Source organism: Taudactylus pleione, unplaced genomic scaffold (genome assembly GCF_031769625.1).
Source record: "Taudactylus pleione unplaced genomic scaffold, aTauple2 ptg000100l, whole genome shotgun sequence".
In the NCBI taxonomy this organism is placed as follows: domain Eukaryota; kingdom Metazoa; phylum Chordata; class Amphibia; order Anura; family Myobatrachidae; genus Taudactylus; species Taudactylus pleione.
Window position 1 is genome coordinate 4,810,934 of NW_028284502.1, and position 269,111 is coordinate 5,080,044.

Sequence of the window (269,111 nt, forward strand, 5' to 3'; positions counted from 1 at the left end):
CTGTTTATAGATAAATTTACTTTGTTCTTGTAGTGTTCACAGGCAGTTAATGATTGTTTCAGTCATTGATGCAGATAACTGATGTGGCAATGATCAGCAGATTAGTGCAATAAAAAACTGTCTCCACGTCACGAAAACAGCATATGTTGGCAAAAAGATGACAAAGAGCTGTAGTGTCTACATAAGCAAGGAATGATAGAGGGACAATATGTTGCAATAGTAAAAAAAAACATATAATTCATTGATGCTGGTAATCTTATTTTTTCTTACTAAAATTATCAACCTACAAACTTTTACCATTCCCATTTCAATTTAAGCAAGTAATAATATTCTGCAGGCTGTTAATATATTAATGTCCCTAGTGATCTGTAGAAAATTGTTCTGTCCAAGTATCCCATGAAACATATATCATTTATAAAGGATATTACAGGTTAAGTCTCCCATATCCAAAATGCTTGGGACCAGGGTTTTTTTGCATAACGGAATATTCCGTATGTTGGAATAATTGCATACTATAATGAAATAACTTAGAAATGGGACCCAAATCTAAACACAGAATGTATTTATTTATGTTCTGTATACACCTTATACAATACCTTATACACAGCCTGCAGGTCATTTTATACAATATTTTCAATAATTTTGTGGCTCAAACAAAGTGTGTGTACATACATGAAATTCATTTATGTTTCATATATACCTTATACACAGCCTATAGGTCATTTTATACTTTATTTTTAATAATTTTGTACCTTAAACAATATTTATGTACATTGAACCATCAAAAAGCAAAGGTTTCACTATCTCAGTCATGCTAAAAATATCCTGTATTTTGGAATATTCCGTATTTCGGAATATTTGGATATGGGAGACTCAACCTGTACCTAGATTGGTGAAAATGCAACATACAGTAGTCGCAGGCTTAGGACAACATATAGAGCAGGGGTGGCAGGATACTCATTGTTTTAGGTTGTTACTAAACTTTTTTTCTTAGTTATGTTTATTTGGTCACCAGATTTTGCTCCTGTTACATGCAGAATTATGCTTTAAATGTGCCCAGTCCATTAACACTACATTGGACCACTCCCAGAGCTATTTGCCCTTGTGACAGTGAAAGACAGTGGTACAGGGCCTGATTCTGAGTCGGACAGTGTCGCAGTCATCCTTGTGTCTTTTGCCGCAGTCGCGTCTGTGACTTTATGCTGATGCCACTATAAAGCCCTTCCCTGGTGTACATCCGTGCATCCGAATGTACAAGGACTGAGAGGCCCACTTGCAGCGTCTATAGACACTGCATTACCATCTGGTGAGACTTTGGCCCTCATTCAGAGCCGCTCGCTATTTGCGGTCGTTCGTTTTCTAAAAAGGGCTGGCTATTCAAATGAACCGTTCGCACTTTGCGGTCTGTTCACGCCTCTAAGTCTGAACGAGCGAGCAAAACATGCGAACGTAAATTTGAGAAATACGCCCCTTAGCCGCTCGCACCATACGTCATGTCCGCTATTTATTTGATTAATCGAGTACCGCGTCTGAACTGCTCGCTATTCTTGTGGTTGGTTTTTTCAACCACTATTTTGCGAGCAGTTCTGAGTTAAAAAAAAACATGTGACGTGGTCAATGACGCTGCTGGATTAATTATGCACTCCCTTAAAACGCCCGTTTTGACCTTTAAGCAAGCCTGCGAACGGATTTCCACTCCCCCTTTTCAAGCACCTTCCCCTGTTACCACCCACATACGCCTCATTCTGTCACTCAAAATAGCAGGCATTCGCTATTTTGTGAACACATGAATTTCAACCTCACTGACTGGTTCGCGCATGCGTATAACGATCCGTACGCATGCGCAGTTGGGCAAACATAGCTCGGAGCGAACGAGCTGCCGCTTACGAGTGGCTCTGAATCAGGCCCTTTATGTGCTCCATCGGTCAGGGGTGGATTTTACACTAGGCACTTGCCAAGGTGCACCACTTGCTTGGGGCGGCACAGCAGGCTGCCCCCTACACTAACCCCAAATCAGGGCAGCTGGGAAAATTTCTTATTTACCACTGCTGAGGCGGTTGGGGGGTCACATAGGGAGATGTGCAGGAAGAGGGAGATTCTGCTGACCCCTACCTCATTGCTGTCCACCTGTCTGGACTCTAGAAGCATTAGATCACACAATCTGCCAGTCCCTTCATGTAGGGTGTGGAGACTTAGCAGTGATGTGATCATGATATTGTGACAGGCAGAGGTATCCCAGCCTGCTGATGGCTGTCACTCCTGAGCGGCTCTGCCATGCCCGCGGAGCTGGCATGGTAGTCAGAGGTTTTAGCCACCAGAGATAATAAAGCGTGAATCTCTGTCTTGTGGCACTGATTTACCCTTATTGGAACTTAAATATTGCATATATACTTATTAAATGATCTTGTTGTATTACTGAAGTCAACACAAAATTGTGGGGGCATCTAATAATGTTATGCTTAGGGGCGGCCTGACCACCATCGAAACATGCACCACCCCTATGGTTGTTGCAGATTCTCCGTCCTCCTATGTCCTCCTATGGCTCTGTATCTCTGTACGCAACTCCCATAGCATCTGCCGGCTTGCGAGGCCAGGAAACTGCTTCCAAGGACGCAGCCCCTGGCCTTGCCACACCTGGAAAATGGGGATGACGCACCCCTGTTTCCTGGAACGCGGCCACCCCCTCTCCACTTCATAAATGCCCCTACCTATTGCACATACTTCAATGCTGAATCAGGCCCTCGTAATCTCGGCATTGTATAGAGGGGGCATGAATGCGATGTCGCGTCGCAAAGACAGCCCCCAGTCCCGCATCCCAAATACGCGTCACTCCCTCCTGCTGCGTCGATCTGACTGCCTCCTCCCAGAAGAGGAAGCCAGATTGCCTGCAACTCTGACAGAACCTCTGTGCTATGCTTTTCATGCTTGTAAAGAGACTTTGAGGCATATTTACTAAAGTGAGAGTTTTTAGAAGTGGAGATGTTGCCCTTAGCAACCAATCAGATTCTACTTAATAGTTAACTAGCACCTTCTAGAGGATAATAGTTAGAATCTGATTGGTTGCTATAGGCAACATCTCCACTTCTACAAACTATCACTTGAGTAAATATACCCCTTTGAGTCCTGCTGCTGGAGACCAGCGCTATATAAATACAATTATTATTATTATTATTATTATTATTATTATTATAAGACGCAACATCTCTATATGCGTATTTTTAGTCACCCCCGTTACCTTCCAGTCAACCCTCACATTTCTGCTACCGTGCATTCAAATCTGTACTGCAACTCTGTTTGTACATTATATCTGAAAGCATGTGCAGTGGGCCACCAGACCCAGAGAAACGGTGAGCTTACATAGGAGAAAGAGCGAATAGATAGTATTATCTTAGTTGTGTCTTTAATCACTGGAAAGTCACTCGGCAATAATATTCTATGACATGAGTATAAAAATAACACGTAACACTTTACATTTACTTTTGTACTTTGCGCTTGTTTTTAATTATGCTGATTACCTGATCTGTCTAATTACCACTCAGAATACAGGTCATGGCCCATTTTAACTGTGCATTATAGGTCTTTAATGTGTTCCAGCTCTCCCACAACATTTTATCCTAATAAAACTATATCTAACAGCAACTGGAATGTCAGCCACTACTATAATCAGGATATAATGGGTATATAAGTACTGAAATAAAAGAGAGCTAAGCTCACTTTGGGTGAGATGTATCAAACATTCAAGAGAGATAAATAGGTAGATGCATCAAAGCTTGGAGAGAGAAACAATGGAGAGAGAAAAAGTACCAGCCAATCAGCTTCTGTTGTTTTACAGGCTGTGTTTGAAAAATGACAGTTAGAAGCTGATTGGTTGGTACTTTGGGGTCAATCCTATTAGCCGCAGTGATCTCGCCAGTGCGAGTCATTGCGGCAGTGGCCGCACTTTACGGCAGCCTGGATTCGCCTAATACTGCTCGCCGCACCATAGGGCTCTGAGCAAAATTCTGCAAATCCAGGCTAGGGTCGGGTAGCGCAGGGTGCGAGATGCGGTGCCGTTGCCGGCGTTCACACACCGTTGCAACAGCACATTGCACCTAATAGGATTGACCCCTTTATCTCTCCAATTTAGCTCTCTCCAAGGTCTGATACATATCCCCCAAAGTGGAGAAGTTTCCCATAGTAACCCATCAGCTTCTGTCATTTTATCCATTGTGATAGATAAATGATAGCTAGCAGCTGCCTGGTTGCTATGGGCAACTTCTCTTTATCTCTCTTGAAGGTTTGATACATCTTCCCCTTAAAGTAATGATTCCTTCCCAATCACTTCACTGGAAATAAAACCTGTCACTGAGAGGAAGGCTGGGCAGGCATACATGCCTACTCTCCCGGGCGTAGCAGGAGGCTCACAATTTTTTGGGCAAACCCCCGCATCCCCGAAGGAGTAGGCAAATCTCCCACATCCCGCCCAATTCCTAGTGAAATGGGCAGGATGGGGTGATTTTCCAAGCAATTTGTGGGTCCGTAGGGAGGGGCAGGGTTATATGATGCAAATAGCGTCATTTAGCCCTGCCCCCTCCTCATGGACCCGCGAACGTAGGGTTTTCTGTAAATGGGGCAAGGCCTAACAACGGCTATAGTCAGGCTCTGCCCCCTGAAGATGAGATCAGCAAGTCCTCTCTGGTTGCTCCCGGAACTCGGAATTAATACTCAGCGTGATAGGTTTACTCCCAGACCCGGTATTACCTGACTGTTGAGGGACGAGGGGGGGGACGAGGGGTCAACTCTCATTCTGGCTCTCTGTCTTTAGCTGAATTCTTCCTCCCTCTTTATCACCACACCGTAGCAGAGAGGTAAGGGTTTTCTTCCCCAGGCACAGTAAATTCACAACTGATAATGCAAAAGGTTACTTTATTTATATTATCCGGGCAAGGTTATATATAATCTATTTCCTGACGACTCCTTTTAAAAGGGTCAACAACAACAAGCGAAAAGTCGGTAGGTATGTGTGCAGGTGACATACTGAGTGACCTTATATATACATCCGCTCAGCCGGATAGCTGCAGGCTGCAGATGTGAGTGTACTGACCAGTGTTGGGAAGAGAGTTCATTCAGTCTGAGGGCCTATTCATCAACAGTAAAATAAAGTTTTTAAGGACATTTTCCTTAAATAACGTTATTTTAGTATTCATGAAGTATCTTAACACAGGAGATGTCACTAATATCTCCTGGTTAAGTCCCTCTGCGTTAATTTCCACACTCCCCATACATTAGTACATTAGTATGGGGATATGGAAATTATGGTATTCATCAAATTCCGAAAATTATGTATTATCGGAATTTGATGGAGGTACTAACCGTCACTGTGAAGTGGCGAATAGCAGGTAACACTTACCTGCTTACAGCTGGACAGGTCCCCCGCAGCTCCCTCCGGCGCTCTGGTCCCTCCTCTGGCTCCGGTGGTTGCTCGCACACTGTTTTCTCCCAGCAGAACACAATAAAGTTTAGAAAAAGAAAAAAAAATGTTTTTTTTTCTAAACTGTACTGTGGTCTGCTGGGAGACCATGTGTCAGACCAGCAGGACGGAGCTGGAGGCTGCTGCGCGCACAGGCAGGTAAGTGCGGGACGGGGGGGAAGTGAGCGGAGGGGGGAGGAGGGAAGGTGGGTTGGGGGGGCACACAAACTTCCCGCCGCTGTAGGTACTGCTGCGCATGCGCTGGGTTTACGAATATAACAGCGCATGCGCAGCACTGTGTACAGCTGCGGGAAGTTAGAGTAGAGAGGGAAAAGTATCTATTTCCCAAAAAGCTGTAATCGCAAAAATTACAGCTTTTCGGAATAGATACTGATGGAGAGGAGGAATGATGAATTCCTCCGGTAATTAGGTAGAACTCCATGCGAGTTCTAAACCTAATTACCTCCATCGATTTTTAAGGTATGAAGAATAGGCCCCTGATACACAAAAAAACCCACAAAACTAAAAATACCAGTAACATTTCCAAACATATACAGTATATAAAGGATTCAACTGCATATCAAAAGCAAAGCTTTTTTTAGATTACATTTGATAATGGAAGGGGGGAGGGGGGAAAATAAATTTTCCAATGCACAAGCAACTTCCTGTAAATATTCACAATGTCTGATAAAAAAAGCAATGCTGTGTAATGTGCTACACTGCAACTAATATTAAAATATAAAAAATCTCCTAATCTATTAAGTTATTGCAATTTAAGGGTATATTTGCTAAAGTACAAGTTTTTTGAAGTGGAGTTGTTGCCAATAGCAACCAATCAGAGTCTACTTATCATTTATCTAGCACCTTTCAGAAGATAGTAGCTAGAATCTGGTTGCCATGGGCAACAACTCCACTTCTAAAAACCTGCACTTTAGTAAATATGGGGTCTATTAATCAGGCAGTGAAAAGAGTGGAGAAGTGAACCAGTGGAGAAGTTGCCCATAGCAACCAATCAGCTTTCAAGTAGCATTTATCAAGTACAGTCTTTAAAATAACTGATAGGAGCTGATTGTTTGCTATTGGCACCTTCTCCACTGGAGACCCCTATACCTCTTAGTATATACTTATGAAATATATTAGTAGCTGTTTGTGGCTGTTATCGGCTGGTGTTTAAGCACTTCATCTGACTTGCAATTGTAATGTAAGAGCACAGAATGCAACTGTATGTTAAGATACAATTCTATTGTACTATAAATGCCAATTTGCATGTACTGTATACTTATGTCTGTATGTTGTGCTGCGGATACACACACTGTTTGTTCTATTTCAGTGTATTCAAGGTGTCATACCCCAAATGGAATACAATTAATACTCAGTGTGAAAGGTTTACTCCCAGACCCGGTATTACCTGACTGTGGAGGGACGAGGAGGGGGACGAGGGGTCAACTCTCATTCTGGCTCTCTGTCTTTAGCAGAATTCTTCCTCCCTCTTTATCACCACACCGTAGCAAAGAGGTAAGGGTTTTCTTCCCCAGGCACAGTAAATTCACAACTGATAATGCAAAAGGTTACTTTATTTATATTATCCGGGCAAGGTTATATATAATCTATTTCCTGACGACTCCTTTTAAAAGGGTCAACAACGCAGACAAATATTTTAAGTATTTAAGATTTTTTTTCTTACCATTAAGGTAAAATGACAACCAGGTTTGCATACAATAAAGTACAACAGTGGTGCTCAGTGAAGCTCAAATTACACACAGTAGATTAGGTACTGTCATTCCTTACAGTTAATTCCCTACTTTAAGCTCATGAAATAACTGTTTTTCTTGTTTAAATCATTAATTATATTTACTATGATAGTATGATAGTATGCGGTAATACTCTCAAAATCAATTCACAAATATAAAATTCACTAAAGTTATTTTTACTCTAAATGTAATTCTGCCTTCTTATTGCCATAGGCAGCCTTTGTTTAAATGAACTTCTATTAAATAACTATCTACATCCAGAGGAGTAGTGTGGGACCATGGCGCCCGGAGAAAGTGCATGTCATAGCGCCCCCCTCTCCCTGTACTGAACTGTGCCAGTGGGGTATGGCCAGCCTGCGGGGGGATACTGAAGTGAAGAGAAAAACAGCAGTGGCAGTATCACGCTGAGCATTGAGGTCCCATTGGGGGCATAGAATGCTTCGGTGATCTGACATTAAGGGCTAGCTGCTATGACACTGCTTTATTTATGTATGGCACCTAGGATCTGACTTTTATCTCCTTTGAATCATTGTTATCAGTCAATAGAGGAGATTGTATTATATATTCTGATCATTTAACTTAAATTTACAGAATACATGTGCTACAGTGAGATTCCACAGGGTGCACAGCTTATTACTGCAATTACAGCCACAAGCAGCTGTCACTGGAGTGGGGATACCTATAGGAAGCTCCCCTCTCAGCTATGCTCCTATTTCGCAAATATACATTGAACCTACATTAATGTGAGTACTACTAACCATGTCATGTTCTGTCTACCACCATTGTTATTATTCCAGGTCTCCTAATAATATTTTTTAAAAATCCGTAACTTATTTAGGATATAGAGTAAACTAATCGAGATAAAACGAACAGGCGGCCATCATACTATGTAGCGCCCCATGAATTCCGGAACTCTGGATGGCACCGTCTATCCATTTTGGTGCACGGAGCTCATGCTCCACTGGAACCACCCTCGCTACTCCCCTGTCTACATCCCTAAACTGACTAAATGTCCCAGTCACTAAAGACAGTTCTTTTCCCTAAACAGGTGCCTTGCAAGTTTGCAACCCGTGTGACACTCTAGTATGATGCAGTGCTGTATATTATTCTAAACAGCAGTAACGTCTGATACTAGAAGCTGATACTGCTGTGTAGAGCTGAATTTTAACTTTATCTTCTCATCGCGTCGAGATAGGATGCAGCTTTCACTTTAATCAGCAGTCAGCTACTTTTAGCACCTCAGCGCAGAACTCTCCTCCCCCTGACAGGCAGGTCACAGCAGCATGGACTCAAATTATGGATTGGCCACACAGATCCCTGCAGCTCCAAACCTTCACTACAGTCTCAGGGCTTGATTCACAGTTTTGATTTTGGGCATGTGACCTGAATGGGACAATCAGGTTAGAGCATCTTGTGTGAACTCTCAGCAGCCTATCATGCACATTCCCATGGTACTTAAGGGTTTTAAGCACGCCCTCTAGTTGCCAGTGCAACGTGTACACAGCGCAAGCTATGAGAGATTTCTCTGTGCTCCTTAGCTCTGTGTGATTATCGCAGTCCCAGCAGTGCTCCGTTTCCTGCTCTGTCTCCACCTCAGGCTGTTGCCGGATACCCGCATCTACCCTGCTATATCCCATAACTCACCCCACTGTTTGTGACTCCTCCAGCTCTCCAGATTCAGATTAGACTTCAATGGTACAGTCCTCTGTTCCTCAGTCACACCTCCATTGGACCTTTTGTTTCTCTGCCAGACACCTGTTCCCAGCTTCATTATTGGACTTTGTTTTATCTGCCAGACATTTGTTTTCAGCCTCACATCACTTGGACTTGTTTATTTTCTGCCAGTTTATATATCTATTACCATTTCATGAATAATAATACTCCTATTAAACCTGCTGCATTCCAATACTACAAACTCATTCCTGTTTCTTCTCCTGCATCCACCCCGGGTTCAAAAAATAATCCAGACCTGACAGTTTGCACTGGCCAAATGGATTTGGCCACTGGACAGGAGCCTAGAATGGATTTGCTACAGAGTATTGCCAATCGACTAGAAGGCCTGGAGACCTTGCAGCAGCAACTGGCACATTTTCTCCAGGAGATGTCTCTTAGGCAAGATGCCTTGCAGGCTTCTCTCATCACTGTTAGTATACCAGCGACCACCAATCAGCCCACATCGATGCCCTCAGTGCCCAGTGCCCGTACTTACCTACGCCCAGTAAATTTGATGGCAGCCCCAAAATGTGTTGTGGTTTTCTTAACCAGTGCGATGTTCACTTTACCCTTCAACCCTCCCACTTTTCTACTCCTAGGACCAAAGTGGCTTATATCATGTCCCTGCTGTCCGGACCCGCATTGAACTGGGTTTCCCCACTTCGGGAGCGTTCAGATCCTCTACTGGATAATTACTCACACTTTCTAGCATCATTCAGGAGAATCTTTGATGAACCCGGAAGGACTTCTTCAGCCTCCTCTGAAATTATGCACCTCAGACAAGGGATTTGTCCTGTCAGTCAGTATGTTATCCAGTTTCAAACGTTAGCATCAGAATTGAAATGGAACATGGAGGCATTAACATCGGCCTTTTGGAACGGACTTTCTGACTGGCTAAAAGATAACCTAGTCACTTGGGACCTTCCCACTAACCTCAACGACCTCATCTCTTTGTGTAATAAGGTGGATTTACAGTTTCGGGAACGACAAACAGAGAAAAGTAGAAGTGATCGATCCAGGTTTCATCCTGTTACTCCTCCCATCTCCTCTACCCTGTGATCCACAGATGATGAACCTATGCTGGTTAACCGGGCTCGCCTCACTAATGAAGAACGGCAGAGGCGCCACCGAGAAAATCTCTGCATGTATTGTGGGGAGAATGGCAATCTTGTAGCCTCCTGCTCCTGTCGTCTGGGAAACCTATGCTCCTAACCAGCCCTGGGGACACTCGGTTAGGAGTAGTGACTCCGTCCCCAATATATGCTGAGTCAGTTCTGCTCATAACCCTGGACTTGGAACAAGGTCCAGTGTTCGTTTCCTCCCTCCTAGATTCTGGGGCAGCAGAAAATTTTATTATCCTCGGATTTGTCAAAAAACTACCAAGTATCCTGTATTACCATTGATCGTGTTATCACCCTATCTGCAGTCGATGGCAGCCCTATTGTCAATGGCATAGTCTCCAAATGGACTCATCATAAAGTATGTTGGTTCGTATAGGAGCCCTTCATTCAGAGCTCATCAGTTTTCTGATAATACCCAAGGCATCTCACGATGTTATTCTTGGATACCCCTGGCTATGCAAACACAATCCCAAAATTGATTGGAATTTCATGCAAGTCCACTCCTGGGGCGATGCTTGTTGAAAGTCTTGTCTTCCACACATCAAACCTGTAAGAGAAATTCAGACATCAGAAAATCTGCAACTTCCCATTTCATACAGGTATTTCTCTGACATTTTTCTGAAAGCAAGGCTAATATTCTACCTCCACACTGAGACTGGGACTGTCCAATCAATCTGATGCCGGATAAGACTCCTCCCTTAGGTCGTACATACCCCTTGTCTTTGCCCAAAACCAAGACCATGTCAGAATATATCCAGGAGAACCTGAAAAAGGGCTTCAACAGACCATCCTGCCGGAGGCGGGTTTTTTTTTGTGTCCAAGAAGGATGGGGGTCTCCACTCTGTAATGATTATTGGGGCCTAAATGATATCACTATAAAAGCCAATACCCTTTACCTCTCATCACAGAGCTGTTTGATCATGTCAAAGGAGCCACAGTCTTCTCTAAACTGGATTTACGAAGGGCTTATAATCTCATCAGAATTCTTTCTGGCGATGAATGGAAGACCTCCTTTAATACACAAGATGGGCATTTGGTCTCTGTAATGCCCCTGCAGTCTTCCAGAATTTTGTAAATGAGATATTCAGAGATTTACTTTATGTTTATGTAGTTGTGTATCTGAAAGATATCTTAATGTTTTCTTCTGACCTCAAAGAACATCAACATCATGTTAAAGAAGTCCTGACTCGGCTGATACAAAATAATCTGTACTGCAAACTTGAAAAGTGTGTTTTCGAAGTCCCTTCCATTCCATGCTTAGGGTATATTATCTCTGGCTCTGGATTGGAGATGGGTCCCAAAAAGATTCATGCGATTCTGGACTGGTCTTGTGCCACTTCTTTTTCCAATTATTATAGGAAGTTTATTAAAGGATTTTCATCTCTTGTGGCTCCCATCACCGCCTTAACCCGTAAAGGAGCCATTCCCTTTGAGTGGCCTCCCTAAGCAGAGATGGCATTTCAGATGTTGAAGCAGGCCTTTATATCGGCTCCAGTCCTGAGACAACCAGACACCAACAGGCTGTTTTTCTTGGAGGTGGATGCTTCTTCTGTGGCAGTGGGAGCTGTTCTCTCACAAAAATTCGAGGACAACAAGATCCACCCATGTGGGTTCTTTTCTAAAAACAATTATCTAGCAGAGAGGAACTACACCATAGGAGAACAGGAATTGCTGGTGGTCAAGTTAGCCTTGGAGGAGTGGCATTATCTTCTAGAAGGAGCCCAGTTTTCTTTTACAGTATACACTGACCATCAAAACCTGCTGTTTCTAAAAAATATCTAATGCATCAGTTCTAGGTTGGCCCGCTGGGCCATATTCTTTTCACGTTTTCATTTTGCTCTGACCTATCGTCCTGGATCTCTCAATCAGAAAGGCGATGCTCTGTCCCGCTCCTTCTCTTCAGATAGCAATATGGAAGTCCTCAGAGAGAACCGGTTCTGGACTCTAGGGTCTTTGCTACCATTCAAGTACAACCTCCTCTTGGGAAAACCTTAGTTTCTCCAGAGTTATGGAAGCAACTACTGTCTTGGGCTCATTCATCCCACTTTGCTGGCGACACAGGTATTCGTAAAACATTAGAGTTTTTGCAATGCTCCTATTGGTGGCCCACCATGAAATCAGAGGTGGCTGAGTTCATTGCCTCTTGCACACAGTGTGCTCAACACAAAACATCTAGACAAGCTCCTGCCAGAGATCTGGTGCCTCTTCCTATTCCAACCCATCCTTGAACCCATCTGTCCATAGATTTCATGACGGACTTGCGGGTTTCCAATGACAACACCACCATCTGCGTGGTGGTCGACCTCTTCTCCAAGATGGTCCATTGTGTCTCACTCAAAAAACTACCCTCTGCTTCCAAACTGGCTCAGTTGTTTGTACATCATATATTTTGCCTGCACGGACACCCAACTGAAATTGTATCAGACCGTGGAGTACAGTTTGTGGCCAAAGCTCTCTGTTCTACTCTGCAAGTTAAATTAAACTTCTCTACAGCCTATCACCCTCAAAGTAATGGATCTACAGGGAGAGTGAACCAGGACCTGGAGACCGTTTTAAGAATCTACATGTCATCCTCCCAAAATAACTGGTCTGACTCTCTCCTTTGGGCAGAATTCATGCACAATTCTTCTTACCATTCCTCATCCGGTCAGTCACCATTCTATGTGGTTTATGGTCTCCATCCTAGAGTTCCTGAGTTCAAAGACCAGCCAGCCTATTATGTTCCCACAGTTGATTCTACTCTATAGAAATTTTCTCAGATTTGGACACAAGTTCATGCTACTCTCCTCAAGACCTCTCAGCGTTATAAAAAAGGGGCAGATAGGAGACATTGAACTGTTCCCAAGATGCAAACGGGGAATCAGGTCTGGCTTTCCACCCGCAACCTATGCCTCAGGGTTCCGTCCATGAAAATTGCACCATGGTTCATCGGTCCCTTCTCCATCATTGAGGTCATTAACCTTGTGGCTTACCGATTAAAACTTTCTTCATACCTCAAGATTCCTAATTCATTTCACATTTCCCTACTAAAACCTCCCATTCTCAATAAGTTCCTCAAAGTCCTACCATCACCTCCTAAAGTTCTCACTGAGAAAGAGGTAGAATTCGAAGTCCTAGACTCCTGTTTTCGATATGGACATTTACAGTACCTGCTGAACTGGAAGGGTTATGGCCCAGAAGAATGATGCTGGATTAAAGCAGAGAATGTTCACCCTCCTAGCCTCATTCGCAAGTTCCATGCCTCTAACACAGAGAAGCCTGGAAAGTGTCTAGAGGCCACTCGTAAAGTAGGGGGTGCTGTCATGACCAGAGCTGTTATATGTGGTGAGTTGCGGTCTCTACCCGTGCTGGTGCTGTGGTGCGATCCTACCAGTGGGGGTGCCAGTGTATGGAGGTTGGCACAGGGTGCGCGTGGATGCCCTAAGGGTAGAAGCCATGTGGTGATAGGTGAGACTGGCAATGCTGCCACACTGGGGATTGCTGGGTGCTGCCATCTTGGTTTTGGGCATGTGACCTGAATGGGCCAATCAGGTTAGAGCATCTTGTGTGAACACTCAGTAGCCTATCATACACATTTCCATGGTACTTAAGGGTGTTAAGCACACCCTGTAGTTGCCAGTGCAACGTGTACACAGTGCAATCTGTGAGAGAGTTCTCTGTGCTCCTTAGCTCCGTGTGATTATTGCAGTCCCAGCTCCATTTCCTGCTCTGTCTCCACCTCAGGCTGTTTCAGGATACCCGCATCTACTCTGCTATATCCCATTACTCACCCCACTGTTTGTGACTCCTCCAGCTCTCCGGATTCAGAGCCCACTCCAGTACTACAGTCCTCTGTTCCTCAGTCACACCTCCATTGGACCCTTTGTTTCTCTACCAGACACCTGTTCCCAGCTTCATTATTGGACTTTGATTTTTCTGCCAGACATTTGTTTTCAGCTTCACATCACTTGGACTTGTTTATTATCTGCCAATTAATATATATCTATTACCATTTCATGAATAATAATTCTCCTATTAAACCTGCTGCATTCCAATACTACAAACTCGTTCCTGTTTCTTCTCCTCATTAACCCTGGGTTAAAAAAATAATCCAGACCTGACACCCCCGCCTTCGCACATGACATTGTTCATCACCCCCTCCCATCACATTTTTCATCCCAGTGGCCCTAGAAAAATGTTGTGCCCCCATGTACACAAGCCCCCCTCTCTACTTACCACCATTCCTGCTGAGCTACTCTGCAATTGCTGATTGTAACATGTATTATGCAGCTGCCCTTAGCTGCATCTTCCCTCCCGGCCGGCGGTGCCAATCTTCTTAAAAGAGTTGGGGCACTCAGTGGAGTGATGCATACTTGCCTACCCTCCCAAAAATCGGGTACCGCTCAAGGCCCCTGGAAAGGCAGGCAAGCGTTCCGGCAGCTGCTGGCCCCTCCCCCCCACAGTAAAAAGAGAAACCCCCACAGCAGGGGGGAGCAGCAACGCGATTCGTGCTATATCGCATCTTTTTGGCCCTGCCCCCAACTTAACAGTGCCAGTAATCTTATCATTGTGTAAAGGGGCAAAAATTATGTAATTGCATGCCCATGCCCCCGTTCCACCCAAAAATGCTGGGTAAGCTGTCTGGCCCCGCCCCCTTATTCCAGCACACCCCCCGCTATGCCGATCTGGAAGGAGCAACCAAAATGTCGGCAACCCTGGAGTGGCGGTCACACAAGTACTGTGCCGGCATCCTGAACGCTCAGACGAGCGATGTGGCAGTGGAAGCAGAGTGCGGGAGCTGGGGCAGGTGTAGAATCACACATGCCATCAAGAGGGGATGGAGCCACTGGGGCTTCAATTCTTCTGAGTTGGGCTTTGGAGTCCTGCTGTGCTGCAACAAGCAAGGGAGAAGCTCCCAGTTTTTAAAGCAAACACTTCCCAAAAATGAAAGGTGCAGCGCATGTGCCACCGTGCCCCGCCTCCCTCCCTGGATCAGCCTATGAGCTATTACACGCACACACGTTTTTTTTACGAATGGAAAAAAAATGTCAGGTCTTTTCTGTAGAGTGTTTGTAGTCAAAAACAGAAATACACGCATGCTTTCAGACGACACGTGTTTTACAACCGTGAATTAACCAATGACAAGGACGGCTGCCTTCCACTATATTTCATGTTTAAAAGATTGAAAAGAGGTTGCAAACACACGGCAATAGCACTACACACAGCACAAAACCCTTGCTTGTTAAAGTGACTGATCCACGTAAAAATAACCTGACTGGTTTTTATTATACGTCTGGAAAAAATCGCTGTGTGTGTAATAGCCCTATGTCGTTACCTCCCATGCTGCAAAGGGTACAGCTCTTCTCCACAGTGAGGTACCTCACAATTTCCCCAATGATCAGGGGTAGTCTCCTTTTATACCAGCTTGCTCACACTGGGCAGCTTTCCCGCCACACCAGTCTTTCCGCTTTCAAATGTTCTTGTTTTCTGGTCTTTACCAGTTTTTGTCCTGGTTTACCAGGAAAAATTCCCTGGCACATTTTGTTCTTAAAATACGTAACAGGAGAGCTGCCAAAACTAACTACAGTACATAAAAAAATGTTTTAAAAGTTTATTCTATCAGACTAGACAAATAACAAATTCAGAGATGAAAACAGTATACTGTACCTTAACCATACTTACCTACTTTTGAAAAAGCATTTCAGGGAGATTGTGAAAGCAGCACCTATGAGCGCGGCGGTAAAGTGGGCGTGTACTGATACATCTGAGAGGCGTGTCATAAAGTTGATTTACATTAAAATGTAGATGAGCCCCAAATCAGTCAGTAAGATCTACTTGTTGATGAAAACACACTGATACAAAAACACATGTAGCCATACGGATCATTGTGTATTATAACCAGTGCAGGGAATTTATACTAATGATCCATTTGAATGTATATATCTCTGGGTTTTCGTTATATAACAGTTACATAATGGGGGTAAGGTGCAATCAGGGAGATTGTTGGGGGTAAATTCACTAAGAATTGGGATTAACCCAATTTTTACAGTGATTCATCTCGGCATAACTCGCCTGAACTCGGGTGATTTTTTCACTTTTTTTTTTACCAAATTTGTTGTAAAACGAGTTTGCTGATGGTGATGTACAGTAGATCGAGATTCTCGGGAGATATGTGTAAGCTGCTTGTGTTGTGTCAGTAATAAACGGGTTAATCATAACAAAATAATTGCATGAGGTCCCCCTCCAAAACACTAACCAGCCCCGGACTTGCCAGCCAGTCCTTGTTCTTAACATTACAGGGAAAAATGTGTAGGGTGCCACTGTAATTTAAGAACCAGCACCAGGCATTAGGGACAGAGCTGGTTTTAAATATACGGAAAAAAAAATTGACGTGAGGTACCCGTATATATTTAAAACCAGCCCTGGACCCTTTCTAACGGTGGACTGATGCAACAGCCAGGGGTGCCCTTTCACCGGGCCCCCCAGCCGCAGCATCAGCCCTGACTGCTAATCAGCCCAGGCCAGGGATGCCTGGGGGAGTTGGGGACCCCTCCAATTAAGGGATCCCCCTCTCTAGTGCACCCCTGGCCTGGGCTGATAGCCCGGGGCTATCCCCACCACCCCTGGGTGGTGGGTGGCGGGATGATAGTGTCAGGTGTAGTGTAAAAATTAGAATTTTCATCATTGTCTTTACAGTGGAACTACAGGTCCCAGCAAGCCTCCCCTGCATGCTGGTACTTGGTGAACCACAAGTACCAGCATACGGGGCATTAAGGGCACACTGGTACCTGTAGTTCACCTGTAAAGAAATGGTTAATAAAACACACAACACACCGTGAAAATAAAGTTTTATTGCATCCATAAACACACTTACACATACTCACCTGTTTCCAGATGTTCCCGTCCCCTTGTCAACGTGAAGTATCCAAACAAATTACCTGTTAAAAAAGATCCAATAATCACCTTTATGTCCCAGAAATCCAATACGTTCCCCGGATACAGTGTAACAACATGCTTCTGCATGCTGATACAGTGCGCTAATGACAGCATGGGGGAAAGAGTTTACCTTAGTCCTGGGCCGCCAGCCAATCAGCGGCGGCTAACATTAGCAGCCGGCTCATTGGCTGGGAACCACATGGAGGAGCCGCTCATTGGCTAAGTCCACGTGGGTCCCAGCCAATGAGCGGCCACTAATATAAGCCGCCGCTGATCGGCTGACATTCCGGCAATAATGAGAGCTCAAGCCCTGAGTTCTCATTATTGTTACTGTATCAACATGCTGATGCATGTTGTTACAGAGTATCCGGGCCCCTCTGGATTACTGCGGAGAACATTGTGGGACAAAAGATGAGTATTGGAGCTTTTTTTTACAGGTACTTCCATTGGATACTGTACGTTGATAAGGGGACATGAACATCTGGTACCAGGTGAGTATGTACAGTGTGTATGTGTGTGTATGTATGTAATAAAACTTTAGTTTGATGGTGTGTGTTGTGTTTTATTTACACATTTCTTTACAGGTGAACTACACGTACCATTGAGCCCTTAATGCCCCGCATGCTGGTACTTGTGGTTCTCCAAGTACCAGCATGTGGGGGAGGCTTGCTGGAACTGTAGTTCCACTGTATAGACAATGTGAAATATTCTAATTTTTACACAATACACAGACACTATCAACCCACCGCCCAGGGGTGGCGGGGATAGCCCCGGGCTATCAGCCTAGGCCAGGGGTGCCCTGGAGAGGGTGACCCCTTTATTGGGGGGGACCCCAACTCCCCAGAGTTTACTGGTCTGGGCTGACTAGCAGTCAGGGCTGATGCTGCGGCTGGGGGGCCCGGTGAAAGGACACCCCTGGCTGTGGCATCAGTCCTCCGTTAGAAAGGGTCCAGGGCTGGTTTTAAATATACGGGGTACCTCACATCAATTTTTTTCTCCGTATATTTAAAACCAGCTCTGTCCCTGCTGCCTGGTGCTGGTTCTTAAATTACAGTGGCACCCTACACATTTGTTCCCTGTAATGTTAAGAACCAGGGCTAGCTGGCAAGTCCGGGACTGGTTAGTGTTTTTTTGGGGGGGACCTCAAATAATTTTTTTTTTTAATTAACCCTATTTTAACCATTTACAGAAAGAAACATAGACAAATCACAATGATTTGTGTATGTTTCTGACCATCTCGTAGCTCAGGGGGTTAAGAGTTAGAAAAGTGATTTTGACAGAGAGTTTGCTCCTATCTCACCTGAGCATGTCATCCCTATGCTTGGTAAATTTGAGAGATGTATGTTTTATGTGAAAAGAACTTCCGATTTGGCCCGATGGTGATTTGATTTGAGATTGCTATCTCACCCGAGTTTTACGAGTGAGATAAGAGAAATCTCTCTCTAACTCACCCAACATTACCTTTAGTAAATTTGCAAGCAGGAAAAAAATGAATAAATTACCTGAGATGGTCATCTTGACCTATCTCGATTCTTAGTAAATTTACCCCTTGGACTCTTCAGGGAGTCAGGAAGATTGCTACTTTTTCAGGGAGTCTCCCTGACAATCAGGGAGAGTTGGTAAGTGTGACCTTAACATAGCAAAAAAAATAAAAAATTTAATAACTGGGGAAAAAATCTAAAAGTGGAAACACTGCTCCACTCTGTTTCCAAACTAGGTACAGCCTTGATGTCATTGTCCCAGCTGCCATGGCAACCTCTGCCTCTCACTACCCCAATGGATTGTGGGGCTTGTAATCTCTGCAACTGTGGGTCATAAACTCTGTTAGCATACCTCCCAACATTTAACTTCCATAAACTGGGATTTCTCTCAAAAAAGGGGTGTGGTCTATCTGAAAGGGGGCATGGTCTAGCAGCATGCCCTGTATACGGGGTACAGCTAAGTGATATCTTGCAGTGGTGGCGTATCACAAAAGCATATTTCGGCACTCTGGGGCCTGGATCCGCCACCTGCTTCTCCCCTCTCCCTTACTCCTGTCCAACGCAGCATCGGATACTTTGCAGGACATCGGCCGGCTAAGGTGATCCATGGGTTCACGAAGCCGGCTGCCGCAGTTGAGATGAAGAAGCCAGGAAATCTCCATCAGCTGACGGAGATCCTGGCTTTTTCCCTCCCCTCCAACAGCGGCGACACGCCTCCATTTCAGGGAACGGAGTTCATCGCATCGCCAACTTCTCCCCGCCCAAAAATGGCAGCAGACTGTCAATCACTGACAGTCTGCTGCCAGTCTGTGAGCGCTACCGCATAGCCGTTCTACAAATGCACAGAATGGGTCATGAGCCTGCGCAGATTCTCGAACATCGGGACTCTGCATTTAACAGTGCACTAGCTGAATCAGGCCCAATGTTCTTAACACCCAGCATCTGATTATCTTTATATATATAAAATGTGGAGAATACCGGCCAGTACAATTAAATCTAACCAGAGCAATAATATAAGCATGAATAGTAAAACACCAACTATGTCCTTTTCATAGCTGGCAATGTTTCAATACAGTTCAGAGATACATTTATTTCAATGAGACCTGCAGCCAGGTCTGTATTGTTCTTGCCTATTGGCTGCTAGAACTAACCTGCAAGCCAAGTTTAATAAGAGCAGTGTTATGACCCTGTTATGACTACACTATACTAAACTGTAACATTTGTTTTTCCAACATAGCAATTTCAAATTGTAATTTCTAACTTTTTTGTTTTCAGTGCCAGAAAATACAATTATTATTATCATCATCAGGAAAGGGGGATACTCTGGAACCACTGTAATGGCAAAAAAAATAAATCTTGTTTACTGAATATGGAACAAAGAGCCTGACATTATGATCTTGTTGACATTGTGCATGTTGACTTGTCAGATGTCAACATATTGTTCACATCGACATTCAGGCTATGGGCCGTATTCAGGCGAAAAGTCTGAATACGCAAAAAAGTATAGCAGATGACATCATTTCACCAGGCAAAAACGTATCCCCGTATTAAATTCCAAAGACTTTTCACGTACGAGAAAAGACAATGCAATGTAATCGGCGGAAAAGTTTTGCCTATAAATAGCAGATGGAAAAAAGTAAAAAAGTGCAGAATTGCGGTTTTGGGGTGCAAACTTCGGGAAAGCACCCTGCCTCCAGAAAGTATCGCATGCCGGAACTTGGTACATATGGGGATTGCGGCCAAAACTCAGAGAACTGCAGTTTTTGGATTGGTTAATTATGAATGAATAAAAAAGGTAAAATCTATATTACGCCTTACCCTTGATCAATATATATGAGATAATGGACTTCACACTGCATCTTAAGAGAGTAGGAGGCCCATGTGCATTCCTCGTCTGGGGCCCCCTCCTCTCTCTTTGGCGGCTGGCCACCGCAGTACCAGTAGACTCTGGGCACTAGAGTGTGTCCAGAGTCTACTGCGCAGATCACTAGGAAAATGGCCCAGCTGCGATTTTCCCGGAGATTTCCTCACTGCGCATGCGCACACACCATAAAAATGGCCGCGGCTGCCATTTTCCAATGTTTTCAGCAGCGCTGAGACACCCGACGCGGGACTTTGGAGAGGTAAGTTTTAGATTATATGGGTGCAGGGTGTCTGGTGTGGGCCCCCCTGGACCCAGAGGCCCATTTGCACAACACACCCTGCACCCATTATAGATACGTCCCTGAGTACAAACTAGCAAAGTAGTTTTGTCACTTCCATTTGTTTTACTTATGTTAATAAGACGCAAATTTGAGCGTGATAGATGCTCGACAAGGCCGAGTCATCCAGGACCTGACGCACTGAGAGGGGCTGTTTGGAGCGACTGAAGCCACAGTGTATACGGACACATCTGTACATGTCCCATGATGCTTTGGCAAATGCAATTGGAAATTATCCATTTAACCACTTGATTCTATATATGAATCGTAAAATGCAACCTAAGACTTTTCGTCTCAATTAATGCCCTGTACGCATCTTACTTATTCAGATTCCAATCCAAAGGTACAGTACCTTAAGCATTTAAAGCAACTGACTTGTTGCCTTGACAATATTGACATAGTTCAGACTTGACAGTGACAGTATAACTCGTTGCTCAGGAAGAACACATCAGCAAGGAGTCTGGACCCTGATCTTTGTTAATGATAAAACACTAAATAATAATTAACATTATAATGGGTATTAGTTGTTGTACACATGTTTAAAAGGAGAATTACAGCTGTGAGGTCACAAGGTTAAACACCACAGTTTAATATATAATATACTAGATATAAAATCACTGTTAAAGTAAACTACAGCAGAAAAAAACAGCAGTATAGGCAATTTTCTTGTGTACTGTGGGGTCCTGAACATGGCTTTCAGATATAGTGGAAACAGATCTACTCATTTCCATTTACAAGAAAAAACACATATTTGATCAATAGTTTTAGTTGGGGCTCGTCATTCGCATATACCTCAAAACTGTGGATGATGAGTCCCACTCGTCACCCGCAGCAATGTGTCCAAATAAAAATTTCCTTCTCCCGATCAGCACAAATCACCGTTGGGGTGTAGCAGAGGGGCCGGTACTAGGACAGTGATGTCAACACTCGTGCGCTAACTTCAGTTTAAAATGGGGAAAAAGGTATTGCCAGGGAAGTGAGGAGTTACTTTTCTCTACCTCCCCAATCCTGGCACCTAGAGAGATGGGGACACCGTTGTTGAAATAGAGGAGCCCCTCTTCCAAACTAGATGCCTCGTTAATATCTTATGATCAGTCTGATTGCCAGACATTAGACTCCTGCATTGATGGGGAAATTTAATTAAGGAGCACCTATGTTAGAAAGAGAGTCCCCTTTTTCAAATTATGGATCCCCATATTACTTGTCTGGTGATCAACTATGATCACCGCTGGACAAGGTTACCCTGTGCTATGGAAAACATGTTTCTGCATATGGATTGGGAAGGCACTGCATGCCATATCACCCCCATAATGACACCTGCAAGCATGAGGGCACCCATATTTGAAAGAGGGGAGTCCCCTCTTTCAAATGATGTTGTCACGGCTGCCGACACTTGAGACTCCTGGAAGGAGTCAGGTCTACTGGGCACTATAAACTGAGGTGGTTTTAGGAAAGACCTTTTCATGAAATCTCAGTAACATGGAATAAAAGTAAATAGAATTTATTCACAGGCAAAATATATAGCAACATTTCACATAAAGTCTCAACAACACAGAAGTTCAGATATGCGGTAATCAATATAGGAGTAACCCCTATATGTAAATAAAGTCTCTGATACTAATGTGGTAGGTAACCCCGAGTCCATTATTTGGCTAAGACGTCAGGATGGTGTAATGGATACAAGGGTTGAGCCCTGTAGTGTGATGAAAATCCGGAACAGAGTTGAGTCCTGCAATGTAGTGAAGATCCGGAACAGGGTTGAGCCCTGAGACATGGTGAAAATCTGGGACAGGGTTGAGCCCTGAGATGTGGTGAAAATCTGGGACAGGGTTGAGTCCTGTGATGTACTAAAGGTCAAAGCAGGGTTGAGCCCTGTGATGCAATGAAGAGCCGTGACAGGGTTGAGCCCTGCGATGCGGTGAAGGTCCAGAGCAGGGTTTAGCCCTGCAGCATGACGAGGATCCGGAGCGGGGTTGAGCCCCAAGATGTAGTGAGGATCCGGAGTAGGGTTGAGCCCTGCGGTGTGATGGGGATAAAAGCGGGGTTAACTGTAATGGTGTAGTTGACAACCGTAGTAAAGGTAAGTTCCATAACCACGGAAGTAGACGACAACAGGCAAAGTAAATAATCCAGCAGGAGATGCAACCACAACAATGGAGCAGAATAACAATATTTAGGCAATGGCAATGCTGAGCTCTGTAGTGCGGCTGGTAACCAGTATCAGAAGTTTAACCGGAACACTGGTAGGAATATAGCAAAGTTCACAGCAAACCACAGGCACAGCAGGGATCTGGCAGGAGTCCAAGTAAGACCTGAAAGTAATGTTGCACAGCCACTGAGACACAGTTAGTAACAGGCTTTATACTACAGGTCTGTGATCCACAGGAAGTTCAGAACATGTGACCCAAATGGAATCAGGTGTGAAATAATAAGCAATCTTAAATCCCACAACCTGACAACACCTTTGAGACAGATGATCATTTTAACTCTCTATCCCCTGTATGTGGAGAATGCCAGTAACAAGGATAGCTCCTTCAACAACCACAATAGAACTTTGGCAAATGTAGTTTATATTTACGTACTGAAATAGTCACAGTCCTGACAGTACCCCCCCCCCTTTTTGGGTGGTCTGCGAACACCCACCAGGTTTTAAAGGGATATAGCATGAAAATTATGTATCAATTTAGGAGCATGGACATCAGAGTCTTTAATCAAAGATCTCTCCTCCGGGCCGTAACCATTCCAGTCTACAAGCTATTGCAATTGATTTTGATGCTTATGTGAATCTAGAATCTTATCGATCTCAAACTCCACACCTCGAGAAGTTGTTATGGGAGGTACTTTAGGCAAGCTGTCGTAAAATCGATTAAGAATCAATGGTCTAAGCAAGGAGACATGAAAGGAGTTAGGTACACGCATGGTTGGAGGTAACTGTAACTTAGATATGACTGGGTTGATAAGTTTTACAATACGAAAAGGTACAATATACCAGGGAGCAAACTTCATAGTAGGTACTTTAAGTCTAAGATTTCTAGTAGACAACCAGACATGATCCCCAACAGAATATTTAGGAACAGCCGAACATTTTCTATCAGCAAAAACTTTATAGTTATGAGAGCCTTTCCTAAGACACTTATGTACCGGTCTCCAGAAAAATTTGGAGAGTAGCTTTAGCTGCTGGAACGTCCACTGTAGGAATTGATTGAAGCTCAGGAACTCGGGGATGCCGACCAGAGTTGGCGAAAAAAGGACTTATACCTGTAGCAGATGAATAATCAAAGTTATGGGCAAACTCTGCCCAAGGCAAAAAATCCATCCAATCATCTTGAGAAGTTGAAATATACATTCTGAAGAAGGTATAAAATATAACTTTTATTAGGTTAGTATTAAAAGGTTTCAATTAGATCCAATAAGAAAGGCGAAATGTTTATTAAAATATATAGAGATTTAAAGAAAAGAGTGTATACATATGTAGAAAATTTATTGAAAGTGATTTTATAAAAAATGCCACCTGTCATCGATCTATTCCACATATTATTACCTGATACTCGGTACTTATTAATGTAGTTTACCTACCACGTGTTTGTATTAGCATATCACATATAATTGTTTCTACATTCATCTATAGTTGTTATTCAATGGGGATATCTAGTATCGGGTGTTTCAAATTAAATCTGTATCTTAATAATCCTTGTGTATAAAGGAGAATATTTGTTCTCCTTTCAATTTTGCTGTCTTTCACAACCCCTACAATATATTTGCAAAATGACACATAAGCTCAATAATTATTTTTAGAATCCTATGTTCCCTCTCCTGCAAATATTTGTTGCAGTTTTATAATTGTATGAAGGAGATAAAAAGATCCGCACAGACTCCTAGTACTCCATCTTGACAAAATTATTATGATTGTACCCCTTCTGGATTTTATATACTTGCTATTTATCTTTCACCAAGGGGGGTGCACCCAGGAATAAATTGGATATGAACAAAAGGAAAAGAGAGAAGTATTCCTATCATGGTGCACTCAAAAACAACCACATATAATTGATTTCTTAATCCACATAACCATCAGATATAGTAACATTAGTGAACCATATTACACCAACTTTTTTAAAATTTAACCTTTAATCAATCCTTGGATTGGAAACAGCGAAATATATTTTTGATTTTCTGATTTTAATATCTTAAAAACAACTATATCTTAAATCTACCCCACTAATTATTAATTAGTAATTCTGAAGGTCAGATTATGAGTGCCTGCTGATCACTGTCCTATAGTCTTACAGACGCCCATAATAATTAGTATAGTGAGGATAGTAACATACAACAAAATCATAAATTCCACATGACAATGTTTAATAGTTCTATATTACTCGGACTAACACATAAGTACTATGTAATTGACAAACGTCTATGAATGACGGATGCGCATAGATCACCATAAATTACATCTCTATTAAATTAAAGTCGTTATTGGTATCCTTATTCCTGTGATACTAAAAGGTCACTTATTATCAACAAGGAATCAATGTCACTTTGCTAGGCAATCTTATTTTATAGCTGATCTGGCATTGAAATTCATAAGGCATACAACTGGCAACAAGTACATTTATTTCTGACACATGTTTTGCAACTGTGGATGCACAATATTCCATTACATCCATATATCATTCTCTCATGATTATTAAACACTGATTATGTACTAATAATTCTCCGTAGAACGGGTCACATGTGCCCGCTCCATGTCTGACAATAATGCCTATTTATTAATACAGGACATCGGGTCAGTTAAATCCGTGAACCGGGTCATACACGCCCGCTCAGTGCCTAACGATGGTACCTATTAATTGACACTAAGTACCAGATCACACACGCCCGCTAATCACTTAGGCTTGGCATCTAGTATCTTTAATCACTCTGGATATAGGGTCACAGTCGCCCATTAATAAATATCCTTTAATCTCCCAAGTGTTTGTTAGGCTTGGTACCCAGTGTCTTTAATCACTCTGGATATAGGGTCACAGTCGCCCATTAATTAATATTATTTTAATCCCACAAGTGTTCATTAGCTTTTGTAACTCTGTATGCCAGGTTACATGTGCCCGCCGGGTATCTTGCATAAACCCCCCCTTAAAATATCGGGTCACACGCGCCTACTTAGTACTTGGTATCAATGCCTCTTACGCATCCATGCTTGCCGGGTCACATTCGCCCACTAGGCAGCTCAGTTCCATGTATGGCATAGATACCTATGGATACCAAATCACACGCGCCCGTTACTCAAAATCTTATAATCTCCTGACGTTGATGTACATACATAACATTGTATCTCTATAATGTGGTCATAACATAGACATAAATATACACACTACACACGCCCAACAGCGTGCATAGCATGTCTCCTGACGCGTGTTTCGCTGTGGGCTTAATCATAGGAGCAACCCGTACACCGGGTTGTAAGATCCTTTATACATAGTAATCACCAATTAGCTTGCTCCTTATTGATTGATGGCATAAACAGCCAATCAGTTTAGCCTGTCAGCGTTCTCATAGGTTTGTAGAAAATAACATTAATCTCAATAGAGAAACAGGACACATTAAATGAATGAAATTGGCACTATCAACCTTTATAATCTGTCACTATATAACAATGGGCAATACTTAATCCTAGTCAAAAAACTAGGACAATTATAATTAAATCTCCAGGGGTGTTAGAAGTCTCACATAAAGTGACTGACTTATCTTTCCAACTATAATAAAATGAATTCATTGAAATCAAGAGAGTATTCAATAACCATATTTCTTTGTATTGCTTATAAATTAGCATAAACATTACCCATTAGTATCCCATCCTTGATATTAAAATTATTCAACTTTGTTAATGTGTTCCAAAAAATATATATATTAAATAACAATTAATTAAAATAAATTAAATTAAATTAGATTAAAATACAAAATAGAAAATAATTTATAAACAAAATATATATATATTGTTTTATAATAATAATAATAATAATAATAATAAAAATAATAATAATAATAATGTGCCTTGTATTCAATAATTTAATTATTTTATATGAATCAAAAATATCCCAACTAATAATAAATTATTAAACCTCTATGTATCCTAGTGTCCAGTTTACAATATTCCCATATATATATGTGTAATTTATGAATTTATCATTAAATTATATGCAAATTCATTATTAATAGTGTGATAAAAATAATTAATAATAATCTAAAATTAAAATGTGCCTAAAACTAAAACTAAATATAATTAAATCTGTGCTCAATGATGAAGATACTAATAATATTAGTAATAAAGTATGTGATACACGTGACCAATAAACTATGTGAAAACAATTAAGACAGGTATATAAACCTGATCAATAAGATAATAATGATAATATACATATTTAATATTTATTAAACCAGATCTTCAATTCCCAGATTATTTGAGAAATACACCAAAGTTGATATGTTCGTTCATTCCGACTGGTTGTAAGCCTCCCAGTAGAAATGTCCAATAACTCTCTCTCTTCAATAACTGTTGAGTAATATTACCACCCCTAATCCCCAAATTCACTTTTTCTATGCCGAAGGCTCCCAAAGCAGAAACATCCCCATTATGTTGTTCATGAAAATGTCTCGCTACAGATGTAAGTTGCTTGAACTTCATCATATCCAATTTGGAATTTCTTATACTTCCTACATGTTCTAGCAACCTCTGTTTGAGGGGTCTGGTGGTCATTCCAATGTACTTTTTATTACAGGGACACATTAGACAGTACACAATTCCTGAGGTGTTACAATTGATGTAATTCCGTATTTTATAAGTGTTATTATACCTATCAATCACCTCCGTGGTTCGAGTCATGAATTTACAAGCTCTGCAACCACCACACTTAAAAGAGCCCTCAGCCACCGGTTTTCTCATCTTGTTGTTAACAAAGTGGCTGTGAACCAATTTGTCCTTAAAGTTGGTTGATCTCCTCCAACTCATAGAAACCTTAGGTCCAATATGTTTGACAAGAACTGGGTCTAATGTTAGTACTGACCAATGTTTGCGAATGATATCCTGAATCTGTTGCCATTCAGCACAAAAGTCTCCAACAAACCTGATTTTTTCAGACTCCTTTTCTCTAACTTTGTTGGGGTATAACAATGAGTTCCTGTCTCTAAGGCTAGTCTCATATCTAGCTTTCTTGATTGCCCTCCTGCTATAACCTCTCCTAATCAATCTCTCAGATAGTTCCTCCAATCTTAACTGGAACTGAGAAGGATCTGAACAATTTCTTTTGAGGCGTAGGAACTCCCCTTTTGGTATTCCCTTAAGGACAGGTGGGAAGTGTGCACTTGATCTATGTAAAAGACTATTGGTGGCCGTGTGTTTCCTGTACAAATCTGTGGAGATGTAACCATCATCCATTTTTTGAATCCTCAAATCAAGCAAGGTGACTTCTGATTCACTGACCTCATAGGTAAGTTTAAGGTTCATATCATTCATATTCAAGAGATCAATGAATTCCACAAATGTATTGTATGTTCCGTCCCATAGTATTAGAAGGTCATCTATATACCTCATCCATATCAGAATATGTTTTGTGTAGGATTCATTGGTTTCGTTGAAAACCATAGTCTCCTCCCACCAGCCCAAGTAGATGTTAGCATATGTGGGGGCACACGCCGCCCCCATAGCTGTGCCCCTCACCTGTAGATAGAATTTGTCACTAAAAACAAAGAAATTCTTGGATAGTACAAAAGAAAGTAACTTCACTAAGAAATTTCCAAATTCTGTTATGCCATCCTTCTCCAAAAAGTGTCGAACTGACTCAATACCTCTCTCATGTTGGATGCTGGTATAAAGTGACTCCACATCGCATGTCGTGAGTAGGACACCTTTATCAACATGAATTTCATCCATTTTGCGTAGGACGTCCATCGTGTCCTGTGTATACGAAGGTAAATTGGTCACAAACCATCTCAAATGGGTGTCCAAAAACTTACTGGCTTGCTCAGTTAAACTCTTTATGCCGGACACTATTGGACGTCCCGGTGGTGTCTGTTCATTTTTATGAATTTTAGGTAGCATATAGAAAGTGGGTATCACTGGATCACACACTTCTAAAAATTGATATTCTGTCTTAGTGATAATTCCTTGATCAAATGCTGTTTTTATCATCTTATCATATCGTATTTTAAACTCTCCAAGTGGGTTAAATAGTAGGTTCTTATAACAGGAGGTATCTCTTAGTTGTCTCATAGCTTCTGCTATATATAGATCTTTTCCCCACAATACCACGTTTCCCCCTTTATCCGATGGCTTAACCACCACATCGTCCCACATTTGAATGTCTTTAAGGGCCAATTTTTCATCTCTACTCAAATTGTTAGTGACATTAAGGTTAACATTTTTCTTGGTCCATAATTTATCAAAATCTCTTGATACGAGGTCAATAAATGTGCCTACTATCGGGCATATTCCTAATTGTGGAAAGAAGGTCCCCTTCCTTTTACAAATCGGTCTACTCTGACCATCCGTTGTATTAGTCTCTCCAGCTAATTCTTCAAGTGTATTAATTGCTTCAATTTCTTCTGAGGATAGTCCATTATTAGGACTCTCAAATGCCACACTACTCATACTCGGAAATACCGTAGTTAATGATGGATCATTACAATCTGTTGATACGTTAGAGGAGTAAAATTTGGTCAGAAGTAATTTCCTTCCAAACAAATTAAGGTCCTTCTCCCATTTAAAGCGGTCAAAATTCCTACCTGGAGAAAAGGTTAAACCTCTACCCAAAACATCCAACTGAGTTTGATTCAAAACCCTATCACTCAAATTGATCATTCTCAACTTGTCATCACTATTTTCTGTCTGTATCATCTCCTTCTTTGGGGTTTTCTCTGATATTTGGGATTGTCTTGGATGTCCCATTTGCCCTGATTTCTGGTATTTCTTGCCCCTCCTGGTCTTTCTCTTGGAGCTCTTTGATCTAAACCAGTGCCATGGGGAAGTTCTAAAAAATCCTTCGAAGTATGTGAAGGAATATTATCCTTCAGATGAAATGAATGGTCTGACTCTTCTGTACCCGATGAATCCTGATCTGTAGAGGCGTAACCTTGTAAGGGTGCCCTCATTCTATCTCTAATACGATCACTTCTTTTAACATTCCATCTGAAAACCTGATTCAGAGCAAAATCCCTCTGATCACGTGTAAATTTACCCCTCTTACGTTCCATTATCTGTGATTCATATTCTGATAACTCCTTCTTATAGTTTTCAAAGGTTTGCTGAAACTTAATCTCTTGTTCATATGTTTTGAGCTTATTGGTAAGTAAATCTATTTCTTTAGAATATTGATCCAACATTAAATTATCATGCTTGATTAACACTAACATGAGATCCTGCGCACATTTTTTCAAGACATCTTCCCATTCTACTTTCAAATTATCTGTAGCCAATTCAAATGCAGGGAAGACCTTCGGTCTAAGACCCCTAGGACTGTTTTATAATTGTAACATTATTTTAGCAGACTATGTAATAAATGTATTACATTTTAGGGCTATCTCCAGTGTCCAATATATTGCACATAGTTGTTTGTATATCTTCATTATTACTTTATTATATTTGCAGTTCACTGAGTTCCCTAAATGTTGTTGGGTTGGCTGGTAGATACATGCAGTATATGATATAAATTTCACTCTGGAATGAATCCAAATTTTCAAAATCCTTCAGTTTTTCACCAATTTCTCTGATTTCTTTGTTATATTGTTCTAATAATGCCTCATCATGCTTGATGAGGATATTAAGTAACTCTCTTTAGCATCTTAGAAGACTTTTCTCCCACTCTTTTCTCAAAGGTTCCTCAAGTTCAAACGCTGGGAATATTTTAGGTCTGAGACCCCTCGGTGCCATATTGTTTTGTTGATAATTGTCGAACATAGTTTTGTTCCAAAAGGTTTTGGTTTGTTTCAGCATAATGAATTTCAATCTAATTAAATCATTATTCCAATTTGCTTCCGCAAATTCCTCATTCCTAGTAGACATTCCTCCAAAAATGGACTTTGCCTCAGTTTTCCATTTGTCCTGTCTGTTTGTTAGATCCTGGCTCAAACTGAAAGAGGACACCTTGGGAATTGTTTTCTTAGATTGCACTTTTTAACTTATATTTCTAGTATTTGGATTCTTGGATCACCTCCTCAGTATTGTATTGTGCTAAGATCGCAAATGACTGATCTAGTGTCAGTCTATTTATGCATAAAAACAAACAACTGTGATGATCTTGCACCAAAACATATATGTACAGTCAGGTGCATAAATATTGGGACATTAACAGAATTTTCATATTTTGGCCTGTATTCACCACCACAATGGCTTTGAAATGAAACAAACAAGATGTGCTTTAACTGCAGACTTTCAGATTTCATTTGAGGGTAATTACATCCAAATCAGGTGAACGGTGTAGGAATTACAACGGTTTCTATATGTGCCTCCCACTTTTTAAGGGGCCAATAGTAATGGGACTATCAACTCAAAAGCTATTTCTTGGACAGGTGTGGGCTATTCCCTCATTATTTCATTATCAATTATGCAGGTAAAAGGTCTGGAGTTGATTCTAGGTGTGACATGTGCGTTTGGAATCAGTTGCTGTCAACTCTCAATATAAGATCCAAACAGCTGTCACTATCAGTGAAGCAAGCCATCATTAGGCTGAAAAATCAAAACAAACCCATCAGAGAGATAGCAAAAACATTAGGTGTGGCCAAATCAACTGTTTGGAACATTCTTAAAAAGAAAGAACACACCGGAGAGCTCAGCAAAACCAAAAGACCCAGAAGACCATGGAAAACAACTGTGGTGGATGACAGAAGAATTATTTCCCTGGTGAAGAAAAACCCCTTAACAACAGTTGGTCAAATCAAGAACACTCTCCAGGAGGTAGGTGTATATGTGTCAAAGCCAACAATCAAGAGAAGACTTCACAAGAGTGAATATAGAGGGTTCGCCACAAGATGTAAACCATTGGTGAGCCACAAAAACAGGAAGGCCAGATTAGAGTTTGCCAAACAACATCTAGAAAAGCCATTACAGTTCTGGAACAACATCATATGGACAGATGAGACAAAGATCAACTTGTACCAGAGTGATGGGAAGAGAAGAGTATGGAGAAGAAAAGGAACTGCTCATGATCCAAAACATACCACCTCATCGGAAAAGCATGGTGGTGGTAGTGTCATGGCATGGGCATGTATGGATGCCAATGGAACTGGTTCCTTTGTATTTATTGATGATGTGACTGCTGAGAAAAGCAGCAGAATGAATTCTGAAATGTTTAGGCAATATTATATGCTCATATTCAGTCAAATGCTTCAGAACTCATTGGACGGCGCTTCACAGTGCAGATGATAGATTATTACCTGATAGATTCCTCTATAGGTTCTATACTGATGTCCTTTCTTTAGATTGTCAGTTAATCAGAAGTATGTTAAATGGCTAAATTTATTAATTTTCTGCTTATTGCTAGCTTTCTTGATCTCAGTATATTACTCTGTCCTATCTCCCTCTAACCGGGATAATATAATGTAATACTCAAGTATTTGCAAAACCGGAGTACATTTAAAGTAACCCATTATCTAATTAATTAGATGAATATGGTATATTGGGCTCCTATTTGCTGCAGCATATGTTCAAATACCATATCAGTTTTTTAATAATCTCATATTTGAACAGAACCATAATAAAGAGAATTTGTTCTAAAAGATTATCTTAGAATATAGATTCGTTCTCATAAGGTGTTTCCTTTCCATATATTATAATAATTTTAATTGTACCAGTTATTATTTTATTATAAATAAAACTACTTATAAATATTTATTTTGCCTAGGGTTCCATAGATATCCTAACACAATTCAAGTATAGGTTTCATATTTCTAAAAAATGTCCTTGATTATATCAATATTTATCATAAAAGTAAAAAAACGTGTATTAGTGTGATTAAGTGCTATCTAATATAGCCCTAAAATGTAATACATTTATTACATAGTCTGCTCCAATAATGTTACAATTATAAAACTGCAACAAATATTTGCAGGAGAGGGAACATAGGATTCTAAAAATAATTATTGAGACTGTGTATTATTTTGCAAATGTATTGTAGGGGTTGTTAAAGACAGCAAAATTGAAAGGAGAAAAAAATATTCCCCTTTATACACAAGGATTATTAAGATTTCATTTGAAACACCCGATACTAGATATCCCCATTGAATAACAACTATAGATGAATGTAGGAACAATTTTATGTGATATGCTAATACAAACACGTGGTAGGTAAACTACATTTAATAAGTACCGAGTATCAGGTAATAATATGTGGAATAGATCAATGACAGGTGGCATTTTTTATAAAATCACTTTCAATAAATTTTCTACATATGTATACACTCTTTTCTTTAAATCTCTATATATTTTAATAAAAATTTTGCCTTCCTTATTGGATCTAATTGAAACCTTTTAATACTAACCTAATAAAAGTTATATTTTATACTGCAATAATTAATCCGGAGAAACAATCGGATGCAAAGTAAGCATTACACTGTTAGTGCACCAGACATAAATCTTGTCTTTTCTTTTGTTGTTCTGATTTATGCCAATTATAAGATAGTCAGGTAGCACCTTCATAATTACGTATATTATATTTAATAAAATTTGGAGAAGTTCGGGGTCTTGGAGAACTGTAAAAATAATATTTATCTGGATTAGATGTACTGATATATACATATATGTTTTGGTGCGAGATCATCACAGTTGTTTGTTTTTATGCATAAATAGACTGACACTAGATCAGTCATTTGCGATCTCAGCACAATACAATACTGAGGAGGTGATCCAAGAATCCAAATACTAGAAATATAATTTAAAAAGTGCAACCTAAGAAAACAATTCCCAAGGTGTCCTCTTTCAGTTTGAGCGAGGATCTAACAAACAGACAGGACAAATGGAAAACTGAGGCTAAGTGCATTTTTGGAGGAATGTCTAATAGGAATGAGGAATTTGCGGAAGCAAATAGGAATAATGATTTAAATGAAATTCATTATGCTGAAACAAACCAAAACCTTTTGTAACAAAACTATGTTCGACAATTATCAACAAAACAATATGGCACCGAAGGGTCTCAGACCTAAAATATTCCCAGCGTTTGAACTTGAGGAACCTTTGAGAAAAGAGTGGGAGAAAAGACTTCTAAGATGCTCAAGAGAGCTAATTAATATCCTCATCAAGCATGATGAGGCATTATTAGAACAATATAACAAAGAAATCAGAGAAATTGGTAAAAAACTGAAGGATTTTGAAAATTTGGATTATTTCCAGAAATCATATCAAAAACACAAAGTGGAGGTAGAACAATTTGAAAGAAATATAATAGAAAATAAACAACAGAAATACTTACGAGACAAAAATGACTACGTCACAGATAACATCTTTAAATGGAGGAAAACATTTAAACGTAGAAGTCAGAGAATTTCCAACCAATACTCTACATCTGAGCTTGAGACATCAGAAGGAGAATTATCAGATAGCTCACTAGCCAATTCATCATATAGGGGAATTAAAGACCAACGTTTTTTAGGAATAGGTCACAAAACGTATTTAGACCCAATGACCAATATAGGAGGACAAGGAGGGGAGGCAAAGGGAGAAAATCAAAAGAAGAGGGAAAGAGGAGATTGGGGATCCAATGTACAAAGGAGGAACAGGACCTTCAGGAAATAGAAAATAAGGAAACTTTACAAATTGTGAAACTTACAGATAAAGTACTGAATGAACATCCTCTCAATATTCTTTCCAAAGGACTACCCTTCTCTCCCACCAAAACCATGAATAGGTCTGAGGTAGAAAAGGACCTCAACCTCTTCACGAGGAAAATTCTGCTCAAAAAATTCTTTATTAATAAAGCAAAATCTAGAGAAGATCACCTGAATGAGGTGGATTACATCATGGATGAAACAGATATACAAGCAATAGATATGCTAGAAGAACTTCTTGAAGAGAATCAAAAGACTGAACAAAATGAGGAGAAGGATAACCCCTTAAAAAACAATCTACCTTTTTCCCCAATCCACAGATTTGACCCCAGGTCAAAATATACATGGAACAAGTATCAAAAGATTTGGATAAACTATATAAACAAAAGAATAAAAAGAATATTTTCAATCTCCCAAAATTAGAATATATTGCACTACAAGAAATAGAGAAATGGGATGAGATTAAAATCAAACCCTCAGATAAAGGGGGAATATAGTTTTGTGGAAGAAAGATGAATACATCAAAGAGGTCCATAGACAACTTGATGACTTTAGTTTTTATAAAAGATTAATCTTCAATCCAACTGCTAATTTTTTATGTGAATACAAAAGAATGATTGAGAGAAATCTAAAACAAGGCATAATTACCAAAAGTGAAAGAGATTACTTATGGGTAGAGTAACCCAAGGTTCCAATGTTTTACATATTGCCCAAAATTCATAAGAACTTACAACAACCGCCAGGAAGACCTATAGTGTTAGGTATTGATGGATTGATAGAAAGGATGAGTATTTACGTTGATAGACATCTACGTAAATTTGTAGTAGAATTACCATCCTACACAAGAGATACTCTGGACATTTGGGCAAAATCCATAACATAACAGTGACTAAGGAGAACTGGCTGTGTACATGCGACGTGGAGTCACTGTATACAAGTATTAACCATAAAAATGGTATAGAAGCTGTAAAGTACTTCCTAGACATGGAAGAAGACAAAGATCACAATATTTTCATATTACAACTTTTGGAATTTATTTTGATGAAAAACTTCTTTACATTTAACAAGAAAAACTACCTACAGACGCGAGGTACAGCAATGGGCACAACTTGTGCACAAAATATATGCTAACATGTACCTTGGGTGGTGGGAGAAAGAAGTAGTCTTTTCATGGGAAAACAATTGATTTACCGACCACATAACATCCTGGTATCGATATATTGATGATATTTTGATTATATGGGAAGGAACGAAAGAAGACCTAATGCAATTCATTATCAAGCTAAACCATAATGAGATCAATCTAAGGGAGGCCAAATTATCACTGATATGTTTAGAAAACAGACAGCTACAAATAGCATTCTTCATGGCAGCAGCTCCCACTTCCCTGCCACCATTAAAAGTATACCCAAAGGAGAGTTTCTGAGACCTAGACGAAACTGTTCTGAAATAACAACATTTAAAGAAAGATCTATAGAACTAACCAAGAGATTACATAAGAGAGGATACAGTAGGAAAATGATTAAATCAGGATATAACGAAGCAAAAAGAAAGAGAGAAACATTAATTTTTCCTAAAAAAAGACGAAAAAAAGACAAAGATGAAAAAGTGAGGTTCATTGGTACCTTCTCCAACAAATGCAAACAAATAAAAGAAACCTTACAAAAACACTGGGGTATACTTACCATGGATAAAGACCTGGAGAGGATACTTGGTGAGAGGGTCAATGTGAGCTGGAGAAGATCAGACAACCTAAAAAAGAGATTAGTACATAGTCACTTCAAAAGACAGGAAAACAAAAAAACCAATATCACAGGATGCCACAAATGTGGCAATTGTACTAACTGCAAATGCATAACACGAATGGATAAGACAACTGATAGAGTTTGTAAAGATATAGTGATCAAAGACTTTATCAACTGCAAAACCATAGGAGTGATCTATTGCCTTTTCTGTACATGTGGTCTTAACTATATTGGGATGACCAAAAGACAGTTGAGACAGAGAATTTCAGAACACGTAAGAAATGTGAAGAATGCAAGAATACAGTAGATGCATCAAAGTTCAAACCGTTAACCAGTGTAGCCAAGCACTTTCTTAAAAAACATTATGGTAATCCCGACCATTTGAAGGCCTATGGAATTGAGGAAATCAAACTAGGGGTCAGAGGAGGAGATATCAATAGAGAACTTCTGAAAAAGGAATCAAGATTGATATTCAAGATGAATAGCGTGGACCCGAATGGGTTGAATGAGCATAACCAGTATGGAGCATTTCTGTAAATAGTAAAAATAACGATATATTTGAAGAATATCATAAAAATATCGGAGCAAAATAACTGATATGATAGATAATTATATGGACAAAACTCTGACACGGAAAATATATATGAAAAGACTAACTTGAACATCTATCAAGATAAAAAATATATGCTAGCACGTATTTATGGACAAAATAAATTCCTTGACCATAATCTTAACTTAACACAATCTCCTTGAAAGGTATACACATAAATTGATACCATTAAAAATATCAATAAAGATACATTTTTCAGTCAATCACTTTACATATGTCTTTAAGGAGAAACGTTTTATAATATCTTACACAAATTATTTCAAGCACATAATTATAGAAATGGATATGCTTGATTGTAGTCATAAATCTAAATACATAACACATTTAATGAAGAAGAATGTAAACTGAGGATAATATCTGGATAGATACTAGATTGGAGATTCGCAATAGATCATACTCATTTTGTCATATATTTTTCTGATTGCAAGAACATTACATAGAATTAATTTTATTCACCATCTCATAATATAAACTAAACATCTACAGGACAAAGCAGTAAATTGGAAATAATAATACTAGATTACTACTAGACTAAATAAAAATATTTAAGATGTGGGGATCACTATAAATATCTATTAAAACAATATTCTAAAACCCATTTCTCAAGATGAACTTTGGAGATTTTATCATCATAATCTGATAACTTCACAACTATAGATAGGATTGTATGCACATATTAATCACTAACACATTGTTTAATTTTAATTTTAGTCACTTTCTCTTTTTTATTGAGTCTTTTACTGAACGAATTTTGAGCTTTCACCTATACACTTATTTACACTTTTATGTTAAATATTGATATAATCAGGGACATTCTTTAGAAATATGAAATCTACATTAAATCTTATTAGGATATCCATGAAATCCCAGGCAAAATAAATATTTATAAGTAGTCAAATTCACAATATAATGACAACTGGCACAACTAAAATTATCATAATATATAATTCACTGATACATTATTTTATATTAATTATTTTTGTCACTTTTTCTTTTTTATTTAATTTTGATTTGTCACAAGTGTACAATTTATATTAGATAGCACTTAATCACACTAATACACATTTTTTCACTTTTATGATAAATATTGATATAATCAGGGACATTTTTTAGAAATATGAAACCTATACTTGAATTGTGTTAGGATATCTATGGAACCCTAGGCAAAATAAATATTTATAAGTAGTTTTATTTATAATAAAATAATAACTGGTACAATTAAAATTATTATAATATATGGAAAGGAAACACCATATGAGAACAAATCTATATTCTAAGATAATCTTTTAGAACAAATTCTCTTTATTATGGTTCTGTTCAAATATGAGATTATTAAAAAACTGATATGGTATTTGAACATATGCTGCAGCAAATAGGAGCCCAATATAACATATTCATCTAATTAATTAGATAATGGGTTACTTTAAATAGAGATGCATAATGTACTCCAATTTTGCAAATACTTGAGTATTACATTATATTATCCCAGTTAGAGGGAGATAGGACAGAGTAATATACTGAAATCAAGAAAGCTAGCAATAAGCAGAAAATTAATTTAGCCATTTAACATACTAATGATTAACTGACAATCTAAAGAAAGGACATCAGTATAGAACCTATAGAGGAATCTATCAGAGAGAAGAATAAGAAAGGGAAATTAAAACCAACCTGTAGGGCGCTCGGAGATGGGATAAAAGCCGGATACAGCAGGCATTCGGGTTGCACTGCCTTGAAAAAGCAGATTACTGGTGAAACGCACGTCGGCACACCATGCTGCCACCGATCTATGGCACAATTGAAAGCCAAACACGTTATATAAAATGTTTGATGTAATATAATATGTGATACCGGACTGATTGGGGAATTGTATGTGTAGTGAGCATGAGTCATGTACATTGCGTGCTGACATTATAAAACGAAGTATTGCATGCACACGGGGATACTGTGGGGAGTGAGACTAACAATATATATTGTACATACCCATGAGTCAACCCGATAATACTTAGGAAATACAGCAATCTGTTTGCATAAATAAAGTGCTGCATACATACGGGGACATTGCGGAAACTGAAATTGATATCATATACTGCATGTATCTACCAGCCAACCCAACAACATTTAGGGATCTCAGTGAACTGCAAATATAATAAAGTAATAACGGAGATATACAAACAACTATGTGCAAGATATTTGACACTGGAGATAGCCCTAAAATGTAATACATTTATTACATAGTCTGCTCCAATAATGTTACAATTATAAAACTGCAACAAATATTTGCAGGAGAGGGAACATAGGCCACCAATAAGAACGTTGCAAAAATGAGTACATTTTATGAACCCCTGGACGTCCAGAGAAACAAGAATTATGAGCCAAAGAAAGATGTTTACCTCGTAATTCAGGTGCCACAAATATCTTCCCAGGAGGAGGATCCGGAGAGATGGAGGTTGAAGAAAAGGCCAGAGGGTTTATTATAGGGTACCTTTGATCCTCATTTTGTTCTTTCTCTTCCAACATTGAGCGAGAAAGTGCATCTGCCTTTTTATTCAATGAACCTGGACGATACCTGAGGACAAATCGAAATGAGAAAAGAAGAGTGCCCAACGAGCCTGTCGTGGGTTCAAACAATGGGAAGTCTTCAAATACAACAAATTCTTATGATCTGTAAAAATAGTAATGGGATACTTTGCGCCTTCTAATAAATATCTCCATTCCTCCAATGCTAACTTAATAGCTAACAATTATTGGTCCCCAATGGAGTAATTACTCTTAGCACTGGAAAGCTTTCGTGAAAAGAATCCACAAGATACTGTTCTCCCATCTGCAGCCACTTGGGACAAAATAGCCCCAACTCCATAAGTGGAGGCATCCACTTCCAGCATAAATGGTTTCTCAATATCAGGTTGAACTAGAATAGGGGCCGCAGAAAATGCATCTTTAAGAGTCTGGAAGGCATCCAACGCCTCAGGGGATTAGCCCCTTTTTTTGTCATAGCAGTGATTGGGGCCACGATCATTGAACACACTTTTATACAATTTCTGTAATAATTGGCAAAGCCTAAAAATCTCTGAATAGACCTTAATGAAGTGGGCAAAACCCAATCTTGAATAGCCTTCAACTTCTCGGGGTCCATCTGAAGTTCAGAACCAGAGATAATATATCCCAAAAAGGGCATAACCGGAACTTCAAAAATGCACTTGGAGATCTTACCATAAAGCTCATTAGTTCGAAGGCGACTTAATACCTCTTTGACATGGGTACGATAATCAGAAAGATTCCTGGAAAAAATCAATATATCATCAAGAAAAACAATAACAAACTGATAAAGAATATCTCAGAAAATTTCATTCACAAACTCCTGGAACACCGTGGGAGCATTACATAAACCAAAAGGCATGACGAGGTTCTCATAATGGCCATCTCGCATATTAAATGCAGTTTTCCACTTATCTCCTTCTTTAACTCTGATCAAGTTATAAGCTCCCCTTAAATAAAGTTTAGTAAACAGTCGAGACCCCTTAACTCTGTCAAACAATTCTATAATGAGAGGCAAAGGATATTTGTTTTTTACTGTGACCTCATTTAGACCTCTAAAGTCGATACATGGACGAAGACCACCATCTTTTTTCTTTACAAAAAAGAAGCCCGCTCCAGCGGGAGATGAAGAAGGCCTGATAAACCCCTTTTGTAGGTTATCTTGCGCATATTACGACATGGCTTGAGTCTCAGGAACAGAGAGAGGGTATACTCGACTTTTGGGTGGCATTTTACCAGGAATAAGTTCAATAGGACAATCCCAGGGATGATGCGGTGGAAGTTTGTCTGCCGCCTGCTCAGAAAAGACATCAGCAAATTCATGATAAGGCTGTGGGAGAGAAGGTGGAACATCTACTTTCACTTCAGCCATTCGTACCACATGAATCAAACAATTTAATTTGCATTTAGGACTCCAAGAAAGAATTTGAGAACAATTCCAATCAATATGAGGGTTATGAAGCGTTAACCATGGTAAACCAAGAACTATATCATACATAGAAATAGGTAATACCAGAAACTCTAAACTTTCTTCATGCAAAGCTCCTACCCTCAACTTCATAGACTTTGTTTGATGCGTAACATATCCATTAGAAATTCTAGTCCCATTTACTGCAGAAAGGGAAAGAGAACAGGATAATTTGACAACAGGAATTTGCAATTTTTGCACAAATGACAGTGAAATAAAGTTGCCTGCTGCTCCAGAATCTAGCAATGCAGAAAACTCTTGACACAGAGACCCAAAACCAGGAATACCCACAGAGATTAAATAATCCTATTTGGGGAAAACTTTTGAAAGCACCCCTAGGTTGACTTCCCCTCCATCAACTAGGTATTGATTCCTGCCTGTCTATACCTTCTAAAATTGTCACTATTTAGCGTTATGAGTCCCACAAGAAATAAATGCTTTCAGCTGAGTGTGGTTCCAAAGCACAAAAAGTTATTCAATATAAAAACAGATGGTTATATGCTGTGATCTAAATACAATTAGTGCAATAAATCATACAGATCCAAGGTACAGTTGTTACATATGCACGCGCTCTGGACCCAGATACCAGCATCAAAGTAGAAACCTCCATCAACAGCAAAGCCAGAAGACTGGTATCCAGGTTTAGAGATCCCACATATATACTCTTACAGAGATAGGAAATACAATAGAACAGTTTGGCATGATTCCATTGGTTCTTCTTCCTGGTTCTTCTGTTACAGTAGTTCATAGGTCAATTCAAATGGACACAATCCAGCCTCCAACAGCTCTTTGTGTCCTGTTTCCCACTGCATAATAAATCTAAGCTGGCTACATTTCAGAGTACATTTTAATGTTTAACGCTCTATAGTCCATAGTTTCCAGACACATGTTGCGATCTTCTCACTGATGATACTGGAAATCTGCAAAGACACAGTGGATCAGTCCAACACCAAACACGGTCTGCTTACCATGTACTAAACCTTAGATATCAAGTTACATTTATTTCACAACATTAATAGTACAGAATAAACCTTGAATATTACACTTTAATGCTAGGGAACCTTTTTATGTAAGTGTGCAGTGTGTAAGTATTGGGGAATTGAGAAAAGACTCTAGTTAGCATTGTGCGACTACGTGTTTGTTGAGTACACCATGGTACGTGTTTTGCAGGGTTAATCATTTTATATGTTTTAGTGACTGCCTGTATTTATATGGTGAGGACTTTTAACTTCTTTCTATTGTGTGGGAATCGCACAACGCTAAATAATAGCATCGCCGTATGTACTTATAATGGGTGAGATTCACTAAAATGGCACTGGGCAGCCAGTCGCAAAATGGCGTCTCATTGCCATTCGCAACATGGCGTCATGCAGATTTAATTTTAAACCGATTCTGTCTCAGCCAATTATCTGGCTTCAACAGTCCACCCTTTGATAGCAAACAACATGCTATCATACTCTGATTTTAAAATTAATTTAGGCTTACATTTTCACATATTTAATGTTATATTATGGGTTGGCACAAGGTGGTTCTTAAAATATCGATAATCTGTCTCTAGAAGGGGACATAAAACTACCCTTATACGCACACTGCGGATCTTTGGAGATCATGGGAGAGATGTGGGGATACACCAATCCTATAAAGGAAGTCTTGAGGGGGAATAGGGACTTACATTCTTTAAGATGTTTTAAAATAACATTTTAATAACACATTTTTTTGCATGTCTAAATATTATACATCACATGATGGTACCTTCTAGTTTAGGGTTGTAATGCAGTCCTACATTTACCTCAATATTCATATTGTTACTACTGACCACCATCATAATTTAATTCTTTTGGTACATCTTATCTTTACATTTTCCACATTTCAACACAGTAGAAACACACCTGACACATAAGCCAATTACTATGATGACAACCAGTATGAGGATCAGGAGTTTACCTATACTCGCAATAATTTCCTGGACCCACTTTCCTAGACCTGAAAACCATTTCACTGGGTTCAACCAAGAAACCCATTCCTCTACCTTCTCCTCTACTTCAGTCACTGAAGCATTATGGTTATTCGAAATTCCCATTTTAACTGCAGAATTTCATCCATCTTCCAGTCTATCACCTCCTTGGGATCGCTGGTATCGTTTGTAATGTAAGTGCAACATTTTACACCAAATTGGGTGGCCAAAGTTACGCAATACACTCCAGTGACAGCTATTAAATAATTTAACACTAGTCTATGTTACACGAGTTCTTTCTTGTAAGCTTGCAACTCCCTACCTGTATACCAGAATGTGTCATCATACATCTCAGTGAAATGATCTATTAATTTAGCAAGGTCTTGAATATATCTAAAATTTAGTGTACCCCGAGCGATCCTGGTGGGATCCAATGCTACCAAAACTTGAAAGCCAGTTGTCTCACTAATTAACTGTGTGGCTTTATGCACATCACCAGGTATCATATTTCTTTTGTCTCTGTGTTCATACTGTGGGCCTGATTCAGAGCCGGATGCTCTTTCAGAGCGCTCGCTCTGAATCAGTGCCCTCCTTCTCTTTTTTAGAGCGGCCTCCTAGCCGCTCGCATAGCTGTGGGTGACCACCCACAGCTATAGCGAGTGGCCAAAAAGATGGTCGCGATAGTCAAGACCATCATGACCATCGGGCTTGTGACGAGACCCTTGTGGTAGGGTCTCGTCTGCCGCAAGCCCTGGAGTGCTTTTGGCTCTATCAGAGCCAAAAGCACTCCCACTGACATCACTTGTGATGTCAGTGGGGCCGGGCCCAGACGGTAGGTGTTCCCATGGGAACGCCTCTGTCTGGCCAGCCACGCCCCCGGCACACCCACCAAAGGGGGCGTGCTGTCACTCACCATCGACAGCACGCCCCCTTTGTAGCAAGACCCATAGCGACGGCTTAACCGTCACTATCCAGGTCTCGCGCATGCTCACTGCCCCAACATCGATCCGCTTGTGAGCGCTCAGTGCTCATGAGCGGGTCTGAATCAGGCCCAGTGTGTGAAGATATGGTGATGGTGTATTTTTATGAATACCAAGCATTTCACCATGTGTAAGGGTCATAACTTCTGGAACTACTCTTCCCAAGTAACACAGACCTTCGGAACTCGGAGAGAGCCACTTATATGCTTTCCTTCCACATATAAAATATACATCATCAGGGAGGACATAAGGAATAGTGAACATCAGTAACCCACATATTTCCCTAGCAAGTGATCCTACTTCAGGTTCTCCAATTTGACTCGTACAAGTTTCTCGTAGTTATATCTTGGCACAATACCCTTCTGGTACCCTACCAATCATTTCTTTGGTGAAACTTAGTGTATATTTATACCGGAAGTGTCTTCCAACTGACCTAATTGTGCGTAACAGTTCATAATTCATAGGCTCACGATCAGCTCTTAGTGAGAAGGTCATCATCTGGTTATTCCCAGTCACCTCCCAACTTCCTGGTTCATTGGAGTTGGTGATGTTTAAACATAAAAGTGTTTTATCTACTTGGTACTGGTGGAGTTTAAAATGAAGTGGTTTGGACTTAAGAAATTTTCCATCCAGTGCATGCCCTCTTTGTGATTCTAAAACCTCAGAGACATTTAATGTGAATGGCACTAATCCTACATTATACTGTCCTTGGGGTATGTGCGAGCACACCCAACAGTCAGTTTGGTTTAAAATTTTGCCCACCATGGTGTGATAATTCTCTAAAGGATACCCACCCCAATACTGGTTATACTTAGGATGACACCATTGGATGTATCTCTCATCAATTACAGACCCACAGAACTCACACATACAATAATCCTCAGATGAAAGACCTTCACACTGTCTCCGAGTATCCAGAATAGCAAATCTCTTAACAATTACTGTACTGGGTTTGGTCAGCTACTGCCCTTGTGACTGTATTGCTCCTTCTCCCGACTCCACTCCATTGATATCACCATCAGCTCCCCTCTCCATCCTCTGTCCTCCATCACAGAAACCAGAGATCCCGAAACAACCCAAAATAATGAGGACTCTGGGAGAAAACACAAAGATAACCACAGCAGACCAACCCATCGCTGAAAACAAAGATCTACAAATTTATTTAGCTCAGGTATCTCATTGTAATCTTTAACCTTCCCGGAACAGGCTTGCAATTGACAGGTCTACATTATCTGTCTCGATTCCACCTTGTTTCTCCACTGGTTGGTTGACCTTCTTACAGTGAGTGGAATGGACCCAGGTATCTCTCTCCGCCACCTTCAAAGAAGTTGTACTCGTCAGCAATACCTGATACAGACCTTCCCACCGATCAGTCAAACAACCTGACCGCAAGAAATTTCTGATCATAACAAATTCTCCAGGTTCAACATCATGACAGTTTGTTTCAGGCATATCATGTAACAACAATTTCAGTTTCTGCTGTTGCTGTTTTTACTGTTTACTCATTGTTATAAGATACCTTACAGTTACCTCGTTGTTACCTTTCAAATCTTCCTGCGGTCTTATAATCAAATGAGGTTGTCTACCAAACAGTATTTCAAAGGGTGACAGATTGAGAGGGGGTCTAGGAGTTGTCCTGATACTAAGAAGGACAAGTGGTAGTGCTTCTGGCCAACCCAGTCCAGTTTCTGACATGATTTTACTTAATTTGTTTTTAATAGTCCCGTTCATCCTCTCCACCTTGGCACTGGCTTGCGGTCGGTAAGGGGTGTGAAGTCGACTATTAATACCCATCAGCTTAAACATATTTTGGAAAACATCATCTGTGAAATGAGTACCCCTATCACTCTCTATAATTTTAGGGATACCGTATCTACATACAAACTCCTGAACAATTTTCTTGGCAGTAAATGCAGCAGTATTAGTGGCCGCTGGGTATGCCTCAACCCAATTCGAAAACACATCAGTGCACACTAATACATACTTGAGATTCCTGCAGGGTGGTAATTGGATTAAATCAATTTGTACTACCTGAAAAGGTCCGTCGGTCGGAGGAATGTGGGATGGTTCAGTAGGGATCGTTTTCCCAATGTTTTTCCTCAAGCAGGTCAGACAGGACATTGCTCTCTTTTCCGCTTGAGAAGAAAATCCCCGGTGCACACCGGTATGCTCTCACCAATTTGACATACCTTGCTTTCCCAGGTGAGTCAGACCGTGTGCTGCCTCAGCCAGGCTTGGGTAGTACGCCTTGGGAGCCACTGGCTTACCTTGTCCATCTCTCCAGTGTCCAGAAGACTCTTGCCCACATCCCTTGGACCTCCAGACTGCCTTTTCCTGAATGGAACACAAATTTTGCATCTCAATTGATTTCAGCATGTCAATCATTTGAAAAGTCATCATTTGTTCAGTTGGTACATTCATGTTTAACCCTGCTGCCCATTTTGCAGCTTCGTCTGCCCTGTTGTTGCCCAGTGACACCGTATCATCCTCACATGTATGGGCTTTACACTTAATTACCGCCACTGTCTTAGGCAATTGGATTGCTGTTAATAGTCCTTTTATATGTCTGGAATGTGCAATTGGTGTGCCTGCTGCTGTCATAAACTTTCTCAGACGCCATAGAGCGCCAAAATCGTGTACTACCCCGAAGGCATACCTAGAGTTAGTGTAGATATTAGCAGATTTACCTTCTGCTAATTCACATGCTCTCTTTAGTGCCACCAGTTCCACCACTTGGGCCGAGTGTGGTGGGCCTAAAGGTTCGGCTTCTATAACGTCCTCGTCATTTACCACAGCATAACCTGTACATAATTCTCCAGTGTGAGTTTGTCTATGACAACTCCCATCCGTGTAAAATGTCACATCTACATTTTCTAAAGGTGTATCCCATATGTCAGGTCTTGCAGTAAAGGTTTGATTCAGATATTCCATACAATCATGTGCATCACTATACCTGCAGAACTCACCTTTAGCCAGCGACTCACCTCTCCACCCTTTATGCATCATGTTGCACATATGGTAAAAACATAGCTGGGTTTAACGTACTACACCTTTTGATGGTGATGTTTGCAGATCCTATTAAGGCTAGTTCCCATTTTGTGAATCTAGCTGAGGAGAAATGTCTGGTTTGGGCAGAGTTTAGCAAAGCATATACAGCATGAGGAGTGTAGACAATCATATCATGGCCTAGTACCACATCCTCACTCTTACTGACAAATAGAGCAGTTGCTGCTATACTTCTTAAACACGTTGGGAGTGATCTTGCCACAGTGTCCAATTGTGCACTGTAGTATGCTACGGGCATCACCATGTTTTTGTGTAGGACACCTGCTGCACAACCATCAGCTTCTGTACAATACAAATCAAAAGGTTTTTCATAATCAGGTATTCCCAATGCAGGTGCTCTTGTCAGACTATCCTTAAGATTAAGGAAAGCCTGCTCTGATTCCTCTGTGTCCTGTAATGGCAAGGACAAAATAGAAAAACCTGGGATCCACATTCTGGAGTATTCACACATTCCCAAGAAGGTACGAATTTGCTGTTGTTTTTGTGGCAGTGTCATGTTCTGTATGGCTTGGATTCTATAATTTGTCAGATGTCATAACCCCTGGGTTAGGCAATGTCCCAAGTATTTAACCCTGGACTGGCATGGCTCTAGTTTGTGCTTAGGAACCTTGTGTCCTGTTTCCGAGAGATGAAGCAATAAAAGTTTAGTATCATTTAAACATGACATAAACGAATCAGAACATAGCAATAAATTGTCCACATATTGTATTAGAACAGATCCATTGGCAGGTTGAAAAGATTGTAAACAGTCGGGTAAGGCCTGGGAGAAGATACTGGGGCTGTCTATGAAACCCTGGGGCAATTGTGTCCATGTGTATTGTACACCCCTGTATGTAAAAGCGAATAGGCACTGATAGTCAGGATGAAGAGGTACAAAGAAGAAAGCAGAACTGAGGTCAATGACAGTGAAATGGGTTGCATTTGGTGGGTTCTGCATAAGAATGACAGCTGGATTTGGCACTATGGGAAATTGGCTCTCTACCACCTTATTAACCCCTCTAAGGTCTTGTACCAGCCTATAACCTCTCCCACCACTTTTCTTCACAGGAAAGATGGGACTGTTTGCTAGACTTGCTGTACGGACTAAAATTCCATGCAGTAATAATCGCTCAATTATGGGATAAACCCCTAATTCTGCCTCCTGTTTTAATGGGTACTGGGGAATTTTTGGAGCTTGCCTACAGCTTTTTAGATTTACCATTACGGGAGCTACATTTGCCATTAATCCAGTGTCCTGTCCATCCTTGGTCCAAAGTGAATCTTGAATTTGGGATAACATTTGATCTACCTTAGATGGATTTTTACCTGAACCAGTAGAGTGATACATTATCCTTTGGGGAGCGTCCAACATATCCCTCACCTCGTGCACAACTCTCTCTGGGATATCTAGAAATATACCATCAGGGGTACAATATATGACACATCTCATCTTACATAACAAATCCCTTCCCAGTAGGTTAGTAGGAGCCGCTGCTGCCAGGAGGAAAGAATGCCTGGTATGCAATGGCCTGATAGTGACCTCTGTGGATTTGGTTAAAGGATAATGTTGCACTTTACCTGTTACACCCATTGCTGGTACTGTCTCGCTGGTCACCTGTAAATTAGCTGGAGATTTTATCACTGATCTGGTCACCCCTGTGTCTACAAGAAAAGGATATTTAGTACCAGCTACATCAACCATCATTACCGGTTCTTCCCTAGTACTTCCTGTTAACCTGACTATCTGTAGACTACAGGTATGACCTGACCCCTAGCGTTGACTCTCACTCTCCAATACAGCATTCAAGGCCACAATTGGAGCTGGTGACTGTTGGAAATTTCCTGTACTCTGTGTATATCCCTTATGAGGATATCCAGGTACTCCCTGGTTAGGGGGTCCTACCTTCTTCACCTTACAGTTCCTACTTACTTGTCCCACATGGTTGCCGTTAAAGCACCTTCGTGAGTGGGGTGGGTGAAAGGGTTGATGTGTACGTTGAGTGGTAGGGAAAGATTGTGGGTGTGGATAAGGATTTTGAGGAAAATATGGTGGCTGTGGATAGTATGGGGTTTGAGGCTGTGTGTGATAAGTGGGGTAGGGCTGTGTTTGTGGTGGTGCATGATTGGTGAGGACATGTAGCTGGGCAGGTGCATGTGTGTCTGGTGGCTGTGTTGTTACAGTCATTCCTTCTAGAGCTTGAATACTAACAGCCATTAGCTTCTCGCTCTGGGTCTTTCTCTTTTTAAGGATGTTTTTATCATGTTCAATAGCGGATTCTATGAGTGTGTCTACAGTAACTCCTCTCCAGCCAGGTAGTGAGGTCTGTACTCGGGTCTTCAGATTGTCTTTTAGACCATCCATAAGTACCGTAATGATCATTCCCCTGTGATGAGTGCTATCTTTAATATCCTCTATCCCAGTGTACTGGGTGATAGCCTGCAGAGCTCGGGTACAATAATCCTCTGCAGATTCACTCTTTTTGTTTTATGGTGAAAATTTTACTCCAGTTAACTACTACTGGAAAATATACACCCAATTGAGTTATTATGCAGGTAATGTTACCTTGGTTACTCTCATCTGTTAAGGGACCATCTCCATCCGATACGCAATCCGTGATAAAGTTTTTCACGTCGGTATTGTGTGGAAGACAAGCCCTTAACACCACTTGCCAATCTTTATTGTTTGGCTTGTGAGCACTACCAAAATTTTTCAAAAATCTTTGGCATTTGGTTAATTCCTTTTTAGGATCAGGGAAATCATTCATTATGGAATTTAGCTCCGCTCTTGTCCAAGGACAGTGCATTGCTACCTCCCTTGTGGGCACTACACCGTTCGCATCCGCATTCCCATTCGGAACAGTTATTGATGGGATGCAGACCGACCGCACTGCTACTTTTGACCTTGTTACCTAGCTGGGGATTTAGGCCCTCATTCAGAGCCGTACGCTCTGAGCAGAGCGCATGCTCTGAATGAGGGCCGCCCTCCATAAAAATGGAGCGTCCTCCTGGACGCTCGTATAGCTGTGGGTCACCACCCACAGCCTATACGAGCGTGCAGTTTGATGGCCGCGATGGTCGTGACCATCGCGACCATCGAAACTGCGAGCCAGAGCCTGCGGTTGAGGTTTTCAACCGCAAGGCCCGGAGTGATTTTGGCTCTATCAGAGCCAAAATCACTCCCACTGACATCACTAGTGATGTCAGTGGGCCGGCTTCAGACGGTAGGCGTTCCCTTGGGAACGCCCCCGTCAGGGAGGCACGCCCCCGGCACGCCCACCAAAGGGGGCGTGCTGTCAATCAACATCGACAGCATGCCCCCTTTGATCAGACACAACGAGCGAAGGACTTTCCTTCACTCGTTGCGTCTGGCGCATGCGCACGACGGAGCTCCCTCTGTCGTGCGCATGCTCAGTGCAGACCATCGACCCACTTGCGAGCGGACAGCCACTCGCGAGTGGATCTGAATCAGGCCCTTAGTCTACTACTGCTACGTATGTGGTTAACAATTTCCTCTACAGGTGCAGTGGATGTTAACACTTCCTGTACTATCACTGATGAAGATGGGGCCACCACTTGTGCTTGTTGTGATGGAGCATCTAACATGTGTACAGCATGGGAAATGGCAGACATAACAACAAGTTCATCATCCGCATCATAAACATTTTCTTTGTGATTACTCAAGAGAGGGTACAAGTTACTTGTTTCATTTTTATGGATTTTTACAACGACTGTACCTGCACTCCCATTCGCATAGGGCGGTGGTGGTGCGCGTGAACCACTGGCAATACCTTCCGCAATGCTACCTTGCTGCACATGCGCTCTATTTCACGGCACGCACGCACCGCAGTTTAGCGCTGCGCATGCACTCTCCTGTAAAGTGCTCGTGACACTAGTTTGCATCACGTGCACACCTTTAAGCCACGCATCCCCCTCATGCTGCCACAACTTTAAACACTCGCTATATTTTACCTTTTTCATTCGAGAATGCACCCTACAGATGCTATCTCGAACATTGTTCAATACCTCTTTATCAAAGCTGCCAATTCTGGGAAAGGTCTAACACTCTTCATTGTCATTTTAAACCATACATCATATTACCTAGTTGCATAAGCACCGTACCTGGTATGCATAATATGCCGTGCCGACCCAAGTGGTGCTTCCAACAACACCACATCATCTAACATCTCTACCGTTTGCTTGGCTCCCATCTTGGAAGAACCCTAAGCTTTTCAATAGAAATTTAGACTGGTGAAAGAAAGTCAAGATACTTTCACTTTACCTGTAGACGATATTAACAGGATGCGCCCACACACCTATGGAAGAATAACCTGGCTGCTTCCACCTAATCCCTTTTTGACTACCTTTCAACTCCTAGCATGTAGGCATTCCAATAACACCTACCCTTTTCAGTGATTTTGTGCACCCTCTACTCAGTTCACAATAACAATTTAGCCACAACTGTGCAGTTCAATTACAATGCTCAATTAACCCTAACTGATCACTGAATACTGTAATCACACTGAGAGCCGAAACTGCAACAAAGACAACTACACCTGCTTATGTGTATAGACTTCGGTATCTACTACCGAGCCACTAGGCCGACTACAGGCGCCTAGCACTTAAGGGTCCTACGATACCCTTAACTAGGGAACATGTTACCCCTACCAACAAATATTCACTGTTACACACCCTTTTCCTGCGCAGAAAAATACACATTTTCCCAGACTATGGCAACACTGATCAAGGTATTTACAACAATGCTATCTATCAATATCACCATGCACTCTCAACGGCTTTGTTTTAAACATGTGGCAGCAATACAGGAAATACGTATAGGCTATTGTGCGACTAGTCGCATGCACAATAATGCGACTACTACACAAAACGTATTATTACCCTTACGCTATTTTGCGACTTCCCCTTTTTAACATACAAAATCTTATCAATGAAGGAAAACAAACTTTTTCCTTCCTTGTCCTTGGATTCTTAATCAGCGCTCCTTAAGCCACAATAACGGGTAGCGGACTCTCAGCAACAAAGTAGTAACAGAGTTTTGAAGGCACAATGCGTTCTCCTGCTATGGCGCCTCCACCCTTTTGCTGAGAGATCGCTGACCGAGTGTTACCAAGTGACCGGTAGCATGATTCACACTGCGAGCCCCCAACTATTGATTCCTGCCTGTCTATACCTTCTAAAATTGTTGCTATTTAGCGTCAAGAGTCGCACAAGAAATAAATGCTTTCAGACTTTGAGTGTGGTTCCAAAGCACAAAAAGTTATTATTCAATATAAAAACAGATGGTTACATGCTGTGATCTAAATACAATTAGCGCAAATAAAGCATACAGACCCAAGGTACAGTTGTTACATATGCACGCGCTCTGGACCCAGATACCAGCATCAAAGTAGAACCCTCCATCAACAGTAAAGCAAGCAGACTGTAATCCAGGTTTAGAGAGCCCACATAAATACTCTTACAGACCTTGGAAAAACCTTGGAAAATGGACAAAACTGTTATTTAGACAAGTTATTTAAATCAAACAGATTTAACCAGCTTTTCTGAATGACCATTTTTGTAAATTTTCCAGCGTTGATGAGCAAATTGGTCTCATACCTTTCCAGATTTTTATTCCAACCAACCATCTAATTGGATGAAAATTGGTCTGCTGTATGGGCAGCTTTAGAATTGCGATTAAAATCACAAAGGACAGCTATTCCGAATAAGAGCTGTCCTTTGCGAAGATAGGACTTCCTGGCAATCCTTCTGTGCATGTGCCGGGTGACACACGTGCCACGGGGGACACTAGGAGGGATCCAATTGGATCCCTCTCAGGGAACAGTACAAAGAGAAGCTCAAAGGCTTCTATTAGGCAACGCCATCTTTACATGGTGTTGCCTAATTGGGTCCAAGCTCCGGAAAGTATCGCATGCCGAAACTTGGTACATATGGGGATTGCGGCCAAAACTCAGAGAACTGTAGTTTTTGGAATGGTTAATTATGAATTAATGAATAAAAAAGGTAAAATCTATATTACTCATTACCCTTGATCAATATATATGAGATAATGGACTCCACACTGTAAAGTATATGCATATTAGAAGTCACTGAGGAGCTCCATGTCCTTGTTAAAGCATCTGGCTGTAGGTCAAGTGATGGTATACAAATTACAGAAATCTGTGAGGACTTCAATGTCTACAATAATTTACTTATAAAGCACAAGTTATCCTAATTATCAGCAAATTATCTAATCAGAAATCTGTTTATACATTATGTATGTATATATGTTACTCATTGAGATAGTATGTTATGTTATAACATTTGGTAAAGGTTTGAATGCCTGACATATGAGTATTATATATATAACTGTTTTTATCTGGTATGTTATATGGGAAAATGTTTACTGTAATTAATGCTACCTTTTAGCACATGTCTGCATATATCATTATAATTTTTGTCATCATGAAATATTTATATGCATGTCTGTAGAGCTAATTACCACTTACAGAGCAATAATACATTATTGTTTTGATTGTAACTTCGGGACTGGATTACAGGCACTAACCTTGCAAAATAATTCCATATAAAGACTAATTCCTCTCAGAGTGAATATTGCCTGCCTCGTATACACTGATATCGGTCTGGACCTTGGGCCTGATTCAGAGCCGCTCGTAAGCGGCCGCTCGTTCGCTCCGAGCGATGTTTGCCTAACTGCGCATGCGTACGGATCGTTATACGCATGCGCGAACCAGTCAGTGCGGTCGAAATTCATGTGCTCGCAAAATAGCGAATGCCTGATAATTTGAGTGACAGAATGAGGTGTATGTGGGTGGTAACAGGGGAAGGTGCTTGAAAACGGGGAGTGGAGATCTGAACGCAGGCGTGCTTAAAGGTCAAAACGGGCGTTTTATGGGTGTGCATAATTAAAACAGCAGCGTCATTGACCACGTCACTGGGTTATTTTATAGCCAGAACAGCTCGCAAAATTGTGGTAGCAAAAACCAACCACAAGAATAGTGAGCAGCTGGTCGATGTACTCGATTAATCTAATAAATAGCGGACATGACGTAGGATGCGAGCAGACAGGGGGCGTGGTTTCCCAAAAAACGACCGCAAGTTTTGTTCGCTCGTACAGACCTAGAGGCGTAAACAGACCGCAAAGAGCGAACGGTTCATTTGAATAGCCACCCCTATTTTCTGGACGAGCGAGCGCTAATTGCGTCCGGCTCTGAATCAGGCACTTTGTGAGGCCGGTTATCACTGTACATATCATAACATTTCTTGACAAGCAGTGTTTTTACATTTATATTTATTGTACAGAAACTTAGCAATTGAGGCATAGAAAGAAACTGACAAGAGAGTTACTAATAAAGAGCAAATATGCCTTAACCCATAGCACCCATTTTAGAATTAGCATTCATCGAACTACTGTATTGCAAGTAATGGTACAGCTGTTTCTCTGATTAGTTGCTATAGGTTAAAGTTCGCAACCAACCCACAGAAAATTTGACATTCAAAATGCTTCCCTTTGATACTCTAATCAATATCAGTAGATATTGATGAATTAAGTGTCTATTTGGCCTATTTATGGTAAAAATGCAGACCAATTTCAGTAAGTATTTTCACACTAACCCTCACACTAATCCTAACCCACTCCTCCCGCAGCCTAACCCTTGGCACCTCTGCACTGCTAACACTGCTGGCACCCCCGCATTGAGGACACCACCGGCACCCCTGCACAGCCAACTCCGCCAGCACCCACGCACTGAGAACACCGCTGGCACCCCCGCTCTGCTAAAACCACCAGCACCCTGCACTGAGGACACTGCCAGTACCCATGCACTGCTGGCACCATTGGTGTCCCTCCCCGCGGTGACACCTGGTGCGGGGAGGGCTACCTTCTGCTCGGTGAAGCCGCATGCGCCCCGAAAAGGAGCCGTGACCTCGGGTAAGGGGGCATAGCCTCGCGGCCTGAACCCAGTGCTCGGCCCGTGTAGATTATAGAGAGTGGTCGGAGGTGCTGGAGGTGTGGGCAGTGCAGGCTCCCTCACTGTGACAGGAGCCGAGTGCTGCACTTAATGATACAGTGCAGCACCCGGCTCCTGTCACTGAGGGGAAGACTGCACCTTGGTGTCACGCCTCGGCGGGTGACACCTGGGTGTGGGCCGCACCCCCCTTGTGATGCCACTGGCTGGCACCCCCGCACTGAGGACACCACCAGCACCCTGACACTGCCGACACCACCACACAGGGGACACTGCTGGCACCCCTGCACTGCCGACAATGTCGACACCCTCGCACTGAGGACACCGCTGGTACCCCCACTCTGCCGACACCGTTGGCACCCTGCACTGAGGACATTGTCATGATCCCTGCACTGCCAACACTGCCAGCACCCCCGCACTGAGGAGACCACCAGCACCCTCACACTGCCGACACTGAAGACACTGCCATCACACCCTCACTGAGGACACAGCTGGCACCCCCGCTCTGCCAACACTACTGGCACCTGCACTGAGGACACTGCCACTCCTCATACTGAGGATACCGTCAGCACCCCCACACTGCTGACACTGCCGGTACCCCACACTGAGGACACCGCTGGCACCCCTGCACTGTCGACAGCGCCAGCACCCCCACACTGAGGACACCACTGGCACCCCCGCTCTGCTGACACTGCCGACACCCTGCACTGAGGACACTGCCATCCCCCATACTGAGGACACCATCAGCCCCCCTTGCACTGCCGGCACTCCCACACTGAGGATACCACCGTCACCCCCTCACTGCCGACACCACCAGCACTCGCGCACTGAGGATGCTACTGGCATTCTCGCACTGAGGACACCGCTGGCATTCCCGTTCTGCTGACACTGCTGTCACAGTAAGTGCACTATTGGTATATCCAACCAACACTGTATCCAACCTGTACTGTATCAAACCCACACTATATCTGACCTGCACTGTATCCAACCAGGGCTGGTGCAAGGTTTCTTGGCACCCTACGCATTTCTTCAGCTTTACGCCCCCCCGCCCCCACTCTTGGATAGCTACACAAGCCCTTATACAGTGCCCCCAGTAGTGCCCCTTATACAGAGCCCCCAATAGTGGCCCCTCTATGCAGTGCCCCAGTAGTGCCGGCAGCAGTAGTGGTCCCCCCTATGCAGTGCCCCCAGTAGTGGCCCCCCCATGCAGTGTCCCTTATATAGTGCCCCCAGTAGTGCCCCTTATACAGTGCCTCCAGTAGTAGCACCCCAATGCAGTGCCCCAGTAGTGATCCTCCCTATGGAGTGACCCCAGTAGTGGTCCCCCCTATGCAGTGCCCCCAGTAGTGGTCCCCCCTATGCAGTGCTCCCAGTAGTAGTCCCCCCAGCAGTAATCCCCCCTATGCAGTGCCCCCAGTAGTGGTCCCACCAGTGCAGTGCCCCCAGTAGTAGTCTCCCCAGCAGTGGCCCCAGTAGTCCCCCCCAGCAGTAGTCCCCTCCTATGCAGTGCCCCCCCCCTCACCCAGCAGGGCCAGACAGACAAACATAAACTTACCGTAATCCCCGCTCCGGTGTCCGCTCCTCCATCTGGCGTCCTCCCGGGCCGGTCCACTCTGCATTATGGGAGAGGCGTCATGACATCTCTCCCATCACCTACTGCTTGAGCCAGAAGACGGAGCTCATGAGTGAGCTACATTCTGGCTCCAGTGGGCGCCACAGCCGATGAGAGTCTGTCTGACTCTCATCGGCTGCTAAAACAAACACACAGTTGCCGGCGCCGATGGCTGTGTGTTTGTTACTAGTAGTATAGTGCAGACTGCACTTATGTGCGGTCCGCACTACACATCAATCCAGCGGCACCCTGCAGTGGCCGGCGCTCTAGGCAGCTGCCTAAAGCTGCCTAGTGGTAACGCCGTCCCTGTATCCAACCCACACTGTATCCGACCTGCACTGTATCCAACCCACACTGTATAATGCACTGTGGGCCTGATTCAGAGCCGATCGCTAGATGTGATTGCTCGCACGATGTGTATGCAAATTGCGTAGGCAGTGTTACCGCACATCAATGCATTAGCACGCCCAGTAATTCTTAGCGCACAATCACATAGTGTATGCAGACACCCACCAGCCTGTTTTAAGACACCCACTTGTACAGGAAGTGTATGCAATCATCGGTACATCGGGTAACATCGGATGCTATCGCAGCGCTTGAGGTTGACCATACCCTGCCACAAGCACTGCGAGCACTTCAGTGTAAAAACAAGCCAGGTGACATGTACTATTGTGATACCCTATACTATGAGTTTATTCACATGTAATCAGACAACATAGTATAACAATAAAGATGGCAATAGTGAATCCTTTCTTATGTTTATTTTATTTTTCAGGAACCTGCAGATCATTAGCGAACTCTGGACTTCGAACCTGCAAACTATAAATGGGTAAGTATGCTCTAGTGGCAATTAACAAATTACTAATTTTGCAATTCACCTAACATCTCTAAAATATATACAAAAACCTCACGTGAGAATGATAAACGGATAAGGTTACATCAAGAATACAATTGCAAAGTTTTCTATACACCTTTTTAGGAAAATGTTTTCCTCACACTACTGCACTTTACATATCTCATACAATGCTAGTTCAGCGCTGAAATAGTTAATAGGGTGCACCCTTCGTTGCCCGGGATATGAAGAATAGTTCTTAAACTGCTCCAGCTACAGTACTTGTCTGTATTTAATGCAATACTGTAATCCTCTGTAAATGATCCTGCTGCGATGGTGTTGGTGTTACAGTCAGTTCCTTCTCTGCTTAGCAACCTTAGTTCATACTCATAGTATTACAGGTGCTGGCACTGAAGTGTCCCCCTAACACTGCTGGTAACTGTTGTACCTAACCTCCATTATGCGGTATCAGGGGGTTAATCTTACTATTATGATGCAGTCTATAAACCCCACGCTGATCTCTGCAGGGACTGCTGTGCATATGTAACGGTGGACAACTGTAGGCCTCCAGTTAATAAGCGCCAATGTCAGTGAGTGTCTATTTGGGAGGTTGCAGCAGCTTTCTTACCTCCGGCTCCTTTACAAGCTCAGTCTCTATATTTCCGCAGCTCCGCTTGAGGCACTCCCTTGGGGGTCGTCCGACACACCTCTCTTATGCTGATTGTTCTTAGAACCTCCCCGGATGACAATGCTTAGTCCCATTGGATGTTCCACGCCTCAGAGACCTCCGCTGCTCGTCCCGGAGTACGGCCGCAGCACTCAGGTAAGCATCAAGGCAGCGCAGCCCCTTCTCCTGTCAAGCTACCTCACCAACTGCCCACACCAACTGCCATTTTTCTCTAGGTCAAATCCTTGAGCCTTCTACAGTACTCACTGGTCCCCTAACGTCCACCACCACTGAGGAGGCAATGCAAATTGTCCCTGAACCTTAATGAAACCAGTTAAATCATGCCCTATATTAGACAATGGCAGGAGTCACATTGATATTTTACATTTTCATAGAGGCACATCAGCGTGGGTAGGAACACAGGGTGTTGGTGGGGTGCCACACTATGATGCTGTCATTTAATTATGAACACCTCTAAAATTGCGTTGAGATGCTCAGGCATGCCTGCGTTTGCAGCTCCACTCCCCCGTTTTTAATGGCCAGCCCCTGTTACCACCTACAAACGGCTTCGCCTGTCACTCACTCTGCTGGGCTGTCTATGCGTAGCGAGCGAATACATTGTGAAATTTCGCTAAGGTATGCGCATGCGCACACTGCATACACACTGCATACAATCGGCAGCAGCGAGAGTATGCATCTTAGCGAGCGGGTCTGAATCAGGCCCTGTTTCCGACCTGCACTGCATCCAACCCACACTGAATACTGCACTATGGGCCTGATTCAGCAAGGAACGCACAGGAGAGAACACACGCACTTGGGCATGTTTATGCATCGCACTGCGCGTGCGCGAACTAGCCAGTGCAATCGGGTTAGGGTACGCAGACTACACACAAGGTGTACGCAGACCCCTCCGATATTGACAGGTAGTACCGTTTGTGGGTGGTGACGGGGGGTGGTCTGGTGAACGCATGTTTATAATGCCGTTATGGGGGTGTGCATAATTTAGGCAGTGCAGCAGCATACGCAGCCATACCGTAAGCTGTACTCAGGAAGTGGCCAAAATCCTGCGTCAGGTCAGGTCAACCACTGTTATGCTAATGGGGTCTGATGGTTCTAGATGTTACTGATATTTACGCTATCTTGCACGCTGATCAGGCTGTGTGTAAAGGGAGATGGGCGGCTTAGTAAGGGGCTGGGCGTCTGCATCTTGTGCTGCGGTCTCCTTGCGTATGCATTGATTAGCATATTGTTGCAGCAGATGGGTGCGTGTATCTGCATCCGTGTGTTCCTCACTGAATAAGGCCCTGTATCCGGCCTGCACTGTATCCAACCCACACTGTGGACCTCATTCAGAGGCGGTTGTAGCGGTCGCACGGTGGTACGCATCCGATGTTTTTCTTTCTGCGCCTGCGTACTTCTAGCTGTGTGCATGTGCATACGAGCTCTACCGATGCAAAATACTGTCGGTCGTAGGGCTTCCGAACCGGAAGTGGCTTGCGAAAGTTGATTAACAGGAAAGTCCGTTTGTGGGTGTATACGGGGGTGGTGGTCTGCAAACGGAGGCGTGCCTCAGCATTTCCAGGCGTTTTAGGGGAGTCCATAAATTATCTGCTTCGTACGACCATGAATTTTGGAAGCATGACAACGTCACTCTACGAACAGGATGATCGTCCAGGGTAAGGTAGGCAAGGAGCGTCCGTAAGCCACAACAGTACAATGGTTAATCTGATGTTACTTGTGATGTTTCTAATTGGAACCACACAAACCAAGCAGCTAAGAATCGTGCATTGTAACTATTAACACTGCTAATTACCTTGTAAATGATTTCACTTGTGTGTGCATTAGGGAATTCTTTACCCAACTCTTTATTTGTGGTTTTTTAACTTATTTCTTTATGTCCTTTTTTAAAACATATAGCATTGTGTTTTGCGTAGCAGCCTTTTCAGATACCATACTTTTTAAACCATGTATACATTGATATAGTCAAATATGGACATTTTGAAAATAACATTTAGTTTATTTTTTGTAATTAGCCATAAAACATATTCATTTTTGATATTGTTATGGCAACATTTGCACAAAATAAAAACAAACAATCAAAAATAAAACAAATTAAAATAAAATAAAAAAAGGCAAATTATAAAAGAGCTTGAGACATTGGTGACAAGAAATATGGGGACTGGACAAGAGGTGAGGGAGGAGATATCCAGGGCTACTTGCGTCGTTTTGGCCGGCTCGGAGGAAGAGGAAAGCTACAGACAGCCGACTGGCGTGTAACACGCCGACTGGCCTGGCCAGAGGTAGATGGTATTTCCTCTGGCCTAGGCATAGGGCTCTCCATACTTGTGGGGGTGGCTGTTGGGCTGCCAGAGGTGGTGGTCCTGGGAGGAAGGGAGTCTTGCTCCATCATGGCAGGTGGGTTTGCCTGCTCCTCGGTATTGGCCCAACGATCCATGGCCCCAGCAATGGTCTCCAGGGCCACTGCCACCCTCACCAGAGTGGTCTCCATCCTCAGGAGAACACATCTATTCTCCTGAGTTTGGGAGACCAACCTGGTGAGGAGAGGCACTGCTCGTTCCGATGGTTGCCTTGGAGTAGACTCCACAGGGTCCCCAGATGGAGTACTTGGATCCTCCCCTGCAGAGTCTCCATCTGTGCTGGATCCAGACCTGAACTCAGGAGCAGGTACTACCTCCTCTGAGTCTGGATATAAAAATATAAAAATGAGTTTTTGAATTTTTTTTAAACGCATACACATTTTAGCTTTATACATTTTCGAAACAATAAATATTCACATTCTTGAACATGTGGAGCGTTGAAGTCGGACATGTCAGTGTCCATAGTGGACACGCCGACTATCTCCTCTTCCATCACACATCCCTGAGCCAACATCTCCAACCTCATCAAGGTCAGCTCCTCAGGGATGGGACCACCACCTGTCCCGGCAGCATGGTCCACCCTTCCTCTTGAGCTGGTATTTAAAATCAGTCCATCTGACAATGTTAATTGTCATTTATTCAGGGTTAGTTTATTATATTAATATCTAGCTTTTGACTTCAGTACACTCACAATATCATTTCCTTACCTTTTGTTTACGACTTTCATGGTTCTGTGGGTTGTCCCCACAGCATTAACAGCCCTGGATATCTCCTCTCAATCCTCTCTTTGGCTCCAGCCCCCATATTTCTTGGAGCATGTACAAGGTTATCCATTGTCATGGTCACCAATGTCTCAAGCTCTAGCCTTGAAAACAGAGTATTTCTGGGCCTTGGCCTGCTGGGCCCCGCCTCCTCCTCCTCTTGTGGTGGTACTGGATTCACAGCACCTACAATAAGTTGTTGTTATTTATTTCCAAATATAGCATTTTTGGAACATATGAACTGTTATTGCCAATTTTTAAAAATGTGTTTCAAACTTACCTGCCTCATTTTGCCTCTGGCCTCCATGCTCCTCGCTTGCCATTTTTAAAACTTGTGAGAGAGCATGAAGACTAGTGCTTGTGAAGACTATTAGATAGATGAGATCACATCTCTGGATTGGTTACCCATGCATCCCTATTTGCCTACATACAATGCACACCTTGCCTGCATTATTCAATCACTGCATGGGTTGGGCGAGATGTGATTACATCTCTGGATTGCTTACCCGTGCATCCCTATTTGCCTACTTACAATGCACACCTTGCCTGCATTATTCAATCACTGCGTGGGTTGGGTGAGATGTGGTCGCATCTCTGGATTGGTTACCCGTGTATCACTATTTGCCTACGTACAATGCACACCTTGCCTGCATTATTCAATCACTGCATGGGTTGGGCGAGATGTGATCGCATCTCTGGATTGGTTACCCATGCACCCCTATTTGCCTACGTACAATGCACACCTTGCCTGCATTATTCAATCAATGTGTTATTTGTGCCCTTATTTAAGGCAAAGCCAAATGGCCCCTTACTTGTGGGTTGTAGTTGGTGTTATTTTTGAGGCTGGAATGGATTTGTAGTGTTTACAGTGTTTGGAGTTGTTTGAGTGGTGCTTGTGTGTGTTGTTTGAGTGGTGCTTGTGTGTGTTGTTTGAGTGGTGCTTGTGTGTGTTTTTTGAGTGGTGCTTGTGTGTGTTGTTTGAGTGGTGCTTGTCTGTGTTGTTTGAGTGCTGCTTGTGTGTGTTGTTTGAGTGGTGCTTGTTTTTTTTTTAAAATAACATTCTTTCAACTATTATAGTCATGTTTTATATTTTTGGTTTAGGCGTTTAACAGGCCAGTTTGTACTTGATCCAGGTAAGTGTCTATTTCTTTAATCCTAAAAGTTTGTCGATTTTAAATTTAATGGGTTTTATGCTGATTTTTTTCGATTTTACAAATGTTTTAGGCTGTTTTTTTTTAAATTAAACAGTGATTTTGTCATTTATTTATATTGCACAATTTCAAAGTTAAGGATTGTTTTACCAATAATAATAGTAATATACTTGGGTATGACTTATTCTTTTTTTTTACTTTTCCAAAAAAATCAATTATTCGGAACACAAACAACACCTGTAGGGGTTCCAGAAGATGGCACAGGCCGACCCTGTAAGAATATGCACCATTTTTACTAAGCTAAGTATTTTTTTCTACATTTTGATAAAACATTCTCACCACAACTAATTTTTTTAAATTCAAGCTTTACAGAGCGATGTTGGCCAGCTAACAGTGGCCATGTTGCCCCCCACCAACCTTCCTCAGCCTCCTCCTGGGCATAGGCATAGGAGGCATGCAAGGGCCAAAATATATAGAACACGTGTCACCCTTTTTGGAATGCCTGATGATGTGGTTTTAACCACTTATCACCTGCCTCCAAATATTATCCTAGACACTCTTTCAATAATAAAGAATGATCTAGAAAGTCAGATTAACATTCCTACAGCAATCACACCACTTACACAGTTGTTGGCGGTGTTACATTTCTGTGCCTCAGGGTCCTTCCAAACCACTGTGGGGCTGGTGGGTGGCCTCTCCCAGCCCTCATTTTCACAGATCCTGAGGCGTGTGCTAGATGCATTCTTCAATCATATAGCACATTTTATTAGTATGCCTTTGGATATGGAAGCCCTTGATGTGGTAAAGCACAAGTTTTTTGAGATTGCAGGCTTTCCACATGTCATAGGGGTAGTGGATGGCACCCACATAGCACTTCAGCCCCTGCATGCAGGGAAAAAATATATAGGAACCGAAAACATTTCCATTCCCTAAATGTAATGGTGCTATGTGATGCCTCCTTCCAGATCCTCTCCCTGAATGCCAAATTTCCAGGCTGCAGCCATGATGCGTACGTGATCCAGCATTCAGGGATTTGGCCAAAATTAACCACACTGCAAGCTGGTGAAGCATGGCTTCTTGGTAAGTTTAAATCCAGTATGTAGCTATAGTAATAGTGTAAACATGGTTTCCTTAAAAATATGTAGAACTTATGGTGTCCCATTTACAACAGGTGACAGTGGATATCCTTGCATGCCCTGGCTGCTGACTCCTTATTTGAATCCCACACCAGGGCCACAAACTCAATATAATGCTGCGTTTACTGCCACCAGGCAGGTGGTGGAGCGCTGTATCGGCCTTTTAGAGGGCCAGTTCCGGTGTCTCCATCACTCTGGTGGTGCACTCATGTACTCACCGGATATGGTTTCTCGCATTATGGTCCTGTGTGGGAGTACCCATGCAGCCAGAGGATGCCTTGCCAGAGGATGGCCCCGTGGAGGAAGGTGTTGTGATGCTGTCAGGGGGGCCAGACGCGATTATGTGGTTTCCAGATTTTTTAGGTATTCATTTTTATGTTAAGTTTTACACTTAGAGCAAATGTATTTTAAGGTGAAACTAATTTTTATTTATTTATTTATTTTTTTAAATAAAAACACTTTCCTAAACTGAAAAACAAATGGAACCCATTGGCAATACCCTGTACTGTTTTTGGACAACTAACATAATTTATCCGGATATACCACCACATGTTTAGTTAATTTTGTTGAAATTTGTGTTATTTTTCTAAAAAAAATGAAATATTATGTTGGAGTTTACCTTTTGTTGTTTATGTCTGACTAAGCAAGATATTTACTGTAAAAAACACCTGAGGCCATTTTATTTTTGTTATTCTGTTATGAAATGCTTTTTACAATTAAAAGCATGTTGGCAACATGTTTGTTATTGAATACATTTAAAAAAAAAAAAGGTTTGGTGTACATTGTTTTGGAATCCCATTTTGAGGTGGATAATGTAGGGCAACCCAAAAAAACACAGCAAAACATTACTGCAAATGTTCTTAAGGTTAAAAAAGACATTTTAGAATTAGTTACACTATGGGAAGGCACCCAGGTTTGTTAGCAAACTATTTGAAATGCAGAATTACACCATTTAATTTTTTTGAAAAAAGAGGACAAATGTTTTTTTAACACAAACTTTACTTGAAATGAAAACATTTAGAAATGTGCGAATGTAAAAAAAAACTAAAAACGCTGCAGACTCCCCACAATCCGCTGTAGGCAGCAGTAGGCCTCCAGAAGATGCCCACTTGCTCGAGTGAGCTCCTCTCTTATGCCTCCAAGTATGCTTGTTAGATCTGTGGACATAAAAATTAATTTCTAGGTTAAAAACATCTAAAAACTAACCCACATTTTAACAGTAAACATTATTCAATGTCCCAAACAGTGGGTGGACACAATGATGTTAGGGTGTGTTATAAAGTTTACTCCACACAACATTATTAATATGTTGAAACATTTAATGTCTGAAAACACTGGGAAACCCTAACTATGTGGCATAATAAAAAAAACCCTAGGATGATTTGAAATCAACTGGGAGGTGTATTCCTAAGTCATGATGGCCATAGCATTAAAACACACTGCACGTATTCACTTCTAGAATGTTCTTGATAATCCAAAAGTACAATGTGTTTGTTTGCTGTGGCTAACATCACTTTTCCAATTGAAGTTACATCTTAGTACTTTTTAAACAGTTACACAACATTAACAAGGTTAGTCTGGTTCCTATCACCTTCCCAAGTCCTGTGACATGTTTTTTCTTATTTTAAAATACAAATAAAAATTATAAAAAATCTTACACAAACTAATAAGCATTTAGAAAACACCAAAAGGCAAACATTTTTGACCACCCAAAAAAATATAGTTCACAACCACAAAACATAACCACAAAATATTGAGTAACATGATTACTGTGCACTGATCATGACACCCATACTTTGATAATAAAAACAAACACACACCCCCAAAAAAGTAACGGCTAAAAACACAACATGGATAACAACACCACAAAAAAAAAAAAAAAAAAAAGATAGTTAAAAATTTCAAAAAACAAAAACATACCATCAGAGCCTGCCGGGGCAGCTACCGCTGGAGATGGTGGAAGGGTGGGAGTGGAAAATGGCAGGAAATTTTCTGAGGGAGGGGTTATTTGGGATGAGGACTCGGGTTGGGGAGGGGTGAGTTGGGATGAGTGGGCAGGGGAGGGAGGATTACTAGGGGAGTATTGGAAGAGGGAGGAAGGGTTACTGGGGGAGTATGGTGGTGGGGAGGGAGGGCTGGGTTGAGCGGATGGGGAAGGTGAGGGCTGCAGGTTGGGCCCTGCACTGTGGGCAATTCTGAGGGCCCTTCTCTGTCTCCGCTGTTGGCCTAAACAAAAAAAAAAAAGGATAACATCTTAGTTTAGTTTGCACTTTCTGCAACACAATACACGTACACTTTACACATTCTGGACAATAGGAACAACATACATGAGTGTTTGTTTACATTTAGGAAAAGAATTGGAAAAGGTACAGACATTTTTAAGGGTCCTCTAATTTAATCATTTATACAAATGCATACTTACGTCGGCGTATTAAAGCCCACAAATTGGCCAAAAGGACTGGTGACCGTTGGCGCAAATCCGACCACCGCCTCTCTAGTTGTGCAATATTGCGGCGAAAACCCGCACACCAAAGGGCACTCCTCACCTCCCCATAGGCCGCACGCTTTAAGCAGTTGGTAATGGGTGGCGGTGCGTTGGTTAGGCGCCTGTCCAGGATATTGACCAGGATGCTCAATTCACGATGGGTAAAGACCACGGCTCTCATGATGGCAATGGCAGTTTTTACAGAAAACATGAAATATACATGGGGTAAAAGAAAGATGATTGGCTAAAATATTTACTCAGTTTCATAAAATAAAAAACTATTGGACAATCCATTAATCATGTGACACCAAAAAAAAGGACAGATTTGATTGGTTAAAACACGCACTGTGCAATGGCAAACCTAAGAGTGCAAATGATCCTAACACAAAATGCAAATGCATTTTTAAAGTTAACACAAATATCAACAGTACATTCAAAGATAATAAACATTACTTTGTATTCGAAACAAACTAAATACACGAGAATGGGGAAACCCCCAAAAAAGGGATCAATAAAGTTTATTGACAAACTAAAAAAAGCTGGTTAAAAAGAACAGCAAGAGTTAAACAGTCTTAATTAGATAATTGACAACAAGCTAATAACAAGCTGTTTGATAGTCCATGTAAACATGGCATGTGACCATCAATACAACACATACGGCCACAACCATCACAACATAATTAGCATACAGCGACTGACAGCGCCTGACTACGATTGTCTCGTTCGTTCGATCATATCAGTCGGTAGCTAGAGGAGGTGCAGTGCTAACGAATGGGCGTCACTTTGTTTACGAACGACCAGCCGTACGATCGCTTCCGTTTTGGATTTTGCGGTAGTAGCCCGTACGACCGTGCGGGCCGTTACGACCGCCTCTGAATGAGGTCCTGTATCCCGAACTATATCAAACCCGCACTGTATCTGACACTGTATCCGACCTGTACTGTATCCAACTCACATTGTATCCTGCACTATATCAGACCCGCACTGTATCCGACACTGTATCCGACCTGTACTGTATCCAACTCACATTGTATCCCGCACTATATCAGGCACTGTATCTGATCTGGACTGTATCCAACCCACACTGTATTCCGCACTGTATCTAACCTGTACTGTATCTGACCTGCACTGTATCTGACCTGCACTGTATCCGACCCGCACTTTACCCAGCACTGTATCTGACCTATACTGTATCCGGCCTGCACTGTATCCAACCCACACTGTATTCCGCACTGTATCAGACCCGCACTGTACCCGACCTGTACTGTATCCAACCCGCACTGTATCTGACCTGCACTGTATCCGACCCGCACTTTACCCAGCACTGTATCTGACCCGCAGGTATGGAATGCTGTTTTTATGGTTGGGGAGATTGGGGGGAACTGCTCAACAAAAAGGCTGATTGAATGAGGCTTTACATGGGCACAGAGTGCCAGTCATCAGTGGCCCAGCACCCCCAGGAGGGAAATACAGATTGGGCACTGAGAATAGGCATGTGCTGGGGGCATGTGCGCTTATGTATGGGGCATTCATGTCTGCTGTTGCTATTTACACATGGTTTAGATTTTTTTTGTTTGCTGCTTATTAACTACAACTACTTGTTTTGAGCAAGGATATTCCATGCACGATTATTAGTACATTTCTGTGTTGTATTGTTGAACGTACTTGTGAGTTGGTGTGATTGGTTATTGCTAATACATTACTAATTTGTAAAACAAATGTAAACAGAAATAACTGCCATGTTTTTGTGCTGCCGCTCTTTTGGTTGCTTAGTTTAGCCAGCCTTTGGCCTATGTTGGTGAACAATATTGTGAGCTGTGAAGTGGTCAAAATGGACTGTAAATGACTGGAAATTAATGTTATTGAGGTTAATAATATCGTAGGAAAAAAGCCAAAATTATGTGATTTCAGCTGTTTTTATAAATTTTTTAAGAAAATACAGATCCAAAACCAAAACACACCACGGCAGTTTTGCAAAACCTGATCCAGATACAAAACCTTGAAGGAGATACAGATCCAAAACCAAAACATGTGGGGGTTATATTATATGCAGAGGCGGCTCCAGGGGTGGGGCTGCAGTACAGTCAAAAATTCAAATAGGGGAGCCACACCAACTGCCAGTGAGTCCTGGCCAGCGATGTTTGGCAGTATTTGAAATGGCAGTTGGTGTGACTCCCCTATTTGAATTTTGTACTGTGCTGCAGCCCCCCCACCCCTGGAGCCGCCACTGGTTATAAGTATCTTTGGTAGTTTCTATGCCGCCATCTTCCTGCTTCCACTCTCCGTGCGGGATGCAGCAAAGGGAGAAATGCGGTCAAACCCCGAAAATGACCACATACACCAAGCCCCGGAATGCAACACACTCCAGAGCTTGGTTGTGGTGGGTAAAGCCATCTCCTGATGGTGTTACCCTATAGAAGCCTACAGGCTTCTATAAGGAGAGTGCTGTGAGAGGGATCCAATCAGATCCCACCCAGCACCCCCGCGGCCAGAGGGGCTTCTGGGTCATAGATCCAGAAGTCCCTCCATCACAAAGGGCCGCTCTTACCAAGAGAGTGGTCCTTTGTGGTGTTATTTATGTATACCGGCATTGCTAACGCTGGCATACATGTGCCCCTTCCTTCTTCCACGCTTCTCACAAAAGAGTAATAACGTGGCCCCATTGATGCATTTGTACAGCTATACATACTAAAAGAGTTTATGTGTTTGGCTGGAAAAGTACAGCTCTTGTTGGAGTCTGGGCTGCCTGTTGATGTGGCTTAACACTAAGATACCTGTTGCTTTGGATTAATCATTGCTGAGCATATAATACTCTATTGCTGCAGTCCGGACTAATCATTTCGGTGCACTATCCTGTTTGCCACGCCTTCCAACTTTTGAATTGTTTAAATCAGGACAGTCTGCACCTCTGAGAAATATATGTCATTGTCATACATTGAAGAGTGATTGGCAGCAATGTGCAATGTATACCCCTCCCCTGCCCCTGATGAGTACCTAGCATTTCTGTGCTGCTGAGGTCTACTGAGGTCTACCCAAGCAGCCATTCATTTGTTTGAAACGTCATACATGAATATCTAGTGTCATCCACTAATTGTGACCTTGGATCTGTGTTGTGTACCGTGACTGAAGCCTTCATACTCATTAACAACATCCACACAGTTCATGGCGACACCTGGTGGCTTTAAAGTAGGGATGTGCAGGCTCGGATAGGTTCGAGTTTGCACGTGGAGTTCGGATTTTTCCCTCCAAAAAAACTGAACTCAGAACGAGGCAAAACGTCATCTTACATGGACGAATATCATCATTCCTGGTCTTTTGTCCAGGAATGATGATGTTCGTCCATGTAAGATGACGTTTTGCCTCGTTCTGAGTTCCGTTTTTTTGGAGGGAAAAATCCGAACTCCACGTGCAAACTCGAACCTATCCGAGCCTGCACATCCCTACTTTAAAGTAGACATATGATGATACCAGGCTATTTAAAATGTGTTTCCTTGCCTCCCAGATACCAGACAGGCCTATGACCTGTGCAGTCTGGCCCATAAATATATAGTGCATTGTACTGGCCTAGGTGTGCTTGTTTTCGTTGTGTCCCTGAAATGAAAGTTGGGAAACAAAGGTCTGCAATGATGGGCAAGTGTATAGCAAATGTGCTTTATAATGTCTAAACAATGGAATCTAACCCTGCTAAAGTCCTATATGGACCACTATTTGCGAGGTCTAAAAATCCTGCTTACTTAAATAATTGTAAAGGAGTACAGAGCCCTTATGTATTGTAGTATGTATAAAATAAGAGTCCACCCATTGGCATGACCACATTACCCAGTTAAACAAGGCAGTAAAATATCTGGGACAAGATTATATAAAGAGTAAGCACATTGCAAAGGATTTTTATTCCAGCAGAGTATTTTTTTCAAGAGAGAAAGAACTGGAGTTTCAATATAACTTAATGAATACAATATATTGTATGTTATGGACCTATGTCTGAGTGACAGTAACGTAGCTTGGAGAGAAAGAGGACTGGATAAACCAGGAATAAATCTACTGCAAAATTTCATGCAAGTGGAATGCAAGTAGAATAATATTTTACTACTTAGGGGCATTTTGCAATTGTGCAAAGTCCTGAAATGCATGCTGCAAGTTCTGCTTTTGGAATGTCTCTATACACTGTAAGTGAACTAAAATTTAGCAGACTGGCACTAGACAGCTTTTAAAATTTTACTCATTTATAACCAAGAAGAGAATATAATGGTCAAGGTGATTCTGGACAGGGAAACAGCCAGGTACAAGAACAATTGGTAAAGAAATTACTAATAAGTTCGCCGTTAAATAATTTGGATTTAATAAAACCAAAATAATTGAATTTATTTAAAAAAAATTAATCACAACATATATTTATACATAACGTAATAATTTTTTTGTAATCGGGACAGAGTGCATGTGCACGAGAAAGAGGCGAAGTCACGTTACATCGGGGCGTGCCCAGTGTTTCCAAAGAACTGGGCAGCCCTCTTGCCCTCTCTTAATAACAAAATCCCCTTGCCATGCACATCTGCTGATTTATTGAGTGGCATCCATAAATGGAGCATATCTCCTTAAAGCCCCGCTCCACCGCACAGTATCTCTCATATTGGGACTGTCCTATCTAAATTGGGAAAGTTGGGGGGTATACAGTATATATCTGGCACTGCATGGTGGCATAAGCTTTTCCTTTCTACTGTGGGGACATAATGGACACATTGGTAAAGCATAAATAGTTTTAACAAAATGTAAGCACTCCATTTAAGTTAGCATATTATTACATTATTATTGTTATAATTGTTATTATTATTATTATTATTAATATTATTATTACTACTACTACATCATCATTATTATTATTCCATAATTATTATTATTATTATTACATCATTATTATTATTATTAATATTATTACATTATTATTATTATATTAGAATACATAGTCATATATATTCTTTGATAGATTGTATATTTATTATAGTGATGTGCGCCGGACCATTTTTGCCGGATTTGGATTTGGTTCTAATTCGTCGTCCGGATTTGGATTTGCCAAACTGCGGTGACTGGCTTTGGATTTGGATTTGGATTTTTTTACAAAAATTGGCAAAAAAAAGCTAATATCACATAAATCATGCTTTTTTTTCTTCCTAGAGTGTTATTAAGCTCAGTAACATTAATTTCCATTCATTTACAGTCAATTTAGACCACCTCACAGCTTAAACTATAGTTTTCACCATTATTGGCCAAAGGTTGCAGTGAGCTGACTGGTTACCAAGCGTCAGAGCAGCAGCGCAGTGGCACAGAAACCACAGTTTAAAGCACATCTATGAAACATTGCCACACAGCAGTGGCAGAAATGAAAGGTAGTGCAAGATGGAATTGTCCTTTGGACCTCCCACCCACCCTTATGTTGGATCTTAAAAAGGACATGCACACTTTAACAAACCAAGCATTTCAGCGACAGGTACTGACACTTTGTGGCTGAAGTGCTTGGTTTGTTTGGGCCCCCACAAAAAAATCTTCCAATCTACTAAAAGCAACAGGTTTACAGTGGCAAGATGTCACCATTATTGCCATCCTCACCCTCATCAGTGTGAACATCATCCGATTCCTCACACAATATTAATTCATCCACGCTGGAATCCACCATTACAGAAGACTCTGTACTGTGACGTGATTGGCGGGAAAGGTTTTCCTCGTGAAATTTCCAGTTCATTTTAATGAACATAATTTTTTCTACATTTTTTGGAAGTAGCCTCCAACGTCGTTCGCTCACAAGGTTGCCGGCTGTACTAAAAACTCTCTCAGAGTACACACTGGAGGGTGGGCAGCTTAAGCAATGCAAAGACAGTTTATACAAGGGTATCCAAATTGCCTTTTTTTTCTTCCAATATTCGAAGGGACTCTGTGACATGTCTACTTGTACGGTGTCCTGAAAATAATCCTCCACCATTTTTTGGATGGTAATCGTATTAGATGGAGTTACGGTAGAGGTGTCACTGGTGTTGGGCAAATCTTTTAGACCTGACCAGATGTGAAAATGTTGACTTGACTTATCTGCATCACCACTGGGTCTTTTTGAAAAGGTGAATTTTTTTCTGGCTGCTGCTGGAGAAAGGAGGAGAAGTCATCGTAGTGCCATGTGTCACTTCAGCTGCCAACTTGCTCACCAGGAGCGCTTTGGTTCTTTTAAGATTTGGGTCAGTTGTAAAGAAAGACACAGCATACGGGACTGTTATTTTTTTAGCAGTAGTTTCTGTTATCAAACACATGTCATGAGGGTGGCTTGAACCTTGGATCAAGCATGGTTGCTAAATATAATGATCAGATTTCAAGATCTTGGCCACCCGTGGATCCTGGCGAAGCGAACAAAGGACTTGATCTATCAGTCCAGCATACTTTGCGGAATCACTTTGTTTAATCTCATCCTTCAATTTCTCCAGCTGCTTTTCCAAAAGCGAAATCAGGGGAAATTACCTTACTCAAGCTAGCAGTGTCAGCACTCACTTCACATGTGGCAACTTCAAATGGTTTGAGCACCTTGCACAAGACAGAAAGTACTCTCCACTGTGCTGGGCTAAGGTACATTCCCCCCCCTCTCCCAATGTCATGGCTTGTCGTATAGCTATGGATGGCTTTTTGCTGCTCCTCCATCCGCTGAAGCATATACAGGGTTGAGTTCCACCTCGTTGCCACTTCTTGCTTCAGTTGATGGCAGGGCAAATTAAACTGCTCTTGCAGGTGCTGCAATCTCCTGCACGCTGTTGCTGAATGCCGAAAATGTCCCAACATTTTTTGGGCCACAGACAGCATCTCCTGCATGCCCCTGTCATTTTTTAAAAAACCCTGCACCACTAAGTTGATTGTGTGAGCAAAACAGGGAATGTGTTGGAATTCACCCAGCTGTAATGCTTTCACATATATTTGTAGCGTTGTCAGAAAGCACAAATCCTGAAGAGAGTCCAAGTGGGGTAAGCCATGTTTTTATGACATCTCTTAGTTTTTCTAAGAGGTTGTCAGTGGTATGCCTCTTATTGAATCCGGTGATGCCTGCCTCTGAATGAGCTGGTGTTGTTTGTTAGATACTGCTGCTGCTGAAGGCAATTCACCCACCCACTGGGCCATCACAGTCATGTAATCTTTCGTTTGTCCACTACCGCTTATCCACATATCTGTGGTTAAGTGGACAGTGGGTACAATAGCATTTTGCAGGCCAATAATTAGGTTCTGTTTAACGTCCTGGTACAGCCGAGGAATGGCTTTTCGGGTAAAATGAAACCGAGATGGAATTTTGGACCGGGGACACAGGACCTCAATTAACTGTGTAAATCCCACTGCATTAATTGCAGATATTGGACGCAGATCTAATATTAGCATAGCTGTCATGGCGTCAGTGATCCGCTGTGCGAGAGGGTGAGAGCTGTCATACTTGCTTCCCCTTGCAAGAGATTCTTTAACAGTCAATTGTTTTTTTTGGTACACTACCAGTAGTCTTCCTCCACTTCTGGGATGAAGATCCACCAGCAGCAGCAGCAGTAGCAGCAGGCCTAGCACTCAAAGATTCAGGGGGTCATTCAGACCCGTTCGCGAGCGCAGGATGCTCGCAAGCGGATCGATGTTACCCCAATGCGCATGCATGAGACTCGGACAGCGACAGCCAAGCTGTCGCTCCGGGTCTCGCACCAAAGGGGGCATGCTGTCTATGGTGACTGACAGCACGCACCCTTTGGTGGGCGTGCCGGGGGCGTGGCTGCCAGACGGAGGCGTTCCCATGGGAACGCCTACCGTCTGGGTCCGGCCCCACTGACATCACTAGTGATGTCAGTGGGAGTGATTTTGGCTCTGATAGAGACAAAATCCCTCCAGGGCTTGCAGTCACCGAGACCCTACCCCAGGGTCTCGTCGCAAGCCCGATGGTCGCGATGGTCTTGACCATCGCGACCATCTTTTTGGCCGCTCGCATATGCTGTGGGTGGTCACCCACAGCTATGCGAGCGGCGAGGAGGCCGCTCCATTTTTAGGTAGGAGGGTACTAATTCTGAGAGAGCACTCTGGTCAGAGCGTCCAGCTCTGAATCAGGCCCTCAGTTTCTTCTGAGGTGTCCTGGAAAGTGGAGGAATCACCGTGACTTAGCATTAACAAATTGGATGCTGGACTATCACTGGTCATTCCTGAGGATTTTGAGGAGGAAGGTGTTGTCGGCAGAGATTGCAGGTGCTGGGATTTAGTAGAGAGAAGGCATCTAGCCAATGCTGGACTGCTTGTTGTTATTTTTTTAGCAGTAGTTTCTGTTATCAAACACCTGTCATGAGCTCGCTGCAGATGACGTAATAGCGTGGAGGTTCCTAGATGCTTAACGTCCCTACCTCTACTAACTGTGGTCCCACAGAGGCTACAAATGGCTTGACAAACGTTGTCACGGTTTGTGTAAAAGTAATTCCACACAAAAGATGTGGATTTGTTGGTTCTATGCCCAGGCATGGCAATGGCCTTCTTATCTTGGCCAAGAGCTGCTTCCACTGGTGCCTGACTTATACAAATAATATCCTCATCCTCAACATCCTCATTAGTGCCAGCGTCAGCTGCACATATATTCCCCTCATCGTCTTGCAATTCCTCGGTGGCATCCTCAATTTCTATGTCCTTGGCAATACTGCTCATCCCCACAACTACAGATGGAAAATAAACTGTGGAGGGTGGCTTCTCTGAAAGGTCAGGAGTACACATAGTAATAACACTCGTGGACACACTTAGACTCTCCTCAGGGATTTCTGACATTTGTGTTTCAAAAAACACAGTTTAATCTACTGCCTTATTGGTTTTAAATTTTTTTACACTTCTATAGTCAGATTGAAAAGGTCTTTTATCATCATGAGAGGCACAAGATGCCTCACTGACAGTTGCAGAACCACCACTCAGAAATAAAGGGGAAAGCCTGAGTCTTTCCTTGCCACTACATGTGGTGAATGGTATGTTGCCAATTTTCTGTTTTTCTGCAATAGTAGTAGTTTTTAGAGGTTTTTTTTTTCTGTCTTTACCCCTATGAAATCTAGATTTTTTGATTTCAGGTTCCCTAAGTTTTTAAAGCCTCTACGCCCTTGAGCATCAGCTTTAGATGAAACTGATGGACTTCCAGCCGTTGCAGTGCTAGCATTTGCTTGTTCATTCTCATGATCCATATAAATTTATCACTTTGAACTGGAGTCACAGAGCTTGTATGCACACAGTGGGCTATGCCCTGTCACTGAGCTTTTATAATACACTCAGTGGGCTATGCCCTGTCACAGAGCTTGTATAATACACTCAGTGGGCTTATGCCCTTTCACAGAGCTTGTATACACTCTGTGGGCTGATACCCTTTCAGGGAGCTTGTATACACTCAGTGGGCTTATGCCCTTTCACGGAGCTTGTATAATACACTCAGTGGGCTTATACCCTTTCAGGGAGCTTGTATACACTCAGTGGGCTATGCCCTGTCACGGAGCTTGTATAATACACTCAGTGGGCTTATGCCCTTTCACGGAGCTTGTATACACTCAGTGGGCTTATACCCTTTCAGGGAGCTTGTATACACTCAGTTGGCTTATGCCCTGTCATGGAGCTTGTATAATACACTCAGTGGGCTTATGCCCTTTCACGGAGCTTGTATATACACAGTGGGCTATGCCCTGTCACGGAGCTTGTATAATACACACAGTGGGCTATGCCCTGTCACGGAGCTTGTATAATACGCTCAGTGGGCTTATGCCCTTTCACGGAGCTTGTATAATACACTCAGTGGGCTTATGCCCTTTAACGGAGCTTGTATACACACAGTGGGCTATGCCCTGTCACGGAGCTTGTATACACACAGTGGGCTATGCCCTGTCACGGAGCGTGTATAATACACAGAGTGGGCTATGCCCTGTCACGGAGCTTGTATAATACACTCAGTGGGCTTATGCCCTTTCACGGAGCTTGTATAATAAACACAGTGGGCTATGCCCTGTCACAGAGCTTGTATAATACACTCAGTGGGCTATGCCCTGTCATGGAGCTTGTTTAATACACTCAGTGGGCTTATGCCCTTTCACTAGCACTAACTACGCGTAACTGTTCCGTCCGACCTCATCACGCGAAATGGCACCGGGCGCCGCGCCTTTTATAGAGGCTGAATGTCACCCGGGTCTCGCAAAAATCCGACGCCGGCCGGGTGACGTTCTACCTCGAGGTGGAATCCGAGTCAGACGGGAACACCCGTACTTTCGTTCGGGTGGACTCGGATTCCACCAGTTTGGAGCGGTTCGGATTCCTCAGAATCCGAACTGCTCATCTCTAATTTATTATTTATTTAACAGAAGGATGTATAACACTTGTTAGTTACCAAGAGTTCTATTCATCATCAGGGGCCGTATGATTAAGTATCCGCCTCGCAGCGGGGGATACTTAACACCTGAGCAATTCATCATTGCTCTGTTGCGGGGCAGCTGCTTCAAAAAACATCTGTCCCCATGATTAGTAGTGCAGCTACAGACGTAGCTACGTTACTTACCTGTCCCCCATCGCCACTTCTGACCTCAGGTAACGCATGCGCAAAGCCGCCATGGAGGCAGTGAGGAGGCAGTAGAAGGATCCGCTCGGATCCCTCTTCGCATCCCCGGAACTCCCTCCCATAGGAAGGGGCGGGGCTACAAGAATAAGTGCCATCTGAACATCAGGTGGTCCTGTTCAGACCCCTGATGATGAATGGCCTGGTAACCTAAATATAAAAGGCCATTTATCGTTTGATGAATAGGCCCCAAGTATTCTTATATAAATAAAATTTCTCATATAATTTACATGAGTTATATTCTGCCAACATGGGTATTACTAATATATTTTACATGATTTACTTGAAATCACAGAAATCATCACACTTTATGATATTTCCTGAAGTGCCACTGTGTCTGCTTATGTACTACAGATTAAATTCCATTCGCATAAAGTAGAATTCCCAGTTACTTGCCAAATTTTATTCTGCTGTTAGCCCTTAATGGAGCCCCATGATTGGCATAATCCAAAACATGTTTCTTCTATTTGCATAGTATAATGTCGGAAAAAAAAGATTATTTTTATTGGTCTCAGTGCCACCGAGAGAGGTGCGTGGCTGCTGAAAAATGGCGGCGTGTTAACATGACACGCCACCGTTTCTCTTCACTCTTGGAATATTCCCTTCCATTCAATATGCACCTTAATGCCCCCAGTAGTAGTGCCCCTTATGCAATTCCCCCAGTAGCAGTGCCCTTTATGCAGTGGCCCCAGCAGTAGCGCCCTTTATGCAGTGGCCCCAGCATTAGTGCCCTTTATGCAGTGACCCCTGTAGTAGTGTCCCTTATGCAGTGCCCCCTGTAGTAGAGCCAACAGCAGTGCCCTTTATGCAGTGCCCCCAGTAGTGGCCTTTACGCAGTGCCCCCAGTAGTAGTGCCCTTTATGCCCCAGGAGTGCCCCTTATACAGTGCCCCAGTAGTGCCCCTTATGCATTGCCTCCAGTAGTGCCCCTTATGCAGTGCCCCCAGTAGCAGTAGTGCCCCTTACATATAATACACAGACACACAGAAAACAAAACTACTTACCTGAATCCTCGCTCCCGCCGTCCACTCCTCTCGTCCCGCTATGTACATGGGAGAGACACCTTGATGTCTCTCCGGCGCTCATGAGTGAGCTCCAGTCCGGCGCCGACCCTGGGTGCAGCAGCCAATTAGAGTCTGTCTGACTCTTATTGGCTGCTAAAACAAACACACCACCGCCGGGAAGTACACTCACTTTATCCACGTTCAATTTCATTATATAGATTTATGTGTACTACCACAAAACTAACTATAATTTTTTATTACATGTACAGTATAATACAAGTATTTCCTTGAGATGAGACATGGTGCAGTCTAGAGGCATGGACTGCCAAGAAACTCTTGTACAATCTCATAGTCATTCATACAGCAAGAAAAGAGGACAAATACAACTGAAGTGAGTGTATTTACAGCAACCTATCATGCATAGAGTAGCCTGTGCTTGAATGAGACCTGGATGAAATAGTGACAAAATTTTTCTGTGGGACAGGTAATTTCACAGATATAGGCCCGTATTCAACTTTGGAGCGAAAAGTCCGTGCTGGACTTTTCAATCCACATCGGAGTTTTTCTGGGGATAAAGTATCGGGCGCTTTCCTGCTTTATCCCCGTATTCAATTTGAAGCCGGCGAAAACAGGAGCCTGCGGAAAGGTAAGTATCGGGAAAAATAGGGGAATTTTCGGGAATTCATCCTGGAACCCCCCTAATGATGTCCAGACATGGGGGACCACTGTGGGTACCCCCGTTTAGCCCTGCAGATTGTGTTCTGCTTTTTAAATAGCCGCGCCAGGTGTTTTTTCCCGACATTGAAGAAGTGATGCAGAAGAGCACTTACATAAAGACGGGTACTAGCATATTTTTAAGTCCCTAAATTAATTTCTAAAAAATGCACCTGCCGCTAATAGCCTATTCTAGAAAACACATGCCGCATACTTACAGAATACCCTTGAACCTATTTTGCTAATTTTAAACACAGTTCCCCATTTTTTTTACCCCAAAATTAAAAATTTTTTTTTGGGGTGTGCCTATTTTTTTTTTTTTACTTTTTTGACACAGTTGGTTTTTAGGGGCTATTCCCTGGCAGGCTATTTATTTAAAGGCTGCACCCCTAAACCCAAATTCTGCACTTTCTTTCGCCATGTAAAACATGGTGAAAAGTTATCCCCATTTTTTTTTTAAAGACTTTACGAACCTGCGAAATGTTTTTGAAATTGAATACGGGGATAATTGAAATAGGCGAAAATGACGCATTGTATTATAAAAGGAGATGGCCTGGGCACAGGTACTTACCACGCTGTCTGGTGGTAATCTTTATTATTTCTGTTGTGTGGACCGATATATAGATCGTTCTTTTTTTATATAGATTTCACTAGAACGAATACAATAATTCTTTTAACCGGTGGTGCTCCCCTAGAGTCAGTAGTTTAGAGAACACAGAAAAGTAGAAAAAGAAGACTCATTGTGTGGGGGCACTCTTGACTAAATATAAAACTTAACTTTTATTAGATCTCTCTTAGGATCTGACACAGTTACTAACAACACATAACATAAACATATATTAGGATCCTAAAGATTTTTGAATCCAATAATACTTAAACAATATACATATTGATACTTCTTTCTAAAAAGGAAATTAGTTTAATACTAAACATTCCTTAAACCCCCTGAAATGACGCATTGTTAGAAATCCACCAAATGAGCCCCGCTTAATGGACACTAGGTCGTTCATCAGAAGCGTGATAGGCTCAGGTTCAGCTTAATATACCCTAACAAAATACCCACATCTGATAGCACTTGCCGCTAATCGGCAGAAATCACATGACCCAGAAGCCGGAAGTTGTCAGCCTGGATGCGTTCCACAGTACCCGGAAGTCATGCATTCCAGCGCCCGGAGATATCGTATTCCATTGGCACAGTGTTCAAATCCTCCATAACAGTAGCCAAATTAGAATAAACTTTATTGTTCCATTAGGAACATATACAGATAGATACATCCTCATTGATCAGTCCATTCCAGATAACATCCATTGATTCCCACAACAAAACAGAATAAAATTATTAATAATTCACATATAGGAAGACCTTTGAATCATAATATGTGCAAATATGCAAAAAGTGCAATTCATAATCCTAAAAATTCCTTTAAAATCTACAAACAGAATAGGCATAAACAGCATAAAAATAATCCCAAAGCAGCAAATATGTTTAAGAGTGACCTCTATGATTCAAAAAAGGTAGTTAAGTTAAGAAACATTTGAGCTCAAATTCCCTGTTTAGCCCCTTGGGCACAAAATGTGCAGATAATGTATGTGTCGCTAATCCCTTACGGATATTGTAAATGTGCTCTGCTAATCTGGTTTTTAGGTTGCGGCTCGTTTTCCCTATATAGAGAAGGCAACATGCACACTCCAGAAGGTACGCCACGTTTCTGGAGTTGCATGTGATAAATTGCTCATCTGATTCTTAATTAAGTTTCCGGTTGTTCTTGCCAACAGACAATAATTTAGCTTGGAATTTATACAATATCTGGAGTCAAGTAAAGAAAAATCTCTGGAAGACTTCTAATAAATACCTGTACAACTTTTTTTTTTAGACTGAATCTTCTTCCTGGTGACCATGTTTGACTATCTAATATAAATTTGTGTGCCCTTATTATGAATATGTTATCTTTATATTAGGTCCTTCTAGATTTTACAAGTGATTAAACCTGTGGCTTACTTTCTGGATCTTCCACCATCTCTAGAAGTTTCTAAAGTTTTCTATGATTCTTTGCTCAATTATCCTGTTATGAATATGTGCACTTCAGTCAAGACCTTTACACCCCTTATCAAAATTCATCATCATGAAGAATTTAAAGTGAAGCAATTTCTAGGCTCATAAGGAACTTTACAATTCTTCGTTGGATTTAAAGGATTTATTCCAAAGGAGAGATGCTGAGTAAAAGCTGAAAAGACCTTCAGACCCCTCATCTTTTACACATCTGCTCCTGGTATACTTGTTTGGCCTATTGTGTTTCAAGGCCCACACCATCGCTCGTTTTTTGTCTCTGAAGGTGTGTTTCCTGACTTTGACCTTGGCTTGTGACCTTAACTATTCTTTCTTTTGCTCATTCTGGCTCTGTCATTTCCACTCCATGTACTAGTTCCAGCTTGCTCACACTTCTACAGACAATCATGCTAGGTACAAACTAAGGGGGACTTGATCTGCCTACCAGGCACAGTGAAGCACATACCTCCTTGCAGGGGCCCCTGGAGAAAACCACGGGTACACTAGACTCCATGCCTCTGCTGTTGGTAGTGCAGATCCTACCTGGTAGATCGAATCCACATTTTGACTCATAAATAGCTAGTTCTGTAACCACTATCTTATTTTGGTTATGGTGTTCAAGTATAAATGTATGATTCATCAAGAGCAACACCTAGGTCTCAGATGTTTTCCATAGGGGAGGCATCTGCACCGCATATTTTTACAATACTCATCTTTAGTCTGACAGGCTAGCCAAATAGTATGTCTTGTTAGTGTTAAGAAAGTACAGTATGTTTTCAGTTAGTTACGACTGAATACTCTGGTATATAGCCGGAGACGAGAATATAGGTGTGACCTATGAATTTCCTCTAAAGTTATTTTAATAACATCTGCTGCACAGGAATTGGCATCCACTGATCTAAATTTGTTGAATGAGTAATGGAATCTAAGAACTTTGCCAAGTAATTCTAAGAAAATGTGGCTCTAGGAATGAAAAGCGTAACTGTATATATAACTCTGTGGTGAAATGCGTCATTATCAATATTGGAAGTTTATATACAGTCATTAAACCACTTAGGTGACCAGCAATAAAATAAGTTATATTTTAACAATATTCTAATAGTTTTTACTAGGAATGTCACATAATAGTAACCATTTCTATCTTTTCAATTGAGTTATCCACCTTTTGTAACTTTAATAGCTAAATAAATAGCTTTAACTTTCTGTTACTCTTTTCTATTATTCTGTAATGCATTTCATCATGCAGTTTTATATATATATTTGTTGCCAATGGATTATACACATCTCTGTATTGGGTAAAACTAAAAAATAGCAACACACTTTATGTTGTGTAATGGAGTAGTAAAATTAGCATTGTCCAATTATATAAAATGAAAGTTAAAGTTACAGAGAGAAGTCAGTAGAATACTGACTTGTTTCTGGGAGAACTGGGAAAAAAAATACTGTTCCAGCAACTGCTTAGTAACTTACCCTGATAGCCGGATGAGCGGCGACACCTAGAGGGCCATTGAGACAACTGCGGGGTCCGGGTACTGATGGGGGCATGGCCAAATTTGGGAGGTGTGGTCATGCCCCCTCCAGAAAACAAATAATGGAATTGTGCAATCAAAGGGGGACATTTGTCCCTCTCAGCAGCTAACCTGGGCCCATCCACCTTGCAGTGCTCCTATGAAAGGTTTGTTTCTCATTACCATTATCATCAGTGCACACTTGCTTCACTTGGTTTGTTTGAAACAGGCAAATTTATGCTTACATCCAACTCTACATACCTCATAGATGCACAGACACTCTGTACTTTGCCTATGATAGAAAACCTTTGCAAGTGTAAGTGGAGATGTTAATGACTAGAGCTATCTCATACGGAAAGACAATCCCTCAACGAGAGTATTACCCCCCACAGTGAGAAGGTGATTGGGATACACAACACTCACCAGCACTGCTATATATTGTACAATACCATTGGACACACACAATTGTTATATTGAATCTATTCTATACACAATTTTCAATAATACCTATTCCTTATACAACTTCATCCACTACATTTGTTTCACTCACACTCCACACATTATACATTCACACAGTTGAGCACATCACCAGCTCTGATAAATGTATTGGAGAAAACAACCACAGGGATGGAACTTGTTATCTGATGCTCTTTGAGAAAGCTCAGCGCCAACTCCCGCCAAAGACACATCGACTTCCATATAGAATAGGAGAGTTATATTAGGCTGATTGAGAATGGTGGCATAGTTGAATTCCTCATTCAGAACTTGAATTGCAGAAACTGCTAATCTTGGACACTCTTGGTTAGTGAGGTGAAATAAGCAACCAAGATGTAATAGTTATGAATGAGTTTGTTAGTAATTAGCAAAACCAAAAAAAAGTGAGATAGAGATTTGAGGTTGGTGGGTTGAGGCTGTTTGATAATTGAAAAATAGATATGATGTTAGTCAGGGCATTAAATTTCTAGTCACCTGGTGTGGATATGTATATTACTGTACTTATCTTTTCAATATGGACAAGAGTCCTCGGTCTTTTGTATACTGTAGAACACCTCCTCAATGTGGGTTAGGTTCACTGGAGATTTCTAAAAGTAATAAATAAATGAAAATAATATAATGAATAGAAGGAAATTACATTACAATTTCTTTCTCAGCATGAGTTAGAAATCTATAAAAGATCTATTCAGGCGGACCCTCACTCACTGAGTAAAGAGAGGTGGTTTTCCCATCAAGGTATCTTTTATTAGGCTGAGGCTAAACTGCTATGAGTTGATAATCATCTTTGGCCAATGAAGTATAGTTGACATGTAGTTGCGGAGGTCGCGTACCTCACTTACACTAAAACACAGGGAAAGGAAGCTTGTTAAGGTATCTTTATGAATCATTCATAATGGTGCGTACCAATAATCATGAGCAGATTAATATATGTAAACATATAACGGTTTCTTTAAAATGATGAATTCCAAAATATGATCCAATATTTAAATAATTGTGATTTTATTCACACAAAAGTATAAAAGTTTATACCTAAACAAAAATAATTAAATAGAGCTAGACTGAGGGAGCAGACAGTTCTCAGAGAGAGGTTCACCAAGTAACAGTAATAAAATTCAGTATAACAAAAAAATCCTGGGATATATATAAAATTAAGTTAAATGGTCATACCTTCTCTCTGGTAGTGTGTCTGAAAAAAAGTCTCATCAGGTAGTAGGTCCTCTGAACCAATGCGTTTCGAGTTTAAGGAACTCATTATCATTTGATGATTGTTTGTGCTTTTTCAGGGTCCATTTGAAGGCAGTGCCAAAGTTGATGTCAGCAAGGAAACGTAAAGACTGCTTTTCAAAAAGACATTTCTCAGTCTTGCAGAAGCATTTCTTTAGACATAAACAAGTGATCACTTCCTTGATGTGCCTACGATGTGAGTTAAGGTCTTTCAAAAAAACTCAAGATATTGTCATGGAAAACTTCTATGGAGTTGCATAGTAAATCTTAGAAGATCCCATTGATGAAGTCCTGTAAAGCGACAGGTGCATTGCAGAGAATGAATGGCATAAGATACTCATAATGCCTTTCACAAGTGTTGAACACTGTTTCTCATTAATTGACTTGGCAAATCGGAATGAGATTGTATGTCCCATGCAGGGCGAGTTTTGTCAGGACTGACGCTCCCTTTACTCGGTAAAATAGTTCTGGAATTAGCGGAAGAGTGTGCTGGTTCTTCATGGTTATAGCATTGAATCATCTCTAGTTAATGCAGGGGCACAAACTGCATCTTTTTTCTTGACAAAGAAGAATCACGGAACCTTTTGGAAAAGAAAATGGACAAATGAATCCCTTGTCCCAATTTTTTTTAATATATTCAGACATTGCATGCATTTCCAGAAGTGACAGAGGATACACTCTGCCTCTGGGAGGCGTCTTCCTTGTGATAAGGTCAATAGGACACTCCTACTCATGATATGGGGACAAGACTTCCACAGTGTTTACTTGAATGTAGCTTTGAATTGGAATAACAGGAAGGGATGAGAATATCACCTTTAGATGAATTCAGCATGGACAAGCATAAAGGGAGCACTAATATGAGGCAGCGTCCAAAACAGGAGGCTCCCTGACCAGTCAAAATGATTGGAGTGTAGGCAAAACCATGGTAAACTATTGTTGACTCATTGCCATAGGAAGTACAAAGAAAGAAATCACTTTGGAATGGAGTGCTCCCACCAAAAGACGTAGGGGTAGAGTTTTTAGCTGAATGGTGCCCTCTGGTATACTGCTTCCATCTTTGGTGAGATAGATACATGTTTCAATAGGAGATGTGGTTTAGTTTACATACCAAAGCTGCTGAGATAAAATTGGCTACAGCCCCTAAGTTGATTAAAGCTGGTAGATAAACACAACCCTTGGGTTGAGTGAAGAGAATTGAACAGTCTTGTGTCATTGTTTGGAGAGTGAGAAGATTTCCCTAAATTGACCTCTCCATCATCAATTATGAGCAGACAATTCCAGAGTTCTTTGTGCAGGAACTGAAATGATTTGAAACTGAAAGTTTTGCTTGCCAAAACTTTGTTCATATGGAGAATGCGGTCAAAAAAAGTATTGCCTGCATTTTGACTTTGGTATATCCCGCACCAGGTCAAATGTTGCAAATCCCAGTGGTCAGTATATCCTAGAAGTGCAGTTGTCACTTTTAGTTGTTTTACTTATGTGAATAAGGTGCACATTTTGAGCTACTGGGTTGCACCGAACCTGGCTCACAGAGAGAGGCTACTGTATATGGCGTGTCATATTTACAGTTATGCTTACAGTTTGAATTTTCAGGTCCAGGGCGGTATCCAATTAGCCGTGATCGTCGAAAAACGGTGATTTTTCATCCGATTACCCCATTGCCCCAATTTTCGCTGATGTTTTTTTTCACCCTATCCTATTATTTTGGTCAAAATAATAGGATATTTCTCCCGAAAAGACATAGGATCTATGATAAGCACGTGTTTTCGCATTTAGGTGGTGAATAAATGGCACTTATCGTGGATTATTTCTCGGGCCACATCATATCTTGAAAAATATCCATGATAAGTGGGCTAGCGTCGGGCGGCACTTCGGGCCTAATTGGATGGCCCTGCAGCGATCAATTAGCAGTGCTACTTTAGCGCTGCTAATTGGACATCCCCCTTAGTGTGAACTGAGTGTATTGCCAACCACTGGAATTCAAATATAAACATTAGCACAGATTATTTTTGTTTTCTAATGGGCATCTTTTCTCTAACTTACCGTAATTGTATTTTTGTGAATAATTTAAAATCTGAATTATTGAAACAGTAATGCTATTAAAGCTGGACAACAATCTATCAGTTTTAAAACATGATTGATAACGCTCCTTCGGTATCACTACAGATCAGTCTTGCACATAGAATAAGATAATTTGTTTTCTAGATAGCTGTACATAAATACTCACAATTTATAGTGCATTGGGTGCACTATAGTCTGCTTTCATTTGCCTGAGTAATGTTTAACAAAATAAGAATAACAGATACAACATGGGTAGCTTATGAAGCACTATCATTGGCTAGCTAATGGCCCTTTGACTCACCTGAGAAATTTTGAAGTAACAATCTATGCTTTGATAAGCGATCAATGTTCCCTTTGCACTTCGAGCACTTGCAGACATCTGTTTACACATTATACATTATCGCTTAATGCTTCCAGCTCATAGTGGTCTATGTGCTTATTTAATGGATGCAGTGCGCGCATTTAATTTGTTTATAGTTTTATTCTGAGATAAAGTCACTAGACACCCAAGATGCCGCAATTCCAAAAACCAGAGATTATTAGTTTTGTAGTTTGGGACTATGTTGTGTTTGCGGGTCTCTTGGTCATCTCGGCAGGAATTGGGGTCTTCTTTGCAATTAAAGAAAGGAAAAAGAAAACATCAAGTGAATTTCTAATCGGGGGCAGAGAAATGACTTATGGACCTGTGGCTCTGTCACTCACAGCCAGCTTTATGTCTGCTATTACCGTTTTGGGGACTCCGTCGGAGGTTGTTCGTTTTGGAGCCTACTTCTTGTTTTTCTTTATCTCCAACGCATTTGTAATTACTCTGTCTGCAGAGCTATTTGTACCAGTCTTCTACAGGTCTGGTATAACAAGTACATATGAGGTAAGTACAGTACATTTAAGCTTGATAATTAATAAATATCAGGGCTATGACAGTATTCTGCATATTATTTGAATGGAAATTTGTTAAAAAAAAATAAAAAAAATAATAATAATCTGTTTATGTAAAAATGATTGTCATCTGTGGAGCTAAATTGACAATGGCATTTACAATATTTGAAAGGTTGAATTCTATGGACCTGTGTTTTTTTTCCAACTTTGATAAATATGAGCCTGAGTAAAAGTTAGGTACAAGTAAACAAAAAGTTGCATTTCTATATGGAAGGTGCGGTGGTGCGTAAGCAAACGCCATCTGAAGATGGCGAATACTCCCGCAGTCAAGCTACGAAAATATTGTATTTTTGGAGCTCGATGAATTTAGGTCCCCATACGAGTGTATAGGGGTACAGAGGAACAGATCAGGTCTGAAAAGTAAGCAGGAGATATCCATGATATCCAAAAAAAGGGTTATCTAGTTGCACCAGAGATGCATTGTACCCCTCAGTAAGGGACAATGGTGACCCCCAATATTTATTATAGTTGGTTGGGGGTGCTACCACAGGCAATGGGTATTAGACAAAAAGGATAAGAAAGAGAGAACAAAATGCGTGAAGTGGTGCACTAGGGTATCTAAATATAACTTTTATTATTATTTTTAATATTGTCTGTAAGACAAGAGAAGCAGCGAAAATAATAAAAAAAAACAAAGATGTGAACAAAAGTGATGAATACAGTGAGTTAATATGTAGGCATGAACCCTGTCTATCCACACATTCATATATTTGATCGAGCTATTAAATATATATAGCATTCATCCTTCATTGAAACTGCCTAGTTATTAATAACAGGACTCTATGCTTGCATACTTTAGCAAGTGAATACACACATATTTAATTCACTGTGATTGGCAATGGTAAAAGTCCATCATAGATAGTAACTGTGATTAGCATTAATCCATTCAGTTTTATTTTAAACACAGATGAAAAAGGTTATTAGTTATTAGGTGATATTATGTGATTGCTTTTATAATTACAGCAATCATATTACCATGTGTGTTTAGGTATGGATCTGGTATCTCTCCTGTGTTGTTATGCTGTATATCCCACCCATAGAAAATCGTTGTATTGAGCTATATCATATTTAATATTTAATGTGACATTGATTTTATTTTCACAAAGGTACTCATGGGAAATAAATATGCAGATTGGTGTTTATTACACAGTACGAGTCCTAATCTCCCTGCTTTACATGCAGTTATTAACAGCCCCTCCTGGGTGTCTGCAGAAAAGCAGAGCACAGTTTGCAGTTCAATAGTGCAGCATGAGTTAGAGTTTCTGTGCCTGTACACATGAGTACAAATAAACCCTCTCGGGTATTCATTAGACAGTAACAGAGAGACTACTATAAATCATAGTTAGTGGTGACAGGGTATGCAGCAGACCGACGCGGCGTTTTGCTTAAAAGCTTTTGGCAAGGTAAGTCGAGCCGCTTACCGGAACTATCTTTTATACCCGCGAGTATGTTATTGGTGAGCGGTATGTCCATCAATCCCCATTCTCCTATCATGTCCCGGTGTGTCACCAAGCCCCGCCCTCTCAGGCATGAGATGATGTTAAGGCTGGTGATGTAATGTTCAAGGGATCCTCAATCGCTCTCCTATCTACATGATGATTGCCAGACTAAAGCAATCAATCTCAGAGGGTGATATTTGTATACTCTTAAAATAAGAGGGAAATGAATGCTGTCAGGGATTCCATTATTCATGGTTCCTCAAATGGGTTGTGATATCAATATTCAAATTATCTACTACATGTGTTTGGTAGGGAAACAGTGTTAATGCTCAAAAACTATTCACATGACCATCCTATGGTACTAGGTACTAGGTATGGAGCCTATTCAGGTTTGACTAATGGATAGATGATCACAAACTCTATACCTCCTAGTAAGACATCTCTAATCTATCCTTTATGATATGGATTGCATATATCTCTTATTAAATTAATTTAAATTGTAATGTGAATTCTAATTAAATAAATTAAATAATTATAAACTGAAATGTTATTCTGTGATCAATTATACGTATATATAATATATATGTGAATTTTCTATATTATTTACAAACATTGAATTGTCAACTTAAAATTATGGTAATAACCATGTATTCTTCAGTATTACTGTGTCATGAGTGCTATAATAGTGTAAGTATATAAAGGTGAAAAATATGAAACTAATTATTCAAAATGTTGCACTGTGTTATGAAAAATTATTATCTTATAATCTGTGTTCATGTGACTGAAATCAGCCAACATATAAGTTAATAATAATAATAATAATAATAATAATGACAATAACACCTAATTAAATAAAAGACAAAAACAAAACCCAAACCACACTAATAATGAAAAGGAAAAGTGAAAAATAATAAAAAATAGTAAATCTCATTGTGAATAAAAAAATATTAGTGCTATTAAAATCTTAGAGTGGCTATAATCCAAAATAAATTTTATTTATATATATTCCATGATTTTTTTTTTTACTCAAATAATTTTTTATTAAGAAATCAAAATTCCAGTATATATCAGATAAAACATTAATAAACATTAGTTTACAATTATCGTAATATAAACAATATATATTTTGAAATTTTATAAAATAAAATAAAAATTATAAGTTTAAAGTTAGGAGTTAAAATAAAAATAATGTAACAAAATAAAATAGTCTAAATAATCATAAAATAGATGTCTCAGATAAATAGGAAAAAAAAAATACATACAACCATTATTTATGGAAATACTTGTGAGGTCATCTATATAAATCTCTTTTGTGACTTTTAGAAACAGTATTGAAACAATATTATAACGGAGTAGCCATAGATGTCAAATGAGAAGTATCAATAAAATCAGACCAAGGTTTCCATTTTATCAATGGGGACGAAGATGATATGGAATATCTTAATCCAAAGGTTTCCATTTCAAAGCTTCTCTGAATTTTGGATATTATTATCAAGAAAGGAGGGGGTCAAGTCTCTTCCAAAACTGTGCTATTGCCGCCCTTGCAGCAATCAATATATGTCCAATAACATACTTATTGTGTGATTGTATTGTGGGGGGGAAATAGTGTAAGAGTGCGATTTCTGGTGACTGAGGAAGAATCTCCATAGTGACCTGGGTAATTAATTGGAATACTTCTGACCATAGGGAAATTATATTAGGACAGAACCAAAAAATATGTAGCAAAGTGCCATCTAGTCCACATTTCCTCCAACATAACTTAGAAGAATTAGGCCATATTTTATGAAATTTGGTTGGGGTATAATATAAACCGTGTATTAATTTATATAGCATTTCTGAGTGGTTTAAACATTTAGACATTTTGAATATGTTCATAAATAAAATAGACCAATCTTCTTCAGTCAAGGACAGATTAAGGTCTGTCTCCCATTTGGATTGTATACATAATTTTGAATCCTCTAAAGGAGTCAGAAGCGTATTATACCACCTAGAAATACCATCCGTACTACCGGTAGTAGATAGTTTAGAAAGTATATATGGAGGTGGAGTAGGATGGAAGTGATTCGGGCCAGAATTAGAGAATATCCAGTGTCTCACCTGCAAAAATTTAAAGAAGTCATTCCTAGGGATATTATATTGATCTTGTATTTGTTGGAAAGATTTAAATTGATGCTCAGTATAGAGATCTTTAACTGTTGTGATACCTTGTTCATGCCAAGTAGTTAATGTGAGATCATGGATCAGCTTTGAAAGGGCTAGTATAGAAATATGAGATGAGGGAAGAGAAAACTCTCCATGTGAAGAAATCAGTTTATCCCAAACTATAAGGGTATCAAAAACGCTTTTTGGAATAAAAGATTTAAGGGGTCTGTCAGCAGTTCCAACCCACATTATATCCCGTAGTGAGAAGGTTTGACATGCAGAGGCTTCAATAGAGACCCATGGTTTAATTGGTGGAAAAACTAACCAGTCTTTCATCTGATCTAAGAGACAAGCATGTTGATAATATTCGAGGTTAGGAGCCGCTAAACTCCCTCTAGATTTGGACCTAAATAACCGAGTCCTAGCTATACGAGGACATTTACCCTTCCAAATAAACAAAGATATAACTGCATAAAATTTGTTTAATATATTCAATGGTACTAAGTATGGAATGGCTCTAAATAAATATAAAATCTTTGGAAGGAGCATCATTTTTGCCGATGAGAGACGGCCCATCCAAGAGATTTCATAATTAACCCACACTTTTATAAGTGCAGAGAATTGGTCTAGGAGAGGCTGGTAGTTACACTCTATAACATTCTGAAGGTTTAAATGGATATTAATCCACAAATATTTAATAGAGGACTTCTGCCAGGCATAGGGGTATTTAGTTTGAATTCTAATTTGAGAAGCTTGATCAAAGTTGACTGCTAATGCTTCCGATTTTGAAGTATTCAATTTATAATACGAAGATGCAGAATACTCTTGAAGAATATTATGTAAAATAGGTAAAGAGATGTCTGGCTTTGTGATGAATAGTAGGACATCATCCGCGAAAAGGCATATTCTATGCTGCGTATGGCCAATAGTGAAACCTACAAAGGAGGGGGAAGATCTAATCTTTTCTGCGAGGGGTTCCATAGCTAATGCAAATATTAAAGGCGAAAGGGGGCATCCCTGTCTAGTCACATTTGTTATATTAAAGCTGTTGGAAAGAAACCCATTACTGTATACTCATGCTGAAGGGACAGTGTAAAGATTTAAGATGGCTTTCAAAAACAATCCAGAAAAACCGAATTTGGTAAGGACCCGAGACATAAAAAGCCAGTGTAGCCTATCGAAGGCTTTCTCCGCGCCCAGAGACAATAGGACCATAGGCACGGAGGAAGCTGCTTGGGATTCCAGAAGGGAAAAAACTCTTCTAGTATTATCCAGCACTTATCTCCCTAGGATAAAACCCACTTGATCTTGAGAAACTAAGTTAGGAAGAATAGGATTCAATCTATTAGCGATTATTTTCGCATATAATTTTATATCTGAATTTAATAAAGCTATTGGTCTGTAATTTGGGCATAGTGTCGGGTCCTTACCAGGTTTCAAAATGGTAATAAGTTGGGCTTCTAACATTTCTTTAGGAAATGGATGAGTAGAAACATCATTATACAAGTTTACCAAAATAGGAGTTAAAATAGTTTGAAAATGTGTATAGAAACTATTGATAAACCCATCTGGACCAGGCGCCTTATCTTTTTTGAGGGATTTGATTGCTCTTATTACCTCGCTTTCACTCCAGGGTGCACATAAAGCCTCTGCTTCCAAACAGGAAAGACACGGAAGATCAACAGAATCTAAAAACGAATTGATCACAGATTCAGAGGGCTGTGGTATATGTGGTTCTTGAGATAGATTATAGAGCTTCTCATAGTACAAAGCAAATTGTTGGGCAATATCTTTAGGGTTCGATATTGAGGATCCATTGGAATCAGAAAGACTTTTAATTCTATTGATGGCATTTTTCCCTCTAAAGTTTACGAGCAAGTAGTTTATTAGCTCTATTTCCAAGGGACTATAACTTTTGATTTAATTTAGTGATGGTATGTTGAATTTGTGTAAATTATTAAATTTTTTCCTGGCTTCTAGAAGGGCAGATAAAATAGAAGAATCTTTCGGGTTTTGTTTATGTTGCGTTTCTAATTTTAAAAGATCAGATTGATACGCTAGAAGTACTTCTTGATTATTTTTTCGAATCTTAACTGCGGCTTGTATAGCTGCACTTCTCATAACAGCCTTTAGTGCACACCAGTGATTCGTTGCTGAAGTATCTTTGGAGAAATTTAATTCTACATAAGAGGTCATTGCATCAGTCATAATATGCGAGCCAACAACATCCAATAAAATATATTCTTGTAAACGCCAGGGTCTAACGGTAGAAGGCGTAAGAAAGGGGGTCCACGACCATATCAGGGGAGCGTGATCAGACCAAGTAATCAGCAGTATATCTATCTGGTGGATGAGCTGAAGAGACCATTTATCAGTCAAAAGTAGATCTATTCTAGAGTATGACTTATGAACCGCCGAATAAAAGGTATAGTCACATGTCCTTGGATGCTTGACTCGCCAAACATCATAGAGGTCAAATTCAGCCATTAAGTACGAAAATGAATGAGCTAGGGAGCAGGCCACATTAAGTGATTGCTTATCTAGAGAAGATGATTTATCTAATTTAGGGTCGGGTGCTAGATTAAAGTCGCCCATAAGAAATATAGCTCCTTTTTTAACTTCCTGCAGTTTAATTAGAAACTTTTTAAGAAAACTAGGTTGCCTTGTGTTAGGGGCATATATCAATACTAGGGTGATGTATTTAGCGCCTATTTTCCCCACTAAGATAATATATCTGCCACTACAATCCACCCATTTACTTTCTAGTTTAAAAGGACAAGCTTTGCTCAAGAGTATGGCTTCCCCATTTCTCTTAAAAGGACCACAAGAGGTATAACAGATCGGATAAGCTTTATTAATAAACAGGGGGGTGGAATGCAATGGAAAATGCGATTCCTGAATTGCCACTATATCAGCTTTCTGATCTAAGAAATATTTTAATGCAATACGTCTCTTATGAGGGGAATTAAGACCTTTAGCATTGATACTTAAAAAATTGACCACAGGGAAGAATCAAATAGATATAGTATAGATTGTCCATAGATAAACCTGCGTAACACTAGAGAATATATAGGTTGTACATATGAAAATATAAATAAAATAATAGTCACAAAAAAAAAAAAATAACAAACTGAAATAGCATCCATAAAGGAGCTAAAGTTTCTGTCACTGAAACAAAACATGACAGAAAATTAGAGATATGGGGGAGAGGGCTCAAAAAGAAAACCACCTAACACCCCTCAATTCAAATATTTCCTTCAATTGTAATATTAATAAAATAATTAGCGTTCAAACCTATCAATATATAATAGAACCTAAAAAAATACAGTATAATGTAACCACTAAGACTGCAAGAAACAAGTATATAGCATCTCCCATATAGAAGAAAGATCTTCTGGGCACAGTCTACCATTTATCTAATCATTATTTATCGGTCTACTAATGAAGCCACACAATTGCTTTCTGTGTTCAAACTGCCGAAAGCTACAAAAATATAACCTATATATTCAACTGCAAGTAGGAAATCCCAGGTATGGAACATTTTATATCGATAAAACCAATACACTTAGATATTTCCAATAAAGAAAAATAAAAACAGAAAAGACTTATTGAATAACAACATTCCAAGTACATCTATAATGGTAGATCGATATCCAATACTTGTAAATATATTACCCCCCATAGGATCACTTTGTCACTGTGGACCATTCTTGGGGAATAGACTTGGGAGTAATGTTGGTTGAATTATTAGTAGTGATGCCCCAATTTTGAAGAATAGCTGGCCCATCTTCAGGAGATTGTATGATTGTATATGAACCATTTCTTGTTACGACCAGCTTAGTCGGGAATTCCCATCTATATAAAATATTTTCTTTACGGAAGGCCAGAGTAATTGGGAGAAAGAGACACCTTTTTGCAAGAGTCGCTGGGGATATTTCGGGGAAGAGTTGAAGATTGTGCAGACACTCAGCTGTAGAGGAGGAGGGAAGAGCAGCTTTGAGTATACGGTCCTTAATATGGAAAAAGTGGACTCTGAGGAGAGTGTCTCTAGGAGATTGGGCTGGAGCTTGTTTGGATTTTGGCAATCTATGAATTCTATCAATCAAAAGATCCGAGGATGAGGCATTAGGAAGAAGTTTCTGGAAGAGATCTGTGGCATAGTCATAAAGTTCAGCATTTGTAATAGAATCTGGAATGCCTCTTATTTTAATGTTGTTGCGTCTGGAGCGGTCTTCCAGATCGGTTACCTTGTCTCGTATAGAAGTCACTTCTTCCTGCAGAGAGTCGTGTGCTGAAATTAAGTTGTTATGTGAAGCTACCAATTCTTCCATTTTAGATTTCAAATGATCGGTACGGTCTCCAATTTCATTTATATCAGCTCTTAATGATTGAATGGTAGATTTTAATTCTGAAGTTATGTCCACTTTAAATGACATTAACATAGTATGAATGGAGTGCAGGGTAACCGGGCCATCCAAGGTGTCTGCATCCTCATGAGAAGATAGAGGGAGGTTACCCACTTGTCTAGATGAGATTTTGGAGAAGCAGCAGACTCAGGTGGAGATTGTTGAGAATGACTCTTAGTAGAAGTAGAAGACCCCAAAAAATGGACGGGTGGAGCCGATTTGGTTGCCTTCATTTTCTTCGGGCCCATAGTGATGTGATCTTTTGAAGTAATGCTTTCCGCTTGTAATGTGATGCTTTCCGCCAGTAATAGTTAAATAGGTAGTCAGTGGTTACATTAAGAAGGAAAAATTAATAATGCATAATAAAAAAATTCCGAGGGGTATTGGGGTCGTCACAAAGAGCTTTATGAAGAAGATATAGTGAACTACATCTTACAGCTTACTGGAATGTGGTGTGTTCTGACAGATGATCAAAAATGGTGTCTGTTAGAACTCTGAACCCACTGTAGAGCCTATCGCAAAAGCAAGAGGACCAAAGGTGGAGTAACAACCCCGGACCAGCCGACAGGTCTCTTGTTATGTCCACCTACAGCTGCGGTATCCCAGAATATATACAGGGAGCTGGTATATGGGAGTCCAGAGTCTGAGGCCACAGGTTAAAGTGATGCTTGCGGGTATGACATTAACAGACTGTACCTGCTAATAGAGGTGATTGCCCTGCATGTCTCCGGTGAGTAGATCACGTTACTCCTAGGATCAGGCTCCCCTTATCTGCTGAGGATAGTGAAGTGAAGCACTGAATAAGAGAGGAGTTAATATGGCGCCCTCGCGCGACTCACGGCTCCGTTCACGGACCTTCTCGGGACCCCCCGCAAGCATGGTAAGGCAGACTCACGCCTCCAACCTGGCAGAGCAGGTTCAGGTAAGGTGTGAAGGCTGTGGCAGCGGTCGGTGGCGAGCGGTGATAATTGCAGCACTGACACCAAAATAGAGGCCGGGGATTCCGGAGGCGGGGTAGGCCTCAAAGGCTCCGGATACACTGGTCTGTCCCGGAACGCAGCCAAGGTATCAGCGGGGCCCAGTGAATAAGGATAATGAGGCTTGATCCTTTATATCAGCAAAAGGCAGCTGAAATAGGGCAATATGTGGGTATTTTTAGGGAGCCTCAGGGAAGCACGTCTTCTCCTATTATCCATCAGGCCACGCCCCATTCCATGATTTTTTGATAATTCATCAATCAAAATTTAGATGCATACCATGATATATCTAAATATCCTTCATATAAGGAGGTCAAATATTTACATATATATTTTGTGTTTTATATCATTATCCACTTACATGCTTACATGACAAAATTATTTTTATTTTAAAAAAGCTGAATAGCTATTGTCTTTGTTCAAACCCTTAGGTGTTAGGGTGTCTAGCAAAAAAATGAATTTAGATTCTTGTTTTAGGAGTTCAGTATCTATATCTCCGCCTCTGATGTTCATATTGATTTTTTTCAGTCTGAAAGCTTTCAGGCCTTTGGGGTTTCCATTATGATACTTCATAAAGTGTCTAGCTATAGGAGTCAAAGATTTAAACTTCTGTTTATCTTGTTCCACATTTCTTATACTTCCTATGTGCTCTAGAACCCTTATTTTGAAGGGTCTCTTGGTCTTTCCTACATAGCTCTTTTTGCAAGGACATTGACGATTATAAATTACCCCTGCAGTGTCACAGTTGATATGTTCCTTGATGTGCCAAATCTTATTATATCTGTCAATGAAGGTATTAGTTGTTATCATGGTTGGACATGCCTTGCATGTTCCACACTTTCTGGATCCATTTTTAAAGTATAGTTGTTTCTTCGGAGACTCTAGATGACTTTTAACCAAGATATCTCTCAGAATCTTGGATCTTCTCCAACTCATTTGGATTTTATCCCCAACAATCTCCACTAAATCCTGATTTGTACGTAAAACATCCAGATGTTTGTAAAATTTCTTGGATGTTCTTCCATTCATGATAGAATGTACCCACAAACCTAATACACTCTTGTTCTTTCTCTTTCTTTTTGGGTAACAGGAGTTGATTTCTAGTATACACAATAGTATCTCTGTATGCTTTTTTAATTGCTCTTCCACTGTATCCCCGGGATTTTAATCTCGCACTCAGTAGTTTAGACCGTATATGAAATGTATGTTCCTCCGAACAATTTCGTTTCATATGAAGGAATTCCCCTTTTGGCAATCCTTTTATCACCGGCGTTAAATATGAGCTTTCATTGTGCAAGATACTGTTAGTGGATGTTTTTCTATGAAACAGATCAGATGAGATGTGTCCATCTTCTTCAATTGTCAGTGTTATATCGAGGAAGTTTATTCTTTCTTTGCTTGCTTCATGGGTTAATTTTAGATTAAATTTATTTGTATTAAGTCTCAACAAAAATTCTTGAAAGAGCTTAATTTCTCCTTCCCAGATTATCAGGAGATCGTCAATATATCTTAACCACAATAAAATGTGGTTTGTGTATGGATCATTTTCTTCATTAAATACCCACTCCCTCTCCCACCACCCCAGGTAGAGGCCAGCATACGTGGGGGCAAATGTAGTCCCCATAGCTGCACCTCGTACCTGGAGGTAGAAGTTGTTGCTACAAACAAAGTCATTTTTTGTGAGTACAAATCTTAAGAGGGAAATTAGAACGTTGTAAAATTCATTATTTCGATTCATACTTAGAAAGTACTCAACTGCTCTGATTCCATATTCATGGGAAATGCTTGTATAGAGACTTTCCATGTCGCAAGTAATTAACCAAGTGTTTTCATTCAAAATTATATCCTGAACCTTAGTTAATACATCAGAGGTGTCCCTTACATATGCTGGTTACTTTAGGACAACATTTTCTCAGATAAAAATTCAAAAGTTTGCTCACATTTTCTGTGAGACTACCCATTCCGGAGACAATTGGTCTACCGGGTGAGTTAGTCTCATTCTTATGGATGTTAGACAGCAGATATAAAGTCAGAATTTTTGGATTCTCTGTTTTCAAAAATTCAGTCTTGCTTCAATATCACTCTGCTTCACCAATAATCTTATTATATATCTCCAAGAAATCTTTAGTTGGATTAAATGTTAATTTTTTGTAACATGCTTTGTCATCCAATTGTCTGTTTAATTCATCAACATATTGCTTATGAGACCACAGGACTACATTGTCTCCTTTATCTGTTGACTTAAAAATTGTATCTCCCCATTTTTGCATCTCATTAAGTGCTTCTCTTTCTTCTCTGTTGAGATTGTATTCCCATTCTTGTATTCTTTTCTTATTCTTATGTAGTTGGTCTAGATCTTTGCTCACTAAGTCCACATAGATCTTAACTTGCGGGCAGATTGAGAAGTCTGGTGTAAATGTGGACTTTTTTAATGGGATGTGTTGGATTCCTGTGGATTCTGGTATGTTGGAAAGTGACTCAGATTCTTCTTGTTTCCCTCAGGTCCTCCAACATAGATACTGCTGCCCTATCATCAGGGGAAAAGTTTTCATAGGTGTAATCATTCTCTTCTTTATGAGTGAAAAATTTCTTTAAGAGTCATTTTCGGGCAAAGAGATTCTCATATTCAAATCTATCAAAGGAAGATGTGGGTGAAAAGGACATTCCCTTGTTGATGGTTTCAATTTGTGGGGGTGTCAGGGTCCTATCTGTCAGGTATATAATTCTTAAATAATCTGTTTTGTCTATTTCCTGTAATGTCGCTGATCCCTGGGTTCCTCCCTCTATTCCCTGGATTCTCTTTTTCTTCTTCTTTCCCTTTCCCCTTCTGATCCTTTTAGGTTTAGTCCTAGAGTATCTCTGACTTCGTTCAGGGTACCTCCTAAAAAAATCTCTCTGTTGTCTTAAAAAAGATGTTCGTTCATGTATAGATTCATTTTCAGAAGAGTCTATATCTAATGTTGTGTAATTGGATTGACTGTCCAATGTTCTCTTTTTCACATGACTCCATTTATAAGCTGTGTGGGACATAAAGTCATTCTTGTCCCTTTGTAATTTCCCTCTTTTCCTATTGATAATTTCTTGTTCAATTTTATCTGTCTCCTGTGTGTATTTATCATACATTTTTTAAAATTTCTCCACACTCTCAAAATTCTTCAATTTATTCCCCAAAAGGGAAATTTCTTGTGAGTATTGGTTTAGGAGTATCTCATCATGTTTTATTAAAATATTTATTAGATTTAGAGAACAAGTCGTGAGGTTTTTTTTCCCATCCTGTTGTTAGATCTTCCGTGGCCAGTTCAAAGGATGGGAACACACGTGGTCTTAGACCTCTTGGCATGATCATCTGTTTTATATAAGTTTCAAACATTGCTTTATTCCAAAAGGTTTTGGACTGTTTGATCATTAGTTGTTTTAATTGGTATAGGTCATGTGTCCAATCCCCTTGTGTTCTATCAATGGGGGTCATTCAGACCCACTCGCGAGCGGCTGTCCGCTCGCAAGTGGGTCGATGGTCCCCACTGCGCATGCGCACGATGGAGGGAGCTCCGTCGTGCGCATGCGCGAGACCCGACGAGCGAAGGACTTTCCTTCGCTCGGAGTGTCTCATCAAATGGGATGGGGCATGCTGTCGATGGTGACTGACAGCACGCCCCCTTTGGTGGGCATGCCGATGTCAGTGGGAGTGATTTTGGCTCTGATAGAGCCAAAATCACTCCTGGCCTTGCGGTTGAAAAACCCAACTGCAGGCTTTTACTCGCAGTTCCGATGGTCGCAATGGTCAAGACCATCGCGACCATCATTCTGCACGCTCGTATATGCTGTGGGTGGTGACCCACAGCTATACGAGCGTCCAGGAGGATGCTCCATATTAATGGAGGTGGGCCCTGATTCAGAGCGAGCGCTCTGGTCAGAGCGTCAGGCTCTGAATCAGGGCCAATATTTGTTGTTTCACTATCCAATAATAAATCCATGCTGTTTTTAAATTTAGTTTGTCTGTTATTGAGTTCATGACTCAAAGAAAAACTAAATATATTTGGTTCAGTCGTTATAGTTCTTACACTATCAAATATAATTTAATATAGATCAGGGAACGGCTCAGCTTAGAGATTTCTTAACAACATGTTAGACTTTAAGAAAGATATTCAAATAAATTATTGTTCCAATAATAACAGAGTTTATTTCTATAATTAATTCTGTGCTCAGTAGAGACATAAAGAGGTGAGTTTCCTCAATTACAGATTGGTACACAAAAAAAGGGTTATCTAGTCGCACCAGAGATGCATTGTACCCCTCAGTAAGGGACAATGGTGACCCCCAATATTTATTATAGTTTTTTTTATTTTTATCTTTTGTCCAGGAATGATGATGTTTGTCCATGCAAGATGACGATTTGCCTCTTTCTGAGTCCCGTTTTTTGGAAGGAAAAATCCGAACTCGGCGTGCAAACTCGAACCTATCCAAGCCTGCACATCCCTATTAGGAAGTATAAGAAATGTGGAACAAGATAAACAAAAGTTTAAATCTTTGACTCCTATAGCTAGACACTTTATGAAGTATCATAATGGAAACCCCAAAGGCCTGAAAGCTTTCAGACTGAAAAAAATCAATATGAACATCAGAGGGGGAGATATAGATACTGAACTCCTAAAACAAGAATCTAAATTCATTTTCTTGCTAGACACCCTAACACCTAAGGGTTTGAACGAAGAAAATAGCTATTGAGCTTTTTTAAAATAAAATTAATTTTGTCATGTAAGCACTGGATAATGATATAAAACACAAAATATATATATGTAAATATTTGACCTCCTTACATGAAGGATATTTAGATATATCATGGTATGCATCTAATTTTTGATTGATGAATTATTATCAAAAAATCATGGAATATATATATATATATATATATATATATACACAAGAAAACAAGAAACCGGCACTCCTTTGCTAATAAAATCACATCAGCGTTCGGTGCCCTCCTAGATGAGCCCCTGGAGGGAACAGCTAAATAAACAATTGCAGAGGTGGCACTCAAAACGACTTGCAAAAAAGACAATGACCGCTGGTAATTTCAGTAATCAACGTTTCAATGCCTATAGCATTTTCATCAGGATCTTAACTTTATAGATAATATCACCCTGTAAACAAACGTCCGGAGCCCACCGAGCGTGCGGCTGTCCGATGACATCAGAAAAGTGAGCCACCCACCACCAGAGAACTACAGATAAGGGAGCCTGTTAGAGTCAAAAATCATACAAAGGCAAAGCAAATTAACAAGAGACGGACTACACAGATACTAAATGGCTGCACTAATGGACATGATACATGGCATGAAGTTATTCTCTTAATGAAAGAAATCTATAATAGCCAATCTTTACAAAGAAATAATTATAAACAGAAAACTGGTCTGATCAGTCAACATTGTCTAGAAAGTAAATCTATTGTTTAAACAGACTTAAGCCTATCAGAAAAGTTGTACATATGAATATATTAGTCTACTTTAAAAACAATGTGTCAGCATACACTAGAATACAAAGTGCTAATAGCAATTACAAAAAGCAATGTAGCCCTAAATGTTCATTAAGCCCTTTTGGGGCCAGAGTTTCTAGCCTATGGATCCAACGTGATTCCGTCTGTCACCTCCTCTCGTCAGCGGAGGTATGAAATCAATTATTCTATATTTTAAAGAGGCAAGACTATGCCTTGCCTCTAAAAAGTGTTTGGCCACAGGCTGTTCAGCATGGCCCTTCTCTAGTGCCAGCCTAATTGCACTCCTGTGAAGGGCCATGCGCTCTTTGAACATCCTTTCCGTTTTTCCAATGTAGCATTTGCTACAAGTACAAGTGATCATATACACCACGAATTTGCTTGTGCAGGTAACGTGGTGTCGGATAAGATTTTGTTTTCCAGTCTGCGGATGATTAAAACTGTCTCCGCTAAGCATGTATCTGCAAGTCATGCAGTTAGAGCATTTGAAGCAGCCAGGTTTAGGAGGTCTAAAACAAAAAGCATATTTAATTGGGTTTTTTGGAGTAATGTCAGACTTCACTAATATGTCTTTAAGGATTCTGCCATGGGTATGGCAATGTAATATAGAGCTGCTACCTAGAGCCGGAAGATCACTGTCAGAGGAAATAATGGGCCAAAATTTACGCAGCTGCTGTTTAACCAAAGGGCTGCCCGTGTTAAATTGTGTGGACAAGGGTATACATTCAGTTTTATCAACTTTGTTAGTTGGATTTAATAATGTATTATGCTTCACTGATAGAGCTTTGTTTTATGTTTTAACAGTAATTGTAAATCATAACCTCTTTTTACAAACTTAGAAATCATTTGATCAATATTCTCTTCTGCTTGAGTTGAATTATTATTAATTCTACAGCTACGAATAAATTGAGAATATGGAAGAGAATTTATGAGGCTAGGAGGATGATGGCTCTGTTTGTGTAAAAAATTATTACGATCAGTAGGCTTAGTGTAAACCGAAGTATTTAAACCCATGTCGGTTTTTGTAATGAGTACATCTAGATAATGGATAGCTTCTGTACTAATTTCATAGGTGAATTTGACAGGATGACTGGATTCATTGTGAGTGTCTATGATGTTAGTAAGCAATTCACTGGAACCTATCCATAGAAGTAACACGTCATCTATATATCTAACGAACAGGGAAATGTGCTTCATAATCTCCGGATCTGAAAGAAAAATGTCCTTTTCAACCATAAACATATAACTGTTTGCTAGTGAGGGTGTCATGGCAGAGCCCATGGCACACCCCGATAGCTGCAGAAAAAAATCTCCATCATAATAAAAATAATTTTTCTTCAGAATGAGTTCCAAAAGTGTAAGAAACAAATTGATGTCTGGTCCCTGGTATGCTGGATTGTTGGTTACAAGTAGCCATACTGCTAATAGACCATCATAGTGAGGAATGCAGGTGTATAAATTCTTTACATCTATAGTACATAGCAATGTATCATGTGAGATAGATGAAATCATCTCCAATTTGTTAAGTAAGGTAGTTGTATCTTTTAAGTAAGTCCGTTCAAGTTGTACACATTGTTGCAGATAATGATCCAAGTAAATCGATATAGGTTCATAGAGCGAGCCACGGGCGGAAATGATAGGCCTACCCAGGGGCTTAACAAGGGATTTATGCACCTTAGGAACTGTGTATAACAGAGGAATGATTGGAAACTCTGTTGTTAATGCTGTTCTAATTTCAGAGGATATCAGTCCTTGTTCCGCAGCCTGAGATAATATTAGATCTAATTCTTTCTTAAAAAGAGCTGTCGGGTCGCTATTTAATCGGCGATAGGTCGATGTATCTGCCAATTGCTGATTAATCTCTGTAATGTAGTCACTTATATTTTGGATAGTGATTGACCTGCCTTTGTCTGAGGGACGTAACACTATATCATCATAACTACTTGGATCTTTAAGGGCTGTTCTCTCCCCCGCTGAAAGATTTGGATATTGTCTAGGTATATTTTGAATATTGGTCTTCTTCATAGCCATTTGCACATTGTCCTTAAGGAGCCTAGAAAAAGTTTTAATTGAATGATTCGTTGATGGTGGGTCAAACTTAGACCCTGCTTGTTTAGCTCGTAATTTAGCTGGTAATGGTATAGAGGCACTGGTTTTAATGCTGGCATTCTTCTGAAAAAATTCTTTCAGTTTTAAAGATATATTAAGTTTGAACGTCTCAACTTCCCACTTGAAGGAGTCAAACCGGACTGTAGGAACAAAAGAAAGGCCACGATTTAAGACCTTCACTTCATCTGGCTTCAGTTGTCTGGAGGAGAGATTAAAGATTAGGTTCTCCTCTGAAGAGGGGGTTTCCTGTTGTAAATTCTGCCTCTTGTTTTGCCTTGCCCTGCGTGTATAGCGTCTCTTTGGTCTGGATTATACGCCCTTGTGGTCACCCCTAAAGGGACTTGACGTGAGGTATTTGGGGTCACAAATGTTTCATGGTCACTTGCAGATAGATTGGATTCAGCAGATGAGTCCGAGTGCATTTGAAATTTATGAAAACGTCTGGGTTTCGACCATGCTTTATCCCTACCTCTCGCTCCAGTCAACCAGCTATATACGTATTGCTTATCATAATCCAATTGGACCTTAGGCAGCTTGTTCTTTTTAAACCGAATCAGGTCTTTAGTGTATTGATCAACTTGTTGGTTTAGTTTATCTAGCCAATTCACTGATTGATCTTGCTCAAGGGTAGTTTTAAAATCGGATTCCAATTTTTTGATGGATTCTCTGGTAATATTAAGTTCTTTAGTGGCTTCTTCTATGACTAATAAACTCAAGTCAAAACTGCATTTATTTAATATTGCCACCCATCGGCGACAAAAGGTGGTATCATGTCGACCGATGGTGGGTACATTATTGATTCTGAAGCCACGAGGAATCATTTTTCTTCTATGATAATCAGATAAAGTAATACCGTGGTATAAATAATCTATTTCCCTCTTTTTTAATTTCAACCATTCTTTATAATGGTCTTTGTTGGAAACAGTTTCCTTATCTATAAAGGCTTGTGAAAAGAGAATGGTAGAAGCTTGTTGATCTGTAAAGCTTAAAACGTCCCCTTGTGTCAGTTGGACACAATTAAATGTTTCAGGTAAGTCCTCCATCTCAGTTATTGCCAAGTGTAATGAAAATTAAAACTAATGCAGCTTGGTATGTGATATTATCTCAGGCTGCGGAGCAAGGACTGATATTCTCTGAAATTAGAAAAGCATTAACAACAGAGTTTCCAATCATTCCTCTGTTATACACAGTTCCTAAGGTGCATAAATCCCTTGTTAAGCCCCCGGGTAGGCCTATCATTTCTGCCCATGGCTCGCTCTATGAACCTATATCGATTTACTTGGATCATTATCTGCAACAATGTGTACAACTTGAACGGACTTACTTAAAAGATACAACTACCTTACTTAACAAATTGGAGATGATTTCATCTATCTCACATGATACATTGCTATGTACTATAGATGTAAAGAATTTATACACCTGCATTCCTCACTATGATGGTCTATTAGCAGTACGGCTACTTGTAACCAACAATCCAGCATACCAGGGACCAGACATCAATTTGTTTCTTACACTTTTGGAACTCATTCTGAAGAAAAATTATTTTTATTTTGATGGAGATTTTTTTCTGCAGCTATCGGGGTGTGCCATGGGCTCTGCCGTGACACCCTCACTAGCAAACAGTTATATGTTTATGGTTGAAAAGGACATTTTTCTTTCAGATCCGGAGATTATGAAGCACATTTCCCTGTTCGTTAGGTATATAGATGACGTGTTACTTCTATGGACAGGTTCCAGTGAATTGCTTACTAACGTCATAGACACTCACAATGAATCCAGTCATCCTGTCAAATTCACCTATGAAATTAGTACAGAAGCTATCCATTATCTAGATGTACTCATTACAAAAACCGACATGGGTTTAAATACTTCGGTTTACACTAAGCCTACTAATCGTAATAATTTTTTACACAAACAGAGCCATCATCCTCCTAGCCTCATAAATTCTCTTCCATATTCTCAATTTATTCGTAGCTGTAGAATTAATAATAATTCAACTCAAGCAGAAGAGAATATTGATCAAATGATTTCTAAGTTTATAAAAAGAGGTTATGATTTACAATTACTGTTAAAACATAAAACAAAGCTCTATCAGTGAAGCATAATACATTATTAAATCCAACTAACAAAGTTGATAAAACTGAATGTATACCCTGGTCCACACAATTTAACACGGGCAGCCCTTTGGTTAAACAACAGCTGCGTAAATTTTGGCCCATTATTTCCTCTGACAGTGATCTTCCGGCTCTAGGTAGCAGCTCTATATTACATTGCCATACCCGTGGCAGAAACCTTAAAGACATATTAGTGAAGTCTGACATCACTCCAAAAAACCCAATTAAATCTGTTTTTTGTTTTAGACCTCCTAAACCTGGCTGCTTCAAATGCTCTAACTGCATGACTTGCAGATACATGCTTAGCAGAGACAATTTTAATCATCCGCAGACCGGAAAAAAATATCTTATCCGACACCACGTTACCTGCACAAGCAAATTCGTGGTGTATATGATCACTTGTACTTGTAGCAAATGCTACATTGGAAAAACGGAAAGGATGCTCAAAGAGCGCATGGCCCTTCACAGGAGTGCAATTAGGCTGGCACTAGAGAAGGGCCATGCTGAACAGCCTGTGGCCAAACACTTTTTAGAGGCAAGGCATAGTCTTGCCTCTTTAAAATATAGAATAATTGATTTCATACCTCCGCTGACGAGAGGAGGTGATAGAGCACTCCGTCTATTACAGACAGAATCACGTTGGATCCATAGGCTAGAAACTCTGGCCCCAAAAGGGCTTAATGAACATTTAGGGCTACATTGCTTTTTGTAATTGCTATTAGCACTTTGTATTCTAGTGTATGCTGACACATTGTTTTTAAAGTAGACTAATATATTCATATGTACAACTTTTCTGATAGGCTTAAGTCTGTTTAAACAATAGATTTACTTTCTAGACAATGTTGACTGATCAGACCAGGTTTCTGTTTATAATTATTTCTTTGTAAAGATTGGCTATTATAGATTTCTTTCATTAAGAGAATAACTTCATGCCATGTATCATGTCTATTAGTGCAGCCATTTAGTATCTGTGTAGTCCGTCTCTTGTTAATTTGCTTTGCCTTTGTATGATTTTTGACTCTAACAGGCTCCCTTATTTGTAGTTCTCTGGTGGTGGGTGGCTCACTTTTCTGACGTCATCGGACAGCCGCACGCTCGGCGGGCTCCAGACGTTTGTGCACAGGGTGATATTTATTATAAAGGCAAGATGTGTTTTATCATGCTTTTGTATCCTGATGAAAATGCTATAGGCATTGAAACGTTGATTACTGAAATTACCAGCAGTCATTGTCTTTTTTGCAAGTCGTTTTGAGTGCCACCTCTGCAATTGTTTATATATATATATATATATATATATATATATATATAAATAAAATTTCTTTTAGATTATATCCACTCTAAAATTTTAATAGCACTAATATTTTTTATTCACAACAAGATTTACTATTTTTTATTATTTTTCACTTTTCCTTTTCCTTTTCATTATTAGTGTGGTTTGGGTTTTGCTTTTGTCTTTTATTTAATTAGGTGTTATTGTTATTATTACTATTATTATTATTATTATTATCATCTTATATGAAATTAATATTGGCTGATTTCAGTCACACGAACACAGATTATAAGATAATAATTTTTCATAATACTGTGCAACATTTTTAATAATTATTTTCATATTTTTCACTTTTATATATTTACACTATAATAGCACTCATGACACAGTAAAACTGAAGAATACATGGTTATTACTATAATTTTATGTGGACAATTCAATGTTTGTAAATAATATAGAAAATTCACATATAAAATATATATGTATATATTATATATACGTATAATTGATCCCAGAATAAAATTTCAGTTTATAATTATTTAATTTATTTAATTAGAATTCACATTACAATTTAAATTCATTTAATAACAGATATATGCAATCCATATCATAAAGGATAGATTGGAGACATCTTACTAGGAGGTATAGAGTTTGTGATCATCTATCCATTAGTCAAACCTGAATAGGCTCTCTACCTAGTACCATAGGATGGTCATGCAACTAGTTTTTGAGCATTAACACTGTTTCCCTACCAAACACATGTAGTAGTTAATTTGAATATTGATATCACAATCCATTTGAGGAACCATGAATAATGGAATCCCTGACAGCATTAATTTTCCTATTATTTTAAAAGTATACAAATAGCGCCCTCTGAGATTGATTGCTTTAGTCTGGCAATCATCATGTAGATAGGAGAACGATTGAGGATCCCTTGAACATTACGTCACCAGCCTTAACATCATCTCAAGCCTGAGAGGGCGGGGCTTGGTGACACCCCAGGACATGATAGGAGAATGGGGATTGATGGACATACCACTCACCAATAACACACTTGCGGGTATAAAAGATAGTTCCGGTAAGCGGCTTGGCTTACCTTGACAAAGCTCTTTAGTGAAACGCCGCATATGTCTGCGGCATACCCTATCACCACTAACTATGATTTAAGTAGTCTCTCTGTTGCTGTCTAATGAATACCCGAGAGGATTTATTTGTAACTGCTGCACTATTGAACTGCAAACTCTGCTCTGCTTTTCTAGAGATACCCAGGAGGGTCTGTTAATAACTGCATGTAAAGCAGGGAGATTAGGACTTGTACTGTGTAATAAACACCAATCTGCATATTTATTTCCCATGAGCACCTTGGTGAAAATAAAATCAATATCACATTAAATATTAAATTTGATATAGCTCAATACGATTGTCTATAGGTGGGATATACAGCATAACAACACAGGAGAGATACCAGATCCATACCGAAACACACATGGTATTATGATTGCTGTAATTATAAAAGCAATCACATAATATCACCTAATAACTAATAACCTTATTCATCTGTGTTAATATAGAACTGAATGGTTTAGTGGTAATCACAGTTACTATCTATGATGGACTTTTACCATTGACATTCACAGTGAATTAAATATGTGTGTATTCACTTGCTAAAGTATGCAAGCATAGAGGCCTTCATTCAGAGATGGCCGTACGGTCTACGACCGCACGGTCGCCTCGATGTTTGTCAAGTGCGCATGTGCAGAAGGGAGCCGTCTCCTTTGTGCGCATGCGTGAGACCCGCTATGACCGACAGCGGGTCTCTTTCCAAAGGGGGCGAGCTGTCGATGTTGATTGACAGCTCGCCCCGTTTGGAAGGCGGGCCGGGGGGGTGGCAGCCCAAACAGAGGCGTTCCCATGGGAACGCCTACCATTTGGGGGAGGCCCCACTGACATCAGTGGAGAGCTTCCGGCTCTGACAGAGCCAGAAGCTCTCCGGGGCTTACGACAAGTGAGACCCTACCCTAGGGTCTCGTCGAAAGCCCCGATGGTCGCGATGGTCTCTGACCATCGCGACCATCACCCTAACGACCGAAACAGAGGCGGGCGGTCAGGATGCAAGCGGCCGCCCAGTTTCTGAGCGAATGCTTGCGTCCTCCGACCGCCTCTGAATGAGGCCCAGAGTCCTGTGCTTAATAACTAGGCAGTTTCAATGAAGGATGAATGCTATATATATTTAATAGCTCGATCCAATATATGAATGTGTGGATGGACAGGGTTGATGCCTACATTTTAACTCACTTTATTCTATACTTTTGTTCACATCTTTATGGTTTTTTTTTATTTTTTTCGCTGCTTCTCTTGTCTTACGGACAATATTAAAAATAATAATAAAAGTTATATTTTAGATACCCTAGTGCACCACTTCAGGCATTTGGTTCTCTCTTTCTTATCCTTTTGATATCCGTGATATGTCCTACTTTAATATTATAATGAATAGCACCGATCCTTAATTTCTACAAAATGTAATTAATCACCTGCTCATGTAAAAAATTAAGTGATGATGAATATGGCCATTAGTATGTTGTCATACAGATACACCTAACTAATATGATTTGATATGAGATAGATAGATAGATAGATAGATGATAGATAGATACAGGGCTGTAACTAGGTGTGTACAATAGGTGCCATCACACAGGGCCCTGGGAGCGGCACCATCGCTGTCCCACAGCACCTGCATGTGGCCTGCAGGGTGACTGAAACAGCACCTTGCAGCCACTAGAACTACTGCAGAGCAATCCGGTGGGTCCAAGGGATGCTTGAGGCAGGCACCCTGCAGCCTGTGGAGATACCCAGCGTGTCCTTGGGAAGCTCTAGGCAGTGCTTCACTTCCAAGAGCGGTCATCCCCCAGTGGCAAATGCAGGATTTCTAGAGGGGGGTTTCCAAATGCTTGATTTTAGAGCTAGTGTGGCCAATCCACGAAGAGGGCAGAATTAGTACTCTACCAGTTTTAATATGCATCATACAAAGTGTATTATGTGTCATAATTCTAGAATATACAGGACCAGTGATCACAATAAGTCATTAGATGCAGCAGTAGGGCCATCCTGCCTGAGCTGAATATTTTTATTTTAGATGTGGGCACCATTCCAGACTATTGGAGCAAGTCCAGGAGCCTGGATGAGCAGCAGAAGAACCTAGCACTGCCCTGGACATATATGTACATATTGGGCTCTATAGCAGTGCATCCCTAATAATGCATGTTTTCCAGATCTCCTAGTTGATGCACAGGTTATTTATTACTGGGTGATACATGTTAAAAGTTACACAGGTGGTGCTAATTATTTCAATTGTGATACTGAGAAGAACATGCAACACTAGCAAAATTCTATTATATTACTATTTCTACTGTGGTCATGTGTGTGCTAGGGAGGGGGGTTTCCAGGCAGATGGAAACCCCCCCTGCGTTTGCCTATGTTCCCGTCCCCTATGCACTGCCGTCCTGTTACGACGATCGATAGATAGATAGATATTTAGATATTGTACTGAGGGCCCTAGGCAAGATATTGCTTTAATTTATATTAAAGGTGTGCGGTACGGTTCTCCAGAAATCCGAATCCACCCGAATTTCGTGAATCCCGGTAAATCAGAGTCGCGGTTCTGATCTCCTGAGGAGATTTGGGTAAATCCAGGTCACGGTTCTAATCTTTTTGCGGTTAGGAATTCGGATTTTAAATACAAATTTCGGGCTTTGTATTGCGTAAATTTCAATATTTTAGCTGTTTTTCAAACTTTTAATCTATTTTTTTTTAATTCAGATCCAAAACCAAAACACTTGAAGGTGGTTTTGCAAAACCAAATCCAGATTCAAAACCTTGAAGAAGATACAGATCCAAAACCAAAACACGGGGGTCTGCGCACATCCGTAATTTATATTACTATACTTACATTTACACACTGGTTCCTATACACAGAACACACTGATATCACACAGGACACTACTCCAATATCATACACCTGGTGCACACTGACCACTATACACAGGGCACTACTACAATATCACACACCTGGTGCACACTGACCACTATACACAGGGCACTACTCCACTATCACACACCTGGTGCACACTGACCACTATACAAAGGGCACTACTCCAATATCACACACCTGGTGCACACTGATCACTATACACAGGACACTACTCCAATATCACACACCTGGTGCACACTGACCACTATACACAGGGCACTACTCCAGAACCGGCCCTAGGCATAGGAATTATAAGCAAATGCCTACGGGCGACAGGAATGCTTTAGGGGCATTCCAATGCTCTGTCACTGCGGCTGCCCCCGTCCACTGCTGCCGCGGTCAGAGCTCAACTCCAATCGGGCAGCGCAGCTGTCAGTGTGAGCCGGCGGTCCGTGGATCAGGTCAGAATGAACTTCTGCATAGAAGCTCATTCTGGCTAAAGGAGGACACAAGATGGCCACATATGGGCTTGCTGCGCATACCCAAATGCGGCCACTCCTCCCATGGGCCTTTGTGGAGCAGAGCCGTGAGTGACAACTCACGGCTCAGCTCCGCCTCCATATTAGCCGCCGCTGTCCAGCCAGCTTTCAGACTAGGGAGGCATTCTCACTGCAGCAGCAGCATTAGCTGCATCATGAAGATAGAATGTGCCAGCCAAGCTGAGTGAGTCCTTTCTCACTATAGGTAAGTTTAGCTAGCTCAGGCTAGCTGGGAGACAGGAGGAGAGGGGCTGCGGGGCGGCACCCACTGAGCAGTGGGGGCAGAGCAGTGAGGGATGCTGGCCTCTGTTGCATCTGTGTTGCTAGGGCTGTGTCATGTATATATATATATATATATATATATATATACATATATATATATATATATATATATATATATTCGAAAAGGTCTGTCACTCAAATAATAACATAACATGTATCCCGGTGTCCACAGTCCAATACGGAGATGTTCCGCAACAATAATAGAAGAAATAGGGACGGCACTCAGAGGTGTTTGCAAAAACCTCTGAGTGCCGTCCGTATTTCTTCTATTATATATATATATATATATATATGTATATATATATATATATAACAAGTATAGCGGCCGGCACTCACTGAATGTTGAAAAGTAATGCACCGGTGCCTTCCTCAATCAATTCACCTCAAAGTGGAGAGACATCATATATGCGTATGAAGGTGGCACTCACGGTGACTGGCATGAAAGCAGACAAAGGTCCCCAATGGCTGTAATCAACGTTTCAGAACTTTAATAGCGTTCTTTCGCCAGGATATAAATGACACAATGGACAAACATACCTTTATAGCTACACCACGTGAAGACGCCGGCTCACCGCCCGGAAGCGGAAGATGACGTCACTGTATCTTAGTGAAACAACCATCACCATAGTGATTAATCAACATAAACAATGAACATCCAGCAATAGCCATTAGTAATAATACAATACACTTAAAAAGTGGGAGGCACATATAGAAACCGTTTTAATTCCTAAACCATTCACCTGATTTGGATGTAATTATCCTCAAATTAAATCTGAAAGTCTGCAGTTAAAGCACATCTTGTTTGTTTCATTTCAAAGCCATTGTGGTGGTGTATAGAGGCCAAAATATGAAAATTCTGTCAATGTCCCAATATTTATGCACCTGACTGTATAAATATATATATATATATAGAAATAACAATAGTATAAGCAGCGCACCAAGCTCAGAATCAAACGTATATGGGACAAATCTACAAATACGATACAATAGTGAGATAAACACTCTCTATTAAAGGTGGCAGCCGATTGCTTCCCAGAGATGGTCTGTTCAGTAAACCAACAGTTAGATGAATAAATAAATAGTGGAAGACAGGCGCCGTCAGTGTACCAATCAATAATAGTGTTCAAAGAAGTAGTTTGAGGATGTAAGTCCACAATCTTTAAGGTAATTCCTGCTGTGTCCTCACACATCGACCCTCATAGGTGTATATCTCAGAGAAAAACAAAAATAGAACAAAACATAGTGTAGCTAGTAATAAATATTAATAGTGCCCAACACACTGGAAAATGTGAAAAGATAATTAGTGAATAAGCACTCCACTCATGCTCAGAGATAGAGTTCCAGCACCAAAGATATCAAAGCCTCGTACCGACTATATGTCTTTACAGCTCAGTGTAAATTAGGTTCTGTTTAATGAGGATGCGGCCATCACACGTACGTGGCTAGGTTATAAAGACGGGAGCAGTGTGTATAGTCTTATGTGGGGATATTGTGTAATCATCTCCTAGAGGAAGGACAGATATATAAACTAGTACCCCCCCTCTCTCTGCCTTCCTACTGTATGTGATCCTCTATGTAACCCCCCACAGACACAGATATTTGCAGGTCCCTCACAATGCAAGAAGTGTATATATATATTGAGGGATCCGGCACTCTATGGATCTGGTACAGTATATATACTTGCCTGTTGCCCTCCAAAGTAGTTGACCTGTGGCTGGCTCATAAATTAAATAAATGTACAAGATGCATAGGTAATCTGCAGTGCTTTAATGTGCTTTTTTAAAGCAATACAGTATCACATATACCTATATCCTTGTGGCTGGTCATATACATAAATATAGGTATGTATATATCATATGCAGAATATAATTTACATATATAGATTAGGGGTGAGCGGGTTCGGATTTCTGAAATTCGAACCCCCCCGATCCGAGGCCGATCCGAGTCAGGCTCGACTTTTCCCACCTGACTCGGATCTGAAATCGAGGCAAAACGTAATCAACCCGCCTTCCAGGTCTCATGGGTTTTGGATCCTATATAAGGTACCCGCGTCGGCGCCATTTTCTCACTCGGCTGTGGAAGTGAAGAGGGAGGGTGGGAGTTAGGGCTGGCTGGGCTGTGTAGTGTAGTGTAGTGCAGAGTAGTGTTGTGCTGTGCTGTGCTGCGCTGTGCTGCTGTTGTCCATAGGGGCTGTGTCCACTACTTCAAAGTCCATAGGGGCTGGCTGTGTTGTGCTGCTGTTGTCAATAGGGGCTGTGTCCACTACTTAAAAGTCCATAGGGGCTGGCTGGACTGTGTTGTGCAGTCAGTTGTCCATAGGGGCTGTGTCCACTCCAAAGTCCTGTGCAGTGTCCCAGTCCTAAACGGGTGCTGTAGTGTTGTCCAGGGGGTGCTCTGTCCATCAGGGGTGCTCCCCCCAAGTGCTAAAAAAAAAATATTTTTTCTGTGTTTGTGAATTGTGTGCGCAGTAGCCACACGTGCAACAACAAAGTAGTGCCAAGCGTGCGCCTGTGTCATAAGTAAAGGGCCGGCTGGCTTGACCGTTAAAGGGTGCTGTAACCCCCAAAGTACACTCCAAACCAAATAAAAAAATATTTTCTGTGTTTGTGAATTGTGTGCGCAGTAGCCGCACGTGCATCAACAAAGTAGTGCCAAGTGTGCGCCTGTGTCATAAGTAAAGGGCCGGCTGGCTTGACCATTAAAGGGTGCTGTAACCCCCAAAGTACACTCCAAACCAAATAAAAAAAATTTTTCTGTGTTTGTGAATTGAGTGAGCAGTAGCCGCACGTGCATCAACAAAGTAGTGCCAAGCGTGCGCCTGTGTCATAAGTAAAGGGCCGGCTGGCTTGACCATTAAAGGGTGCTGTAACCCCCAAAGTACACTCCAAACCAAATAAAAATTTTTTTTCTGTGTTTGTGAATTGTGTGCGCAGTAGCCGCACGTGCATCAACAAAGTAGTGCCAAGCGTGCGCCTGTGTCATAAGTAAAGGGCCGGCTGGCTTGACCGTTAAAGGGTGCTGTAACCCCCAAAGTACACTCCAAACCAAATAAAACATTTTTTTCTGTGTTTGTGAATTGTGTGCGCAGTAGCCGCACATGCATCAACAAAGTAGTGCCAAGCGTGCGCCTGTGTCATAAGTAAAGGGCCGGCTGGCTTGACCGTTAAAGGGTGCTGTAACCCCCAAAGTACACTCCAAACCAAATAAATAAATATTTTCTGTGTTTGTGAATTGTGTGTGCAGTAGCCACACGTGCATCAACAAAGGAGCAGCGCCAAGCGTGCGCCTGTGTCCCATAAGTAAAGAGCCGGCTGGCTCATTTCTTAAAGGGTGGTATAACCCACAAAGTGCACTACTCTCCAGCAAAAATAAAAAAATATTTTCTGTGTTTGTGTGCGCCTTAGCCGCACGTATATATCAAATCGATATATCATAAATGGAGGACCAAACTTTCTCCAATAAAAATAAAATAGAGAAAGATCAAGAACCACTTCCTCCTAGTGCTGAAGCTGCTGCCACTAGTCATGACATAGACGATAACATGCCATCAACGTCGTCTGCCAAGGCCGATGCCCAATGTCATAGTAGAAGGCACATACAATCCCAAATGGCAAAGTTCAGGAAAATGACCTTGAAAAAAACATTTAAATCATCTGAAGAGAAACGTAAACTTGCTAATATGCCATTTACGACACGGAGTGGCAAGGAATGGCTAAGGTCTTTCCCTATGTTCATGACTAGTGGTTCAGCTTCACATGACGATGGAAGCCCTCCTCCCACTAAAAAAATCAAAAGAGTTAAGCTGGCAAAAGCACAGCGAAGAACTGTGCGTTCTAAGAAGATATCACAAATCCCCAAGGAGAGTCCAAGTGTGGTGGTGGTTGATGCCTGACCTTCCCAGCACTGGACGGGAAGAGGTGGCTCTTTCCACCATTTGCACGCCCCCTGCAAGTGCTGAAAGGAGCACCCACAGTCCACTTGCTGATATGCAAATTGAAGATGTCACTGTTGAAGTACAACAGAATGAGGATACTGGTATTCTGGCGCTGAGGAGGAGGATTCTGAGGGTGATGTGGTTTGTTTAAATCAGACTCCAGGGGGAGACAGTTGTTGTCCGTGGGATGAAAAAGCCCATCACGGTCATGCCTAGGCAGAAGACCAAACATTCCACCTCTTTGGTCTGGCAATATTTCTATCCAAATCCGGAGAACAACTGTCTTGCCATATGTACCATATGTAAAGGTGAAATAAGTAGGGGTAGGGACGTTAACCACCTAGGAACATCCTCCCTTATTCGGCACCTGCAGCGCGTTCATAAAAAGTTACTGTCAAGTTCAGAAACTTTGGCTAAGACCGTAAGCAGTCCAAGACCACCTAAATCCCGTTGTCCTGTTGTATCCGGCGCCTGCAAACCACACCGTCAACTCCCTCCTCGTCAATTTCCTCCTTAGTCAGGATCGGAAGTAGTCCTGCAGGCCATGTCACTGGCATGACTGACTCTCCTATCCGGGATTCCTCGGAGGATCCTGCATTGCTACGCCTCCTGCTGCCGCTGTTGCTGCTGCTGGGAGTCGTTCATCATCCCAGAGAGGAAGTAGGAACACCACTACTTTTACTAAACAATTGACCCTCCAACAGTCCTTAGCGAGGAGGATGAAGTACAACAGCAGTCATCCTGAAGCAAAACGTATAACTGAGGCCTTGACAGCTATGTTGGTGTTAGACGTGCGTCCGGTATCCGCCATTAGTGCAGTGGGATTTAGACAATTGATGGAGGTAGTGTGTCCCCGGTTCCAAATCCCGTCTAGATTCCACTTCACTAGGCAGGCGATACCGAGACTGTACAGAAACGTCAGAAAAAGTGTCCTCAGTGTCCTGAAAAATGCCATTGTACCCAATGTCCACTTAACCACGGACATGTGGACAAGTGGAACAGGGCAGACTAAGGACTATATGACTGTGACAGCCCACTGGGTAGATGTATCAACTTACGCAGCAACAGCAGCAGCATCATCAGTAGCAGCATCTCAGAAACGCCAGCTCGTTCCAAGGCATGCTACGCTGTGTATCACCGGTTTCAGTAAGAGGCACACTGCCAACAACCTCTTACAGAAACTGAGGGACATCATCTCCCAGTGTCTTATCCCACTTAGACTCTCCTGGGGATTTGTGATATCTGACAACGCCACCAATATTGTGCGGGCATTACATCTGGGCAAATTCCAGCACGTCCCATGTTTTGCTCACACAATAAACTTGGTGGTGCAGAATTTTCTGAAAAGCGACAGGGGCATGCAGGAGACGCTTTGGGTGACCCGAAAAATTTCTGGCCACTTTTGCCATTCAGCGACTGCGTGCCGAAAGACTGGAGCGCCAGCAAACACTCTTGAACCTGCCCCGCCATCACCTGAAGCAAGAGGTTGTGACGCAGTGGAACTCAACCCTCTATATGCTTCAGAGGATGGAGGAGCAGCAAAAGGCCATACAAGCCTATACATCCACCTATGACATAGGCAGAGGAGGGGGTATGCACCTGACTCAAGCGCAGTGGAGAATGATTTCCGTGTTGTGCAAGGTTCTCCAGCCCTTCGAACTTGCCACACGTGAAGTCAGTTCAGACACTGCCAGCTTGAGTCAGGTCATTCCCCTCATCAGGCTTTTGCAGAAGCAGCTGGAGAAAGTGAAGGAGGAGCTAAGACGGAGCGATTCCGCTCGGCATGTGGGACTTGTGGATGAAGCCCTTCATTCGCTTTGCCAGGATTCCAGGGTGGTTAATCTGTTGAAATCAGACCACTGTGCTCGATCCTAGGTTTAAAGCCTATGTGGTGTCTTTCTTTCCGGCTGACACAAGCCTGCAGAGGTGCAAAGACCTGCTGGTGAACACACTGTCAGCTGAAGTGGAACGTGACACGTCAACAGCTCCTTCTTCATTTTCTCCCGCAACTGGGGCTGCCATGGAAAAACTTAGCTATCCTAAGCAACCTGCTGGCAGTGATGCAGGGCAGGCAGGACCAAGTTTGGACATCTGGTCCGGACTGAAGGACCTGGCAACAATTTCTGACATGTCTACTGTCACTACATATGATACTGTCACCATTGACAGAATGGTGGAGGATTACATCGGTGACAGCATCCAAGTAGGCATGTCAGACAGTCCATACCTGTACTGGCAGGAAAAAGAGGCAATTTGGAGGCCCCTGTACAAACTGGCTCTATTTTACCTGAGTTGCCCCCCCTCCAGTGTGTACTCCGAAAGAGTGTTTAGTGCAGCCGGGAACCTTGTCAGCAAAAGGCGTAGGAGGTTGCTTCCACAAAATGTGGAGAAGATGATGTTCATCAAAATGAATTATCAACTCTTCCAGGGAGACCAGCCTCCAAAACGTACAGAGGGACCTGTGGTGGTGGATTCCAGTGGGCACGAGTTAATACTCTGTGAGGATGAGGATGTACACAACACTGAAGAGGGTGAGGAATCGATGGATGAGGAGGATGAGGACGACATCTTGCCTCCGTAGAGCCAGTTTGTGCAGGGACAGATTAATTGCCAGCTTGTTTTGTGGGGGCCCAAATGAACCAATCATTTGAGCCACAGTCGTGTGGCAGACCCTGGCGCTAAAATGATTGCTTTGTTAAAGTGTGCATGTCCTGTTTATACAACATAAGGGTGGGTGGGAGGGCCCAACGACAATTCCATCTTGCACCTCTTTTTTTTCTTTGCATTATGTACAGTTTGGGGCCTAGTTTTTCAAACTGCCATCCTGTCTGCCACTGCAGTGTCACTCCTAGATGGGTCACGTGTTTGTGCCGCCCACTCGTGTCGCTTAGCATAGTCATCCAGCTAACTCGGTGCAACCTTTTGGACATAAAAACACTATTGTGAGGTGTGAGGTGTTCAGAATAGACTGGAAATTAGTGGAAATTAAGGTTATTGAGGTTAATAATAGCATAGGAGCAGAAAAACCAAAACATTCTGTGATTTTAGCTGTTTTTATGCTTTTTAAAAAAAAAATACAGATCCAAAACACAAAACCCAGAACCCAAAACACGGAAGGGTGGTTTTGGCAAAACCAATCCAGATCCAAAACACGAAGAAAGATCCAGATCCAAAACCAAAACACAAAACACGAAAAGGGGCCGGTGCAAACCCCTAATATAGATAGATATATTTTGGTGTAACGGACGGCACTCAGTGAGACTTCACAACTCAAAAAAAGACAATAGCGCAGCTATGTATTTGTCAATGTTTCAGTGTGGATACACTTTTATCAAGACATACAGATAAAGACATACTACATACCTTAAATACCTCCACCCGCTGAACCGTCCCAACGGGGATGATGACGTCACGGGTCGCGTAGTAGCGCCGGCGTCACCGTCATCCCAGGGGGCGTGTCCACCAACGTGTTATACCATCACCATAGTAACAACTATAACAACTAAACCAAATGCAGGACTGTGACAAAAGCAGTAGGACAGAATAGTAATGGCTAACATTAACCTAAAGACCACAATGTATCAAACTACAGCGAGAGAGTGTCAAAGGCTAATAACATGCACATATCAAATGTATATATGAAAACAATATCTAAAGAGCGTGGTTATATAGCTGCAGATACAAAAACCTAAAGAAAACAGGAAAAATAATTAATTTCATTAAGGCCAAAAGGTTTGACCGTCTGAAGGTTATGTATCCATCTGGATTCATGCTGCAATAAAATCCGACCCCGATCACCTCCCCTCAAATTCGGTGGAATCCAGTCTATGATTTTACAACGTAGGGTAGCAAGTCCATGTTTCAAATCACGGAAGTGTTTGGCAACGGGTTGATCAGAATTGTTACCCTCTATGGCTGCTCGAATGCTGGAGCGATGGAGAGCCATACGCTCTTTTAACTGTCGTGTAGTCTTGCCTACATATAGGAGCCCGCAGGGGCACCTGATGTAGTATACGACAAACCTACTAGTACAGGTCACCGGGTGTTTGATCAGGAATTTCTTTCCCGAACGGGGATGTACAAAATCATTGCCCGTTTCCAGATGGCTGCATGTGATGCACCCCATACACTTGTAATTTCCAGGCTTTCTGGTGAGAAAATGTGTGGAAGGTTGTTCAACATGATGAGAGACGTCATTATGTATAACCAGATCCTTAATGCTACAGCCCCTCTTATACGCCGGCATAATCCGAGTATCCTTAAACATCTGGAGCGAAGGGTCATTAGAGACTATAGGCCACATCTTTTTGGCTTTATGCATGATGTCACCTGATGATAGATAAATATAGATATATATAAAAATATACACACACTCACTCACTAGGGGGCACCAGACAAAATTTTGCCTAGGGCACCAAAATGGCTAGGGCCAGCTTTGCACTACTCCAATTTCACACACCTGGTACATACTGATCATTATACACAGGGCACTACTCCAATATGTAAGTCTAATTTGTGTGATCACAGTAAGCCACTTTAATCAGTCAATAACCACAAAATGAGCACAGATCAGGATTTATGCTCCCCTTTATCACGCCAGCGCTCCAATGTCTAAGCATCCTCCAGTAATTCAAGTTATCCTGCTGTGAGACGATCAAGGTAGGGGTGCCCTCTCCTGTGGTAGACGGGCCCTTCCAAACACACAGCAGCCAGTAAATAGTACATCAGTCAAGGGTTTCCGTGTAATTAGCCAAGGCTCGTTTATTGTGCAGTAAAAAAATAAATCATAAAACAAAATCCTAACCCGTCAGGGTTCTAACTAAACTGGATCCCTCTCTCAACCATAGTAGGACTCCTGCCCCTACCACAAACATCTGCACAGTACTCACTGTCAGTAAATCACAATGGGGCTTATTCATCATACTTAAAAATTCTCTGGAGGTAATTAGGTTTAGAACTCGCATGGAGTTCTACCTAATTACTGGAGGAATTCATCATTCCTCCTCTCTATAACTATCTATTCCAAAAAGCTGTCATTTTTACGATGACAGCTTTTTGGGAAATATAGTTTTCCCTCTCTACACTAACCGCAGCTGGAATCCGTGCTGCACATGCGCTGTTACATCTGTAAAACCAGCGCATGTGCAGCACTGCATACAGATGCGGTAATTTTGTGTCCCCCTCACGCCCCCTCCGCATACTTCCCCCCCGTCCCTGCACTTACCTGCCCGCTGCAGCGCCTCCGACTCTGCCCTGCTGTTCTGATACATGGTCTCCCAGCAGCACACAGTACAGTTTAGAAAAAAAAATAAGTTTTTTTTTTCTAAACTTTATTGTGTTCTGCTGGGAGAACTCGTCTCAGAACAGCCACTGGAGCCAGAGGACGGACCAGAGTGCCGGAGGGAGACGCTGGGGGACCTGCACATGCTGGAAGCTGGTTAAGTGTTACTTGCTATTTGCCACCTCACAGTGGCGAATATTAACTCCATCAAATCCTGAAAATACATAATTTTCGGAATTGGATGAATACCATAATTTCCACATCCCCATGCTAATGTATGGGGAGTGTGCAGAGCCGGCCCTAGTCAATTTGGTGCCCTAGGCAAAATTTAGAGTGGTGCTCCCTAGCAGATAATCCCACCACCAATCTAAGGCCCTCATTTATCAACGAAGCATAAACCCTTTAGTGATCGTTAAAGGAATTATACCTTCTTTTCTGGATTTAACAAACAGTTACAGGTGCAAGTACTAATTAGCTTGTTCTCAGGGTAAAGACCTGAAATGTGCCTAATGGATGGAGCCTGCCTTCACTCTCCATCCATAACCACAGGAACCCTTATCCAGCTTTACTAAAGCCCAAACTTCTATCAGGTCTGTTTTAATAGATATAGGTCAGAAACCTGGGACAAATATATATCCAGTGTACAACCTAAGCAGTGCTTTTGTCACACTACATATATAAATGGAGCAGCCAGTGTTGCCTAATGCATGATCTACTGTAGCTATGCATAAGCAATGTGTGTTAATGACACCTGCCCATAAATATATTACAACATCTTTGACTAACAGCTTAACACCACTTTATAAAACTGGAAGTCCCAGCATGCCCTTCTGACCAGAGCACCCAGAGACTTGTAATTAATGACACAATCATTCATTGTGGGTAGGTGCGGGGCTGCTGCATTAGGCAATTTCACGTGCTCTAGAACCCTCCACAGCTCTGCTTTCTTTGTGTTACACTCTCCTTAAGAGGCCACACACCATGCACTGAATGGCTGATAGACATGTCTGTTTTCCTCTCGGACCTTTGCCGCTGATTGCACAGAACGCTACACACAAAGAGCCAGCTAATCCCCGGTAAGTTTAACGATCCCTGGCAGCAGCGTTTGGAGCAGACTTAATTTTATTGTTGAAACGGCAACCAGTCTGGCAGTTTTGAACTGGTTTTCAGCCCCCCGCCTCGCAACCGCCACCGTTTGTCACGTAATCCCATGGGACGATTCCACAGATGACGCAGTGTTATTACATGTAAAGATATCATGTCATCATACAGCGGAACGTGTAGTACAGAAGGCGATAAGATGCACCAATATATATATTGTTACATCACATCGCTGTGTTGCTGTGTCGCACCCTCATTCAGGCGTGTAGCTAGCTTTACTCTGTCTGTAATACCCCTTTCACACTGCATTCCAGGGTCACATTCCAGGGCCCTGGGTGAGACCTTTTTAGACTGGCGTCCCGACCCTCTTATTGCCAGGTCAATGACATCACTGCCATCATGTGCCGATCATCTCCAAGCAACAGCTCTTCTTATGCTGTGAATCAGTTCACATTGTACTGCGAGCCGGGTTGAATCCCTATTCAACCTTGCTCGTTACCCGGGTTGAAATTCATGTGAAATAACCTGGGTTATTGCTGGCAGTGTGAACGGGGTCTAACTCTGACCAGGGCTGCCGCTCCTGCAGCCAGTCAGTAATCGGCTTAGTGGTACACACTCACCCTCAAAATGCAGGTACTGCTGGCCTCTAAGGACTTTTCTTTAAAAAAAAAAAAAAGGTATTCAGGTGACTTCCAGGCCCCCAATATCCCACTGACCAGTGCTGGCCCTAGGCATAGGCACAATAAGCCAATGCCTAGGGGCATTTCAGGGCTCTGCCGTGGTTCTCCCCCCCTGCTGAAGATGCCGCTGCGGCCTGGTCCGATGAGATGGTCCCATGTCCCCCTGTGCTGGGCTGGTCCCATGTTCCCCTGTGCCAGGCCGGCCATATTGCGCCGCAGCTATCGCGATCGGAGATCAGCTCCGATCCGGCAGCTGCCTGAGGCCTGGCTTCCCCTTTCCAAAATGGCCGTGGGAGGGCTGCTGCGCATGCCCACCTGCAGCTGCTCCTCCCATGGGCCTTTGCGGAGCTCGTGAGTCACACCTCATGGCTCCGCCCCCAGCTAAGGCCGGACTCAAGCACCTCTAGGCCATGGAATGCAGGCACACACACAGACTCAGAGGCCAAGCCGGTAATGGCAGGAGGAGGAGGGGCGGACGCTTCTGGCAGTGGCACTTGCAGTAAGTGTGACACTGTCACACACATCTTATGTATATTATGGGAATGACTGGGATGCATACTGTCTGTATGCAGGGGTCCTGTGAAAATTGAAGGGGTTTTATGTGTATACATAAAATACCATGCATTGATGTAGGCTGCACTTCAACATGTAATAATTGTTTAGGTGACATGTACATGTGCAAGTGCAACCTACATAAATGTCAATGTGCATATTTTATATAAGTAACAAACATATATGATACCTCATTATTATATAATTTTGGGGTCCTCATATACTATATACTGTATAATGATTTAGGTGATGGGATGATATATATTGCAGGTGTTTGTTACTTATATAATCATGCCCATTGATATTTATAAATATTAAAATATTGAAATTAATGTTCGGAACCCAAAGTAGTCAATACATATATTTATAGCAACATGTTTATAGCTCTTTTTGGTAAATTGAATAATTAGGTGTATAAAAGTCAGAAAAAAATATAAAATATAATTAAACTTAAAAAATGTCCACCAATACTGATAAAATGTTCAATGCTGATTAGAGCGGCAGTGGTAGAAGCAAACAAACTCATCCCTCTCCCTACCAATCCCTATCTCTGGTGGCTTCATAATCTCCCTCCTGCTGTATAGTGAATCTGCATGCTGAGTCACCTGGAGGCAAGAGCTGTGTTTTGCGTTGCTCCGCTTTGGTGCTGTCTTTCCCTGGTATCTTACATTCGTTGCGGTAGTGGGACTATGAACCCATCTCCCGGCATATCAGCTTCGCCGCGCGTAGTCTTCACAGCGTCTGTGGTTCTGGGGTCCTCTCGTCACGTACTGTGACGTCAGTTATGGTAGAATGTGAATACACCAACACGTTTCGTCATGTGCGTGACTTTTTCAACTCACCTTGTCAGTACGTAACGAGAGGACCCCGGAACCACAGACGCCGGGAAGACTTCCAGAAATTTCCAGGGCTGGTTTTCCATCCCAATCCGCCCCTGAGCAGCAGCAGCATTAGGTTAGTGAGTAGGTCCTTTAGCTATATTAGCTATCTCTAGGTGGGAGAGGGATGTTTACGTCGACAGCACCTACTGAGGAGGGCCACCTGTTTTTTTCCTGAGGGGCTTTTCAGCTCGGTATGAGAAGTTGTTAGGGGGCACCAGTCAAAATTTTGCCTAGGGCATCAAATGGGCTAGGGCCGGCTCTGCCACTGACCATATTTGGTTTCCATACACAATACATAAATGTGTATATTTATTATTTACCCCTCTAAACTGAATTTATGTCCAACTCTAAGGGGCCTACAGTATTCATCAACACTAAAATAATGTTCAAATAATCAAATTCCGAAAATACATAATTTTCGGAATTTGATGAATACCATTATTTCCATATCCCCATACTAATGTACTAATGTATGGGGAGTGTGGAAATTAACTCAGGGGGACTTAACCAGGAGACATCAGTGATATCTCCTGTGCTAAGTGTGTTCATGAATACTAAAATAACAGTAATTAAGGAAAATGTCCTTAAACACGTTATTTTAGTGTTGATGTATAGGCCCTTAAATGACAGAATGAGATGTGCACACCACTGTTAGGCAATCAAAATAATAAGAAAAATAGTATTGAAATCAATGGCGTCTTTAGAGAGGAGGGGGCCCGTGTGCATCCCCTGTCACAGGCCCCCTCCACTCACCCTGACGGCCGCAGCCGACTGACGTGGCTGGCAGGCCACTGCAGAATCAGTAGACTCTGGGCACTACATAGATACGCCCCTGATTGCAATATAAAGTATTGTTTGAGATAGTAACAGTGTATAAAATGTTCTATGCATATAATTATCTCCACTAAGGTGATAAGTTCAGTTCCTGTATGGGATGCTTTTCAGTTCACAGACCACTCAAGAATGTAGAAGTCTTGACTTTTCTGCAGTATATGACAGTCTAGTTACAGATGTCTGTTTGAAATGCTGTGTGTGCAGGTGTTGATATAGCAGAGTTACACACCAGTGGATAACAAACTATAAACAGCCCAGTTACTTAACAAGTGGTGTTGGTTTATTGATGAAAGATAGAGGGATCTATTTACTACACTTCGCATTAAATGCAGATTGTAGTGTGATATTAGGCAATATCACAGGGAATTATCAAAAATCCCTTTCAGGGACCGAGCTGGCGATAAAGCTCTGTCCCTGTGAATCCCCTCTGCAGCCTTATCAGCCTTTTCGTGCAGTGTGACCACACAGCTCATCACTGGGGCCGGCTCAGGGCTCTGCTCTGCCTGTTACAGCAGAGCAGGAGTCCGGTAACCGGGGAAGACCCTGGATAACGCCATCTCCAGGTGGCGTTATTATCCCAGGGCCTCCCCCGGTATTTTTTCACAATTTATTTTTAGTAACTTTGGCCAGATCACATTACAGTTATGGGAAATGCGATCATCTTACTAGAAATATGTGATACTTAGGGCTTGGAGTAGAGTTTTACAAATCCTACTCCAATTGCCCTTTAGTAAATATAGGTGATATTAAAATAATGTAAAAAGGGTGTGAAAATACCCTTTTTCACTTTGTTTTAGTAAAAATAATGTTAATAAATAGAGCCCACAGTCAGACTCACTGCTAAATGCATACTGGTGATCAGAGCCGGCCCTAACCAATTTTGATGCCCTAAGCAATATTTTGGGTGGTGCCCCTAGCACCATCGCTAGTTCCGCCTCTGACCCAGCAACCCTCTCCAAGCACAGCACCAATCAACCAGCTGTAGAGATCACAGCAGCAGCCAGCAACATCCAACACTCATTGCAATCCACAGAGCTGTAACTAGACATTTTAGTGCCCTGTGCCAGCAAGAGCATTGGCACCCCCAACCTCAATGCCCAGCAGCCCTCTTCCAGTGGCAATTTTTGTTACTGCCCACTGTTTCTGCTCCCCAGTCCCGGTGCATGAGCTGCTGCCCGATCAGAGCTAAGCTGATCGTGTTAGGACAGCAAGAGCAGAGGTGCATCCTCCTGTCCCGGTCCCATAATTACCCACTGTCAAGCTGAGTTGGCCCTAGGCTTGGAATGCATGCCCCTAGGCATTTGCCTAATTTGTCTATGCCTAGGGCCGGCGGAGCTTAAGTGAAGCATTGTTCTACTGTATATAGCTCACAAGCCAGTGAGTGTATGCTCCAAGCGGGTAGCAGCACAGGGATCTGGAACAGCTTTAAATGCAGGTATTAACCGGGTGCTCTTTCGTAGCTATGTAGGAGACTTCTGTCTCCCGCCATGTCACTCTACATAGTTAGACTAGATAGCCTCTGCACATGCTCAGTAGTGAGCTCAGCAGCCATCTTTGGAAAGGGCATGAAGCCTCCCTGGAGGACAAGAAGATTGGAGTCTGTGCAGTAGTGCACTCCTCTTCTAACAATGACTAGGTAAGATTTATCAAAACTTCTAAAGAGGTCAAGTTAAGGTGTTGCTCAGAGCGTCTGATCATATTCTAACTATTAATTATCTAGTACATGTTATAAAATGATAGCTATAAACTGATTGGTTGCTAAGGGCAACACCTACACTTGTCCTCTTTATAAAGTTTGAAAAATCTCCCCATCTGTCTTGTTGAAGTAAGATGACACCCAATGTCATGTGGTTCCCTACTGATAGATCCTGAAGCAGAAGGCTCCATTACAGATAGGCAGGGATTTGGCATTGCTACCTGCAGATTACTTCAGATTATAATCTCCATGAGTGGTTGCAATAGAAAATAGGATACAGTATGCCATTATTCTCTATATACAGTACATCAATGTATGTATCCCCCTTCTAATTAAATGTAGAAGATCCCTACCTTAAGCATTTTGCCTTCAGGTCCAATTTTTGCTCCTCGACCTCACTTCATTTTGTCCTCATATTCCTAGTCCCTGATGCAGAAATGGAAATAAATTAGGAGTACTGATTTGTTATTCTCAAACTTCGAGCACTGGAGGGGGAGGGGGGGGGGGGTTGGAGATATGTATTCTTCCCAATATGCAGACTTGAATGCATTCTGTGATGCGACCGCCTCTATGTGTATCAATCATCACCAGTGTACATTTGTACTATCCCTGTACTAGGAGCTATTTTTCTGGAAAATTAGGTTCAGGAACTGTGGGTGGAGCTACTGGGGGCAGGGCTATAGAAAACACAATTATGTATAAATTATAGATACTTACATATATAATATATACACTTATATATAGTATTTAGAAAATAAGGCACTCAATAGGGACTTTAAAATAGAACTTAATTTATGGAAAATACAGTTGGCTCAGGACATTACTTCATAGAAGTTCATGAACAGAGGGCCTGATTTAGCAAGGAATGCAGTCGTTAACACTCATACAATCGGCTGATTGTTGCATACTGCGAATGTCGGGCGAATGTAGGTGTGCCAGTGCGTTTCAACAACATTGCAGGGCATGCATAAATTATCTACTGCAATGCCATACGCAGCCTGAGGCCTGATAGCATGCATGGAAGTTAACAATTTCTGAGCAAGATAAGTACTTGTGCAAGTGTGCGTGAGACTGCGATGTTACTCGATTGTACCGATGGTTTTGCAGTCCTGCTAAACATTATGGATGTGCGCTAAGTAAAGTTTACGCCCTTGTGTAGTGCAGCGTTGGCATTGCAATCACAACAGATTAGCATACTATCGCTGTTGAACTGTGTGTGTAATCGCTATTGCATTCGCAGTTGCGTTACTTGCTGATTCATTCCCTGAGTTCCTGCTTGGTCCTGCTGAAAAATAGCATTGCCTGTACTAGGTGCAAAGGATTCGCTCCTCACACAGGCACATTTTTACTGACATCCAACTCTGCATAGCCTGCAATAGCATCGGTAATCTGTCACTGGACTTTGCATACACGAGAACGCCCCATTACAACACAGTTACGCCTCTTGTCACTGTCATAAATGTATATACAAATGCGTACAAATCTGCATCACCTGAACTTGCATATGCTCGCATCTAAATGCAAGATATGCTCCGCAAATAGGCATACATCCAGCCTTGCAACAGCCCCATAAATTGTTGTCTTCCTCTTACACTGTACTAGTCATATGCTTTGTCACCTCAGTCCCTCCCCCTTATTCCCACGGCTGTATACTGTACTTACACATTTCCGGTAGCCAGGAGGTCCTCCATCCTTTCTGGTTAGGGTCTGTCTCATCGGTCCCTGCAGTGGGAGCCGTTGGAGGGGTGACCAGGCTCCCACTGCGTATGCATGTTGGAGACAGGACAGACCTTACAGGAATATTATATAGATCTTCAATACTATTTTCATATTGGAGCTATCACTATAAAAAATATTTTATGGGGAGGGGGCCTGGACTGCACACCCTAGCTCTTTCTAATGGGATGTGCTACCTAGCTGAGACTTAGTACTAACAATATAAAAAAGAGAGAGACCAGATGCACCATACAACAACCATTAGTAATTATACATCATATATTTTGGTATACATTTGGCCAAAGTCATGACCTTACCCATCAACGTCAAGGTAACCTCATCGGGTAAGTCCCTAACACTATGGGGGTTCATGTCTGAAGCATGGGGCACCCCCAAACCATCCCAGCCAAATCACCCCAGGGCACCACACAAAATAAAATAAAAAAACTAGCAGTGAAGTGTTATAGTGTTATGGTGCATACACACGATCAGATTTTTCCTTCAGATATGAACGATAACGATTTAAAAATCGTTCAGTCGTTCATATCTGAAGGAAAATCGTTCATATCTGACATGCCTGAACGATGGACGATCAACGATGCGCGTTCCCGTTTGTCAGATAACGATATCTGACATCTGATGGGTTTGCAGTCAGACTTGGACGATTCCATTCATTTTAATGCAGTCAAAAATCGTTCAATCGTTCAAATCGTTCAAAACTTTGGTAAAATCGTTGAAATCGTTCAGATCGTTTAATCGTTCAATCGTTCATCTGACAAATCTGACAAGTCTGACAAATCTGACCGTGTGTACGCTCCATTAGGTAAGTGAAAGTGGCTGCTTAGTGTTGAAAGTGTTAGAAAAAGAAAATAAATGTGTGAAAATGTGTCATAAATAAAAAACAAATGTAGAGTGATAATGGGCAGGATGTACTAAGGTTGCGGTGACCATTCCGCCAGTCACCACAGCCTTACTAATCGCATATGTACTAACATATGCGATTAGTATCACAAAGGAGCTGCCCTTTGCGAAATAGCCGACGCCGGGTGACGGGGTCTCCGTGGGACCCCGTCCCCTCCAAGCCCTGGGAGTTTCCTGCTGGTCACATGTGCAGGAAGCCCCGGGCTCCTCCTCCTCCTCCCTGCACCCTGAAGAAGATTAGGAGGAGGAGGAGGCGGATGACCCAGGAGGAGCGCGGGCCGGCGACAATGGAGTGCATGTGAGTGGGGGCCAGCGATGGGCGATGGTGGGGCGGCAATTCGGTGGCGAAACGTCGGGAGTGGGGTGCGTTAAGAAGCCCATAGGCTTCTATAGGGTATCGCCAGGTTTTTCTGGCGTTATCCTCCGTGACGAAAAAATGGCGGCCAGGGCTTAGTACATATGGAAATGCGGTAAAGACCCCGAAAACGGGGTTTTTACCACATTTTTCCTTTAGTACATCCATAAAGTGTTAAAAATAAGTGTTAAGTGGTGATGCCCCAAAGAAGTCCAGCCAGAGCAGTTCAAAGGGCTCCACGCCCCAAAGTTCACCCCACAACTGACTTGTTTTTTTTTTTTTTAAATAGTTTTTTCTAAATTAATTCACTTTGGCAATCAGTTCACGTGATGTAATCTATGGAGCAGAACCCAGATTCCCCCATTCTGCTATTCAATGACTCAAAAATAATAAATACATTTGAATGAGTTCCCCTTTATTAGCATTACATTCTGTTACTATATATTCTTCAGCATTTTTTAAACAACTAAAATATTTGTATTTCTCTTGTATCCTGTAGTACCTAGAGCTCCGGTTTAACAGGGTTGTCCGGTATGCTGCAACAATTATTTACATTATACAAACGGTAAGGAACTAAATGCACGAATCATGTATATATTTGTTGAAAAGTAAAAGACTAGAAAGTTACATTTCTGCCAGAAAGAACAAGAGGTTGATACATAACAGATGTTGCTCTTAAATGGCATTCTACGTCAGGGTCATTGGTTATTGAAGGCAACACACAAATATTTTATGTACTGTATATAAAGTTCCCCTACACTTAACATTTTTAAGAACTTCAACTAATTGTTTTAAGAAATCCCATGTCTCCACTCTGACTGAGGAATAATGGAGGTTCAGTTCTTGATGAATCTTTTAACAATACCCTCTCCAGAACTTCTTAGCCTATAGAAATGTTATTGAATATACAGCGATTACGCACGCAATCGGCCGATTGTTGCATACTGCGCCTGCACCGCAGTATATGTGCGCAAAATCACAAATGCGATCGGGACTGTGCACACAGATCATTGATTGACAGGAAATACCTCTTGGGGGTGGTGACGAGGGGGTGGTCAGAGAAACGCAGATGTGTCAGTGCATTTGAACGCCGTTGCAGCGACGTGCATAAATAATCCACTGCGATGGCATACGCATCTTATGTACGCACTGCGTGCGATGAGGTTAGCAATTCCTGAGTAAGGTCAGAGTTTGTGCAAGCGTGCGTGAGGCTGCGATGGTACTCGATGTTTCCGATGGTTTCGCAGTCTTGCTAAGTATTACAGATGTGTGTAAGGTAAGGTGGACATCCTTATGCTGTGCTGCGACGGCATAGCGATCGCAGAGGATTAGCACATCTTCGCAGTGAGCATGCGTGCGTAATCGCTATTGCAATTGCAGTAGCGATCCTTACTGAGTCAGACCTTTAGTTGAGAGGAAAGCTGCATACACACAATGATTTTTTTAACGATTATCGTTAAACAATATCGTTAAACGATAATCATTTGATAATCGTTTGAAAATCGTTCACTTTCTGAGTCAAACGATGAACGATTATCGTTCATGCGCGTTCATGTTTGTAGCTCAGTCAGACTTGTCAACTCAACGATTTTCATTAAGGGAATATGCAAAAATCATTTGTAGTTCAAAAAAATTGTTCATTACACTTTAAAAAATCTGACAGAAAATCGTTGGTAACAAAATCGTTGTGTGTGGGTAATCACTATTTTTGCTCCCTGTTAATCTCAGGGGTGGTATACTAGTGTTGTCTAATTAATCAGCATGATCAACAGCAGGTTTAGTCCTGGTGATAATCATCAGTGGCTTGTGGAAAGTGTAGGTTAAGGCCCCCATACATCAGAGATTGATTGCAGCAATCATGCAATTTGAAATCGATTGTGTATAAAAATCTTTCCCTTTTTCAATCGATTGCAGATTGCAGAATTGCCACAATTGATTGAAAAAGGGAAAGATTTTTATGCACAATCGATTGCAAATTGCACGATTGCTGCAATCAATCTCTGATGTATGGGGGCCTTAAGTCAGTCATTGGTGTTTGCTAAGGAAAATCTAATGCAAAGTAATCCACAATAGCCTATCACATGCAATGTCTAATCTTTGAAGCTAGGCAGCATGGTAAAAATAAAAAAGTAATAAGTAAACAATTTGATACCCCTATATTACCTGTGTAATGATGATAAGGGGGTGAAGACATGATAAGTAAGGGAAATAACTGCTGTGCACAGTTCCTTACAGTTTACATACAATTTTATGCAGTAATTTAATGTCACTGTATCTTGTCTCTTCAGCTGCCCCCTTTGGATTTTCTTGTGTTATGAAATAGACACAGTGATTGCCATACTGGTACATGCATTAAACCCAATGCAACATAAATAAAGACATCATACTTCACTAATTGCTGTGCATTCCCCACATTGTCCAGTAGTCATTGCATCACAAGAAAAGTTGTCTCTCTATTACCCCTTTTACACCGGAGCTAAAACCCGGGTTTTGAAGGGTTAACCCGGGCAGCTCCCTAGTGTAAAAGGGGAGAGAGTTGGATCGCCGGGTCGAGTGACCCGGCAATCCAACCCAGGTAACTAGCAGGGTTTAACACGGGCGTAGCCCGTGAAACCCAGCTGTGAGAACAGCGCACTCCGGGTCACGATGACCTGGAGTGCGCTGCTAGCCGGCCGATTGGTCCGGCTTCAGTGGCTCTTGGAGATGATGTCAAAATTCCGGGTCTGATCCGGATAGGAACTTTGTTCCAACTCCGGGTCAGACCCGGAATTTAGGTGGAAAAGGGGTATTACTTAAACAGCACATATCACATTTTATTGCCAAGCATTTTTAGTATACTAAGATTTCACTCTCCTCCATTTGTTAAATAAACTGTGGAGCTCATTCAGACCCGCTCTCTAAGCTGCGGATGCACGCTATGGCCGATTATTGCACGCTATCGCACGTATGTGTATGGATCAAAGTACGCATGCGCGAACCAGTCACTGCATCCCGGGAATCATGCGCTCATAGTACACAGACTGGACGCTATTTTGAGTGACAGATAGGGCCGTTTGTGGGTGGTAACAGGGGAAGGTGCTTGTGAACGAGGGAGAGGTGCTGCAAGCGCAGGCGTGTCTGGGAAGCCGCATCAAAACAGAGTTTTATGGGTGTGCATAATTAGCAAAGGCGATCGCAGTGCTTGCGGTGGGGTAGGGTCTACCTCAAGCGCTGCGTGCAGGTCCGATGGCTCTCGATGGTTCTGATTATTCATACACTTCCTGGAGATGACGTGTGTTTAAATAGAAAAGTGGGCGTCTTTATGTCGGTGTGCGTTCACTCTGCCGTTGCTCTCTAAGACATAGAGGGCGTCCTTACATCGGACAGTTCGATCGCAGAATTTGCATACCTGGCCCCTTTTAGCTGCAAGAGAGCGCAGCTTAGCGTCCGGGTCTGAATGAGCTCCTGTATCTATCACTTCTCCAACTTTCAAATTCCAGGAATTCTTTAGCTAGTGCTGAGACATATGTAATAACCTCCCCAGAACTCTTAAGACCTCGACCTCTGTTATGTACTGAGTGCCTGATTCAGCAAGGAACGCAGTTGCTCATATGCACGCAATCGACGGATTGTTGCGTACTGCGCATGCATCGCAGTGCGTGTGTGCGAACCAGCTACTGCGATCAGGACAGCTATCGCGGAGGATACGCAGACCCATGGCAGAGTGATTGACAGGAAGTGCCGTTTGTGGGTGGTGATGTGGGGTGGTCGGGAGAACACAGGCGTGCCAGTGCATTTTAATGGCGTTGCAGGGGCGTGCATAAATTAGCCATACGTAGCCTGAAGCCTCATAGCGTGCACTGAAGTTAGCAATTCCTGAGTGAGGTCTAACCTGCCTTAACTGTGCGTATGGGTCTGATGTTACCGATTGTTTCGCTATGTTGGCAAACTATGCGGATGTAAGGGGAAGTGAGCGTCCTAATGTTAGGCGGCAATCGCAATGCGAATGGATACATTTACATATCACCGCTGATATTAGTAACTGCGTTGCGAGTATATAAGCAGAATAGCAATCTGTAGTGAATCAGGCCCTGAGACATCTGTAATAACTATCCCAGAACTCTTAAGACCTCCGACCTTGTTAGCACCGGGACCCGACGGGGTGCATTCGGTACCAGGATCCCTGCTGATGATATCGCCATGCAGGTCTGACGTGCAACGTCACTGATGACACACGGAAGTGCGCACACACTGGTCGACTTAAATGCTTTGTTGTAACGAATGGTCATTATTGGCAAATTCATTTACAATGTCATCTAATGTGTACCCGGCTTTATAAATCTCCTGTGCTCACATAGGAATATACACCTTTATGTGCTGAGTGGGAAAAACAAACACAATAGTCCAATGGTTCTTAAGCTTGGTCCTTGAGGCACCCTAACAGTCCAGGTTTTAAAGCTATCCACACTTAAGCACAGGTGGCTTATTTAGTACCTCAGTAAGTTTGATTATACCATCTGTGCAAAAGCATAGATATCCTTAAAACCAGGACCATTAAGGTGCCCATCCACTAGAACAGTGGTTCTCAAACTCGGTCCTCAGGACCCCACACAGGTCATGTTTTGCAGGTCACCCAGCAGGTGCACAGGTGTAGTCATTACTCACTGACACAGTTTAAAAGATCCACAGGTGGAGCTAATTATTTCACTTGCGATTCTGTGAGGAGACCTGGAAAACATGCACCGTTTGGGGTCCTGAGGACCGAGTTTGAGAACCTGTGCACTAGAAGACCTGAAAACGACTGCACGATTGTTATCATGCAGTCGTTTGTCAGTCGGTGATGAGCCTGCACTGAACGAGCAGTCGTTCAGTGAAAGCACAGCAATCATCTGCAAACATGCTGAACCTGCACTGCGGCACTATAATATCAGTTTACCAGCTCTCTTTTGTATGCCCGACGGTGATTATTGCAGGCCAGTGAGATCCTCACACTGACTGTGAATTCATACATTCATTTGTAATATTGTATGCATTCCTATGTATTTGAGATTATCTAGTATTATGGTATATATCATGTTATTATGTTTTATTTATTCATCATAGATTAAACCAAGTGTGTTCAAAGACGTTTCATATAGTCATTTTCTATATAATCTCACTCCTGAGCACCATCTCTCTATATTTCCAGAAAATGTTCTTTGGAGGTACCACAACTCAAATTTATTAGCAAGCAATATAGAATGATGTGCTGCATAATTATGTATTGCGGATACTAATGTGCGGCATAATTATGTATTGTGGGCAGTGGCGGTTTTAGGGACGGGCTAAAAGGGCCCGTTGCCCTAGAGGGCGCCACTGAGTACCCAGACAGAAAAAAAAATCCCATAAGAGAAAAAAAAACCCCAGCGCCAGTCCCCCCCGTGCTAGCCACCGCAGGGAGGCTCCATTTGACATGACGTCCGTCCCAAAAATCCATGGAGCCGGAGTTCACTCCTGAGCTCTGGCTCCAGCATAGAGCACTACCGGAGGGACATCATGACGTCATGACGTTTCTCCCATAGGTCCGTGGTGGAGCCGCGGTCTTACTGGACGGCAGCGGACGCAGCAGCGGGGCCTAAGGTAAGTATTGTGTTTGTATCTTAATTGTATTTTTTTTTTTCAGAAGGGAGGCATGGGGGCATGGCTATAGGACATTACTACTGGGAGCACGACTATGAGGGGCATTACTAATGGGGGCATTAATATAGGGGGCATTACTACTGGAGGCACTTCTATAGGGGGAATTACTGCTGGAGGCACTACTATAGGGGGCACTAATAACGGGGGCATTACAACTGTGGGCACTACAATAGGGGGCATTACTACTTTGAGTACTACTATAGGGGGCACTACTAATGTGGGCACTAATATAGGGGGCAATACTATTGGGGGCATTACCAATGGGGGCACTACTATAGGGGAATTTAGCAATGGGGCATTAACACTGTGTGCATTACCAATGGGGGCATTACCACTGCGGGCACTACTAATGAGGGCATTGTGTAAGGGGCATCACTGCTGAGAACATTCTATAAGGTGCACCACTACTGTCGGCATTGTATTAGGGGCACTACTACTGTGGGCATTAGGGGCACTACTACTGTGGGCCTGGTGTATAAGGGGCACTAATTTGAGCAATGTGCAAAAGGGGCAGCACTGTGTGTCATAACATAAATAAGGGACTAATGTGTGGCATAATTTGAATTGGGGATACTGTATAATAAAGGGAATTACTGTGTGCGGCACAATGTATTATACAGGGTATTACTGCGTGTGACATAATATATTATACAGGGCATTACTGCGTGTGGCATAATGTGTTATACATGTTCTTACTGCGTATGGCATAATGTGTTATACAGGGCATTACTGCATGTGGCATAATGTGTTATAAAGGGCATTACTGCGTGTGGCATAATGTGTTATGAAGGGCGTTATTGCATGTGGCATAGTGTGTTATACAGGGCATTACTGCGTGTGGCATAATGTGTATTACAGGGCATTACTGCGTGTGGCATAATGTGTTTATAAAGGGCATTACTGCATGTGGCATAATGTGTTTAGAAAGGGCATTACTGTGTAAGGCGCATTACTGCACATGGCAATTATTCGCCACTAGGGGAGTGCTTGAAGGAAGCCCAGTACCTTCATTAGTGCTGGGCACACCCCACAGTGTGATGAATTGGGGGTGTTCTGTAAGGACACGCCCGCTTTCCAGAGGCGTGTGCGCTTTCAGCTCACGTAGAGGAGCGCCATCTAAGAAAATTTTTTGGCCGGGGGTGCAACTGTGAACTTTTGCCCTGAGCTCCACAATGTCTAGAACCGGCCCTGATTGTGGACACTGATGTGCGGCATAATCACAGTGATCGCAGTGAGTGACAAAATATGTGGGTCCCAGGGACCCTCCACTTTAAAAAAATGGGGTCCTACCTGGCCATTTCTGGGTTCCATCATAATTTATGCTTTAGAGCTCCCCATATGCCTCTCAGTCCTCCCCACACATTACACATTATGCCGCACATTAATGCCCTTTACACATTATGTCACACAGCAGTGCCCGGTCTTTACACATTTTGCCACAGCCATGCCCGGGCTTTAAACATGGCGCACATTAATGCCCGGTCTTTACACATTATGCCATGCAGTAATAGCCCTTACAAATGATGCCACACAGCCATGCCTGGCCTTTACACATTATGCCGCACATTAATGCCCTTTACACATTATGCCGCACATTAATGCCCTTTAGTCCCTCTATGCATTGCCCCCAGCAGTAGTCCCCCTACGCATTGCCCCCAGTAGTAGTCCCCCCTTTGCATTGCCCCCAGTAGTTGACCCCCCTATGCATTGCCCCCAGTAGTAATCCCCTTAGCATTACCCTAGTAATAATCCCCCTATGCATTACCCCTAGTATTCCCCCTATGCATTGCTCCCAGTAGTAATCCCCCCTATATTACCCCTAGTAGTCACTCTATGCATTGCCCCCTGTAGTAATCCCGCTATGCATTGCCCCCAGTAGTAATCCCACCAGGAAGTGCCCCCAGTTGTTTACTCTCTATGTATTGCCACCAGTATTGGCCTACATATTAGTGACCTGGGCCTAATGCCCAGGTCACTCACACCTTCAATTGGGCCTAATGCCCCCTATGTAGCGTGGGCCTTGTGCCCACCTATATACCCACAGGCCTATTGCCTGCATTTATCCCACGGGCCTAGTCCCCGAGAACCCTGGTGGTCTAGGGAGGGGTAAATAACGGTGGCCCAAGGCCACCTACCCGTACAGGGGAAGAGGCTGCGGTGTGAGTTTTGTTAGCTCTTTTTCTTTCCACCCCCGCAGTCCTCTTTGGTCCCAAGCTTCATTCTTCTGCTGCTGGCCAGTCCTGGCCAGCGGCGCTGACTCTTCCTTTCTTCCTCCTTGATCACGCCATCTTCTGGCCTCTTGCGCGGCCGCCGGAACTGTTCCCACACCGTTCTTCTGTCTTCAGGAGGGCTTCACTCCTCCCCTCCGCCAATGAAGTTTCCAGCTCAGCTTTGTCTAATTCAAGATGCCACGAGTGGGTGGTGCTATGACGCGGTGAGCCACGATTGGCTCATTCGCGTCTGCCTCCTATTGGCTGCTAGAGCATGAGCCGTTTGGCTTGCAGCCAGTGCCAAACAACTGCCGCGCTTCTTGGCTTGCAGGCAACACTAGGCTTTTACCGCCGACACTAGTGGAAGGGACCAGGCAGTCCCTTCACCAGGTACCAGCCGTGGTGGCTTACCCGTCGCTGGGAACAAACACACTGTCCCAGTGCCAGGTATGGATGCTGTGCCGATACTGGGATCAGACACTTGATCCCAGCATGGCTTTCCACAGCAGCAACCAATGAGAGTCTATCTGACTCTCTTTGGCTCCTCTAACAGACAGCATTGTGTATTTCTCAGAGGGATGTGCTGTTCTGCAGCCAGCTGTCAGGGATTGGCCACAGCACAGCGCGTCCCCGGGGACCCGGGAACTTTGTAAAAGTGAGTCCCCAGTGCCTGACATCGGTGAAAATACGTGCTATAGTGTGTATTTGCGTACACTGAATTATGTATTGTGGGTACTGATGTGTGGCATAATTATGTATTGTGGCACTGATGTGCAGGACACTTATATATAGTAGGCACTGATATGCTGGATACTTATGTATAGCAGGCACTGATGTGCAGCATTATTTTATATTACAGGCACTGATGTGTGGCATAATTTTATAATTCAGGCACTGATGTGCAGCATAATTATGTATAGCAGGCACTGATGTGCAGCATAATTATATATTAAAGGCACTAATGTGCGGCATAATTATGTATTGTGGCACTATTTGTGGCATAATTATGTATTGTGGCACTGTGTGCGGCATAATTATGTATTGTGGCACTGATGTGCGGGATACTTATGTATAGCAGGCACTGATATGCAGCATCATTTTATATTACAGGCACTGATGTGCGGCATGATTATGTATTGTGGCATTGTGTGCGGCATAATTATGTATTGTGGCACTGATGTGCGGGATACTTATGTATAGCAGGCACTGATGTGCAGCATAATTTTAAATTACAGGTCATGTTGTGCGGCATGATTATGTATTGTGGACACTGATGTGCGCCATGATTATGTATTGTGGACACTGATGTGCGCCATGATTATGTATTGTGGACACTGATGTGCAGCATTATTATGTATTGCGGGTACTAATGTGCGGTATAATTATGTATTGTGGCACTGTGTACAGTATAATTATGTATTGTGGCACTGTGGGTAGCATGATTATGTATAGCGGGCACTGATGTGCGGCATGATTATGTATGGTGGGCACTGATGTGCGGTATGATTATGTTTTGTGGAGACTGATGTGCGGCATGATTATGTATTGCAAACATTGATGGGCAGCATGATTATGTATTGCGGACACTGATGTGCGGCATGATTATGTATGGCGGGCACTGATGTGCGGTATGATTATGTTTTGTGGAGACTGATGTGTGGCATGATTGTGTATGGCGGGCACTGATGTGCAGCATGATTATGTATGGCGGGCACTGATGTGCGGCATGATTTTGTACTTCGAGCACAGATTTGCGGCATAATTACATATTAAGTACTTTTGTGTGGCATAGTTATGTATTGGGACACTGATGTCTGGCATGTTACATACTGTATATGGAGCACTTATATGTGGCATATTACTGTCCAGAGTGCACACACCATAGGATAATACGTATTGTTTATTTAAGTGTTTGCTCTACAATATTATGGGGCCTATTTATTAACATTATTTTTACTAAAATAAAGTGAAAAAAGGTGTTTTCACACCATTTTCACATTATTTTAGTATCACATGAATGTACTAAAGGGCAATTGGAGTAGAATTCACAAAATTCTACTCCAAGCCCTAATTATCACATATTTTAGTAAGCAGATCTGGCCAAAGTTACTAAACATAAAATGTGAAAAAATACCCAGGAAAGCCCTGTGATAATAACGCTACATGGAGATGGTGTTCTCAAGGGTTTCCCCTGGTTCCCCGATTCCTGCTCCGCTCTAACAGACAGATCAGAGCTGGGAGCCGGGCCCCAGTGATCAGCTGTGTGGTGTAAACAGACCACAAGCTACAAGACTTACCTGTATCCATGGTGCTCAGTGATGTCCTCCCTGGGCTCTGGTCAACTGGTCTCCCGGCTGCTGCACTGTGACCCTGGTCAGCTGCTGCATAGAACAACTGACTGGGATCACAGTGCAGGAAGCTGACCAGAGCCTCGGGAGAGGACATCACAGAGCACCAGAGGTAAGTGAAAGTGCAGGGAAGGAGGGGGCGATCGCGGGTGGGGGGGTCGTGGCCGCGTGGGTGGTATGGTGTAGCTGGTGGGGGCTTGCGTGGGGACCATGTCACTGTATTTTTGTGAAAAATACAATGATAAGGCTGCGGATGGGATTCGCAGGGACAGAACTTTATAGCAAGCTTTGTCCCTGCAGGGGATTTTTGATAAATCCCTGTGATATTTACTAAATTCGCAATGCAAATTTAGGCAAAAATATTGCACTACACTGCATATTTTATGCGGATTGTAGTAAATAGGCCCCTTAGTAACCATACTGTCCAACTTCAGAAGGTTAGTAACATGTTTAGTTGGAAGCACAGATTTTAACTCATATCAGAGTAGTTGAAACTTAAATGATAGTGTACATGATATGGAAAGTGTAAGGTCCAAATAATTACTGCGGTGACAGTGAAGCTGGACACCAGGTTACTACAGTACAAACTGAAATTATTTAACCTTGGAAAAATCAGCCTACTTTATGACGTGTGGAAATTACGCATGTGCTCATGAAATTGTTTCCACCAGCAACGTGAAATACAGGTTATAAAGTTCTGTGCTCCCTTTATATATTTACCCTCTTTATAACATTGTCCGTCACCCCACTAGCGGCTCTGGCGCTGTCACTTTGCGGCCGTCCATTTCACTTATCTGTAAATGTGGCTGGCCTTCCACTCCTGGTGGTTCCTGCTGTTCTGCATCTAACCAGCTACCAGCAACTTCAGGCACATGTTTGACTCATCCTATCAGTGCTTAGAGCACTGACATCTGGCAGCACAATTGCCACATACAATATACCATACATACTGCTACAGCCTACCGTGCACCTATTCTCAACATCTGTCCTACCCATTATGTATTTATTTAGCTATTATGTATTTAGTTATTTATAATATAGAGCACACACATATTCTGTAGCGCTTTGCAGAGAATATTTGGCCACTCACATCAGTCCCTGCCCCAATGGAGATAATCTATATTCCCTACCACATGTACACACATAATGTTTTGTCAGTAGCCAATTACCCTACCTGTATATTTTTGGAGTGTGGGAGGAAACCAGAGTACCTGGAGGAAACTCACGTAAGCATGTGAAGAATATACTAATTCCACACAGTTAAGGCAGTGGTGGGACTTAAACCCAAGACCTCTAGTGTTGTGAGGCAGTAATGCTAACCATTACACCATTAGGGCTGTGGTGGGACTTAAACCCAAGATCTCAGTGCTGTGAGGCAGTAATGCTAACCATTACACCATCCATGCTGCCCCACTGTGCAGGAGTAGTAGCAGTATTAGGCCATGCAGCCTCATCATACTTTAGCATATACCCCAGCCCAAGGGACCCTAACCCGAATCAATAAGCCCCTGATGCCATGACGATTGCATTGTATGCCACCTTCCTTATGTCGCTCTTATAATACCAGTTTTGGCCTGTGCTTTAGTACAGAGAGAAAGCTCAGTAACATAACATATCTTTTCTTTAATCTTACTAATTTTTGTAAGTTTGAAGTTAGCTAATAAAACTTGATCTTCACTTGTCTTGGTTCTATCATTGGCTACAGTGACTTCATAACATTTCGCAATTCGGAAAGATCAAAGTGTCTTATTTTCTGCTGCAAAAAGGATGTCACCTATCTAAAATAAAGTGTATTGCAGTGTCCTTTGCAAATATCTTCAGTATATGGCTGCTTATTATTGTTATCCAGATACTACATCATAATCAGTTCTTTAGCTACACAGAATAACCTATTCTAAACCTATTTAAGAAGCATCATTGTTTTATCCAAGTCAGTTTCTCAGTCACATTTTTCTTGGAAACATTTTGCCTGCTGAGAATTGGAATTATCCATTACTAATAGGGGGAAGTACTAATACTGAAGAGAAAGAATTGTAATTAATTCAATTAAGCAATTGTAAATGTTGGATAAGAATATCAATTTCATTAACTCTTACTTTTGTGTGACTGTGTTTTTTGCTGGTAGCAATAATAAAAATATTTTATGTACTTTTGTCAATGATTTATTATTTTTTTTTTTAAAGTCTTGTCGTCCGACCTCATTTTTGCTTTCCTAAAATTCTATTGCTTTGCTTTCCCTATTGAAAACTTACAGTAGCTTTCCTCACAGGGGAAGTAGTGGAGACTATGCAGAAGTACATAGATGATTTGGATTATTTTTATTGATTATAGTGGAAATTATTATTATCATTTTTTTTTATATAGGTCAAATACTGTATATCAGGCAGTCCTAGGCCTGGTAACTGGCGAAACCAATAAAAATCAGAGAATTCTCAATCCTGAGCTATGATAAATAATTTTCAATGTGAAAACCTCTCTGTCCAGCATACTCTTGACTCTTATATGTCTAGCACTTTCCACACTAGTCCTAGTTTTTGCCACTAGGGATGTTTAGCTAAGGTTATTTATACCCCTTTTACACCAGAGCTAAAACCCGGGTTATTGAAGGGTTAACCCGGGCAGCTCCCTAGTGTAAAAGGGGAGAGGGTTGGATCGCCGGGTCGAGTGACCCGGCAATCCAACCCAGGTAACTTGCAGGGTTTAATACGGGCGTAGCCTGTGAAACCCTGCTGTGAGAACAGCGCGCTCCGGGTCATGATGACCTGGAGTGCGCTGCTAGATGGCCGATTGGTCCGGCTTCAGTGGCGCTTGGAGATGACGTAATCTCCAAGCGACCACATTCACTCCGGAAAAGCCAGGTCTATGCAGACCCGACTCCGGTGTGAGCGGCGCCGACTCGGGATATTCCCGAGCCGGAGTCGGCAAAATTCCGGGTCTGATCCGGATATGAACTTTGTTCCAACTCCGGGTCAGACCCGGACTTTAGGTGGAAAAGGGGTATTATTTAGGTTGCAGATTTCCAATGCACCTGGCAACCCAAAAACAATAGGTAACGTTTGCTTTACAGAAACAGAACAGTACTTTTTATTCATGATTCATACCTGAAAATCCTAATTTGTGGGTTCAGTTGTCCTTTAAGTGAATTCATTTATTTTTCTGACTTTATCGTACATTCCTAATCTGTTACATGCATTGTCTGCCATTTCTCTCTACAGATTGTATACACTGGACTAGTAATTTATGCCCCAGCATTGGCTTTGAACCAGGGTAAGTCATTGGCATCATCTTTTTAAGATGTGTCTGATTTGAACCGGACCTCCTTGTAATATTCAATATCAATCTTACTCTTATCTGTGTGTACCCTGTATATTAGCCAATCAGCTCTTCAGAATGTCCATAGCAGCAGTTCCACCCTTGTAATCTGGCTGGATCAGTTTGTAATATCTAGCACTTAACCTTATGGGGTCTATTCGATTTTTTTTACATAAAAAATGCGGGAAGGCATTTCTGTATTTTTTATGTAAATCTCCAATTCAGCGATGGCATAATGGAGAAGATAACACAATTATCTTCTCCATTAATTCCCATCTCGCACAGTACCACACTGTAGGGATCAGCCATTGATCTCTACATTGCTTTAACGCTTTTTGCTATTCAGCATAGAAAAAAGTGTTAAATTACTTGATAAATCTTTACTTTATATTAATAACGCTATCCCGGTGACCGTCGACAGGTAAGTCCAATTAGAGCATGTCAAACCTGCCTAAATAGATTGATATGTGTATACAGGCTTTATATTAGTCTGTATACTTGTATATTTATGTGCTATTATATTTAAAATGTATATATACATTTTAAATATAAGATGACGTGGGGCAGTGGGCATGTCTGCATTCGCTAAGGGGAGTCTGCATACACAAAGTGAACGCTCGTACAGGTAAGATGGGCGTGCTTATGCCTTGGCGAACGATTGCTCCCCGCCGCGTCACTTTCAAATATTTGCATACGCATCGAGCAATCGTACGCTCATAGCGACCAGGTCTGAATAAGGCCCTGTGTGTCAAACGGCTATTTTTATTTTGTCTCTGCATATTGACACAGTATATATTATACATGCAGAAAAGTGTTTGTTTAGTATAGGGATGAGCGGCTTTGGATTTCTGAAATCTGAACCCCCTTGATCCGAGCAGGATCCGAGTCAGGTTCGAGTTTTCCCGCCTGGCTCAGAAATCGAGGCAAAATTTCATCATTATGCTGTCGGATTCTCGCGGGTTTTGGATTCTATAAAAGGTCCCCGCGTTGGCGCCATTTTTCACTCCAGATTTTGACAGTGAAGAGGGAGGGTGGGAGTTGTGCTGCTGTTGTCGTCCATAGGGGCTGTGTCCACTCCAAAGTTCATAGGGGCTGGCTGGGCTGTGTTGTGCTGCTGTCATAGGGGCTGGCTGGGCTGTGTTGTGCAGTCTGTTGTCCAAAGGGGTTGTGTCACCTGGTGTCGCTAGAGCCTTTGTGGGTTAACTCTTTCTCCGCTACGGTGCAATACCTGATGGAGATGTTGCAGAGTGAATCTCCTCTGCGACCTGCTAAGAAAAATTTATTGTCGTCTCAGTCAACACTTTATGAGGATGATGAAGTGACGTTGGACGATGGAGAGATACATGACTTATCGGACTCTGAGCCTCGAGAATCTATGTACAAGGCCTTATACGTGCGGTGCGTGTGGCCATGGAAATCGGGGGTGAGGACTCCCCGGCCACCCAATCTAGAAATGCCTATTTTAAGGAGGTTAAAAGTACTGCTACAGTTTTTTCTCCGGGCAAAAGGTTTCAGCCTCAAAAGAGGTTAACTTATACTTATCCAATTGAAGATAATTATTTCTCTAAATGGGAAACTTCTCCTTAGGTGGATTCTCACATTACACGTCTGGTAAAAAGTGCGACTCTACCTATGCCGTCCATATCATCCTTAAAGGATGTTATGGATAGAAAGGTGGAGGTTTAAAGTCCAATTATTCTCTTTCAGGAACGGCTTCCAGGCCAGCTATGGCAATCTGCTGAGTGGCCAGGGCCATGGAACGATGGGCGAACTCTCTAGAAGCATCCTTACCTTTCCAGGCTACCAGTGAGCAGATTGAACTGGTAGGTTATCTCAGGGATGCAGCCACATATGTTAATGAGGCTGCTTTTAATGTTAGCCTCCTAACATCCAGAATTACAGCTGCAGCTGTTTCAGCGCATTGCTCTCTTGGCTACAGTCTTGGAGGACAGACGTAGAGTCTAAGAAAGGGTTGGAATGTTTACCCTTATATGGAAAGGTGTTTTGGTCCAGGCTTAGACAAGATTGTGGATACGTTGGCAGCTGTGAAGTCTGCTTGTCTCCCCTCAGCCCCGGTTCCTTTGGGATCTAAAATCCAGTCATTCCCTAGGCTTGCAGGAACGAAGAAGGTTGCAAAGCCTAAGAAACAGGCTTGGAGCACCAGATGTCTGCCGACCAAGTCTGATGAGAAGCCCTCAGCCTGACGGGGTGGGCCTCCTTTTGGGGGATCCCAAGGTGGGGGGCCGACTTCTTCAGTTCACCCAGTGCTGGTGCCAGACCACCACAGACACTTGGGTAAGGGAAGTGGTCTCTCACGGGTACGCCCTCTCCTTCCGCAGCAGACCTCCTCATCAGTTTTCACGACGGGACTTCGGGCACACCAGGACAAGGCCTTGGAACTACAGAAAGTTATATGCTCTATGCTCCAAGTGGGAGTCATAGTTCCGGTTCCGGATCCTCAGAGGATAATGGGCTATTATTCCAATCTCTTTCTGGTTCCAAAACCATACTCAACCTCAAGTCCTTGAACAGATTTCTCAGAGTCCCTCAGTTCAAAATGGAAACTCTGTGGTCTATTATCCTGGCTATGGAACCTGGGGACTTTATGGTTTCCCTGGATATTCAGGAAGCATACCTGCATATCCCGGTTGCTTTGACTCACCAGAAGTTCCTCAGGTTCGTTGTGCTACAACACTACCAGTTTCAGGCACTGATGTTTGGCCTGTCTACGGCACCAAGGGTGTTTACCAAAGTTATGGCCGTAATGGCGGCCCATCTGTGGATGTAAGGAGTCCACCTGTTACCTTACCTGGATGACCTTCTGCTCCAGCCAGGTCTCCAGAGGTGCTTCTTCACCATCTCCAACTGACAATCTCGGTACTGCAGTCTCATGGGTGGTTAACCAACTGGAAGAAGTCCTCCCTGACTCCCTCACAGAGGATGCTCCATCTCAGAGCACTGTTGGATTCTCAGCAGCAGAGGATCTTTCTGACCAGGGACAAGATCTCCACCTTGCAGACGTGGGTACGCAAATGCTTGCACAGTTGCCAAGTGTCAGTTCACTCAGCAATGCAGTTGCTGGGCTCCATGGTGTCAACGATCAACATGGTGGAGAATGCCCAGTTTCATTCCGGGCCTCTGCAGACTCTGATCCTCTTCAGGTGGGACGGATCTTCTCATTGGATTCGGACGCAAACACTGGTGCTCTCCCCAGCTGTGCGTCTTTCTCTGGCCTGGTGGCTTCAGATGGATCACCTCACCAAGGGGCGTCCCTTCTGGATTCCGGTCTGGGTCCTTCTGACGATGGATGCCTGTCTCCACGGTTGAGGCGCAGTGATAGGTCCACACTTCTTCCAGGGAAGGTGGACACAGAAGGAGTCTGCCCTCCCAATAAACATATTGGAACTTCGGGCGGTCTTCAAGGCTCTACAACAAGCCAGACTCCTACTACACGGAAAACCCATGCATACAGTCAGACATCGCCACAACGGTGGCTTACATCAACCGTCAAGGAGGAACTCGAAGTCGAGCAACACTGACAGAAGTGTCTCACATTCTACCATGGGTGGAAGGCAATCTTCCAGCCATATCAGCGGTGTTCATACCAGAAGTACTAAACTGGGAAGCGGACTTCCTCAGCCATCACGAAGTGCATCCAGGGGAGTGGTCTTTTCAACAGGAAGTATTTCAGCTTCTAGTGGACAAGTGGGGTCTTCGAGAGATAGACCTCATGGCATCTCATCACAATCGCAAGCTGCCGATGTTCGGGTCCAGAACAAGAGACACCGAGGCTCTTCTGGTAGATGCTCTGTCGGTCAGATGGACCTTCCAGTTCGCTTACCTCTTTCCTCCGTTCTCCCTGTTTCCTCGAGTTCTTCGGAAATTCAAAGAAGAAGGTGGCCCAGGCATCATTGGTACTCAGATCTTCAGTGTCTTTCCATCGACACTCCGTTGCTGTTACCTCAACATCCGGACCTGTTGTTTCAAGGTCCTTGCCTTTACCCGGACCTCGGTCGTCTGTCTTTGAAGGCATGGCTCTTGAGACATCCCTCCAGATCAAAAGGTTTTTCTAGCTCTGTGATCAACACCATGCTCAGAGCATGGATGCCGGCTTTGGCCAGGAATTACCATAGGGTATGGCATACCTATTTTGATTGGTGTCGGCCTAAGGGTTACGACCCCCAGGTTTTCCGGATATTCAGAGTGTTCACTTTTTTGCAGGCGGGTTTGGACCTTGGTCTCTGCCTGGCTACGCTGAAGGTGCATGTTTCTGCCCTTTCTGTTTAGTTCAGGTGCAGGATTGCTCTTCTTCCCGATGTCCGCACCTTTATGCAAGGTGTTCTTCGTATCCAGCCTCCCTTCATCCCTCCAGTGGCTCCTTGGGATCTGGCTGTGGTCCTAGGGCTCTCCAAGGACCTCCATTTGAACCCCTGGGCACAGTGGATTTAAATGGCTTTCGGCTAAGACTGTATTCCTTCTGGCTATTGCTTCAGCTAGGAGGGTGTCAGATTTGGGGGCTCTCCTGTCACCCTCCGTTTCTGATCTTTCACCAGGATAGGGTGGTACTTCGGACTCACCCTGGGTTCCTTCCCAAGGTGGCTTCTAGTTTCCACATTAATGAGGAAATTTTAGTACCGGCCTTTAATTCCCCTGACCTCTCAGCAGGTGAGGCTTCATTGGATGTGGTACAGGCTCTCAGGATTTATGTGGACCGTACCAGCTCCATTCGGAAGTCGGACTCTTTGTTCATTATTTATGGGTTCCACAAGAAGGGTTGGCCAGCCACCAAGTTAACTTTGGCTCGGAGGATTTCTTTGACGATTTCAGAGGCCTATGCTCATGAGGGTCTTCCAGCACTGCCCTCTGTTTTGGCTCATTCTACCATGTCCTTCGTGGGCAGCTTGCCGTGGCGCCTCGGCTGTTAAGCTTTGTAAGGCAGCCACGTGGTCCTCTGTCCATACTTTTGTGCAGCATTACGCATTTAACACCTTTGCCTCTCAGGATGCTTCCTTCGGGTGGCGGATTCTCCTTTCTGCACAGGAGCATCCCCACTCTTGAAGGGACTGCTTTGGGACATCCCCAAGGTCTCCTGTGGAGCCCTATGGACCCTGCAGTTGAAAATAAGAGATATGGTAAGAACTTACCATGGTTATCTCTATTTCAACGAAATAGGGTCCACAGGACTCCCACCCTGATGCCTCTGTGCTTCAGCTAGGTTGTGTTCTAGTCACCGGTTTTCCATCTCATTCTATGTGAGTATGTAATCCATGTGTGTTCCAGACTGTCGCTCTCTCTCTCTGTTTCTCTCCCTCCGGCCATGGGCTTGTTACGTAACTGAAGGTGCCTTGGCTTGGGGGCGGGGTATAGGAGGGGGCCCATAATGCATCCTGGGAGGCAGAAATTTCACTATGTGGTGCCAACAGCAGAGCCATCGCTTATACCCCAAGGTCTCCTGTGGACCTTATGGACTTCGTTGAAATAGAGATAATCAAGGACAGTTCTTACCATATCTCTTATTATCAATATCACATAAATGGAGGACAAAAATTTGTCCGATAAAAATAAAATAGGGAAAGTTCAAGAACCACTTCCTCCTAGTGCTGAAGCTGCTGCCACTAGACATAGATGATGAAATGGCATCAACGTCGTCTGCCAAGGCCAATGCCCAATGTCATAGTAGAGGGCATATAAAATCCCAAATGGCAAAGTTCAGGAAAATGACCTTAAAAAATAAATTTAAATCGTCTGAGGAGAAACATAAACTTGCCAATATGCCATTTATGATACGGAGTGGCAAGGAACGGATAAGGTCCTCCCCTATGTTCATGACTAGTAGTTCAGCTTCACATGATGATGGAAGCCATCCTCCCGCTAGAAAAATGAAATGAGTTAAGCTGGCAAAAGCACAGCAAAGAACTGTGCATTCTAATTCTAAGAACATATCACAAATCCCCATGGAGAGTCCAAGTGTGGCGACGGTTGCGATGCCTGACCTTCCCAACACTGGACGGGAAGAGGTGGCTCCTTCCACCATTTGCATGCCCTCTGCAAGTGCTGGAAGGAGCACCCACAGGGCCTGATTCAGAACCGCTCACGAGCGCAGGACGCTCGCAAGCGGGTCGATGGTGCCCTACTGCGCATGCGTACGACGGAGGGAGATCCGTCGTGCGCATGCACGAGACCCGACTAGCGACGGGGTAGCCGTCGCTCCGGGTCTCGCACCAAAGGGGGTGTGCTGTCGATGTTGATTGACAGCATACCCCCTTTGGTGGGCGTGCTGGGGGCGTGGCTGCCAGACGGAGGCGATCCCATGGGAACGCCTACCATCTGAAGCTGGCCCCACTGACATCAGTAGTGATGTCAGTGGGAGTGATTTTGGCTCTGATAGAGCCAAAATCACTCCAGGGCTTGCGGCAGCGAGACCCTACCGCAGGGTCTCCGTCGCAAGCCCGATGGTCGCGATGGTCTTGACCATCGCGACCATCATCATGGACGCTAGCTATAGCTGTGGGTGGTCACCCACAGCTATGCGAGCATCCAAGAGGCCACTCCATTTTCATGTAGGAGGGCCCTGATTCAGAGCGAGCGCTCTGGTCAGAGCATCCGGCTCTGAATCAGGCCCACAGTCCACTTGCTGATATTCAAATTGAAGATTCACTGTTGAAGTACAACAGGATGAGGATATTGGTGTAACTGGCGCTGAGGAGGAAGTTGACGAGGAGGATTCTGATGGTGAGGTGGTTTGTTTAAGTCAGGCACCGGGGAAGGCAGTTGTTGTCCGTGGGATGAAAAATCCCATCACGGTCTGGGCAGAAGACCAAACATTATTATTATTATTATTATTATTATTATTATTATTATCCTTTATTTATATGGTGCCACAAGTGTTCTGCAGCGCCTTACATAGTACATAGAACTAATAAGTGAACAAGAAACAAGTAACTTACAGTACATTACATTGCAGGACAAGGACAAGATTTATATACATTGCTGCAATAGAGATTAAACACTCACAATAAGCAGCAGGGAGTTGGCAGTCACGTGTTAGGTGGCCTTATGGGGAGTAAAAAGTCGAAGAAAATGTAAAGAGAAGCACATGAGGGAAGAGGTCCCTGATCATGGGAGCTTACTTTCTAAAGGGGAGGGGCAGACAGACAGGCGTGACACCTCTTTGGTATGGAAATATTTCTATCCAAATCCGGACAACAGCTGTCTTGCCATATGTAAAGGAGGAATAAGTATGGGTTGGGATGTTAACCACCTAGGAACATCCTCCCTTATATGTCACCTGCAGCGCTTTCATAAAAAGTTACTGTCAAGTTCAGAAACTGTGGCTAAGACCGTAAGCAGTCCAAGACCACCTAAATGCCTTTGTCCTGTTGTATACAAGCGCCTGCAAACCACACCGTCAACTCCCTCCTCGTTAATTTCCTCCTCAGTCAGGATCGGAAGTAGTCCTGCAGACCATGTCACTGGTATGACTGACTGTCCTATCCGGGATTCCTCGGAGGATCCTGCATTGCTATGCCTACTTCTGCCACTGCTGCTGTTGCTGCTGGGAGTCGTTCATCATTCCAGAGAGGAAGTAGGAACACCACTACTTCTTTTACTAAGCAATTGACCCTCCAACAGTCCTTAGCGAGGAGGATGAAGTACGACAACAGTCATCCTGAAGCAAAGCGGATAACTGAGGCCTTGACAGCTATGTTGGTGTTAGACGTGCGTCCGGTATCCGCCATTATTGCAGTGGGATTTAGACAATTGATGGAGGTAGTGTGTCCCCAGTACCAAATCCCATCTAGATTCCACTTCACTAGGCAGGCGATTCCGAGAATGTACAGAGACGTCAGAAAAAGTCTCCTCAGTGTCCTAAAAAATGCAATTGTACCCAATGTCCACTTAACCACAGACATGTGGACAAGTGGAACAGGGCAGACTAAGGACTATATGACTGTGACAGCCCACTGGGTAGATGTATCGCCTTATGCAGCAATAACAGCAGTGTCACCAGTAGCAGCATCTCAGAAACGCCAGCTCGTTCCGAAGCAGGCTAAGCTGTGTATCACTGGTTTCAGTAAGAGGCACACCGCCAACAACCTCTTAGAGAAACAAAGGGTAATCATTGCCTAACTTAGACTCTCCTGGGAATTTGTGATACATGACAATGCCCCCAATATTGTGCAGGCATTACATCTGGGCAAATTCTAGCACATCCCATGTTTTGCTCACACAATAAATTTGGAGGTGCAGAATTTTCTGAAAAACGAGAGGGCCATACCCTGTGGAAAGTGCTTGATTGGAGCCAATTTCCACCTCCAACAGGACAATGACCCAAAACACACCTCCAAATTATATAAGAACTATTTAGGGAAGAAACAAGCAGCTGGTATTCTGTCTGTAATGGAGTGGCCAGCGCAGTCACCAGATCTCAACCCCATTGAGCTGTTGTGGAAGCAGCTTGACCGTATGGTATGCAAGAAGCACCCATCAAGCCAATCCAACTTATGGGAGGTGCTTCAGGAAGCGTTCGGTGAAATTTCTTCAGATTACCTCAACAAATTAACAGCTAGAATGCCAAAGGTCTGCAATGTTGTAATTGCTGCAAAAGGAGCATTCTTTGACGAAAGCAAAGTTTGAAGGACAAAATTATTATTTAAAATAAAAATCATTATTTCTAACCTTGCCAATGTCTTGACTATATGTTGTATTCATTTTGCAACTCATTTGATTAATAAAAGTCAGTTTTCATATAAAACACAAAATTGTCTGGGTGATCCCAAACTTTTGAATGGTAGTGTGTGTGTGTATATATATATATATATATATATATATATATCACCATCTCTACACCATTCCCAGGAATGGGACCACTCCCCCAACCAGTCGGCGCCAAAAGATGGCATCATCACGTACGATGCATCACCACGTGCAAGCCCATCACCATAGTGCTAATGGCATACACGGACTCTAAGCACTACAGGAACATCTAGTCATTACATGTCTGTAATCTAGTTATAAGGCCATAATAACAAAAATGCTTATCCAATGACATAAATGCCAAATATTCTAATGATACCAAAACGTACTAATTAATTCATCATATGAATCAAATAATCATAAGCATGAGCAATAATAAACATTAAAAGACTTGTTATGGGGCTCGTGATCACTGAAAATTGCTGAGACCCAAGTGGTCATTAAGGCCCTTGGGAGCAATTTTGTATGCCATTAGCATTTTGTAATGATCGCTGATATGTCTACAAAGTATGTTTATAAAGTATACTTTAAGGATGCTTTACCAGCATAGTATGGCATAGTAGGCATTATATGTTGATGCTTATCTACAATATGTATAACATTGTTTCTATTGTAATACATGGTTCCATATTTTTAGCGCTATCTTGTTTAGGTTTGTTAGGTTACTGTGGTAATGGGTTTGCATGTGGAGACGCATCGTACACGTCATCATACGCTTATACCTGGAGTGCTGTACCATCTGTGGATACCTTTTTTAAAACCTACTGTATGTGCGGGCACCTGGCTAGGAAGTTTATTTCCAGGGAGAGCCAGACCGCTCTGTATTCAGTATACATATATACACACATACATACCATATATATATATATATATATATATATACATACACACACATATGTATATATATATATACACAAATTACAATAACACAGTCACTTAACTTCATGCTGAGTCTTGGCTTTGTTGCTTTGTCCCTACAGTCTTCAGCTGGACCAACAAGGGGGTGGGTTGAGGGTGCCGCGAGGAGGGGGGGTCGAAAGTGCTGCGGGGGGTAGAGGTGCCATGCAGGGGGGGGTAGGGGGTGCCGCTAGAGGGAAGTTAAACAACAGGGGATGATTGGAGAGGGTAGGAACAGCAAGGAAGCAGGAGGGGCCCAGGAGAAGGAGGAGCACCAGCCTCTGCGTGTCACAATGTGAGCCAGTGTTTGACTTGGGAAGGGGGGGGAAGGTGTCAGTGGGCAGGGGTTTGACTGGACGGCTGCTGTAACAATACAGCAGCTGTTTAAAAAAGATTTATCGGTGCTGCTGCCACGTTTTTTCTGTTACTGATCCCCAGGGCCCCCTGACAGTCTAGGCCCGGTATGGGTGTCCCCTTTGTCCACCCTTGTCACCGGGCCTGCCCTTACTTACCTGGTGAAAATAGTCTGCAAGTCTCTCACACTTCCTTGATTCCACTGCGGGTCCTAGAATGTGATTGACAAGCTTATATTGTTTATATGGGCAGCGTTAAGATGATTTCAAGAAACGTATCTAGCAATATTTCTCCTGCTATGCCCATATCTCTACAGATAGCAATTTAGGATGATACCTAATAAAAAATGTAAGGGACCTGATGCAGAGCTGTTATCAAATTGGACGAAATTTATGTTTAAACAAGTCTTACATGTGGAGCAGCTTGCTCACCATTTTAGGAGGACTTTTACGACTGTGGCCTTTGGAGGTGCAACAACTAATTTGTCTATCCCTGTCCTCAGTTGACTATAGACCATTCCACTCTGATTCTTAAACTTCCATTGACTATTTTGAGCTCTCAGTCACTGAGTTCTGCTCCTCCTATCTGGCACTACGATACTTGGCCTCCACTGCACATAAACCAGGGATTAGAGTAGACATGCCTCGCCTTCCGACTGCAGTGTCAGGTGTAGACTGGGCAGGGACACAACCTCTTTTGTGCAGGCCATGAACATCTAATATATACTGGCCTCACCTTGCTTTACCTAAGGAAATAAGGTCTGCAGTAAAGGCCACTAAATAGGTGCTACCGTCTGACACAAGTCTCCTAAACTTGTTCCTGATTTACCTTCTATCAATGCACAAAAGAGCCACCTAAGTCTCACTGTCAGTGGCTCACTTGCTAGGTGCCTGGGAATTCTCCATACATCTATTCCTGGGAGTGTCACTTCTGCAATATCTACCGGTGGATATGACTTGCTTTCATTAAGTTCCTAATGACATCGAATGGCTGCTCTCTATAACTCATTCTTCCTTTGTTATCTGCTCCATGATGTAATCTCAATAGATGTGCTTCTGCTACTGATAACCTTGTTACATTCCATGATTTCATTTCTGTCTCGTGTGACCCAAGCTGATAGCATCCTATACTGCTTACAATCAGTCTGAAGCCCCCCAGAGTATTTCCCATCACTGAGATTTCATTTTCGCACAAAGGGTCCACAGATAGTGAAACCAACAATATCTGCACCTCTGGTTCATTTGTTTTCTGGCACAGCCTCTGTATCTATAAATCACAACCAAGATCATACTGTAGCTCTCCTAAATCAATCGTTCTGAAGCAAGTTCTGTTGTTCCCGATTCGCATTTGTCCACCTCTCATCCCCAGGAATTTTTTGCTCCTCCTGATGTTGGTGACCCAGTTTCCTTCCTTTCGATTTAGCTGCTAAATTTTTAAAGGCAGATACAACCTTTGAGATTAGAGCCAATGTCTAGGACATGACATCTGAAATAACAGAGCTTGGAGCACAAATCACGTTGTGATTAAAATGAGGGAATTATCTTCATTACATAATGATCTGATCTCACAACAGGAAATTTCTACCATCAGGGATAAACTTATGGACTTAGATGATAAATTTCAGCATATTAATGTTAAAATACGAGACATCCAGCCAGGAATCAGTGTCTAGCGCAGAATAATATGGTTATGTCACCTGCCTCTGTGCAAAATTGATTCCCTCTGCCTCATGTCTGGATCTTACCATATCCATAAATTGAATAAATCCAAACAGACTTAGGTCGGGTGTGTGACAGTAGTACCTCTCTTCATCAGAGTATGACCTGTATGACGCTTGGAGAATGAAATATCACACGGTATATCATTCAGTGTATGTGCTCAATGTTGTTAAGGACATTGAGCACACCACTGCCAGGGACACACTACACGATCTCGCTCATGGAGCAAATTGTGTAGTGGATATGCGCCAAAATGCTAAAGGCAAAGAAAATCCCTGTACATACTGCTTCTCAGTATGTACTAAAGAGATTTTCTCTGCTTGGAGCCTGCCAGTGCTAAGTGCAGGCTACAATATCCACTGCACCTGGGGTAGTTAGTGCTGCCATATGGCAGCGCTAAGTTTCTCAGGTATTGCTAAGGGGAGAGGGCACTTACCGTTGGATGACTTCTCCAGTGCTGATACCACCCCCTGTAGCTGCCGATATCTGCTTCTCACTGGAGAAGCCGCACTTGAGCTTCATCAGTTTGGACGTTTGTTAATAAAGTTTGTTGAAAAAAAAAACCCTCCTCTCTCCTTCCTATGCAAGGGGCTTCGGAGACCTGGTGAGTCCTGTGGGCCTGATTCAGACCCGCTCGCTTGCCCTCCTCGGTGGGTCTGTCATTAGTAACAGCCACGGTACCCAGCTCCTGCTTCGCAGCAGTAGCAGGCGATGCAGGAGTGGCATGAACTCCACGGTATGTGGAGTCTTAGTAAACAGACCCCCAGGTATCCGAAGTCCCGAGCATAGGAAGGAGAGAGGAGTTTTTTTTCAACAAACTTTATTAACAAATGTCCAAACTTACACTGCTCAACTCCTGCTTCTCCAGTGAGGAGAAGCCGATACCGGTAGCTACAGAAGGAGGTATCATCGCTGGAGAAGACACCCGACAGCAAGTGTCCTCTCCCCTTAGTAATGCCTCTTGTACTGTGCCCCCTGTAGTGGTCCTCCCTATTCAGTGCCCCCAGTAGTAGTCCCCCCTGTGCAGTGCCCCTTGTGCCCCCAGTAGTAAGCCCCTTATATAGTGCCCACAGTAGTGGTCCCCCCTATGCAATGCTCCTTATAGTGCCCCCAGTAGTAGTCCCCCGCTATGCATTGCTCCCAGTAGAAGTCCCCTCCTATGCAGTTTCCCCAGTAGTGGTCCCCCAATGCAGTGCCCCCACTAGTAGTCCCCCCCAGTAGTGGTCCCCCCTAATGCAGTGCCCCCAGTAGTAGTGTGCCCCCAGTAGTGGCCCCCCCTATGCAGTGCCCCCAGTAGTAGTCCCCCCCGATGCAGTGCCCCCAGTAGTAGTCCCCCCTATGAAGTGCCCCCAGTAGTGCAGACAAAGACACACACATAAAAAAAACACTTACCTGAATCCCGCTCCACCTCCTGCAGCTGTCCGCTCCTCCGTCCTCCAGGGCCTGGCCTGCTCTGCATTATTGGAGAGACGTCATGACATCTCTCCCATCCATCACCCACTGTGGGAGCCGAAAGATGGAGCTCCAGCCTGGCTACGGCAGTGGGCGCAGCAGTCAATAAGACTCTGTTGACTCTCATTGGCTGCTAATTAAAACAAACACACAGCCACCGGCACTGCCGGTTGTGTGTTTGTTACTGTGTAGTGCTAACCGAACTCTGTCCGGTCAGCACTACACTGACCACAGTGTCCTGGACCGCAGCCGGGCGGCGACCCCCGAGCCAGCAGTCCGATGGCACCCAGGGCACAAGCCCTGCTCGACCTCCCATAGTTACACCACTGAGTGTAAGTCTGATCCAGCGCATGTGCAGTCACCGATAAATTTATTTTACGTATGAACATTAAGCTGAAATCCACGCGATCCATCCATATCTGCGGATAAGTCTGACTCAGAATCAGGCCCAATGTTTGCAATTGTAATAGATAACATAAATCACAATTTATTATAGGCTAATTATACCAAGCAATACAATTGTATATGACTGTTAGACCTAAATAATGTAAATTACAGTAAATTGCAATAATCTGAGTCAGTGACATATCTGTAATGGGTGCAGTGGTCCAAAGAGCCCAACACCGACACCCTCCCCCCATATACGTTGGTGCTGCAGAAATAACCAGAAAAATGGTGCTGAAGCAATTTTCCCAGAGATTTGCCCATACGCAGTTGAGAAATCACAGGCGATATGGTGCCGATAGCCATTTCCTAGAGACCTGCACATGTGCCAGAGTCTACTGCTCCACAAGAGAGGAGGAGGCAACACAGTGGCATCGCAAGTGGGGCACCAAGGGGTGACACCAAAGTGCCAACTCCCACTCAGTCGCATTATGTGCAGCACTTGGCTCCTGACAGTGAACTGGCACTGCAAATACACTGGTCCCTGGGGGGCAGTCTGCACCTCCAGGACCCCCTGGAGATACTAAAACTGGGGGTTCAGGCCACGCCTCCTTACTGTAATTCCACTCCCCTCAACCAAAGGCCACATCGCATTTTTTTATGTAGCACGGTGTCGCCGCACGCACTACACTGCTCACCGCACTGGGTATCACCCGGTGGAGTGACGCCACTGGGCTTACACACAGGCCCCCTCCTCTCTTATACCGCCTCTGATCTGAATATAAAGGGCCTGATTTTGAGGTGGGAGTAAATTAAAAAAGATAAATTAACTTTAGGCCTGATTGAGATGTGGACGCAGAACACATAGCAGAACAACCACAGGTAAGGGCCCCCATACACCTACCAACGGATCGCCGGATCCTGCGATGGGATCGGAAACGCTGATCCGCTGGTCGGAAATGCCGACCTGTGGCCATCAATGTTCCGCGATCCGTCGGTGGTTTGGTGAAATTCTCCATTTTAAAATTTCACCGATTTGCTAATCCCGATTATATTCTGATCGTGATTGGCAAATCAGTGAAACCCAACATGTTGGATTTCACCGATCCTGAAATACTGGGTTGCAGGATCACAGCATCACGACGATCCGTCGCTAGTGTATGGGCCCCTTAACTGTGTACCCAAACACTGTTTCACTATGCTTGCTGTGTGACTGGCATATACTGTACTAATGGTAGACATATTTCCATGTCTGTGATTCACAGAATGGTAGTTGTTCTCTATCACAGGTTCAAACAAGGGAGGGGTTAGTGTAGAGTAGACAAAATATTGCCATGGTGACAAGTACAGTTTGTGTTTTTATTATTTTATAATTTATTACTAACTTTTTTTTTTACAGTGACTGGATTCGATCTGTGGGGATCTGTATTTACCACTGGTATTGTTTGTACCTTCTACTGCACCTTGGTATGTCATCAATTTAGTTACTATATTGCTGCAATGCTACAGAGACCACTTAGTTAATATTAGTAAATATTAGTAAATGCTGCCATTATTTGAATAACCTACTTTAATGAATATACTATTACAAATTACTTAGTTATTTCACAGAACCAATTTTCTAATCTGCTGGCTCATCTGTAGTTTTGTAACCTGGCAGTTATCTGCTTGTATCTATTTATGAGTAGTAGAAACTGTGTGGTATATTGATATTTGACATACCTGCAAGTAAAGAGAGATGCTATCAGAATAAATATGTCACCTGGGTATTATTAAAAGCAATTACCGCTAAATCAGGTTAATTCTGAATCGGATATATATCTCTGTGCATGACCACAAAGAGTTTTTGTATACAGCGCATTCGCGCAATGTGAATTTGTGCATTTTTGCATAGGTCCATCCTATTCTAAATTGTACAGAACTCTGGGGTCGATTCAGACCCGGACACTATGCCACAATCGCTTGCATCCAAAAGGGGCCGGGTATGCAAATCTGGCGATCGCACTGTCTGGTGTAAGGACGCCCTCTATGTTTTAGAGAGCGACGGCAGAGTGAGCGCACACTGGCAGGGCCGCTATCAGGGGGGGACTGGCGGGCCTCGAGTCCCGGGCCGGAGACAGCTGCCAGCTGAATGTCATTTATGGTACCGCCGCGAGCCAGCCGGAGCTCGCGGACCGGCAGCCAATCAGGAGCAGCCGCTCCTGATTGGCTGCTGGTCTGCTCCTTTTTGGCTGCTGGTCCTCAAGCTGTGATTGGCTCACAGCTGCGCCATATTTGAAATGCAGATGCACGGATGCAGCGCTATTACCAGAGCCACCCGGGCCCCCCCTCTCTCTGCTCTCGCAGCGCTGATTCTGGTTGGCTGGCTGCTCCAGCGCAGCCAGTTGAAGATTTTTAAAACAGGTACCCTACTACAACTCCCCCCCAGTCCAGCCAGCCATCCCTGCCCTGCCCCCCCCTTGTTCCAGCCATTCATCCTTGCTCTGTGCTTCCCCTTACTCCTGCCAGCCTTCCCTGCCCTACCCCCCCCCCCAACAGGTCTTAATAGCAATAGTAGTAAATAAGAGAGACACTACTCCATATAGTTGATTAATCAACTATATGGAGTAGTGTCTCCTTATTTACTACTATTGCTAGTTTGCTACTAAGACCTGTGAGTGCCGCCTGTGACACACACTCTCTCTCACTCTCTCTCACTCTCTCTCTCTCTCTCGTCGCTGCTTTACTGCCTTTTAAATTGGTTTATGCACAAATTGGTGTCCCACCCTCTGGTGTAGCTCCACCCACCTCTGCCAAACACCCCTGGTGGGGACCCTGCCTATTTTCTCAGTCCCAGGCCCCGTGATTTCTGATGGCAGCCCTGCATGCTGGTATAAAGACGCCCACTTTTCTTTCTTAGCTCACGTCATCACCAGGTAGTGTATGATTAATCAGAACTATCAAGAGACATCAGAGCTGCACGCAGCCCTGGAGGTAACCCCAACCCCCGCCGCAAGCACTGCAATCACTGCAGGATGAAAAACAACCAAGTTATGTGTACAATGACACTTCCATGTTAATTATGCACACCCATAAAACTCCGTTTTGACACCCAGACACTTCTGTTTTCGCAGCACCACTCCCCCGTTCACAAGCACCTTCCCCTCTTAACACCCATAAACGGCCCTATCTGTCACTCAAAGTAGCGGTCAGTCTTTGTGCTAAGAGCGCACGATGCACGATTCACGATTCCCAATCGCAGTGACTGTTTCGCGCACTGCAATGCATACGCAGATGGGCGACTATAGGCCATAGCGTGCGTCCGTAGCTTAGCGTCTGGGTCTGAGTTGGGCCCTCTGTCGGAACTGTCTTTGTGTGAAATTGGTCGTTACAGGACAGCTATTGGGAGGCAACAATGTAAGAACATAGAACCACTCTGTCTTGTGGGAGTGTCATGGGAGTGTGTGAAAAGCTCAGTGCGATTCTGAGTCATATATATGGGAAGGGGACGTCTGTTTCTGACACATCTCTTGCACCTACGGTAGCATGGGGGCTGGTGCAAGTGCAGATATTATCGATGACGGTTGCGGAGGCGTTTAACACAGTGGGCGGCGCGGGTCTGTGCTTGCAGACATACAAAACTCTGTATAGCACTATGGATTCTCCCATTAGAATAAGATAGTAAATCTGGCTTCCATGACTGCCGGTACCTACAGACACTTTGCATGCATCTCAGAATCAGCCCTAATTTCTCTGCACAGCTTTTAATTAATTGACCTGAAAGTAAATAATATTGTCTATATTAATAGTACTGATGTTATGCTCTGTACGTAGGGGGGACTGAAGGCCGTTGTGTGGACAGATGCATTTCAGATGGTGGTGATGGTTGTTGGATTCTTGTCTGTTCTCATTGAAGGAACAATACAAAATGGAGGACCATCTAAAATATGGCAGATAGCCATGAATGGCTCACGGCTGGACATTGCTGAGTAAGTATTTCATAACATGTCTGAAGTACTGCAGCAAACTGGAGATTGCTGCAAACAGGGCAATTCATTTATTAATCTAACACAGTGACTTTAAGGGACCATTTTACACCTACCTGCTACTCTAGCACCTGGGTCATTCCACATCAGATCACCCCAAAAAAAATTAAATGTCCACCACCGAGCTCAGATTTTTAATTTTTTTTTTTTATTAGACAGCATGTAAAAAAAACTATTTCTGCCAAATATCTGGACTGAATGACTTAGGGCCTGATTCAGACCCACTCGGGAGCGGCTGTCTGCTCGCAAGTGGGTCGATGTTCTGGACTGAGCATGCGCACGATGGAGGGAGCTCCGTCGTGCGCATGCGCCAGACGCGACGAGCGAAGGAAAGTCCTTCGCTCGTTGTGTCTGATCAAAGGGGGCGTGCTGTCGATGTTGATTGACAGCACGCCCCCTTTGGTTGGCGTGCCGGGGGCGTGCCTCCCTGACGGGGGCGTTCCCACGGGAACGCCTCCCGTCAGAAGCCGGCCCACTGACATCACTAGTGATGTCAGTGGGAGTGATTTTGGCTCTGATAGAGCCAAAATCACTCCGGAGCTTGCGGTTGAAAACCTCAACCGCAGGCTCCGGCTCGCAGTTTCGATGGTCGCGATGGTCACGACCATCGCGGCCATCAAAATGCACGCTCGTATAGCCTGTGGGTGGTGACCCACAGCTATACGAGCGTCCAGGAGGACGCTCCATTTTCATGGAGGCCGGCCCTCATTCAGAGCGTGCACTCTGCTCAGAGCGTACGGCTCTGAATGAGGGCCTTAGTTTCCAAAATATTGAGTTTCCAATGTTGATGTAACCTAGTGTTTTTAATTCTGTTCCAAAAGCTTGCATTTTTGCTGTAACTCAAAAATGTAAGACAGATAAAGTTATTTGATTCGGATTTTTGGATTCGGGAGAAAAAGTTACAAATTTCATAGTGATTCCTTAATAAACACCTGTTAAATAAACTGGAATAAATAAGCCGTGATTAGTAAATAGTCTAATGCATTGAAAAATCTATATTTTGGAAACTAACAGTCAGACAGTCAAGTTATTTGGCAGAAATCGTTTTTTGACATCCTCTCTTAACTACAAAATTTTCGTAAAAATCCAACATGGGTGGTGAACACACCTGATTGAACTGACGTGGAATGACCCAGCTGTTTAATAAGCGCATGCAAAGTACATTATAAGTATGCTGAGTGGGGGGTGTATCAAACCTTCTAAACAGGACAGGCGGAGAAGTTTCCCATAGTAACCAATCAGATTCTAGCTATCATTTTATATAATGTACTTGATAAAAGAGAGCGAAAAGGTGAATGGTAGCTCTGGGTAACTTCTCCATGTGTCCTCTTTAGAAGGTATGATACATCTCCCTCTAAGTAGGAGACAGTGCAGCACAACCAATTACTCTCACATTTATGCACGCTACCAATATTGTATCTGTAAATCTTCAATAGATGAAAAGCATTAAGGGCCCCATTTATCAACGGATTGTAATACCAGCTGCATATTTTGTTTAGTATCACTGTGATACAAGCGAAAATGCCACTGATAGTCATCATTATTTACCCCTCCGGCGAGGACCGGCAATGTCCTCCTCATTGGCGAGGTCCTTCACTCAGCTGCTGGCAGCCTAATGCTGCCAGTGACTGGCTCCTGTGTAATGCTCATGCGTTAGGCTACGTCTGTTCATGTGCATGGCACTGTAACTCGGAAGTGCCTGGAAGGCTTTGCTGAAGTCGGGAAGGCAACACTGGGTCTAAAGATGGTGGGAAAGATGCTGTGACAAACAGCGGTAATCTTAGATTACCGCTGTTTGTTGAATACAGAAATGAGGACATAACCTCCTTAGCAAGTGCTAAAGGAGTTGTGCATTATTAATAAATGGGGTCCTAAAAATGAATCACTGAAACATATCTAAGTTTTCATGCACCTTTATTCATATTACTAGTACGGCTGTGTGAGCATGCCCTAAGAGTGCTAAACTGATTTGCATAGGATTTTGGAAATGTTCTTAAAGCTACTTCTAAAAACACTAGTCAGTCACCCTTTTTGCAATATAAAATGTTATTCCGATTTTAGATCTACTTTGATAATGTATTCATATTGTTTTGTTTTAAGTTTGCCATTACATGTGAATGTCAGTAGCACTCTCTATACTTTGTGTAAACCCCACCCACCTATAGAGGGTTGGACTGAGAGCCACATGGGCCTGGGGCTAAAAATGTTCAAGGGCCTATTGTGATAAGGGGAGTGGCTGTGACCAGAGCTGTGTGGGTGTGGCCAGTTTCATGTGGGCGTGTGAGCCTCTTACACTATCAGCCCCACTGTCTCCCTAAACTGTCACCCTGTTGTTAATCTGGTCCTGTACCTATAGATTTAACAAAATTAAAAAATAATGGGGTAGATGTACGAAGCCCAGAAGCGGTATCAGCGCACGTTATGTGCGCTGATACTGCTTCTCCCCGATGTATGATCGGGGGTCTGGGCGGTAAATGACAGGGGCGCTATGCGCCCCTGTCATTATCGGCGCTGCTATCTACAAGATAGCAGCGCTGATAACCTGGGCTATGTACGAACGGTCAGATCGTCTGACCGTTCGGCCGGCTGTAGCTTTCGTTATCGACAGCTACAGCCTGGCGCTAGCCTATCCCCACAGCAGGGACAGCGCTGTCCCTGCTGCTGCGGCGGCTACCGGCTCCAGGGCTCCACGCGGGGATCTCGCGATACTTGCGAGATCCCATGCATGCTCAGTGGAGCCGGCCGGGAAGAGACACAGCGCATCAGCACTAGGCTGATGCGCTGCTGTCTCTAGCGGGTAGCGCCGGAGGGGGAGTTAACGCTCCCCCTCTCCGGCCGATGAGATGTTTATACATCTCATCGGTAGTGCTTCCTGCTTTGCCTCGGTAAAGAGGCGAAGCAGGAAGAGTTATAGCGGCACGTTAAGTGCCGCTGTAATACATCTTCCCCAATATGCTGTAAAAGTAAAGGAATGTAGCTATAAATTACATAATAACAACTTGATGTGAAAACATTGATCTTTCTTTTGAAAGAAAGTTTTGGTAACTTTTACAGTGTTCATTTCATTGTGTTTGAATAATCTGTGTTAAGTATTGAAATAGACAGGATTGCACTCTGAAAAGGGGAAAAAAGGATTTCAGACTGATTAGTATATATTATACATCATTTTATTTCTAATAAACGTGACTTTTTAAAGTTTTGATACAGATCCTTTGAGAAGACATACCTTTTGGACAATTGCAGTCGGAGGGACATTTACATGGCTGGGAATATATGGAGTCAACCAGTCCACAATCCAACGATGTATTTCCTGCAAGTCAGAGAAGCATGCAAAACTGTAAGTCCAGTGATATCATTATCATTAGACCCTCTAATGGCTTACGCTTAGTATCAGTAATTGTCCCAATTTTCTATAGACTACCCAGGTTTAATAGAAATTGGATATTTAAACAATGTCAGTATATTTGGCACCCAACCATTAAATTAGAGACTTCCTAGCTGTTCCAGTTTTCTGTTTGAAACTTATGAGACCCCCACACAAATTGCTCTCTACTGTATCTTGAATTATAAATTCAGACAATGGGCGGGACGCACTATGCAGTCATGCACTATGCTGTCAAACCTCCGGAGGTTGACTGCAATTTCAGTATGTACCAAGCTCAGAAAAGTGAAGCTTTCCGGAGCTTGTTTCCATTAAGCAATGCCACCTTTAGGTAACATTGGCTAACAATAGCCAATAGCATTTGGGCTTCTTATCAGAGTTTTCCCTGAGTGGGATCCAATAGGATCCCTGTCAGGGTCCCCTGCGGCGTGCGCATGCACTGGCCGACAACATTGCATGCGCACGACTACCGGGTCATAAATCCAGAAGCTCCAACACCGCAAAGAACAGCTCTTATCAGGAGGGCTGTCTTTTGCTTCAACCTTCATGCATACAGCGTTACTGAAGGCTGGCATGCATGCGATCATTGCTAGATGCACCTCTCCCTATATACTCTAAGAGCTAAGGAGAAGGCAGTTAGTGCTCTAAGCCAAGGGCAGGATGGTATCAATTCTAGCAATTATATTGTGATTTATCACCCAACTATTCGCCTGCATACCAGCATTTTATGTAATCAGCTACACTTACCCACCAGGACAGCTCTTCTGATCTAGAGATGTTCCGCTGATATACTTCTGGGTTTAATACCCAGGAGTCCTAATGTGCAAAGCATGGGGAACAGCGTGAGATCCTTCTAAGTTTTTGCAAATGAAAGCAGTCCTTTGGAGACTGCTGTCCCGTGGTTCCGCAGCAGATATCACAGAAATCTGCAGTGGACAGGGCCAGATTAAGCCTTCCGGGGGCCCAGGGCACTTAAGACAGGGGGCCCACCCCCATTCCTCTGGCCATCTTGTCAGCATCACCCCCACTTGTCATCTTGCTTGCCTCCAAAATTGGTCTGGCCCACCCCCACTACAGGAAAGCATTAAGTTGCAGTGGTGCTGAGAAATCTGGGGTAGGTCTAACAGTCAGGGATCTATATACTAAGCAGTGTTAGGAGGCAGAGTGAAAAGTGATAAGGTACCAGCCAATCAGCTCCCAACTGCCATCTCACAGGCTGTGTTTGAAAAATGACAGTTGGAAGCTGATTGGCTGGCACCTTATCACTTTTTGCTCTGTTTCCTAACACTGCTTAGTAAATAGACCCCTCAGAGTCTTACAGCCAGCTGGAGGGAAGGGAGCTCAAGGGGAATCTCTGTACCTTGGACATCCATCGTCCAAATTAACTGTTATGATCAAGCTAACCTTTAAGGTTCAACAGAGGGCATGTGTTTGGCATTCATACTAAATGAATTCACTATTTCTAGATATTATTTAGACTTTTTTTTACAACCTGTTTTAGCAGCAGTTGTGTAATAACTTTTATGTTTTGAAATTATATTATCACCAATTGTATTTTATAGATTTAGAAGTGTCTTACAGTTTAAGTATTTTGTAGTAAAAAGTAAACACAGGACCATAACTTTTTATTTATTGTGTGTATTCTTCATTGTATTCACTGTAACTACAGACTACAACTGTATGTTTATATATATATTTTTTTTTTAGCATTTATGATGTAAAAGGTTGTAATAAAATGCATAGTTTTGAAAACGCAACTGTAATATGTTTTTTTTTTTTTTAAATCTAATCTCAGTTGATACACCTATTACAACTTTGCAATATGCTTTGAGGTTTTATTACATGTCTAAATTGCTCAATCATAAAAAAAAAAACCTCTCTCTAGACTGGGTTATGTACAATGCCACCCAGAGGGCAAATTATTTACTGAAATATAGGATAGTGCTTTTGACAAAAAGTAGTTGTTTTCTTGACTAATTTGTCATTTTTATATTGATTTTTATAACCATTAAAAAATTATTTATTTAAGCACTATAAATAAATCCTCTATCTCATATAGTGTAAAAGAAAAATTAATCGAAAAGGGCCAAAAAACATATGCAAAAAAATTTTGAAGAATATTTTTATTAAATGGAGATAAATTGTGAAAAACTAACAAATATTATACCAATATTTGTCAATTTTTGTTAGAAAAATACTATTTTGATCACAGTTTATACAGATGCTCCTCACTTAATGACCGAGTTCTGTTCCTACGACTAGGTTGTTTATTTAATTGGTCACTAAACGAGGAGCCATATATACTTTGCATAACTCTTACATACTGTACAGTACAATTAAAGTTATAAAAAAAAGACATTCTTAGTAACATTTTAGTCATTGTACTATGGGTTCCATCTGGTCGGAGCACTGGTCGTAAGTCCGAGCGGTTGTTAAACGAGTAGGTTGTGTTGTTAAGTGAGGTGCAGCTGTACATTTTCATCTGCCGTTAGTTTTCAACATCTCTAGTATGTATTTGGATGTTTGCTTGTGCACCAAAGATTAACAACATATATGAGTCGGTAGCAGCTGAGGTAAGGAGTCCACCTACCTCCCAAATGGTCAAAAATTATAAAGGAATATACCCAAGCGCTAACCTAGGGGTATTAGATATGGATGCTGTATTTTCTTCTATGCTAAAATGTCATCAGGTTTTGTGTGTTATGTGAACTAATACAATGTACCCAAAATGAGTGTACTGCAGAACATGCAATATGATGTGGCAACAGTTAGCATGTTACGTGTTCCTGGGCTGTGTGTTACCGATGACCTGGTATAATGTACCCAAGAAGAGTACAGCAGAGCATGCAGTGTGATATAGCAATGATAAATGAGGCTAAAATGTACAAAGGATGGCAGCAGACAATGATCTTAAAACTTTTTATTTATTTATTAACTAGCCAATGCCCCAGCTTCACACGGAACAATTTAATCTCACCACAGCCCCCTGCATCTCACCAACAGCCTCCTACGCCATGTCACCACAGCCCCCTGCATCTCACCAACAGCCTCCTACGCCATGTCACCACAGCCCCCTGCATCTCACTGCAGCCACTGCATTTTGCCACAGCATCCTTCTTCTTACTCCTGCTCCCTGCATCTCACAACAGCCTCCTGCTTCTCACTACTGTCGCCTGCATTTCACCACAGAATCCTATATTTCACCACACCCACTTGCATCTCACCACAGCCCCCTGCATCTCACAACAGCCTCCTGCTTCTCACTACTGCCCCCTGCATTTCACCACAGCATCCTATATTTCACCACAGCTGCTTGCATCTCACCACAGCACCCTGCATCTCACAACAGTCTCCTTCTTCTTACTCCTACCCCTTGCATCTCACTACAGGACCCTGCTACTCACTCCTGCCACCTGCATCTCACTAGTGTCACTACAACCCCCACCGCTGCCCTGCAGCTGGCTGGAGCTTAGCCACTGGTGTTTGCTGGGAAGGGCAGGAGGATCATGTATCAGAGATTTGTATTGCAGCTGCAGTAAGCATTATCAGCATGTCCCCGGGGATGGGGCACCGATCCATATTTCCGCAATCTCCATGTGCCATCCCCAGCTGCCGAACATAGCAATGAGCAGTGTCCTCTTTGCACAATGTACCCTGTATTTCTTGGGCTTCCTGTTGAGCTTCCTCGCCGTGATGCCCCTGTCCGAGAACACTGCTGACTTTCATGGAAGGTGCCTCATGTTTTCTGAGGGGCATGTGGCTTAGAGGGATGACACCACAGTGGTGGAGTGGTGGCTGGGGTCTGCCTGCAGGTTCAGTGTAGGGCTGGACATCAGATTCCTAAGGTTACTAACCATCAGTGTTTGTGTAAGGATAGTAGTGTTTTTACCATTTGATAGTGGCAGTCCAATGTTTGCCACCATGGAATGGAAATCATTTGATGGTGTTCCAATGGTTGTTGTTTTAAATTCCTGATAGCTATGTCTTCCCTGGCTTCTTCCTGACTACTGTGTCTGCATCAGGGCATCTTCATGGGTTCGTTGGAGGCTGTCTCTCACTCTCTGTCTGTCTCAGACATGACCCTGCTCTGTCCCTGACTCCCTCCCCTTTCTAGGCTGCTGCTAAGCAACAGGGCACATTGCTGGCTAAGATTGGCTCTCACAGTCTCAGAGAGCCAATCAGAATGCAGCCCTCACTCTTGAACAACAGTCAGTCACTCACACAGCACAACAGTTTTTTCTGTGACTTGGGGGTCTATGTACTAAGCGTTGGAGAGCGATAAAGTGGACGGAGATAAAGTACCAACCAATCAGCTCCTGTCATTTTTCAAACACAGCATGAAAAGTGACAGCCATGGGCTGATTGGTTGGTACTTTATCTCCATCCACTTTCTCTCTCCAAAGTTTAGTACATAGACCCCTTGCTTCAGTAAAATTGTCACTGCTGGGCACCCTTTTGTCACAGATGAATGGTTCATACACCTAAACTTTCCTCAACCAGTGCTGTATAGAATAGTGATAACCCCATCAAAATCCATCCAGTGGTTCAAGAAATTAGCCCAAACAAACAGACAGACCCCTAAACCTGGGACTTTATTTTCTATATATAGAGCTATAGATTATTATTATTATTATTATTATTATTATTATTATTATTATCCTTTATTTATATAGTACCACAAGTTTTCTGCAGCACCTTACAAAGTACATAAACAAGTGAATAAGAAGCCAGTGACTTACAGTACAATACAATGCAGGACAAGGACATGGTTTAAATACATTGCAGCATTAGCGTTCATAAGACTCAAATGGGATTGGTATGAATGACCGCCAGACCTATGTCCGACGGTTCAAATCCCGACAGTGGAAGACTGGCAGCCCTGAATATTCCAATGGTAAGTATTGTAACTATGGCTAACCCTCTCTCCCCCCTAACCCCAACCCTCCTTTTGGGGTGCCTATCCCTAACCTCCCCCCTAGTGCCTAACCTCCCCTGTAAGTGCCTAAACCTAACCCCCCTTCCCCACACCCTAAACCTAAGACTCCCGGGGGATGCCTAACCTGAACCTATGGGGGTTCCTGACGCTAACCTCCCCCTTCCCCTACCTTAACCCTCCCCGGGGGGTACCTAACCCTAAGTCCCCCCGGGAGCCCTGAAACCTAACCCTCCCCCTCCACGGCTGTCCGTGCCCGGCTACCGGCTTACCTTTGTTCGGTATGCCGGGCATCGGGCTCACGGCGTAGGTCTAATGACAGGCGTCAGGATTTCGATGCCTGTCATTAGTACCCTGATGGGATTTGACAATCGGGAAGACGGCGGTTGGCATTTTGACCGTCGGCATCCTGACTGCATACCCACTCAAATAAGCAACAGGGTGTAAGTAACCAGGTGTTACGTGCTCTTGTGGGGAGTGAGGAGCAGATGAAAGTAATAAGTAAGGAGAAGCACAAGAGGGTAGAGGGCCCTGATCATGAGAGCTTACAATACAAGTGCATTAAAAAATGAAAGCTAATATATAATATATAGATTTTGATATCACTAGTCTGTGTAGCAGAACGGACCATATAGCAGAACGGACCAGCTATGTGTTGAAAGGTAAAAATACTACTGGAATTAGATTAAATTATTAGGGCTGGTATCTAAGTAATAAGGCGATACAACAACAGGAAAGAGGGGGCAATATGTCTACTGACCAGGGGCAGAACTATGGGAGACAATGGAAGTGCCAGCACTGAAGGGGCACCTCACCCATTGCCCACAATATACTCACCCCACTTAGGGCTGTAAATATGTTCCACCACAGTATTAGTATTATCCTTTATTTATATGGCGCCACAAGGATTCCGCAGCGCCTTACAAAGTACAGAAACAAATGAGCACACAAGACAACAGTTATTAACAGTACAGACAATGCAGGACAAGTACATGATTTATAAACAATGCTGCATAACACCTAAATAAGCAGCAGGGTGTCAGAACCAAGTTTTAGGTGCCATTGTAAATGAAAATAAAAGTAAGTCAAGAAGAAGCATGTGAGGGAGAGCTTATATTCTAAGGGGAGGGTCAGACAAACAGGGGTGACACAGATGGGCTAGATAGTGAGGAAGGAGCATAGAGTAGAGGGTTAGGATGAGCTCTGGAAAGCATTGAGGAAGAAATGGGTCTTGAGAGCCCATTTGAAGATTAAGAGCCAGGAAGCCAAGTGATGGAGGAATTTTGAACAAATGCCAGGGAGACAAAAAAAGGCAGCTACTCGAAGAAGTTGGAAGAGGCAAATGTCATGAGTGTCGAATGGAAAGAATGAGATGGAGGGTTCAGGAGGTAAGACTTGGTAGGAGTGACCCAAGGATAGCAGGACCCCAAGACCATAACCCTGGAAACCTCCAGGCCATGGTGTGTAAGATAATGTGAGGAGATAGCTGCAGGAGCAGTGGTGTCAGATGGGTAAATCCAGGGTTTGGTGATGCAAGGAGATCAAGGTGTTGCAGATGAAGTGCTCATGAACGGAGGAGACCAGTTTATTATTGACAAAACTGGCTTTCCAGAGGGAACAGGAGAGAGGGACAGAGTTAAGGCGAGAGGAGAATGAGATTATTAGGGTTGATGTAGTGTGGAGGTCATATTGATCTAGAGCAGGGGATAAGGAGTGTGGGGTTATGTGGCTGGCTTCTGAATGAGGAAGGGTGACAGCAAGTGGTGGGTAAGGTGGAGGTTTAGTGTGGTGTGGGGGGTGTAAGAGGACAAGTAACTTTGAGAAAAGAGAGGGTGCAGGGTTTAGTGGTGGTGCAGCAGGACCATGGTGGAAGAGAATTCAATAATACTGGAGTTGTGGGAGATGCAGTGGAGAGACTTATATGTGATGAAGAGAGACAGAGGAGGGGAAGGAGGGGGAGAACGTAGAGGGGACTATGGATGGAGAAAAGAGGTGTAAACTGGTGGTAGAGGAGAAAATAATGTAGCAGCTGAGTGAGGGAGGAGTAGAAGAAAAGAGACATAGTTTAGATGAGGCAGTTGGGGGGAGGGAAAAGTCAGTAGTAGTAATGAGTGTGAGATGCAGGAGCAGTACAGGTCAAATGTCAAAATCAGATAAAAGGAAGAACAGTGCTGGAAGATATAAAGTCACAATTACAAAAGTATATTATAAACAAAAAAAGGAGTTTAGAGCTGTTAAAGTTGCAAGACTTTAGAATTAGTATAAAGTATGATCATAATTTTCTTTTTAAAAAAAGGTATAGGTGTGAAACAATGGTAGATACTACAGTGGTATAAAGATAAATTGACACTGGTACTGGAATGATTTAAACAGTGTAGAGAAGAAACACAAACATAAAAGAATGAAATGTTCAGTAAGCAGGTAGTTACTGGTGGCTGAGTAGCAGGGTTTCCAGAAGCTCAGAAGATCCTTTGCATTTTTTCCAAGTTATAGAGAGTTCTTTTAAAATGTCATCCTCCTGTCTTCCTCCTGTTTAACTCCTGACTAACTCTTTAAGTTATGCTGTACATGTAGTCCCACATAGAAAAGAAACCACTTTGAAATAACAACCCAGGCAGCATTGTACAAGCCAGCAGCCTTGTAACCTACTGAGTATATAGTTAAGCATAACTTGTGTAGTCACTGATTACACCCACCCCCAATAACCTCACGCACACCAGATACAAGTCATAAAATTCTAATACAAACAAGCAGAGCCAAAGCAGCATCCCATGAAGCTAGGAGATAGTATTTAATTATATAGTCACTCTGGAGTTTACAGATATTAATTAAAGACAATATATCTAGAAAATCAGTGTATTCCAGACAGCACTAGTATTTCTATAATAGATGCCTTGTGAAAATAGATGTTTACCTAGAAAATCAGTGTATTCCAGACAGCACTAGTATTTCTATAATAGATGCCTGGTGCAAATAGATGTTTACCTAGAAAATCAGTGTATTCCAGACATCACTAGTATTTCTATAATAGATGCCTAGTGCAAATAGATGTTTACCTAGAAAATCAGTGTATTCCAGACATCACTAGTATTTCTATAATAGATGCCTAGTGCAAATAGACCTGCAGAAAGAATGGAAAATCCATCAAATCATCATCCCTCACTGATCGCAGAGGATATAGCTAGTAAGGACTCCTGACTAAGGCCCTCATTCAGAGCCGTACGCTCTGAGCAGAGCGCACGCTCTGAATGAGGGCCGGGCTCCATGAAAATGGAGCGTCCTCCTGGACGCTCGTATAGCTGTGGGTCACCACCCACAGCCTATACGAGCGTGCAGTTTGATGGCCGCGATGGTCGTGACCATCGCGACCATCAAAGTTGCGAGCCGGAGCCTGCGGTTGAGTTTTTCAACCGCAAGCTCCGGAGTGATTTTGGCTCTATCAGAGCCAAAATCACTCCCACTGACATCACTAGTGATGTCAGTGGGCCGGCTTTTGACGGGAGGCGTTCCCGTGGGAACGCCCCCGTCAGGGAGGCACGCCCCCGGAACGCCTACCAAAGGGGGCGTGCTGTCAATCAACATTGACAGCACGCCCTCTTTGATCGGACACAACGAGTGAAGGACTTTCCTTCGCTCGTCGTGTCTGGCGCATGCGCACGACGGAGCTCCCTCCTTCGTGCGCATGCTCAGTCCATAACATCGACCCACTTGCGAGCGGATAGCCGCTCGCGAGTGGGTCTGAATCAGGCCCTAACTCTTTAAGTTATGCTGTACATGTACAGATGTGTCCACATACACCTTTGTGAAAATTGAGCTATGGCCTGCCATTCATGGCATCAGATAACCAGCCCTGCCAAGATATACAAGTCGGGACATGTGTAAGGAGGCTGACATATAGTGTAGTACCACTTTTCAGACAGCAGGTGGCATTTTTAGAAAAGTATACTGTGGCTGCCTAAGTAGAAAGCTGAAGAGGAAGATCCAATACAGTAAGCTGCTTCCCATTGCAGTGCCAGACAGGCTTACAAAATTTCCTGCATACTTTGGCTACATATACAGTATACAGCACTTGGAAATATAGCACCATATTTCATATACTAAAAAAAAACCTATTGCTATATTTCTAGCTGGGTCTAGAACAGAAGCTGTCAGTTTCAGTTCATTTTCACTTTGTAAGAGGTAAAACACTTCAGTATTTGCCTGTAGGTGTTATAGCGTAGTGGTAAGGTGACTACACATCACACAAGAAAATTAGGGTTTGAATCTCAGTGTAAACCTATTTTTTTCTCCAAAAATAAATTTTTATGATTCAATATATAAATAGTATAATTCAAACCAGTAATATACTATATGTTTATGTCCTTCTCCAGGTAAACCCTTTGCTTTTCTCAACACAGAGGTGAGGGGGGAGGAATTCATTTTGTAAAGGCTGCACGTTTTCCACAGACAGACAACAAACCACATTTTCATGAGACCCCTCTGTGCGGCTATGTATTTCAATGACATAGATGCATGCATGGACCAGGAGATCCATGATACGTGCATCTGGGTCATTGACACAGAGCATAGACGGGATCAGAGAGACCCGTCTGTGTTGCTGTGGTAAAAAAAAAAACCTGTGAAAACAAATAAATAAAAAATGGCATGCCCCCTCCACAAAAGAGCCCTGAGCTTTTAGTGAACCAGTGCTGGTTTTGATTAAATACAGGGGACAAATGACATAGGGGTCCCCTGTACTTAAGCACAACAAGCACTGGGCTAGACAGAACCAGCTCTGGTTGCAAAAATATGGGGGACAAATGACAAAGGGGCAGTGCACAACTAGCACTGGGCACTGATCTCATTTTGGAAATACAGGGGGAAAAAATTAGTAGGGTCCCCCTGTAAAATTCAGAACCAGCACCAGACTTTTTCTAGTGAGGGGGCTAATGCCACAGCCAGGGGAGCCCTTTCACTGGGTACCCCAGTCAAAGCATTAAACCTGACCGCTAATCAGCCCAGGCCGGGGATCCCTGGGGAGCTAAGGACCCCCTAATCAGCCAACTCTTGGGATGTTCGACCAGTGCGGTCGTACAAGGGTGCTGACCCATAGAGGGTTCTCGGATCTCTCTGCCTGCCCCAGATCCCTAACCCAAGGCAAAACCTCACGATCCCACTCTTGGGTCACGAGGTTGTGGGGTCACGAGGTTTTGTATTGAGCGGGCTTAACGCTGATTGGCTGAGAGAGCCTTCATCACGGCTCTCAGCCAATCAGCGTTAAGCCCATTTAATATGCACACAGGAAGCAAAAGAAGATAGCGCCCAGCATCCCGTGCTGCCCTACTCCGCCTGCACCCCCGCTGCCGGCACCCCACTGGCAGCATCCCCAGCTTCTGACACCACCACTGCCGACACTCTTGCACTGCTGCCCCACGTACTGAGGACACAGTCAGCAACCCCCATACTGCCGACACTGCCGGCACTCCCACACTGTGGACACTACCAGCACCCTTGCACTGCCGACATTGTCAGCACTCATGCACTGAGGACACCACTGGCACCCCCGCTCTGCCAAAATTGCCATCACCCTGCAATGAGAACACCCATACACTGCCAACACAGTCAGCAGACACTGCTGGCACCCTTGCACTGCCAACATCGTCGGTACCCTTCACTGAGGACACTGCCAGCACCACAGCACTGCCATTCCATGTACTGAGGACATCCCCAGCAACCCCCGCACTGCCGACACAGCCAGCAAATCTACACTGAGGACACTACTGGCACTCCCCACTCTGCCGACATTGCCGGCACCCTGCATAACACCCCTGTACTGCCAACACAGTTAGCAAACCTGCAATGAGGACACTGCTGGCACACCTGCACTGCCAACATCGCTGGTACCCTACACTGAGGACACTGTCAGCACCGCAGCATGGTCAAACCACATGCTGAGGACACCGTCAGCAACCCCTACAATGCCGATGCAGCCAGCAAATCTGCACTAAAGACACCACTGGCCCTGCCGACATCATCAGTACCCTTCACTGAGGACACTGCCAACACCAATGCACTGCCATTCCATGTACTGAGGACACCATCAGCAACCCTGCTATGCCAACACTGCTGTCACAGTATGTGCACTATTGGTGTATCCAACCCACACTGTATAACACACTGTATCCATATTGGAAATTGGAAGATGAACTGCCACATGTTAGTGTTGCCTACTGTGTCACTTAGCTTAGTCAGCCAGCTAGCTCGATGCAACCTTTTGGCCTTAACAAGATGAAAAATATAATATTGTGAGGTGGTCAAAATTGATTCAAAATGACTGTAAATAAATGTTATTGAGGTTAATAATACTGTAGGAATAAAAACAAGCCCATATTGTGATTTTAACTGTTTTTCTGATATTTTAAGAAAATATCCAGATCCAAAACCAAAACAAAAACACCAAGGAAAAAAATCCAAAACCAGATTCAGATCCAAAACCAGGGGAGATCCAGATCCAAAACCAAAACACAACGGTGGGCGCACATCTCTCTCTCTCTCTGTCTCTCTCTCTCTCTCTATATATATATATATATATATAGCAACTGACATACTGTGTATACTTTACTGTAATTACAAAGTGGAAAACAAAACATTGTGCTTCCAGCTACATTACTGGTCTATGAATGTACAATATAACCATGGAAAATGAGTACAGTTTTGGGAGAAAGGGAGGGACTGAAAGTACAAAAGTGTCTCTAGACATAAAGGGCAACATTAATGAGTAGCAACAACACACAGGGGGAGGGCTAATGAAAACTTGATTTGTTGTCTGTGTAAAAAGTGCAGCCTTTACAAATGAATTCCTCCTCCCTCCCCCTCTGTGTTGAGGCAAACAATCGGCAGGGTTATTCTGAAAAAGGACATGAACACACTGTAAATTACTGATGGCCAGTTTTTGAATTATAATGTATATCTAGAACCAGTACTGTATATAAATACTGGGATGGCAGTGCTGCATTTCTGGCAGTGTCCTCAGTGACAGGTAACGGAGGTGTCGGTAGTGTGGGGGTGCCAGCAGTATCTTCAGTGCAGGTTTGCTGGCTGTGTTGGCAGTGCGAGGTTGCTGACGGTGTCCTCAGTACATGGAATCAGGCTGCAGCCGGGAGACACTGCAAGCAGACTCAGAGCCAGAGGGCTGCACATGCACACTCCAAGTTTTTTTGAGATTTTTGCAAATGTAATAAAAAAAACCCCCACTAAGATATCACATATACATAAGTATTCACAGCCTTTGTCATGAAGCTCAAAATTGAGCTCACGTGCATCCTCTTTCCACTGATCATCCTTGAGATGTTCTTACAGCTTAATTGGAGTCCACCTGTGGTAAATTAATTTGATTGGACATGATTTTGAAAGGCATACACCTGTCTATATAAGGTCCCACACTTGACAGTGCATATCAGAGCACAAAACAAGCATGAAGTCCAAGGAATTGTCTGTAGACCTCCAAGACAGGATTGTCTTGAGGCACAAATCTGGTGAAGGGTACAGAAAATATCTGCTGCTTAGAATGTCCCAATGAGCACAGTGGCCTCCATCATCCATAAATGGAAGAAGTTTGGAACCACCAGGACTCTTCCTAGAGTTGGCCGTCCATCTAAACTGAGCAAATGGGGAAGTAGGGCCCTAGTCAGGGAGGTGACCAAGAACCCGATGGTCAGTCTTTCAAAGCTACAGCATTCCTCTGTGGAGAGACAAGAACTAGATGGCCAGATGAAAGCCACTCCTTAGTAAAAAGCACATGGCAGCCCGCCTGGAATTTGCCAAAATGCACCTGAAGGACTCTCAGACCATGAGACAAAGATTGAACTCTTTGGCAAGAATACCAGGCATTCTATTTGGAGGAAACCAGGCACGGCTCATCGCCAGGCCAATGCCATCCCTACAGTGAAGCATGGTGGTGGTTGCATCATGCTGTGGGGATGTTTTTCAGCGGCAGGAGCTGGGAGACTAGTCAGGATAGAGGGAAAAATTCATGCAGCAGTGTACAGAGACATCCTGGATGAAAACCTGCTCCAGAGCCCTCTTGACCTCGGGCGATGGTTAATCTTTTAGCAGGACAACGACCCTAAGCACACAGCCAAGATATCAAAGGAGTGGCTTCAGGACAACTCTGTGAATGTCCTTGAGTGGCCCAGCCAGAGCCCACACTTGAATCCGATTGAACATCTCTGGAGAGATCTGAAAATGGCTGTGCATCGACGCTTCTCATCCAACCTGATGGAGCTTGAGAGGTGCTGCAAAGAGGAATGGGCGAAACTGCCCAAAGATAGGGGTGCCAAGCTTGTGGCATCTTATTCAAAAAGACTTGAGGCTGTAATTGCTGTCAAAAGTGCATCAACAAAGTATTGAGCAAAGGCTGTGAATACTTATGTACATGTGATTTTTTTAGTTTTTTTTAATTAAATTGAACAAATCTCAAAAAAAAACTTTTTACATGTTGTCATGATGGGGTATTTGGTGTAGAATTTTGAGGAGAAAATTTTATTTATTCCATTTTGGAACAAGGCTGTAACATAACAAAATGTGAAAAAAGTGACGCGCTGTGAATACTTTCTGGATGCACTGTATGTACTGTACCTCTATTAACTTTTATGCTCGTACATGAAATATCATCTGGAAATCATCTGTTGGAGTTGCAATAAAGGATTTTATTGAAATCTACTGTATGCTGTTGAATCCTCTTTATGTGAAGAAAATTATAAGGTAACCTTAAAACCTGAAGGGGTAATAAGAGTTGTTTGCTTTAAATATATCAAGAGGTATGTACCTTGAACATCAGGTGGATGGGACTGTTCTATCAACACTTATTTTTCAGATATAAATAATCCCTCACATTGGGTGGATCAACAATAATTTTAAAATACTACACTATGGGTCTCATTTATCAACGAGTTTTATCACCAGAATGAGTGAAACATTTCACTATGTATGATAAATCGTGCTCCAGCCAATCAGCTCCCAACTGTCAACTGTTAGAAAAGTGACAGTTGGGAGCTGATTGGCTGGAGCAACATTTATCATACACAGTGACATTTGTCACTCGTTTTGGTGATAAAACTAGTTAATAAATGGGTGACTTTGATTGTTTCCTTTTGTTGTCATCATTTTGAGGTAAATATAAGGACAAAAAGGGCCTAGCGTCACCATCAGAACAATTGCGACTGATGGTTGCCGATGTTCCTTAGGCCAGGCTACGGGAGCTAAAACTTCCCACAGCCTGGTCGGGTCCTGGCAGCTTGCGAGGCCAGAAAGACTGTGTGGCACCCATACGGACTCTGCCCTCGTCCCTCCTTGAAAAATGGGGCAACACGCCCCTGTTTCCGGGAACGCTGCCAGGGAACATCCCCACTCTACCTCCAAAACACCGCAACCTGTGGGCCGGGAGACACTGCAAGCGGACTCGCAGTCAGAGGCCTGCACATGCTCAGTACACCTCCTGCGCATGCGCAGTCCTACCATCAGCACTGTATATAAAATATTGAGCCATATTTTCAGGGGGGCATTTCTACACTAAGAAATCACTATACACACACGCCGTCCTCACTGACTCAGATCCCACATAGTGTACACGGTGTTCACAGCCTCTAAATGAAATATGATATTATTCTAAAAAGTTTTATTATTATTACAATAATATTATTGATATTATTATATTATTGAATTATACAAATTTATTTTTGGAGCAAAAAAATAAATGTTTACACTGGGATTCAAACCCTAACTGCCAAGTGTGATGTGCAGTGACTTTACCACTACGCCACAATACTGGTGGATGGCAAGTACAGAATCTGTCTTTTCAGGAACTGATGACAGTTTCCTAGTGACAGTTTTTTTGGTGCTAGTACAGTGTTCCAGCGGCTAGTACAGTGATATAGCCGCAAATGCATATAAGCCCATTTAATATGCACACAGGAAGCAAAAGAAGATGGTGCCCATTATCACGCGCTGCATGACACTGCCTGCACCCTCGCTGCTGACACAGCCGGCACCCCTGCACTGCTGCCTCACGTACTGAGGACACAGTTAGGGACCCCCACACTGCTGACACTGCAGGCACTCCCACACTGAGGACACAACCAGCACCCCTGCACTGCTGACACTGTCAGCACACATGCACTGAGGCCACTGCTGGCACCCCTGCTCTGCCGACATTGCCAGCACCCTGCATTGAGAACACCCCTGCACTGCCAACACAGTCAGCAAACCTGCACTGAGGACACCGCTGGCCCCACCGTACTGCCGACATCACCGCTACCTTTCACTGAGGACACTGCCAGCACCACAGCACTGCCATTCCATGTACGTAGAACACTGCCAGCAGCCCCTGCACTGCCGACACAGCCAGCAAACCTGCACAAAAGACACCACTGGCACTGCCTACATCGCCAGTACCCTACACTGAGGACACTGCCAGCACCGCAGCACTGCCATTCCATGTACTGAGGACACCGTCAGCAACCCCTGTACAGCCAACACAGCCAGCAAACCTGCACCAAAGATACCACAGGCACCCCAGCACTGTCGACATCACCAGTACCCTTCACTGAGGACACTGCCAGCACCGCTGCACTGCCATGACATGTACTGAGAACACCATCAGCAACTCCTGCACTGCCGATATAGCCAGCAAACCTGCACCGAAGATACCACTGGCACCCCAGCACTGCCGACATCACCAGTACCTTTCACTGAGGACACTGCCAGCACTGCAGCACTGCCATTCCATGTACTAAGGACACCATCAGCAACCCCTCCACTGCCGACACGGCCAGCAAACCTGCACAAAAGACACCACTGGCACTGTCGATATTGCCAGTACCCTTGACTGAGGACACTGCCAGCACCGCAGCACTGCCATTCCATGTACTGAGGACACCGTCAGCAACCCCTGTACAGCCAACATGGCTAGAAAACCAGCACCGAAGATACCACTGGCACCCCAGCACTGCCGACATCGCCAGTACCCTTCACTGAGGACACTGCCAGCACCGCAGCACTGCCATGACATGTACTGAGGACACCGTCAGCAACCCCTGCACTGCCGACACAGCCAGCAAACCTGCACTAAAGACACCACTGGCACTGCCGACATTGCCAGTACCCTTCACTGAGGACACTGCCAGCACCGCAGCACTGCCATTTCATGTACTGAGGACACCATCAGCAAACCCTGCACTGCCGACACATCCAGCAAACCTGCACCAAAGATACTACTGGCACTGCCGACATTGCCAGTACCCTTCACTGTGGATACTGCCAGCACCATAGCACTGCCATTCCATGTACTGAGGACACCATCAGCAAACCCTGCACTGCCGACACAGCCAGCAAACCTGCACCAAAGATACCACTGGCACACCAGCATCGCCAACATCGCCAGTACCCTGCATTGTGGATACTGCCAGCACTGCAGCACTGCCATTCCATGTACTGTGGACACTGTCAGCAACCCCTGCACTGCCGACACAGCCAGCAAACCTGCACCAAAGATACCACTGGCAACCCTGCTCTGCTTACAATGCCAGTACCCTGCACTGTGGATACTGCCAGCACCATATCACTGCCATTCCATGTACTGAGGACACCATCAGCAAACCCTGCACTGCCGACACAGCCAGCAAACCTGCACCGAAGATACCACTGGCACACCAGCACCGCCAACATCGCCAGTACCCTTCACTGAGGATACTGCCAGCACCGCAGCACTGCCATTCCATGTACTGAGGACACTGTCAGAAACCCCTCCACTGCCGACACAGCCAGCAAACCTGCACTAAAGACACCACTGGCACTGCCTACATTGCCAGTACCCTACACTGAGGACACTGCCAGCACCGCAGCACTGCCATTCCATGTACTGAGGACACTGTCAGCAACTCCTGCACTGCCAACACAGCCAGCAAAGCTGCACTGAAGATACCACTGGCACCCCAGCACTGCCGACATCGCCAGTACCCTTCACTGAGGACACTGCCATTCCATGTACTGAGGACACCGTTAGCATCAACTGCACTGCCGACACAACCAGCAAACCTGCACTAAAGACACCACTGGCACTGCTGACATCGCCAGTACCCTACACTGAGGACACTGCCAACACCGCAGCACTGCCATTCCATGTACTGAGGACACCATCAGCAACCCTGCACTGCCGACACAGCCAGCAAACCTGCACTAAAGACACTGCTGGCACCCCTGCTCTGCTTACAATGCCAGTACCCTGCACTGAGGATACTGCCAGCACCACCGCACTGCCATTCCATATACTGAGGACAGTGTCAGCAACCCTGCTCTGTCAACACTGCTGTCATAGTAAGAGCACTATTGGTGTATCCCACCCACACTATAAACACACTATATCCATGTTGGAAATTGGAATCTGAACTGCCACATGTTAGTGCCGTCCACTGTATCACTTAACTAAATGAAAAAATAATATTGTGAGGTGGTCAAAATTGATTGGAAATTACTGGAAATAAATGTTATTGAGGTTAATAATACTGTAGGAACAAAAACAGGCCCATTTTATGTGATTTTAACTGTTTTTATGATATTTTAAGAAAAAATCCAAAACCAAAACATGAGGGTCGGCACACATGAGAGAGAGAGAGAGAGAGAGAGAGCACAACTGACATACTGTGTATACTTCTTCTAGCTGCATTACTGGTCAAATAATGTACAATATAACCATGGAAAATGAGTACTATTTGGGGAGGAAGGGATGGGCCAAAAGTACAAAAGTGTCTCAATACAAAAAGGGCAACATTAATGAGTAGTAACAAAACAAAACACAAGGGGAGGGCTAATGAATACTTGATTTGTTGTCTGTGGAAAATGTGCAGCCTTTACAATTCCTCCCCCCCCTCTGTGTTGAGACAAGCAATGGGTTAATCTGAAAACTACATTAACATACTGTAAATTACTGATGGCCTGTTTTTGAATTATAATGTATATCTAGAACCAGTACTGTATATGAAATATTGAGCCATATTTTCAGGGGGAAATTTCTACACTAAGAAAACACTACACACACATGCCGTCCCCACAGCCTCTATTTGAAATATGATATTATGCTAAAAAGTTTTATTATTACAATAATATTATTGATATTATTATATTATTGAATTATATAAATTTATTTTTGGAGCAAAAAAAATAAATCTTTTCACTGGGATTCAAACCCTAACTGCCAAGTGTGATGTGCAGTGACTTTACCACTATGCCACAATACTGGTGGATGGGAACTATAGAATCAGGGCCTGATTCAGAGCCACTCGTAAGCGGCCGCTCATTCGCTCCGAGCGATGTTTGCACAACTGCGCATGCGTATGTGTTGAAATACACATGCGCGAACCATTCATTGCGGTCGGAAATTGTGTGCTCGCAAAATAGCGAATGCCTGCTAATTTGAGTGACAGAATGAGGCGTTTGTGGGCGGTAACCGGGGGATGGTGCTTGAAAACGGGGAGTGGAGATCCGAACGCAGGCGTGCCAGAAGGTCAAAACGGGCGTTTTAAGGGTGTGCATAATTAACAAAGCAGCGTCATCGACCACGTCACTTGGTTGTTTCTTAGCCTGAACTGTTCACATGATTGCGGTAGGAAAATCCAACCACAAGCACTGCAAGCAGTTCAGATGCCTTTCGATGTACTCGATTAATCAAATAAATAGCAGAGATGACGTATGATGCGAGCGGCCAGTGGGCGTCTTTACAAAATAGCGAGTGCATGTTTAGTTCGCTCACTCAGACATAGAGGCGTCAACAGACCGCAAAGAGCGAGCGCTCAATTTAAAAAGCCAGCCCCTTTTTCTGAATGAGCGAGCACAAATAGCATCCGGCTCTGAATTAGGCCCTCGGTCTTTTGAGGAACTGATCACAGTTTCCTAGTGAGTTTTTTTGGTGCTAGTACAGTGTTTCAGCGGCTAGTACAGTGATTTAGATGCAAATGCATATTGCACCTTAACATAAACACTCCTCAAAACTACCTGTTTGCCCTCTAATAAAATCCAAAGGAGACCACTACTGTATCTTTGTTACATAGGTTGAACACTATTAAGTGCTACATTACATGATACACTGGCCACCCAGTGGTGAAACTATGAATTGCACCTTTGTTGCACCGCAGATAGCACGGCATGACAATATATGAGAATTAATGTCATGACAAATTGAGAGCCATGGCACAGTTTTCAGAAAGGTGTATGTGGACACATCTGTAGTCCCACTTAGAAAAAAAACACTTTGAAATATAAACCTAGGCAGCCTTGTACAAGCCAGCAGCCTTGTAAATCTTACAGTATCTTGACTCAAACTCAGTCCTCAAAGCCCCCACATCAGGTGGTTTTCCCCTATATCTAGGGTATCAGGAGGGCTCCCCACCCACATCAGGTGGCTTTCACCTCCATCAGGAGGACTCTGAGCCTCATGCAAATTGCACTATACAGGTCACTATCTTATCTGTGACTAACGCATAGCTGTATATAACCAAAAAAGGGTGTTTTGGAGGGATATCCTGAAAATTTACTTTAGTAAATAGGTCTAATAGAATCAAATTCACATATTCTACATTAGTGTTTTTGTGCGTATAGATAGATCAGCACCATATTTATTTTCCCTTTTTTTGGGGGGGGCACAAAATTATAACTTGTCTCCGGGCAACTGGGATGAACTTAAGCCACTGCTACTGACTGGGACAGTGTGTGTGGGAAAGTGGAGGGAGACAGGATGTCAGGAGGCGGAGGTGTGGGTGGAGGCAGGACTAGTTGGTAAACCCAGGTTTAGTAGCACCTCCATAGCAGTTGGAGTTTCTGCACCTCTTACCTCGCGATGTAAAGATGTTCATAGCTGCACTCCAGGTTACTTCAGATGTGAGGATGGGTGGGTGCATTGATCCAATGCTTTTCTGCTGTGGTGCAATTGCTCAAAACTCTTCTGTCTTGTGGGAGTGCCATGCAACAATTCTGGTCAATGTTTCAGGACTGCACAGTACCCTTTCCTCAGGACCATACATATATGAAGGACAAAGTGCAAAGCTTATCCTAAGTGCTTAAATTCTAATTGCCTCTTTGTCGAAACTTACCAGAACCAGTGAACCCTCCCCCAGAAGTTAATGATGATGTCATCATTACCATAGTATATATATATATCATTGTATATCAGTTACTATTCTTTAATCTGCAATACCAGTTGGTTGTTAAATTTACTTTCATGACACTAATAAGTTATTTATGCTGCAATCCAGGGTTTGAGTGTTGATCATGTATTAAAATGGGATTTATTTAACAAGACAGATATTAGTCTCTGGTTATATCACTTTGGTTTTATTGCCATAAATATAGTTGTATTCTATAGTTATTATTAGTTCCTGATTCAATTCAATTGAATAGCCCCAGGAGGGAGCTCCTGAAGCTATTCAGTTCAACGCAATGTTTTTGTCATGCTAAAGGATTTCTTCTTGCACCCAATTGGGGATGCAAGGAGAAATCCCACAAAAGTGCCGACCACGCGGCTGTTTGCCGGCTTGCTCAGCGCTTACAGCCTCGCAGCCGGCACCTATACACCCATGTTAAGTCGTGAGACCCGGCATTCTCCAACTTAACGGTGCACTAAATTGAATATCTCCTGGAGCTCCCTCTCGGGGCTATTCAAAATCTCATTGAATTCAATCGTGGCCTTTGTGTTTTGTTATCATAAATATACAGTAGTTATAGTCTGTAGATATTAGTTTCTGATTATATCATTGCGCCTTGTTGCTGTAACTAGAGTTATATTCTGCAGATATTAGTATCTGATGATTTCACTCTTTTTGGTAGTGAAAGACTATGATAGGCGCTATACTGAGGCATTGCCGCTAAGAAACATACTGTATGTAAACATGCTAAGGAGTTGCTACTAATGTTTACTCTTGTGTATAACCAAAGGGATCCTCACAGACCAAGGAACCACTTTTATGTCTAAGTTGATAAAAGATATGTGCCAGATTTTAGGAGTATGGCTTTTCATACTTCAGTTTATCATCCACAAGTGAAGGGCAGGTAGAACACTAACAGAATAGAATATACTGAGGAAGGCAGTAGTTCAGGAAAGGGAGTGAGATACACACCTGCTCTCCTTACTAAGCTTATGGCAGGGGCCTATCTATAATGGGTGCAGGGTGTATGGGGAACACGGGCCCTTGGGTCCAGGGGGGCCCGCACCGCACACACTAGGCTTTGTTGCGCCCAGCACCGTCCTGTGTTGCCACCCCATTCTTCCTCCACTACCTCCCCTTGAAGTTATATAATCACGATAGTGCCGGGAGGGAGGGTGGGTGTTTCTAGCACCCGCCGGATACAATGGCGCTCCGGGCGACGGCCCGGCTTGCCTGTGCCTGGAGCCGCTACAGCCCGCACCCATAATATTACTTGCCTCTCCAGAGTCCCACTTCAGCGCAGGCGTCCGGTGCTGTAAAATGACTGGAAAATGGCCATGGTGGCCATTTTCCCGTCGTTTGCGCATGTGCAGTACGACGGAAAAAGACTGTATTCCAAATAACAGTTTTACAAATGTTGCCCCTCTCTAAATATAATATACCTTATTCATAGCATATCCATACCCCAACATCTTTTTCAGTTTTGGTATAGGGACAATGTGACATTGTAGTCACACTACATGCGTATATAACCACGTCACATTGCTTCAGATGCACTGGGCCAACACTCTCTTCTTCCCTTTTCCCTGGGTACATCCTTTTAATACCACATGACCCGCTGTTGCAGTATCCCCTTAGATCTCCCCTGCTGACGCGGATATCTAAGTTGATAAAAGATATGCGCCAGCTTTTAGGAGTATGGCTTTTCATACTTCAGTTTATCATCCTCAAGTGATGGGCAGGTAGAACACTAACAGAATAGAATATACTGAGGAAAGCAGTAGTTCAGGAAAGGGAGCCTCCGGGGGGTACCCGGAGGATCCTGCTTACCTGCCCTCCCGGTCTTGAATAGACGCCTGGAGGCTGCCTGGGTCTGCAGAAGAGGGGCGCCCGCCATCTTGGTACACCTTGCATAGCCTGGATACAGTTAGGGAGCTGAAGAGTGCTCCATATAAATAATAATTCTGCTGCTGTTTCTCAGCCTGTGCTGCTTCCTGGCCATCCTCACTCCCTTCCCCTTCAGCTACCCAGCAGTTGTTCCCCTACCAACCAACAGACAGAATACTTAACTCTTGCAAGGTCAAACCAGCAAGAATACTCCTGTCTCATGGCTATTATTTTGAAGTGAATCTTTCATTTTTACACATAAGCCACTAGTTTCTTTATTATTGGTGCTGTGCTTTATTGCACAGATATTGACAGGGTAGTGCCAACTGAATCACACTGTGGTCAATTATTATACCTATATTGCTGAACAGTAATTTTTTCATGTGGTTCTGCATTGCTTCTACACTCACCCACAATTACAGCTCCTCTAGCTCCCTCTGGTGGTGGCTTGTTTGAAATTCATCATAATCTAGTTACTGTCGCAATTAGTTTCAAGCACACTTCTCAAATACAAGGATGTTATGCAGCATGTAGACAACCTTATGGGTTTTATCTTCTTGTTCTGATGCGAGATCACATCAAGTTCTGTTCTGTTCTCTGATATGATGTGATGTCATTCCCGATGGCTGCCTAGGTCCATAGGAGGGACGGTGCCTACAGATGACCCATATTTTCTCCTAACTGGTTGAATAAATGAGAATTGTACACAGATTGCTGCTCATGATACATACTTACTGTATGTTTTAAATCCAGAATGGGGAAAGACAAGAAACACAGGTCCAAGTCGGAAGTAGGTAGTAGAACTGACAGCGGATCTCATCAAGATATGCGTCAGTTTCTAAAGTCCGCTGATACAAATGCATCAGGGGCGACTTCAACGCCATCCTCCCCTACAATATCTTCGCCCCCAGACAGATTATTACCAGAAGATACTCAACCTTTTAATACTCCTGCTTCTACTATATGTGAAGAGATCAGTGAAATCCTTTCTCATGTTAGATCATTACCTACAAAACAGGACTTCCAATCTTTGGAGACGAAAATTCAGGCTACTATCCGCCAAGAAGTGGCTACCATTCAATCGGATATGGCTGAACTGACGAATAGGGTAGACGAACTAGAAGATTATAAAGAGGCGTCCGATGATGCTTTTCAACAATTTACAGATGTTCTTTCTCATCAACAGTCCGAGATTCGTTCTCTTAAATCACTTATAGATGACTTAGATAATCGCGGTTGACGCAACAACATCAGAGTACGAGGCCTCCCTGAGGATGTTACTCAGCCCAATCTTATGGAAGCACTCACAAAGATCTTTGGCGAGATTCTTGGCCTAGGCCCTAATAGTGAGATCCTGTTTGATAGAGCACATCGTGCTCTCCGTCCTAGAGGTCTACCTACAGACAAACCCTTCGATGTCATTTGCCACCTTCATTATCACACCCAAAAAGAAGCCATCCTGCAGAAGGTACGCCAACTTGAAGAGGTTGATTTTAACGGAGATAAGATTCAGCTGTTTCCGGATCTATCTTGGCATACTTTGCAACAAGGGAAAACCTTGAGACCACTAACCGAACAACTTTGCAAACACTCCCTGAGATATCGCTGGGGTTTTCCATTCAATATACAAGTCACCCACAATGAAAAAAGTATCGCTCTCCATACACCAACAGATCTCCCCTCCTTCTTCTCAACTTTGGGTATAGACCCAGTGCCACTTCCTGACTGGGAGGCCTTACACAACCCTTTAGTGGTTGCTTCCCTACCTTCAGAAGGAGAACGTTGGCAACAAGTATCCAATTCAAAGTGGAAGAAAAGACGTCTGTCTATACCAGCACATTCATGAGAGACCTGATCATCTCATCTCGCATTAGATGGGTGAGACTGTTCCGACTCTTCCTTGTCTAATGAGGATTTAGATCCTAATTATATAATGAAATGTTTTGATGATAATACTTATTATGTTGCTCTTACTACATTTCTACATTTCTAAATAAATATAGTAGTTTCGGTGATGTTTTGACATCATGTGTCTGTCAGTTTTCTATATGTACAGTTCTTTCTGATATTTCTTTAAAAGAAGTTAATTTAACTTTATTTTATATTATGTTTGAATGTGTTGTTTGTTACCGTCCCTCCGAACCCCTCAGTGCTGCATTCTACAATATCCTGGATATGGAGCAGATTTTTGTCTCCTGGTTATCCAGATGCAGCATTCCGATGTTTCATATTCGATCTATATTTACTCTTTTAAATGTGTATTTTCTATTTGCGATTATGTTGTTTTTCTTCTTTTCTTTTCCTCGTTTTACCTTTCCCCTTTTCCTTCCTTTTCTCCTACCTCTTTACCCCCAAGGGAGACTTGTGTAGGTGGATGACCAATGATATGTTTAGTTGGGCAATATGTTCTGCTACTTTCACATTGAATATTTATGTCTAGTCAAAAGCCTGGGTTAAGAATTGCTAGTATTAACGCTAAAGGATTAAATATCCCCGAAAAAAGATCCCAAATACTTTGTTCTTTTCGTGTGGATAAAGTTGTTATTGCTCTTGTACAAGAAACGTATTTTAAAAATGGACATGCCGCTCCCATAAAGAATTATTATTACCCGCACGCATTTACCAGCGATAATTCAGCCAGCAAAACCTTAGGTGTTGCTATTTTGTTTGCTGGCCACCTCCCGATTTCTGATATTTCCATATATAGACTTGTTGAGGGTAGAGGACTTCTGGTTAAATGCACAATTCATAATCAGCGTTTTTCTTTTTAAAATCTTTACACGCCAAATTCTGGACAGCCTTCCTTTATTGCTTCTGTTTTGGATAAAGCCGATACTTTTTTGGAAGGGATTATAGTTGTTGGGGGTTATTTAAATTGGCCCCTTGATCCTTTCCGAGATGCTTCTAATAAAGCATCTCATAGACCCGGGAAGGAGTTCAGATAGGTGAGATGAACCCCTCACGATCACCAATTGGCCGATTCCTGGAGAATTGCCCATCCACCTGAATCCGATTTCACCTTTTTTCCTGCCCACACCACACTTATTCAAGAATTGATTATTTATTTTTAAGTCATCGACATTTACGCCTCATATCTGATACTTTAATAGGATAAATCACATGGTCTGATCATGCACCAATTTTTCTTACACTCTCCCTCCCCCAGCACTCGCTCAACCTTTGGTCATGGCGTTTCAATGATCTTCTCCTACAAGATGCTTATTGTAAATCCCAGATTGAATCCTCTTTAGATTCTTATATTGAACAAAATGACCAAGACGACATTTCCAAGGTAACGGTCTGGGAGGCACATAACTGTGTTCTGCGGGGTAAATGTATACAATTAGGTTCTTATCTACAAAAACAGAAAACACAACAAAGAGATGCCCTTCTCGCTGAGATCAAATCCCTAGAAACATCACACAAAGCCTCTTTATCTCCTCATTACTATTCTAAATTAGAGGAAGCTAGAGCTGCCCTCCATAGACTTTCCATTGATAAAATTAAGTTGTCATATCGGAAATGTTGCAATCGCTTCTATCAATGGGGAAATAAACCGTGTAAGATATTGGCTAAGGCATTACGTGAGCAGCGTGCAGTCACATTCATACAAGCCATAAAAGATGAAAATGGTCAAACCCACAATGAGACCCACAATGAGACATGCAACGTTCCTACTATACTAAACTTTACAATTTAAAAAGCGCAGGCCATAACTCTGATACTTTCAATCATCAAGAAGCAATATCATCGTACCTCCATTCACTTAATTATCCCACGCTATCTCAAGAAGAGGTTGATACGCTTGATTCACCTTTTCTTGTTGAAGAAGTTGACCAGGTGATTTCCTTTTCCCCAGCTGGTAAAAGCCCCGGTCCAGATGGATTCTCTTCAACCTACTATAAGGCTTTTAAGGATAGACTGACTCCCATCCTAACTCATGTGTTTAACTCAATTTCAGATAGGACTCATTTCTCTAAACAATCGCTTGAGGCACATATCACTGTCCTGCCTAAAGAAGGTAAGGACCCCACCTTATGCCCTAGTTACAGGCCTATCTCACTCCTCAACATCGATTTAAAGATTTTTGCTAAACTCTTCTGTCCAAATTGATTCACGATGACCAGGTGGGTTTTGTCCTAGGCCGCGAGGCTAGAGATAACACCACTAAAGTTATTAATTTAATACACCATATCTCTCTTTCATCCTCACAGTATATTATATTATAGACTGATGCAGAGAAGGCCTTCGACAGGGTTGACTGGAAGTTTATGTCAGGCCTTCTGCGCCACTTGGGTTTGAGGTCAGCCTGTTTGCATAGAATTTTGGCTTTATACAATGCTCCCTCAGTGAGAATCAGAGTAAACGGGTCCCTCTCTGATTCGTTCAACATATCAAATAGCACGAGGCAGGGGTGCCCACTCACTCCTCTTTTATTTGTCCTCTGTATGGAGGCTCTGACGAGGGCCATTCGACTTAATAAGAACATCTCGGGTATCCACATTGGCGGACAGGAACATAAACTAGTTCTTCGCAGACGACCTTCTAGCATTGCTTACTAATCCAATTACTTCTTTCCCGAACCTTCTACTAGAATTCCAGAAATTTGGTATGCTTTCAAATTTTAAAATTAATCAATCTAAATCTGTGGCAATGAACTTGACTGCACCTCCGTCCTTGATACTGTTTGAAACAATCCTTCTCCTCTGTTTGGCACCCTACTAGACTTAAATATTTGGGACACTATCTGACCAAAGATCTTTCCCAATTGTTCTCAAATAATTTTACGCCATTATTATTATGTTGTTCGTAATGATTATACTAGATGGCGCTCCTCACGTTTATCCTGGATAGGTAGAATCAACGTGGTGAAAATGAACTTCTTACCCAAAATTCTATATCTTATGCAAACCCTTCCAATTCATATTCCCTCATCTTGGTTTGCGGAAGTGGAGCGTCTCATCCGTAGGTTTGTTTGGAACAGTTCCACACTACGTTTAAGCATGCTATTCTATACCGCCGTAAACGTGAAGGTGGTTTGCAGCTTCCTTACATTACTAGCTATTATCATGCTATCATGCTTAATCGTGTTCTGGAATGGTCCAGAGCAAAAGGTTCCAGGCAGTGGATTATGATGGAGGAAAGCAGTCTGGGTCAGGCTTCAGAAATTGTACCTTGGCTCCCCAGGCTCCCATCCATTACGCACCCTACCATTACACCCACTTTGCGTTGTTGGAAGAAACTTCATTGTCTCCCCCATATTTCGTCCATTGTTTCCCCTCTCACATCCTTTTTAGGCAACCATGACTTTTCCCCGGGACTCCACATACTTTCCTTTAAAAACTGGTTGGCTAAAGGCCTCTTTCGAATGGGTCAGATGGTTTGTTCGTCCGGGGTGCATCCTTTCACAGAACTCCAAGAGTCTTGGGACTTTCCCCAGTATGAATTTTGTAAATATCTTCAAGTAAGACATTTTATTACCTCCTCATGCAAACTTTCTGATCTCAATAGGTCCCCCACTTTATTTGAATCTTTATGTTTAGCCTCTCAAACTCTGTCTCATACTATAACTACTTTATATTCAGTAATTATTGGAAATCTGTTTAAACTGCCCCCATTATTCGCAAAAGCTTGGGAAAAAGAACTTCAAGATACAGTTCAGGACATTGATTGGGAGGTTGTTTTTAATAATACATTTGCTAGTTCATCCTGTGAAGCTACTTTTGAAACTCTTTACAAAGTTCTATCACGCTGGTATAGATACCCTGTCCTTCTAAATAAAATGTTCCTGCAGGTTACAAATAATTGCTGGAGATGTAATTCGGGTCCGGGTAGCCTTTTACATATATGGTGGGATTGTCCTTCCCTGGACCCATTTTGAAGGAATGTGTTTGAATGTTCTAAGTCAATTCTTGGAGGGGAGGTCCCCAGAGACCCTGGGTTTTGGCTTTTGAACATAACCTCCTCTTCCACAGCTTCATATAAGAATTCCCTATTATGGCATCTAAACAATGCGGCTAAAGCCGTCATTCCTGTTTTATGGAAATCTACTTCTCCTGCCTCCATTAAAGACTGGTTTAAGAGAATAGATTATTATATGGATATGGAGGACATTGTGTCTTTCTCTAAAGGTAGACCTACCGACTTTACTGCCATTTGGCTACCTTGGTTGATGTTTAAAGACTCCATATTATACAATAATTTCAATGGTGTACTTACCACATCAGTTTCTGTAGCATCCTAACTTTTTTTTGTTTTAGTCTGGGAATACTCACAAGTGTTCTACACTGGACAACGATAAATTGTAACCTCTAATATCCGCCTGTTTGTCTCCCGTTCAATCCCTTCTGACTATCCTCCCCTTATCTCCCCTTCTTTCTTATTGTTTACTCATTTATTTATTTTTTGTATTTCTCTTATACTTTTTTGGGTTATTGATATAATTTGTATTTTTGAAGTGACTTTTTATATTGAAATTTTTTTTGTATTACTCAAAATGGAATAAGCAATTGTTTATATGTGTATACATCTTCTCTATTTGTATTTCATTTGGAATTGCTTGGTCTTTTTTCAATAAAAACAGTTTGCATAAAAAACATGGCACATCAGGAAACACTATTATTATTCAAGAGAGGCCTGAGGGAGTTGGAGTATGCATGTATTTGAAATTAGGGCAGGGACAGGAAGGGTTGATTGGTAGTAAATTTAATTTCGTTTTTTTATTCAAAAGAAAATTTATGAGGGAGAAGTGGAGGGGAGGAGGCATTTACAAAAAAATGTGATACAGTACATTTACATCAGTCCTTGCCACAGAAGAATCCTTGAGCATGGCTGCTGCTGCTGGGAGTTGATTTTCTCATCCCAGAAGGGAACCAGGAACAGTGCTTTCCAAAAAAAATAAACAATTGACTTAAATAATGCATTGCAAACCATCTATACAGGCATTTCCCAACCTGTACAGGGACATAAAAAAAACATAGTTAGTGGCCTCAAAGTGCCACTTAAACAGCACAGATATGTGGACAAGTGTAAGATCTATGATTTAAGGGCAGGGGTAGCCAACCCTGGTCCTCGAGAGCTACCAACAGTGCATGTTTTCCAGGTCTCCTCACAGAATCAAAACTATAATAATTAACTCCACCTGTGGATCTTTCTAAATGTTTTGGTGAGTAATGAATACACCTGTGCACCAGCTAGGTTGTCTGGAAAACATGAGCTCTCGAGGACCGAGGTTGGCTACCCCTGATTTAAGGCCTTACCGTTGTGTCTTTCTTGAGAATCTTGTGCCTGCTTCTGCGGCTAGGAGTGGATTTTTATCCCAGAAGGGGACCATGAAGAGTGCTTCCAAAAAAAAATTGACTTAAATAATCCTTTGCAAACCTTCTGTTCTGTAATGGAATTTCCCAACCTGTACAGGGACATTAAAAAAAATTAGTTAGTGGCCTTCAAATTGTCATTGTTCCCACTGTCCACTTAGATATGTGAATATCTTAGAATGTAGAAGGACAAAAATTGGGTGGGCCACACATGGCTGATTGATCAACCATGGCGACTGGAGTAGTGTCATAAGGAAGAATAGGCTGCAAACTGAGTGTCATGTTATGAGTTGGCCATATGGGGTATGTTGCTGTTAAGGGATCAGGCTGGTTATCATTATCAGTGGACACATTATTATTATTATAGTTGTTGTTAGTTTGGGTTGCCATCTCCTGAAGGGTGTTTACCAACAGCCAGAGACTACCTACCTATCAGCTCAGGCATAGACACTTCCTGAGGAACAGAGCTCTTTTCTCTGGAGGGAAGCAAAATAGGTGGGAGCCCCTGTTCCAACATCTGAAGCTCATATATCTCCACATCATCTATTATAGATGAAAAAAAATGATTCCGGACAGATGAATCCTTTGCTTGTAATAATCTTTGGTAACTCCTTGCAAAGGTGGGTGTTATAGCCAGACACTTTGAAGGTTATAACTTTGAACTGCTTTATAGAAAACATGTGAATGAAACCTTTCCACACTGCAGAACATGATGGAGAAATCCATTGAAGTTCAGCACCTAGAGCATCTTTTTTCATGTTCTCTGAGGCCTCTCCTGACTTTCGTTTACGTTTTTGAATTGAACAGTTTTAGAATTTAGGATGTCTACTCTATATAGGTTTGTGAAAAAATATAGGCTTCAGTTTTTTAAAGCATATAACTTTATAAGCTGTTAGGATAACATTTCTGCTATGTTTAAGATAAAATAAAACTACTTTTTGTAACCCAATATCTTAAAAAAAAGTTTTCATTGCAATATTTATGCTGCCCCTTGACAGACAGCAGCACAGCACCCCTGCACAGCTACGCCGATGACAGATGTGGATACACATAATAAAAAATGTTCATTTATTATTTTGGGCAACAGCCCCTCGAGAAACAGGAGCACAGCACCCATGCGCACCTACGCCAATGACAGTGACAGCCAGGTGTGGCTGACACGCACACAAAAAAAATTGGAAAAAAAGATAATATATTTTTATTTTTTTATGCTCCAGAATTTGGGCCCAGAGCAGCAATTGATCACGACTGGAGTGGGGCAGCACTAGGTTGCAACTTGCACTGCTGGCTTGATCTAGTGCGGTTAAGCCTAACATGCACACGCACAGATAGTTAACGATAAAAAAAAAGACAATTTATTTTAATTTTTTTTATGCTCCAGAACTTGGGCCCAGAGCACCGATTGATCACGACTGGAGTTGGGCAGCACTAGGTTGCAACTTGCATTGCTGGCTGGAACTTGTGTGGTTAAACCTAACACGCGCACACACAGAAAAATATTACACTAAAAGACAATTTTTTTTATTACAATATTTTTTTTTTTTCTTTGGGAGTCCAGAACTTGGGCCCAGATGGACGCAGCACCAGCCCAGATGTATTCTGCACCAGCCCAGATGGACACAGCAGACAGCAGAGCACCAGCCCAGAATGGATCAGCACTCAGCAGCACCAGCCCGGAATGGATCAGCAGTGCACCAGCCCAGGACACAGCACCACTCTCGCAGCCCTACACTACCCACCCTCCTTGTTCAGTCTCCACAGCCGGAGTGAAATGGCGTCCACCGCGTGGTCCCTATATACTACATTGATCATAGAGATGTAAGCTTGAGAACTGCGAGATTTCCGACTCTATGGTTTTGCCTCAGGTTTCGAGATCCAAGTCAGGTGGGAAACTCCAAGCCTGCTTGGATCCGACTCGGATCTGCAAATTTCGGGTGGGCTCGGTTCTCTGAGAACCAAACTCGCTCATTTCTATAAATAACTGTTACTACTATTACTACTACTACTATTAATACTTATAGCTCAGTCTCTCAGACATAACACACTGCTGTATGTCATATACTGTAGTAGTACAGCGTCTGTCTGCATTCTGTATGCAGCAGATCGGTGGGGCTCAACAATGATAAAATTAGACAAGGCCTTCTCTTGCCTGTAGTCTGCTCTGCTCACTCACAATTCACTGACATCAGTTCACAGAATAGGCTCACAGAAACTTGTCTCTGAGTTGTAGATCAAGCTTGTCTCACTAGTACTAAAGTGGCTAGTATTGGTCTCTTTCTACCTCTGATATAGTTTGCTCCTGGCAGACTGCATGCTTCATCCATCTGTGGGGCAGTACTTTTCCTGATGGCTCCTGCTAATAGACACCAAAGGGACTCCAAGATCTTTATACAGGTTCCCCACGCTCCTTGGTGACCCAGCTCTCCTCTCCTGGACTGAAACTTCCACAGAGCAGCCTATTTGAACCTTAGTGCCGGTGTACACACTTGGCAATGCCGGGAGCAATGGAGCATTAGTGGGGACCATGTTGCATTCGGCAGCATGCCCCTGCTAGTGTGCATGCAGATCCAACAAGTGATGTTGCTGTTGATGTGTGGGAGCGCACACCATCAGCGACATGGCAGGTACACTCTAGACGATGTGCCTTATATTTTTCTCCAATCCGCTGGATCAGACAACATAATCGTCTAGTGCAGTGGTTCCCAAACACGTTTGAATCACGGCGCCCTAGAGTATCAGCACTGTTTTCATGGCACCCCTAAGTTTAAGTTTTGATTAAGAAATTCAGAAAAAAATGTAGTAAAGTGAAGTAAATTGTGGTTAACTGGCATCCTTAGGGTCAGTTATGTGGTGGTGGACATGTTTGTGCTTCTGTTTGCCCACATATTTACATTACATTGACCACACATAATTTGATTTGGTGCTGGATCACCAACCTGAGGCACCCCTGCAAGTGTCCCAAGGCACCCCAGAGTGCCACAGCGCACAGTTTGGGAACCACTGGTCTAGTGTGTACCCGGCATTAGAGGTAAACTGCGGATATCAACCCTAAGGGAGTTTAAGGTACAAATAAGTATATACTAATGACTAGAACTTTCAGGTCTTGTTAATATTTTTTAAAGTGTATCATTTGCTTGCAAATTATGTATGCAGCCATTGTACTAGAATTTCTGAGAATGAGGTACAAAGTAAAAAATAACACTTTTAATTCTATTGTTTCTTACCTTTGGGGATTGATCAATGGACACCTAGGGGGCGATTCAACAGTTTTTTTAGCCGCAGTAATTATTGGGTGCCCAATTTAGCAATTCATATGCTTTTGGGCACCCATTAATTATTGCTCTTGTTGCGCCCAAGTAGACCGGGTTTAGCTGCATAAAACTGCTAAACCCGTCTAAAGTCCATGTTAGGGCGCCCAAAATACAGATTTATCGCACATTTCTGCCCGCCACCTCATGTGGCTGTGAGCAGCAATGCTGGCATCAGCGGCTATCGTGCCCGAACGGAGCAACAATTCAAATGCTCCGTGAGGTGCCCATCAATGACAGCCGCCGATACTGTCAATTAAATTCCCTCCTTAGTGCCCTCCATAGAGATGTAACAAGGTTATTCAATTTTAATGTCTTTAATGTTCTCTTTTCAGAGCTCTTTATCTTAATTTGGTTGGACTCTGGATAATCTTGACATGTGCCGTGTTTTCAGGATTGGTCATGTATGCACATTTTGAAGGTTGTGACCCTTGGACCGCTGGATTTATAGAAGCACCTGATCAGGTGAGTAATCAGCAAAAATGTATGCAAATGTATCTTCTGTTGATATGAAAGATCCCGTGCTTTACAGCTGGAGATTTACATACCGAAGCATTTATGAACCTGAATTAGGATATTTATTAGGGATGTGCGCCGAATCCCGTGTTTTGGTTTTGAATCTGGATCTCCCCTGGTTTTGGATCTGGATTAGTTTTTGCCAAAACCTCACCTCCGTGTTTTGTTTTCGAGTTTTGGTTTTGGATCTTTGTTTTTTTTTTTAATTAAAAAAAACAGCTAAAATCACATAAAATGGGCCATTTTTGTTCCTACAGTATTAATAACCTCAATAACATTTATTTCCACTCATTTCCAGTCAATTTTGACCACCTCACAGCTCACAATATTGATTTTTTCATCTAATTAAAGGGCCAAAAGGTTGCATCCAGCTTGCTGGCTCAAAACTGATTGATATAATTAATAATAGAGTTGAGGACTGTGCAAAGATGATGGTTTGGATACCCTTGAGGATTGATAGTTGATAGTTGGTGCAGCCCCTGGCTGTAAAATTGTGAATAAATTAATTAAAAAACAATTTATTGGTGCAGCCCCAGGCTGAATAATTAATAATAAAGAAATTCATTGGTGCAGCCTCTGGCTGAAAAATTGATAACAAATTAATTTAAAAACAAATCATTGGCTCCTAAACCAACCATAACATTAATTTAAAATGTCAGGCAGCCGTGCCCCAACCAGCACATAATGGAAAGGAAAAAGGTGCAAGATGGAATAGTCCTTGGGCCCTCCCAGCCACCCTTATGTTGTATACAAAACAGGACATTCACAGTTTAACAAACCAATCATTTCAGCAACAAGGACTGCCAATTGTGGCTGAAATGATTGGTTTGTTTGGACCCCCATAAAACAAGCTGCCAATCTGCACTGGACATGGGAATTAAAATTATCCCATACACAAACTGGCTTTACTACAAGTTGTTGTCGTTCTCGTCATCCCCATCAGTGTGTACATCCTCTTCTTCACATAATATTAATTCATCCCTGCTGGAATCCACCATAGGCGCCTCTGTAATTTTTTTGTTGTAATTGTTGGTAGAGGTCTTCCTGGTGGAATTTATAATTCATTTTAATGAACATCATCTTTTCCACATCTTGAGGAAGCAACCTCCTATGCTGATCACTGACAAGGTTGCCAGCTGCACTGAAAACTCTTTTGGAGTACACACTGGAGAGTGGGCAACTTAAGTAATGCAAAGCCAGTTTGTGTATGGGACTCCAAATTGCCTCTTTTTCCTGCCAGTACTGAAAGGGATGGTCTGACATGCCTATTAGGATGTTATCTCTGAAATAGTCCTCCACCATTCTGTGAATGGAGACCGTATCACACACAGTCAAGGTAGACATGTCACTAGTAGGCAGTTCTCTCAGGCCCGACCAGATGTCATTTTTTGGTGAATGATCTGCATGACCAACAGGCATTCTGTAAAGAAAATTGAGTTTTTTCCTGGCAGCTGCAGAAACTGAAGGAGGAGATGATGGCGTTTCATGTGCGGCTGCAGCTGACAATTTTTTTCCCAACAGCTCTTTGCATAGTTTTAGATTTCGGTCTGTTGGAAAAAAACTCACAAGGTAGGACTTAAACCTAGGATCCAGAATGGTCGCCAAAATAAGTTTTTCAGATTTCCATAGATTGACACTCTTGGATTCTGGTGAAGTGAATCAAGGGCTTGATCCACCAGTCCGACATACCTTGCGCAATCGCTCTATTTCAGCTCCTCCTTCAGTTTCTCCAGCTGTTTTTGCAAAAGTCTGATGAGGGGAATGACCTGACTCAAGCTAGCAGTGTCTGAGCTAACTTCACATGTGGCAAGTTCAAAGGGTTTGAGAACCTTGCACAACACAGAAACAATTCTCTACTGCGCTTGAGTAAGGTGCATTCCCCCTCCACGACCTATGTTATAGGCCGTTGTATAGCCCTGGATGGCCTTTTGCTGTGCCTCCATCCGCTGAAGCATATAGATGGTAGAATTCCACAGAGTTACTACAGCTTCGAATAACAACATTGGATGCAGCAGGACTAGTCCCAATGAAGAATGAGGATGTTGATGAAGCAGGTGTTGGTGATGGAAATCGAAGGCGCTTGGATCCCACAGAGAAAGAGCAGATAGGTGACACTGGGCTTGTTACATTTTGAGTTTTGGAACTTGGCGACATACGCCTTGATATTTGATGAATGCGCTCCAAATGATGCAACAAGGAAGAGGTTCCTAGGTGGTTTATTTCCCTCCCTCTACTCACTCTTGCTTGGCAATGGTTAAATATGGCTTGACAACTGTGAGAAGTGGATTTTTTTGTCTTTTGCCCTGGCATGATAACAATGGACTTTGGCTGTTTCAATCCATGGGCAACAGCTGTTCTCTTACTTACACAAAGGACATCCTCAGCATCAACATCCTCATCACCAACATCTTCATCATCAACATCCTCATCAACCTTAGCGCCTTCAACTACCAAAATATCCTCCTCCATGTGCAATTCCACAGAAGCATCCTCACTGACTACATCTGCAAGATGTTGACTGCCCTTCCCCACATTTACAGAGGGCAAACAAATGTTGGAACTTGGAGGATCCTCCAGTACACTAGTATTTAGATCTGGCTCACACATGGCATCCGCAGCTGCACTTGCACTCTCCTCGGGGATTTGTGATTTTGAATTTCTCAGGGCACACAGATGGTTTTTCTGGAGCTGTCTTGCTCTTCTTAACAACTTTAAATTTTTGAATGGTACCACCACCACTACTACTACAAGCAGAAGGGCTATCAGAACCAGCAGTCATCATAAATGCCAAGGCCTTATCCTTTCCTTGCCACTTCGTGTAGTGAATGGCATATTGCCAATTTTTGGTTTATCTAAAGGCAACTTGCCTTTCAATTTTTTTTCTTTACTACAGTAAAAGTAGCTTTACCATATCCATGGCGTGACTTAAGCCCTGGGGCATGGGCCTTCATAGAGGACGAGGAAGTTGACAGCCTTGCATCATCATGATGACTGCTGGCGGCAGCTACAACATGTGGTTCTTAGCCTTGCTCTCCTGTCATGTGACAGCCCTCCATATTTTGTGCAGTCTTAAAGCAGTGTCACAAGCACTAATAGTGTAGCCAAGGTGCAGTTACAAAATTCACACACGTGCAGTCGTGCGCACACAGAAATAAAATAGACAAAAGACACTATTTTTTTTTTCTTTTTGGACCCACTAAGAACTTGGGCCCAGAGCACTGATTGATGATTACTGGAGTCGGCAGCACTAGTTTGCAACTTGCATTGCTGCTGTATCTTGTGCGGCTAAGCCTAACACGCACACAAAGAAAAAAAATACACAAAAGACACAATTTTTTTGGGGGGGGGTCCAGAACTTGGGCCCAGAGCACAGATTGATGACGACTGAAGTCAGGCAGCACTAGGTTGCGTTGCTGTAACTTGTGCGGCTAAGCCTAACACGCACACACAGAAAAAAATAGACAAAAGACAATATTTTTTTTTTTTCAGGTCCTGAAATTGGGCCCAGAGCACAGATTGATGACGACTGTAGGTGGTACAGCACTAGGTTGCAGCTTGCATTGCTGGCTGCATCTTGTGCGGCTAAGCCTAACGCACACACACTCAGAACAAAATTAGAGCAAAAAAAATACACTATGTTTTATTTTTTTTGACTGTTCACAACTTGGGCCCAGAGCACTGATTGATGATGACTGGAGTCAGGCAGCACTAGGTTGCATTGCTGTATCTTGTGCGACTAAGCCTAATACACACACACAGAAAAAAATAAAAGACAAAATATATATATATATATAATTTATTTTTTTTGGGGGGGAGGGTCCAGAACTTGGGCCCAGATGGACGCAGCAGACAGCACAGCACCAGCCCAGCTGGATCAGCACCAGCCCAGATGGATGCAGCAAACAGCACAGCACCAGCCCTAATGGATCAGCAACAGCCCAGATGGACACAGCAGACAGCGCAGCAGTGACAGCACCAGATGGATCAGCAGTGCACCAGCCCAGGACACAGCAGACAGCACCAGCACCGCACCAGCACCTCTCCCAGCCATACACTACCCACCGTCCCTTTCAGTCTCCACAGCTGGAGTGAAATGGCGTCTGCCGCGTGGCCCCTTCTATACAACATAGATCATAGAGACGAAAGCTCGCGAGCCACGAGATTTCGTCTCTATGGTTTTGCCTCGGTTTGAGATCCGGGGCCGGCGGGGGAATCGAACGCAGATCCGAACCCGCCCATCTCTAATATTTATTGTAAAGTGCTTATTTCAGTAAATCTCACTGCAGTATCTGCTCATTTTTATTATGAATCAAACAATGGTTGTTAACTTGTTATTGGTGACTTTTCTGTGTTATCACACTTGCTGACTTTCTGGCTATTCCCTCAGGGAGGGGGCAGCCAGGTAGACTATGCATAGAGCGCAGGTGTCGCACAGGGGAGTGGGGGGATAATGCAGAAAAGTGGAAGGCACTTTGGGGACTTGATAGCGCAATCATGTCATAGTGGCTCCACACAGCGCTTTACAATGGCTTGATTACATGAAGGGTGGAGCCACAATTACGCAATTCAGTGCCGATTGCATCATCGGCCACCTGGACTGCTAATTTTACTCGGGTAGAATATAGCTGTGGGCAGATGGCGAGCAGCCTTTGAGAGTCTTGCCCAAATAGTAAATAGATGTGATCAGCGCTCATCTAGTGAAGCAACCCAGTTTCGGGAGCTGCTGCGTGTCTAGAGGTGACCAGACTCCAAAATGCTAATCTATGTACATATCACATATGACACAGAAGTGCTCACCTATATGTTAATGGAAGCCTGTGTATTAATAGGATAATCATAATAATAAATGTGAGATCTCTCACCAATGCTTATGCCAACAGAAAGATTAATAATTAATTAATCCTTAGGAGACACATTGCTCCAAAAAATAAAAAAAAATAAAAATCTCGAAACTAAAATCAAGGCAAAATTGTTTCTGAATGTAAAACAGGACTGTGGCTTGAAAACACCCCTATACGTAGTGTACCTATGTCCCCAGGTCACCGTATAACAGCTACAAATACAACTAGTCCCAGTGCCCCCTTGGCAGTAAGGTGTTTCTGCAGGTATGTGACTGCCCGGCTGTTGGTGGTGAGGGTAATAAGTGTTCCCCTTTAGAGTGTTACTTACCGTATGATAAATACGTCACCCTTGTAGTTTGCTACAAAGTAACCACTAAGTTGTGTAAGATGCTTCTGGGGGTGATAAGGGAATCTGGATGAAACAGTGCCTTTCCGTATGTTGGAATAGCATACATCACCCCTGTAAACATGTACTGGTATGTTGCAGTCTCAAAGAACACACATTGTAATGTCACAAGGCTTCGTACGTCTACAGTCACCGCGTCCTGTACTGTGACTTACCCTTAGGGCCCTATTTACTACAATCCACATTAAAATGCAGTTTGTAGTGTGATATTACCGACTGAATTCGCATTATGGCAGTATCACAGGGATTTATTAAAAATCCCTTGCAGGGACAGAGCTTGCGATGAAAACTCTGTCCTGCGAATCCCCTCCACGGCCTTATCACTGTATTTTTCTGAAAAAATAAACTGACAAGCTGCCACACATGCACCAACTGGCCGCCGCTACCCCTACCGGGATCACGACCTACTCCCTCCCCCAGTGACCTCCCCCCACCCTTCATTTCACTTACGTACGGTGATCGGGGATTCCGATGATGTCCTTCGTGTCTCCGGTCAGCTGGTCTACCATCCTTCATTGTAACCCGGTCAGCTGACGCCGACAGTGCAGGATGGGAGACCAGCTGATCGGAGCCACGGAGGACATCGCGGGGGGTCCTCTATCATGGGGGGCAGGACTTAATGACGGGGTGGGGCTTAGCGCCAGGGGGAAGCAGCGGCGGCCGGTCCGCGCATGCGCGGGGCACTAGTCACTGTATTTTTTGCAAACATACCATGACTAGTGTGCGGATGGGATTCGCAGGGACAGAGCTTTATCGCAATCTCTGTCCCTGCAAGGGATTTGTAGTAAATCCCTGTGATATTGCCTGAATTCGCAATGCAAATAGAGTCGGTAATATCACACTACAATCTGCATTACAAATGCGGATTGTAGTAAATAGATCCCTTTAGGTGAAACAAAAATAATGTGAAAAAGGTGTGAAAACACCCCTTTTCACTTTATTTTAGTAAAAAAAAATGTTAATAAATAGAGCCCTCAGGGGCATATGTATCAAAGCTTGATGTGAGATAAAATTGTGAAATATATATCACCAACCAATCAGCTCCAAACTATCATTTTTAAACACAGCCTGCAAAATTTAAGTTAGAATCTGATTGGTTGGTGATATACTGTATATCTCACAATTTTATCTCACATCAAGCTTTGATACATATGCCCCTTAGTCCCATATCTGGAGAGAGGAAAGACCTCTTGGTCCGTGGGATACCTACCCCAGATTCAGGAGCTTCATGGATGTTCTGGGAGAGTAGACAAGCATGAGTGTTATGCATCATGTTAAATAAAATTATGATTTTACACAATTTGCTGTCTCCACTAAAATGTATTCAGCTAAGCCAATTAGCTCATTTTATCCTGGGTTGTAATACACATAGACTACTTATACTAAATACACCTTAATCTATTGAGCAAAGATTACCTATTATTATCCTTAATTTATATGGCGCCATAAGGAGTTTGCAGCGCCTTACAAAGTACATAGAGATAGTTTATAGAAGTAATATACAGATAGCTTAGTTAACTAGCTAATTTTAGAACAACATACTGTATAAGCTAACCTATTGACAACTGAAAAAAACTGTAAACATGGCAATGATGTCAATTTCTACTAGAACGATTCAGGCCTTAATAACAGCCAGGCTACAAAGTAACTTCACCAACAGTTTTATCTAACAGCAATCCCAGTCATTCCTCAAGAACTGCTTGGTTCAAAGGACAAAGACAGTATCCTACTGTAACTAGTACATCTGTGAGATAGTGAACAGTTAATACACTGCAGTGTGCGTTTCCTCAGAGCACTATTAGGACAACCTGTTCATTAAACCAGTACATTTGCATTTCTTTATTCCTCAATGAGTAATTTCACAGGCAATTATTTGGGCACCAAAAACTAACCATAAAACATTTGTTGGTCCTGACAACAAAGACAGACCATGTTGAATTGGAAACCAAACACCCCTGCAAAACTTTGGCTACTTATGCAGTGCCCCATCACCACGCAGTTACGCCTCTTAAGCCAAGATGGCACTGCGTTGCGCTACCGCCCATGCACAGTGTGAAAACTCGCACCATCCGCAAAAGGGATGTAGTTTGGAAGCCGACGGTCTAAATCCCGACAGCCGGCTTCCAGACGTTCTAATCCCGGCGAAGTGATGCTGGGTGCGGACAGCCGCGAGGGGGAGGGTTAGGTTTAATGCTCCTGAGGGGGACTTAGGGTTAGGCCCCCCCTGGAGGTTAGGGTTAGGCTAGGGGAAGGGGGGGGTTAGTGTTAGTCACCCCCGGGGGGAGGTTAGGGTTAGGCACCCCCCCGGGGGACTTAGGTTTAGGCGGCGGGGAAGGGGGGGTTAGGTTTAGGCACTTTGAGGGGGGATTAGAGTTAGGCACTTGGGGGGAGGTTAGGGTTAGGCACCCCTAAGGGAGGGTTAAGGTTAGGTGGGGGAATTATGTTAGCGATACTTACTTTAGGAACGATCTGGATTTTCACCCTTGCCGGGCTGCCGCTGTCAGAATTTACACCCCCGCAAAACTATCTTGTGTTCAACTCAGCCTCAGCCCCTATGTGATAGATAAACAAATTACCAAGTGCCTGGTAGACACTAGAGATAAAGGTTTTAAATCTTCAGCAGTGAATGAAGAGGTGATTGCCAACCAGAGGCGGCTCCAGGGGTGGGGCTGCAGCACAGTCCTTAAAATTCAAATAGGGGAGTTATACCAACTGCCAGTGAGTCCCTGTCATCTATGTTTGGCAGCGTTTGAAATGGCAGTTGGTGTGACTCCCCTATTTGAATTTTGGACTGTGCTGCAGTCCCACCTCTGGAGCCTCCACTGTTGCCAACCTCACAAAAATAGATAAATAATTAGATGATAGATATCACTGCGCAGATGAAACCTGAGATTGCTTCAATAAACACCAGTAAAATGAAGCACCCCCCAAAATATATAAATCTATTTATTAAAATTGTAGAAAATTTTTATATTATTTAAAGCTTAAAAAAAAAAAAAAAAAACATCAGCCCCCATGTGTCCAAGTATAAATCCAACTGTGACTTTTATATTATTACTTTTAAGAATTGGTTTTGTGTTTAATCCCTAGATGATGCCCTATTTTGTTATGAATATATTTTCAAAATTGCCTGGACTTCCTGGTCTGTTTGTAGCATGCGCTTTTAGTGGAACTCTGAGGTAACATTCCATTATTTAAAATATGTTTATGCTTCTGCTTTCATTTGTACAAACATTAAATATTGAAAGTGGCCAGGGGTGCCAAGACAGGTGGGGGCAGGTACCAATTTCCTGGGCCCAGGCTTGTCTAAGAGCCCAGGCCAGCTGTGCGAAGAATGCTCCCCTCCTCAGCACGTAATGCCAATTCAAATAGTTGTTTCTCTTTTTTTATTTGCCACTCCCCAGGATTTGGCCACGCCTCTGCCATCACCCAGCCCGCCACTGCTCCATACACACCCAATAGGGGCTACAGGACAGAGGGTTCCGCTATAAAACAAATGCACAAAACCTAAAGGCTCTAGCTAAGGATATTTTACTGGTGGTATATATAGCTTATGATGGTGTGGGAGGTCTACAACTCAGTTCTGTGAAAATCCAGCCTATTGTTGTGACATACTCCTTCTGAATGACATTGGCAGCACTTGACCATAATTTTTAAGGGTTTTGTGAAGATTTCAATGAACAACGCAATCTGCCGAATCTTCAGGCACGTGGCTGGCCATGCTTGACAGATCCGACCATTCACTATCAGGTCAAACTTAAAGATCCCAAGTGGCTCTATTAGTGCGAATAACTACACATATACAGTACATCGTGAAAGTGGTCACCAGCCGATTGGAATTTTCGGCAAGCAACGTTGGTAATCCAGACAGATTCCAAATTTCGATTATTCTTCACTGTGTTTGGTGGTCAGTTGAGCACCATGCATAGAGATATTTAGCTTATTTAAGTTTAAATAAGATAATGGGGTATATCTACTAAGAACTGGAGAGAGATGTGGAGAGAGATAATGAGGTCTATGTACTAAGCCTTGGGGAGAGAAGTGGATCCAGATAAAGTACCAACCAATGAGCTCCTAACTGTCACTTTACAGGCTGTGTTTGAAAAATGACAGGAGCTGATTGGCTGGTACTTTATCTTGCTCCAAGACTTAGTATATAGACTATTAAGTACCAACTAATCAGCTCCTAACTGTCACTTTATAGGTTGTTTAATTGGTTGGTACTTTATCTCTCTCCAATTTCTCTCTCTCTTCCCCACATTACGAAACAACCACATCTTATAGCAATTTTAAGCTCCTGTTGTCTTTTTATATAACTCCATCAGTTTGTCCATTTATGTCTACTTTAGTATTAAATTAATTGTCCACTTTAATGTATTGTTTTCATTTTACATGTCTTGCTGAAAAGTCCAATAAAATGAATAACTGGGGACCCTCGCCACCACAAAACCAAAATAGACACATATCTCCAGTACATTCCCCACTATCTGGCCAGCTTGATGTCCTGTTAATAAATCCATTAGACATGATGCATTATAAACTCCATCATAATTACTGTATGATACTTTATTCTGTATGACAGCACGGTGGCCGCCAGCATCAATGCTCTGGCTACTGTTACCTATGAAGATTTTGTTAAGAACATTTTCAAGAACATATCAGACAAGAAGAGTACCTGGATCAGCAAAGGACTATGTGAGTGTTGGCTGAGCCAAGTACTGTATATGTTCTAATAATTGTGACACTTGTCTATAAGGGGACATGAGTGAAGATTTAGGAGTTGGGAGTTAATATTGAGGAGGATAATAATAGAGCGCAGAAAAAAAGGGGGTAAAGCCCCAAGCAACCAAACAGATATTTGATTTGTTATGGAAACTGTCCTAGAAAATGAAATTGTTGCTTTGGGCTATTGCCTCTTTTTTCAGCAGTTTTCATAATTTCTTCCAGTGATCAAGAAAGTCTTAAAGATGCTGGGGGGTATATTTATTAACAGTACATTTTGGTAGATTTTTGGTCGATTTTGTGTTTCAGGGTCTAAATCACACATTTACTAACAGATGATTTTTGAAATTTTTTTTTAAACAATGTCAAAAATCATCTATAAGTGAATGTGCGATTTAGACCTTGAAATACAAAATCAACCAAAAATCGAACAAAGTTGACCCAAATCGACTTTCAGTAAATATACCCCTAAAACACATATTTGCTACCAGATAATTTTTGATATTGTTTAAAAAAAATTTTGTCAAAAATCATCTGTTAGTTAATGTATGATTTAGACCCTGAAATACTAAATCGATGAGAAAAAAATGAGAATAGTATATTCAATCTATCTACCAGAGCCTTAAGTATATCGGAGAAAGCCTTACTAAGTAAAGGGTTTAAATATGCCCCAGCCAAAAAAACTAATATGTTTACGTTATTTGTTGACCTGAATAGATTCAGTAGAAATTTAAGCAGCAAAAGATACTTTGCATTAAAGCAGCTCAAATATAAAAATGACGAGTCAATTCCAATTGTCCTTGATGAGGAAGATAAAGATGCCATTGAGGCATTAGAAGAGTTGGCCTTAGAGGGGTTTCCCAGAAATATATCTCCAGTACATATTTATGATGTTGAGGGGACTGTTAAAAAATCGCGTATGTTAAAGAAAAAGTCTGATTTCTACCCTTGGCAATACAAAGGGCCTTGTGTGGAGGGGTTTTATAAGATAACCAAGGATGATTTGAAAAACTTTTGTGAAACCGTAGAAAAATCCCCTCTGAGGGACAATCTCACAGTTGAGGAAAGAAGGGCAATAAAGGTGTTGAAGTCAGATAAAGTAATAACAATAAAAATGGCAGATAAAGGTGGAAGGGTGGCTGTTCAAAACACGTGTGATTATTTGAAAGAAGCACATACGCAATTGGGTAATGTATTGTTTTCTAGAACCCTTCCATGCAATCCCACCCAAAAATTTCAGAGTCATCTTAGAATCTTGTTGGATGATGCCTTGGCCAATTTTATTTATCACTCACCCTATTATCCCCATATATTATCACCTTCCAAAAATTCACAAGTCCCTTAATGCACCTCCTGGCGTCCCATTATTTTGGGTATAGGGTCCCTCACATCAAACCTTTCACATTTTGTAGATGTCCACTTACAAAGTCACGTAGTCACCCTGAAATCATATATAAAAGATACCGCACAATTTTTAAATATGATTCAAAATATAAAATGGAAAAAAACATATTATTTCCTTACTTGTGATGTGGAATCATTATATTCAAACATCCCACACATGAAGGGGGTTGAAAAAATTAGGGAACATCTAGATAAAGACTCTAACATGGTGGAGGAACTATGTGACTTTATTGTGGCATCTATTAAATTTATTTTAGAACACAATTATTTTTTATTTGACACCACACATTATTTACAGACACGGGGGACTGCCATAGGGACCAAGTTCGTCCCAAGCTACGCAAACCTATATATGGGCTCATTAGAGGAGGAGCTCATATGAGGCAGTGGCTTTGGGGTGAATTTGGTCCTCTATGGCAGATATATAGATGATTTATTTTTTGTTTGGGATGGGGATCTCACGTCTATTCACACTTTTATTAACCACTTAAATTCCAATTTGTATGGTCTTAAATTCACTAGCACTATTAGCCCGACACATATTCCATTTCTGGATATTGCACTATTGGCCAGAGAAGGACGGATACACACTGAAACTTTCTTTAAGAAAGTTGACTCTAATAACTTTCTGGAATATGGTGGTAGTCATTTAAAGGCTGAAACAACATTCCAAAAAGCCAGTTTTATCGTATCAAAAGAAATTGTTCTAGTGAAACTAGCTATCATAAACAAATAGAAAAAGTATATAAGGCATTCGTAGAACAAGGTTACCCTCTTCACATTTTAGAAAAAGCTTTGAATGACACTCAAAAGAAAAATAGGGATGACCTATTAGTAAGTAAGAAATCATATAGACGGAAAGTGGAATGGGAAGGATATTGCCCATTCATAACACAATATAATATCCATGCTCATGCAATCAAAGAGATCATTAAAAAGAATACATCAATTTTGAAGGTAGTTCCAGTCATAGGTTCAATGATTGACAGTGATGTCAAAATTGTCTATAGAAAATCTGATAATTTGAAACAAAAATTGGCTCCAAGTATGTATAGAAAGAATGGGAACATAGACAATAGAAATAACAACAAAAAAGAGAATAGACAGGAATTGGGTGATCGTATGAACTGGCTACCAGATAACCAACAGGTTTCTTTAAATGTGGAAGAGAGAACACAGAGACCGTCTTTCAATCTAAGAACACATCAGAATCATTTTGTAGAGTCCTTCCTTAACTGTAGTTCAAATTATGTAATTTACATCATTGAGTGTAGGTGTGGCCTCCAGTATGTGGGGCGAACCACACATACACTCAATGTTCGGTTTTTAGAACACAGGAGAAATATTTTAAAGAAAAATTTAACACATAGCTTATCTAGACATGTTTCGGTCTGTGGAGGGGAGGTTATTAGCCAAATCAAAGTTAAAGCTATTGAACAAATTAAAAGTACAGATAGAGGGGGAAATAGGTTGAACATATTATGTAAAAGAGAGGCGTATTGGATATTTAGATGGAAAACTCTGGATCCATACGGCCTCATTGAGACAATTGAATTGAATAATATCTAATATCCAGGCCATCTTTATTTTAGAAGGCTTTATCTGTTAATTGTATGATTTACATCTGAGTTCTCTGTATCCCTAGTCCTATGATCAGTTCGTAAATTGTATAGTTGGTATACTTTTGAATATAGGCAATTCTTTATATATGTTGGTCATTATATATTTATTTGATAGATGCTTTATAATTCTTAAGTAGATCCCGTTATTAGTGGTTATTTAAGATAGAAATTTACCCTTGGCTCTTGGGGGCCCCACATTCTTTTTGATGTAAAAACATAGGGCCTGATTCAGACCCACTCGCAAGCGGCTGTCCACTCGTAAGTGGGTCGATGTTCTGCACTGAGCATGCGCACGACGGAGGGAGCTCCGTCGTGCGCATGCGCCAGACGCGACGAGCGAAGGAAAGTCCTTCGCTCGTTGTGTCTGATCAAAGGGGGCGTGCTGTCGATGTTGATTGACAGCACGCCCCCTTTGGTGGGCGTGCCGGGGGCGTGCCTCCCTGACAGGGGCGTTCCTAAGGGAACGCCTCCCGTCAGAAGCCGGCCCACTGACATCACTAGTGATGTCAGTGGGAGTGATTTTGGCTCTGATAGAGCCAAAATCACTCCGGGCCTTGCGGTTGAAAACCTCAACCGCAGGCTCCGGCTCGCAGTTTCGATGGTCGCGATGGTCAAGACCATCGTGGCCATCAAACTGCACGCTCGTATAGGCTGTGGGTGGTGACCCACAGCTATACGAGCGTCCAGGAGGACGCTCCATAGTTATGGAGGACGGCCCTCATTCAGAGCGTGCGCTCTGCTCAGAGCGTACGGCTCTGAATGAGGGCCATTGTTAGTTAACATTTTCGGTAGTTTAGGTTTAGCGTACTACTTTATATGTTTAATTGGTGGTTCCTCTATATGTACTCTTGTATGATCATCAGCTAGAGATTATAACATATAGAAATAATGATCTACTAGACTCTCGATCATTATATTTTATAAAAAATATGTTCCTTTATAGGTCTGTATTTATACTGATTTTTATTTTTATTTTATATTTAATTTAATTTAATTTATTTTATTTTATGCTAGTCATTCCTCTCGTATGGTATTTAATTTCAGTAATAAACATTATTTGATTGCAATTATATTTCCTTCTCTATATCTGTAGATAAGTACACAATAACAATATAATATCCATATGGCTTGATATGGGTGTGTATTGTTCTCTATTGTCGATTATTAACCTGATTTTTAGTTGATTGAAATAATTTTGGTATATAAGGTTTTGTTATGGTCATTGCAGTTTATGTAGGTTTAGGATTATATATGGACTATATATGCAGGCACCTCAGGGTAGAATACTAATAAATAATATATACAAATAATATTTATAAGAATATACAGTTTGTATTATATGTGTTTCACCATAATATGCATGTGCAGACTGTTTATTCCTTTGAACGGCAGCAGTATGGCATGCCAGTGGTTAATCTTTTGATGAGGATTGAAAAGTATACAATCCGGACACTTTAAGAGGGATATAACAGAACACCAATGGGTTGAGAACCATCCTCTGATGAAACCGCCGTGTCATAGGGGGGAGAAACGTGTCATATGACCCGTGGAACGCAGGTGGAACGCAAACCGGAAGCCGGAAGTTCAATACTGGAAGTAGCGGAGTGCTAGCAGCCAGCGTGCAGCAGCGTGTAACAGCTTACAGCAATAGCTTATCGATATACCGTGAGCGGTAAGAAGTGCCAGGATCCAGGAGTAGATGTCCCTCTGCCTGAGGACACAAGCACCTCCGGACCGCATGGTGCACACAGTGGATTAAATATCTGGGTGTTTCACACCTAAATCCCCCAGCAGGCTAATATTACATAGCTTCCTCCCCCTGGGATTTGGGTAGAGGATAACTGCTGCACTACATCCCATTTTCAATCTGAGTGGATGGATGGTAATGTACTGAACATAGAAATCAATTATTATCTATCGCAGTAATAGCATTCTAACCTGCTTTGAACTAGCTGTTTTGCATTCATCACACCTATTAACTGAATACTAACTGGTCATGACTGGACATTAATACTAACAGCAATTAATCCATGCTTGCTGGCTGTAATTAACAACTGCATTCTACGATTCGCTTCACTTTGATATTCATGCATGAGTGATTTTTATGTACTATTTTTGAAGGAATCTATATATAGTATTTTTTTCGTTTTATTTAATATTTTAAATAATATATAGTGTGAGCCGGATCCGTGCTTTAAAGTGTGGCAATTTAAGCCCTATTAACTAATCCATCTGTATTCCATGTATGATGAATTAAATTTTTAAATTGTATTATGTGCAATAAAATTATTAATATTTTTTAAACTAGCAGCCACTGTCAGCGCTCCCATTTCTTTTTTTTTTATTGGGTTTTCACTATGAATATGGGTCTTAAGCTGCCACATGTGGGACTCTGGTCCCAAGTACTGTAGCAGGATTCCATTTGGCTACACTTTCAGGTGTTCAAGGTGGACAAGGTACTGGTTGAACTGAGCAGGTGATTTACTTCTGCCATCAATTTGGTCTGTCAATATGATTAGAAGGCGATTACAGACACAGGTGATCATTTTACCAAAATGCCTGATCATGATCCAATAGATTTGTCTGGGAAGTTTCCAGGTGTTGTATCCATTTTGGGGTATCATATACTGGCATATCAGGCAAACTGTGTAATACATAGGGGGAGGGGCCCGAGATTGCACACCCTAAGCACAATGTGAGGTGCTACCTGCTGAGACTTGTAGTGCTGCAAGCAGAAAATCAGAAACAAATTCAAGTGCACACTCTAACTATGCTGAACCTAATAATAATAATACTGCTAAATTGCATCTAAGAGGTTCTTAGCATAATAATGGCCATAATTATGGGCCTGCCCACCATATCCAGGTGACCTCCATCAGGCAGGTCCCTAACACTCCTATGGAACAAATACAGGGCACGGGACCCCCAAGGCCAACCCAGCAGAACCGCCCCATGGCATCACACTAGTGTGAGATTTAAATTGAGGGTTAAAAAATAATAAAGAAACGCCTATGTGTTAAGTCCTACATAGTAGGAGGTTATAATTAAAAGTGTATAAACTATAAAGTGCTACATATATAAAAAAAATGCCTGATCATGATCCAATAGATTTGTCAGGGAAGTTACCAGGTGTTGTATCCATTTTGGGGTATCATATACTGGCATATCATGCAAACTGTGTAATACTTCAGCATTAATGGTCACTCCTACCATTATATGGATACTAATATAGATGGACAGGTTAGATGGAAAAGTAAAGTTATTGCAGACTTTTAAAGAAACTGTTGTAATTACATTAATTAAAATCCTTGTGCCAAAGGTACATTTAGAGAAAATGAGTGGGATCTCCAAAATTTGCAAACATACAGGACTTTATCCAGCCATACCCAGCGGTATAAAAAAAAGACAAGAAAATAATAATTTTGCAAAGACCATAATAGCTTCACTGTATGAAGAGAAGTTACAGTACAAAGAGAGTTTGGAAGCCATGTACTATCAAAGTAGATTATGTATAGCAAGCAACCCGAAGCTGTCAGCCAGGCATTTGCTGTGATTGGAGGTCATTTTTGAAGCACAAACTGCCAGCTCTGCATTGCAAAACAATCTTTTAATCTTTGAATCATTCAAACCATAAATGAGTACAGCAAATAAACTATTTAATAAAGGTGAATTAAAACATTCAGTTATATCAGGGGCATTTTAAGAGAGGAGGGGGCCTGTGTGCAGCATCCATCACAGGCCCCCTCCTCTCAGTTCGGCGGCCGGCGGCGCACTGAGAGCATAGCGGCCAGCTCCGAACTGATAGACTCTGGGCAGTAGAGTGTGCCCAGAGTCTATAGCGCATGCACAGGTCACCGGGAAAATGGCCGCGGCTGACATTTTCCTGGTGTTTTTACAGCGCTGACACCGGCGCCGACGTGGGACTCCGGAGAGGTAAGTACAAAATGGGCGCAAGGTGTACGGTGTGGGCCCCCCCTGGACCGTACACCCTGCACCCATTATAAATACGCCAGAGATATATAATATACAAATCATAAAAAGTCTCTGAAATTAGAAAACTAATAAAATGATGCAGCTTTGACATCTCAGATATAGTAATCGGAATTACTTTATGCAATTTATCTGTCTGGGATCCGGACAAAATCCTGACAGTGGGGATGTCGGCGCTTAGAATGCGGGGCCGGAATCCCGACATCTGTCAGAATCCCAGCGCCGGCAGTACTGGAGTTAGGGGGAGGGTTAGGTGTTAGGGTTTTGCACTGGGGGGAGGGTTAGGGATATGCACTATGGGGAGGGTTAAGATTAGGAACTAAGGGGGGAGAGGTAGGCTTAGGGTGTGGGGAGGTGGAGGTTAGGTTTAGGCACTAGGGTGGAGGTTAGGTTTAGGAACCAGGGAGGGAGGGAGGGTTAGGTAGAGGGGGAGGAATAGGATCCTGACTGATGTGTCGGTATCTTAACCCTGTCAGGATGCCGACATCATAGAAGTCATAGAAGAATTCTACTACTGTGTAATTTAAAGTTGAAAAAATGCACAGGTCCATCCACTTTAATAAGTTCTTGTAACTGAAATATAAATTGTGATATGAACATGCTTTATAGGAGCTACTAGTCACATAACTACATGACTAATAAATACAATAAAGTGTTGGTTGCTGAGTAAATATTTAATTCTCATTTTGTAGGTGTGCTGTTTGGTATACTATGCACAGCAATGGCAGCGGTTGCGTCGCTGATGGGTGGAGTAGTACAGGTACGTGAAGCTAATGTTTCCTGAGATGACTATATGGGGCTGTAACCAGTGCTGTTCCGACAATGGTTAGATCTACACTCAGTTACTAGCCGGTAAATTGAGCAATCTGTTTATTAAAAGCTCAATCTAATGAGATCCCCCTGGTGATGATGCATTGGGAATCTACTGTTCAGTTAAAATTTGCACAATGATTTTTCTTAACAAATGACGTTATTATTATTATTATTATTATTATTATTTAAGAGGAGATACCTCAGGTGAACATTGCATGCCTCAGTTCTGTGTTATTACCTTGTTGGATAAACTTACAATATTGCCTAGACGATTAAGGTCAAGGGGCCTATGTATTAATAATAATAGCAGTCCCGCGATTATACAGTCCGTCTCACAATGGACTTTTTCAGGAAATGTCCCCGCTATGTACTAACTGTAACTCACAGGGAGAGCGCTAGCGATTACTGCTGTCCCTGCGAGTTACAACTGAGGACGGTGTAAACCAACGAGGTGGCCAAACTCTGATATGCTTAACTTTTGGTACATTGGGATCAGACTGCAGTCCCCATTGATAATAATGGGGACTGAGGGATATATAATATATATATGTGTGTGTGTATATATATATATATATATATATATACATACATACATGTAATGTGTAGAAATGTGAATAGTGATGTCACAATGTATTAATGGTGAGAATGAATGTCATTTATTTTACACTGTCTGTGTGTTCTATCTGTCTACCTATAATCTATCAATCTATCAATCAAAACAATGTCAATATCCAACTGAAAATATATAATACTGCATAATGTGTTTAAACAAACCGATAACATTTTTGAAGGCTATGCCTATCCATTGATACTACATGTACTAAATCATTCAGTTCATTGAAATGTGTTATACCCACAGGCTGCTCTTACTATCCACGGGATGGCTGGAGGACCCATGTTAGGATTATTTTCATTGGGTATTTTTTTCCCATGGACCAATTGGAAGGTAGGTTACAAAACAAATATGATTGCTTGAGTTTGTCAATATCATCATGCAGGATTAAGAAGGGCCTGGAATCCTCCATTGGCTGTAGTATCATTTCTAGGCTATGGGTGTTTTTACAAATTTAATGAGCCGTAGTGCTTAGGCCTACACCCCTCAAAATGAATAGGAGAAAAGGGAGATAAGGGGGCATGGGCAAGCTACAAAGGGCTATGGCACCATTACATTTGAGGTGTGCCCTGTACTTCAGAAGTGTTGGACCACCTTTCACCCCTACCCTAAAAACAACCCCTCAATGCTAATTCACTTTATTTCCCTTCCTCATCCCCAGTCCTTCTACCCATGTTATTAATCATACATCAAACTTATTCAATACTCCCACTCATGTCACTCATTTCCACCTTCAGTATCCACTCACTCTTTTTCTTAACCATACTTCATCTCATTATCCTTCATACTCCTTTATTAGCCACCTCCCCATGTTACCTGTTTACTTACATTATGCAGCATAAGTGGCAGATAGAATACCGGGTGACCACAGCCTATGAGTGACTGGGTGCAGATACTCACTGTGTTAGGTAGAAGAAATGTCAGGGAGAGGATGGCACAGCACTTTCACTCTAACAAGGATAAATCTGGCAATGGGCCATGCCCATGGGTACCAGCTTTGGGACCCCGTGACCCATGTGCAGTACACACCTTGTACCCATGGTAGTTACATCATTGTTCTATGCAACTCAAGAAGGTAGTATTGTAGCCAGCAGATGATGCAGTACCTATTATATAAAATCTATAGAAAAGTGATTCCTATGCTGCTCCATGGCATAATTTATATCATATGTACCATGTACACAAATACATACATACAGTGCTATTCAATACTAGGTTAGGGACGCAGTGGAATCAGTCTATGCCACAGACTATGGTAACCATGCTGTCTAGCAGTGGCATAGAAGAACACTATGATTACCTGGGCCGATCTTGCCGCCCACCACACAAGTGATGCCATTACATCATGGACAAGGCAAATGGAAGAAGCTGAGTGTCAAGTAAATGTTAAGGACAAGCCGGATGGCTTTCCAGGCTGCAAAGTGGTGTTCCAGGCACCCTGCTAGCCAAATGCAGGTGCCCCTGGGGAAGTGAGGGTGCCATCTTTTGGCCTTTTACACTAGGTGGAAGAACTACCTGCACACCCCTAGTTACAGAGCTGCTGCCTAGCTTTTAACACATTGCACTTGCATACCAATGACAGGGGTCTATTTACTAAGCAGTGTTATTAGACAAAGTGAAATGAGATAAGGTATCAGCCAATCAGTTCCCAACTGCCTTGTCACAGGCTATGTTTGACAAATGACAGTTGGGAGCTGATTGGCTGGTACCTTATCTCATTTCACTTTGTCTAATAACACTGCTTAGTAAATAGACACCACAGTCATGATAATTAATGCGGAGCATTCGGCATGTTTTTGTCTGTTTAAAAAGTGCCAAATACTGCCTCTTATCAGAAACCAATTCATACATATGCCTGTTCCACTTACAAACATTGGGGCATTCTTGTCTACTTTTCATACTGTACTTGTCCTCCAGAAGATGCTTAGGGAAGTTTAACAAGGGAGGTGGGTGGACTTGGCGACATATGTCATCATGGGTGACAGGCAAGACAGATGATTGTGATAAGTGTGTTATATCACACTCTGGCCCACTCAGTCTTTACTGTGCTAGTAGTGGCTTATTGACTATTTTTGTATCATCGCAATTTGCAACACATCCCATCTTCTCTTTCTCCATCCTGGTCTGCAATGAAGAAAATCTTCTAAATGGAGTATCTTAATAAAAGTTATATTACAGGGGGCAGCTAGTTCATACCCTAAAATAATGAAACTTTACAATAGTTCCTCTTTATACTGTACCATCAGATTGAAACACAGGATAAAACTTGCATTAAAGCAAAGGATGGTGACATACAGAGGATGATAGGTCATTTCAATCATCTGTGTGAATATATCTGATTGCAAATTTAAGCAATTGGCCACAGTCCAATTAACACAAAACATGTACTTACAGTATTTACCCAAACCACATAACTTTTCTGATTCACCATCAGTGAAATATTAGAACTGCCCAAAGCCAGCATCATGCAAAACTGGAAAAGTTTTGGAACTTCCGGTGAATTACTTGCTCTGTACCGTAGCTGCTGTTCTGAGCAAGCACTGTTAGGTGCAATTAAATTACCATTTCACTTTACCTCCACATGTATGAAGCTTGAATGGTAGGGGATGGAAGTACCACGAACTGAAAAGATGTGTAACCACAAGAGATGTGTGGGGAACACCATGTTTTGGTATTGGTTCTGGTTTTGGCTCTAAAACCATCTACGTGTTATGATTTTAGTGTTGAATCTTGTTACATATGGTCAATAACTGTTAATATTACATTATTTGGATATGAGTTTGTTCCTACACATTCACAGAATGGGTCCTGTGCATGCGCAGACCCCCAACAATCGGATATGCACATAGATAGAACGAGTCCTGCATATTAGCATGCAGTACCCCCAAGCCGCAGCATGAATGACAAGCCGCAGCCGTTTGGGGGCGGCGCCGACCTGCTTACCTTGGAAAATTTACTGGGATTGCTGAGTCCATGGTCTGCGTCATAGGTTGCAAATTTCCTAGCCATGCAATCAGTCAGGAGCTGCCAGGCTGAGTAAGCTTTGGTTATGCAGACTGACCAATGCAGCCACCATCGTGACCGATGGTTGTGATGGAGGCACTCAGATCGCAGATCCATGGAGGAGGTGTCTATTTCCTGCAGACACCTCCTGCTGCATTTGCATTTTAATTGGATGGCATTGCACAGCCGCTTCCATGTGGCTGTGCAATACCGTCCATCTCTGACTCATGCCCTGGTGTCAGACTAGTATTTGTTTGTGTACCCGGTGTTGGATATTCATCTGTGTTGGTGTCTGGAGGCGTGTACAGAAAGCTGGCAGGCATAAGGAGACCTCCTGGCATGTAGTGAAGAACACTTCACTGACTGGGAATCGAACCCGGGTCTCGGCGGAGAGATGCCGGATTGTACTCACTAGACCACAGGAACATCAGTGTTGAAGACAAGTTGTTATGTGCAATCAGAAGAGAGTGTGGCAATAGATTGACCAGGCTGATACTGAATTAGTACTGTAGCTATAATAATAAAAACATTCTACTTACTGTAACCGGAAATGCTGGAGTGGTAGATCTTGGCAACATATACATCAGGTTGAAACTGGGTTGTCGCTGTAGTCCAGGATCCAGGAGTACTCAGATGGTAGCAGGACCAGATGCAGATAAAATACCGGAATGGGTAGTAGGTGATGATACACCACGAACGGCATCGAATGGAGCAGGAACCAGGAACACTCACCATTAGTGAGAATGGTATACACAGGCGAGTTGTAGGTTCAGATAACAGGATCAGGTAGGTATTCACTGTGCAGCTAGTGGGATAGCTGCCTCAGGCATAGACAGAACCGGACTCAGATTTGACACCGGAATGAATAGTGTATGACGATACCAGTAAGCAACAGGAGCTCAGTATAGTTCACTCAGTAGGAACTGAGATTAGACATTGTACTGGCAATTAGGTAGAGTCAGCAGCTGAGATATATACCCTTTGCTTACCTGGGATTGGCTGAGCAGAGGTGGTACGGTGATTGGCTGTTGCAGACAGGTGATCGGGACTTGTCACTGCAGTACTCTGTAGCAGTCTTAGATCTTGCTTGAGGCCTAGCAGGCCAGGAAACACTGAAGCCTGTGCACTGTGCATCAGGGATGTGATTGAGAATGCTGGCAGAATCGATAAGTGACCAGACGGCAAGGGAAACAGACCCGGGTTGTGACAGTACCCCCTCCTTGAGGAGTGGCCACAGGACATCTCTTTGTCTTCCCAGGAAACTTGGTGTGAAAGCTTGAAACAAGATGAGGATCATTAACATCTTCAGAACTCACCCAGGATCTCTCCTCAGGACTAGGGACCTCATTCAGACCCGGTCGCAAACGATGCGCGCTCGCAACCGGGTCGATGTTTTGGTCCTGTGCACTGCATGTGCACAAGCCCCGGAGCGAGAGAGAAACTCTCGCTCCGGAGCTCACTACAAAAGGGCAGGGCAGGGGGGTGGTTTCCTTAAGGAATGCCTACCGTTTTGTGGGTCGCCGCACTGACATCAGCAGTGATGTCAGTGGGGAGCTTCCTGCTCGATCAGAGCAAGAAGCTCCCTGGGGCTTGCGGTTGCCGAGACCCAACCTTAGGGTCTCATCGCAAGCCCCGATGGTCGCGATGGTCTTGACCATCGCGACCATCAAGCTGGTCAGTCGCTAAGCTGTGGGTGGTAACCCACAGCTTAGCTAGCAACCAGGAGGCCGCACTAGAAAAAGCAAGTGGCCGTCCTCATTCAGGGCGAGCGGTCGCTTCTTGTGACCGCCTCTGAATGAGGGCTTATATGCTTTCCAATAGACCAGATATTGGATTTCTCCATAACGACATTGAATGTCGACAATGATCTCAATCTCAAATTCAACCCCTCGCTGGGCCTTGGCTGGTGGAGGTTTTGGTGAAGAAGATTGGAACCTGTTGAGAATAAGAGGTTTGAGGAGAGACACATGAAGGAATTGGGGATCTTGAGTGATGGAGGAAGCTGTAAACGGTATGCCACTGGATTGATGATCTAGATAATAGGGAATGGACCGATAAAATGAGGAGCGAACTTCATAGATTGAACTTGAAGTCTGAGGTTACGTGTGGTTAGCCAGACACGATCGCCCACTTTAAGATATGTAATGCCCTCCTTTTTATGTCAGCAAAGATTTTGTAACGAGCTGAAGATTTTTTCAAAGTGGCATGAACTTCCTTCCAGATGCATGAAAAATATTGCAGAGATGCTTTGGCCGCTGGTACATCAAATGGTTAGGAAGGGAGTGGTTCCAGATGAAGTGTGGTATGAGTTGTTATAGGCAAATTCGGCCCATGGCAGAAAATCAATCCAATCATCCTGAGAGGAAGTGATATACATAAGGAGGAAGGTCTCGAGATCCTGGTCGACCCTCTCAGTTTGCCCTTTGGACTGCGGGTGATACGCTATGGAAAACTTTAATTGAATCTGTAAGGAAGAACAGAGAGCTCGCCAGAAACGAGCAATGAACTGTGACCCCCTGTATGAAACTATTTCTTTGGCTAGACCATGGAGACAAAATCTTTCAGCAATGAAGAGCTGAGAGAGACGTGGAGCAGCAGGTAATCCTGATAGAGGTATAAAGTGTGCCATCTTCGAAACCCTGTCGACTACAACCCATATGGTGGTAAATCCCTTGGAGACCTGAAGGTTGGTAATAAAATCCATGGATATATGGGTCCAATGTTGTAGTGGAATGGGCAGAGGCTGTACTAGTCCAACAGGCAGCTGGCAAGAAATCTTTTGCTGGGCACACTGAAAGCATAAGGATACTGTACATCAGAATGCATGGAAGGCCACCAATGGGATATTTTGATAAGTTCCAGAGTCTTTTGACACCTGTAATCTCAGGGAACTTGGAGGCATGAGCCTATAGTAGTAGCTGTTTACGAAGTTCAGGGGACACAAAAGTTTTCTCTAGAGGAGGTGTAACCACATCAGTAGCAGCAAACACAGTAGGGTTGCACAGTAGGGTTTAACATAGGATATTGTTCAGGAGCTTCTGCTTCGTCCTCTGGGTTCATGGACAGAGATAAGTCATCTGCCTTACAGTTGCGAGAGCCAGGACGGAAGGAAATTTTAAAATCTGGAAAAGAACAATGCCCACCGGGCTTATCTGGGCGTGAGGCATTGGGCAGTCTTCAGAAATCACAGATTTTTGTGGTCGGTGAATACCGATATTGGGAAACTGGCACCTCCCAGCAGGTAACGCCATTCTTCAAAGGCCAATTTGATAGCTAAGAGTTCTCTCTCACCAATGGGGTAATTTATTCGGCAGGTAAGAACTTTTTGGAGAAAAATCCACATGGTGTAGTTTTTCTTCAGATCTCTGAGATAACACTGCTCCTACACCTTCAGAGATGCGTCCACCTCAAGAATAAAATGTTGAGTGACATCAGGTTGGCAGAGTACTGGAGCAGAAATAGCTGGAAGGCCGATTTTGCTTCTGGAGACCATTGCATTGGGTTTGCACCCTTACGGGTTAATGCAGAGATAGGAGCTGTCAAGGTAGAAAATCCTTTGATAAACTTCCTGTAGTACTTGGCGAAACCCAGAAATCTTTGAATGCTTTTAAGGAATTGGGGTCAGCCCAGGAAAGTACAGTACTGCTTTAAACTTTTCAGGATCCATCTTTAGGATGGTACCTGAAATGATGTATCCTAGAAAAGGAATGTCTAGTACTCCAAACACACATTTTTAAATTTTACACTAAAGCTGGTTAGTATGAAGTCTTCAGAGGACATCTTTCACTTGGCCATGATGAGTAACAAGATCATTGGAAATTATAAGGATATCATCCACTCAGTGGTACAGGAGGTCACGAAAAATTATTTCATGGAATGTTGAAATATGGCTGGGGTTTTGCTCAGATCAAAGGGCATGGTGAGGTATTCATAGTGCCCATCTCTAGTGTTGAATGCCGTTTTCCATTAGTCACCCAAGTGAATACAGATTAAATTTATGCACCCCTTAGATCCAATTTTGTGAAGTCAGTAGACCCCTTTGCCTTATCAAAGAGCTCTGTGATCAATGGTAATGGATAGCGATTCTTGATGGTGATTTAGTTGAGTCCCCTATAATCAATACAGGGGCGAAGTCCACCGTCTTTTTTCTTAATGAAGAAAAACCCTGCACCAGCAGGAGAAGATGAAGGTCGAATGAATCCTTTGGCAAGATTCGCTTCGATGTACTCGATCATTGATTTAGTCTCTGGCACGGATAATGGATAAGTCTGACATCGGGGAGGTGTTTTTGCAGGTAGTAACTATATTGGACAATCCCATTCCCTGTGAGGAGGCAGAATGTCAGCCCCCTGTTTGCTGAAAACTTCCAGATAAGAATGATATTGGGATGGTAGTTTTTCAGCCAGATATCAGAGACCTGGATGGGGACCACTTTCTCCAGACATGCTTTAGCACAGTTCTTACCCCAAGACTAGATATGCATGGTAGACCACTCGACCTGAGCTTTGTGCTTCTGTAGCCAAGGAAGTCTGAGTACAATAGCATGGCTACCCTTAGGAATGACAAGAAATTAAATTTCTTCAGAGTGCAATGTTCCTACCTAGAGTTTAACAGTTGACTTGCAGTCAGTGATGGAGCCATGAGGAATCAGACTGCCATCCACAGCCGACAGTGATATTGGATGGGACATAGTCACAGTGGGTATCTGATGCTTGATGACATAGTTGTGTGTTATAAAGTTCTCAGCAGAACCAGAATCCAGGAGAGCAGAAAGAGACTAACGTTTATTGGCAAGTATAAGAGTTACAGGAATCACAGAGTCAAGTGGTTGAGAAGAGGGATGTATTCCTCCTACTTTTTTGCCTCTCTGAGAGATTAGGAGTGACCGTTTCCCAGTCGTTTGGTACAAGAAGAAATCAGATGTCCAACTTCACCACAATATAAACATAATTTCAACTTATGTCATCTCTGACATTCTGCAGACGAGAGACGGGACCTACCAATTTGCATGGGCTCTGTATCAGGTGTGGAATTTTTAACAGGAGTAGAAGAAATCCCCTTGCTTTTGCTTCTTACACCATAACGCTCTTGGAGGCGTAAGTCAATTTTGATGCACAAGGAAATAATGCCCTCCAATTGGATGGTAGATAGCGGGTTGCCAATTCATCCTTAATTCGGTCAGAAACTCCATTCCAGAAAGTGGCTATAAGAGCTTCCTCAATCCATTGCAATTCAGATGTTAAAGTCTGAAATTGAATCACGTTTTGACCCATAGATCTACTGCCCTTGTTTAACTGTAATATATCTCTGGATGCTGACGTAGATCTTCCAGGCTCGTCAAATATCTTGCGGACGGTGGTAAAGTCAGTATAAACAGACAGTAGTGGGTCAGATCATTCCTATAATGGGGATACCCAATCCAGAGCTGGCCCCAGGAGCAGGGATGCAATATAAGCAATCTTGATTTTGTCAGATGGAAAATTGGCAGGTTGCAAAGTAAAGTGCACATCACATTGGTTTAAAAACGTTCCTGACCGGGAATCGAACCCAGGTCTCGGTGCAGAGATGCCGGATCATACCCACTAGACCACCAGAGACGTCTGTGTTGAAGACAAGTTGTTATGTGCAATCAGAGGAGAGTGTGGCAATAGATTGACCAGGCTGATACTGGATTAGTACTGTAGATATAATAAAAACACTCTTCTTTCTGTAACCGGAAATGCTGGAGTGGTTGATCTTGGCAACGTATTCACGTGGCTGAAAATGGGTTGTTGCTGTAGTCCAGGATCCAGGAGCACTCAGATGGTAGCAGGACTGGATGCAGACAAAACACCGGAATGGGTAGTAGGTGATGATACCAGGAACGGCATCGAATGGAGCAGGAACCAGGAACACTCACCAAGTACTGAGAATGGTATACAGTACACAGGCAAGTTGTAGGTTCAGATAACAGGATCAGGTAGGTATTCACTGTGCAACTAGTGGGGTAGCTGCCTCAGGCATAGACAAAACCAGATTCAGACCGGACACCGGAATGGATAGTGGATGACGATACCAGTAAGCAACAGAAGCTCAGTATAGCTCACTCAGTAGGAACTGAGATTCGACATTGTACTGGCAATTAGGTAGAGTCAGCAGCTGTATACCCCTGGGTTACCTGGGATAGGCTGAGCAGAGATAGGTGGTCGGTGAGGCTCAGGCTATCATATGGTTGGCTGTTGCAGACAGGTGATCGGGACTTGTCACTGCAGTACTCTGTAGCAGGCTTAGATCTTGCTTGAGGCCTAGCAGGCCGAGAAACACTGAAGCCTGAGCATCTGGGATGTGATAGAGAACGCTGGCAGAATCGATAAGTGACCCGGTGGCAAGGGAAACAGACTCGGGTTGTGGAGCAATCTTTCTGTATCTGTAGCAATCCATGGACCTCCTTCTGTTAACACATGAAGCAGTTCCAGGGGTCTTCCTCTATACCTGTCTGAACTGCATCTGATCCTACCAACAAGTCCAGACAGAGGGCCTGATTCAGCAAGGAACGCAGTTGCTTATAAGCATGCAATCGTCTGATTGTTATGTATTGTACATGGGTATGCATCGCACGAATGAGCCACTGCGATCGGGAAAGCGATCACAGAAAATATGCAGACCCATGGCAGAGTGATTGACAGGAAGTGCCGTTTGCGGGTGGTGATGGGGGGGGGTTGGTTGAGCAAACGCAGCCGTGCCAATGCGTTTCAACGGCGTTGCGGGGGCATGCATAAAATAGCCACTGCGATACCAGACGCATCCTAAGGCCTCATAGCGTGCGCTGAAGTAAGCAATTCCTGAGTGAGGTCTGACCAGCGTTAACTGTGCGTATGGGTCCGATGTTACCGATTGTTTCACTGTGTTGACAAAGTATACGGATGTGAGTAAGGGGAAGTGGGCATCCTAATGTTAGGCTGCATTCGCAATATGAATGCAAACATTTACATATCACCACTGATATTAGCAACTGCGTTGCGTGCGTATAAGCAGAATAGCGATCCGTAGTGATTCAGGCCCAGAAACACCTACAGCATATTGCTGTACATCAGCATCTCCTTCCCAGAGCAGCATACATTGCAGAAACACTTATGTCCATCTTTATCTAATAAGTAACCTCAACTAAGGTACCAGTCCTGGCATGTGTGGCATCTAAACTGCCACAGGAGATGCAAAAATCCATTTTTCTCCTTCAAATGTGACCACAATCACCGAATACCCTGGGATTTCATCATCAGATCTCACATTAATGGGTCACTGTACATGGGCTTTGCACATTCTGCTGTGTTCTTAGAACCATCATCTCAATATACTGTAAGCATAGAGATGGTACCTTAGCTCTGTGTTGTAACCTCATGATCTGCAATACTCTGCCACATTACTACTACTATCTACTTTTATTAAATGACCAGGCTTCTATTACTGCCACTGTTTGGCTGCTCCATGATTATCATCATCATCCAGTTTATTCCTTTGGCATACAGTATGCTGAAAACTGAGATCCATCTGCATTTCCACTTGATTCCAAAGCTGTAAACGCCCAGTTTCTTCCTCATTCTTAGTGTTCTTTTCATGCACTGATATGTCTGATTTGGAGGTGGTGCATGGGACATTACAGAATTATTTTTGCATTGGGCATTCTTACTGGTACAGCCCATCGTGGCACCCTGGCAGACAGTGCTGCTCCGAATGGTTCTCATGGGGTGGTTGCCGGTAGACAGGAATGCCGACACTCCCCGCTATGAAGTCGCTTACCTTGTTTCTGCCTCTGCTACGGACGGCACGCTCTGGGTGTCTCTTGTGGGGTTGTTGATGAGAGACGGGGATGCCAGGACACCCTACTGTGTACTTGCCTTCTTGCTTCTCCGTCATCTCCGCTCTGCCTGGATTGGTACCTCTTCCCTCAAGCTAGTCCTCCACTCTGATGCTGGTGAAAGTGTCCAGTACGTGCTTCCAGTTCCTGTGTGGGGATTCTGGCTCCAGTGTATGCCTTTGTTTGGTCTCAAGTCTCCTCGTGGTTTTGTCTCAGCATTCTCAGCTGTACTCCAGTGCTGTGTTCCTGCTGGCTGTTACATCTCAGCACTGCCTGTCATGCTCCTGCTCTGAGTAATTCAGCAAACATCAGATATCATCCCAGTGTTCTCAGCCATGTTTTCATGTTTGTGTTCACCATCTGCAAATTTCATCCCAGCAGTCTCTGCAGCAAACAGGTGTCTGTGTGGACTTTTATACCAGCCCGCAAGGCTGCTGCTCAGTCCCTAGACTGCACCATCAACAAGTGTATACCAGCCCGCAAGGCTGCTACTAGGTCTCTGGACCGCACCATAGCCAAGTACATACCAGCCCGCAAGGCGGCTACTCGGTCCCTAGACCACACCATAGTCAAGTATACACGAGCCCACAAGGCTATTACTCAGTCCTAGACCACACCATTGCCAAGTTTATACAAGCCCACAAGGCTGCTGCTCGGTTCCTAGACCGCACCAGAGCCAAGTATACACCAGACCACAAGGCTGAAACTCTGTCCTAAGGGCCGCAACTGGGATATTATATCTTCTTCCTTCAAGGACTATTTGATTCAGTGCTCTCCACCGCATCCAATAATCTTCCACCCTATAGCTTTTGGTCCGAAGTTACTCCTGACTGAGGATCATAACACTTGTATGCATAAGAGCAGTAGCAGAACCAGTACTAGCAAAACTTGGCCATGGTCTGAGCCTGTCCTTGCCACTGTGGGTAGTGTATGGTATGTTGGCTATTTTCTTTTCCTTAAACAAACCCCAATATTCTTCACAAATTGTTCCCCTAAGAGCTGATGTTTTTTTCTTTGGATGTTTGTTTGCACATAGAGCACCCTTTCTTACACTATCTTTCACATGAATGGCAAGCAACGTATCGACAGTGAAAAGGTCAACAGTGTCTAGGTAGACACCAAATGGTTGACCGGTATGAAAGGTTAGAAAAAGGAGGGAAAGCAAGTACTCTATTTATACCTGACGAATTATACCTCATAAGTATAAAATATAACTTTTAATGATGAAGATTAAAACCTCTTCAAAAATAGGAAATAGGACAACATTTACATACAATAATAAACATGTTAGAATGTGGGCCTACAAAGGCCGTCAATTAGCACTAGGACAACACATAAATATTACTACAAACATGTAAATGAAAACATAAATACCACAAATATCAATATCAGTGATCCACATGTATATGTTAAAGAATATACTGCTCAATTAGCACGTGAAAGGTCAAGGATCACTGAATCATATTGCTAAGTATTGTTGAGTAATCAAAAAATCATGGTGAAAATATAGAAACAATGCAAATAATCAAGGGTTAATTCCTCTTTTTCATAAATGACCGTATGCCACCTCCTACATAAACCTTCTAAATCGTCTGTTTCTAAATTGAAATAACATGAAAATTATATATACTGTAGTGTGTCTATCCAGTGACACTCATATATCAATAAATCATTATATCCATGAAATCGGAAGGATATAGGTGTTAATAGTTCACCAGGAATTGTCCAGTGACTTTCACTATAACAGCATGGTGTACTTGTACATAAACAGCAAGTATGATGTGATCATAAGGTAAATGTGCTAATTTACAGGTACAAAAAGAATAAACGTTTAGTGCAGATACCACTCACTAACAGCAAGGGGAAAGGTGGCTGCTGTGTCCCATGTACTGATAGTATAGAATGGGACATCAGTGGACCCTCCACATATACTATGAGGGTACGAGATAGGTATATGGCACCCACTATAATCCCCCTGTTGCTTTTGGGGCAAAGTTTGTCTTTTTCCCCCACTACATCATTCAAAAGATTTGATTGGGAGCGAGATCTTAGACTATTTGGGAGGAAATTACTCCTCAAAAAATGATTTGCCAGTCAGGAGAATAAAGAGAACTATAGTGGCATGGGTACTACTATAGGAACAGTTGATGATAAACCCCTATCTCTTACGGAAGAAGAATTTGAGGCATTAATTATGCTAGAAGATCTCTTAGAAGAGAGTGACAAAACCACCTGCACAACCCAGATGACCAGAAGACAATTGTGTAAGAAAAAGTCCACATTCACTCCTCAAGAAACTTTGTGTCCAGAAGTTAAAATTTTTATGGACCTTGTATCCAAGGAGATGGATCAATTGCAACTTACCAAGGCCTTTAATAGATCCCAGGCTAACAACTTGAGCCTTGAAGAGAGAAGAGTCCTTAAACAACTTCAAAAATGGAATTAGGTGATAATTAAACCATCGGACAAAGGTGGCAATATTGTCATATGGTCAGTGGATATGTACCTACAGGAGGCATAAAGACAACTTAATAACACAAAATGCTACAAACCTCTCCTATGTAATCCCACTAATAATTTTATGTATATGTACGAAAGAATGATTAAGGAAGCGCATAAGAAAGGAACCATCTCTAAAGGTGAATATTCATTTCTTTAAGTTGAACATCCAAGGACACCTACTTTCTACTTATTACCTAAAGTACACAAGGACAAGGTCAAACCACCAGGGAGGCCTATAGTCTCAGGGATTTCGAGCCTTTTGGAACAAGCAAGCATCTTTTTGGACAGACATCTGAGACATCATGTGATTAGTCTCCCCTCCTATCTTCAGGACAAATCTGACATCCTAAGAAAACTTAATGATGTACAGCTGGATGATGACCAATATTTGGTCACATTAGATGTGGAATCATTATATACCAGCTTAGAACGCCATCTGGGAATAGCAGCTGTCAAATATTTTCTAGACATGGAGGGTAACGATACTTACTTTTCTACTGGAGCTTCTGGAATTCATTTTGAGCAGAAATTACTTTACCTTGCACAATAAATTTTTCTTGCAAATACGGGGAACAGCGATGGGTGCAGCATGTGCGCACACATATGCAAACTTATTCTTAGGTTGGTTGGAAAAAGAACACGTCTTTAATGAAACCAATGAGAAATTTACTCGCCATATTACAACATGGCCACGTTATATTGATGACATTTTTATGATCTGGCATGGGTCAGAAATAAAACTACAACAATTTATTAATTTGCTTTATCATAATACCCTTAATTTAAAATTCACACAAAATATCAGTAAAGTAATGGTCACTTTTTTAGACCTCAACATCTCTGTTGACAAGGGAGGCATGATAATCACGGAATTATACAGAAAAGAAACATCCGCTAATAGTGTTCTTCACCAAAGTAGCTCACATTTCCCCTCTACTGTCAAGAACATTCCCAAGGGGGAGTTCCTGAGACTACACAGGAACTGCTCTAAGGAGACAACCTACAAAGAGAAAAGTATGGAACTCTCACAGAGACTCAGAAACAGGGGCTATAGCAAACGATCAATCAAGTATGCCCAATACCAGGTATCAAAACTTAAGAGGGATCATCTCATTTTCTCAGACAAAAGGATTGATTCCAGTAAGAACAATATTCGCTTTGATGGGAATTTTTGCCAGGAATGGCGCAAATTACAGGAAATTGACAACAAACATTGACATATTTTACTATTGGATTCTGATTTGAAGAATTCATTGGATCAGAAAGCAGCCTTCAGCTGGCGAAGATCCAATAACCTACGAGATAATCTAACCAGGAGTCACTTTCGTCCCAATCTGAAAAAGATCTCTAAAATTAAAGGCACCTTCCCATTTGGAAGCTGCAAAGGCTGTAAATATATGACTAAAAGGAACTCAATAGTGGACAGATTTAACAACACCATAGAGATTAGACAATTTTTCAATTGTAACGCCATTGGGATAGTATACTGTTTGGAATGCCCTTGTAAATTGAGATATGTGGGCATGACCACAAGAGCCTTCAAGCAAAGATTGTTAGAACATGTGGGCAACATAAGAAATACCTCTGCTGAAATTGGAAAGTTTAAAAAACTAACATCAGTAGCAAGACACTTTTTGGAAAAACATGAAGGCTCACCACAGTATTTACAAGCATACGGCTTGGAGCATGTGAGACTAGGTATTAGAGGAGGAGACCTAATGAAAATACTCCTTCAAAAAGAAAGCCAGTGGACATTCAGATGAAAAACTGTGAACCCTTTTGGTCTTAACGAGAACATAAACTACACGGCTTTTCTTTGATTATATAAGTCTGATTTAAAACAAATATTCTTTTTTTTTCTTTCTTTATGATGAATTTAATCTGATAGATATGGTTTAAAATTAATATGACATTTAGTTATCTAGTTACTTTCTTTCTCTTTTTTGTTGTTACTATTTCCGTTCAATTGTTTACTTTCGGCAGCACAGTGAGAATCTTTTTTGGTGCACATCTTGAGACAAGCAACATTAATTTTACTCATGCATATATATGTACTTATTATTATTTTTTCATATTTTTTGTATTTTATATTCCACTATGAATATCTTCCCTTTAAATCTTGGATTTTTGTCACTTTATTATTTTTAATTTTAGATTATTGAATAATTTATTATTCATATAGCATTCTCATAAAAAAATTTATGCTTACAACTGCGATTGCATATCGCATTACTTATTCACTTCACACCTTTTCCTATATATTAAATTTTTTTATTTCTAATATTTTACATTATTTTCTTCACCTACTCATTATTCTTGACACCACTACACTTATTAATATTCAACCTCTTTCACCCTTCTTTATATATATACAAGTCAGGTGCATAAATATTGGGACATTGACAGAATTTTCATATTTTGGCCTCTATTCACCACCACAACGGCTTTGAAATGAAACAAACAAGGTGTGCTTTAACTGCAGACTTTCAGATTTAATTTGAGGGTAATTACATCCAAATCAGGTGAATGGTGTAGGAATTACAACGGTTTCTATATGTGCCTCCCACTTTTTAAGGGGCCAAAAGTAATGGGACAAACTAAACAATCCTAAATCTAACTTTCACTCTTTAATACTTTGTTGCAAATCCTTTGCAGGCAATTACAGCCTGAAGTCTGGAATGCATAGACATCATCAGACACTGGGTTTCATCCCTGGTGATGCTCTGCCAGGCCTCTACTGCAAATGTCTTCAGTTCCTGCTTGTTCAATGATACATTTTGCACACACCCCCCGTTTCTTTCACTCATTTCATGATTTAATTGGCCCATAAAAATGTCTTTACTATTATTTTTCCTCCCCCTCCTTTTTATTCTATATAGGTTATTTATTAATTATTTTCTAGTCGATAATTCATTTTCATTATTATTTCTGATGTGTTATACATGTGGTAACTATTATGTTACTACATGTATACAATCCTATCACACCAATTATATTGTTATATTATTATAACTAAAAAAACCTCTTTGCGGACCAATACTGCCTATGTCTGATAGGCTCTTGACCAACACACCCTTACACACTATTGGCCGATGGAATCATTATACATAGCCAGCTCCGTGACACATCGGAGCTCAATTGAAAAAGCCATTTGGTGAAATGCACGTCTTGATGATGGTTGTTTCCGGTGCACACGAGGAGACTCCACAGTGACACTGCGGCCTCATGCCCTCTCTCTTCAGGTACTTACTCTTTTTCTGGGACACGCTACTCGCACCACCTCATGTACTGTTCCCATTGCACTGCTGTATATCATCAGTGGGGTGAGAGTTCCCATGCGAGCAGGCTGACTCCCACTATACAATGTATTACTATCTTTCCTAAGAAGGTTTTGGGTGCTGCTGATAGTTCACTAAGCATTTACTAAGGATTACCTTACATGCCTAATTGCAGCATCTCCGGATTTCCCTTATCCTCCTCTCTATACTATTATATCTGGTTATCCCATTTTTTCTACTGACTCACCTGGTATTTTGCAGGATTGTCAGAACCAGAGTGAGCAACAGGAGGATTATAGTGGGTGCCATCTACCTATCTCATACCCTCATAGTATATGTGGAGGGTCTGCTCATGTCCCATTCTTTACTATCAGTACATGGGACACAGCAGCCACCTTTCCCCTTGCTGTTAGTGGGTGGTATCTGCACTATATGGTTATTCTTTTTGTACCTGTAAATTAGCACATTTACCTTATGATCACATCATACTTGCTGTTTATGTACAAGTACACCATGCTGTTATAGTGAAAGTCACTTGACATTTCCTTGTGAACTGTTAACACCTATATCCTTTCCGATTTCATGGATATAATGATTTATTGATATATGAGTGTCACTGGATAGACACACTATATATAATTTTCATGTTTACTGTATTAGTGTACACTGACAGCTCATATTGGGTCATATTTGAATAATCTCCTAGTACTACATCACGTTACTCATGATATTACATATGTAGGATTGTATACTATCCTTTTTGAGCCAGGAGTCTAGTGCGTTGTTTCAATTTAGAAACAGATGATTTAGAAGGTATATGTAGGCGGTGGCATATGGTCACTTATGATATAGATATATATGATATAGAAATCCTTGATTATTTGCATTGTTTCTATATTTTCACCATGATTTTTTGATTACTCAACAATACTTAGCAATATGATTCAGTGAGCCTTGATCTTTCACGTACTAATTGAGCAGTATATTCTTTAACACATACATGTGGATCACTGATATCATTGATATTTGTGGTATTTATGTTTTCATTTACATGTTTGTAGTAATATTTATGTGTTGTCCTAGTGGTAATTGACGGCCTTTGTAGGCCCACATTCGTACATGTTTATTATTGTAGGTAAATGTTGTCCTATTTTCTCTTTTTTGAAGAGGTTTTAACCTTCATCATTAAAAGTTCTATTTTATATTTATCAGGTATAATTCGTGCCCCAAACTAATAGAGTACTTGCTTTCCCTCCTTTTTCTATCCATACTATTACTCTTCTGGGCGCACCTCCACTTCCTCTAATCTTTGTTCATATGACTAGTTATATTTATTAACGATTTGTGGAGTATTTCTACCACCTTACTGATTCCCATTTCCTGTTGGTACCAGTGCTTGGGGTATTCCAAATCTTCCCTTCCCTATTTGTGCTAGGTATGAAAGGTTGACAAGTACAAAAGGTCAACAAACAAAATGTCAACATGGATGAAGATCGACAGGTACAAAAGGTCGACATGATCAAAAGGTTGACATTGGAATGGTCGACACATTGTTTTTTTGTTTGTTTAATAGGGTTAAGCACTTACCGGAGGGTTAGGCTTTAGAGGTTGTGGTTAGGGTTAGGCACTATGAGAGACAGTTAGGGTGAAGATTAGGGTTAGTAAACAAAAAAAGCTGAAGTCGACCAGTTTTGTGTTGACCATTCCAATGTCAACCCTTTGACCACGTCTACCTTTTGTACCCATTGATGTTCATCCATATTGACCTTTTGTACCTTTTGACCATGTTGACCTCTTGTACCTGTTGACCTATTGCCTGTCTACAAGTTGTTGCCGATCTTTTGACTGCCTATCTAAATAGTGTAGATCTTTTAATCCACACCCCTTTCATATTGCCTTTATAGAGAGTACAGTGTAGCGGGTAAGTTCCAGATGACCAATGGGAGACTGAGATGTTGCAAACAACTAAGCTTTTATTCCAGGCTTGAAAAGGCAGAGCCAGTGTAATGGCTTTTTACACAAGGCAAACACAGTTCAGGAACAATAATTCAGCTTACATGAGACAGTACTTCAAATGGGCAGAGTATTCACAGCACAGTCAGGGTTCAGATTGTCCAGCATAAAGAGAGCTGCTGAAGGTGAAACCTCACCCTCACATTCCCTTGACTAACTCAACTTACCGTTTTTATACCTTATCTGGTCTTCATTGAGGTGAGGGTTTGGTTCCTCCCTGGCTACAGGAGGTTAACCCTTTCCTCAGAATGTGGGAGAGACCCACTCTGTCACATAGAGGATGACAAAGTTTGGGATGCTCCTATTCCAGAGACTGATCCTATGAGATAGGTAAAAGAGGGTCTGGTAACTGGCTTTTCAGAGCAACTTCCCTAAACTATTGTTAAAAAAAACTGGTTTATTTAGGCCTAGTTAAAAAATGTCACATGTCCACACCAGTATTTTGGTGCGAAGATACTGCCCCTCACACATGTATAGCCACCTATATTTTAACGATAAAATATTTTTATTATCTTTTTTTGGGGGGGGGAGGGGGATTCTTTTTTTTTGTGGCACTTATTCATTTCATCTAGTTCATCTCTAGACTTTTTCAAGGTGGATTGCCTATTTATTACCAAGGTATTTTTACTTGAAGATCACTTCTTTGCATTTAACATAATTGATTACACATTATAGTATATCCTAGCCTCACATTTAAATTAAATTCCTTTGCAAAAAAAACCCAGTTTAAAACCCAGTGATGAATAATAAATGGCAACTTAGTCAAATATAAATGTATGTACAACCTTTCCTTAGATGTTCTACTATAAAATGGCAGCAAAGGGTGGGAAAAAATGGCTTATACCGTATGCCTAAGATAACACACAAGATGCGATTTCTCCGACTCATGACTGTTCATCTCTAGTAACCACATCACCAAAATGGAGCAGCTATGTGCATCGGTGCACAACATCTGCAGAGTATCGCCCACCTCACTTACACTGAGGACGTGCAGAGCTCCCGTGGCACATACGTCTTCTGTATAGCAACTACAATGTAAAGAATCCCACCAAGACCCACTAAACTAATGCAGGATCAATAGCACCTGAGGGGACAGTAATACTATTTCACTGCAGTCTGTACTGACAAAACCAAGTTACTTTATACTTGGGCTTGGGTGGAGAACCCTTTTAAAGATTTACTCATTGTGACCTTCAGTATAATGAAGACGTCCTTATTTCCAACTATTATAGTGGATATGAGATTAATACATAGTAATGACTGAATTATGCTTTCTGTAGTCTAACATTTACACAATTTCTAGGGAGCACTAGGAGGTCTCCTCACTGGAATCACCATGGCTTTTTGGGTTGCAATTGGAGGTTTTATATATCCTGCTCCGGTATCCAAGACACACCCACTGATACTAAGGACAGATCAATGCCAACTACTCAATGAAACTTTCAACGCCTCATTATCCACCATCCTACCTACCACACTGACAACTACCACTACCCTAGCACCAGAAAGGTAAAAATGTATTTATGTTTGACAGATCAGGTTAATAAATCTTGTATTGTATGTCAGACCCTTGTGTTGCAGAGTACTCTGGAGAGGTAAATCAACACACAACCACCAGTCTTGTGCTTTAAGATTCCTCTGACTATAATTACATGTCATACAATAATATAAAGCATAGTGTTCTTACATTGCAACATATTAGTATTTTCACACTACATCTTAATACAGCAGTCATTGTTAGTATTCATTACATTATTATCTATACACAAGGGAGTGAACTGTTAGGGAGTTTAGACTACATAGTCTATTCATGCTACTATCTGGTCTGACAAACATCTGCACATTCCAAGGTTTCTGAAACTCAAAGGTTAGCAAAAATCATTCTCTGTAATGTTCTGCATTTAAAGCTATGAATAACTTAAAGGCACACTCCATCTTGTCACAAAGATGGAGTCTTATGTGGATAGTTTAATATCAGATTCTTCAGTTTGTTAATTACTTTTTTTATTTGATTATAAAAAATGTAAACAGATTTATATTGATGAATTTTTCATACATTAATGTTACATTGATTTCAGCTTGTCTTATTTAAATGACAAGTATTACTTATTCTTAACAAGTTAGATATATTAACTGTTGGCAGTACAAATTCTTACCCTCGCCTAGCAGGTGCCTCATATCACTACTCTGTACTACTGGGGTACACTGTTCCTTCCAATATCTAATGCTGAGTCTCTGTCTTCCGCTCTGTCCCCAGTACACTGTTCCCATCACATGTGGCCCTGTTAGTAACATACCAACACATGTGCAAAGGTTACTGACTTCCACATGAACAACACATTCATCTGATATAATCTGTGCTGATGTGCACATTTGGATGATCTGTTGACTGTTCCCATCCTTTACAAAACCGGGGTCACATATGACATATCAATTTTCTAACATTCAAAAATACTTATTGAATGTATTATTGTTGGCACAATTTATTAAATGCCCTATTATTGCAAGAACCTTAAGCTTATAAAATAATTACACAGAGGCATATTTATGGGGATAAAATGGGTCAGCTTTATTTATAATTAAGTAAATGACACAATGGAAAAGAGGATAGATAAAATATGGTGGTGAAGAAAGAACAGCCTCACTAAGCAACTTTGCTATTTGCTCTCCAGCTTGTCATAACTACCAGCCCATCACCACAACTCAAGGTATCCAACTTCCATCCCAATGACACAAAGGGCCACCAGGACCAGTGATGCAACTGATCCCAGTAGGGTAGCAGCAGCCTATCCCATGTAATGGCAGGGAGAGCACCTCAAGATCTAAAGGCAGAGAGCAACTGTGACCATTCTTTCCCACCACAAATAAAGCTGGCACTAAAACAAACCAACACACAAGTGAATTTCTTGGCAGAAAGTCTCTTCTCCTAGGACACCAACACTGTAACTCCAAAATGGCACCTTAAACTCACCCCTTTCACAACCATAGGCTAATGTACATCAGGCCACACTAAGCACACCTCTGCACTAGTTTATTCCTTGCACAACTGGTGCAGACTGACCCAGACTAGGGTCTAACATGTTTCTTACATGCATTGTCTCCCATTTTGCACCACTTATGTATTGCCTGGTGGTTCATTCCGTACCTGGTGCTGTAGTAACAATCTTTTCCTTCCAAAATTACACGGATGCATTTCTGCAGATTGCACATTCACTGCAGAGAATACATTGTACTGATACATTTCGCTGTCCCCTTAAGAAAACATTCACATCCTATTTTAGATCACAGTATATGTTATTTAATTGATGTTACATGTTCTTTTCTCCAGGTCTGTGCTTGCAGATAACTGGTACAGTTTATCATACCTCTACTATAGTGCTGTCGGCTGCCTTGGCTGCATCATCGCTGGGCTTTTGATCAGTTTTGTAACAGGTAAGTGAATAATGTTTGTGTCTGTTATGGGTCGCAGTGTGAAATACCCAAATATGATGTCAGGGGTCGGATGTGATGAAATAGCCAGGATATTTATTAAACAGAGCAAGGTAATGCGGAGCCCATGAAGGCTGAAGAGTACGTAACATAAACACAAGGTACAGTCTATGGCAAAAATGATTGCTGGCAGGAGATTCCAATTACCTGGGGTACAAGACAGGGGTATACTTGACCAGGAGACTAAGGTAAAAGTACTGGCAACAGGCAATGGTTTCAGACAGCTGGTACAGAGCAAAGAAAACACAATAGTAATGACCAACTGAGGTCAGTGGCAGGGAGAAGACAAGGAAGTCTGTTTACCAGCAGTGGTCTGTGACTGAAGATAAGGCAATCCATTTTACCAGCAGAATCAGAGGCACTTTGGAAATGCTGACTTGAAGTTACTGTAAGCAGGATCAGAGGCACTGAAAGTAACAGGCATAGGAAACATCAATGACCAGCACTCACACTGTATCATTGGGTCATTTATAATAGCTGAAGAGCAGATGAATATCATGCAGAAATAAGGAAATTAACGCCTTGCAGTTAAAATTCCCAAGTCCCAGACAGCAGGTCACAATGGAGAATATAGTAGGGATGGCCATCGACCATTGATGCTTTCAAAACATTGATGGTGACTGGCCGATGTTAACTAGTTTTGCCAATGGTTCTCTGCCATCGGATGACTGGGAGCCAATGTTTTTTTCTTCTCTTTACAGGATGGAAATTAGTCCCGCCCCTAACAGCTGCTAAGCTCCGCCTCCATTTTTGATAGCCCTGTGGCCCGGCATCCCTCAGCAGCGGTGGCCATCAAGGGGGTGCAATCCATTGATGGTCCACAATAGATGGTTTGTGAGCCATCGATGGTTATCACTGATTGGTCCATCGATGGTAACCATTGATGGACACCCCACCGATGGCCATCCCTAGAATATAGGCACTACACAGCATAAATATATTGTACAAAGAGGACTACAGCTCCACCACAGTTGGACCGTAGTAGCAAATGGTCCCACATTTTAGAACACACTTCTAACAATGTCCACTAATATTTTGATGTGACGGTTTAATTGCCTGGTATAACAAAGCAAAATCACAATCATTTCAAACTTGATCCACCATAAAAAGGCCTCTAGTAATGTTAAAGCTGGGTAAACACCTAAACAATCAGCTGACAGATCATAAGACTTACAAGTTTTGGTGAGATATTGTAAGAGTTGTAGGCACCTACAATCACATTTTATTTCAAGAAAACCAGTTACATCTGGCTTCATGGGAGTCCTAATATTTGTGAGAGGTGATAATATAATGTTGGACATACCTGGAAGTGTGTACGGACGCTCCATCATTCATTCTGTACAATACTTCTGCTGCTGCTACTCCTGCAATCATGACCTTTCCAGCAGATGGTTTCAGGAGATGAGGCTTACAGAATGAATGGTAGATTGTAATAGAGGGTGCGCATGGATCTGCTTGTGCATCTGGACTTTCAACTGTAAGTGTAATTGTAAGAAGAATCAGATGTCAAGTATGATTGCACAAGGGTGTTCCTAGCTTTACAGATATGTGTGTAAAAGTGTCCTTTACTGGGCTTCCTGAAGGGAAATCTGCATCTTATCAGGAAGTTTAGGCCTCCTTGAAACATTCTATCAGTTATTTTAAGTCCAGATAAGCTAATAAATGAAACTTAGAGATAATTACCTCATCCCCTTTGAACTGTGCAAACAAGTTCTTACTGCCGGTGTAAGTTCCTCTGTCATCAATGTCTTGAGCAACAGAAAAGACAGAGTAGCAGACAAGGACTTATGTTGGGTACACACTGGACAATATATCATCCATTCAGTTGAACGGCCAATATATTGTTTGTGCGTTGGCAGGTGTGTACAGCCGATATGTCTGTGAATGATGTCGTTCACAGACATATCGCATCGGCTGTGTAGCCTAGCCGATGACCAATATATCTGCAGATATATCTTCTCTTCGTGCTGTGTGTATGGGCGGTCAGCCGACTGCCCATACATTTGCTGCAAAGTCCGCCCGTGACTGACAGCTCAACTGGGTGGTCACAAGTAAATGCCCGCCATTTGTAACATGAGTCAAGACACATCGGGCCGAGTGATAAGTGTGTATGCACTAACCAATCGTCAGACAGGATGGTGGATTGGTACCACAAGGGGCTGAATAGATGCTCTATATGCATGCACAGCTACTGTGCATAGGGATTGTATCCCTAGAGGGTCCAAATTCTGATCCCCACTGTCGACAATTGCTAATGTGTGTTTGTTTCTGCCCCACAAACTGATACCATTACTTTAATTAAGCAAACTCATGATTTAGGGGCCTATTTAATCTTATATTTAAATTTCATTGGCTTGTTTGTCTCTCTAGGTACGTATTCTGACACCCCTGCACCGATTGGGATAACACCAATGCAAGGTGGTCCAGTGACAGGTTTTATGGGAGATAGGGTCCCAGTCGGACCTCCCGTTGGGGTACGCTGGGCAGAACTTTGACCCAGGGAGTCTGTTCTGAGAATTCCACTGGATGGATCTGGATGAAAACGTCACATAGGGTTGGCATTGGTCGGGTCCGGTACTTCAGCTAATGAGCAACAAAAAGCAGTCAGTCTTTTAAAAAAATGCAATTTTAGGGAGGTTGCAGAATTGTAGAGTATTAGGGCCTTTTAACAAGGGGAGGGTACCACAGCAGATTCACCATCTTTACGCTCACAAAAGCAGTCCCCATAGCTTTCTATGGTGACAGTGAGGAATCCCCATTTATCTAGCTGCAAAAAGCTTAACTGGATCTGAGTAATCTGCTGGGCACATCATTACTGTAATGCCATTTCATATTGTTACAGGTCGTGAGCACGGGAAGAACATTAGACCATTGCTAATCAGGCCAGTCTGCAATCTTTTGTGCTTCTGGTCAGATAGTTACAAGAAAAAGTGTTGGTGCGGAGTTCAACATGATCAAGTAGAAGACGAAGAGCTGGTAAGTGCACTCTTACAGGATTGGGCTAAATGCTTGGTTACAGGGAGAACTACTCACATTGGTCCTGATTCAGAGATGGACGGAATTGCACAGCCGCACACAAGTGAAATGTGCAATTCCGTCCATTTAAATGCAAATGCAGACGGAGGTGTCACACAACTCCTTGCTACAACTGCGTGATCCCGGCGCTGCGAGACCGAGGTCACAGCTTGGGGTCACCATCGGAACAATCGTGACAATCAAGTTGCGATTGTTGTCCCTTTTGCCAGGCTGCCGGAGCTTAAGCTTGCTGCAGCCTGGCCGGGTCCTGGCAGTTTGTGAGGCCAGGAAGTCTGCGTGCACCCACGCAGACCCTGGCCTCTTCCCTCACGGAAAACGTGGCAACCCAACCCCCGTTTCTGGGAACACTGCCAGGGAATGCACCTCCTGTGCATGCACAGTCCTCCCACCGTCGGAGATGTGCGCTAACCATCGGGTTAGTGTACATTTCTGAATACGCTCAGTGTAGGATGTGTGTCTGGACTGTGGATCAGAGTCTGTGAACAGGAGATACAGGGAAAGATGTATCAAGCCTTGGGGCTCTATTTACTACTGCATTGGGAATGCAGATTGTAGTGTGATATTACCGACGGAGGGCCTGATTCAGACCCACTCGCGAGCGGCTGTCCGCTCGCAAGTGGGTCGATGTTCTGGACTGAGCATGCGCACGACGAAGGAAAGTCCTTCGCTGGTTGTGTCTGATCAAAGGGGGCGTGCTGTCGATGTTGATTGACAGCACGCCCCCTTTGGTAGGCGTGCCGGGGGCATGCCTCCCTGATGGGGGCGTTCCCACGGGAACGCCTCCCGTCAGAAGCCGGCCCACTGACATCACTAGTGATGTCAGTGGGAGTGATTTTGGCTCTGATAGAGCCAAAATCACTCCGGAGCTTGCGGTTGAAAACCTCAACCGCAGGCTCCGGCTCGCAGTTTCGATGGTCGCGATGGTCAAGACCATCGCGGCCATCAAACTGCACGCTCGTATAGCCTGTGGGTGGTGACCCACAGCTATACGAGCGTCCAGGAGGACGCTCCATTTTCATGGAGGCCGGCCCTCATTCAGAGCGTGCGCTCTGCTCAGAGCGTACGGCTCTGAATGAGGGCCTGAATTCGCATTGCGAATTCAGGCAATATCACAGGGAATTACTACTACTACACTTGCGATAAAGCTCTGTCCCTGCGAATCCCCTCTGCAGCCTTATCAAGGTATTTTCGAAAAAAATACAGTGACAAGTGCCTGCGCATGCGCCGACTGGCTGCCGCTACCTTTGCTGAAGCATGGATACCCTTAAAACCTGGACTGTAATGGTGGAGTTTGGTAACCTCTAGACTAAGGGCCTGATTCAGCAGCAATCGGAACATGCGATTACGCACACAATCAGCCGATTGTTGCGCGCTGCGCATGAGTATGCATTGCACTGCACGAACATACCACTGCGATCGGGACTGTGATCGCAGTGACTATGCAGACCCATCGCAGAGTGATTGACAGGAAGTGCCGTTTGTGGCTGGTGACAGGGGGGTGGTGAGTGAAACGCAGGCATGTCAGTGCGTTTGAATGCCATAGCAGCGGCATGCATAAATTAGCCATTGTGATGCCTTACTCAGCTTGAGATCCCACCACGTGCGATTAGGTTTGCAATTCTTGAGTAAGGTCAGGCCATACTTACCTACCCCCCGTAAGTGGCGGGATGTTCCTGATTTTTCGGGTGACCCCCCGCACCCCGGAAGGGTAGGCACTTCCTAGTGAAGTGGGCAGGTTGGGGAGAATATTATCGTGTATCGGCAGGTCCGCGTGTTGGGGGCGAGGCCTAATGATGCAATTCTATGAGAATCGCATCATTAGGCAAAGCCCCCTCTTGAAAATATCCAGCGGTCATGGGTAATTCCAGTGAGGGCGTGGGGCTTAATGCTGCGACCCGGCCAGCCCCTCCCCCAGCTCCGCCCACCTGCTTCTCCTTCCCAGGCTTCTCCCGGGGAGAGGAAATCAAAAGTCAGCAACCCTGGGTCAGGCCTTGTGTAAGTGTGCGTGAGGCTGTGATTGTACTTGATGTTACCTATGGTTTTGCAGTCTTGCTAAGTATTACGGATGTGGGTAAGGTAAGGTGGACATCCTTATGTTAGGGTGCGTATGGCATTGTGATCACAGACATTAGCATACCTTCGCAGTGGGACTGTGTGCGTAATCGCTATTGCAATCACAGTTGTGATCCGTACTGAATCAGGCCCTAAGCTACTCTGTGAAAAATGCTCCTTTACAATTTAAATGATATGAGCCTCATAATAATAGCATTAAAACTCAAGAGCAAAACAAAATGAGAAACAAATATAGCTCAAATTTAAAATGTACAGATAGATTTAGAGTTGGTAGGGGTTGGTGTTCTGGGTTAACTCTAAATTGCAGTGTAAAATTAAGACTATCCAGTATTTGCATACTACTGTACATGCAAAAGCAGTATTTTCCCTGCATGCAAGTACAATGCATTTGTAGTTCTTGCATGGTTTATTTATCTACAAACAAACTTGTACCATTTTATCGCATTGCTCCCAAATTAGATTCTGTATACAGTAATTACATATTAATACATTATTATTAACATTTGCACAATCTGAGCAGCTGACCACATTATTTACCACATGTATGATTTATAAATGCATTTCCCCATGTCTTTTCTTTAAAAGGATCATATTAGTTTGAAGAAAGACGTCATGATGACACCAGAAGCAGATAAATCAGAGAAATCAGTGGAAAACGCGTACTACGATTCCTTACGGAAATCTCCACCCGGTTATAACGCTAATGAAAACTCCTACACAAACACCAATGTAGAGAAAGAATGCCGAATGTAGATAATGCAATAGCCATGAAGTTTACTGTAGCACCTAATGTATGTACTGCGGCAGTTAAAATAAACTGTTATTACCTGAGCATTGCTGTGATATATACAGTATATGGTTCCTATATCTGTTCTGTTGAGAATTATGTCACTAAAGTGGCAAGCGAGGAGTCCGTTATTTATGCACTGTACAGATTCTTTTATTCACCCATTTTGAACCCGGGTCATTGTTCCATCTATAAGGTGATCTGAGGACTGTAGATGCTTACGGTACGGATGTCACACTGGGAGGCGGGTTTTTGAAAGCCAAGGTCTGAGGCTGCGGGAGGAGGCGAAGGCGAGGGGCCTGGACGTATGATCTTCGCATCCACAAGTCTTGGTCGTTGGCTAGACCTAGTAAATGGTGCGGAGTCTAACTCACAAGGAGGTGTTCGCCAGTGACCCCTCCAAGCGGGATATGGGCTTGTGCGGCTCCCTGTAAGCAGGTCGCGGTCCTTTGACTTGGTGACCAAGGCCTGCAGGGAAAAGAGAATCAAAAACACCCGTAGCCCAAGGGTAATGCCTGGAATAGGCACGTGGGGAGTGGGATAGAACTCCTGGCTGGAGAAAGGCACTTGAGGTGCTGGCTAGAGAGGTGTGGAGATTTATTGGTAGGCTGAGGTAACAGCTGGATATCCCACGAAGTATATACCGGATTGCAGGCCGGAGATCATGCACTAGGGTGCAATGAGACGAAGGGTTAACCTGCACACAGGCTGTGATGGTGAAACCACTGTGATGAGATGAAGGGTTAACTTGCAAACAGGCTGTGATGGTAAAAGCTCTGCGATGAGATGAAGGGTTAACCTGCACACAGGCTGTGATGGTGAAAGCACTGCGATGAGATGAAGGGTTAACTTGCAAACAGGCTGTGATGGTAAAGGCTCTGCGATGAGATGAAGGGTTAACTTGCACACAGGCTGTGATGGTAGAAGCACTGCGGTGAGATGAAGGGCTAACTTGCACACAGGCTGTGATGGTAAAAGCACTGTGGTGAGATGGAGGATTAACTTGCACACAGGCTGTTGATTAGTAAAGGCACTGTGGTGAGATGGAGGTTAAACTTGCACACAGGCTGTTGATTAGTAAAGGCACTGTGGAGAGATGGAGGTTAGCTTTCACACAGGCTGCTGATAGTAAAGGCACTGTGATGAGGTAGCTCAGAAGCTCTGGAAGGAACACACTGGAAGCACGGGAACCTGGAACGATACTCCTCTAGTTACACTAGCGGCGACAATGATTGTTCAGGCAACTTCCTGGAGCACAGGAGCCGGATATATACCCCTGGAAGCCTGCTGATAGGCCCACAGCGTCAGCTGACCAGCCGGGCCACTCAGGGAAGGAAGTACTGACATAGGGAAAGTGTCATGGCAGCGCCCATGATGGAAACTGCGATCCCCGCTCACCGGGTCGCCTGACACCACAGCTACAGGGTGAATGCTCAGCTCCTCCCACGTCGCCACGCCAGCCGCCCGACTGCCCGGGAAGTCAGAGGAAGCCGACGGGACAGTAAGGGACGGCCGATCCCCGGCTGAACTCTGACAACGGGTGTCCCACAAACTTTTTAGAATGTTATGTCATGTAATAAAAATATAAATTGTCTTTATACACCTGGTATAAAGACAATTTTGAAGTGGACTCCTTTGAAGTGGACGGGAAGGGAGAAGATAAAATGATACCTTTATGAGTATGATCCACGTTTTTTTATGTAAGCAATTACTGGAAATTACCTGTACACACTGAGGTGTCATTATATTTCCATTTCCTATTGAAAAAACACAGGTGTTGGCTGGAGAATACTTATATTGTTTTCTGTGAGCTCTTGAAAAGGATTATTGTTATCGTTAGTGTTTATATCTTCTTCCACATATATATATATATATATATATATATATCCACTCGCATTGGAGAGATACCATCAGTGGACGAAAGAAGAAATAACAACTTTTTCTGTATGGAGCAACTTTTGGCGCAGTTGGAACCCCCTATTTTTGAATAATAGCAAAAGACTTTGGATAAGGTGGTGTTATATCTGTATGGGTGTATTGCAGCCGGAAGTTGTCAGCGCCTGAACCATTGCAACATTTTCTTTAAATGTGTCACTAAAGTGTATAGCAATTATCCTTCTTTTTTTTTAATAATCCTGTTTGTTGTAAATTACAAATACAAAATACTTTTATTTAAAGAGATTGAGAAACGTGTAAAAAATGAATACAAGCTCTCCTACTCATAACATGTTAATTTTATCCTAAATAATAATATTGGTATTATTTTCAATAATTTATGACAATAATGTACAATTTGTTTTGGGGTATTATATGTATAAATAGCTCTTATGTAAATAATAACTATTTAAACTCGATTGAGTAAAAATATTTTAACAAATATGCAGATTTGTTAATAAAATCCTACTGAATAAGGGTTAAATAGCTCTTATTTACATAATTTCATCATTTTAAATCAACAATTTGTGGGGCATTTAAAAAAAAAAGTTTTATACAATTAATAAAAATCTTTACGGATATATACAGTGCATCCGGAAAGTAATCACAGCACGTCACTTTTTCCACATTTTGTTATATTACAGCCTTATTTCAAAATGGAATAAATACATTTTTGTCCTCAAAATTATACACACAATGGACCTCATTCAGAGTTGGTCGTTGCGGCTGCACGGTCATAAGGGAAAAGGGGCCGGATATGCAAATGATGCACTCGCAAGTTACGTCGTTAAGATCGGATCGTTAGCTGGACGACCAAGGGAAGGATGCCGCCGTAAGACAAAAAATACGCCCCCTTCTCGTACACATTACACGTCATCTCCGGGCATACAAGGATTAATCAAGACCATCGGGAACCATCGGAACTGGTCGTAGAGCTTAAGGTTGACCATACCCTCTCTTAAGTTCTACGATCAAGTCAGTGTAAAAACCTCCCATGTCACGAGTGCTATGACACTACTTTGTTAATTATGCACTCCCATAAAATGCCATTTGCAAAGTCAGGCATGCCTGCGTTCGGATCTCCACCATTCACAAGCACCTTCCCCTGTTACCACCCACAAATGCCTCATCCTGTCACTCAAACTAACAACCTGGCCAAGTTCAAGGAGAGAGATATTTCCGATTGTAACAGCTAGTTTGCACACGCGCATTGCGAATTTTACGCATGCGCAATTTAGCGAACATCGGTGGCGTACGACCGTGCGGCCGTAACGACGACTCTGAATGAGGTCCAATATCCCATAATGGCAACGTCTAAAATTTTTTTTTGAGTTTTTTGCAAATTTAATAAAATAAAAACACAAAGAAATCACATACACATAAGTATTCACGGCCTTTGCCATGAAGCTCAAAATTGAGCTCAGGTGCATCCTGTTTCCACTGATCATCCTTGAGATATTCCTACAGCTTAATTGGAGTCCACCTGCGGTAAATTCAGTTGATTGGACATGATTTTGAAAGACATACACCTGTCTATATAAGGTCCCACACTTGACAGTGCATGTCAGAGCACAAACCAAGCATGAAGTCCAAGGAATTGTCTGTAGACCTCCGAGACAGGATTGTCTCGAGGCACAAATCTGGGGAAGGGTACAGAAAGCTATCTGCTGCTTGAAGGTCCCGATGAGCACAGTAGCCTCCATCATCCGTAAATGAAAGAAGTTTGGAATCACCAGGACTCTTCCTAGAGTTGGCTGTCCCTCTAAAATGAGTGATCGGAGGAGAAGGGCCCTAGTCAGGGAGGTGACCAAGAAGCCGATGGTCACTCTGTCAGAACTACAGCATTCTCCTGTGGAAGATGAGAACCTTCCAGAAGGACAACCATCTTCGCAGCAATCCATCAAGGGGCCTGTATGTTAGAGTGGCCAGACAGAAGCCACTCCTTAGTAAAAAGCACATGGCAGCCCGACTGGAGTTTGCCAAAATGCACCTGAAGGACTCTCAGACCATGAGAGACAAAGATTGAACTCTTTGGCATGAATGCCAGGCGTTCTGTTTGGAGGAAACCAGTCACCGCTCATCACCAGGCCAGTACCATCCATACAGTGAAGCATGGTGGTAGCAGCATCATGCTGTGGGGATGTTTTTCAGCAGCAGGAACAGGGAGACTAGTCAGGATAGAGGGAAAGATGAATGCAGCAATGTACAGAGACATCCTGGATGAAAACCTGCTCCAGAGCGCTCTTGACCTCAGACTGGGGCGACGGTTCATCTTTCAGCAGGACAATGACCCTAAGCACACAGCCAAGATATCAAAGGAGTGGCTTCAGGACAACTCTGTGAATGTCCTTGAGAGGCCCAGCCAGAGCCCAGACTTGAATCCGATTGAACATCTCTGGAGAGATCTGAAGATGGCTTTGCATCGACGCTTCCCATCCAACCTGATGGAGCTTGAGAGCTGCTGCAAAGAGGAATGGGCGAAACTGCCCAAAGATAGGTGTGGCAAGCTTGTGGCATCATATTCAAAAAGACTTGAGGCTGTAATTGCTGCCAAAAGTGCATCAACAAAGTATTGAGCAAAGGCTGTGAATACTTACGTACATGTGATTTCTTAGTTTTTTTTTTATTAAATTTGCAAAAATCTCAAAAAAACTTTTTACACATTGTCATTATGGGGTATTGTGTGTAGAATTTTGAGCAGAAAAAATTATTTATTCCATTTTGGAATGAGGCTGTAACAATGTGGAAAAAGTGACGCGCTGTGAATACTTTCCGGATTCACTGTATAACCTGTTGTGAAGAAAAGAAACAGAATAGACATAACACTGTAAATAAAGCTGACAATAAAAATAAACAATTAAATTTTTTTTACAATAAGTAGAAAAAGCAGAAAAATAACAGAAGTAAGCAGAAAAAAACAGATAGAAAAATAACACTGAAAATAAAGCTGACAATAAAAAATTGAAAATAAGTAGAAAAAGAAGAATATATACAGTGCATACACACACACACCATAAACTTTTTTCTATAATATAATAATAATAATTCTAAAAGCTGCATTACTTTGCTGTTCATTGCTAATTTACCTGTTGGCTTTTCAATGAAAAGCTAAGTTTTTAAAATTGTGGTTAACAGATCACTCATCTTGGAGGGAATAGTGATGAAGGGTAATGCTTTCAGGGCCAAAGTGGCTACAATATCAGAATAAGCATTTCCTAATTTCATTAGACTTTTTTCATTAAGATAAAGAATGTGGATTTTATCACCCCATTGTAAACCAATTTTAGTAGTATAGAAAATAAGCAAAATATGTTCAAAGAATACTAAAATAACAATAGACCTACTGTTATGAGACTGCAATTTATTATCAACTATATGTCAAACTAAAAGCAGTGGTCAATTATGGGCATATAATTAAAGACAAAATGATATATAATCATTAGTTTTTGATGTGCCCTCCTACATATATCCTCTATACACCGAGCAGCGTGACATGCTTGGCGTGAGAGAGCCACCAGGACCCATGCAACTCTGGCCTTGATTCAGAGCCGGACGCTCTGACAGAGCGCTCGCTCTGAATTAGGGCCGTCCTTCCTGATTTTAGAGCGGCCTCCTGGCCGCTCGCATGGCTGTGGGTGACCACCCACAGCTATAGCGAGCGGCCAAAAAGATGGTCACGACGGTCAAGACCATCGCGACCATTGGGCTTGCGATGAGGTCTTGTCTGCCGCAAGCCCTGGAGTGCTTTTGGCTCTATCAGAGCCAAAAGCACTCCCACTGACATCACTTGTGAAGTCAGTGGGGCCGGCCCCAGACAGTAGGCGTTCCCATGGGGCCAGCCACGCCCCCGGCACACCCACCAAAGGGGGCGTGCTGTCACTCACCATCGACACCACGCCCCCTTTTCTAGCGAGACCCATAGCAACGGCTTGCCCATCGCTATTCGGGTCTCGCGCATGCGCACAATGGAGCCGGGTCCGTCATGCGCATGCGCACTGGCCCAACATCGACCTGCTTGCGAGCGCTCAGCTCTCGCGAGCGGGTCTGAATCAGGCCCTCTGCCAGCGCCAGGCATCTTTTTTTCCCAAAAAATGTATCTAAGTCACATTGCGATGCGACTAGAATGATGTGACTATTTGCGACTGAGTCGGTAAACAGAACTTTGCGTGGAAAAAAGCTGTAGCCATTGCATCATAGCACTTTGCATGCTGATAGAGAGACTCATTCACACAAAGAAATACAAGTGTCGCATATCAAAGTTATCAGCACAGTCTCCTGGTGCATTCTAGTCACATTATTGGAGCTAGCAGAGTCTCACAGGACATGCTGCACCAAGAGGGGCTGTTTGGCATGGTTGCAGCAAAGATGTGAGAAGCAACATCTGTATCAGGGGATGAGGTCAATATCTCGACCGCGGGGATTCTGGTGCTAAGAATGCCGGCGACAGAATCCCGACACTTGTCAGAATCCCGGCGACGGAATCCCGAAGGTAAGCAATGGGGTTGGGGGGAGGGTTAGCATTAGGTTTAGGCACAAAGGGGGAGGGTTATGCTGGCCACAAACATAGCGATATTTTACTCGATCTGGCCGATTCCAACACATTGGAACGACAGATCGTGGAAAATATGGCCAAATTGAGAGTAAATCATGAGTCCCCACTCAAGATCACGATGCGATGTGCATCCACGCTGGTCGCACATCGCATCGTCAGATCTGCCGTGCAGTAGGGCAGATCTGACAATCTAGGAGGCGATGCACTGTGAAGGTCTGACTGCAGGAGAGATCGTTTGAAGATTGGACACCAAATTGTGTGCAGATCGTGTGCAGAGCTGCTGGGGAGAGTTTCAAGGGAAATCGAACACATCGGCTCATCGTGTGATATTGACATGAACCGGCTACAGCGTGCGCATGTGCAGTGGGGGACCATCGACCCGCTTGGGAGCGATGTGCGCTTGCGAGCGGGTTTGAATCAGGCCCTATATACCAAATGGCTGTCCGACAATTGCCACAATTTCGTCCAAGTTTCATTCAAGAACAGGTTATTTTATGCATGATAGTAGTGGCGTAACTATAAATTTTGCTCCCCCCCTGCCAAAAAATTTCTGGCACCCCCCTCCCCCCCTCAAAAAGAAGAAGAAGATGTATAAAGTTAACATATTTATTATGGTTAAGAACTAAGGGCCTGATTCAGACCCGGACGCTATTTGCGGCTGCTCGCTGGCTAAAAGGGGCAGGCTATTTATATCATTCGCTCGCACTGCGTCGTGTAAGTATTAGCAAGCGGCCACACTATGCACTCGTACCTGTATAAGATGCCCCTTTGCCACTCGCAACACACGTCATCTCCGGCAGTTGAAGGATTAATCGGGAACATCGAGAGCCATAGGAGCTGCTCGCATTGCGAGCAGTTCAGGCTAATATACAACCCAGTCACGTGTGTAATGACGCTACTTTGCTAATTATGCACACCCATTAAACTCCGTTATGACGGTCGGGCACACCTGCATTCGCACATCCATACCCCCATTTACAAGCACCTTCCCCTGGTACCACCCACAAACGGCAATATCTGTCACTCAAAATAGCGGCCTGTCTGCGGGCTACGGGCGAGCACTTTCCCATCGCATTGACCAGTTAGCGCACGCGCACTGCGGCTTATACGCATGCACAGTTTGCAAAAAATAAGCTCATTGCGTGCAGCCGCTGCTTTGCGACCGGCTCTGAATCAGGCCCAGAGTACATTCAAAAACTTTGCAAGCCCCATAAATTATGATGCTGCTGGTGGAAGTTGTAGTGCAGGGAAAGGATGAGGATGAGATTAGCAGTAGCAGTGCAGAGAAGGGGGCAGGATGGGAGTAGCATTAGAAGGCGGAGGACAGGATGGGAGTAGCAATGGGAGGCAGGGGCAGGATGGGAGTAGCTGTGGGAGGCAGGATGGGAATAGCAGTGGGAGGCAGGGGGCAGAATGGGAATAGCAGTTGGAGGCAGGGGGCAGGATGGGAATAGCAGTGGGAGGCATGGGGCAGGATGGGAATAGCAGTGGCAGGCAGGGGTCAGGATGGGAATAGCAGTGGAAGGCAGGGAGCAGCTCTAGAGTACAGTGCACAGTATAGGTGGGTAGGCAGGCAGTGAAGGCTGAGGGAGGGGGACACTGCTTAGGACAGCTATCGGGTTGTGTTCCACAGGCGAATGCAAATCCCCAGAGTGCACTGGCTGACATAAGAATCGGCCTGTCATTGTGCCATGTAGAATGTATATTGCACTGGTTTAGCAACGGGCCCTGCGCAGGGCCGGTGCTAGGGTTTTCGGCGCCCCCCTGCAAACTATAAATTTGCGCCCTACCATCCATATTCTATAAAGTTACAGTGTGCCCTGAAGAACTGTGGTGTCACAAGTAAGGAGCTTGATGGCGCATTCGGACCCCAAATTTAAATTATGCCACACGCAGCACAATCTTAGTCACATTACTCCACGTAGTGCCCGACTCACATTACACCACATAGTAGTGTCCCTTATTCACACTATGACACATAGTAGTGCCTCTTATTCATGTTATGCTACACAGTAGTGCCCCTTATACACAAGCCACAGTAGTAGTGCCCCTTGTACACATGCCACAGTAGTAGTGCCCCTTATTCATGTTACGCTACACAGTAGTGCCCCTTATACACATGACAGAGTAGTAGTGCCCCTTATACACATTCCACAGTAGTAGTGCCCCTTTATACACATGCCACAGTGTACTTTCACCGCATTGCAGCCTTTCCTACCATTTACATGTTTGTTGCACATGGTGGCTAGATTACCAAATAAATATACTTAGAATAAATAAAGGCACAGGTTAAGTGGCTGTTTTGGAGTGGTGTGAATGCTATACAAAACCAGAGGTAAAAGCCCCCAGTCAACTCATGGCAGTCCCCACACCCACCTTAGTTAACTTTGTACTTAATGTTATTGTTTATATATTCAATTTTACTTTTTTGTGCCAGACATTGGTAACGGTTCCGGTGACCATTTACAGACAAATTTTACACTCTCATCATCATACAAGTCTTTCATAATTGCATACATACTTGTCATTCCTAATCAGTTTTTCATTATTATTCCTAGATCCCGCATTACGCTAATCTCATTCCCCATCCTCTGCTGCCAGCTGTAAACATTTTATTTTTTAAATTGACTACCCTCGTAACTCTTGGAAACTCACTTGATGCCATACACAAGAAATGTCTTTCTCTTTTCTTTTCTCTCTGCTGCAAAAATAAAACTCAGTTTTTTTTCTCAAATAGCTAATCTATTGATCTTGAAATGGGAACACTCTTTCTTTCAGTGCCTAAAAGAAGTTTTAACACTTGCAATGAGAAACATTAATTATTTCTTAAGTATAAGCATGTTAGTGGGATTCCATACAATTTGTGGTAAACTACCCTGGTACCATTAACCGTTTCACTTCACCAAACCAATTCCTTCTCACCTTCATCCAAACAATCATTACCATCCAGGTGCTTCACGCGCCCTTCTCCCTATACTCTGCAGCCCTCTTGCAGGCTACAATCAACCTCTGCACCTTCAAATCACTTGCTCATATCCATATCACTTACAGGAACTCTCTTTAATCCCATACAAATACTTAGACAATGCTGCCTTTAAAAAACAAATGAGATTAACTCTTTTTTTCTCAAGATTGTGACACGTCTGTCAAAATAATAACCTAGAAAAACTACCCTAATCGTGTTACCTGTCTTTTTGTTATCAGGTCAAACACCTCTCATGTACAATCTGACCTCGTTAACAGATTTAGTACTTCAGTTACCTTGTGCCTCTGTCTTCATTTTCAGGTTTTAGCACGTTTCATGTACAATCTGCTCTGTTATCAGATTTGTACCTATACTGTGCTTATGTGCACTTCATTATCAGATTTAGCACTTTCACATCAATATCATCTGGTTATAAGATATCTGCAGATTGATTTCACACTATCTAGCCATGGCCGTGGACTTCTCTTCTTTGTCTATAATATTACCCCTGTAACTTCCATATAAACAGATTCACATCTCTCTACACCTTTCAGAAAAGACAATAAAGAACATCCAAAAAAAACACCTATATCACCAATGCCTATTACCTCAAACATGTATCTGACAAATAACAGATCTTAAACAATATTTCAAATTCTGGAATAAACACCTCAAGTTTACAATATATCATAACACATAAGCAGAAACTGATCTATGTTAATCAAACTGTCTGCTAAATCTAACACAGCAAAATACACACAATTAAAACGCATCTACTTTAACCACCTAATCAGGGTTTTTTTATTATTAATGATTTCAGAAATCAATATCTCAACAAAAAGAATAATGCAAAGACAATCACTTAACTTGCAAATTTAAAGACTGCCAATATTTTACTCTTTAACATATTTCAGTGCACAGGAAGGAAAAAGAAATACAGCAGATACCATTTACTTTCCTTATCTATTCGGAACGCTGCCCAGACTGAGAAGGAGGGGAGAATCTTCTGCTCCCAGCGCCATTTTCTAACCTGCTGAATATCTACACTTATTATCATACTATTACAATAACGGGAAAAAACTTCTAACAAGAATAAATAAATCCAAAACACTCATTTAATACAGCACAGTTAACTTACCACTATTCAAAGACTGAGGGAGAAAGGGGAGGAAAAAACAATACTGCACGTTTAATAATAGTAATAAAAAAAGAAAAATTATTTTATGAGAAAAATAACTCACTCTCCCCCTCCCTCACTCACCTATAGCAAGCATTAACTGGTGTATCTAGCTGGGGCCTCCAAATTGATAACTCGATGTGTTCTAGATTTATTTATAAACCTTACTTGTTATAAGAAGAAATTAAATAATTCACACCAATAGAGATTCTAAAATAAATGACAATGCTTTTACTTAAAGACAGCGTAATTATACATGTATTTTGCCAATGCAGAGTTACAACAAAAGGTTATATTAGCAGCAGTAGGGAATATTTGTAAAATAAATTTGTGACACCCAGTGCAGCATATCAGTCAGCCAATTGCATACATATGTACGGCAACCGCACCCAGCACCCTTGTTGTGTGCTCCGTCCTCCTTCCTCTGAGCGCTCCCCGACTGCTCCCCCTCCCTCTTAGCTTTATACTATACTTTTTGGCTATATCTCCTGTTAACCCAAAAATGGCGAATATTAATTTATTTAAAATTCATACGTACTAAACCCTAATTGTTTATATGTACTAACCAAAATATTGACAATATAATATGTTATTTTCTCTTTCAGTTCGCATTTAGCCTTCAGCTCCTGCTTCTTGTAGACCAAGGCTATCTGATTTAAGTCTTTTTATTTATAAAATCTGAAACTTGCTGCCTCCTCATCTGTACATGCTAAATACTGACATTTTAAAGCCACAATTCTTATTACTAACCACTAAACAAGATGGCTGCTGCATCAGACACAGGATTTGCCTACTTTAAAGGGGATAGACAAGGCCCTATCCGCTCTAGGCTGAAGCCATTTGACAAATATGGTCTTCTGCAACTCACACAACTAATTTATATATTCTCAATTATTTCTATACATTCTTAATTGCAATAAAAGTAATAGTGATATACACAAGCATGCATATATTCATGAATTGCTGACGAGACGTGTTACAGTCCGCATATTCCTGTGTTATCAGTGGTTAATTCACTGTTGTAAACACACAGCGACCGTGCCGTACTCGTGTTGTCTGAAAGCGTGCATGTATGCATGCATGTATTTCTGTGTTTGACTACAAACACTCTACAAAACTTTACTTTTTTTATTTCCATCCGTAAAAAAAAACGTGTGTGTGTGTAATCACTCATAGGCTGATCCAGGGAGGGACAGGGGACATGGTGGCACGTGCGCCCCCCCTTTCGTTTTTGAGACGTGCTTGCATTAAAAACTGGGAGCTGTGGACTTCCCTGTCCACACTCCCTTGCTTCCTGCAGCACAGCAGGACTCCAAGTCCAACTCAGAAGAATTGGACCCCCAGCGGCTCTGCCCCCTCTCGATGACATGTGTGATTCTACACCTGCCCCAGCTCCCGTGCTCTGCTTCCACTGCCACATCACTCATCTGAGCATTCAGGATGCCGGCACAGTACTTGTGTGACCGTCACTCCAGGGTTGCCGTCATTCTGGTTGCCCCTTCTGGGAGTGAGCAGCTAGATCAGCATAGCAGGGGGGCATGGCTGGCATAAGTGGGTGGGGCCAGATAGTTTACCTGGCATGTATGGGCGGAACGGGCATGGTCACGCAATTACGTCATTTTGGCCCCGCTACACAATGATAAGATTACCAGCATTGTTAAGTAGGGGGCAGGGCCAAAAAGATGCGACTTAGCATGAATCTCGTTACCGCCCCCCTGCTGTGGTGGTTTCTCTTGCTGCTGCAGTGGGGAGGGGCCAGAGGGGTCGGCGGCTGCTGGGACTCTTGCCAGCTTTTCCGGGGGGGCCGGTAGCGGAACCCGATTTTCGGGAGGGTAGGCAAGTATGTGTCATTCCACTGAATGCCCCATCTCTTTTAAGAAGATTGGCACCGCCGGCCACGAGGATGCAGCTGAGGGCAGCTGCATAACACATGTTACAATCAGCAATTACAGAGTAGCTGAGCAGGAATGGTGGTAAGTAGAGAGGGGGGCTTGTGTACATGGGGGCACAAATTTTTTCTAGGGCCACTGGGAATGTGATGAAAAATGTGATGTGAGGGGGTGATGAATAATGTGATTGGCAGGGGAGAAATGAGATGAAAAATATGATGGGCGAGAGCAGTGGGCATGTGAGAAGAAATGTGATTGTAAGAGGGGAATATAAGTAAATATGTGATGGGCAGAGTGGCATGTGAGGGAAAATCTTGGGGGCAGAGGGTATGTGAGCAAAAAGCTGATAGACATGTGAGAAGAAAGCAGGTGGGCAACATGTGAGTAAAGCTGGCATGCCATGGTGTGCAATGTGAAGAAGAAGCTGGTGGTAGATGTTTATGTGGGCAGCAGGGCTTGTGAGGGAAAAGCTGGTGGAGATTTTCACATCTTCATTTGTTTCTCTTAATTAGAACAGACTTTAGTGGCTGCACACATAACTAAGAATTGTGGTAGCTCCACATTGCAATTTTCAGTGCATCTCTGTGGGGTGTAAGCAGGGGCGGATTGGGAATTGAAAGTGGCCCTGGAAAAAACTGTGAAAGAGGCCCTAGGTGCGCGTGCGAAAAAGCAGGTGTGGCCTCGTGTAAGGGGTGTGGCCTAATGCAAAACACCATGCCCGCAAGCCACTCCCCCTGTTCCAGTCATGCTGGGGGCATGCCTACCACTCCAGCTGATGGGTATGCCCACAGTCCCTCTCTCCAGTGACTAAGCACAGCGAGCATGCGAATGAGCATTTTCTTACCTATATGATTTCTCTGCAACAGGGAACCTCTGAATAAATTGATCCTCCCTGGACAGGCAGTGTCTTGAGTTGGTATTTGCTATTCATGCACAAGATCCCATGGTCTGGAAGCCATCTGTATGTGTCGCAATAAAATCAATGTCATTATCATGCAACAGAGGTTCAACCAGATAATAAATGTGGGTTTCCCATATCAAACAATTTTATATTAATAAAATATATTTGCTCATTTGGTACCATTTGCATCAGTAATATGATTTAAATAGAATTGTTGTCTTACTGATGATTACTGTTCCCCAGTCGTTTCTTCTAATAGTACCAGCAGTCCTACCATCCTCTGTGTGTGTCTCCAGCACCATCGCCTTAGTGTGTACCCAGACCATACCCCCATGTGTCTTTCAGCACCATCCTTCTGCGTCTCCCCAATACCATCATCCTGTGTCTCCCCAGCATCATCATCCTGAGTCTCCCCAGTGCCATCATCCTGTGTCCTGCTCTAGCACAGAATAACTCACCTCCCCGCAGATAATTATCTCCTCTTAGCACAGAATACCCCCCTCCCCACAGCCTGGCACGGTTGCCCTCTCCCTCTCATGCCCGGCGCGGTTGTGGTGCATCCACACAGGCTGGGACTGCAGCAGTGCTGTCAGGTGGAGCCGCGGCTGGGCATATTGCGGCTGGCTCCACCTGTGTTTCGTTGATTGGCGGTGGGTGCTGCCCCCGCTGTTAAGGTTACTGAAGGGTCAGGTCATGGGCGATCATGTTCACATGGCTCGGTCCCACGGAGGGGTGTCGTGGCTTTGCCATGATTCACGGCTACCATTTTCATAATGGGGGGGCTGCTGCTGCCTGCTCTGGGTGCAGTGTGCAGCCCTACCAGGTGCCTCATACTACCCCATCTGTGCCCCAGACCAGGAGGGGCTGTGAGCCTGTGTAACAATTTGTTGGTGCTGGTGGGCAGCTGGGGTCTTATACTATTGGGAGATGGAGACTACATAAATAAATAATAAAAAAACACATTAGAAATAGCATATAATACTAAAGTAGCATGTTTTTTAGGATCCCCTTAATGTCACAATTTAAATAACTAGCACTTATTAATACCACTAAATCGTTAAACAGAAATAATTGCTTTCCATACTTATACTGTGGTTCCAAAGCACAAAGTTCTTATTGCAATAAAAAGAAATTTACACAATTTGATCTAACACAATTAGCACAAAAGACAATTAAATACAAAGGTACAGCCGATACATACAGTAGCGCTCTGGATCCAGATTTCCCAACATCAAACGTGAAGCCTCCATCAAAGAAAGAAGAATATGACTGACTATAGGACCGAGAGCGCTAATATATATATATATTTCAGAGAGTAGACAATACAATAGAAATGAGCTGGCATAATTCCATTGGTTCTTGGTTCTTCTAGTACGATGCAGGTCATAGGTCAGTTTGTACAGTGATAGTTTTGTGTATCTTTCCTGCCGAAGAACTGGTTTAAACTAGTAAATTACACTACATACAGATTTTACATTCTAACCACTAATTTCATATAATTCATAACTCAGACGTATGATGCGATCTGCTTACTGATAGAACCGGAGTTCTGCAAATAAACAGTTACTCAGAATGGTACCAAACATGACTTGTCTACCATGTACTAAACCTTAGATATCAAATACATTTATTTCTCAACTTAATTATTACCTAATAAAACCTCTAATATTACGCTTAGTGTTTGGGAACCTTTTTATAAGTGATTGCATGTGTGAGTGGGACAATATTGTGTAAATTTGCTAGTATGCGTTGTGTGTCTATGTGTTTAGTGCTTGTCTGTGCATTGTGCATCTTGTACATTTTAAATGTATTATTTAATGTGCATATACGTTATGGTAGGACTTTTAACAATATGTGGGAGCAAAGCAGTCGCACGACGCTAATAATCTAATATAGCATCGTACTCAATGGTTTCGTGCTGATGACGCAAGATGGCGTCATCAGGGGCGACAAAATGGCATCACCAGATATTAATTTAAGAATTGGTCTCAGCCAATCATCCGGCTTCGACAGTCCACCCTTTGATAGCAAACAATACGCCATCACATACTGTCTTAATATTAGTCATACACCACAAAATATTATTTAATGTTACATTATGTTCCAATTCGGTCTTTATATCATCAATAATGCGCCCCTGGGAGGGACATAAAACTACCCTTATATGCACACCACGGATTTCGGAAGATCATGGGAAAGATGTGGGGATGCATCTAACCTATAAAGGAAGTCTTGAAGGGGATAGGGACTTACATTATTTAAGATGTTTTAAATATAACATTTAATAACACATTTCATGCATGGCTAAATCTATACATCATCTGATGGTACATTCAAGTTGAGGATTATAATGCAGTACTTCATTTACCTTGGTATTGATACTATTACTACTAACCACCATCATAATTTCATTCTCCCGGGTTACCTTAGCATTACTTTTTCCACACTTCAACACAGTAGGAACACATCTGAAACATAAGCCAATTACTAAGATGACAAACACTATGAGGATCAGGAGCTTACCTATGCTAGCAACCATTCCCTGGACCCACTCTCCTAGAACAGAGAACCATTTTACTGGGTTCAACCACATAAACCACTCTTCTACCATTTCCTCTACCTCAGTTAATGAGGCATTATGGTTCTTTTGAAATTCTCATTTCAGCTGCAGAATCTCATCCATCTTCCGGTCTATCAACTCTTTGGGATCATTAGTATTATTTATGATGTAAGTGCAACACTTGACACCAATTTGGGTGGTTAGAGTTACACAGTATCCACCAGTGACAGCTGTTAAATAATTTAACACTAGTCTATGTTGGACAAGTTCTTTCTTATAGACCTGTAGCTCTTGACCTGTGTACCTGAAAGTGTCATCATACATCTCAGTGATATTATCTATTAATTTAGCAAGATCTTGACTGTATCTAAAATTTAAAGTACCCCGAGTGATCCTGGTGGGATCTAATGCTACCAAAATTTGGAAGCCAGTTGTTTTGCTAATCAACTGTGTGGCTGTATGTACATCACCAGGTATCATGTTTCTTTTGTCTCTGTGTTCATACTGTGTATGAAGATATGGTGATGGTGTGTTTTTATGAATACCAAGCATTTCACCATGTGTAAGGGTCATAACCTCTGGGAGTACCCTTCCCAGATAACATAAACCTTCTATACTCTGAGCCACTTGTATGCTTTCCTTCCACATATATAATATACATCGTCTGGGAGTACATAGGAGATATAATACATCATTACCATTAAACACATTTCTCTGACAAAGGATCCTATCCCAGGTTCTCCCATTTGACTAATACATGTCTCTGGTTGTATATTATCTGCACAGTACCCTGCTGGTACACTGCCAACCATCTCCTTGATGGGAGTACGAGTATACCTATACCGGAAGTATCTCCCACTGTAAGATATGTTACAGTCAGGTGTATAAATATTGGGACATTGACAGAATTTTCATATTTTGGCCTCTATTCACCACCACAATGGCTTTGAAATGAAACAAACAAGATGTGCTTTCACTGCAGACTTTCAGATTTAATTTGAGGGTAAGTACATCCAAATCAGGTGAATGGTGTAGGAATTACAACAGTTTCTATATGTGCCTCCCACTTTATAAGGGGCCAAAAGTAATGGGACAAACTAAACAATCCTAAATCTAACTTTCACTTTTTAATACTTTGCTGCAAATCCTTTGCAGGCAATTACAGCCTGAAGTCTGTAACGCACAGACATCACCAGACGCTGGGTTTCATCCCTGGTGATGCTCTGCCAGGCCTCTACTGCAAATGTCTTCAATTCCTGCTTGTTCTTGGGGCATTTTCCCTTCAGTTTTGTCTTCATCAAGTGAAATGCATGCTCAATCAGATTCAAGTCAGGGGATTGACTTGGCCATTGCATAACATTCCACTTTTTAGCCTTAAAAAACTCTTTGGTTGCTTTTGCAGTATGCTTTGGGTCATTGTCCATCTGCACTGTGAAGCACCGTCCAATGAGTTTTGCAGCATTTGACTGAATATGAGCATATAATATTGCCCAAAACACTTCAGAATTCATTCTGCTGCTTTTGTCAGCAGTCACATCATCAATAAATACAAGGGAACCAGTTCCATTGGCAGCCATACATGCCCACGCCAAGACACAACCACCACCATGCTTCACTGATGAGGTGGTATGTTTTGGATCATGAGCAGTTCCTTTCCTTCTCTAGACTCTTCTCTTCCCATCACTCTGGTACAAATTGATCTTTGTCTCATTTGTCCATAGGTTGTTGTTCCAGAACTGTAATGGCTTTTTTAGATGTTGTTTGGCAAACTCTAATCTGGTCTTCCTGTTTTTGTGCCTCACCAATGGTTTATATCTTGTGGTGAACCCTCTATATTCACTCTTGTGAAGTCTTCTCTTGATTGTTGACTTTGACACATATACACCTACCTCCTGGAGAGTGTTCTTGATTTGGCCAACTGTTGTGAAGGGGTTTTTCTTCACCAGGGAAATAATTCTTCTGTCATCCACCACAGTTGTTTTCCATGGTCTTCCGGGTCTTTTGGTGTTTCTGAGCTCTCTGGTGCATTCTTTCTTTTTAAGAATGTTCCAAACAGTTGATTTGGTCACATCTAATGTTTTTGCTATCTCTCTGATGGGTTTGTTTTGATTTTTCAGCCTAATGATGGCTTGCTTCACTGATAGTGACAGCTCTTTGGATCTCATCTTGAGAGTCGACAGCAAATGATTCCAAATGCAAATGTCACACCTAGAATCAACTCCAGACCTTTTACCTACTTAATTGATAATGAAAAACGAGGGAATAGCCCACACCTGTCCATGAAATAGCTTTTGAGTTGATAGTCCCATTACTTTTGGCCCCTTAAAAAGTGGGAGGCACATATAGAAACCATTGTAATTCCTACACCGTTCACCTGATTTGGATGTAATTACCCTCAAATTAAATCTGAAAGTCTGAAATTAAAGCACATCTTGTTTGTTTCATTTCAAAGCCATTGTGGTGGTGAATAGAGGCCAAAATATGAAAATTCTGTCAATGTCCCAATATTTATGCACCTGACTGTATGTACAAGTTTATCATCTAGTGGTCCTTTATCAACTCTGAGTGAGAAGGTTATTGTCTGATTGTTCCTGGTCACCTCCCAGCTTCCTGGTTTATTGGAATTGGTACAATTTAAACATAAGAGGGTTGTATCTACTTGGTACGGGTGAAGCTTAAAATTTCTAGGTTTGGACTTAACGAACTTCCCGTCCAGTGTTTTCCCCTTATGTAATCCAAGAACCTCAGAGACATTTAATGGGAATGGTACGAAACCTACATTATGTTGTCCCTGAGGCACATGAGTGCAAACCCAACACTCAGTCTGGTTTAAGACCTTACCCACTAAGGAATGGTAATCTTCTAAATGATGCTCACCCAAATAAAAATTACACTTGGACTGGCATCGCTGGATGCACTTTTCATTAATTAGGGATCCACAGTTTGCACACATACAGTATTCCTCAGACAATAGACCTTCACACTGACGAGTTTCTAGGATGACAGATCTCTTAGCAATTACTGTACTGAGTTTGGTCAGGTACCGCCCTAATGGTTTTATCGCTCCTTCTCCTGATCCCACTTCATCGATATCACCATCAACATCCCTCTCCGTCACAGAAACAGCAAATCATGAAACAAATGTATATGATGAGACCTCTAGAAGGAAACACAAACACAACCCCAGCCCGCCACTCCATTGCTGGAATAGTGGTCTGCAAATTTCCCTAGCTCAGGTGTTCCACTGCAATCTCTAACTCTCCTGGATCAGTCTCCAAATTGACAGGTCCACGTTATCTGTCTCGACTCCAACTTGTATCTCCACCGTATAGTTGACCTTTCTGCAGTGAGTGGAATGGACCCAGGTATCTCTCTCTGCTACTTTCAAAGATGTCGTACTTGTCAGCAACACTTGATACAGTCCTTCCCACCGATCTGTTAAACAACCTGAACGTAAGATATTTCGGATCATAACATATTCTCCAGGTTCAACATCATGACAGTTTGTCTCAGGCATGTCAGGTGATAACAATTTCCATTTCCGTTGTTGCTGTTTCAACTGTTTACTCATTGTTATAAGGTATTTCACAGTAACCTCATTATTACACTTCAGATCATCCTGTGGACTTACAATCAAATGAGGTTGTTTCCCAAACAGTATCTCAAAGGGGGACAGATTAAGAGGAGGTCTAGGAGTAGTCCTGATGCTATGGAGGACTAGCGGTAATACTTCTGGTCATCCTAATCCAGTTTCAGTCATGACCTTACTTAGTTTGTTCTTAATAGTACCATTCACTCTTTCCACCTTCGCGCTGGCTTGCGGTCGGTAGGGGGTGTGAAGTCTACTATTAGTACCCATTAACTTACACATGTTCTGGAAAACATCTCCAGTGAAATGAGTACCCCTATCACTCTCTATGATTCTAGGGACACCGTACCTGCATACAAATTCCTGAACAATCTTTTTAGCAGTAAAAACAGCAGTATTAGTGGCAGCTGGATATGCCTCTACCCAATTACAAAACACATCAGTACAAACTAACACATACCTGAGATTCCTGCAGGGTGGTAATTGGATGAAATCAATTTGTATTACCTGAAAAGGTCCGTCTGTCGGAGGGATATGGGATGGTTCGGTAGGGATTGTCTTCCCGACATTTTTCCTCAAGCAAGTCAAACTGGACTTAGCCCTCTTTTCAGCTTGAGAATAAAATCCAGGTGGACACTAGTATGCTCTGACTAACTTGCACATACCTCCTTTTCCTAGGTGAGTTAAATCATGCGCTGCTTTAGCCAAGGTTGGGTAATATGCCTTGGGAGCAACCAGCCTACCTTGTCCATCTCTCCAGAGTCCAGAGGACTCTTGACCACATCCCTTTGATCTCCAGACTGCCTTTACCTGTATGGAACACAAATTTTGCATCTCAATTAATTTCTGCATATCAATTGCCTGAAAAACCATCATTTGATTAACTGGTATGTTAACTCTTAACCCTGCTGCCCATTTGGCAGCTTCGTCTGCCCTGCTATTGCCCATTGACACTGGGTCTTCTTCGCATGTGTGGGCTTTACATGTAATGATGGTTACTTCTTTTGGTAGTTGAATTGCTGTCAACAGTCCTTTTATATGGTGTGAGTGTGCAACTGGTGTGCCTGCTGCTGTCATAAAATTTTGAAGATGCCAAAGAGCACCAAACTCGTGAACCACCCCAAACTTTTCTCTCCTGCCCCAGGTCCTAGTCAGCACTCCTTGAAATCACGTAACAATGGATATCGGTTTCACAACACCAGATGGTGCAGTTTTTGAACATAGTGCTTTCTTTCCTGCTTTTGGTGCCTTCTACCCTTTGTTGTGAAACCGAGATCCGTACGCTATTTTGTGATCTCTCAGTAGCATGACCTCCAAACTACGAGCCCCCAACTAGTAATACCCCTAAATCGCTAAACAGAAATAATTGCTTTCCAGACTTATATTGTGGTTCCAAAGCACAAAAGTTACACGCTTTGATCTATCACAATTAGTGCAAAAGACAATTAAATACAAAGGTACAGCCGATACATCAGGGTTGCCTACCCTCTTGATTCGGCCGGGAGCTTCCCGATAAACGGATGCAGCTCCCGGCCCCCTGGAAAGGCAGGCAAGCCGCCCGGCTGCCGCCAATCCCCCCGGTGACGCGATTAACATGGAATTGCGTAATTTTGGCCCCACCCCCTGCTTCAGAATGCCTTTATTATTGGCATTGTGTAGCAGAGATGGGTCCAATATGACGCGATCGCATAGCCCCGCCCCCATCATGTCTGCAAATCTCATCAGCCCACTTGGCCACGCCCCCTTCTTGCTGGCCACGCTCCCTGCCCTGCCGATCTGGCTGCTCCCTCCCAGAAGGAGCAGCCAGATAGTCGGCAAGTTAGCGATACATACGCTAGCGCTCTGGATCCAGATTTCCCGGCATCAAACGTGAAGCCTCCATCAAAGAAAGAAAGAAAATGACTGACTATAGGACCAAAAGCGATACTATATATATCCTACAGAGAGTAGACAAAACAATAGAAATGAGCTGGCATAATTCCATTGGTTCTTGTTCTTGGTTCTTCTGGTACGATGCAGGTCATAGGTCAGTTTGTACAGTGATAGTTCAGCCCTCCAACTGCTCTTTGTGTATCTTTCCCGCCAAAGAACTGGTTTAAACTAGTAAATGACACTACATACAGATTTTACATTCTAACCACTAATTTCATATAATTCATAACTTGCAGACGTATAATGCGATCTCCTTGTTGATAGAACCGGAGATCTGCAAATAAACTGTGACTCAGAATGGTCCTAAACATGACTTGTCTACCATGTACTAAACCTCAGATATCAAATATATTAATTTCACAACATAACTATTACCTAATAAAACCTCTAATATTACACTTAGTGCTTGGGAACTTTTTTATAAGTGATTGCATGTGTGAGTGGGAGAATATTGTGTAAATTCGCTAGTATGCATTGTGCGTCTATGTGTTTAGCGCTTGTCTGTGCTTCGATGTACAGGGCAACTGTGCGTTGTGCATCTTGTATATTTTATATGTATTATTTAATGTGTGTATAGGTTATGATAGGGGAGCAAAGCAGTCACATGATGCTAATAATCTAATATAGCATCGTACTCAATGGTTTCATTCTGATGACGCAAGATGGCATCGTCAGGGGCGACACAAAATGGCGTCACCAGATATTAATTTAAAGTTGAAAACTTTACTCCTTCTCCTCTTCCTTTCTTTATTCGGACAGCAGTTTGATGTTAAATGACTTTCTCCTCACAACCAGTTGACATGTGGAAAAATATATCCATGTATTAATATTTAAAAATCAATTCCAATCTTAGTTCATAGAGTAAAAGAGATCAGTGTCCCCAAATTCCTTGTTACACACCAGCGTACCCCACTCACAGCAGAAATACGATGTGTATTCCTCAAAAGGTTTCTTTTAAAGATCCCATCACCCGGAAAATTCAGAGAGATAGATCAACAATATCCTACGTACCGTAACTCACATCAACACGTGCAGAGACACCATATATAAAGGTTTCTTTGGTAGAAAGATACAATAGGTGTACCGAAACTCACATGAAGAGATAAGGAAACACAGACCACTCTATAGAAGATTAACCTTCCCTATTCCATATTAATATTCATATAGATATCATAAATTCAATACGTAACTATTTTTGGATGGAGGTGCTCCCAGGAATATAATATAACCATGAAATGAACAAAAGAAGCAAAGTATTCCTACGTCGGGGCACTCACGGATTAATCATGATGAACTCAAGTGACCATACAATTAATAAAACATAACTTTTATTACGTCCTTAAATTAGCATCACGTGACTACTCCAAGCACTCCCCAGTAAGACGCTATTGGAGGAGAAGTCCGTCGATCACACAAAGAGTACTTACTTCCGCTTATAACGAGCAGCAGACACATGCACACATACGGACCTATGACAAAGCCTGCTGGGTGAAACGCGCATCGGTCATGCAGGGGACATCTGGGAGCATGCTAACCAGATCCCCATAAGTGTTAGCAGCTATCCCTCGTGGAATCACGAAGTATTAAAGGTTTGATACACTGTATCTCTCCTTTCAGGTCTCACCTTTTCAGATAGTAAGGATTATCCTTACCAAGGGAATCATTCCCCCATATCTGATAGCAAGGTGTGAACCTCTTTTGCCTTCTAGTAGGGCGTCTGGCTCTGTTTTCAGGGTATTCACTGCTCTAAGCACATACCTGTGCAGATATGCTGGATTTGTATGGAACAGAGGCTTTTCCTTTTCATCTCTATTTTAGAGATACTATCTCTGTATCTAATCTTATTTCTTGAATATACTTACCACTATAAATATAAAGAGGGATAAACTGCATTCTACTTATTTAAGTATAGAGACTGTTTATATAGTAGCAGAATAATTGACTGTTGTTACTCATTCAAACATAGAAACAGTCTATATATCAACAGAATAAGTGACTAAGATTGGCTATATATGAGATTGTCTATATAGTAGCAGGATAATTGACTGTTGTTACTTATTCAAGCACAGAAACTGCCTATACACTAACAGAATAATTGATTGAGACTGCTCATATATTAACAGAATAATTGATTGTTGTTTATTATTTAAGCACAGTAACTATCCATATATTAGCAGGTTAATCAATCGGTGCTTTATTTCACAAGAATTTATCACCCATAGGTTATCTGAAGAATTGATTTCAGTAATATATCTTTTTCCTTTTAATAAAATTGATCTTGTTATTGACTGACTGTAAGGAGTTTTATACACCATCGTTATCACTGTTATGATCTCAGCTATTATTTCATATCTTTACTTTCTGTACTCTCATCAGCTCCACCTCTGGGAGCTGACAGCAGATGCAGGGGAACTTTGTAAACGCAGGTATGGGAGTGGGTGACTCTCATTGTTCATCACTGCCGACGGGCATATGATCAAAAGCTGATCACTACTTCTGAGCAATACAGGCGCTTTTCACAAACTAATCTAGTATCATAATAGGAGAGTGATTCCATCTTCAAATATAAGAAATTTCTCACAGAATTGTTTGTGAATGCTATTTCTGATTACTGATTATTGTATATATTATATGTCTGGGATACCCGGTTTCTGTCGCATCTATATCAACAATAATAGAGCGGATTTATAGATACTTATGAAATAATAGTGTGTTTTATGTGGTAGTATCAATATTCAAATACCATTACTATTCATGGGCATGTGGACTTTGGAACATATGAGATGAACTGACAATTACCATAATCATAAAAACGTACATGCAGATTCACATGTACGGTGAGAGATCTGATGTTTAATTATGTGATAAAAAACAATTAGGAGTCAATTGATCTATTTTACTTGAATTAGAATTTTATTTATTGACATTATTATATATAAATATATGTGTTGTCTGGTGCTAGTGTTGAGAGGAGGACCGTGATTCGTCCCCACACAGCACCACATTGTATGTCTTGTAAGTCTGTTTGATCTTAAGAGATCCAATTAAAAGATATTTATAATTTTTTCTACATATAGAGTGCCCCCACAAAAAGAGTTTTCTTTTTCTTCTCTTTTGTTTGTATTCATATATTTAACTCTTGAGGAGCACCGCCGGGAACAGAAGTTATATCTGTTCATAGTCTTTTTGATGTATGTCTGCATAATAGATGAATCATTACCGGTTATATTTATTACGGTAGGCGAATTTAGAGGAAAAAAACGTGCCGAAAACCTGTGCTTGGACCAACTCTTCCAATATTACAAATTCTATAGTTACAAACTACGACGCCGGTGTTTCATTTAATGTCATGGAACAGTTGTGCAAGTTCAGTGTATGTTGTTCAAATCTTCATTTTCAAAGTTGTCCCGAAAAAATGAATAATCCATAAATCTTCATAAAGTTCCAAGCCATGAAGAATATAAAAATAAACAACAAACAAAAAAAAAATATTGTTTAGAATCATATGACAGTAAAAAATTAAAATCAAACAAATCATAGGAACCACTTTAACTCAAAGTCTTTGTTTAACCCTAAAGGTGCAAGAGTCTTCAAGGAGAAAATACATTTCATTTCAGCCTTAGCTAGCATAGTGGCTATGTTTCCCGATCTAAGGTTACCTTTAATTGCTTTTAATCCATAAAAACCTATTACACCATCCAAGGAACTACCATGAAATTCCTTGAAATGCATAGATAGTGCATGGATCTCTAAACCCTTCTTTATATTTCGTGAGTGTTCACTTAATCTGACTTTTAATGGTCTAGAAGTACGACCAATATAGAATTTATTACATTTACATTGGATCCCATATACTATATTTTTACTGTTGCAGGTTATAAAATCTTTTATGTGATAATCATCGCCATTAATCTTGACTGTTTCTACTTTATTTCTTCCATCCCCTTTTATAGACTTACATCCTAAACAAGAACCACATCTAAAGAAACCTTTAGAGAGGATTTTAGTCCTACTGTTAGATGGTTCAAGGAAACTTTTTACAAATTTATTTTTAAGATTTGGGGCTTTTCTATATATACATGTTGGCTTATCTGGTATTATAGTGCCTAAAATTGGATCTTTCTTAAGAATTCCCCAATGCTTTTTGAGGATTTTTTCGATATTCCTATGTTGTTTAGAGAAATCGGTAATGAAAGTCCATTGATACTTATTATTATTCGAAGAGGATTGAATAGTTTTCTCTTTGAGTAGATCTTTCCGTTCTAGCACCTTCACTTTGTTGAAGGATTCATTAATTTTGTCCTCATTATACCTGCACGCTTTAAATCTGACTTTCATTTCTTCCGCTTGTGTGTGGAAGGTTTGTAGGTCTGAACAATTTCTCCGCAACCTTTTCAACTGGCCTGATGGAATTGAATCAAGCCAGTTACTATGATGGCAACTGGCCGTATTGATATAAGTCCCCGAGTCTGTTGGTTTAATATAATTTTTTGTTTC

At 42.4% G+C, this 269,111-nt stretch overlaps 1 protein-coding gene across 1 annotated transcript; it reads left to right on the forward strand.

Annotated features, from left to right (window-relative positions):
* Positions 1–122,053: 122,053 nt before the first annotated feature.
* On the forward strand, positions 122,054–243,158 carry LOC148525807 (sodium-coupled monocarboxylate transporter 2-like). The gene is made up of 16 exons (XM_088470449.1): positions 122,054–122,059; positions 122,567–122,605; positions 129,561–129,626; positions 142,493–142,544; positions 157,551–157,618; positions 159,965–160,119; positions 163,373–163,513; positions 196,508–196,637; positions 205,026–205,114; positions 206,518–206,630; positions 214,366–214,433; positions 215,346–215,432; positions 235,033–235,238; positions 237,058–237,161; positions 240,061–240,194; positions 242,913–243,158. The coding sequence occupies exons 1-16, from the start codon at positions 122,054–122,056 to the stop codon at positions 243,078–243,080; spliced, it is 1,626 nt and encodes a 541-aa protein (XP_088326575.1). The 3' UTR covers positions 243,081–243,158.
* The last annotated feature ends 25,953 nt before the right edge of the window (positions 243,159–269,111 follow it).

What these genes read in the sequence shown, in the direction of transcription:
- LOC148525807 (XM_088470449.1), top strand. An exon ending in TCCCATGGACCAATTGGAAG is followed by an intron (nt 215,433 to 235,032) that starts GTAGGTTACAAA and finishes CACAATTTCTAG; the next exon opens with GGAGCACTAGGAGGTCTCCT. An exon ending in AAGTAGAAGACGAAGAGCTG is followed by an intron (nt 240,195 to 242,912) that starts GTAAGTGCACTC and finishes TTTCTTTAAAAG; the next exon opens with GATCATATTAGTTTGAAGAA.